This window comes from Rhineura floridana, chromosome 3 (assembly GCF_030035675.1).
Source record: "Rhineura floridana isolate rRhiFlo1 chromosome 3, rRhiFlo1.hap2, whole genome shotgun sequence".
NCBI classification, from domain to species: domain Eukaryota; kingdom Metazoa; phylum Chordata; class Lepidosauria; order Squamata; family Rhineuridae; genus Rhineura; species Rhineura floridana.
In genome coordinates this window covers 11745162-12033519 of record NC_084482.1, presented here as the reverse complement: position 1 = coordinate 12033519, position 288358 = coordinate 11745162, and the positions used below count along the sequence as shown (strand labels likewise).

Here is a 288358-nt window from a genome sequence, read left to right as displayed (position 1 = left end):
TTTCTTAGGTAAACGCACACACTGGCACACAGCATCTCAGACCGTTGACAATTTCTATTAATATCTATACAAATTTACATAACAAAAAGTTGGAGGCAATTATTCTGGATTATTCAATGAGTTTCTTCCAATTCTCTATCATTTCTTTTAACAGTACCTTAGAGCACATGCTTCGCCAGAAACCAGCAGTGTTTAGTTTGTACCAAGCAACTATTTTCAGTGCCACTGCTGAGCCATGGAACATACAAAGCAATGTGACTGTGCCCCTGAGCAAGTGCAGAGTGCATTTCCCCCCAACCACTGAAAAATAAGAGTCCTCATATTGCAGGGTGTGTTTGGGGTGTGTGGGAAAATTAAGTTTCTAAATGGGCTTGAGCCACTACATCTTTTTCTAGCAATTAACCACTAGTGTCTAGAGCACCAAACCAGAAGCAAGGGTTGACTTTTTAATAAGTGTTTCTTAATATTGGATTAACACTATGGTGGCTGTTGTGCTGATCCTCCCAGTTTGCTAGCAGCAAGCAGCACAAGGATAAGCAAAATCCCTATTTGGATTATGGGTGGATGGTGTCCCAGTTCAGAGTGACAATGACCCACAAAACACTGTACATAGGAACACAGGACATTGCCTTAGAATGAGTCAGGCGATTGGTCCATCTCGCTCTATATTGTTTATACTGACTGGCAGTGGATCTCCAGGGTTTCACACAGGTGTCTTTGCCAATCCTTCCTGGAGATGCTGGGGATTGAACCTGGGACCTTCTGCATGCAAAGCAGGTGCTCTACCGCTAAGCTACACCCTACCTGAAAGCATTGTTTGAAGCATGATGGGGAAATGCTAACAGAAGAGTTGATGCAATACAGAAGCAAAGAAGAGCCGGGCTACAGGTAAGGGAATCCTACTGCCAGTATGATGGGTGAAAGGACCTCATGTCTCCAGTGTATTTCTGTATAAATCACCATTCGGGGGATTTCTGTTGATAAAATCTGGCCTCACTTGAATACAAGATACTCTGACACCCGCATAATCTATTCATCCGTTTTTGGAGTTGCAGTTTTGTTTGGTCATACAGGTATCAGAATGTGCAGCTCATCCCCGGGGGGGGGGGATAATTGTTGTAGCCATTTTACTCCCAAATCCAATCATCTTGACAGAAGAAAGAAAACCTGAGGTAAAAGGCTGCAGCTTTTGAAACCCCTGAAGCTAGTGTTTGCATGAGCTCTGGCTTCAGTTGTTTGAAATGAGAGGAGGAGGCCTCTCTAGACCAGCTGTTAAGACTGTGTAATAAAATGGTGTGTGGGTGTATGTATCAGAGTGACATGTGAATGGTGTATGTGAGTAAGTGCATGTATATATGTGAGAGGTATACAGTGAGTGGAGGAGGAATGAATGCAGATTAAAATACACAAATCCATAAAAGCACATAGCTCTCCAGGATGCATACATACATATGTATCCACTCTCTGAATCTGGGTTCATCACAGTGGTGGGAAGCTGTAGCCCTCCAGATGTTGTTTGACTCTTAACTCCTATCATTCCCAGCCAGCATGGCCATTGGTGATGATGAGAGTTGTAGTTCAGCAACATATGGAGGGTCATAGGTTCCCACTCCTAGTTCAACAGCTGCAGCCCAGTAGAGTTTAATCAGAGCAAGAGTGAGGTCAGAAGGCTCTGAAGAGCCCTCCCACTCCAATCCCAGAAGGAATATGAGCTGCCTCCTAGGAGCTCGAGAGCCAGTGTGGCGTAGTGGTTTGAGTGTTGGACTATGACCTGGGAGACCAGGGTTCGAATCCCCACACAGCCATGAAGCTCACTGGGTGACCTTGGGCCAGTCACTGTCTCTCAGCCTCAGAGGAAGGCAATGGTAAACCACCTCTGAATACTGCTTACCACGAAAACCCTATGCATAGGGTCGCCATAAGTCGGAATCGACTTGGAGGGAGTCCATTTCCATTTCACTAGGAGCTCAGTTGGTTGCAAAAGCCCATCAAGGTCTTTTAGAGAGAACAAGTTATCCTATCCCTCACTACAAGGATCAATTGACAAAAAGCAGGCAGCCACAGTTTAGGCAGCTGTTCATTTGCATCTCCCACAAACTTTAAAATTAGTCTCCCCTCATCCTGTTAATAAATGAGGAAACCTGGAAAAGAAACTTTCTAAGATCTGCTTGGCTTGGGACTTTATTTTTCCAGAAGTCCACCAAGCAACCCATGTAGATTTGTCCTAGTGCACAACTATCAAACATCTGCAACAGACTCTTGAGAATGAAGAAGAAAAACGCAGCCAGTTTCTTGTAAACGGCAATCCGGAAATAGGTGGATAAATGTCCACCTTATCCCCATTGGACTCTTCTTTCTGCGCCAGAATAGCTGTTCAACACTGGAAACTGGGTCCAGAGTTCTTTTGAACTAACTCTGGCTAGTACTAGTTCCACAGCCAGTTTCTGACAGCTCTAACCCTGCTGAAAGCAATGAGGCCAAGATATTTTAGTGACTGAAAGCTAAATGGACAATTCCACTTCACAATCCACTGGGAAGTTGTCCTGCATATGCCTAAACTGAAGGCAAGCTGGGCAAGAGCAACGATTCCATTCATTTCAGTGGGGCTTGCCCTGAGGGAAAAACCAGCAGATTGTTTGCCCATGGTTCAGATGTGTCTGCTCTTAATGGTGCCTAGAATCTACCAGCTTACATGACTTTTTGATAGGGATGTCTCTAACCCAGGGGTCACCGACATTTGGGGCCTAGTGAGCACATCTGGAATTTTAAGAACATGCTGTAAGCCAGCCTTTCCCAACCAGTGTGCCTCCAGATGTTGTTGGACCACAACTCCCATCTTTCCTGACCATTGGCAATGCTGGCTGAGGCTGATGGGAGTTGTGGTCCAACAACATCTGGAGGCACACTGGTTGGGAAAGGCTGCTGTAAGCACTAGTCACACAATGGCTACTGGTGTGTGTGATGTAACACAAAACGGCTGCCGCATCTAAAAACCAGAAAAAGAGACGGGACCAAAATGGTATGGGCACGCTTCCACATCAGCCACCCCCATTAATGGGGGTGGGGGGAGCAAGTCACCTACATCAGCCATCACCAGAAAAGGAAGGAGAGTGGGTGTCCAATCCTGGCATCCAATACAGTGTGAGCATACTTAAGGGGGCATACTCAATGTAGAAGAGGCTGAGCCATTGCAAACAGGAACCGGGCAGGAAGAGCAAACCGTTTTTCATGCACTGTGGGCTCTTGAGGCGCATTTTATTGAGACCTTTCGCAGGTGCCACAGGAAGTACTGTCAGGAATGTTGTGGCACCCCCTGCTTTAGTCTCACACCGCTCCCAAGGCTAACAGCATGCATCAGTCTTCACCGACCTAATGTCCTCCAGATAGTGCTGGCCTTCATAGTCTTGCCTTCTGAGCCATGGTTCCAGCATCTAAGCCACTTTTTTTGCGCACAAGCTAAGGAGTCCCTTCTCCCCCAAGTGAAGGAAAGGGGGAGTTCACTATTGGAAAGACAGCAGAGCTTCACAACAAGCAAGCCAGCAAAGTGACAGAGAGCTCTTTGATTTGGAAACTAACAGGATTTAACAGGCAAATTAGATTTTTACTGCTCAATTTATCAATTGAAATAAATTAAGTCAGCAAAACAACTCTAGCAGAAGCAGTGTCAATATGAACTTGAATTTGTCCTCTAGATTTTGGAATCACCATTCCTTTTGTCCCCTTTAAAAAGAAAAATAAATTTTACTTGCAAGATGGGCTCCACTGCAACTGAGTCAAGACCTAGATGAGCATTTTTTTTAAAAAAGTTATCATTATCAAGTATATTTGGAAGCAGTGGCAGTTCGCACAACGCACAGGGAAAAGTTTCTAGAACCACCCCCACCCCAGTGTGAATAGCAAAAGAGGATTTGACATAATTCTCTTCCTTATGCATTTTCAACAGCTTGCTCCAACATGCCAGTGCTTAGGGTCCAACACAGGAATAAGCAGCTAAGCTGCATAAAGGAAGGACTATGCTAGTGCTTGGGCTGCTGGTCATACTGGAGAGTGGCAGGTTAGTGAGCCTGTGCTAGAGTCTCATTTGCACGGGAGAAAGCAGATATCCGTACATATTTTTCTTAGGTTGCCGTCATTCTGCAATCATGAGATGAAAGCCTCCTAATGCTGCAAGGTCATGGCGGCGGTGGCGGCAGACAAGAGGAGGCAGGCCAGCAAGTGGGTGGGTGAGCAAGGGAGACCAGCAAGCATGCCAGGCAAGGTGATGGCAGCAAGGGGGCGGCCTGGGTGAGCTGTGGGGAAACGTGAGGCTAGGCAAGCACCCAAGGAGCATGCGCAAGATGCCTATGGCCATTGCACACGAATGCCTGGAGAGTTTGGCAAGGGGCTGGGGTGCCTAGGATTCCCATTCCTGGGGTTGGGTGATGGGGTTGGTGCACAAAGTATGCACTGGGCAGAAGCTCCTAGTGGTTACATAATAAGGATCGGGAAGAAAACCACTCCTGCCAGGACATTTGCTGGGACCAGATTGATCTCCCAAGCAGCCCATTGACATCCCTAAGATAAGACTTAACTGTGTTGGTTTTTTTGTACATTAGCATATCGATTTTATACATATGTGGAACGTATTTGGAGAACAGAGCACAAATGTGCCCACCCTAATTAAATGACAAGCATTCACCGTCTGAGATGGGGCCACTCTATATTTTGCAGATTTGCAGCCCAATTCTTCACAGGTTTCATCTCACCAACATCAATGGTCTGGGCAACCAAGTAAGTGTATAGAATCACAGCTCTAGAAGAAGAATCTAGGCTGACTTGCCAGCATTCCTTTGTTATTGTCAGACTTGCAGTTTTCATGACTTTGGAGGTTGTCTAGCCAAACCTAACAAAATCCTCTGAAAATGAGCCCTTGGACATAATGAGCACCAATGCAGCAGAAAGCAGCTCTACAACCCCCTCCCCATATGAAACTAATGTGACTTGTACAAAAGCATGGTGGCACCTTTGCACACAACTCCCATTCATTTCCTTGCATAGGAAAACCTCCCATGTTATGCCCAGTATTTGAATAAAGGGCCCCAAATTTGGGGGGAAACAAAGAGTCAGCTTCCCATATTGTGCATTAAGTGAAACAGGGCAATGGCTTTGGAAACTGGCAGGAACCCACCCACCTCCCAAGGCTCTGAAGGCAGAGGCAGAGGCACTTTGTAGATTTTTTTTTTTTTTAAACCTCCACAGCTTTCCAGAGGATGTGTTTGGGGAAGGAGTTCCATACTGTGAAATTTATGCAGCAACAAGACAACACAGGCTCTTCTAGCTTAAATTCAGGGTTCAGCTGGAAGGAGGTGAGCAGCTGAATCTTCTTGTAGCACAGCCAGCTTCCTGCCGAGAGGCAGCGGGGGGGGGGGTCCGATGCCAATGTTTTGCCTGCCATGCAGTTGTTCAAGGCACAGGAACAAGACTCCTGATCTGACTTCCTTACCAATTGACTCTAAAACAACTCATTGCCATGGCGAAGCCTCATGGGAAAACAAGAGCATTTTGCACAGACAAAACTTCTGTGATGGCACCACTCCTCTATGTGGACACTGTGCCTCGGTTTCAAGAATGCAAGGGTTAATTTCCTACAGCTGAGGAGTAAGCAAATCCTGGGCAGAAGAGGACACCCAGGAAGCTAAAGTATTTATGATCATCAGCTATGTCAGGAGTGGCCAACATGGTGTCCTCCAGATGTTGTTGGGCTACAATTCCCATAATCCCCAACTAGCATGGCCAATGGACAGGGATGATGGCAGCTATAGTCCCACATCATCTGGAAGGCATCACACTGGCTGACCCCTGAGCCAGCCACTCCAACTCCAAGCACCAACAGTAAAAACAAAACAGGGTAAATTGCTCTTTGCATATTTAATTCTTGCCTATTCCTGCTGTAGTATCTGTGTCCAGCTAGAAGAGACCTTTCACCCAACCTAATTTTTACCATGGGCAACAGGCAATTGGGCCATCTCTTTGAGGAGAGAAAGCCACTTAGGTTGTTGTAACAGATGCACAGGGAGTTCCTGCAGCAGCAGGAGGAGTGGATCTTAGCCCTAGAATGGCCACGCCAAAAAGGCAGTAATACTGAAAGGGCTAGGCCAGCAAGTTCTTCACCCTGAACAGATGCTTTTTAGATGAGTGCCTTGGCACGGCAGGAGATGCCCCCTCAACTGAATCGACACAGTTTGTTAAAAATAGAAGTTCACAAGAACAGAGATGCATGTATCTCAGTGTTTTCGTTCCACCATTTTTCCAAAGACTGTCCAAAACATTTGTGTGCTTAAGGACTAGAAAAACTAAAGTTTGTCTTAAGGGGCCACCCATGGTCTGTTAGAAGACAGAGCAACGCTTGCTTGTTAGCCTGCAGAAGGAAGAAAAAGAAGGCCCACACCTTTAAGAAGCTGTGGCCCAAACCAGTTCTGAACACAACAGCGTTTTTAAGGTGCCTCTCAAGCTGTGTGCTGATTAAATTCAAGTGTGCTGATTAAATTCCTTGGCTCTGGGAATTGTCACTGTATCTCAGATACATGATCATCTACAGTCGCAACACAGCACCATCTGTCCGGGGGGGGGGGCATGCACACCATCACAAATATGGTGCTACAGACCAAGACTGCTGCCCTCAGCCACTGACAAATCCACAGGTACAATAATGTCTCCTACAGACCCTGGACGACAACCTTGGTCACAGCACTATCCCCCAGTCACACTGCGGCCACTACAGACCATGGTCTCTAGTCTCAGACAGGCAGGCCTGCCATCAACTATCAAGAATTGGCTTCAGACAACCAGCATGCAAGGAGCCTGGAAGTAGCCGAGTTAGAGTGTGGAGTCCATAATTGGATGCCCGTTCTGAGGCAGTATCCTATGCTCAGTGGTGCTGAACTTGACAGACGCAGGTGAGTATTTTGGCATCCTGTAGCAGGCAAAGCAGAGGATCTTCCGGAAGGTGCTGCGCATCTCATTGTCCCGGTAGGAATAGACGATGGCATTAATGAGTGAATTTATTTCGGCCAGTAACAGAAAGTATTTCTCCACGGCTAACACGTTGCAACTTTTACAATTGAGGCCGTCCAACAGGAGCACCACCTGTCCAGGGGTCCAGCAGATAACAAAAGCACCTAAGAATAGAAGAGAGGAGTCCCATTAGAATTCTGAAGAAAGTCCCCAACTCCAAGGAATGATACGCACAGCACTTTTTAAAATGTGAAAAATGTTTATGGTGGAAGTTCACACACAATTAGCTGCTGCCTTGTTGCTCTGAAAGTAGCAGAAGCAGAGTCCTGCTAATGGCATTTCAATTCTTTCCATTCCCATTGATTCTAATGAGACCGGTAACTTTAAGAACCAGAGTCTAAAGCTTGCACTTTTCCTTCTCCCTCCCCATCCCTTTTTTCTTGTGTGTCATGTCAGCTGATGGGTGGAAATTCCATCTTCTACATAACGGTTAAAAGGTGCAGGATCCCTGTCCTCTTTTCTCCACCTGGCGATCCTAGGCAGGTGGTGGGTAAACTTTAGAAGACTTGAACTCTCAATCCCTTCTCATGCACATCAAACTTTCATGGCCTTTAACCAGTGTTGCTGGCGGGAGGTTTTAAGCACTACTTTTTGTGCAATTTGTTCCTAAACCTATCCCCAAAAATGGGGCCCGATACTAGCTCCACTGAAGTTGCAGGCCTTAACGCAGGGTTGCCAACTGACCAGAAAAATGATCCAAACCTGGCACTTGTGCCTTCACAGCAGCAGCCTGATGTTCAGACGTAAGTAGAAAAACTTTCTGACAGCATGAAAAAAGGCATCTTCACCCCTCAAAGCCACAAACATCCGGCCACACTCCCCTAAACACAGATAAGCGTATCTGTAAAGTTACCACACAACCCTCCCAGGTGACTCTCTTTTTCTGCTCAATCTAGATTTATTACTCAACCCCACCCTGTTGTCAGCTGCAGGTCATTACCAACCAGTTGGGTATCCTTCCCCCTAAAGCCGTCATCCAGCCACTCACTCTTAATGCCTCCCCTGCTGCTTCAGCCTCCCTCTTTTCCCCAACGGAGCTCATCTAAGGGTCATTATTTCCAGAGATGCTGCTGAGCCGCCATCAGAGAGCAGCCTCAGGCTCAACATTTAGGGCAGGGCACCTAGGAGGCTGAAGCCTGATGAAATCTGGCCTTGGGCTTTTCTGAAATTGTAGTCATGTCAGAGACAGGAGGGGATACAGCTATTGCAGAGAGCGCAGGTATATGCATGCTGAAGTCAAGGGCACGAGAGCCCCATCCATCAGCAACAACAGACTGGAGGAAGACAGGCTGTGCTACAGTTTTGGCACCAAGTAGATTCTCCTCTGTTCCTGACGGACCAGTATGGTCAGCCCACATACCACACAGAGCATATAGAGTGCACCATCACAAGCACATTGCTGCTCAGGAACATGCTATCTGAATGGTCTCTCGTACACACAAATTATTCCTTGGGACAGCACCCAACTTTTGGATCAAAGCTGCTAGTTCTAGGTACCAAGTGGCGACTGTTAGAAGACAGACTCCAATGTATAGCCAATCATTTGACTGTCAGCTTTAGAAGATTTAAAACGCCCCAGATTAATCAGGCATATCTTTTTTTTAAAAAAGCTAAATTGTTCTTAATATTCAGTAGCTACAATAAGAGGCATTCCTCATCCTTTTGCAAGAACTAGATGCCTTCTGTGTCGCATACAAATAATGCTTCCTCCCTCCCCATTTGTTTTTCATATGCACAAATCTACAGATTTAGGCTGCAATCCTACCTACATACCTGCCTGGGAGTTTAAGTTTTCTTGAGCTCAATTGGGCTTACTTTTGAGCAGACATGTGCAGGAGTGCCCTGCCCACTGGCTAAAGGAATCTTAGTCAATTTGTCAAATGGCTTTCAAGTTTCAACAAGTGGCAGGCCCAGGTTATTAAACATGGGAAGCAACAGCAAACTCGAGGAAAACCCCAGGCTTCCAGAAGTATAAAAACAAGACAATGTAAGGGAAAAAACTAGCCCAATAAGGACTGAGCATGATCTGTGATCATGACATGCTGTCCAATTGCTGGACGGAGGAAACGGGTGCTGGATGGAATGGAGTGTCCTAGAAAAAGGCATGGGTGGCTGGAACTCTGGAAGGTAGCACTCCACTGTAGCTGCGTACACACCATACATTTAACATGCACGGCTTCCCCCAAACTGTACTCCTCACAGAGCTACTACTCCCAGTACCCTTAAGAAATTACAGAAGACAGCCACAATGAGAAGGACTTTTTAACCATCACAAGATTAGGTTTTATTTTTCAACTTTATGAGTTAGAATATTGATCCCTTTAATATTTTAAACACTGATTATGGGGTGCATTTACTAAGAGTCACCTTACAGCAATACCCAACGACTGTCATCCAGCAAAGGGCTTTATCTGAAAACTTCCCGCATATCCCCTCCAGAAGAAAGGTCAGGATCATTCTGCCTTCCCTCAGGCTCCTTGCTGCATATCAATGCATCAATCCTTGAGCAAACACTCATGGAGCGCCTTCTATTGAAACTCATACAAACCCAGACAGATAGGCTTACAGCATACGCTACAGAAAAGGGACTGTTGTCACTGGCAGTACATCACAGAGAGAGTTTTATTAGACCAAGAGAAGCCCAAGAAAGCTATATTAGAGTTGCTAACATTTATTGCGCTTTACTCACATGCACCTTTAGCAGCAGCTGTTGCGCAGCTATTAAGTAAGTGAAAATGACTATTTCTATCCAGCAAAAGGTGTAACCTGCCAATTGCTATATACATCAAGAAATCTGTTGAAAGCACAGTAGCAGGTTAGTTGTAACTGTGGCTTACTGAAACAAGGCAACTTCAAACCTTGGCCTCATCTTTAACAAAGAAAAAAAAACCCAGTTATTCAAATGACCATAGTTTTCTCACCATCTATTGACATATATATGAAGCCAGGGAGGCAAATTTAAAAACATTGCCGCCACTTAAAAGGCTTATGATCCAAGATAGCCTAAAGATGAAGGAAAAAATGACAGCACTAAAATAGCCAAGATTTATTTATTATTATTATTTATTTATTTATTATTAGATTTATTTATTATTATTATTTATTTATTTATTATTATTATTTATTTATTTATTATTAGATTTATTTATTATTATTATTTATTTATTTATTATTAGATTTATTTATTATTATTATTTATTTATTTATTATTAGATTTATTTATTATTATTATTCCTCCCAGCAGGAGCCCAGGGGGGCAAGATGGGGCAGGAACAGTGCACTGATGTTCAGCCTTTCGGCCTTTGAGGAAGACACTCCACATTGGATTTGCCATGGAACTCCTACATGCTGTGGAACACTCTGAGGCATATTCTGGAGCAAGTGTGTGGCACCTTTGGCCCTCCAGATGTTGTTGAACGACAACTCCCATCATCCCTGGCCATTGACCATGCTTGCTGGGGCTGATGGGAGTTGTCTTGCAGCAGCATCTGAAGGGCCAAGGGTACCACACACCTGCTCATGAGGGTATAGTCTTCACACTGAGAATGGCCCGGGCTGCTGGACCTCCATTGCCCTACACCAGGCATGGGGAACCTCCAGTCCATGGGCTAATGAAGCCCGGGTCCCAATTTGGCTTGCAAGATCGTTTCCCCAAACAATGCCCACCTGTCCCACACCTTACATCATATGCGGCATCAGGTGAGGGGCAAGTAGAGATGCCTTACAATGTGCTCCCAACTACGCATAGACTAGAGAGGTGGGCAAACCCAGCAGAAAGCGGAGACTGAAGCGGAGACTGAAAACAGAGGCAATGTCAAGCTTGCTAAGATTGGTGGCACTGCTAAGAGCAATGGAGCTGACCCCTGCAGATAGCAGCACTTGAAGTCAGGGCTGATGCGCAGTAACCTTCGGCTTGCCACACTACAAAGGAAAAATGGCTCACCGGATGCCATAGTAACATAAGGTGACTGATGTCAAAATGGCCCACTAACTATGGAGGAACCCGGGATCTGGCCCCACCTTCCCTACATGAGAAACGCAAGTTGCAAGTACAAGGAGAAATTTTACAAGAATGAACATGTACCTATGGTAACACCAGTAGCAGCAGCAAGCGGGCTTTGAGTAAAACTTGGTTACCTTTATTTATTTAAAACATTTATATAATGCTTAATCATTTGCATTTCTAAGTGGTGTGCATAAAAACAAGCCATACATAAAAACAGTAGAACAAATAAAATCATCATAAAACCAAACATTGTCTTAAATTCCTACTGGAATAAGGAAGTTTTAGTTGTAAGCCTAAAGTTCGACAAGGAGGGTGACTCTCTAATCTCAGTTGAGAGGGAGTTTCACAGGCTTCAGCTCACTACACTTGAAAGCATGGCTTCTTCCTGAGGAACGCTTCATAGCCTATTCTCTGGGAGCTAACTGTTCTTGGGAACCAGGGTCCAGAAACCGCTGATGTAGTGGACAGACACAGCGCTGGGTTTTGCTGTGTGAAACCCAAACATTCAAAACCAGGGGTGTGTAATCATTTTAAAAATGTATTTAAAATGAAATGAGTCCCATTTGGGCTTTTTTCTTTTTTTTTTTAATGAAAACAAGAATTCATTCATTTTGTTTTCCCACTCACTTTCAATTGCTTTGATTCAAGGAGATGTTTTACATTAGAAACAGTATAGAATGTATACAGTTCATAGAAAGGTCACAGAGAAAGAAAAGTGATGTACTGGAAAACCCCATTTACTACAGATAGCAGTCAGACTACCTGTGCACCTTTTAAAATTGCCTATAAAACAGTGGCTCTTTTGACTGGTGGATCTGTAATTTGGCAAGTCTGATGGCTAGTGAGGAGGAGCAGAATGTCTGAAATTTTCATGCTATCTGGATGGCAAAATTATAGACATCAGAACCTTGTTGGGGTCTCCAATTGAAATACATACACAAATAAATACAACCTAAAACAAATTAACTGAAAAGGGAAGGAGGAAAAAAACCTTCCTCCCCACCCCACCCCCAATCCTTGCATAGCCCTATCCAAAAACCCACTCACTTCATAAAGCGGCCTTGGGACAGCCATTGTTCAATGTAACCCTTACAAGTTGGGTTGTTGTAGTTAAATCAAATTAGAATCAAAATGAAAGATTTTAAAAAAAACTAAACTAGTGGCAGAAAGCACAGAAGGAGACGAGCCACTGATGGTCCATGGAAACTTAGGCAGAAGAGGAGAGGCTGGAGATGGTTTGAAGAACAGAGAGCAGATGCTGGTCCAGCAGCTGACCAGGGCATAAGGAGCAGAATGGGGAAAGGTACAACAGGAATGAATGGACAGGAGCAAAATGGATGATAGAAGTCCAGCACAGAGAACCAAAGTGTGTACAAATTTATTATTATTATTATTATTATTATTATTAGATTTATATCCCACCCTTCCTCCCAGCAGGAGCCCAGGGCAGCAAACAAAAACACTAAAAACATTAAAACAAAACATCTTCAAAAATGTTACTTAAAAAAGCTATGAAAACATCTCTAAGATTAAAAATATTTTAAAGAAAGTTTAAGAACATATTAAAAAGCAATTCCAACACAGATGCAGATAGATTATTTATGAGCGGAGAGGGAAAATAAGGATCGCGACTTGCTGTTCCCACGCCCAGCTTCCACGTGTTCAAGGGGGTGTCTAGACAGAGTCTAAGCACACCCACTCTCATGTGTTTAGCCTCCAGTAGCATTATGCATACCTGGCCAAATGTAGGCGTCAGGTGGCACAGAGAGCCCACTCGCATAAGCCCTGTGCAGACACCCCCACCCCCAAATCAACATTAGCAGCACTGAGAATCTGAATTTGCTTTGCTAGCATCCACACGTGTGTCAGCTTAGACAACAAGCAAATGCAAGAACCCACACTTGCATTTTGTGGATGCCAACATAACTCCATCTTGTTGTTTTCCAGCATTCAGACTTATACAATCATGCACTTGTGACTCTCGCCGGGAAGCAAGAAAACCAAGAGTACACTCTAAAAAGCATTTATGTGCCCATCTATTTTTATTTTATTTGTTGCTCAGTGGCCCACTCTCACTGCAGTACCACACAATCACATCAAGCCAATCAGTTCCACTCACCTAGAAGCAAGGTACCTCTAGAGTGGCTTCGGCCAGATAGGCGGCCTAAAAATTAAATTATTATTTTTATTTATTTATTTTACAAATGGCTTATGGGATGGGATTGAGGGGCAGAAATCTAGCCATTTTCTTATGCTTGAAGCGCTTTCTGACCACCATCATGGCTGAACTCTCTTCCTTCAAAACTTCCTCACTTCTCCTGAAAAGTCCCAGGTTTTCACCTAACCTATTCATCCCCATCCGCAACTGAAAATGAAGCGCAAGTAATTACTGTCCTTGTTTTGCCCCCAGTCAAAATGTAGATTATAAATTCCTGGGGAAGCTTCTGCTGGTGTTGCACTATAAAGCAAAAAACTGGCAGGCCACAGACTTGATACACATTGATGGCACTAAATCAAGTGACTATCCCTTGCTCCAAGGGCCTGATCCAGTCCCCCAAGAAAAAATTTATGTCCCTTCCCAAACCCCCACTGATTTTGGCGGTGATGGCAAAAAGGAAAAAAATTAAAGTTGGTACAGTGCTGGGCTGGGCAGAGAGAACTTAGAACTGCCCAATGATAAGTAATTGTAATTTGGCACAAAGTGTACACTGCTACAACACATCTGTGCATTTTCCTCGTGTGTGCAAACATGCTTTCTTTCTTACATTCCATGGCATTTAGAAGCCTACACAGAGTGGGAGAAACTCCTCAGAACTGGGAATGTGACAGCACTATTGCAGAAGAGTGTTGTATCTCCTTCCTATTAGATATATTGATGAATACTCTGTGGAGAGCAGTGGTGGAGTCTGAGGGGAGTGTCTTTGGCAAGGGGAGGAGAAATAGGTATGCTTGATCCAGGACTGAGGTTCCAGGGGAGCCTGGACCACTTAATTTACTTTTCACATTATCAGTCCTTTTTTACCTCACCTAATATAACTTTTGCATGCCTTGAATTGTTGAACTGCCCAAATGTTGTTTTTTAACTGCCCATTTCCTCCCCCCCCCGTAACTTCCCATTTTAAATCTGGCAGCTTATTTTAGGTCATCTCCATTTTGGGTTACAGCCACCTCTGGTATGCGGCCCCCAGGTGGTTGGCAAAGAGTAAAAGCAGCCCTTGGGCCAATAAAGGTTGGCCACCCTTGCGCTCGATAAGAATAACAGTAAAGGACTTCATGGCAGGTCTGAGTCCAGCACTCAGTATGGTGGGGCAAATCCTGGCAAGGGCCACTGCAGCTGCCGCCGCCGCCACTGAGGCCACAGTTGACAAGGCTGCGCTGGGTGGTGGCAGCAGTGAGTGGAGGCCCACCCTGCATGCATGCTCCGGCTGGCACAATCATATTAATAATGTTGGCCCTGTTCCTGACATACACGCAGAGGCAGAGAGAGTTTCACTTGGTCCCACTACATGCACGTCCTAAACCTGGAGCCTGAGGACCTGAAACTGTTAAAAGGGAAAAGCTGCTATTAAGCCAGCATGATCTAAACCCAACATATTCTAGAAGGAGCAGCCCGTTTGCCCAATTTTGCTATCGGCTTAACAAAGCTCAAATTCATGTCTTAAAGTTAAAAAGTGCACATTTCATCTGACGAGGAAAAGCTACTCTGCGTTCTGTTTGAGGAATGAAGTTTATTTCCCCTCTGGTCTGGTCATACATTCCTCACATCCTCATCATCTGCCCATACCAAGACCTCAAGAAGCACCCTGCCACATGTCCACACGCACCTACGCAAAGCCAAGATATCTCATCAGTGCACAGGAGGAGGTCTGATTACATCCTCCTGGCTCACTCTAAGCCCTCAAGGGAACTAAGCTTTGGCAGACATCTCTAGTGCAACCCTGTTAAGGCCTGGCTCAATTCCATCCCATCTCAGTCAAGGCAGAGCAACCTTCTGCTTCTTTCCTTGGGCAAAGTAAAACACTCCCCTTCAAAAAAAAAAAAAGACTCAGCCACTTTGGGGTGAATCACAGAGGCTGGCTCTTTTGATTCATGCCAGCTTGGCTTTCTGTCTCAAGGCACTAATTCAAAATCCTGTACCACTATAGATGCTTCAAAGCAACCTCACTCGCTTTGAAGGGATCATCCCTCAATGGTAGCTCACATAGCTTTGCATGCTGAAGTTCCAACGTTCAATCTCCAGTACAGTGGAGATCAAATAGCAATCCTAGGGAAGTCCATTCTAAAGTGCTTTAGAAGTCTAAAGTGCTTCTAGATAAGATGGGTGGGTGCAATAGGTCAATGAGACGTCACAAACAGGTCGTTCACAACAGATTCTTTTTACTTTTCGGACTGTCCCTAGAAAAGGTAAATCCTCATTTTTTTAAAAAAGAGGGGGATAGAGGCTGGCATTGACACTAACAATGTCAATCAGAGGCACCAATGATCCCACCATAAACACCCAGCTGGAAGCACTCTAGGACACTGAAGAGTCACTGCCAGAGCAGAGAGAATACAAGGCTAGATGGACTAATGTTCTGAGTCAGTATAAAGCAGTTACATATTGCATTCATATATGCACCTCTGTACTACTTGAAGTACACATCTCTCTCTCTAGCTATGGCATAAAAGCATGCCACTTTATTTTTGCTACACTTGCTGCTCTCAATCTAAAGATTGTTTCTTGTAACAGTTCTGTTTAAGGGAGCCATTTGAAGGCATTCCTTTTATTTCTAATTATTACTTATTCACTTTTATCCTACTGTTCCCCTAAGGAGCTGAGTACATGGTTAGCTCTCCTTACAACAACCCTGTCAGGTAGGTTCAGCAGAGAGTATGCATGACTTGGCTTAAGATAACCCATATAACTTTGTGGCTGAGTGAACCCAGACTTCCCCAAGTGTAGTTCAAATCTCTGTCTGCTACTTCATGCACACTCTTGTCCCACCAAAGTTCTGTGGCATTCAGCCAACTTCCAGCTCAAGTTCTGATCCAGGACAAGCAAGCCACAGCATGCACCATATATAGGCATCATGGAGCCTTTTGCTTACTTTCTTCAGCAGCAGCTCCCCATCGCTCTGCTCTGAAAGCAGTTCTCTGAAATTTGGGACTAGGTCAGAAGTAGCTTCCAGAGCGGTAAAACGGCAATCGTTGTACCGGATCAGAAGGGTTTGTGCTTTTCACCAGCTGCATGCAGAGAAAAATTCGGAACACAGGGCTCCCTCTGGCCCCACCTTTTCCTACAAACCATGCACCTCAGCAGGGATAAGGAGAGGGGGAGCAGGGGGGCAAAATCCCCAGGGCATAAACATCTGGAGGGCCTGGGCCTCTGGGGACCTGGACTGTGAAAAAACAAACAATACTTTACAAAATAATTTTTGTTATCTCAACAGAACAGAGAGTGTCTATAGCGTCTGTTGTCAAATCTCAACATATCCAAGTCTTGTATAAGCCCCAACATTATACAGCCATGAGAGTGGCTGTATACTATAGCCAGCATGGATTTTTCACATTCTGCAATGTTAAATTGAAAATATCCCCCCATACCATTCTGATGCTTCCCATAAGCTCATTCAAAACAAAACCTTACAAAACTTACAGTCCTTAACTCAGAAACACTTGTTTAACAACCCTCTAAATTTTCATGGTGATACACAAAACAGTCAGCGAGAATCAAGAGTTCAAAGAATAAAAAGAGAGAAAAAAACCCAGACCCCTTTTGGAATTTTTCTGTCGGGGCTCATAATTTTTGAAATTATTGAAACTCAGCTGTGTTCACTGAGTACCTGTAATCCTATTACTGACCTTGCCCCATACTCTGACCTTCATCTTCCGCAGTTTAATTTTTTTTTTTAAATGCCTGGCTGATTTTTAATTAATTTTATAAATTTTACATTGAATTCAAAGATAATGTCAGGCATGCTCAGTAAGAACCAACTGTCAATGTTCTAACAGCCAAACTCACAGCTGCTGGGCTTGCTTAACCAGGGGGCCACACCCACACCAGACCTTTATTTCACTTGAGACAGTCATGGCTTCTCTCAAAGAATCCTGGGAAGTGTAGTTTGTGAAGCGTGCTGAGAGGAGACTCCAATTCCCCTGACAGAGCTCCAATGGCCAGAGTGGTTTAACAGCCACTCTGGTTGAAGGTCTGTGAGGGGAACAGGGCATATCCTAGCAACTCTCAGCTTAAGAGTATCAAGCTGAGACCTAAACTGCTAGGCCCCCGTAGTAGCCCCCAGTTCAGTTCACAGAACTGCTAGGCTCCAGTCCACATCTGTTCAAGAAGCATTTCCCACTGTTCTCTTAAAGGAAGAGTACACTACAGTAGCAGATAAAGAGAAAGCTAATACATGGGAGTGCATGTCACCTCTTCTGATTATTCGGTCTATGACTAGAATACTTGGAACATGACTACATGCATTTTGGCATTGTTTTAGGGTGAAATTAACATAATGAATACAAGTCTAAAGCACAGAAGAGAAAAGTGAGAAAAATACGAAAAAAGCAAAAATAAGTAAAGTCAAATATGAAACACCTGTTCTTCAAACATCAAGTTAATATTAGTGTACAGTATTTGCAGGAAATTTAGGACCACCATGGATTCTCTGGACCTCCTTTGTACTAAGTAAAAAAAAAAGTAAGGCTATTTAGACCATTGGAAACAGCATAAAATTAGCCTGAATTGATATAAAGTACATGTCTCAAAATGATGTTGAATAATACATTAAAAAAAACTGCAGTGCAAAAATTATGCATTTTCCAAAGGTTATTTTGAATGGTATTATTATTAATAAGTATATCAACTATCCCATTCTGATAAATGTTTTTCATTTATGTTCAATTATTCTCGCACTAAATTAAACCTACAGCTGGTATAGCACAGTATTTATTTTATTTATTTATTTATTTATTTATTTCAATTTTTATACCGCCCATAGCAAGGCTCTCTGGGCGGTGTACATCGAGTAAAAACACTTTACATTCAATTTAAAACCACCTGGTCATCAAATCAACAATTTAAACATACAGCAAAAACTAAGATTAACATAATTAAACCCATTAAATACAATTAAACCCATTAAATACAGTAGGGAGGAGAGGCTGGCTGGGAGTCCAGAGTCTGTGATCAAATCCCCGCTTGTGTCTCCTGGGTGTCAAGGGCCAACTAAAGGTCACCCCCACAGTGAGTGGCTCGGGGTCACACGCCCTGCCACCTGTGCAGCCGTGAGCAAGCTGCAGAGTCCCAAGGAGCCCAGTTGCCCCCCAGCTGGCAGTTGCGGATAAGGAAGGGGCTGACTTGTGCAGCTGTGGCAAGCTGAGGAGGCCCTAGCCAGCTGGGGAGGACTAACCTCAGAGGGAGGCAATGGTAAACCCCCCTGAATACAGTTTACCATGAAAACCCTATTCATAGGGTCGCCCTAAGTCGGGATCGACTTGAAGGCAGTCCATTTCTATTTTCAAATTAAACCTAAGTCACTTAAAAACTTGTTTAAAGGAAGTAGTAACTTTTCGTTTGGAGAAAGATTGGGGGGGGCGATCATGCATCTGGTCACAGGCCCAATGCCCATTGGGAAAAGCTTCACGAACTCTTGCCAGTAACATAACTGGTCAAAGGCATAGCAACCCTGCCAGGTGCTAAACACTAGGATATATCTGGACATAAAAGACATCTTAGGGGGTACCTGCACTGGCTCTTTGTAACACTGGTTTACTACTACTGGATGTGCTCCTTCTATTTCTACAGTCCACAGTGGAGCTACCAGTAATATGGTGTTAAAGTTACAAGTGGTAGTTCTACTGTTAACTGGATCTTCCACTTGTTCAATGTTGCTGACCCCAGGATGCTTGAAAGAGTGTGCTCAAAAATGTCCTCCTGTGCATTGGTGGCTGGGCCATGTGGCCTTGTCAAAAGCAACTTTGCCCATCCACTCTAAGTCAAAGGATGGCCTGGCTCCTACTTTATTTCTTAGCCCAAGCATATGCTGAGAGCAACCCCAGCCCACTCCACAGTTTAGCAGCTCTGTGAACAGTACAGCTGTAGCAGTTAAGATGAGAGTACCATTTGGGGGTGGGGTGGGGAAACAAATCAGCAACTGATGACTAAAAGAGAGCACAAGTCAGGGATTCCATGTGCAATTTGTGCAGGGCTTCCAATTGTCCCATGAAGATAAAAAGGTAAATACAGATAAACAGGGCAGAAATGAAAATAAGTAAGATATAGAGATGGGGAAAAAGCAGGGTGGCATATTGTACAGGCTTGAGAACTGTAAGTCATACTTGAACTTTTTGACTTGATTGCTCGTGGGGAGTAGGAATTACCTCCAGGCATGGAAGTGTTACAAAAGTAGGTTCCCTCCACCACCATTTAAGCCCACAGATGAATAAAATAAGCATGTGTGGATAGGCTGGCTAGAAAACAGAGAGAGAGAAGAGCTTGGACTAGCATGATATGTAACTTTATTTGCAATGGTAGGGCAAATTCCCCTATAACCACACTTATAAACTATTATAGATTTCATCCCATAAAGGGATGGATAAGGACAGATCAGAAGATGGCCGGTGTTTGTAGTCTCAGGAAGCCACATAGCAATTTTATAATAGAGGCCAGATCTGAGCTGGAATCTTCCCAGATTCCTAGTTTTTGGCCCACCAGCAGAGCAATCTTGGCACAGACACACAGAAAGAACAACCTGGTGCATTATATGCCGCAATTGTGACTATCAGACCAAGCTAATCACCGTCTAGAACTGACACAGCCACCTACCTATCACCTAATAATTTTCCTTCCTTGAAGCTGCTATTTGGAACCACCAGCAAAAGGGACATTATCAATAACTGAGGAAGGTGCCAGCATTTTATAGAGGGAAAGAATAAACATCTGCCTATGTTCCAAAAGGAAACTCTGACTGCAGAGAAACTGAAGGTCTGAAGAAACATCTACTTACTGAGGATAATGATGACTGTCTTGATGAGGTTGATCATTGTCTCCTTATAGCGTGGATGGAAGTTGGTATGCTTGGACATCCGTGCCATTTTCCTCTTGACGTAGATGAAGATGTGAGTGTAGACAACCACCATGATAAGGAAGATGAAGAGATTGGAGATGGCCCAGAAGGTCAAGTATCTGCGGCTGTAGAGTGGAGCCATCCTGGAGCAATCGTCCAGATTACACAGACAGTGCCAACCGTATGAGGGAATGAGGCCCAGCAGCAGGGCTGTGATCCAGATACAGCAGATGAGGATCATTACTCGCTGATTAGACATCTTGCTGTGGAGCTGCATGGTGAAAACGGTCTGGTGCCGCTCCACTGCAATGGCCAAAAGATTGACTACCGAGGCAGTCAGGCTGGTATCCAAGAGGCTGTGCCTGATAAACCAAGTCTTGAGAGAAAGCTGGGCTGTCCTGGGCCCTGTGTGGAACATCAGGAACATGTAAGCAATGCCAGCAAAGAGGTCAGCAGCTGCAAGATTCCCCAACAGGTAATAGATAGGATAGTGGAAGCGCTTGTTGATAGCAATGGCTGTAATGACCAGCAAGTTGGTGAGCAGTACAATGATACTGACGGTCAAGCCAAGAGCTACCACCACGATATCCTTGGACTTCCATTCGTGGGACAGCTTCTTTCCACTGTTGTTGTAGAAGAACTCAACTGTCTCATTATCATAGCACCTGGTCATCTTTTCAAATTGGCAACCCCTGCAGTGGGGTGGGGGGTGGGAAGAAACAGAAAACAGATTAAAGTCTTCTGTTCAGCCTACCTTTAACCTTTGGAGAGGAGACAGGAAGACAGGGCTGCTGACTTAATATTTCCTGCTCACATCAGGCACAGGTTGCTCTCCAGTTTCTTATCCAAGACACAAAACTGTTCCAAGCGCTAACAGTATTCCCCCGACGCAGCTGTCCCCACATGGCCTCGCTCATTTAAGATAAACAAACCTGTTGTAGGGTTGCTAGTCTCCAGCCAAAGACCACAGGTAATTTTGACAATATCTTGGTGAACAGAAAGCCAGCATCTAACTCGTAGTGCTTCCACATGTACACACACCACCTAGACTGGGGTGGTGAATCTGTGGCCTTCCAGATGTTGTGTTGGACTCCAACTTCCATCAGCCCCAGCCAGCATGGCCAACAGTCAGGGATGACAGGAGTTGTGCAAAATCTGGAGAGCCATAGGTTCCTCATCCCTGACCCAGAAGTTGCTTTTTCTGCCTGAGTGGTTGTTCTGGCTTACTACTACAGTGAGAAACCAGAAACTGAACTTTCCCCCACAACTAGGAAGAAAACAAGCAGCAACAGAGCAGCTGAACTGTGGAGGATGGAAGAAGAGAGGGAGGAACTTGCCCATATTAGGGTGATGTTAAAACTACGATCTGGACAGGAATATAACCCAAGTTCCAGTATAAACCAAGCCAGCAGTCTTCCAACATTCTTAAGTCTTTACATGCGACTCAGTAGCTCAGGGATTATCAACCTTTTGGGCTAGTGGGCACATGTGGAAGTTTGAGAAAGTGGAGTGGGTGCCAATCATAAGATGGCTGCCACAGGACATGGCGTAACACAATATGGCTGCCGTCGACTAACACAAAATGGATATTTATTGATGTCTTTCGTGGGTGTCATAGGAGGTCATGGCGGACACTGGCACCTGCAGATGGCATGTTGGTGACTCCTGCAGTAGCTTTATTCATTGTTTACTGCATATAGCCCTCTTTCTCCTTTCTCCTCTTCCCTTTCTCACATGCTTGATTTTCTTTTTTTCAAGATGAGAAAGATAAAAGAAAAAAATGGTGACTATACCATCGGTTAGATACAATCCACCAACTGAAAAGCAGGTAGCTCAGATTTCTCTGCCCCACAACCTGGTGCCCTGTATACGTTTTGGACTATAACTCCTATCAGACCAGAATGGTGCTAGCTAGGTCTGATAGGAGTTGAAGTCCAAAACATCTGGAGGGCACCATGTTGGGGGGGGAGGCCAAGTTAACTATTCAACAGACCTCTTATCTCAGGTTTCTGAGGGCATCTGTTGTAGTCACTGAAGCCGTTAACACACAGGAAGGGATGTGGGTATCACAGACAGCAGCCTCCACTTCTGTTCCAGACAGAAGAACTGTGATAAAATGCAAGCTAGTGAATGGGAAGCAAAAGAACGTTTTAAGAATTCAGCCTATATGCTCAGTCCCTGTTCTGCTTCAGAGGACGACACACTTCCAAGATCAAGCCCATTTTTAAAAAAGATAAATTCATACATATATCTCAGCAACTTCACAATTCAAGATTTGACAATTACCACTGCACACAAACAAAAAGGAGCAATCCTATGTAAAAGTGCAATTACACAACTCCCTGATATTCCATCATCCATTTTCAATCTGATCCACATAGATATGAGGACAGGTAAGCTGATTACATCTGTCCTCGACTTTTTTTTTTTTTTTAAGTTCTAGAAAAAGAGAAAGATTTTTATCTTTGGAAGAGCCAATGCACTAAATTAGGTGCCTGTTTCATTAAAAAGAGGGCAGAAGGTTTGAAGATTATACCCGACTGGAAGCAATCTTATTCTGGAAGGCGTTTAGGAACAATCAATATGGCAGGGTACAAGAGTGTGGTGGCTGTTGTAACTAGTTATTTTCTGGCTGTAGTCCTATGTGTGGATGGGACAATGACTGAGGTTGTAAACTTGTAATGCATTTAACATTATGTTCTGTCCCTATGCTCTTAGCAATGCTTGAATGAGGCAGTGACACAAGATATTTAATAATGGAAATTAATCTCTTGTATTAATAAGATTAATTAGCTGTTTATGGACAAACTCCTAATGGAACATCTGATCCCCAGGGCACGTGCATACATGCCTATTACATTCCACTTAGTATTAGCTCAAGCAGTTACACACAGGAATGATATTTGGATGGGGGATGCACGGAATACTAAGTGTGCCAGAAAAAATATATCTGTGCTTAGAATAAATAATGCACCATTTCCATAACTCAAATGTAGAAGTTGGGCTTTCTTAAGAATTTCAGATGTTTTGGCAGAGGTGCACAGTGAAGACAAAGAGGCAGGGGTAGGAGACACCAATGACGCTTGTGCATAGAGAAACCCCTGAAGCCTCAACTAACACCTGCTTTGGCTCCTGAGCTGGCTTGGTGAATAATCCGCACATTGCCAAGTTCTTATTGACAGATGTGAACGTTACTTTCTTTACTGAGAGTTTGATGCCAGATTCGCAAAGAGGCCTAACCTCTCTCGGATGCAGATGGCTTGTTGCAATTGTGCTTTCAAGACCATCTGTGCCAAGAAGGCACTCTCCGTTTAAGAGTCACAGGATCTTGCTAAGAAGAGTAGTTGTGAGCCCAGCTGTACATGGGGCCAGCAGGAAATGCTTCCATCTTTGCTCTACACCGCAATCAAACAAGTGGTTGCTGGCTATTGTAGACTGCAGTGTTGACTGTGCACACCCAGAAAAGCAGCACAGAATTTGGCTTCCTGAGACACTCTATCTTCATAAAACAGACACCCAGTTTCCACGCTGGGAATACTTTTTACACAATACTCCCAATAATCCCATTATTTATAACTGCAAATGTATGCTTGAACATACGTGGATAATGCCTGCCAGAATCTCAGAAGCAAGAGTGACGGCATAACAAAATATTCAGCAGCTGGGGTGGGATTTCAGCATGACCAGCAAAACTGCATTCTGTCATATACGGAAGGGACATAGCTACACGGTAGAGCAACTGCTCTGCATGAAGGAAGTCCAAGGTTCAGTTCCTGGCATCTCCAGATAAGGCTGGGAGAGAATCCTGCCTGAAATACTGGAGAGCTGCTGCCAGAGTAGACAAGGCTGAGCTATGTGCACCAGTGGTCTGTGAGCCAGGGGTGTATTTTATCACCCTATTTATTTAATCTATACGCAGAACATGTCATACGGAAAGCGGGATTGGACCAAGATAAAGGAGGTGTGAAAATTGGAGGGAGAAATATCAATAATTTAAGATATGCAGACGATACCATACTACTACCAGAAACCAGTAATGATTTGAAATGAATGCTGATGAAAGTTAAAGAGGAAAGCAGAAAAGCAGGACTACAGCTGAATAGCAAAAAGACTAAAGTAATGACAACAGAAGATTTATGTAACTTTACATGTGGCGCAGTGGTTAAGGTGTTGGACTACAACCTGGGAGACCATGGTTTGAATTCCCACACAGCCATGAAGCGCACTGAGTGACCTTGGGCCAGTCACTGGCTCTCAGCCTCATGAAAACCCTATTCATAGAGTCGCCATAAGTCGGAATCGACTTGAAGGCAGTATATTCGCATTCACAGTTGACAATGAGGACATTGAACTTGTCAAGGATTCAATACCTCGGCACAGTCATTAACCAAAATGGAGACAATAGTCAAAAAATCAGAAGAAGGCTAGGACTGGGGAGGGCAGCTGTGAGAGCACTAGAAAAGGTCCTCAAATTCAAAGATTATCACTGAACACCAAAGTCAGGATCATTCAGACCATGGTATTCCCGATCTCTATGTATGGATGTGAAAGTTGGACAGTGAAAAAAGGGGACAAGAGAAAAATCAACTCATTTGAAATGTGGTGTTGGAGAAGAGCTTTGCAGATACCAAGGGCTGTGAAAAAGACAAATAACTGGGTGTTAGAATAAATTAAACCAGAACTGGCACTAGAAGCTAAAACGATGAAACTGAGGTTATCCTACTTTGGACACATCATGAGAAGACATGACTCATTGGAAAAGATAATAATGCTGGGAAAAACAGAAGGGAGTAGAAAAAGAGGAAGGCCAAACAAGAGATGGATTGATTCCATAAAGGAAGCCACAGACCTGACATGGTTCATGACAGATACTCTTGGGGTCGCTGATTCATAGGGTCACCCTAAGTCGTAGCTGACTTTGAGGCACATAACAACAACTATGTTCATATAGCATACTTCTGTCATTCCTGCTAAATGAGAAAAATTATACAGAAGTGTACTCAACTGGCAACCAGGCATGTCCTTCCCATTACATATTTTTCTAAAGTCGTCGTCATCATGCTGTAATTTGCTGCCCTTTGCTGCTGCTGTGATGGCCTGGCAGCTCAAAGAAGGCTGTTGTCACGCTGTAGTTTTCACCACCATCTGTAGGTGGATGGCACTGTGGAGGAGGGAAGCAGCTGTGGGTGATCCAGGCAATCTGTGGAGGCACAATTATGACGGGCTGGGGCAGTCCTCAGCAATCATCCTGCTCCGCTGCGCCACTGCCTCAGTGACTACACTGGTTCAGGTTCAGCAGTGGAGAACAAGGAGGAAGGAAGCAGCAGGCTGCAGCAGAGCAAGACAGTTGCTGTGGAGTTGCCCCGGCCTGTCCTGAGTGTTTCCCTGTGGCTTGCCTGGGCTGCCCACCACAGATGACAATCCTGCTTGGTCTGGGTGCACAACAGAGGTACTTGCAGAAATCTCTCCTGCACACCCAAACCCAGTGCTAAGCTGAGAGGCTCGGCCAGTATAAAGGGAGTGTGGTGGGTAGGGAGGGAGGCTTGGTGAGGGCTGGGGGGGTAGTGGGGCTTTGGTAAGGGAGCGGAGGTAGATGGGGTTGGCTTTTCTTTGCACCTCCAACATCCGGAGAAGGGGCTAAGGAAAAGCAAGGGGAGGATTGCAAAAGATTGAATGTATCTGCACAGGACAGGCTTTACATCTCTGCCCCCCCCTTCAACCTCTGATGGTGGTATTTTCACAGGTGGGAAGGTCAACCCTCCTTTCAGTCATACGTCACAATTATGTCATGTGATTTACATGTGGGTTGCCCTGCCCACCTGTCAAAGTAGGCCCCCAGGGTTTCCCACCCTGGTCTAATGGGTTAGTGTATGGGGGTGGGGGGTTAGCAGTATCTAAGGAGTGGTTCCCCTAGTATTTAATATTTTTTATAAGAGCAGCCCTGCTAGAACAGTGCAAAGGCTCTTCTAGTCCAGCAAATTGTTCCCACCATGGCCAACCTACCAGTTACCTATGGGTAGCAGGACATGAACCCCACAGCACTCTTCCCTCTCACATCCACCACCCACTCATGTCCATTCCACCTCCAATACTGGCAACAGTACACAGCCATAATGACTAGTAGCCGATTGTAGCCTTCGCCTCCATGAAACACATACAACCCTGGCTGCTGCCACATCAGCCGGGTTCACACAGTCATGACTCCACATAATCCAAGAACTGGATTGGGGCAGGGGAGCAATTAAAACCGTTCACCTGATCCAGGATTGATTGAAAAGTTGGTTAAGGAGCTGTGAAGAACATCCCCACCCATCCAGGAGCTGTCATTCAAGCATCCAGCCAGCCAGCCAGATCTTCCACCACTCCACAGAACAGTTCTATACTTCTCTGCACCTATCCTGAAATGGATGCAATTGCAGCACTGGGACCAATACAAGGCCACATCCGCACCATACATTTAAAGCACTCTTGTACCACTTTAACAGTCATAGAATCAAAGAACCAAAGAATCCTGGGAACTGTAGCTCTATGAGGGGAATAGGTGTCTCCTAAAAACTCTCAGCACTCTTAACAACCTGCAGTTCCCAGGATTCTTTGGGGAAAGCCATGACCACTAAAGCAGCATAAGGGTGCTTTAAATGTATGGTACAGATATGGCTAAGATGGCTACTTCATCCCTATCACACACCCCCTTTGACAGATCCTGCTCAATTAGCAGATGGATTACAGTCAAACTTTAACAACTAATTCAAAGCTGTATTTGTTCCAGTCCCTGACAGACATCCAGTGGTTAAAGGCCCATCCTGTCTTTGATGGGGGATGCGTGGAAAAAATAGCAATCCATACCAGGATAATATGCAAGTGAACCAAACTCCAGCTTGCCCACTTTTGGCCAAAGTCCTTAGTTCAGGCCGGGGGGAGGGGATAACAGACAAACTGAACGGCTGTGGCTTGCAGAAAGTAAGAAGCTGATCGAGGATGAAGAATGACAGGAAGTAACGCTTAAGCCCTCACTTCGCCCACTCAGTTTTGCTGAAGAGGCAGAACTCTTGGACAAGATAGAGGCCAAGCCTGGAAAAGTTGCCTAGATCTGATAAGAAGAAACCCTCCCTCAGGAATATTTCCTCCTCAAGTTGTGGGCGTGGGAGATGCCGTTGCCAACATTTTCTGTTACCACAGCTGTTGTGCCTCAGAAATTATCAAATGGTAATGGTCTGGGGTTTGTTTATTGCTCAGTGGCCAAACAGCAATCCAATGGCACTCCCATGTCGATGCAGCTGCAGCCGCTGGCTTTTCTTCGGCGCTCATTACAAGTGGCTGATTCCAGGACAGGCGCCGGTTAAGAATCCCAAAGGAGGCAGAGAATGCAAAATAGGGAACTGTTTTTGCAAGGACAAGATAGGGGGGGGTTGGTCAGGATTTCACTACACAATCCTGAGACAGATGTAAGGAACATCTCATGAACACTACTCTTCACTTTCCCCTTTTGCTGAAAATTGAAACAAAAAGGAAAATTGAACTACTAAAATGTCTATCTGATCAAGTGGATAAGCACCCATCCTCTATTTGAAAAGTGTGTTTTTATAATTGTGTTTTTGCAGTATTTTAATAATCGTATTATTGTTTTATTGCAATTTCTTATTGTGAACCATCCTGGAATGCAATTGTATGAAGAATGATAAACAAATACATTTTTTAAAAATATATCCTCTACCAACCTTTAAAAAACTGTATGGGGCATTTGAAAGAAGGTCTATAGCTTAGTAGCAGAGCCCATGCTTTGCATGCAAAAGATCCCAGGTTCAGCCTTCAACATCTCCAGGTAGGGCTGTGAAAGTCACCAGCCTGAAACCTCAGAGAGCTGCTGCTGCTGCTGCTGAATGTTGACAACGTTGAGCTAGATGGACCAACCGTCTGATTGATATCAAGTGGCTTCCTATGGGGGATAGGGGGTAAGAGGGATGTATGTTGCTCATCAGCTGTATCAGACAATATCCAACAGCAGCACCACAGTAACCTTCATTTTAGTTCTTGCTGTAGAAAAATCACATTTGCTCTGTTCACAGGTTATAGTTCTGAGTTAGTAGTGAAATACCATTGGCTCCAATTACAGCCACAGTGTTCATGCGCAAGGGCACATGATTTCTCTCTAACAAATGGACATGTCCACAATCATCGTAGCGAATGATTGCTTCTGAGAGCTTCTAAGGTATCTTTGGAGATATGATCTTCCATGCACATATGTTAAGATGGACAAGTCTACATTCTTCTGCTCTTCATTATGACCCTCCACTGAACCCATCCTCATGACATCCCTTAGCCCTGACCCCACACACATCTTGTCATAGGTGATGAGATACAAAGGTGACATTTGAAATTATGCTTGAGCACAAACCCATCTCTCTCATCCTCTACAGGGATTCCAAATCTTGCTGAGCAGTTGATTCCTTTATGAGAAATATCTCATATCATCCAGCCTGATTTACAAAACAGATAACAGGAAAATGTGGATGCAAGCTGATTTAGCCTCCCCCAGAAATCAATGAGACCTAACTGGAGTAAATCCAAAAATTCTGATTAAATCTGTTTATGGATTGCACCATTAACTCCAAGTGTTTTGAGTTTGAACATCATGAGTCAGACACAGATAAACAGCCCTAACTATAAACGAACCAAAAAAGTACAGAAACAAACAGCTTAAGAATCTTTCCATATTCACTTTATGAACATTTGCTCTGTGCTTAGTCATTCACAAATTAGACATGAACATTTAAATTAAAGAGAGGCAGACAAGAGAGATGGGTGCCTAATCTTTGGGATCTAGGGGTTTAAACAGATGTCTCAGATGTCATGTGTTTAATGCTAAAAGTCAAAAGTCCTACCAGTTAGTGATACAAAATGTCCTGTTCCAATTGGTTTGTCAGTGCTGATGTGTACTGTATCATTTTTAATGCATATGTAACCTGTCTAATCAACATTGTAACAACATCATTCCACCCAGGGCCAGTACAATCACAGAAAGAAACTAAGCTGGAGGTACCAGAATTCCAAGGGTACCCTTCTCAGCTATGTAAATGTCTTTACGGGTTAAATTTTTAGCATATGCTTATGGATGCACTGGAGATTCTGATCTATTAGCGATGCTGTTCAAGAATCTGAGGGTAGCAGTTAGATCCAGATTAACTAACATGGAAGCACAATTTGAATCCCAGACAGTGTTTGTTCATTTAATGTACTATTATTAGGCTGCTCAAGATAAAATAATACTCAGGGAAGGGGGCACTGTAGGGTTTGCTTAGGGCAGCAAAAATACAAAACAAAACAAAAGCACAACCACTTTGGCCTGGTCCCAATTCCATTAACAACTAAGATCCCATCTGCACTATACATTTAAAGCAGTATGATACCAATTTTTTATTTATTTATTTGATTTATATCCTGCCCTTTCTCCCGGTAGGAGCCCAGGACGACAAACTAATTTTAAACAGCCATGGCTTCCCCCAAAGAATACTGGGAACTGTAGTTTATTAAGGGTGCTGGGAGTTGTTAGGACACCCCTATTCCTCCTCACAGAACTGCAACTCTAGTAGAGTATCAACCAATCCCTCTTTCCAGGGAATGCTGAGTATTGTAGCTCTGTGAAATGAATAGGGGTATCCTAACAACTCTTAGCATCCTGAACAAATTACAGTTTCCAGGATTCTTTGGAAGAAACCATGACTGTTATCCTGCTGCTTTAAATGTATAGTGAAGATGGGGCCTAAACATCCTGTCACACTTTTGTGTGAAGAAGAAACACAAGCTATGCGGAAGCTATGCAGATGGAAGACATGGCTGTCAATGACTGGGACTTTCAAGGGCAAATAAGCAGGTTTAGCCCCAAATCCAATACTATATCATTTGAGTGCACCACTTTATTTTTTCTGATATAAGTGACAAGGCTGTGGACTCGAAGTCGTGGAGTCGGAAGCAATTTTGAGTGGAGTCGGAGTTGGAAGCAATTTTGAGTCGGAGTCAGTAGAAATGTACTAACTCCGGCTTCAAAATAAAATTAATATTTTAATATTAATATTTTAACATAAATCAATATACATTTGCCATTTATGAAGGAGTCAGAGTCGAAGTCAGACAGTGGAAAAATAGAGAAGTCAGAGTCGAAGGTTTGACGTACCGACTCCAGAGCCCTGATAAGTGAATAGTTGCTATTAACTCCTGTGGGGGAAAATGTAAAGGGGCCACTTCTGGAGATGCTTTTGGTAAATGCAAAACACAGTTCTCCATCCCTGAACTGCGAGGTGGGGGGCACATACCCCTGTATGCATAGAGCCCACAGACAGAGATTACAGCCTCCAGGGTCTTCAAAACACACAAAGCTGCCCCTCTGCACACACTTCGCCTATAGCAAAATAATTATAATTTTAATAGACACTTATATCAAATGCACTGTAAGTGTTTGATGCACTCCACACACACATATCCACATTCTTAGACTTTACCTTCACAGCAGCCCTGTAAAGTAGACTAGAATCTCATCCTGACTTTTATAGCAAGAGGCTACAAATCCCAAAGAAGGCATTTTTGAAAAACAAACTCTAAAGTAGCCTGCAGTTGTTTTCTGAGAGCGGGTCCTATTGGTATAAGCTATGTAATCTTGCAGACCACATCTTGTGGCCACAAAATGCCTTCTGAGCATCCAGTCGCATATCAGGGCTAAGACATAGTATTCAAAACAGGTCCTCCAGCAGAATCTTAAAGGAACATATAACAAGTATCTGAGCATGGGGCTGAAATCACAAGAATGCCAACTCCACCAATAACCAAGTTTGTAAAATATATCCCAAAGATTGGTACGAAAAAGTACTGACTGGTCCAGAATGCAGGGCCTATCCTTGGTAAACAGTTAACTTACACAGGGTCTGAGACACAGAGACAAAGGGCTCTGTCAAAAGGAGTCCTACAGCTCTTGTTTGTGAAATTAACCAAGGCTAGCTAGATAACATCACTGCAGCTCACATCTGGGGCCAAACAATAAGAAAAGAATGAATAATTTAATCTCTCTCACTGGAGGATCAGTTAATTGCCTACCACAGATAGAAATGACCTCTCCTCCATATATCCCAAATGCAGCAAGGGCAACAAAGAGGCTTCTACTGTGGTCTCTCTTTTGTTAAAAAGAAGCATAGACAGTTGTTCTAAAGGCTGCCTGCACGTGCAGTCGGAGTCCTCACGGCCATCTTCAACAGAACAGGAAAATGGAGGCCTCACTTCCACAACAGACAGGCTAAGTGAAAAACCCTCCCTCTTGCACAGTTGTTATGAATGGGAGGGGAATAGCACAGCCCTGCAGGAAGGGAGAAGCTTCACCTGCTGAAACCCTCTCAAAGATACAGGAACCTCATGTAGTTTGTACTACATCCAGTCACCGGTTGCCAACTACTCAATGAGTCACTAAAGCTATGCCTTTAACACTAGGCGAGATATGCAGACATTAGCACAGAGACATCTGTGGCCCATTGTGGCTGTTGGAATGTGCTTCCATCAGCCCGAGCCACCATTACCAGTGGTCAGGGATGATAGCAGTTGTAGCCCAACAGCACCTGCAGGATTGCAGGTTCCCTGTCCCTGCATTAACAGTTATGTATGTATTTATTTCAATATTTTATTTAAGGCATTTGTACCCCACCCTTTAGCCAAAAGGGCTCTCAGAGTAGCTTATAACAATCAGTACAAAGACAATCCCTTCCCTGAAGATCACAATCAGAAAAAAGACATGGCATAAGAGGAAACAAGGAATAGGAGGGAAGAAGGAATATTTACCTCCATGCTGTGAAAAGCTTGCCCTGCTGTTTTCTACTGATCAAACTGCTGCACACGAGTATGCCAGAAAAGTCCCCCCCCATCAACTGGCTATCCTGCTGGGCCAGTAATTTAACTGGGAGAATAATTTTAACTGAGTAGTGGTTGAAAGGGATGGGCAGCATTGGCTCCACCTATTGATTCACTTCTGCCTAAGCAGCCAAAGGGCTCTTTAACTCCTTCCTTCCCACATGAACAAAGGCTTTGGTTTGCTCTGCTGATGACAAGAAAGAAGAAGAGAAGGAGTTAAAGAGCACTTTTTGACTGTAAGAGCAGCAACTGAGATTCACAGTAAGGAAAGGCAGGGCTAGGGAACCTTTGGCCCTCCAGATGTTACAATTCCCATTAGTCCTAGCAAACTTGTCCAATGGCCAGAGAAAATGGGAGTTGTAGTTCAGCAATATCTGGAGGGCTAACAACTCCCCACACCTATTCTAAAGCACTTTAATTAATTAATTACATTTCTATTTAACCCTTCCTCTTAAAGGAGTCCAGAATGGCTAACACCAAAATAGTTTAAAAAATACAATTAAGAATAAAATAAAGACATATTTAAAATAATTAAAACTGCCACATACCCCCACAGCTAATAATATCAAAGTTCCCAGGACTTGTATCTTTCAGCCATCAAATGCCTGGGGAAACAGGAATGTTTTTAAGTTCCTCCTAAATGTTGCTAATGTCACCAGGGAGGGCATTCCACAGCCTGGGAGCCGCCACCAAGAAGGCCCTGTCATGGGTCAATGCCACGTGGGGAGCACCCAGTGGTGGCACCAGAGTCTCTCCTGCCAATGATAGGGCCCAAGATGTTTTGTTGTTGCTATTGAAAGTATTTTTTATTAAATTAAAATTTCCACAATTCGTTAAATACAGAGCAAGCATAACAAAGCCATAAACAAGCCACAACAGTAATAACCCTGCAGTAACACAACACTGGCACATTTATGTGAGACTATCTTGAGGTCCTTACATTTTGCGCAGATTGACCACTGACAGCACCACGTGAGCATAAGTCATTCCAAAGAGACATCATAAAAGGCGATCCTTTCCCCTACACAGAGGATGGCGGACATCCATGTGTTAACAAATTTGTCTTTGACTTTTGGGGCTCTACTAGCCCTGCAATGCTGGGTAAGTTCTTCATATTATGCCAGCTGCCAGTCTTGAACAACCAAACGTTCCACAGAGAAGTCAGCTGTTTTCCAATGGCATGCCATCACTGATTGGGCCACTGCCAGCAGGAAGGTAATTAAGCTTCTGTGCACCACTTCTCCCTTGTGGTCTCAGAGGTGGATCAGGAATCACAATCTGCCCTGTTACACTAGAGATAAAGCTACAAATGGAATTCCCAAATCTACACACGACCTGACTATGACCACTAGAGGTAGAATTCTCCTTTCCCCACAGCCCCTCCAACAATGATTTGAAATCTGTTGCTCAATATGGTTTAAGCGACACCAGGGTTGTGACATCTGTGAATGACTCTGAGCGCCGATTCCCTGACTCTGGCCAATATTGTGCATAGAGGCAATTCAGACCATAGTTTTTCCCATCCATTCAAAGGGATATTTATCTCCAGGTCTTGTTCCCAGGCTATTTTGAGACCCCTGGAACTCCCAAAGATATCCAAGATCATGGAGATGGTTGCCACTGAGGGAGGCACTCTTTTAGGGACTTGGATCCCAAGCTGTTTAAAGCTTTGTACGCTAGTACCAACACCTTGAATTGGACTCAGTAGCTCCCTGGTAGCCGGTATAGCACTTTCAAGTCTGGTGACACATGGTCTGTCATGTAGGCTGTCCCATTTACCAATCTAGCAGCCTCATTTATTTATTTATTTATTAGACTTTTATACCGCCTGACTAGCAATAGCTCTCTGGGCGGTGAACACAAGAAATACAATAAAATCACATAGTATAATACAACAAAAACATATAAAAATAAAGTAATCTAAAATCAATCACAGCAGATTTTAAAATTAAGTTAACTTAAATTAATATGCCTTGGAAAAGAGGAAGGTTTTAACTTGGCGCCGAAAGGATAACAATGTCGGCGCCAAGCGCACCTCCTCGGGGAGAATATTCCACAGTTCGGGGGCCACCACTGAGAAGGCCCTAGATCTTGTCACCACCCTCTGGGCTTCCCTATGAGTCGGAACCCGGAGGAGGGCCTTCGTAGTAGAACGTAGAGTACGGGCCGGTTCGTATCAGGAGAGGCGTTCCAACAAGTATCATGGTCCTGCGCCGTATAAGGCTTTATAGGTTAATACCAACACTTTGAATCTGGCCCGGAAGCATATTGGTAGCCAGTGCAGGCGAGCCAGAACAGGTGTTATATGCTCGGACCGCTTGGTCCTTGTTAACAATCTGGCCGCCGCATTTTGCACTAGCTGTAGCTTCCGAACTGTCTTCAAAGGCAGCCCTACGTACAGCGCATTGCAGTAGTCCAAACGCGAGGTTACCAGAGCATGAACAACTGATGTAAGGTCCTCCTTACTCAAATAGGGACGTAGCTGGGCTACCAACCGAAGTTGGTAGAACACATTCCGTGCCACCAAGGCTACTTGAGCCTCAAGTGAAAGGGAAGAGTCTAAAAAGACTCCCAGACTACAAACCTGCTCCTTTAGGGGGAGTGTAACCCCATCCAGGACAGGGTATGTATCCACTATCCGATCAGAGAAACCATCCACCAACAGCATCTCAGTCTTGTCAGGATTAAGCCTCAGTTTGTTAGCTCCCATCCAGTCCATTGTCGCGGCCAGGCAACGGTTCAGCACATCGACAGCCTCACCTGAAGAAGATGAAAAGGAGTAGAGCTGCGTGTCATCAGCGTACTGATGACAACGCACTCCAAAACTCCTGATGACCGCTCCCAACGGCTTCATGTAGATGCTAAAAAGCATGGGAGACAAAACTGACCCCTGCGGGACCCCACACTGGAGGGCCCACGGTGTCGAGCAATGTTCCCCAAGCACTACCTTCTGGAGACGGCCCACCAAGTAGGAGTGGAACCACTGCCAAGCAGTACCTCCAACTCCCAACTCCGCGAGCCTCTCCAGAAGGATACCATGGTCGATGGTATCAAAAGCCGCTGAGAGATCAAGGAGAATCAACAGAGTTACACTCCCTCTGTCTCTCTCCCGACATAGGTCATCAAACAGGGCGACCAAGGCCGTCTCAGTGCCAAAACCAGGCCTAAAACCCGACTGAAATGGATCTAGATAATCGGTTTCATCCAATAGTGCCTGGAGCTGGCCAGCAACCACGCGTTCCAAGATCTTGCCCAGGAATGGAACATTCGCTACTGGCCTGTAGCTGCTGAAATTTTCTGGGTCCAAGGAAGGTTTTTTCAGAAGTGGTCTCACCACCGCCTCTTTCAGACAGCCAGGGACCACTCCCTCTCGTAAAGAGGCATTTATCACTTCCTTGGCCCAGCCAACTGTTCCATCCCTGCTAGTTTTTATTAGCCAGGAGGGGCAAGGATCCAGTATCGAAGTGGTTGCACGTACCTGTCCAAGTACCTTGTCCACGTCCTCGAGCTGAACCAACTGGAACTCATCCAATAAAACATGACAAGACTGTGCTCCGGACACCTCATTAGGATCAACTGCTATAAATTGGGAGTCTAAGTCACGGCGGATGCATGAGATCTTATGCTGGAAGTGCTCAGCAAACCTATTACAGAGGGCCACCGATGATTCTACCGTGTCCTGAAGGCCTGGATGGAGTAGCCCTCAGACAACTCTAAAAAGCTCCACTGGGCGGCAAAGAGATGACTTAATAGTGGCAGCGAAATGTTGTTTTTTCGCTGCCCTCACCGCTCCTACATACAGCTTAGTAGAAGCACAAACCAGCACATAATTGCATCCGTCGGGAGTTCGTCTCCATCTCCGCTCAAGCCGCCTCCTATCTCCTATCATTCTATAGTAGGTGCAGCCTCTGGACTATCTTCAAGGGCAGCACCACATACAGTGCACTATAGTAGACCAGATGGGAGGTCACTGGTAAAGCATGGACAACTGAGGTCAGGCATCCCAGTCCACAAACGGCCATAGCTGATGAATCAGTCTAAAGCTGAGCATAAAATAGAGTTGCCAGGTCAGAAGCATCCCAAACCCTGAGATTTCAGGGGCAGGTTCTAGTGATATAATGGGATGGGCCCTTATAAGCATGATACATAAAGCATTAACTACAGTTGCTTGGAGCATAACACTAAAACAAAAAAAATTCTCTGATTGGAAATTAACAGAAATCTTAGCTAAATGAGGGTGTTCCCAGATCCAGCTGAAGTGACAGGATCATTCCTTCTCACTTGCTTAGGGCGCCTGGATACGGAACATTTAATCTAGCCTACTTGCTTCTGGCAAGAAGGGTTTAAGTGCCCTCAAGCCAGGCCAGTCACTAAAAAGCCACTGTAGGAAGAAGGGAGCCTGGTGTTGTGGAGATGTTAGACAAGAGCACTCATGAATAAAGATAGATGCCCTTGAAGGCTGCATTGCTAAGCACACTGAGGCCACATTCATACTGTACATTTATTCCACTATTATTCCACTTTAGACAGTCATGATTTTCCCCAAAGAATCCTAGGAAGTATAGTTTGTGAAGGGTGCTGAGAGTTTTAGAAAAGCTATATTGCCCTTACAGATCTGCAATTCCCAAAGGTCTCTGGGAAGAAGGACTGATTGTTAAACCACTCTGGCCACTGGAGCTCTGTCAGAGGAATAGGAGCCTCCTAACAACTCTCAGCACCCTTCACAAACTACAGTTCTGAGGATTCTTTGGGGGAAACCATGACTGTTTAAAGTGGAATAAGAGTAGAATAAATGTACAGTGTGAATGTGGCCCTACTAAGAGACTAAGCCCCATAGAACTCAACAGGGCTTACTTCTGAGTCGTTATGGTTCGGACTGTGCTATTGGTAAGGCTTGATTATGGATCCTCTGCAAAGATATCGATATCCAAGCAAGGTTGGCAACCCCCTGCCTGGAATGCCCTGCCTGCCTTTTAACGTGGCTGCTCCAAACTTCTTTACAAATTTGACCCTTCACTGCAGAGAGAGGTTTAAGAAATGAGTAAGAGTTAAGAAGATTCTCCACTCTTTCCTGCCTAACCTGTGGGCAGCTATAAAATCACTTTCACAGCCAACCCAATTCCACTGAGTAGTAACTGACAGAGAGAATACACACATAGTTTGGTCTACCTTCAAAGGCAGTAGGGAACAACAGTGATTGAAGTCACATATCCCAGTATGTGAATTCTCTTTTACAACTATTGGGCAAGAAACAAACCATCATGCAGCCAACAAGGTGCATCATCAGTGGGTTTAAGGGGGCTGAGCTGAGCACATGGAACCACTGTTGTTGCTTCTATGGATGTAAGGGAGTGAGGTCAGAGGTAAACGAAATGCAAATAGAAAAAGAAAAACAAAATACAGTGATGATTTCCTAAATGCAATACCATAGCAACCATAACAAGATTCCTACAAGTAAGGCAGAAAACTCCGCATCCCACAACCAGTCAGGCTTTTTAACCAAAACTAAAAAAATCCTGGGAGCCAGTTAACCAAGTCACAGAAATCCCCATGCATCACAACCTGACACAGGGGCTGCAGTTAGTGCAGAATGCTGTGGCATGATAGCTGACATGAGTGAGACTCTCCCTGTCAGCATATAACATCTCTGCTCTGAAATCTGTACTTGTTGACCATTTGTTACTAGACAAAGTTCAAGGTGTGCTTTCTATGTTAAGGGTGCTACATATTACTTGTTCTGCTCTTGTAAGAAATTGGTCCTTTAGTGTAGCAGCATCTATGCTTTGGAACTCCCTGCCTTCTGACAGTAGGTAGGCACTTCATTGTACTCTTTTTGGCACCTGCTAAAAACATTTTTGTTTAGGGAGGCCTATCCAGGCATGTAGAAGCTATTATGCTTTTTATCTGTTTTTAACTCATTGTTGCTTTAATTATTTTGAATATTTTAAAATACCTGTCTAACTCTTTTTGCTAATAATTTTATTGTTTTAATTCCTTCTATAAAACGCTTTGAGTTTTTTTACAATAAAGCAGTATATAAATGTAAAAAAATACATAAATTTTGGAGTCACTGTGGCCCTTGGGTCTCTTTCCACTTTTAGGAACAAAGGAATCTGCCTTCTACCGACTCAGGCCATTTGGTGCCATCTAGTTTAATACTTATGACATAGACTAGCTTTGGCTCTCCGGGATTCCAGGCAATAGTCTTTTCCAGAAATTGAATTTTGGACTTTTGCATGCAAAGCATATGCCTTACCACTGAGCTACACCCCTTCCCCTGTTTAAAAAAGTGTATTTTAAAACTGATCTTTTCAATTCACTAATGAATGCACAGCATACCTAGGGCAGATCTACACCATTCATTTAAAGCACATTCAACACACATTTGAAGCACATGAATCACACCACAGAATCATCGGAACTGTAGTTTGTTAAAGGTGATGAGAACTATAACTGTGAGGGTGAAACTACGCTTCACAGGATTCTTTGGGGGAAGAAATGCATTTTAAATGTGAGTTGGATGTGCCTTAAATGTATTGTGTGGATCTATGTCATAAACTTTGCCTGCATGTAAATCATTTTAATTAATTTTTTAAAATGGAAATAAGCTACAAAGTGTACTGGGTGACCATGGGCTACTCACCATCTCTCAGCCTAATTTGCTCCTCAGAGTGAAAACAACAGAGGGGGACCATGACCACCCTAGGAAGAAGGGCACACTTAAAATATAGAGGAAATAATAATGTACAACCATAGTGTGAAATCAGATACTTACCGGGACATAGTATGAAGAAATATTTATGTAAGCATGAACGTCAAAATGGAAATGGACTGCCTTCAAGTCGATCCTGACTTATGGCGACCCTATGAATAGGGTTTTCATGGTAAGCGGTATTCAGAGGGGGTTTACCATTGCCTTCCTCTGAGGCTGAAAGGCAGTGACTGGCCCAAGGTCACCCAGTGAGCTTCATGGCTGTGTGGGGATTTGAACCCTGGTCTCCCAGGTCGTAGTCCAACACTCCAACCACTCTGCCACACTGGCTCTCATAGATGTTTATTCTTTACAAAACCTGTAAATATAAGTATAGTGCAATCCTATGTTTGTTTACTCAATGTATTCAATGGGGTTTACTCAAACATGGAAGCGTGCACAGAACTGCAACCTCGTTATAAGGTACTTCACTCACCCAACCCAAAATTCAGAATCATGCCACTGTTTCATAATTGTTTTTAGGGTTATTCGATTTTAAAGGGATTTATTTCTTCTTGTGAGCTGCTTTGGTTTCCAATCGGTAACCCTACCACACAGGGATGTTGGAAAGACTCCATATACACACACTCAACATGTAAAATACACACCCCACTTATAATAGTTTATTGTTAAAACCAGTTGGGCATTGCAGAACATTGTTTTTTAAAAAATAAAATCAGTATTAGTTTCCCACCAAGTAAAAGCAGTGACACTTAGGTAAGCCGTCCCCAATTGCTTTAAAAAAATAGGATTGGAGGGGGAGAAAATGATTTACAACACAAACACAATCCTTTGCTATGTTCACTCAAAAGTCCCATTAATTTACAGCACAATCCTAAGCATGTCTACTCAGAAGTCCTATTGCATTCAATGGGCTTTACTCCCAGTATATGGGATTAGCATTGCAGCTTTACTGTCAGAAAAGTAAGTATAGGATTAAATCTTCGTATTAGGAAGATTTTCAAAACAGGCAATGAATGAGACAAACTACCCTGTTCAACAGCCCAGGAAAATTTAAACTTGTTTGACTCCTCATAATTAGAAAAGCATAACACATTGTAATGGGATTTAGATCTCTTGCATATAAGAGAGAAAATTTAGCTTACTCAGTTTATGAGATCTTCAGACAAGTAGGAAAAAACAACAGCTTTTTGGCCTTGCAGTGGGTTCTAGCTACTGTCTGGAGGCCAACAAATCCTTTGTCAATCAAAACCCTGACCTCACTTATTGGCTACAAACCTGAAAGGGCAGGGCTAGAGCAGCCAGCTACAAGCTCATTTAACAGATGTTGTGGGGGGGGTGTAGACCACCTAGAAACTTATTTTTTTTAAATGAAAACTGACAGTCAGGAGATTGAGGTGACTCACCTGGAGAGGACCCCAAAAATCCAGAGTCTCCAGGCAAAAACCAGAGACCTGGCAACTCTAACATAAACACACCTGGCAACTCTTAACATAAACACTCTTGGCCATAGAAGCTACTTGGGACTTGAATGACAAGTTGGAATCCAAGAGCAGCGGCACCCCTAGGCACCGGGAAGCACGGCAGTTGCCCCAGGCCCGGCACTTTGAGGGACCCCGCGCTTGGTGAAAATAATGTTAGGTTGTGTGTGTGCGTGCGCGCGAACGAGCAGGTGGGCTGCCGGTTGAGCGAGCGGGCGAGCAGGCAGGCACGGGAAGCCTGTGAGGTGGTGTGAAAGAGGCGGCCGGAGAGGTGGCGTCATGGTCCGTGGACGTCATATCGAGCCGCACAGCACAGCCTGAACTTGCCGCTCTAACTTTTTGCTATCTCTATGGCGCAAGCCTTTACTGCTATCTGATCCTTGTCTCTCTATAAGCCGTACAGCACAGCCTGAACTTGCCGCTCTAGCCTTTTTGCTATCTCTATGGCACGCCGGCCTTCATTGCTTTGCATTAGAAAATGAAGGAGCGGGAAAACCTCCTTGCCTATGCGTGTGTGCGCATGTGTGTGTCGCTTCAATACACATACTGTATTTGTTTGCATTGCAAGACTGGCCCTGGCGCGCAGAGAGGGCCACGTGGCGGGAAAACCCATCAAGCAACGGCATAGAGCAAGAGAGACAGTGAATCTGGTAAATACATTCTGCTACACCACTAAATATTTGACACATGCTATTTGGCTTGTTGTTATATAATCCTATACAAATCTAAACATTTTGCAGATAGTGAAAAGGAAAGAGATGCCTTGAAGTGTATTTATGTGGCACTTATTCCCACTTGTACAGTAAACTCCTCTAGATCATTTTGTCAGTGCAGGATTTTTTTTAAAAAAATGTATTCATATGAAGCGTTAGTATTTGCATATTAAATAGAACTGACATGCATATCATACCCAGAAATCCTCTTTTAAAACTCCCCTTGCTACAATGCAAGTCTTTGAGAATTAAGCCACAGCTTAATTTATTTATTTATTTATTTTAATAATTTATACCCCGCCCTAGTTCATAGAATTCAGAGCGGCGAACAATAACAATATCCAATACAATCTAAAATAGCAATAATAAGAGTACAATAACAACATTAAAAATCAATTAACTATTAAATGTTTAAAAGCTAAACGAAACAAAAAAGATTTTAACTGACGGCAAAAGTCCATGAGTGAAGAAGAACGTCGGATCTCTGGTGGCAGATTATTCCATAGGATGGGCGCTATGGTCGAGAAAGCTTTATTTCTAGTATTGGCACGGCGGATTATAAAGGTGGATGGGATAATGAGAGAGTGTTCAAAAGGTATTCTTGTCGGTCGCTGAGGTTTAAATTCCAGAATACGATTTGATAAATATATTGGCGCTAAACCATTTAGAGCTTTAAAAGTTAATACTAAAATTTTAAACTGATGACGGAATGAGATCGGAAGCCATTGAAGTTGATAAAGCAGAGGCGTGGTGTGTGTCTGTGGGCTTGCTCTGGTCAGCATTCTTGCCATCGCTCTCTGTATCAGCTTAAGCGGGCGAAGTGATCTTGCAGATAGTCCAATATATAGGGAGTTGCAATAGTCCAGTCTTGAGGTCACAAGAGCCTGTGTCACTTGCTTCAAGTCCGACATCTCTAAAAAAGGACGGAGTTGACGGACTAGTTTTAATTGAGAGAAAGCACTTCTGGATACTGTTGCAATTTGAGGTTCAAGGGACAGAGCAGAATCTAAGATAATACCCAAACTCCGAACTTGGGATTTCAGAGGGAGTGGGACCCCGTCTAAGGTAAGTAGGTTTTTAATTTCATGAGATGGTCTTTGTCCAATTAACAGAACCTCCGTCTTCTCTGGATTAAGTTTTAATTTATTCCTATTAGTCCAGTTTTGTATGGCAACCAGGCATTGGTTTAGGGGACGGACCGCCTCTATGGTATCTGGAGGGAAAGAATAGTAGAGTTGGGTGTCATCTGCGTATTGATGGTAGTGTATTCCGAATTCGCGGATAATCCTTCCTAGGGGCTCCATATAAATATTGAATAACATTGGGGATAATACGGAGCCTTGGGGGACACCGTATCGTACTGGCCAAACCTTGGATGAGAAATTTTCAAGGACAACTCTTTGTAGCCTGCCCTCCAGAAAGGAGCGGAGCCATTGTAGTACCGTTCCTCGGCATCCTATACTAAAGAGACGGTCTAAGAGAATGGTATGATCAATAGTGTCGAATGCGGTCGACAGGTCTAGCAGAATTAAGTAAGTTAGATTTCCTCTATCCAATTCAAGTCGTAGATCATCTACCAGTGCTGTTAGCAATGTTTTGGTCCCATGTTTTGGTCGAAAGCCTGATTGGAAGGGATCATAGCAATCATTAGTATCTATAAATGTTTGAAGTTGTGTGGCTACAGCTCGTTCAATAACCTTACTGATAAAAGATAAGTTAGATACTGGATGGAAATTGGTAAGAAGTGTGGGGTCAAGGGAAGGCTTCTTCAGTAAAGGAACTACAATTGCTTCTTTCAATGTCTTGGGAACATGGCCTTGTTGGAGTGAGGCATTAATTATCACACAGAGCCAGTTCGCAAGTTGAGCTTTTGATGTTTTTATAAGCCATGAAGGGCAGACATCAAGTGAGCAGTTTGTCGGTCTCATTTTGGTGAGAAGTTGGGGGATATCAACCGGTAAGATAAGTTGAAAGTTCGTAAATTGGGATGGGAGAACAGTTTCAGATGGATTGTCATTGGATTTTGCCAGTTTGGCTACATCAATTTCTGATGGAATATCATTATGTTCTGCTATTTTAATAGAGTCCAAGGTGGAGCGAATCTGATCTATCTTAGTTTCAAAGAATGTGGCAAACTCCTGGCAACGGGATTGAGAATGGGCTATATCAGAAGCCGGCTGTTTAGGACGAAGGAGGCTGTTAACTATCTGAAAAAGTTGTTTTGGTTGATTTCCGGCTGAATTGATTGCAGTTGAATAGTATGCTTTTTGGGCAGCGTGTCTGGCCAAAGTATAGATTTTCACAAATTCCTTGGTTTGGGCTCGATCAGATGGACTCCTGGTTTTTTGCCAACGGCGTTCTAGCTTTCGATAAGTACGCTTCATTTCTAACAATTCTTTGGAGAACCAGGGGACTGATTTAGATCTTGTAATTTTTAATGGGCGAAGGGGAGCCATTGAATCCATAATTTCAGTCATAATGTTGTTCCAAGAGGAGATCAAAGTGTCGATTGGAGTTCCAATAGGGGGGCATGAATATTCCTTAAACTTTGATGCGAATAGGTCGGGATCTAACAATCTCTTAGGGCGACATAATTTAGTTGAAATTCTAGTTTTGTGGGGTACAGGTGACACAAGAAGGTTAAAGCTAATTAAGTAATGGTCAGACCATGATAGTGGGGTAGAGGTTATATTCTCTATTCGGAAATCAGAAGTACCTATTTCTGGTAGGAAGACAAGATCTAAGATATGGCCTGCGATATGTGTTGGGGTTGAAATTAACTGTTGCAACCCCAATGTAGACATTGAGGATAGAAAGTCAAGAGCGTTTCTTGAAGTAGAGGATTCTATGTGAATATTGAAGTCTCCTAAAATTAAGAGTTTAGGAGAATCCAATATTAAACCTGCAATTAGATTGGATAAATCAAGCAAGAAGTGGCTTGGTGAATTGGGAGGACGATAAATCACAAGAATTACAATGTGATTATGATGACCAAGTTTCAGACAAAGAGATTCAAAACCAGGGGAAGGCTGAAGGAAGATTCTAGATAAGGGAATAGATTTACGGAATATAAGCGCTACTCCCCCACCATGGTGATCCAACCTGGGTTGGTGGTAGACAGCGTAATCAGGCGGGCATATACCAACTAAGTTGGCTCCACCTAAATTGTTAAGCCAGGTTTCTGTTATACAGACAATATCAGCCTGTTCGTCTAGGATGAGATCATAGATTATTGAAGTCTTATTATTGACTGATCTGGCATTAAAGAGTAATATTGAGTAATCAATGTGTGACTTTTTTCCTGGAGTAAGTTGTCCCTTTTGTTGATTGACTCATGTAGGGGTTACTAGGCAACGTGAAACAATGATATCTTTAGAAGATTTGGCGGTGTTTAGTCTTTTGTATTTCCCTTTGCCTAGCAGTGTTGAAATAGGCCTAACGTCAGGACTCCTTTGACGGTATGTGTAGGGTGAGGTGGGTACTACCATTATGGAGGAGTTGGAATTTATTATACTAAAATCAGCAGTCTCTTTTGTAAATAGGCCTAGGTAATTTGTTATATGGGAATGGTGATTGACCCTTCTCTCAGATGATTTAGTAGTTGAAAAGGGGTTCGCAAGTATTGATGAAGATTGTCAAATTAGTTCTGGTGCCTCATGTACTATTGCATCGCAGAGCATACTGGGTCTGCAGACATTTGAATAGTAAGGTGGATGTTCATTTAGAGTGGTATTAGATTTATTTATTATGATTTATTTATTATTTGGATTTCTATCCCACATCTGAGGCTTAGGATAGGCTGCAACAGTTGAACAGAAAATGAAGCATGAAAACAACTCTTAAAGAACATATATAAACCAGTTATCAGGATTCTGCCATCATGCCATGTGTCTCATAAATATTGCTAAATGAGATGATAGTAGATCTAGATCAATGGGAAAAATGGTTGGAAAGAGTGTCCACTATCAAAATAAAAGTAGTAGGTTTTTTAATTAATTTGAAAATATTCTAATTACAAAACTTTTCCAAATGGTTTGTCGTTGTAAATGTTTCAAAAAATGCTACATGAAAAATATAGGGATGGAAAACACTGGTTAGAGTTGCTTTAGCTATCTTACAAAAAAAACAAAGGTAAAGGGAGATTTTCTGTATCCCAGTATAGCCAGTTGCAATCATCCAGCTAAAGTGAATGACTGCTTGCTGAGGCACTTGGAAAGGAATGGGGCTTAAATTTGTTATGACTAATGCATTCATTAAATTTGCACCCCACCTTTCCTCCCAAAGGAGCCCAGGATGGCAAACATCAAATTGGTAAAACAATACATTTAAAATAAAACAATACATTTAAAAGGCCCCATCATACGGCAGGTTACGTTCCAGACCCCCAATGAAAAGCGAAAACCGCTGTAAAGCGGAACTCATTGAATAGAATGGTGCGAGACGCCCGAAAACCACCGTAAAAGCCGAACAAGCACCGTATGAGTGGGGCTTTAGTTTAATTGCGTCTAATTGAGACCGCCTTATTAGCGAAGCGCCTTAAAATGAAGCACTGTAAGGCAGGGCCCTACTGTACTAAACCTAGGCCTGAAACCAGACTGAAATTGGTCTAGATAATCTGGTTTCTCTAAGCATATCTGCAAATGGCTAGCCACTACCCTCTTAATCTCCTTGCCCAGGAAGGGAATATTAGAGACTGGATGGTAGTTTTCTAAAATCTCTGGATCCAGGGAGGGTCTCTGGAAGAGGGATGGTATTACTGCCTCTTTCATGGTAGTGGCCATAACTCCCTCCAACAGTGAGGCATTAACCATTCCCTGGACCCACACTGCTGTTCCTATAGGGGAAGAGTAAACTGCTTGTGTAGAATAAGGCAAATCCTTGTGATTAGAGGCTATGCTTGGAGCTAAACTGAGCCCTTCTGCTGCCAGTAGTTTACCCCTCCCATACTCCTAGATCTTAGAATTGTATCGCTGTAGTCTATCTTCTTTCAGCTTAGCTACTAAAACTCTGTCATCCTTAGATAACACTGACTATAGTGGGAATTTGCTTATGAGTAAACAGCCACACATGTCCTTTTCCTTATTATGAACTATCTAGGGTACAGCTGGGGAACCTGTGGCTCTCCGTACACTGCTGGACTCCAACTGCCATAACCTCTGATCATTGGCCATGCTGGTTGGGGCTGATGAGAATTGGAGTCCAACAACATTTGGAGGACCACAGGTTCCTCATCTCTGAAAAAGATTTGCTTTCCCTAAGTTTCCATCAAAATGTGAAGTATTCCAGTTTCAGAATTTTTAAAAAAAGAAAAATGTTGTTTTCTATGTTCCTTCTTTCTCTAGGTTGTATCTGCAGCAGCTCAATACTACGCATAAGCCCAGGCACAACGAGAGTTACTCCCACATAAGTAAACATAAGCTTGCCACCTTGGTTTCCTGACAGAGCCTCTGTAACTTTAACGCAAGGATGACAGACAGAAATCCAGTCACTGCAGCTTTCCCCTCCACTGCACCATGCCAGGAAAAGCAGCACAAGGTGAATTTCTGTCTGCTAGGCACTTGTTAAATAGAGCCTTTCAGGAAAAAGAAAGGTTATGTTATGGTTTATTTCTATGCCACCTTTTGGCCAAAAATATCCTAGGCAGGCCTATTCTGAGCAGATAGCACAGCATCTCTCAGACAGGAAGTCAGTTGTCAGCAGAAGTACCAGTTCTCAAATTTCCCCGTCACATTATAAATTTTAGCAACTTCTTTGATAAGAGATCTACTCTAGCCCCTTTAGCGACTTAGGAATGTGCACAGGATTTCAAGCTTCTTTTTTGCTCAGGCTTATGTGCTTTTAATAGCAGCCTGGCACCCACAAGTTAAGCAGGTGAAGCATTCCTCATAACTTCTCTCTTAGCAAGGAAACGTTTTACCTGCTAAAAACATCCATATTGGGCTGCTACTAAAGAAAGCTGGGAGGGAGAAGAACACAGATCCTTAGCAAGCTGATTTATGTGGCCTTTATCTTATCCTCACACAGAAGCCTCCTCTTCCACAACAAGATACTACATAAAATAGGAGTTATGTTACATCTTGTAAGACCCAGTCTGCTGTAGTGGTTAGAGTGTTCGAAAGAGTAACCTGGGTTAAAATTCATGCTCAGCAACAATACTCATGGACAGAATGGAGCCTCAGTGGTTTCACTGGGATTTACTCCCAGGTAAATGTGAATAGGAATGCACAGAGCAAGACCGGGTCTGTCTCTTATAGACTAAACCTACCTCACAAAATTGTTGGTATGATAAAATGGAAAGGGAGGGGAAACTGTGAGTTTAGGTACGCCTAATTTCAGTACACTTGCTGAAATTCCCTCTTCACACAACTATTAAAGGTATAGGTGTCCTGTCCTCTTCTTCATCTGACCACCCTAACTAAGCTCCCTGAAGTAAGGGTAGGCTAAAAGCTAAATAAATAAATAAATGGTTTCTCTAAATACCAGTGCAGTTGCTTCTTCCCCTTCTCTGCTCTGCCCAGGAAGATGTTGAGTAACACTGGAGGCAGGCCCTTGGAGGGATTTGCCCTCCCAAAGCCAGTGTTTGTTTGGTTGCAGAATATTTCCCTTGGCACCTGGCTTTCTCTGCCAAGGTGCCTGATGAACTAATTAGGCAGGCAAAGTATATTATGCAACTGTGAAATACCATAACACAGTAAACAAATGAGAGGGAGATCAAAAACAATGCACCAAACCCAGCAGCTCCTTACAGATTGGGTTTTTAAATAACTTTCTGGGATTGCTCAGCAGTGCACAGATTTGTTAGGGCTAGCTTTGGGAGAGCTGACTTCAGCCTTCGCTTTGCTAATTCCTCTTGCACAAATTTCTTCTCAGCTAGAGAACTTCTAGATAATAAGGATATCCTGAGTCATAGGGTTCATGCAAGGATGAATTACATAAGATGTGTATATGAGAAATGTTCTCAGAAGTTTGATGAACATGACAATCAGCTTTAGCTTCTCTGGACTTTTCCACACCCATGTTTTCATAGTTAACAATCTACCCATCTTGCCTGATGGAAAGTTGTAGAGAACTTGAAAGCTTGTCACAATCTTGTAACATTTTGACTGATCCTAATAAGGGTATCGCCCAACTATGAATTATGGAATCCCTCCTTTTTGTTTGCCCTCAGTTTTGGGCAGGATCAGCCAAAGACATTTTGCTACCTGCAGGAGAGCAGCAAATGAGCACCCCACCTCTATGTCAAGGTGCTCAATTCAAAGCACTGGTTTTGACCTATAAAGCCTTATATGGCTTAGGACCCCAATACTTTAGGGGCTGCCACTCCCCATGTGAACCTACCCAGACCCTCCATTCATCATCTGAGGCCCTGCTCCATGTAGTCCCTCCAAGAGAGTTGCATTGGGTAGCAACACAAGAATAGCCCTTTTCAGTGCTGGCTCCCCAATTGTGGAGTGCTCTCCCCAGAGAGATGCTCCAGACACCAACATTATCAACATTTAGGTGCCAGGCAAAGATGTCCCTATTCACCTAGGCACTTGGCCCTTAATTGGGGTCACACAGTATTTTGATACCGAACCCTGTACTAGTGTTCAACTTTTACTAGAGTGGTAGGATTTCTTCTTTTTATGTTACTACAGGAGGAGCATTTTTAGTTAAAAATATTCTTTATCTTTCTGATGTATTTTAAATTTTGTATTTAGTAAGCTTTTATAATTGTAAATCACTGAGACGTTTTTGTAATAACTTATGAATAAATGCAATTAATATTAATAATACCACCCAAGGCTGGCCAAGCTAACCACGTTATTTTGGTATCTGAGGCAGAAAGTCCCAAAAGCGGTTCTACCTAGGAGTAAAAGCACAATAATAATTAAATTAAATTATTTAACCTGTGCCTGAGGCAGCTGCCTCATTCTGCCTAATGGTAGGGCTGGCCCTATTTAGAAGACGTGGAGCTGAGGCTTGTGGGTAGAGAATGGCTTGCCTAAGGCCATTTGCTGAGAAAGTGTATGGTCAGGATCAAGGTCAGCACCAGGAGTGGGCAAGGTCAGAAATTTTTCTGAGGCCCACCATCAACTGGGCCCCCTAAAGTGGTTTTCCTAGGGTGAGGTTCATCCATTGCACTCTGGGTGTGCTGACCCCTGAGATTTCCCCAAATGCGGGAAACTCAACTGCATAATTACTGCTATTACTGCACCGCAACTCCCATCATCCCTGACCATTGGCAATGCTGACTGGAGCTGATAGGAACTAGGAACAGCAACAACTGGAGGACCACGGGTTCCCCACTCTTGCTTTATGTGCACATGGCTATGCAATCTCACCATCAGCAGAGAAGGGTGACCAGCAAGCACCCTCACCCCACAGGCCCACAGAAGGAGGGCTCTGGCTCCTTGGAAGAGGAACAGTCCTTGTCAACAGAGGCGCTAAAGCCATCTCATTCCTTGGGTCCACTAAAACTGTGGTGGTAAGGGCCCACAAAAACCTGGAGCCAACTTTTCAGGGTCACAACTCAAACTTTTAAGTACTACCCTCACAATAAATTATCACTTCATGTGTTCAGGTCACATCTATACCATACATTAAAGCACATCACTTCCCCTGAAGAATTCTGCGAGCTGTAGTTTAGCAAGAGTGCTGGACACTGTAGCTCTATCAGGGGTAAACTACAGTTCTCAGGATACTTGTGGTGGTGGGGAGCCCTTGGCTTTAATTGTATGATGTGGATATAACCTCAGAGTGTTAGTGAAATTAGAAATCAGTAGAAAGGCTCAGATTAAGACATAGCCATCTTACTCACAGGACTGCTAACGTGCTGAGTGCCACAAGTGTGCTAGACCCTGAACATAACAACCATTTCCCTTAACAAGAGAGAAAAGAGATTGCAATTGGTTCACTTCTCACTGACATCATAATAGCCATAACTGTCAGAAAAGCAAGCCTAAACCTGCAAGGGTCTCTGTGGTATGTTGAAAGAGCAGTTGGGCTGGGTGAGGTGACAAAATTTGTTTTAAACTTTGCACTCCGCTCTGACCATCCAAGAACTGGGGATTTGGTTTCCGTAAACCACAGGCCTCCTGACCTTCTTCTTAACCCAAATGATCCTTAATGGAGGGCTATGCTACAACTCTGAATGAAAGGAAGGATAGCTAAGTGAGTCAGATTTATCCTTCTTCACCCCCCCCAGTGCATTTCCAGAGAAGTAACGATGGAGAAATAGCAGGCCCTCAAGACAAAGATCAGATCCTTTTCTTGTCTATTACCTGACAGCTAATTCATGGCTGCTGTTGATAAACATTTTCACTGACTTATGCCTGCATATTTATTTATTTGGTAGATATATATCCCATTTTTCAACTAGAGTCCTCAAAGCAGCTACATAAAACACATCAGATATACCAAGAACCACCTGCTCAAAAACCAAAACAACCAGCTCCACTGAAGCAGGAGTTGGCATGAGATGTTCCTTTCCACAGGGCAGTCACTGTAACTTGGCTCTGGGGGCAGGATGGGGAGAGAAAAGTTCAACCACAGCAGACCCTGATGTTGTATTTGCCTTGTTCACTCTCTTCTTTTCCACAGGGGAGTTGGTCAGCTGGCCCTGGGTGTGGGGAAAAGTCCAACCAGAGCAGATCCTGAAGTTATCTTTGCCTGCCTGCCTCTCTTCTCCCCCTCCATGTTATGCTGCTGTACCTTTAAATCTACAGTGGCCAGTTGAAAAGTTGGTAACTCTACTGAGGACAAGAAAGGAGTTTGCACACCCTCCTGCCTCAGTCTCACACCAGCCCTTTCCATCCCAAGTTGCTGCAACTCAGCCTCAACCAAACTAGTATTCACAAAATTATAGGGAAGGGGGATTTGTGATGATGGATGGCTACAAGATTACTTGATATGGAACAGTTAATTATGCCTTCAGTAACCCTACCATCTTTCCAGTCAGGTCGATATCATGGTCAGGTTTTCATAATTATTAACAAGAGAAGGTGGGATTTCAAACTGTATCAAGGCATACCAGTCTGGAACTGCATAGTGGTAGTTATGTAACTTTGTTTCCCGACAAGAGACTCTTGGTCTTTTCAGCTCCATGGCAGAAATTCAACAGATACAGTCTTCCTATCACAGCAACTCAGTGATAAGAAAGGACGTACCTCCTTTTCATTAATAAAAAAAGGAGAAAGTTACATGCATCTGTGTGTAATATCTAGCTCATGAGGTAAATAAATAAATTCAACAGTGATTTCTTTTTTTCTGTCAGGGAGCTGCAGGAATAGGAAAAAATGGCATCTGTTAAAGTTCTCACTATGATGCTGCTGAGGAATAAGAGACTCTGTAAGAGAGACGACAGCCAAGCAAAATGTCACTTTGTGTAGGCATCCTGTGTTAAGATGTTTACATACTAGCATGAGAGGATATGGGCAGATTTACACTTTTTCTGGCACAATCAGTTGTTCCTACATCAAATGTACATGTATACCTTCAAACACAAAGTCTAGGAAGCTTGGACCACCCAAAATTTCTATATACATATGCAGATGTGTATGTTAGCCACACATTACATATTTACTGTGGGAGGTGCTAGTGCAATGGTGGGGAACCTCAGGTCTGGCCCTTAGCATTTGTGTCTGGCCCTTAGAACTCTCCACAGGCCACACCCCTTCACCCTAGGCCACACCCCTCACTGGGCCTACTTCACTTCCCAAGCCATGTTTTGGCCTGGCTGGAACATGTCCTTGAATTCTGAAAATGCCTCTTGCTTGTCTGAATAGAGACGTGTGCATGTATGTGTGTAGAAATCACCCTACTGTAGAAAGGTAGAATTGTCATCCATTGCTCTGCACATTTTTGCCTCTGGCTCGGCCCACCACCGGCATATGGCTCCTGAAAGATTTTCCTGAAGGGCATGTGGCCCTCAGACCAAATCAGGCTCCCCACCCCAGCTCTAGTGGATATACTAGTGTTTATTGTATTTTTAATGTTTTTTTATTCTATGGTGGTGGTTGTTTTTGACAGGTTGTCAACTGCTTTGATGTTTTTAATGAAATAGCAGTATACAAATATTGTTATATAAGTAAATAAATAATACAACAAGCACCATTGCCATATTAGACACTGACCTGCTTATGTAGCCCAATTTGAAACTGACACTATGGTCCTCCGCTTAAAAAGAGGTTCATTTCCCTGTCACATGGCCAGCCTACATCACTGGTTAACAAAGGGGCTTCTGCTAATTTCAATTTCTTCCGCTGGCTTAGGATCCTTATGTTACAGTGGCAGAGTCACTAAACGTGTCTGGATTTTTTACTTCATAGTCTCACCCAGGAAAGATGATCAAATATTCCAGACACCTATGAGTGGGGTCTTACAGATGCTATAGCACAGTGGGGAGGAGAACTTGGCTGGGAGTCCAGAGTCTGCAAGTTCAAATCCCCGCTTGTGTCTCCTGGGTGTCAAGGGACAGCTAAAGATCACCCCACAGTGAGTGGCTCAGGGGTCACGTGCCCTGCCACCTGTGCAGCCATGGGCAAGCTGCATAGTCCCAAGGACCCCAGTTGCCCCCCATCTGGCAGTTGCAGACAAGGAACGGGCTGACTTGTGCAGCTGTGGCAAGCTGAGCAGGCCCTAGCCAGCTGGGAAGGACTAGCCTCAGAGGGAGGCAATGGTAAACCCCTCTGAATACAGCTTATCATGAAAAATCTATTCATAGGGTAGCCATAAGTAGGGATTGACTTATTTTTTTATTTATTTAATTAAGCTTATATACCGCCCGACTAGCAACAGCTCTCTGGGCGGTGAACATTAAAAATACAATAAAAATAACACAAAACTGTACACAAAACTGTACAGTCTAAAATCAAAATATAATAATGTACAATTCACAGGAATTAAAATGCCTCAGAGAAGAGAAAGGTTTTAACCTGGCGCCGAAAAGATGATAGTGTCAGCGCCAGGCGCACCTCCTCGGGGAGACCATTCCATAGTTTGGGGGCCACCACTGAGAAGGCCCTAGATCTTGTCACCACTCTCCGGGCTTCCCTATGAGTCGGAACCCGGAGGAGGGCCTTCGTAGTAGACCGTAGTGTACGGGCCGGTTCATATCGGGAGAGGCGTTCCGACAGATATCGTGGTCCCGCGCCGTATAAGGCTTTATAGGTAAGTACCAACACTTTGAATCAGGCCCGGAAGCATATTGGAAGCCAGTGCAAACAGGCTAGCACAGGTGTTATATGCTCAGACCACTTAGTTCTTGTTAGCAGTCTGGCTGCCGCATTTTGCACTAGTTGTAGCTTCCGAATCGTCTTCAAAGGTAGCCCTACGTAAAGCGCATTGCAGTAGTCCAGACGCGAGGTTACCATAGCATGTACCACTGATGAGAGGTCCTCCTTACTCAGATAGGGACGTAGCTGGGCTACCAACCGAAGTTGGTAGAACGCATTCCGGGCCACCGAGGCTACATGAGCCTCAAGTGTGAGGGAAGAGTCTAAGATGACTCCCAGACTACGCACCTGTTCCTTTAGGGTGAGTGTAACCCCATCCAGGACAGGGTATATATCCACCATCCGATCAGAGAAACCATCCACCAACAGCATCTCAGTCTTGTCAGGATTGAGTCTCAGTTTGTTAGTTCTCATCCAGTCCATTGTCGCAGCCAGGCAACGGTTCAGCACGTCGACTGCCTCACCTGAAGAAGATGTAAAGGAGAAGTAGAGCTGTGTGTCATCAGCATACTGATGACAACGCACTCCAAAACTCCTGATGACCGCCCCCAGCGGCTTCATATAAATGTTAAAAAGCATGGGAGACAGAACCGAACCCTGCGGGACCCCACATTGGAGAACCCACGGTGTCGAGCAATGTTCCCCAAGCACTATCTTCTGGAGACGACCCGCTAAGTAGGAGCGGAACCACTGCCAAGCAGTGCCTCCAACTCCCAATTCCGCAAGCCTCTCCAGAAGGATACCATGGTCAATGGTATCAAAAGCCGCTGAGAGGTCAAGGAGAATCAACAGAGTTACACTCCCTCTGTCTCTCTCCCGACATAGGTCATCAAACAGGGCGACCAAGGCAGTCTCAGACTTGAAGGCTGTCCATTTCCATTTTCATGGGTGGGGTCAGTTTAATACTTCCAGTGAAATTATTCTAATTTTTTGTCTGTCCTGAATCTCCTACCATTCAGCTTCACTGGATGTCTCCAGGCAAACCTTTTCCCTACATCATGCAAATCATATCCCCACTTACTTGCCTTTTTAAAAAATAAAAATAAAAAGCCCCAAATGTTGCAACCTTTACTCATGTGGGAGTCACTCCAGCCCCTTGATCAGTTTGGTCACCCTTTTCTCTACCTTTCCCAGCTCTATGATATCCTTCTTGAGGTGTGCTGACCAGAGCTCCACCTGCTGAAATCTTTTCCTACACAACAGTTAAAGGTGCAGGAGCCCCGTTCACTTTTGCACCTGGCCACCAAACTTGTTCCCACCCCTTACACCATCAGCAGCAACAATGTGATACGGCCTTCTTCTTGCTACTTCCTGCACTCCACAAAGCAGCCCACATGCTTTCCTCCTTCTGTAAACAAGCAGCATGGAAACTAAAATGCAAAAAAACAGGTGGTACAAAGCCTTCTTTACAAGGAGCACAGTTCTTTACATTCTTCCTGCTGAGGCCAATCTCGAGCAACTTCCACCCACCCACCCACACTTTTCTTCAAACTAACAGAGTAAGAAAGGGGGTAATAGTGTCAAGATCGGGCCGTGAAGAAGAAAAATCAATTTCTGCGGTGGGGGGATGTCAACCTAACTCTGTCCCCCAGTTTGTCAAGCATATACAGCAATTATCAGGTGCTAAATGTTTATCGAGAGCCAGTGTGGTGTAGTGGTTTGAGTGTTGGACTATGACCTGGGAGACCACGGTTCGAATCCCCACACAGCCATGAAGCTCACTGCCAGTCAGTGCCTCTCAGCCTCGGAGGATGGCAATGGTATAAACCCCCTTTGAATATCGCTTACCATGAAAACCCTCTTCATATGGTCGCCATAAGTCGGAATCGACTTGAAGGCAGTTTATCTCCATGCAGTGACAAGAGCTTCACCTGATAATTCCTGCCTGTGAGGCATTGTTAAAGGCACAGCTGGTTGAAAAGTTTAATAAATTATGTAAATCTGCAGAATTTATTCTGGCATCAGACTTTTGGAATTTCTTTATGCAGTTTGAAGTTCATACATATAGGGTTGCCATTGTTTTAGTCAGTTCTGCTCCTATACCTTTAGGCATCAGCTTGATCTGTCAACATCCCCTTATGCCCATGCTTTGAATAGCTTCAGATGCTAATTTTTGCAGATCAAACTGCTGTTTAAGGCATAGGAGCAGGTCAGGCTGCTTTTTTCTAGTCAGTTGGCAACACTTCACACCACCCCAAAATGATTTGCTTGTTACACTTTTTGGAAACATAAAACAATGTTCTGAAACGTACACAATCATTTTATGTAATACTTTAGGAGACAGCCATTTCCAGTACAAAATGTGGACGTTGGCTAAAAGCTGAAAGCCTGAAGGTCCCAGTTCAAATCTTACTTCAGTCATGAACTCACTAGACAGCCTATAGCAAACTAGTATTTCCCATCCCCACCCCCCAATTTGCAAGGGGGGGAATGATAATCCCCAATGACCTTGTGGAGTTGTTGTGAAGACTACAGACTACTATATATGTGACTTTTGACTGTTTGAAATGCATTATCTAAATGCTAAGAATTGCCATTCTTTTGCATGCTAATTTTGCTTTCACAGTGACTGCAGATAGGTATAGCAGCACTGATATTGAGTGCATGTCAGGTAAATTTAGACTCTGAGTTTCATGGGCTTGCATCCGTCCCCCTTTAGATGTGTATACTTCACTTATTTCAAAATATAGCAAGTCAGTCCTACTGCATTGGTCAGTCCTTCTGCCCATTCTGCCAAATGGGTTCCTGAACTTCTGCTCCATAGTCCTGCCCGGTGCTGATGGCACCACTGACTGAACACAGCAAGCAAAGCTCAGATGTCCAGTAAAGAACTGAATGCATCCTTTTCTCCCCTACTGCCAGGACACAAGGACATTAAATACTACACTTCATTTGCCAGAGAAAAAGTACTCTGAAAATGTCTTCAGTATCCACTATATGATACCATCAGACTGGATTCTGTAAAGGGGCGCATAAGAATTGAAGAAGCATTGGATGGGTCTCATAGAACGGTGCTTACTCAAGGTAGGGAGCTACCATGCCTGTAACAAAAGTCTTATCAGAGAGGCTGCAGAATAAGGGCGGGATCCAGTGCTAGTCTTGCTCAGAGTAGACTCCCCCTGACATTAAGAGACATGACTAACTTAACGTTCATTCATTTCAGTGGGTCCAGTCTCAGTAGCATTTAGCTGGAGACAACCCAAAAGCAGGTATCCATAACATTCACATAGCCACAGTTCATGTGACACTTACTCTGGCAGTGGAGAATGTTAGCTGTCAGCAAAACTGCATTTTCCTAGTGTAGCAACATATGTGGTAAGAATACGCAATTTCCACAGAACAAAAGTTTCTACCAGCAACAAAAGGGTCTGAATCTTTTATACTGACTGAGTAAAAACAGCACTAAACAAACCCTTGGGTCCCCCGCAATAACTAAGTAAAGAATGTGCATTGGTGCAAATGACAAACAAAAAATCACCAGTCTTTCTCACAACTCCTCACTTCCTCTTCTATCCCCCACCTAGTATCTCCCGTCACATCTGCACTATACATTTAAAGAACTGTTAGACTACTTTAACAGTCATGGAGAGTTTTGAGTAGTGCAGTCTGTGAAGGGCACTGGCCTCTCAGAGCTACAGTTTCCAGCATCCTTAACCTACAGTTCGCAAGGAGTTTCCATGACTGTTAAAAGTGGTATAAGAGTGCTCTAAACGTATGGTGCAACAGCCAGTGTGGCGTGGTGGTTTGAGTGTTGGACTACACCCTGGGAGACCAGGGTTCGAATTCCTACACAGCCATGAAGCTCACTGGGTGACCTTGGGCCAGTCACTGCCTCTCAGCCTCAAAGGAAGGCAATGGTAAACCCCCTCTGAATACCGCTTACCACGAAAACCCTATTCATAGGGTCGCCATAAGTCGGAATCGACTTGAAGGCAGTCCATTTCATTTTCAAATGTATGGTGCAGATATGACATCTGTGCTTAAGTAAAATCAATACAACTAGATCAGTTATTTTTATATTCACGGTCACTGAAGCAAAACAAGCTGAGGTTTTCAAGGTGTTCAATGGATAGGTCCATTTCCTCTGTTTTGTCAATTTTAATCCTATCTCATATTGTGCAAAGCTTCTTTTGTTATTTAGGAGCTGAGATCTTGCAAAGTTTACCTTTAGGGCTTTACAGTGCAATCCCATAAATATTCTCTCAGAAGTAAACTCATTCAATGGGTTTACTCTCAGATTAAGTTATATAAGATTGCATCCTTAATCAATTTAATTAGCACCCTTTCAGTGCAATCCTAACCATGTCTACTCAGAAGTAAAAAGAGGAAGCAAAGCTTCTTTCAAAGGACTTTCAACTTTCTAAAAACAAACTATGGTCTGTCTTCATTTATAGATGGCGCAGTGCCCCAGGTGCAAGAAAGAATATACTACCAGGTACTTTGGATGTCTGTTGTAATCAACTTGAAGGCGCATAACAACAACAACGACTTATGACGACCCTATGAATCAGTGACCTCCAATAGCATCTGTTGTAAACCACCCTCTTCAGCTCTTGGAAGTTCAGGTCTGTGGCTTCCTTTATGGAATCAATCCTCTTGTTTGGTCTTCCTCTTTTACTACCCCTTTTTATTTTCCCCAGCATTATTGTCCTTTCTAGTGAATCATGTTTTCTCATTTATGTGTCCAAAGTATGATAACCTCAATTCAATGATAGTTCTGGTTTAATTTGTTCTAACTCCTGATTGTTTTTTTTCAGGGTCCATGGTATCTGCAAAGCTTTCCTCCAACACCACATTTCAAATGAGTTGATTTTTCTCTTATCCACTTTTTTCACTGTCCAACTTTCACATCCATACTTGGAGATTGGGAATACCATGGTCTGAATGATCCTGACGTTAGTATTCAGTGATACATCTTTGCATTTGAGGACCTTTTCTAGTTCTCTCATAGCTGCCCTCGCCTTTTTCTAATTTCTTGACTATTGTCTCCATTTTGGTTAATGACTGTGCCAAGGTATTGATAATCCTCAACAAGTTCAATGTCCTTGTTATCGACTGCATATCAAGACAAGATTACCTAAATCTTCTGTTGTCATTACTTTAGTCTTCTTGATGTTCAGCTGTAGTCCTGCTTTTATTTATTTATAATTTAATTTGTATCCCGCCCTTCCTCCCAGCAGGAGCCCAGGGCGGCAAACAAAGCACCAAAAAACTTTAAAACTTCATAAAAACAGATCTTGAAATACATGAATACAAAACACCATTAAAAACAATTAAAAGAACAACCTTAAAAAAGGGTTTAAAACATTATTAAAAAACATATTAAACAATTCTGACACAGATGCAGACTGGGATAGGTCTCAACTTAAAAGGCTTGTTGAAAGAGGAAAGTCTTCAAAAGGCGCCGAAAAGACACCCTTTTGCGCTTTCCTCTTTAACTTTAACTGTGATTTTTATCGCATTGTTCTATTTATTGTATTGAGCTTTGCTTGGTATGCTTTTGTACTGTTATCTTCATTCTGTATGTTTTTGAGATTTTTTTTCCTTTTTGTAAGTCGTTTTGAGTTTCATTTTGGAAAAAAAGCGACTAATAAATATCATTAAATAAATACATAAACTTTCATCAGCATTTGTTTCAAATCATTACTGGTTTCTGCAAGCAGTATGGTATCATCTGCATATTTTAAATTACTGATATTTCTCCCTCCAGTTTTTACACCTCCTTCATCTTGGTCTGTTATATGGGCCCTTATTTCCTTTCTATCCAAGGATGCAGTCTGTGATGTTTTTGTTGTGTGCCCAGAGGCTTCAAACTGAGCCTGTTTCCCTCGATGACAGGATCCCAGGGGCTGCCTAAGCCAAAAGCTCAGCTGAGAGGAGACAGAACAATTGGAGGGATGGTTATGGCATCCCTTTGAAATGCAGGGAAGTAAAAGACTAGAGCATAGGTGGGGGCAGCCTAGGTGCTGACAGGTAAATGCTTCCCTGATTTTTGAGGAGTGTCTGGCCTTGCTCTGCAATTAGGCAACAACTGACCTTGGAGCTTAGTATCAAGGGTGGAGGTAGCCACAAACAAGACTAGACAAAACTATAAGACTGCACAACTGCTACAATATTAGGAACGAAGATGCTGATTCCTAGCATTTCAAAAGTGGTTTTTGGTCTTGAGTGCTCAGGTTTGAATCCTAAAGGGACATCTAACAATGTAAAACACTGGAGATCTTTCAGACAACAAGCAACTGCAGGTGTGAGCATCTGAGGGTTATCCATGAACAAACAAGGTCTCAATTTCCATTCCATTTTCCTGTGTTTCAAATGTTTTTTAAATATGTGTCCCAGGGAACTCTGGGGTTCCTTGGAAGCTTATGAGGGAATTTTATCAAGAGCAGCAGTGGCTAACCTGTGGCTCTCCAGAAGGGGGTTGGACTCCAGCTCCCATAAGCCCCAGCCAAGATAGCCAATGGTCAGGGATGAGAGGAGTTTTAGTCCAGCATTGTCTGGAGGGCCACAGGTTCCCCATCCTCTGCTCAAGAGAAAGTTTGCTGAGGGTAGACAAGCTTTCCCCACCAGCTACCAGTTTTCCTCTGCAATGCATGAAGCAGCTTTCCCCAACTTGGTGCTCTCCAGCTGTTTAGGAATTCATCTCCTAGCATCCCCAGCTGGCATGACCAGTTGTCAGGACTGATGGAAATAGTAGTCCAGCAACATCTGGAGGGTACCAGGTTGAGGAAGGCTGATGTAAAGGGTGCCCTCAGTTCACATGGAGTGATTGTGAACCCTAAAAGATCTGGCTAGCACTCAGTGTGAACCGACAGTTTGCCCAGAGTGCTCTGCAGCCTAATCAAGTTGCATGACAGACCCTTTGAGGTTCCTCAGAGAACAAGTTGATGTGGAACATGTTAACTGAATGTTGTTGTTTGTTAAAAAAAACCTAACCCAGAGGAACTCTAACCCAACATGAATGTTCGATTAAAAAGGAGACCTAGTTTCATGCCAGATGTACAGTGAAATCTGGACACAGCTCATTTAGTAAGATGCTATTGAACCTCTCATCACTGGATAATACTGACTGGTTGAGACAAATGTGCTTCTTCAAAATTCTCCTTTGCAAACTTTGATGTCATATAATTACTGAATAGTTGATATACATATTTGATATCCAGTATGGCTTGATTACAATGGGTTGGATCCAGACTACATTATTTGCACTTAGGTCCCATTGAAATTAATGTAAAAAATCACCCGCATACCTAAGTCAATGGGACCTGACTAACTTAGTCAGGATCCAACCCAATATTTTATATTTGACTTTATTTCATTTCAGTATTTGAGAGTTCATATTTGGCAGTATTGGATAGCTGACATGGAATGGCATTGGTATTTGACAGCATTTGAAAGGTGGCATATAATGGTATCTATTATTTCCCTATGTTTGATAGTTGGCATGCCCTGGTATTTCAACTTGATAGTATTTTATTTTGGCAGGTGTCAAATATGAAGTCTCATCAGCTGTCTGCTTTCAAAGCAACAAACAAGTGTAAAGCTCTCAAATTTCAAATTCTGGGGTAAAAATTTCACATGCAAATTTGAAAGTCTTTGTATTTGTTTTGGCTCCAGAGAAGAGTCCACGCTTTCTGCATATAGCCCAAATAAGGAGAAAGATGAAACTAGTATGTGATTTCTCACCAAAAAGGGGTATGGAAAGATTCCCTAATCTATAGAGAGAACAAAGAAATGCCAGAGTTAGTACTATACCACAAAGCAGGGCCTCAGACCCACAAAGGATTGACTCTCCCCACAGGACACGGGCAGATCCTGACTCGGGCAACACATATATCCATTCCTTGGTCCTTAGACAAATTTTGTAAGCCCTAAGCCAGGAGTAGGCAAGCTGGTGCCTTCAAGTTTTTTTGTACTACAACTACCATCAGCCCCAGCCTGCATTGCTAATGATGAGGGCATCATGGGAATTATAGTTGAGAGCAAAGTCACTTGAGAAGTGGTGTTGGCTGGGCAAGCAGCTTTCAAACTGGGGTGGAGTGGGAAATGGGTGAATTTAGTCTGCATGCTGCCAGTTCATTATCCTTTTCTTTGTGGGGCCTGTCCTCCTCATATTCTTTGACAACCCGATTCTGTATTTTGGCAATTCCTTCTGTGTTTTACTCTATTGATAGAACATTATTTTTGAATCAAACTGAAGCTTGGGCGAATCATTTCCCCCATAGGCCTCCTATCTGTAGTAAGACTGACCCACTACATGCAGTCTTAACTGGGCAGCTGGAGTGATTGGGGATATGCCATATCAGGTATTTTCTGCAATTCTGTTATTAACAACTATTGATTATTGTGCGAGAATAAGTCCTCCTTTACTTGAGGTCAGAGGTATGTTTACTCAGGAAAAGCCTCTTGCTCAGTATGGTTTAATTTTGGGACAAAGGAAAGCATGCCAACAAAATGATCTATATCAGGGCTTAAAGTAAGGGGCTGGCTCGCCACCAGAAGGTAGTGCTTGGGGAACATTGCTCGATACCCTGGACTCTCCATTGTGGAGTCCCGCAGGGATCGGTACTGTCCCCCATGCTTTTCAACATCTACATGAAGCCGCTGGGTGTGGTCATCAGGAGTTTTGGGCTGCGTTGTCATCAGTACGCTGATGACACGCAGCTCTATTTCTCCTGTTCATCCTCCTCAGGTGAGGCTGTTAACGTGCTAAACCGTTGCCTGACCGCAATAATGGACTGGATGGGAGCTAACAGACTGAAGCTCAATCCAGACAAGACTGAGACGCTGTTGGTGAGTGCCTTCTCTGCTCAGATGGTGGATGTTCATCCTGTTCTTGATGGGGTTACACTCCCCTTGAAGGAACAGGTTCGTAGCTTGGGAGTTCTTTTCGATCCTTCCCTGTTTCTTGAGGCCCAGGTGGCCTCGGTGGCACGGAATGCTTTTTACCATCTTCGATTGGTAGCCCAGCTACGTCCCTATCTGGACAGTGATGACCTCGCTTCAGTTGTTCATGCTCTGGTAACTTCTAGATTGGACTACTGCAACGCACTCTACGTGTGGCTGCCCTTGAAGACTGTTCGGAAACTACAGCTAGTCCAGAATGCAGCGGCCAGATTGTTGACGCGGACCAGAAGGTCCGCTCATATAACACCTGTTCTGGCCCGTCTGCACTGGCTTCCTATTTGTTTCCGGGCTAGATTCAAAGTGCTGGTTTTGACCTATAAAGCCCTACACGGCATGGGACCGCGATACCTGGTGGAACGCCTCTCCCAATATGAACCTACCCGTACACTACGCTCAACATCTAAGGCCCTCCTCCGAGTACCATCCCATCGAGAGGCTCGGAGGGTGATGACTAGAACCAGGGCCTTTTCAGTAGTGGCCCCCGAACTGTGGAATAGTCTTCCTGATGAGGTGCGCCTGGCGCCGACGCTACTATCTTTTCGGCGCCAGGTGAAAACCTTTTTATACTCCCAGGCATTTTAAAGTGTATTTTAAACAGCATTTCCGTATTTTGGATGTTGTTTGGTTCGTTATTGTTTTTTTATTATTATTATTATCATTTATTGTATTTATTGTATTTATATATTGTGCTTGTTTTTATCTTTTTGTACACCGCCCAGAGAGCCTTCGGGCTTAGGGCGGTATATAAATTAAACTAAATAAAATAAAATAAAAATAAAATCTTTTGGTCCTTGAGGTGTAAAATCCAAAGGGTGCTCCCTCTCACTAATCCACTGGGAAGCTCTCCTGCATAAGTCTTCTTGAAATTAGTAAGAGAAGTACTACCAAGCTCTCGTGAGGCTTACGCTCATTTTGTCGGGTTTGTGCAGGAAAATTGTCTGGCGGGTTGTGTCTCTATGGCATCAGACCTGTCTGTCACCCACTCCTCAACATTTAATGGAGACAAAACACATCAACTCACCTTTCCTCATGGTAAGACTCATAGGCTCCAGAATGGCACTTAGAAACCCATCCTTCTGGGGTGTGAGGGCAGCTTTCCTACAAAAACCTGGAGTGATTTGCCTCCACTGATCTAGAGGCAGAGTTGCTCAAGTACACCATGCTGTTCAGCAATCCAAGAACTTCCCCATAGCAAGCTGTGTGAAAGTGCAGTTGTGGAGGGAGTGTGCTCAGATATGACAATAAAAGAAAGGGTCATAGACCTTTCTGATTTAGTCTAAAAGTTTTGAGGCTAAACCTGACTCTATTTTACACTATATAGCCAAACCTGTACCCTAAAATTTCTCTCTGGCATTGCAACTTTTCAAAATTACTTAAAAAAAAGATAAACCATACACTCTACACCTATTAGTGCAGCTGGAGCTCCATCAATATCCTTCACCCCCTCCTTTTCATGTCATCCTGCTTGGCCTTTCTGTAACTCTAGCACAGTCTGCTTCTTCATAGAAAGACGCACATTGTTCCTTGTTCCCCTGTGAAGACTATCAAGAAGCTGAGAACCAGGGTTCTTGGGATCCAACTCCAGTGCTTGATGCCTGGAGGATGTATGAGCGCAGGTGGGAACCCAGGACTCCTGGCTCAAGAAGGGTTTTGATTTGGACCCAACCAGATTCTTTTACTATGAAATTCAGAGGACTGTTGCCCTACCACCTCATCCATGGAAAATTGTGTTCTCCCAACCATGAGGGCTAGAAACATTACCCCCCAACAAATGTTGAGATTTTTTAGAATTCCAGCCACCTGGGAAGAGGCCAGCTCTTGTTACATGCCTGATCAAACCAGAATTCCTTCCTCCTTTGTGGGCCAAGCAAACCAAGCCCATTCTTTAAACACCACCTTCCACCCTTAAACAAGTTCAGACTCATTCTTCAAACACAGCATTTTTTAAATAATCTTGACCTTCCGTGCTCGTGCTCCTCCTCCTCCTCCTCTCCCCCTTTCAAAGATGCAACTCCAGATGAGGAGAGACTGTTGAACATGAACATACTGACAACATCCATCCCTACTCAAACTGATTCACGTGGAACAATTTAGGAGCCGAGGAAGCTGTCTTCTACTGAGTCAGGCCACTCGTCTATCTACCTCAGTATTGTCTGCCCTGGCTGGCAGCGGCACTCCGGGATTCCAGGCGGGGGCCTCTCCCAGCCTTACCTGGAGCTGCCAGGGATTGAATCCGAGACCTTTTGCATGCAAAGGAGATACTCCACCACTGAGCTCCAGCCCTTCCCCAAGCGAGAGAGATTGTCCCAACAGCCTCCACCGTTGCTGTGAGGAGAGTTTCCAACAAGCGACACATTTTCAACTCTCCTTTCCTTGTTTCCAGCCACTATGCAGGCAGGTTTTGCGAGCGCAAACTTTCCGGCCGAACAATCCTCCCTGCCTTTTTACCCTGAAGCAGAAAGCCCTCACCTGAGTACGCGAACACAACTCCAGCACCCTGAGCTGTTGTTGTTGTTGCTTTTAACGCTGGTCTCCCCACCACTGGGACTCAGGGTGCTTTCTTGAGCTTAAGTTCCCAAGCATTGCTGGACAGCTTCGGCCTTTCCTTTCTTTTGCTGCTTTTCAAGAAAACGGGAAGGCTTCTTTTCCAAGAAAGAAAGAAAGAAAGCGCGCCACACTCAGCCAGCCTCAAACTCTCGCCGTAGCGAAACTCCTTAGAAATGCTGACTCGGGCAAGGCAATGTTGCAAGGCGCTTCTCAGCCCAGCCCTCTTTGGGGCCTCCCTTAGCCCCGCCTTTCTCGCCTTGCAGGAGACCTGAGCCGCCACCCAGGGATTGTAACCTGAGTCTTTTCAACTGTCTTTCTCCGGTTTTGTAGCAGGGAGCCTTTTGTCTCCCAGCGCCTCCAGGTCGGGAAAGCTTTGTCTGGCCTTTTGCGAAGGGGAAAGTGGGGTCCTTCTGAGCTCCTGCTAGTTGTCTGGGAGAGGGGCTTAATAAATGGGTAAAGGCAACAAGGCTGGAGGCGACCGAGGAACCGGGACTCCCTGGTTCCTGCCTCAGCCCTGAGAGATGAGGAACCTTTGGTTTTGTTTAGAGCAGGGGTGGGAAAACGGTGGCCCTCCAGATATTGCTGGACCACAACTCCCATCATCGTCCCTGACCGTTTGGCCTTTCTGGCTGAGGCTGATGGCAGCTGGAGTCCAACAATGTCTGGAGAGCCACAGGTCCTGGCGTCTTTATAGATGGTTTGGTGGGCAGAGAGAAGGTGGCAGGGGAGCGATGGAGAAAGGATTCTGGTTATATCCCCAGGCCTATTAGTAGTAGTAATAATTGAATTTATATCCCGCCCTTCCTCCCAAAGGCGTCTAGAAGGCAGCAGGTTCTAAAGGGTGAGTCGTGAGTTTGACGTTCAAATAGCGTCCACTCTCTTCAGGCCGTGTATGGGCTGAGCTGCATCCCTGACCGTCAGGGCCAGCACGAAGAACAGGACGAGCCAGTTGCAGGGCTGGTGTAGGGTTCTTCAGCTGGAGGTGGCCCCAAAGCAGACGCCTCAGGCAGCAGGTTTTGAGTGCTGCCGAAAACTAGATTGCAGGGATGGGGCCAAGCCCCTTTCAAGCAAATGGGAACTGCGCGGGAGCACGGCATTGGAGCTCTTGCGCAACTCCCATTCAGTTCAGCGAGGTTTGCGCTGGACTAGTTTCTCCACCAGATTGTGCTACGTGTAAATGTTGCCTGGGTTTGGGTGGGAAGGGAGGTACCGCTTGTTGGTCTGGGCAGAGAGGTGCCATGTGCTTCTTCAGGCACCAATACATCTTGGACTGACCCTGTCTTTCATAGGACAAATTAGTGTTGTATTTGATTTAGTCACATGCCTCTTCACACAGACGCACACAGATGAGGGGAGCTGAACTCTCCTTCAGTTTGCATCTCTGTGCGCCCTCCCATTCTTCAGAGGCTTTTTATACCAGGCTAGATCACTTTCCCATACCACAGCTGATCTATGAGGAAAGTGCCTGGGATGACGGAAGGCAAGGGGGGGGGAGGATTTGCCCATATGTGCTCACACCTGCTCTATTATGCCTGATGAGAGCAGATGCGTGAACCAAGATGGCAGCCCCTGTCATGTCTCGTTTGGTCCACATTATACTTACCTTTCCAGGTTCTCAAACGACTATGGACTTTAAGTAAACAAGCTGAAATAGATTTTTGAATGGGAGGGGGGAAATAGCTTTTGATGTGCCTTTCAATATTCTTGCTCTTTTCCTCCTGCTTCAGCTACATGTTGAAGCTTGAGCGAAGGCACATGGGTTTATTCTGAAGGAGGATTTTATTTCTTCTTTATGAGTTTTTAATGCTTTCTTTCTTTCTTGGTTTGTATTTCTTAAATTCATTTTGCAGCAGAGTCTGGAGAGCCACAGGTCCTGGCATCTTTATAGATGGAGCCAGGATCTGAGCCAGGATTCAGCATTGGCATAATTGAAAGGTGAGTAAAGAAAAGGGTGCCTCTGAGCATGTGCAGAGTGGCTTTCCACATCTGCTGAGTTACTCAACCAGACCCTAACACCCATTTGAGAAAAGATGGCACAGTGACCAGAGTAGGGTGTGGCTTCTGGGCAAACTTTAGCCCTAGTGCCTCTGTTTTTAGGAGCTGTACATTGAGGCAGAAACAAAAGAGTGGAGGTGGTGGAACTTGTGCAAACAGAGGGCAAAGAGTGGAGAGAAGTCCTGTTGGGTTTACTGTTAGGAGGGTCAAACTGCCAGGCTGGGATGCATGTCTTGTAGATCTTACCTGGCCCTATGAAGCTTTTAGTTATGCTGATGTATGTCTGGGGTCCTATGGAGTAAGCCACACTGAATTCAGTGAAACTTATTTCTGTGTAATCTGCATAAGATGACACTAGAAGGCAAGGGTGAGGAACCCGTGGCCCTCCAGATATTGCTGGACTCCCAACTCCCATCAGCCCCAGCCAGCCTAGCCAATGGTGAAAGATGATGGGAGTCCAGTAACAACATCTGGAGGGCTGTGGATTCCCTCTCCTTGCTTATAAGGCTTGCAGCCCAGCTCTTATCCATGTTTACTAAGTCCCAGTTGGTTTAAAGGAATGTGCAACCCAGTCCTATGTATGTTTACTCAGAAATATGTCCCACTGTGCTCAATAGGGCTTACATCCCGGTTTGTGTGCATAAGCAAATTGACTTGAAAGTAAATGAAATCCCAGGAGTAAGTGGGCAGAGTAATTGGCCTCCAGTAAGTTTCGGACTGCAGCCTTAGGATCTTTGACTTGCCTCTGGACCAGAGGGGTGTCAAAGTGGTGGGTATATTGCTGGCCCCTGCCCAACCAGGACAATTCAGTCTGTCCAAAGGCTGATGGATAACCATTTTTGTCAGGAGGTTATATACACAGTGCTTGCGCATTCACACACACACACACAAATAAAATTTAAAAATCTGTTTATTAATCCTCTTATTCAACAGCTTTGGATCTGTTGATCTGATGTGGGTAGGGGAAAAGGAATTCAGATTCCTGAATTCAGTTCTTCATTTACACAGGGCGGGAGGAGGGGAAAATGTTAATGTGTTCGGATGCATACATACACCTATTAGATTGCACTCTTATCGTAGGTTCAATTTTTTAGGAATCGGGGTGAAAGTCACCACAGAGGAACAGCTGCTGCTGTGTTTAAAATGTGTGCATGTGTGACAGCTAGATATGTTACTTTTGGGAGGTGACAAATGAAATCTGACATCCTCTCTGTTGTAGCAAATGTTTGCCCTGTTCTCTGCCCCACCCCCGGGATGAATGTGTAAGAGAAAGATCATAACAGAGGAGTGACATTCTAGCAGCTCTAAGGGGAGCTGTAATCATTTTCCTGGTTGGACTTAACAAAAGGTGACCAGAGCCAGCCCTACCATTAGACAGAGTGAGGCATGTGCCTCAGGCTATGGCTGCTGGGGAGTGGGGGCAGTCTGGCTACTCCTTGTGAGTCCTCCCCCTGCCCACTCGGGTTATTCCTTCTGGTTATGGGAAGGTATGTAGCTCAGTGGTAGAGCATCTTGCTTTGCATGCAGAATCCCTGACATCTCCAGGAAGGACTGGGAGAGACACCCCTCCTCTTCTAAAATCCTGGAGAGCCACTGCCAGTCAGGGTAAACAGTACTGAGCTAGAGGGACCAATGCGCCTATGTTTCAATGTTCCCTGTGTTGGAGGACAGAGCTGTGTGTACCATGTGGCCAGCCCTGCACCCCTTCTGCTAAACTGCTGCCCTCAGGTCCAGTTGCTGTCTTGGTGCCAGCGTTGAAATAAGACTCAGCTGCCAGTCTGATCAGCTTCTGTACATGCAAAGGGGCCATCTTGTCTTTCACCTCAGGCACCAAACTGTCTTGGTCCGGCCATGAAGTGCTCTCAAGATAATAGACACAAAGTGACATAGGACCTACTTACCACCCATGTCTCGACTGTGGTTCCCAGGCACTGAGACGATTGCGTGAAAGCCAAGATTATCACTCCTCCTCTTAAGAACATAAGAACATAAGAAGAGCCTGCTGGATCAGGCCAGTGGCCCATCTAGTCCAGCATCCTGTTCTCACAGTGGCCAACCAGGTGCACACTCTTGCACACTGGTTCATTCTTTTGTACGCTGTTGCAAGTGAAGCCAGCGTCTCCCCCTCTACACATTACCATGGAGACACAAGAGGTGTAGATAGGAACCCGTCTTTCCATAATGCCTGCAGTTTAATTTTGAAAATGATTGTCGGCTATGTATGTGCCATATATTTAAAAAGCACATTATTTCCCCTCAAAGAATCCTGGGAACTGTAGTTTAACAGTGCTAGGATCTGCAGCACTGTGAGGGGTCAACTACAGTCCCCAAGACTCTGGGGAAAACGATGAGTTTGAAATGTGCTTCACATTTATGTTGTGTACACAATCTGAAAGCATTCCTTCTTCAGGCTCTCCCTTGTCTCGTTAGTCGGTCATCACTGCACATGGGTCAGATAGGATTGCCTTCTTATTACTGTCTTTAATTGATGGTCACTGGTTTTGTGTTGAGAGAGAGAGAGGAAGCCTGCTTCAGCTCTGCCCATCTCACTGCAGTATATCTGCATGAGAACTGCAAGCAGCCTGACTCATTTTCTCTCCTCGCCACCTTCCTTCTTCTTTACTAGTGCACGCCTCTGTTGCTGTTCAGCTTCCAGGGGAAACCCCCACAGGAGTTTCTCTTCTGCTCCAAAAGTTTCCTCGAAGTATGGCCGCCACAATCCTATCCACCACTCTTTTTACAAGCCAGTGAATTACTGCACTCCTCCTGGCCAAAAGATTTCCAGGGCAGGCAGGAAGCGGAATGGGTTTTTCCAAAGGAGGCCTTGAAGATGCTGGGGCTCCCCCCCCTCCATACCCACCTCCCCCTTTTTGCCAGCTGTAGCGGAGAGAGTAATTTAAAACCAACTTGCTTTAATCGCTGCCACATGCATGAGGTTCCGCCATTCAGTTTGCCTTTCCAGGGTGTGAGTCACTCAGCTCCAATCTGGGGCTCACACAGAGAAGAGCTTCCCGAAAATCAGAGCAGTACCCCAGCTTTCCCCTTCGGAAGGATGGCAAGTTCACAGCCAGATCTGGGTAGGCTCTCAGGTGGCAGGAGGGTTCAAAATTAACCACAAAGCAAAGGAAAAGGTGTTTCAAATTCTTAAGCACCAGCATTCAGAATTTTTTTTATATCCCACCTTTCTTCCATCATGGAACTCAAGGAGATATACATGACGTATCCAAGTAGCCTCCAATCCAGACACTGACCAGGCCCAGACCCACCTAACTTCAACAAGGTGGTTACATCCTATGCTCTCCAGACCACCTTGGGATGCAGGCAGACTTACTGTCTTAGGAGTTTGAGAAACTTCAAATCCCTAGATGTTCAGGTTCTGACTAGGAATTGTTTCAGCCTGATAAGTCAACCTGTGGCAGTTGGGAATGTGCTGTGGAGCAAAATAATGACCCGCCAGTGTGCCTGAGGTAGAAAATCCAGATTGCATCTATCTGCACTCACCGAACATGGAGAAGTTCTCCTGTGCAAGCCCCACTGAAAGAAATGGGAGCTGCACAAGAGCTCAGTGTTTTTTCTAAAAAAAGTGAAGCCTGTGCAGGAGAACTTCTCAGAGGAATGAATCCTGTGCGTGAGTCACATCAGTCTGCCTCTCACTCGCTGTTGCCTTTCTTGAGATGCAAAGTCTGCATCCTGTGGTGGCTGCCTCACTTTGCCTAGTGGAAAGCCTGATTCAGGACAGTAGTGATCAATTGACTAATAGATCAATGTTTAAATTTGTGATCTGCTTTTCTACCATATGGCACTCAAAGGGGCTTGCAACCAACGTCAAACCTATTATAAAAATATATGAAACCATTTTGATTAGATTGTGAGCATTCCTGAGTTATGGGCCATTAAGTGGATGCATTTATTGCAAAGATGCTGAAACTCAGGGCTCGGGGGGGGGAGCTATATGGGGTCGCCCAGGCTTCTCTATCTGGCCCTCAGGCGCTCTTCAGACTATACCTTTCACCAGTCCTGCTTTGCACCCTTGAGTGTGTGAGTGTGTGTAGAAAGTAGCCTACTGTACAAAGGTAAAATTAATACCAGTTGCTCCACCTACTTTTGCCTGTGGCTCTACCCATTACTGGCATGCAGCCCTTCAGAAGGAAATGTGGCCCTCAGGGTTAAAAAGGTTCCCCATTTGAATTATCACTTGGCTGTCTGAGCCTAATGCTAAGGCTTGCTTCAGGAAGGGCCCTTGATTTACCTCCAGCAGTGGCCTGACATTTGCAGATGACATTTGATCCAATGGAAGCCTCTCTTAACAGAAGTGAGGAGGCGCTTTTCACCAATTCCCCCTTCTCCCTGCCCCCGGGCCATCTCCCATGATGCTTTAGAATATCTGCCAGCCTCTGGAGCAAATTTTCATGGGGATGCAAGGAGGAGAAGAAATTGGCAAAAATTGCCTTCCCCTGCCCTTCCATTAGCAGAGCCTTTTGCTGGATCAACAGCCCTTCTGTGAATGGAAGGATGACTTTGGATGTAACCCTTTGACTTCACTGCAGTGCCTGTGGGACTCTGCAGCGGTGCATTCCTTCTGGCAGCTTCTGGGAGAGCCAGTGTGTCATGTGTGCTGGTCAAGAGTGTCAGACTGGGGCAGCCTTTCCCAATCTAGTGGTCTTGAGATGCTTTGAACTACAATTCCCATCTGCCCCAACAAAAACACATGAAGGGCACCAAGTTGAGGGAAGCTAGACTAGGATCTGGGAAACCCACGTTCAAATTCCCACTCTAGCCACGAAGCCCATTGGGTGACTTTGGGCATGTCACTATCTCTCAGCCTCACCTATCTCACAGGGTGATTGTGAAGATAAAAGGGGGCAGGGTAGGACCCTTTATGCTGCCTTGGAGTCCAAAGGTGAGAGAAGTATAATAAATAAAACCATAGAAGTTTCTAGAAGAAGCAAGCAGGCAAGAAGGAGCTGTGGGGGTAAAGAACAGAGGCAGGTGGAGCTGCGTTGTTTTGGGGTTCCATTGTAAGATGCATGATTGTGGGAAGGAAATACAAGAAGAAACGGTAGGAATATATGCAGAATGAGTGCAGATAGTGGAGCTGAAGTCATGATCACACTGTCACATTTTTTCGCCTTCTCACTTCCCCTTGTATCTACTCATTTTCTGATTGTTTTTGGCTGCATTACCTGGTGCCTTCCCCGGATTTGCAGTCATGAGTATTCACACCTGCAACAAAGGGGTTGGGCCAACCTACTTGAGGGTATTCTTACCCCCACATCCTGGTTTGATATTCTGCAACCGTCAATGTGTGTTTTTTTTCTTCCCTCGTGCTTTTTCAACAAATTCTGGCTGGGGTCCTTCCAAATTAAAAAGCAAAGGTTGCTCAGAGGCATGTTCTGCAACCATCATCCCCCCCCTAAGCTGTTTTGATAAATGTGCCTTTGTGCCTTTGATAAATCCCATGCCGCTGGGATTCTTCCAAGGTAAGATTTTCCTGTTTCCGTGGTCAGCCACTTCATTGCTATTTTGGATGGAATCAAGTGCACACTCGTTATGTTCCTTCAAGTCGATTATGACTTATGGCGACCCTATGAATCAGCGACCTCCAGTAGCATCTGTTATAAACCACCCTGTTCAGATCTTGTGAGTTCAGGTCTGTGGCTTCCTTTATGGAATCAATCCATCTCTTGTTTGGCCTTCCTCTTTTTCTACTCCCTTCTGTTTTTCCCAGCATTATTGTCTTTCCTAGTGAATCACGTCTTCTCATGATGTGTCCAAAGTAGGATAACCTCAGTTTTAGCTTCTAGTGATATTAGTAATTTGTTCTAACACCTGATTATTTGTCTTTTTTGCAGTCCATGGTATCCGCAAAGCTCTCGTCCAACACCACATTTCAAACGAGTTTATGTTTCTCTTATCTGCTTTTTTCCCTGTGCAACTTTCACATTTTTACATAGAGATTGGGAATAGCATGGTCTGAATGATCCTGACTTTAGTGTTCAGTGATACATCTTTACATTTGAGGACCTTTTCTAGTTCTCTCATAGCTGCCCTCCCCAGTCCTAGCCTTCTTCTGATTTCTTGACTATTGTCTCCATTTTGGATAATGACTGTACCAACGTATTGATAATCCTTGACAAGTTCAATGTCCTCATTGTCAACTTTACAGTTACATAAATCTTCTGTTGTCATTACGTTAGTCTCCTTGACGTTAAGCTGTAGTCCTGCTTTTGTGCTTTCCTCTTTCATCAGCATTCGTTTCAAATCATTCCTGGTTTCTGCTAGTAGTAGTTTGCTAGTCTGGGCTCCTGCTGGGAGGAAGGGCGGGATATATATCAAATAATAAAATAAATAATAAATAATAGCATGGTATCATCTGCATATCTTAAATTATTGATATTTCTCCCTCCAGTTTTCACACCTCCTTCATCTTGGTCCAAACTTGCTTTCCGTATGATATGTTCTGCATATAGATTAAACAATTAGGGTGATAAAATGCACCCGTCTCACACCTTTTCCGATGGGGAACCAATTGGTTTCTCCATATTCTGTCCTTACAGTAGCCTCTTTTCCAGAGTATAGGTTGTGCATCAGGACAATCAGATGCTGTGGCATCCCCTGCACTCTTTTGTGCTCTGTCCAAGCTGCAGATCATGTGAAACTAAACTAGGGTATTCTACATACACACCATAAAGTGTGGAATGCTTGGGAGCATCTACGATTGAAGGTACCCAAGCCACACTCAGCACTACCAAGAGACTACTTTTTCTTCTCCTGCTGCAGTAGTGTACGTACATACCCCCTGATCTGCACTGAGTTCTTTTGGGACATACACACATTTTCCTCTGTGTGTTGCACCCATAGTTGGAACTCAGCACAGACTGACTTAGAACAGGGACTCCCATGTGCTGAAAGGTTCACGAGTATAGGTTGTGAGTGAGGGGATGTTTATAAGCATGGCATGGCATGAATGAGCATGGGAAGGGTAGTGAAGTGTGCTTAGGAAGACTGCAATCCTCTCCGGGCTTCTTTGGGAATAAGCTCTATTGGGCTCTGTGGGACTTAACATCAGGAAATGCACATACATAGGATCGGGTTGCACATATTGCCAAATGAGGTCCTCTCAGTGTGTCCATAAGTATGAGTAGGACTTAATTCAGGCTTTGTTTTGGCCTGTGCTCAGATTATGCGGGGGCTCTATCCCCCTGCCTTTTGTGATGCACCCCTTCATCACAGCTTGAAAAGATCATGTCCCCCACAACATATATTCAAACTCCTCAGTAGCCTAGATCTCTCCACCATGCTTCCTTGTGACTAAGTGCCTGCCTGAGAAGGTCACTCTGATCTCTAGCTCTGTTTGCTTTGTTTACTTATCCAGATCCACCCATGCTGGAATGACAGGGGGCATGGTGGGAGGAGGGCCCTTCCCAGCTACTGCTTTTAGAAGGCTTCAGGGTACACGATTTGTCTAAACCTGGGAGAGGTCAAAGGTAGGGCTTGTGGATATTCTGAAGGGCCCCCTATTTTTCCATCCATAATGAGAGCACTGCTTATGCTGTCAGGAGCACTTGGTGATTTTTGGCCTTGCTTGTTGCAGTTGAGTGTGAAGGGTTTTTGGAAAATTCTGGAGGTGTTTGCAGGGAATACACACACACACAAACAAACACAGATGTGAAAATTCCAGTTAAACCTGATCACACCTATTATGCTTGCATGTGGTATGAGCAAGCATCTCTGTTGAAATGGCATCAAAGTTTTGATCTCATAAAAAACCCAACTCCACCCAGGGCAGACTGTACCTATTAAAAATACAGTGCCTTGTTTTTTAATAGGAACTTTTTTAATTAGATTCTTTCCTGCCTCCCACATTGTCATGCTGATTGTAATCATATGTCCCTAGCGGTAAGTCCTGTCTGTTTCACAGGACATTGGATTGCATCCTTAAGGAGCTTTCCCGCTAGGACCCAGAATACTGCCTTCTCTGGAGTTCATTCAGTTTCACCCTTCACAGTTTGCATTCTTGCCCTTGAACAGTTCCTGTATCTCTCTTCTGCACATACACTCTGAAGATCTTGCAACAACTTAAGAAGAACATGAAAAAATAACTGCCTTGTTGAATCAGGTCAAGGTCCATCTAGTCCAGCACTGTGTTTCTGACAGCAGGAAGCCTCTGAGTGCTCACAAGCAGAGCACAATGGTGAGAGCCTTCAGCTGCTGTGTGAATACCAGCATCTGGTATTCTCAGATATACTGTCTCTGTAGAGGGAGGTTCTGTGTAGCTATTGAGGCTAAGAGCAGTTGATAGATCCTAATGCCTTTTAAAAGCTGCAGTGGAGGGAGAACTGGGGAAGATAACTGCAACGTACACTACACCATGTTGTGTTGTGGGGTCCACATTATGAGATTATGGCACAGAGAGCATTTGCACTTTGCTGGCTCCTCCAAGTCTGAGATTTCCTTTGCTCTGGTGGCTAATCAGAGGGGACTTAACTTGCCCCTGATTGCCAGTATGCCTCTCTACCCTCTGGAGAACGTTATGGCAGCATTAAGTGTGCTACCAAATTAAGGGCAATGGAAATAATCAGAGGCTTGAAGCCCCTTCATTATGAGCAAAGGCTAAAATGTTTGTGGGCCTTTTTAGGTAGGGATGCGTATGTGTGCACACAGAGGACATGATTATAAAAATATGCACAGTGTGGAGAGAGAGAGAGAGAAACTTTTATTTCTCATAATATGAGAAGTTGAAGCCATTGAATTTATTTTTTTTGGCAGCAAATCCAAGAAAGTAGTCCTCTCAAAGTGTAATTGATTTATGGAATTCACTGCCACAGGAGGTGAATGGCCACTACTTTAGATGGCTTTAAAGGAGCTTTGTGGAAATTATCAGGAAAGAAATTCTCAGGAAAATGGAATAAACTGCTGTCAGAATATTCACCACTGTTGAAGCAAGATTAAGCTACTGGTTCAGTTGCTGAACCAGTGAAAGGAGAGGGAAAGCCATCTTTCCTTTCATCTAAGGCAGCAACATTTCTTTCTTCCATCAGGAAACTCACGATGATGCACAAGGGGTCCCAAGGTACTAACCAGACAGTGACCTGCTTATCATCAGCAAAGTTATGGCCTCATGAATACAAGGCATCCAGGCATCCAGGCATCCATCCTAGGCTGCTTTTGAACATGTACCAATCCTTAGCAGGAAAAGTCACAGCCTATCTGGGTCTTTGGTTGAGTGGCATATTGCATGTCTGAGAGCATCTGTAGCATCCTTGTAGGTGGAAGGGTGGTGATTTCTTTTTCTTTCTATCAGCTTGCTGAGGGAAGCTATTAGCACTTTTTCACTTTCCACTTCAAAGACTGGCCCTTGCATCTTGACCCCATGACACACAAATGGCTGCGGGGGTGTGGTCACAGAACATTCAACCCCCCAACCCTTCCAATTCCAACTCCTTAGTTTATCATATTGTTTCTCTTTTGCACAGGCAGATTCTGAAAATACTCCAGAGTTAATTGCATCCAACCTGCAGCTTTTTCTTTCTTCCACAGCAGTGTGTTGGGAACGCCTTGTCATACTCATTGCAGCTTGTGGATATGCTAAAAGCATAGAAAAAGAAAAGTAAAACACACTCAAGCTCAGAGGTTTTAAGATTTCCCACTTGGAGTGAACTCTTTTCCATAAGGATTTGCTTCTGAAGAAACCCATCCACCTCTGCTGAGAAGTCCAGGTATGTTACCAAAGACTCTAGAATGTGTTTCAAGCCACACTCTAAGGGCCAAAAATGCATTATATACACATTAGTATGATGAAGCTCTGCCATTGTAAAAAATGAAAAGCAGCCCTGGGAAGCTAGAATTTTCAGTGGGCAAATGAGGGGGGGATATTTAACCCTTCCCTACCAGCTGCTTTTTCATTCAAAACTGCTCCCTCCAGGTTCCAGCTGTGGTATGCTGGAGCAATGGAAGAGGAAAAGCTGATGGGGGGTATTTTAAGTAGGAAACAATGGCTAGCTGGGAAAGAATTAATTAGCCAATGTGATAACCTTCAGATGTTTTGGACTACAAATCCCCATCAGCCCCAGCTTCCATGGCCAGTGGTCAGAGAAGATGAGAATTGTTGTCTACAGTATCTGAAGGGCACTGCATTGGTGACCCCTGGATTAAGCATACCCTTCCCTCCTGCTGCTTCTTCCTGGCATTCCATTTAAAAATCTCAGACTTCTTTCTTAAGAAAAACAAACATCACATTACACACATTTGTACATCTCCCACCAGGGCTTGCAGAGGAGACTTTCCCAGTAGATTGGGCCTCTTGTTAATCAGTATGTGTGGAGGAATTATCCTCTATCTTTCATGCTTTGTCAGTGCATCTCAAACATAGTTTGGCAATAAAGTCCAATTTACTTGGTTCTCAGAGTTTGCAATTCTCCCTAGTGTAAGTGGGATGCAAAACCTTAATGCCCCCCACCTTTTAGAACAAAAATCTTGCTGATTTTGCACATGGGGAGGAGAATAAACACAGGCATCTTTCATTGCACTCATTGAATGGGTCAATAGTAGTTTCTGACACAAAACAAGCCCCTAATCCTCCCTTAATAAAGGTGCTTCTGAGCCTCAGGAATAATCAATAGCTTGCCTTATCACCAAGTCAACAAGAGGCCTCCAGACTTCACAGCTGGAGAGGCCTTGATCGAAGCTCTGATTGGGTTAAACATGCTGACCCCTGGCAGAATTAGAACTCAGTTCAATCCCACTCGGTCCAGTGGGGCTTTAGTGACCAGCTGAGCTGCCTCAGCACTGTAAATGTGTAACAGAAGGGCAGGCGCCTCTAATCTGTGTAGACGCAGGGGAAATAGGACCTACTGAGACAGGGTCAGGACCCATGTCTGTGGCTGTGTGCACTTTGCCCTGTTTTAACCTGTTCTTGACCCAGGGGCAGCTGATGGCCAGGGCTCAGTTCTCACAAAAGGCAGACAACAGGGCAAACCTGTTTTGTTGAGTGTACCACTTCAGGGCCAAGCTGCGCATGTGAGATTAAATGCATACTTGCATCTAACCTGCAGGGTTTTTTTGAAATGAAAATAGCACCAGATCTGTGCGCATGTGAGAGGGAGTGATAATCAAGGGGATGAAAGTAGGTGTGAGAGGAGGATATAATGTTTGTGTCTTCTCTTTAGGGCCTTAGGAAAATCCCTGGTCTGGAACCTGCTATTTGCTTTGGCACCAATGGGGAGATCCCCTCCCCTCTCCCCGAACAAACAGTGGTTTCAGAAGAAGGATTTTCTTCAGGAACTCAGCAGGTAACGGTTAAATTCCCTCCACTCCTTGCTCTGATCTCATTATTAGACTCCTCCTCCAGATGATGACTTTTTCTTTTAAAAAACCTATAGGCCAGATGCAGACAGGCACTTCATGGAAAGGGTAGTTTGGCAGGTAGGGGGTCCTCAATACAATATACCCAGTTGATCGCTGTGCTCTGCAGGTGAGGTCCCTCTGGCAGTTATCACTCAGGAGTAGGGTTGCCAGGTTCCTGGCCTGAGACTGATCCTGTATCTTTAGGAGAAGAGAAAGTCAGCCAAGTGCAGGTGTTCTTGGAACTCTGTAATAGGAAAAACCACAAGGTGGAAATTCTCCCTCTCCCCTGCACAACTTTTAAATACACATAAGACCTCTTGGAGGCTGGGCCTGGCAACCAAGAGGTCTTCTGTATCTTTAAAAGTTGTGAAGGCGGAAGAGAGAATTCTACCTTGTGGTTTTTCCCATTACAGTCTTGCAAGAACACCTGCACTTGGCTGACTTTCTCTTCTCCTAAAGATACAGGATCAGTCTCAGGCCCTGAACCAGGCAACCCTAGTCAGGAGGTTTGTTCTGCACAACATAGGAAATGGACCTTTAGTGTTGTAGCATCAACACTTTGGAATTCCTTACCCTTAAATATTAGACAGGTACCATCTCTGTTGTTTATTAAAGACCTTCCTCTTTCAACAAGCCATTTAAGTAAATACCTTATCCCAGTCTGCATCTGTGTTGGAATTGTTTTTAAATGTTTTAAAAAGATGTTTTAAATATTTATTTTTAAAGATGTTTTAAATAAGCTTTTAAAGATTTTCTTGTGTTTTTGTTTGCCATCCTGGCCTCCTTCTGGGAGGGAAGGTGGAATATAAATTTAATAAATAAAAAATAAAAACACCCTAGCCCATAAGAAAATTAGATGTCAGGGAATGAATCAGAGAATGGATTTAGCCTAGCAGCCCTGGGAAAGCTGACTGGCCACTGAAGGATGGGGTACTAATGTTAGAAATAAGATGTAATAACAACTCTAACACACTAGCCTCCTATGCTGAATTGATTAATCAGTTAGAGAAACTGATTTTAAAAACATTCATTGGTAAAAAGATGCTCCCAATTAAATGGCCCCAGAAAAACTGAGTGGCAGGTGTCATCTGTGATGGGCCTTTCCCGTTTCTCACACATGAGGGAATGCCTTTCCTAAATGGTACCTGCTGTGACTTGTGAATGCGTAATCCAAAAACAGTTCAGGTATTTTTTCCACACATGTATCATTTTAACCATATGCATATTTAGTTTGGTCTGCAGGTCAAATTAAATCAACCACCTGTCCCTCACCTAATGTCATATGTGAAGTCAGGCGTGGGACAGGTAAAGATGCAGCTGCAAAGGAACAGTCAAGAGCCTTGAAGTGTGTTCCCAATTGTTCTTTGGCAAGCCGGGCTTGCTGTTAGTGCTGAACAATGATCAGCATTGACAGCAAGCCCTGCAGTGATTGCAGCATGGAGTTCCTAATCTTCCTTTGTGGCCCAGGTTCGATTCAAGCCTGGCTGCAAAGGAAGAAAGGAAAGAACTGGGAGTGCACTGAGTGTGTGCTCCTGATTCTTTCTTTTGAATTTGGGTCACCTGATATCATGGTGATGCCAGGTGATTGACAGGTGGGTGAGCTCAGGATCTTTCCACATCTTTGCTAGATACCCACACCTGAGAGAAAGCCCCATTGAACACAGTGGGATTTTTTTCCCTATGTAAACATATATTGGATTGGACTGTATGAGTCATATGAGTAATCATCTATGATTTTTTGAATCAGGTAGAAATGGATCACAGTAAAGAATAATAGTTGGACCCAGGAAGATAGGGTTCTTCAGGTATCACTCACCCACCATAGGAGTTATCACAAGGGTGGCCAGGTGCAAAAGAGGACAGGCCTCCTCCTGCATCCTTAATAGCTATGAAGAAGGAGGAATTTCTGCAGGTGTAGTTGTATGACAAGCTACACCTGCTGAAATGTCCTCTTCTACCCAACTATTAAAGGTCCCTTTTTTCTGGCATTTTGCCCTCCCCAGTTACCATTTACAGGGCAATTTTGTTGAGATGAATAATATTTTTTTTTAATGGGAAGGCTCCCAATGAATACTCAGGGTCAGACTGTTCTGTCTCTTTAGCCCAGTGTTGTCTAATTTGACTGGCAGAGGGTTTTTCCTATCAGCTGCTCTCTGATCCTTTTTAACTGGAGTTGTCAGGAATTGCAGTAGGGATTTTTGCAGGCAAAGCATGCGCTCTGCAACTGAGCTATGTTCCCTCCGCATAAATGAGACATCCTTTATCTGTTCATGGTCATATCAGATGTCGCTGGGTTCATCATATGAGGTAGCTGCCAGCTTACCAAGCAGCGTAACCACATCGCAGATGTTTCTGTTCTCTGAATAACTACTAATCACATGTGAATCCCCACCCTTCCTCCAAGGAACTTCAGTATTTGTGTGTTTATCCCATTTTATCCTGACAACAACTCTGTGAGGTAGTTCAGGCTGAGAAAGAGTGGCTGGCCCAAGATCACAAAATGGGCTTTATAGCTGAGTGAGGATTTGAACTTGGGTCCCTCATTCCGAGTCTGGCTGCTAAGTACTCCATCACATTGCTTAACCAACTGTTCAAGCAGTGATTATCCAGAGCAGGAGCATTTATAATTCTTGTAGCACCTTTAGGTTAATGGATTAAAAACTTTTCATGGATTAGTTTGGTTATGCCATGACAAAATCTTTAAGCACTGGAAGATGGGCTGGTTTTGCTTGCTTGTTTGTTTGTTTTGCTGCAACAGATTACCACATTTGCTCATCTGGAATGGCCATTATTTTGCTGACTTGGCTTCTGATAATCAGGTGTATTTTCTAAATCTCTCTTTATCTAGGCATCCTGCTAGCCTTCTCCTGTGCATCTTACTTTGAAGGAGGTCAGACCCCATGTGGTCCTTCGCTCTAGTCTGTTTTGGTCTTCTTGTAAACCTGCTGCTGTCCACACTTCAGTGGTGATCAAATGCGTGGTGGTGGTGGAGGAGGTGGAGGTGGAGAGGCACAGCCCAATTTAACAATGCTGCTGAAACTGCCAAGCATAATGGATGAACCACAAGAGAGTACAAAAGAGAAACTAGCAACACCAGGTAATGCTAGCAGGCACTGCACAGTAATGCAGTGTGCATATCATGCACATGTGTCCTCCTTTACAAAGGACAGTCCTCTGTATGAAGGACTGTCCAGTCCAGGTCTGGTTAAAGGTAAAAGAACCATAACAAGGGAAAGCCTTGAAGCTGCCCATCAACAGAATCTGGACAGCTGGTTGAACAGATACACAGCTCACCTGGTCACAATCTTCTTCACTATGGTAAGATGTTTTATTATTCTGTTTAGATTATAGTAATTCATGAGCATCTATACATATACGTTGTTGTGGTGGTTATGTGCCTTCAAGTCAATTACGACTTATGGCGACCCTATGAATCAGCGATCTCCCAAGGGCATCTGTCATGAACCACCCTGTTCAGATCTTGTAAGTTCTGGTCTGTGGTTTCCTTTATGGAATCAATCCATCTCTTATTTGGCCTTCCCCTTTTTCTACTCCCTTCTGTTTCTCCCTGCATTATTGTATTTTCTAGTGAATCATGTCTTCTCATTATGCGTCCAAAGTAAGATAACCTCAGTTTCATTGTTTCAGCTTCTAGTGATAGTTCTGGTTTAATTTGTTCTGACACCCAATTATTTGTCTTTTTCATGGTCCATGGTATCCGCAAAGCTCCTCCAACACCACATTTCAAATGAGTGGATTTTTCTCTTATCTGCTTTTTTCACTGTCCAACTTTCACATCCATACATAGAGATCAGGAGTACATAGAGATCTGAGTGATCCTGACTTTAGTGTTCAGTGATAATCTTTGCATTTGAGGACCTTTTCTAGTTCTCTCACAGCTGCCCTCCCCAGTCCTAGCCTTCTTCTGATTTCTTGACTATTGTCTCCCTTTTGGTTAATGACTGTGCCGAGGTACTGATAATCCTTGACAAGTTCAATATCCTCATTGTCAACTTTAAAGTTACACAGGTCTTCTGTTGTCATTACTTTAGTCTTTTTGACATTCAATTGTAGTCCTGCTTTTGTGCTTTCCTTTTTAACTTTCATCAGCATTCATTTCAAATAATTCCTGGTTTCTGCTAGTAGTATGGTATCGTCTGCATATCTTAAATTATTGATGTATTTTAAGAGCAGCTTTCACATCACATTCCAAAATTTCTGGTTCTTCATCATACAGTTCCTCCATGAATGAATCTTGGCATCTCTTTTATAGAGTTCTTCAGTGTATTGCTTCCATCTTCCTTTTATTTCATCTCGGTCAGTCAGTGTGTTCCCCTGTTGATTATTCAACATCCCTACTCGTGGTTTAAATTTCCCTTTCATTTCTCTAATCTTTTGGAATAGGAATTTGGAATCTTGTTCTACCCTTTTTGTTGTCCTCTTCTATTTCTATACAATAATTATTGTAATAGTTCTCTTTGTCCCTATGTACTAGTCGCTGTATTGTTGCATTTAGGGTTCTGACTGTGTTTCTGTCTCCTTTTGGTTTTGCTTTCCTTCTTTCTTTAACCATTTTAAGAGTTTCTTCAGTCATCCATTGAGGTCTTTCTCTCTTTTTAACTAGAGGTATTTTCTTTTTGCATTCTTCCCTGATAATGTCTCTGACTTCACTCCATAGTCTTCTGGTTCTCTGTCAACTAAGTTTAAAGCCTCAAACCTGTTTCTTATTTGATCTTTATATTCTTCTGGGATGTTATTTAAATTGTATTTTGGCATTATGATTGTTTTGTTATTCCTCTAACATATATGTTAGCACATGCAAATTGTATGCAGATCTCTTCAAGCCAGGCCTTTGTGTCCTTTTCAAACTCATTTCTGGGACTGCCTCTCTCTCTCTCTCTCTCTCTCTCTCTCTCTCTCTCTCTCTTTCCCCCTTGATTTCCAGCTGTTTAGTTCCTGTGGCAAGATATTGCCCTAACTTACATTACAAAAGGGGATACATAACAGAACTGGCAGAGCTGTTTACTTAACAAAAGGAACTAGATTCACAATTTTAGCAGTCCTCCTTTTCCTCCCAGGGGGGATTCTGAGAGAACATCCAGCCCAACTGCAGTCCCATAACAAAACAAATGCAAAACCAAACACTAAAAGGATGGCATCCACAAATCAGAAGAAATACTTCACCAGAAAGGAGATCAAAAAAGGACAAAGATTTGTATGAAATGTGTGTGTGCTAATTTCTATGCAAATTTGGAATCAAGACTTCTGTATCTTTATAGTGGAGTGAACAAGCCCTTCAAACAAGAGGGACTGTCCTCTGAAACCCCTTCAAAGAGAGGATTGTACAGTAGGACACAGGGCCACCCTAAACTCCAATCTAGACTCAGAGGAGGTCCTTCCTCCACATCCAGACCTCCTCTGAGATACATCCTTTGACCCCAGGGACTAGAATCTTTGATTTCAAGAAGAGAATGCCTTAAGGGCACTGTCTCTGAAATTTCCCCAGATTTGCCTCTGCTCACACACAAGTAGGGTTGGTCCAAAATACTTTGGCACCCAAGGTGAAAAATCCAAATGGAACCCTCCAACACTGGTAAAAATATAGTTGCACATTACAATTTGGTGTCTCTTAATTAATACATTAAGTTCTATTTCTCTCCTACCCTTCATAAGAATCCCAGGAAGAATAACAACAGTATTAAAACAGCCAACAATAAAATACAATAAATAAGTATCTAATAAGACCAACAATCAGTGGAAAGAACAAACAGTTAACAGTCGTTCCAGTCCTATTCATTATAGTTACTATCTTTCCTGCGCCAGGTTAAAACTTTTCTCTTCACCCAGGCTTTTTAACATGTTTGTATGCGCTGATATTGTTTTTAATTTTTTAACATTTTAAACTTTTAATGTGTTTATATTGCTACACGTTTATTGTATTTTTGATGTTTCTTGTCTTGTGAACCGCCCAGAGAGCTTCGGCTATGGGGCGGTCTATAAGTTTAATGAAATAAATAAATAAATAAAATATAGTGGACGCTAACCTCTCAGACATGCCTGGCTAACAGATGGGTCTTAGGCTGGTGCTGGAATGTTATAAAGCTGGCATCAGCAGGGCATTCCAAAGTCAGATGCAACTATGGAAAAGGTCCTACTACCCAATGTACTTCACCTAGTGGTGGGACAGTGGGATGGGCCTCCTTTCCCAGGTGTAAGAGCACGGACATGCTGGTACAAGGAGAGGTGTTCCTTCAGATACCTGGGCACCAAGAATCGGCCTTCAGAGTCAGTAACTTCATTTTCCTAATAACAGGGCCAGCCCATCACATAAGCTTTTATTATATTGTAAGTTCCTTGGGGCAGGGACCTGCATTCTTATATTCTGTAAAGTGCCTTGCGTGCTGATGGCACTATGTAATAAATAAATGCATACATAACATTCTAAAGGAGAGACAGGCGAATAAGCTGGCTGCAATGGTAAAGAAGAGGAACGGGTCCAGGGGGCCCTTGTCAGTGTGCCGCCTGCTGGGGTGCAAGCCCTCAGTAGATGCCTAACCGATCTGATCTTTGACGCTGGCCCCGGATGTGTGGTTTTAAAGCTCACTGTTGGTTCTCTGGATTTCTGAACTGGCCTTGTTTCTTGCTAGCTATTGATTCTGTGTGTGCTTTTGTTGTCCTAAACTAATGGTTTAGAATGGATTTCAATTTGAACATGTTTTGTGGTGTTGATTGTTTAATTTTTAATTAACGTTTTTGCTAATTGGCTCTGTTATGTTGTAAGCCACCTCAAGCTTGTGAGAAGTGGGAAAGAACTATTTCATACCAAGAAACACTAATATTTCAAAAAATGTCTTGTTGGTGCAAATCACTGGAGCACTTTTGGAGCCTTTTCAGGGTGAAGGGGGTGGGGATGGCCTCAGACAGAAAGGTAATACTGCTGATGGAAAGGTCTGCTAAAGTAGGTGGCTCCGAGATTCAGCAATCATTTTCAAAAACTTGGCAATCACTTACAGATCTGGTCACCTTTCCTTCCAGGCAAATGAACCTGACAAACTGGCTAGTTGATGATCAAATGTTGAGCCAGAACTGGCAAAGTGGGCATGGCACTCCTTGGAACACATTGTCGGATGCCGTGGGTTGATGGGTTCCCCCCCCCCGGAAGCCATCTCCTGTCATTTCTGCCACAGATTCAGAAAACGCCCTTGGCTGTCGCTTGCTTCAGTGAAAACAAGTTGAGAGTATGCTGAGGAGCAGATTTGGAACAGATCAAGCTCAACATCTTTTTCAACCAGCTGTTTGTGGTTGCCCCCTGCTCTATCATTTATTTTAAAAAAAGAACTTGCAAAGCTGCAATTCTGGCTTTGCTTAGGCAGCAGGTTTTAGATCGTTAGCAACAAGGGCCCTGGAGATGGACTGGCTTCATGGACGACACTTTCAAAACAAATTTACCTTTCTCTGTACATGTCAGATTAATGAACGCTGTTGACTGGTTTCTTGCTGCCGAGCAAAGGAGAATAGCTGTTTGTCACAGAGAGACGCAGGGCTGCTTGAAGGCAAAACTCCATTTCATGAATAAAAACACAAAAGGTGATTTGGAAGCAGAATGAAAACCCTTCTCACAGTCAAATGATTTTGTGTGTGTATATTTTTACCCTGGATCCTACTCAGCAGAGAAAATAAGTCCTTTTAGTCAATGTTTTAAAAGCATACAAAGATACTGCAAAGTAGAAAGGATCATTATATACGGCATCATGCAGGTGGATGAGAGACCAGCGAGGACAATGTGTGTGTCTGTGGGTGTTACAAGGACCAGATGATCAGCACTGTAACAGTTTCAGTGCTGAATTACAGGTAGGTGAAACCATGGCAAAGTGAAGCATGAACCACAGCAAGATGGAACCCTTACAGCAAGTCTGCGGGAGGATCAGTCCCAGAGCAGAATGAAGTCACTTGCAGGCCAGGGTTAGGGAGCGAGCTGAGACCTAGGATGGAGGCAGGTAGGTGAAGGAGAATGGCAGGCTGGGAGTGGAGCGTATAAGAAGGCAGATAGAGGAGGAAATGAAACAAGCAAAACTGGAGTCTGGTGGTTGTTGACGCAAAGACACAGGCCTGGCCTGAAAACATAGACAAGACAAGCCATGGCAGGAGCCTGCCTGGGGGAATGGAGCCTAGGGTTGCCATATTGCCCGGATAGCCGGGTTTTACCCGGATTCTATGCATGCCACCCGGCGCCCGGATTCTCAGCTTTAATTTAAAAAAAAAAATTAAGTTTCTAGGTGGTCCGGTTCTTGAGATATACATAAAAACGTCAGCCACCCCCCTCGACTGTTAAATCTTTCTTTAAACAGTACTGTACTATAGCACTTTGTAACTTTAACCCCGCCCGTTCAGCATTGCAGCCAATCAGGGATTGTGTTTCAGTTTCATTGACCTCAGGCAGTGTCTAGAAAACAAAATGGTGGTTTCACACCCACCCACCCCTGTTTATCTGAAAATCTCATAAATTGGGTAAGTATATACATTTCAGTTTTTTTTTCCTCTTGTGTGCAGGAGTCAGAGCTTGGGCAGTGTTTTGAAATCCTTCCCAATACTTTTTGTAAAAGCAATGCTAATCCCATATGCCCAAAGTAAATCCCATTTAATTCAATAGGACTTACTTTGAGTAGACATGTTATGAATGTGCTGAAAATCAATGGGACTTCGGAGTGAATGTAAAAAAAAATTATGTTTGTGTTCTAACTCTTTCTGTCTCCAGTCCAATTTTAAAGCAAGTAGGCGGGGCTTACTTAGGTATTACAGTTTTTATTCTGTACGAAAGTAATACTGATTTTTTTAAAACTAATACTGATTTTTCTGCAATGACCAACTGGTTTGACAATAAACTATTATATGGGCTGTATGTATTTATACATCTGCTGTGTGTGCGTGTGCATGTATGGAGTCTTTCCAACACTCCTGTGAGGTAGGGTTGGAAACCAATGCAGCTCGCAACAAGAAATAAAGCCATTTAAAATCCAATGACCATAAAACAAGTATAAACAGTTGCAAAACACCGTAAAGTGGCATGATTCGGAATTTTGGGTTTTGTGAATGAAGTTGCTTATCACTTGAGGTTGCAGTTCTGTCCCTGTTAGAGTAAGCCCCACTGAATACGCTGGGACTTGCTTCTGAATAAATAAACTTAGGATTGCACTATAAATATCTTTACAGTTTGTGTAAATAATAAATATATTTGATAGTCATGCTTATATACATATTTCTTCATTTATCATATTTTTGGTTTTTGGTTAGGAATCCTGACTGGTTGTGAGATGCTTAGTTTTTTGCCTTATAGGAATCTTGTGGTTGGTATGGTATTACATTTAGGAAAGTGTTACTGCCTTCTGTATTTTTTTTTCCTATTTGCATTTCACTTATCTTTAACCTCACTCCGTTACAGCCATAGAAGCAACAGCAGCATATGCAAGATAATTAACTCCCATTAGTGATAAGAACAAGAATTTATAATTATTATTTCAATTAAAACAAGAGGCTTATCAATACTTTAAGGAGGACCAGATATTTATTTTCTTTCTGAGCCCAGGACTGGGTCTTTCATGATGCCCAGGGAGCAGGAGAGTAGTCGATAAGACAGACATCCTGGCATTGGTAATCTAATTAGCAAGGTATGCGTGGGGTTGTTGCACACTTCCAGGCCCAGTTTCATTTTGAGTATGGAGGTGGAACCTCTGTAGATGTGGTTGAGAAATTTTGAGTTAAGCAAAGCTCTGCTTTTATAAAACCTAAGAAACATACAGATACTTTGAATGTCTGAGTGCCTGCACCAGTGGAATACTGGAGGAACTTGTAAAACTTGCTGCAACAGTATTTAGAACTGAGCATGTGGTGTGAAAGACTCCTTTTCCTAACATTTTGACTTGTTTTTCTCCACTCACCACATCTCTGAAATATATTGTATATGTTATGGTTAACCGTGCTGCTGCCCTGACTTACTTTATGTTTGTTGCTATTTTGTGTTTTTATTATGTTTTTATATTGATTGTGTATTTTTATTGTTTTTATTATATTTGTAGCTGTGCTGAGCTCTGTTTTTAACAGCAAAAGGGCAGGATATAAATTCTCTTAATCAATCAATAAATACTCCATAGTGTTGGAAACTAGAGTCTAGGCATTTAAGGCTGAAAATGTTGCTTTAAAAAAAAAGATTTCTCACATCTTTCCCCAGTTTTTGGTGGTAATTCCTAGGCACAAAAACAAAACAACTGGACAATCCAAATATTAATATGCAAATATTTGCATAATATGCAAATATTTGCATAATATGCAAATAATATGCATGATATGCAAATTAACCTGCCCAGATTTGTGGAACTGGAATATGGCAACCCTAATGGAGCCTCACTGGGAGGATCATAGTGCCCCCCCTTACCCTGCAGCCTTGAGAAAGAAATCAGAAGGGGGACCAGTACAGAGACCAAGGAGGCTCAAAGATCAAGTTCTGGATGATTAGATTTGGTCCCTGAGAAAAGTCCTACATGCATGTGCCTGAAACCTAGGAACATAGGAAGCGGCCTTATATGAAGTCAAAGCATTGATCCATCTAGTTCAGAATTGTCTATGCTGACTGGGAGCAGCTCTCCCAGGTTCCAGGTGGAAGATGTTCCCAGTCCTACCCGGGCTTGAACCTGTGACCTTTTGTATGCAAAGCAGATACTCTACCACTGAGCAACATCCCTTCTCACAAAGTATGTAGCAATGCTTCAGCAGCCATAAGTGTACTATACAAACTACTGAAGCCGTTCCCATCCTTATCGAGGGGAACGCTAACCTTTGTTATACTGGCTTTTTCTACTCAACTTCATGTGCTTCAGTTTTTTTCATTCATTTTCAATATCTTGCTGAAATTGTAACAAAGGGAACAAAATGTTGTAAAAAATGTAGCTGTCTTCAAGTGAGTGCACCATTATTCCACGTTGGCTCTGTTGTACTCTGCACCACTGTAGGTCAGTAAGTTGTTTTGCCATGTAAAGGAATGTGATTGGTTGATGCAGTTCACCTGAATGTTTCTGCAGAAATAGAAGCCAAAGAGACGGTAGACTGTGGCAGTGATGGAGCCAACTGCAGATGTAGTAATCTCATTAGAAAGAGAGCCCTCATCAGCGCTGGGAGGCAGGAGCAGTGTTCAATAGTACAGAGCCTCACAGTGCAGTCTACTGAGGAAACGGGACATTGTGATGTCTTTGCCCCTGTAGTACCCAGATTAGATGGCTGCAACCAGGGCCGGTTCTAAAGGGCGGCCAGGTGGGGCACTGGCCCGCGGCCCCTGGAGCTACAGGGGCCCCCTCAGCCATCCCTCCGCTCCCCTTCTGCAATCCGTGGGCCCCCCACATCCCCCCACACCCCCACTTACCTGTCTGCTGTCTTTTACCATTGCCCTTAACGAACATGGCGGCCGCAGTTTCCCTAAGGTACTGAAGCCCCTGCCACCATCTTAGTTGATGGCAGAGATGCACGCGCATAGCACGCACGCGTGCCATCAACAAAGATGGCAGCAGAGGTGTCATCCCCTTAGGGAAACTGCAGCTGCCATCTTCATTAAGGGTAAAAGACAGCAGACAGGTAGGTGGGGGTGTGGGGGGCCATGTGCATGCGCGGTTGTGCACACCCCAGCATTCCTGGAGCCGGCCCTGGCTGCAACATGGAGCCTAACCTAAGTTAGTTCAAACCCAGCTGCTGCCTGTGGGACTAACGGGGACTGACTATATGCAGCAAATCTTTGCAAGCGCTAAAAAAAACACCACACTGGCTATCAGCTGTGAGCACAGTGCTGAGTGTTGGCAATGATGTTTAAAGTCCTAAATGGTTTGCCACTTGGGAAGACCTTACAGTCCTCATCAGAAGCCCTCCACTAAGTCTTGCCTGCTCTCTGATGTTAGGCAGGTGGTGACCAGAGAGAGAATGACTTTCTCAGTGATAGCACCCTGCAGGTGGCATGCCCTCCCAAAGGAGGCTTGCCTTGCACCAAATTTGACTTCTTTTTGGCAATAGCTGAACGTGCCTTTATTTGCTCAGGCTTCCCAGCATGTCCCCAAAGCTGCTTTGATTGGATGGTTTCATTGATTTTGCTGAGTCTGCCTTGGCAGTGCATCTGCTGGTTTCTCTAGACCTCCCCCCCCAAAAAAAATTACTGAGTTTTACTATATTTGTTTATGGCAGGAGTTGGCAACCTGCAGCCCTTGGCTTAATTTAATGCAGCTGGAGGGAGCCTGGAGAGACAGGAGTGGGGGCGGGGAAGTGTCAAAAAGAATGGAGTGACAGGAGGAGGAAAAGCCCTCTGCCATTAAGCACAAAGGTGCCAGACTGAGGTTGCTTCCAGACAACCTGTTTATCAAGCATTCAGCCTGCTTTGTTTGCAAAAAGTTTGCAGGAAAGTTACATGATGTTTGCCAGGAGGTTATATGACGTCTCAAGCAATTGTTATCCCTTTCCAGTGAATTTCCCTGTTACTTTCTTTATTGCAAAAAATCGCGTGTGCATGGGTTGAAGCAGGTTTGTTGTGCAAGACCACTAAATCAGCTTTAATTGCGCTACTTAAATTTGCCACTGTGTGATTGAATCCCACCCGAAAACAGCAACAGCCTGGAAGTGCCAGTGAATTGTTAAAAAATGCTATTGCATCTGTCTGGTCCCAGAGAATAGCACTGGAGGACTACATGTCCACATCTTGGCAGCTTAGCTATAGGGCACTCTTTTAAAATAGTATGGGTTTTATAATTGATTTTATACTTGCAAACTGCTTAGAAGCCAGTTTGACATGTAAACAGTATAAATTAAACTAATAACAGTAACAATAATTTGATGAATGTTATACAGTAAATTCAATAGCTTTGTATATATATGAATGTACTAGACCAGGGGTTTCCAAACTGTGGTCTGTGAGGTTCATTCAGGTGGTCTGAGACATGCAGTAGCACCACCCAGAAAAAAATTCTGGAGTGCACAGAAGGGGCAAAATATATTTCTAAAGATTAAGGTAAAGGTGTCCCTGCACTTATAGTGCGAGTCGCGAGTCGTTTCCGACTCTTAGGGTGACGTCTTGCGACGTTTACTAGGCAGACCGTATATATGGGGTGGGTTTGCCAGTTCCTTCCCCGGCCTTTCTTTACCCCCCAGCATAGGCCGGGTACTCATTTTACCGACCACGGATGGATGGAAGGCTGAGTGGACCTCGAGCCCTTTTACCGGAGATTCGACTTCCTCCTTCCGTTGGAGTCAAACTCCGGCCGTGAGCAGAGCTTTGGCTGTGTTACCACCGCTTACCACTCTGTGCCAGATGGCCAATATATACTAGGTGGGGGACGAGCTCCTTGTTTGAGGGGGTGTTTGCCCCCTTGTCCCTCTGGACGCTGCCCCTGGTGGCATGCCTGTAAGATTACAATTAAAAATCATGCAGCACCTAGCACAGCACTTTACAATTGCTACAGCAGATAGAAAAAGCATTAAATGGCCCACCAAGACCCTCAGCAGTTTTCAAGTGGTCCTTGAGGAAAAAAAGTTTGGGGACTACTGTATTAGATCCACTTGTGTGCTGGGTGGAACTAGATATTCCAATGACAGACCTGCGCTTTAGACCCATGTTGCAGCAAAACAACGACAAACAGTGGAGCAGGGGGCTATTTTAAGCAGAGAAGTAGTGGGTGAGAGAGGGCTGCTGTGCTGAATCCTTCTTCCAGTAACAGCAATTTTTCTCCATGCAACATTGCATGCCAGGACAAAACTGGCTCCAGGTTTCAAGAGCAAAGTGCTCTCTGGTGGGCCCTGTCACACACTAGAGGACCCTCCTGGTGGCTCTTGGTGGTGGGAAGCTGCAGCAGCACTGCAATCAGCTAGCTCAGCCTTTCCCAACCAGTGTGCCTCCAGATGTTGTTGGACCACAACACCCATCTTTCCTGACCATTGGCAATGCTGGCTAAGGCTGATGGGAGTTGTGGTCCAACAACATCTGGAGGCACACTGGTTGGGAAAGGCTGAGCTAGATGTCTGTGAGGCGGTGTGAGAAACAATGGTTCTTTGTTAAGAGACCCACAACGAGATCATTAGTGAAGCAGTAGTATAAGTTTATTGAACGTTCTTGCAAGAGCGGGTGTCCACAAGGTAGGCACACCCAAGTGACATTGGTACAGTTCTTTTATCCTATAGCCCGTCGCTTCGTTCCCTCCCCTGTTTCCTCATTGGTTGAGTACTTCAGGGTTTACAGCCTATCCGTGCTGCCTATTCATGTCACAGGAAGTCCCGCCTCTGTTTACATCTCCCACTACTCATATTTTAGCTCCCCAATACTCATATTTATTATTACCCATATTTGGTATATCTCCCTCCCCCTTGGTATATCTTCCTCCTCCCCTGTCAACAGATAGAGCAGAACCTAACCTCAAACTGTCTTTGTTGCACCTGTTTCCTGGTATTTGTGTCTATTTTAGCTTGTTTTCCTTGCTTCACTAACTACATCTTTACCCCTCCCAAACAACAACCAGCATTTACACAAAGTCACACATCTACACAATTTGAGCACCCTGCAAAAGCAACACACTTCATACATATCACAGCGGCCACCATTTTTATCACCCACAGTGCCCCCAACGTAGCAACGCCTCAAGGCAAGTGGGGAATTAAAATGGGGGCTACGGTTTTAATGTCCCACAATGCTCTGGAGCAATGTTACAGGAGGGGTTATTAAAATGGTGGGTGGCTTGCAGAGCCAGCCATCTGGTGCCAGTGGTGGCCCCTGCTGCAGTTCTGAAACCTAACAACTGCCCAAGGGGGGCTGACTCTGGCCCTTCCCCCTGCCTGTTTTCTCCACAGCTGAGCTAACTGGATCTCATGGTCTAATTAGGTGAAAAGTAGCTCGGGAGGAGGTTGTATGGGAGAAGCAGCTGGTGGAGGAAGATCTCAGTGCCCCCTCCCAGCCACCATGCCTTTGCCTAAAATCACCTCCTCACCATTTTAGAGCCGTTTCTTGACAACCTGCATTTTAAGACAGGTCTGCCACGAAACGGGGGTATATCCAAGGAGGCCCATTGAAATTAATACATGACTAACTTAGGTCCATGAATTTCAATGGGTCTATACTCTAAGTAAAATGTAGTTGGCTACAACTAAACTGTCCGCCTTTTTGCCAATTTATAGTGGTTTCTTTGCATGCCTTAAACCCGCACATTCTTTCTGGCTCTAGGCCTACACTAAGGAGGTGCCTGGTTATTTCCACCATGAGGCCAGAGCTACAGGTTTTTGCCTAGAGGGCCGTTCTGCAGGAGACAACTTTGAACACAGTGAGTGGGCGTTTCGGCTGAACAGAGCCACGAGAGCATCTCAGCAGCATCCCCTCATGGGCTTTGTCAGGGAGAGAGCAGCATTTATGCTTTTGCCCTTTGGCTGTAGGCCGCCACACACTGCTTTTTGTTTTTCCTTTCCAGACACGAAGTCGAAAGGCATGTTAAATGACTCTTTAGGGCTCTGCAGGCCTCCGACATCAAACCTGGTAGAGAAGTGGAGAGCAAAAACGCCTTTTGCAGACAAGATTCTTGCAAAAGCGAAAAAGCATGTGGAGTCTGGTTCCTCATATTATTTTTTCTCTCCCAATGAAATGGGAAGCCTCCACCCCGCTGGGCCTCAGCCAAGTCCTGAGTGGTTTGAAACTATGTGGGTCGATGTGAGCCTGTTTGGGGAGGGCAGTTTCCACCTAATTTTTGTTTTCATTGACAATACGAAATGGAGCCAGAGAAAATTGAACTCTCAGTTGAGAAGAGCTGGTCCGTGTGTCACAGTTTCACAAACACTACCCTTCACCTCAAGGTGACTGCTGACTGGGAAATTGCACAAGGTTGTGGATCATCGCACCCTTGTGTGAGCTGCCCACCATTGGATTAATAGATGTGGGAGCTGTGTGTGAAAACAGATTGTGAATGAGGTCACATGCACACCATACATTTAAAGAACATTGCTTCCTCCAAAGAATCCTGGGAACTGTTATTTATTAAGGGTGCTGGGATTGTAGTTCTTTGGGGGGAACTATGGTTCCCAGGATTCTTTAGGGGAAGCCATGTGCTTTAAATGTGTAGTGTGGAAGTGACCTCAGTCTCAAGTCCTGGTTCAACACACTCTTTGGATTTCCCCCTTCCTCCGCAGATGTGCAACATCACAACATGGAGACATGTCCCCAAATCCATTTTAAATGTACACCATTTTCAGTCCTTCCCCCCCCTCCCAAAATAGGTTAAGTGACTTACAGTGCAATCCTACACTTTTACTTAAACATTAAAGAGGTATGCTTGTTGTCTATATTACAGCTGAAGGCATTTCTACTTCCCCAGACATTTTAATTTGCAGTAATGTTTTTAGCTGCTGCCTCATATAATTGTTAATGTGATGTTTTTATTGTACATGTTAGTGTCTTATGATTTAAAATGATTCATTATTTATACTTAATGTTCACTGCCCTGGAATCGATTCAAGGAAGGGGAGTATACTTGCATCTTAAATACAATAAATATTCTGGGACGTAGACTAAGATGCACCTCAGTCTCCCATTGGAGGAAGTGTATGTGTGGCTAAGGGGTTGTTGAGTTGTTGACTTCATCCTTGCAGTATCCTACCTCAGGTGGAAGAAATGGGAGAAGTGCCTGTCTCCATCAGTTGACCTCTTCTACCTTCTTAGTAAATATTAGCCCTTCCGTCCTTTGGCTAATAGCAGCAGGAAAGAGTTAACACCTACCCACCCGCACATGCGCATGCTGCAGTCCCAATCCTCATCCTTCACCCTACCCAGTCTGCTAATTAAAGTTTTACAAAGGTTTTTTAAACAGGTGTTTAAGATGTTATGTTTCAAGATGTTTTTACCATTTTGTTCCTTGTTTGCTGCCCTGGGGTCCTTGTGGGAGGAAGGGCGGGATAGAAATTTAAGAAATCATCATCGATATCCTCTGTGGAACTTGAGCTGATGAGTTTCGGGTTACATTTGGCCCTCAGGGTGAGGGTTAGGAGAAGGGAGATGCAAAGTGCATCACTTTGAGTAAGGGTGTTTACACTATCGGCAGAATCAAGTGGTAAAAGAAAGCTTTTGTAACTTTACCATTTCCAAGTATAGGTGGTGGGGATAGGGATTGCATGCTTAAATAAATGAATAAATAAATAAATACACATGTGTACACACACTCTGCTAATAGCACGTCATGGGGAAGGCTACACTGAAACATTTTCTCAGGCATGCTAGCTGGCTGTCTATTTGCAAGGAGTTTTTTCCTTCAACCTGTAACCTGAAGAGGTAAGAGCCCAAAGTGGCAGGGAAAAGCTTTACCCCTTGATTCTCTTGACAGTACAGACTCTGAATTCCTTTTAGTCCAGCCCAGCTACAAATTAAACAAACAAACTGAGGGCTGATTCCAGACAGATGTTTGTGCTGAGCTGTTAAGCCCTGGACCTTGAACAATGGCTAAGGGTTCTTGCCAGAAGCATTTGTTTGGATGTGGTCATAAAAAATGGCTAAGGATTAGCTTGTCCAAGGTAGATATATCAAAGGTGATGGGGAGAAGAGGAAGTAGAATACAAAGAAGAAAGGAAGAATATGTACACGGCAGATGATAGGTTTTTTAAAGTTTTGGAAATGCCCATGATAATTCACTGTATGGAACACATAATCCATGTGCTTCCATTCTATGGCCCTTTAGTGCTCCTTATACACTATTTTCTGATATGCTGCAAATGGATTTTGTTCCAATTCACCACACACTCACCGATTCAAATTTGTTCCCTTTACCTTCCCACAACCTCCATCTCCACAGTCACTCCTGAAAAGCCTAGAACTGGGTGACACAGTGTTGGTGCGGGGGTCTATGACCAACTTCCTATGTTTTAAACCTCACAAGACATGTTCATGAATGATCCTGCATGTTCAAGTTCTGTGCAAATCCATATTTTGATGATCCATGCAGAGTGGATCCTGGATCTTCTATTCCTCCTCAAAGGGCCAGAAGAACCAAAAACTCGTAATTCCAGATAGCCTGATTGTGGCTGCTACTGCTGTTACCAGCTACAGCCATTCTTAGTACAAAAGCAAGCTCTTGCCCGCCTGTGCGCCCACCCAGTGCACCACCCACTCCACCAAACTAGAGAATGCCATTGCTGTTGATGCACAGAGGACCTTGAAGAGATATATGTGATGCCCCTGTATTTTGATGACTGTAAATATGGTAAGTGTGGGTTTATTAAGCGATATATGGTAAGTGACTGAGTGAGAGGGGGGAGTACATGGCTAGAATGCTGCAGAATGCTGTATGATGATTGGCTGAGCATTTGAGTGGCTGAAGGTATAAATGAGGGGGAGTTGTTGAGGAGGTGGGTTGGTTGATGAGAGGGATTTTGGAGGAGTTGGTTGGCAGAGTTCTGAGGGTGGCTTGGATTGTATTTGGCTGATATTTAGGCAATATATATATGACCAGAAGCATAAAGAGTGACACTATATGAAACCATACGCTTGTTAAACATACCTTACATAATTTGTTATTTCCTGGTGTTTATAAATAAATATTTTATTGGTTTACCAAACGCCTGATCCTTGGCTGGGGCTTTCACAGACCAGAAGGGTGGGCAGGGTAATTACCAAGGTTGGGAAACAGTATCAGTGGTGGCAGCGGTGAAGAGATAGTGTATCATTAAGTATCCAGGGCAACCCAGGGCTGTATGCTTTATAGGCACAAAGATACAGGGGGGTTGTGGCCTGCAAGTGCACCCAGACACAAAGTAACAATAAGCCAGAAGGGAGACTAAGGCAAAGTCTCTAGCATTATTGTTTACAGGGAGTGACTGGTGGTGCTGCCTAGCAGTGGGATCTTGTGAGATCTGTGCTAGGGTGAGCTAAATAAAAATAAAAACTACATTTCTCACGGGTGGGAGTCTGACAGGTGGTGCCTGTGGGAGGAACATTACAATATAGCTTTTTTAAAAAAAATAACCAAAGCATAAACAACATCCCTTCTTTTCTGACAACATCCCTTCTTCAGCACAATTAATGGAAGGCACAGGAGCCCTGTTTTCTTCTGCTAATGGTTACTGTACTGCAGAGATGGGGAATCTGTGGTCCTCCAGTTCTTGGACTCTAGCTCCCATCAGCCCCAGCCAGCATGGTCATTGGTTCTCCACCACTGCTTTACTGGCTACAGCTCCTTCTTTGTGAAAGGAATCCCATCAATTGTTTTAAAATGGATCCAAGGACACCATGAAGAGGGCCCAACAGTGCGTGCATGTGTGCGTGCGTGCATGCATGTATGCATGTAGACTTATTTTTTGGAAGCCAGAAAGGCAGGTGACTTCTCATCCTACCAAGCCTGTTTCACTACCAAAGTGTGTGAAATAATAACAAAGAGAAGAATGCCTCAGAGCATGTTCGGAATACTTTTTCCTCTCTCATGTGCAGGTTTGAGGAACCCTGTGGTGCTACAGATATTGCTGGGCTCTGACTTCCATCATCCTTGATCATTGGGCATCCTGGCTGGGGCTGATGGGAGCTGGTGTCCAACAACATCCAGAGGGCCACAGGTTCCTCCAGCCCTGCCCTGCCCTAATGTGTGTGTGTGTAGCTTCTGTATATCGAGGAATAGGGCAAGAGGCTGCCGAGACCAAACAGGATTTCAAAGGGGGCTTGAGCCATAGCACCTCTTGCTTTAGAAATTAAGCACTGGAGATATTGTGAAGCTTAGACTAAAACATAGGGATAACTTCTGGAGTCACCATCCCTTGAAATAAAAGCCTAGGGCTGAGGTGCCTTAAGAATGCATCTATTGGTACACTGTGTCATGATCTTGTGGGTTTCGATGTTAAGAATGGAGCCCTGCTGGATCAGGCCAATGACCCATCTTGTCCAGCATTCTGTTCTTACAGTGGCCAACCAGATGCCTATGGAAGGTCCAAAATGTTGGGTAATGCCTATAGATATATGTCAATTAAATCAGTTAGGAAATGGGTAGTTTTCCAAGTCACTCTGGCATGCCAGCTTCTGTATGTTCCTTTAAATGGCACAGTAACTGTACTCTTTTAAAAAAACAGTTGAAATTGGCATTTTGCACATTGCTGCAGCAGGGTAACACGTTGGATGACCCTTTCTTCCTCCCAGCCAAGTTTGATTCAGAGAAAACTCAGAATGGATATTTATTCGACACGGCTCCCTGGAAACACACAGCAAGATTGGGAACAGGCAGGCTGCCCAAAACATTAAACATTAAAAGGCGCCTACTTCCACATGTGTGAGGCCAACAGGGCTGGCAGTGCTGGAACTGTGTCTGTAAAGTCAACACCTCTGTCACCAAAGCAGAGAAATGGGTGGAATCGCCAGCACAAACAGAGAACATCCCTTCCTGAAAAGCAGGGAGTGGGGACGCATTGAACAGTTGAAAGTTTTTTAACCATCTGCCAAAATTATGTTACTGTGCCGGCAAAGCTAGAATTTATTTCTATCAGGTTTACATAGGGGAACTTCCTGAGAGAGCTGATCCATTGGGGGCATGAGTTAACTCTCAGCCAGCTTTACTTTGCCTAAGAGTTGTGACGGCAACCCCACCATGCCCCACCAAGAGGGTGGGATATAGTTTTGCTTCAAGTACTGTTGGGAGCCAGTGTGGCATAGTGTTTAGAGTGTTAGACTGCGACCTGGGAGACCAGGGTTCGAATCCCCACACAGCCATGAAGCTCACTGGGTGACCTTGGGCCAGTCACTGCCTCTCAGCCTCAGAGGAAGGCAATGGCAAACCCCCTCTGAATACTACTTACCATGAAAACCCTATTCATAGGGTCGCCATAAGTCAGGATCGATTTGAAGGCATTTCCATTTTCACTGTTGGGTTAGTGGGAGGAGAATGCTTTGCATTTTCTTTTTTTTTAAAAGACAAAGGTGTGCTCCAGCATAGAGAAGAGAACTTCAAATAACTAAAAATAAACTAATGTATTTAAAACAAAACAAAAAAACCCCAAAAGCTTCACAGGGGCATGGTTACAGGGAGGGAGGGGAGGCAAAATGTTAATCCAAGCATCTCAATCAGTGTGTACAAGTAAATTGACCCAAACTAAGCATGACACATGAGACAGATCAGCATCCTTTTCTTGCACAAAGAGCAGTCACAGGAGGATCCACTTTGGATTTGGGACCCAGCCTGGTCAGAAGTAGGTAGTTTAACCCTTCTCCTCCTGCACGGATTCCTCTCTGCAAATCACACACAGGATCACACACTCCTATCGGCCACAGAAAAGTCAGAGGCACACTCACATGTTTAACAATACAAATGTTCAGTGTAAAAGAACCCCATCATTTTCTCGAGCATTTTGCTTTCCATGTCCTTCAAGCATCTTACAAGCACACCAAGAGGACCCAATGTGATCCTGATCTATGCCTTTTCCTTTGATACATTTAACCCCAGGTTGCACATAAATGAGAACCGCCAGCCAAGCTGAAGATCTTTGTTTTGTCTTATAGCTGGGGAGGCCCAAACAGCTTGTCAAAGTAGGGAGGCACTCTCTGAAGCAGCTTGTGACTCTCTGGTTTAGATCATAATAAATGTGTTAGTTTACTTATTTAGCATTCTGCTATTTCTTCACGTAACAGGATGGAGTTTAAGAACGATAATACTTCTGGCATTTGAAATCCCCATCAGTAGTCTCCCCCTGCTGGGAGACAACTGAGATGCCAGAGAAGGTTCCATGTGTGCACTTGTGCATAATATATATTGCAAAATAGGATGGACTGGCTGTGTACTATTTAGTACAACACCAACAAAGGCAGGTCTCTTTACATGCTCACTTGTTTACTTTAGTTTCAGAGGAAGAAGCTAATGCAAATGCCACTTGGCTCCCTCCACTGATATGAGTAGGGAAGCCATTCTGGGGAGGGAATTTTTATGTACTCAATATGCCTGGAAGAAACATTTATATTTGGGCATAAGCACGGTTGAAGCCTGTCTGGCAATGGAGTAACTTCCACTTTAAAACACACCATTTAGGACAGTCCCCTAAGGTGCTAATTCCTCTTTCTCAGGCTAGCACCCATGATGGCAAATATCCCATTTGTTCTCTTGCTGAGGGTGAATCAGTGTTAACAATGAGAAATTCAGGAATGCACAATAGTAAACCAGGCTGACCAAAACCATAATTTAATCTGCAACAAGGTATTAACATGAAATACAGGTTTATCATAAAAGTGAAAAGCTGGAAGTCTGAGCCATCACAGGACTCCTCCACTCCCCAGTTCTTTCCAGATATCCATTTTTTAAAACTGCTCTTGAAACTGGTAGGAAGAAATTTGTAACATTTTCTTGACTCAATATGAAGCCAGTAGGTAACATGGAGATGGCCTGCTGGGAGACTCTCTGACAGAGTCTGGCTTTAGAGTTCTTGTGATTCTGCACCAGATCCAGTGCAGGAAATAATTCCATAGTCTCCAGCCCTGCCTCCAGTGGTAAATGTGCAGCGGTCAGGATATGTTCAAAGTTCACAGGAATCCATACTATATTGTCCAAGCTACTGAGGGGGCAACCAATGTCCCAGTATTCTATGGGATCACTAACATTTATAGACTGCTATATCCTTCAGCTAACATAAGAGTATGTATGCATTTGTGGAACAGTATGTGTCACTTTAATGCTAGCTGTGCATCAATGTACAGCTAGCTCTGTGGCTCAGTTGCACATTGGTGGCATTGGAGTTCAGACTGAAGACATACAATGGGGGTGAGGATGGAAATTGCTATTTTGGGATCTGCATGACTCCAGTGCAGGGCTGCCCCGTGCTGCTTTGAGAAGTACTCACAACCCTTTCTTCTTCTTCCTACTGGGAATTGCTTCACTCATGCCAAAATTCCCATCCTGTTAGCATTTCTGTGTAGGAAACGGCATGTAGCCAGCATGTGCATCTTCACATGTAACAAAGGCACAGGTGCATCTCAGTTAATGTACACAGCATTACATTGGTGTGTGGAACTGGTAGGGTGGAGGGACCAGCAATAAGTGGAGCAAGAATCAATGAGAGGCAGAGTCACCCCCTGATTGGTTGTAAGGAAGAAGGCAGTCAGGTGGGACTGGCTCATGACGGGCTGGTGGGGCAGTGCCCCATTCACCCTAATGGACCAGCCTCCACTGCAGGGCTAGAAGCTTTGACTGGTAGCAGGTTCCCATATATACAAAGCAGGTTGCTACCTTGCGATCCAGATGTGGACCTTTAAATCACCTGTTGACAGAGATAAGGCAGCCATGGATCTGCCCACCCATTCACTTGCCACTTCTGCCATCCACACCTCCTCACGTGCTGTGGTGAGCAGACTCAAAGCAGGTGAGGGTATGTGTGGATGATAGGACTGAGAAGGGAGATGGAGGGAGCAGCCACAGCTGCCTTGTCTCCCATTTCAGTGGTGGCATAAATGTGCGATACATGATGCAACTTCCTACAAAAAATAATCCCCGCATAAGAGATTCATCATATATGAAGCAGCAAAAGCTGAACACAGAACCTAAAAATAGCACAGTCAGGCAGCTGCAATAACATCCTAGCAGTACCATCTCAACTCAGCTCAATTGCTCAACACACACTGCTTCCGTTTGATACCCCACACTCACACTGTCCTTCAAACTCACAGCACAAGCACACCTTTGGCCCAAACAATCAGCAGAGAGCTGCCACATACCCAGGGCTGTGTGTAGGTTACAATTCCATGCAAGCACAGAAGAAAAAGATATTGGCAACAGACCTCTGCTCCCTGAGAAGCTGTTTTCATTTTTAAAAACATTTGTAGCTCTGAAGATTACAAAAACATGCTTTAAAATGTGTGAGCAATACCTCCTGAAATCTCAGAAGCATAAGAGGTGGCTGTTATAAGATTTTTGAGGTCAGATGGTAGGGCGTTTGGTAGCTCATCCCTCCCCATGAATAGCAAGAATAGAATAAATTATGCACAGTGGTAAGAAAAGAAAAAGAATAGAATCATGCAAAATAACAGAAGTTATTAAACTTTGCTTAATTTGCATAATTCACACAGGTCACAGAATTCAGCTTTCTTGATGATAATTTTGATATTTTTAAACCTCAGGGGACATACAGCCCTGCAAGTGCCAGTCTGCTCCAATTCCTCCCCACCCTCCTCCCACCCATCATGTAGTCACAGCATAACCACATTAACCTTCCCAACCACACTCAGCCCAGTTGGAAAAAAACACCCCTGAACCACCCTGGATTTTACCAGAGCAGTTTGCCCTACTCCCAACACCCCCCCTCCCAATGTGCTGTATCCCAAACATGGCCCCAGAAAAACAGCCACATTGTGCTTACAGCTGACCCCTGGGGCCCTGGCACCTCAAGCAGTGTCATGCTGTCCGCTAGGTTCTGTCCTTGTCTTCCAAATACTCATTTTGCCAAACACTCCCAGAGTATTGAGCTCCTCCCAGCAGTCCCTTGAAAACAGACTCTCAGCATCAGCCCCATTTCGAGAGTCTGCTTCAATGGCTGTGTAGCTTACAGCATCCCTGCAGCTCAGTCCCGGCTTTTCCCTTCCTTTGTGGGGAGGGATGCAAAGATATTGCAAACCAAAGATATGTACCACTTAAATCTGGAGGGGGAAACCATCCCTCCTGTGTTTCTGTGGGATACACCCAGGGCTCCAGTTTTCAAGTGTACTATGAAGTACATGACATCTTTGTCTGCTTTTGCAGAATTTGGATCTGGCCATTCCAAATTGCCTCCCGAAACTAAGAGTCAAGTCTTTTTGTCCAATTTGCTTCCTAAAAAGAAAAGAACTTGTGGCTCAAGACTCAGTCTTGCTTCCTCCCAGTGCATCCACAGGCTTTCCCTCCAGTGGGGTCTCCAGGTCAGCCTGACAGCAGTCTTGGCTTCCGTTATGAGGCTCGAACTTGGAGACAATCCTGGCAGTCTCTGGAGTGATCTCAAAGTGCTTGCGCTTCCCACGAGTGTCTGGTGAGGCGCTGCGGCTGCTTGTACCCGGCGCCAGGAGAGCACTTACTGACTCTGAGCTAGACAAGGCAGCAGCCAGCAGAGGCAGACTGGAAACGTTTGGGATGACAGTGCGCGGGTGTTTCACAGGCATTCGACTAAAGCGTCTCCTGCACTGTGGGCTCATAATGACATTTGGTTCAAGTATAGAGTTGCTCAGTTCGGTGCCATTCCTGCTGTTCAGCTCTGAGTGAGGAGAATACACATGTTGGAGAATTACAGGAGAAGGCAACTTGTCTAATGTATCATCCCAGGACGCAAAATATCTTAACCTGAAAGATGCTTGCTTAAAAGCAATGGTTAGTATAGTTTAGCTGGGCCACCTTAGGGAAGCTCTTTCTTGATTACTCCCAATATGAATTCTCAGACCTGGCTCCAAATATTTTGGGGCCCTGAGCAGGCTGCCATTGGTGGGCTTCCCCAAGCCTTGACTGGAGCCCACCTGGCACCAGTTTCCATGACACTGCCGAAGCCACAAGCTTCCCCTGCTTTCTCGTGTGAGCATGAGGAGAAGGGGCAATCACCAGCCTCCCCATTAAGCACGCTAGTGGGCTTTCCTGTCAGAGGCAGGAGCACTACATTGGGCCTTGAGCCAAGTGGCCCTTTGACTCCCAGCCCATTAAGAGCGGTACTACTGCTGGGTAAGCCTGCGAGAGAGTGCACGAGAGGAGGAGAAGGGAGAGGAGGAGGAGGAGGAAACTGGAAGCTCCAGCAGAACAACTGCCGGGGGCAGGGGGTCCAAGTAGCAGTGGGCATTGAGAGGAGGGGCAGTCATGATGTTAGCCCTAGTGGGCCCTGCTGGAATGTAAGGGCCTCTGCTAATGCCCCAGTCTTCTTTGGGGCAGGAGGCAGCCAAGAAAATCTATCCTTTGCAGTCAGTGCAATAGTAACCTCCAACTCTGGTATTGCTTGGCTATGATAGAAGCGTTTTGAAGCTTTTTTATTCCTTAGGGAAGGTCTGCATTAAAGACATGTTTAATGCTAGTTTAAGCTGGTATAGCACAGTGGGGAGGGAAGCCTGGCTGGGAGTCCAGAGCCTATGAGTTCAAATCCCCGCTCGTGTCTCCTGGGTGTCAAGGGCCAGCTAAAGATCACCCCCACAGGGAGTGGCTCGGGGATTACGTGCCCTGCCACCTGTGCAGCCGTGGGCAAGCTGCAGAGTCCCAAGGAGCCCAGTTGCCCCCCCAGCTGGCAGTTGTGGACAAGGAAGGGGCTGGCTTGTGTAGCTGTGGCAAGCTGAGGAGGCCCTAGCCAGCTGGGGAGGACTAGCCTCAGAGGGAGGCAATGGTAACCCCCCTCTGAATACTGCTTACCATGAAAGCCCTATTCATAGGGTAGCCATAAGTCGGGATCCATTTTTTTCAACTATCATCAGCAAATAAGAAGAGTCCTGCTGAATGAGAGCAACAATTCAACTAGTCCAGCATCCCATTTCCCACAGTGGCTAACCAGAGGCCTCTGGGAAGCATTTGGATAGGGTCACGCTCCCTTTGATAAATCAGCTTCACTCTTTTGGAGTGTTCCTGGACCTAGCTTTCCTCCTGATTCCCTAGGTAGTGACCATGGCTAAGAGTGCTTTTTGCCCAGATTAGGCTGGTGTGCTAACTATGTTCGTTTTTGAAGATGCATGATGTGGCTACAGTCACACAAAGGTGGGATTACCACAACTCTCTACATGAGGCTGCTCTGGAAACCAGTTGGGAAAATTCAGTTGGTACAAGATGCTGTGGTTGAAAGCTTTTACTAGCACAAGTTTTGGGAAGTATGCAACCCTTTATATCGGTTACCCTGGCTGCTTGTCTTTCTTCTGGGTTCAATTCAAAACATTGGTCACTACTTTTAAAACCCTAAACAGTCTTGTAACAAGGATACCTTAAGGCAGGTGTGGGAAACCTGTGACCCTCCAGATGTTCCTGAACTATAATTCCCATCATCCTTGGCTGTTGGCCATGCTTGCTGGGGCTGATGGGAGTTGTAGTTCTGAAGGACCAAACGTTCCCCATACCTGCCTTAAATATAGTTTCCTTTCATGTGATTCTGCCAGTCCACTTAGATGAGTGGGTCCCATCACCTTCTGAGGCAAGGTTGGTGTAAACATGTGAAAGGGTCTTCTTCTGTTGCTGCACTCAGCGTTTGAACTCTCCTGCCCTGGGAGACTTCTCTGATGATGTCTGGCTGCCAAGTAAAAACATTTCTGCTTTGGCAGGCTTTTGGCCCAACTGCTGCCTGATTATATTTTTGTCTTCTGCCGCTCTCTTTTTGTTTTTTACAATTCAAACCTATGCACGTCTACACAGAAATATGCTTCACTGAGTTGAGTGAGGTTTATTCCCAGGTACATGGACCACAACCTCAGCTGCTTGTTTTTATATAATGCTGCTTTTATATAATTGGCTGCTTTTATACAGTGATGTTGGCTGCCTTGAGATTTTCTTCTGATAGGGAATGGAAAGGCAGTGTACAACTATTTAATCATTGTGTTCTTCCCTCACAGGAAGAACTGTTGAAAACTACAGTTTGGTAGTCATGAAACTGGCAGTGTTATATAAGGCCACAAAATACTCCTTATTATGCCATATAATAAGAGACCTCGCGATAATGTTGCTTGCTGAACCGCAGATTCGGAAATACCTCACGACGATGTCCCTGGAGTGAAATACTGCTTAGATTGCAGCTTTCATTATAACACGGAAGCCCTGTAACGCGGGTGCATCCTTTGTCCCCCCACCCCTGCTTTATAGTGAGGCTCTACTGTGCTTATTTTTAATAACCCATCTAAGCTGTAAACCGCCCAGAGAGCTTCGGCTATGGGGCAGTATATAAATGTAATAAATAAATAAATAAATAAATAACCACAAGCAACCAAGCAGTTGCTTGAAAAAACTCAGTAATTTAGGGCTGTCAGAGAAGCAGCATGGGATCTGAGATGTGCATTCTAAGATGCCTTACAATGTCACAGAGAATTCTGACAGAGAATTGTTGGAGTTTGCATAGAAAAACTGGAGCGCATCTCTCAGATAGTGTGATGTAGTCACTGCAGGTAGCAAAATATCTGGGTGCAGCCTTCATTACAGGTCTAGAGAACATAACTAGAGATGTGAAGGCCTGAAAAAAAAACCTGGAACATTTTGGGGGGGAAAGTGTTGTTGTTTTCATTTTTTTCCCAGGAAAAAACCAAAGTCTTCAGAAAAAAAGGGGATTAAAAAAAAATCCAATTTTTTCCTTCACATCTCTAACCATAGCAGATATCATTTGGGTTTGACCATTCTAGTAACAGAGCAGACAAATAAAGAGCGTAGAGGCTTTTTGAAATGTTGATAGAGTGAAATATGGGCCACTATTCCTGAAATGTCTAATCTATATACTGTAAAAACTTTACCTACGGTGTCCCCGCTTATGGGGCAGTGGGTTTGCTCCATATACTGCTTCTGCCTGGTATCAGTGGAAGAACAATCCTCAGCCACACTATCATCTTCATCTAGATACGGCTTGGAGGAGGGTTTCTGTTGGAAAAAGTTGTATTTGTGAATCTGTGTACTGAACTCTCCTGGCAATTTTATGAAGGTACAGCTGCTGCAAGAAAATGGTAAACAAAGCAGACAGGACTTGCAAAAGATAAGAATCAGAGATAGACGAAAAGAAACCTCTCTCTCTCTCTCTCTCTCTCTCTGTGTGTGTGTGTGTGTGTGTGTGTGTGTGTGTGTGTGTGTGTAAAGGGGGGTTCATTTCAAAAAATTTAATCTGAGTGCCACATTTTAAAATTTCCATATTCTCATAGTTTCAGAAAAATTATTGTCTTAAATTTTACCCTGTTGAAACATCCAATTTGTTTCTTTTCAAAAGTTTCAAACGGATCATTCCCACTTACAATACTATCCTTTGCAATGCTTGGCTTCCGAATTGTGTGTGGTTTTGATATGTTAAAACTGATTTATTCCAAGAAATTTGAAATGGTGGCAAAATGTCCCCACCCCCCCCAAATAATGCTTTGGTAATTGATTTATTATTTTACTGAGATTCTACATTCATTTAAAACACTGGCATCTCCATTTTGGTTTGCACCACAAAGTCTACCATGCATAGGCTGACAAGCTCAGAATAAAAGACAGAGGTAGTAGAATATGAGAACCAATGGATCCTTGTATGCTCAGTCTTGTAGTAACTTTATGGTCTGTTACTCATATTGATAGCAGTCTTAAGACTCAGAGTACAGCCTGAGCAGGACCACATAGTGCAGGTTTGCTGGAATGTACAGCATCCAATTACACATCAGGGGTTGCATTTTGGATTTTTTTCCCATATAAAACTCCTTGCATATATAAAGCTAGCATGTTAAGAAGAGTTCTAGCTTAATCTTTCCCTTGATATGTTCATTTTCCATGTGCAAGAAGGTGTGTTTATGTGGGAAACGTGATTCTTTTACATGTAGAATGAAGTGGTACAGTCCAGCAACAAAAGCTGTGATTCTTCAGATTCCATAGTTCAGCTTTTATACTAAATTCAGCCAATGGTCCACTCGTAGCCTAGTACCATTAGCCTTGACAAGCAGCAGCTCTGTATTTTCCCCAAAAAAACATATTGAGAACCTTTATCTAGAGATATTAAGGATTGAATCTGAATCTATAGCCTCATGTATTGACAGCATAACTGAGCTATTGTCATCCCTGTCCCAACCTTAACAGTGACAGGACAACAACATGATATGATCATCTTCCTCCTGAACTGGGCACAGTCATGTTTTCTTGCCATAGCCCAATATTCCTTTTATATTGGATGGTTCCTATATTGAATCTATTCTCCTGTGTTTTTGCAATCACTTACCCCATTCTAAACACCACCATTTTGAAATAGGTGTATGTGTGCAGGTCTATCCCTGGAGAGTGTGTATGAAGGAATAAGAAAATGCAAGAACCCCTCAAATAATGAAGAGCATATATTTGGGAGTACCCCTTTCCTACCTCAGAAGACACATCAAGATATTTTTCATTGCTTGAAATAACTTCATTGGTATTTGCTTCTTTCAAAGAGTTGTCACGTTCACAAAGCCCAGATGAAGGCAGGTCATCCATCCCAAAAATCCTTTCATAGTTGAGGATGAGAAACTCAATCAGCTGGGATTGGTACCCTGAGTCCACGAGACACGACATGGAAACATCATTGCCCAAGGGAGGGTGGATTAGTGTAGGACCAAAGGTGATCCCCAGGTTGTTGGGAGACATCTTGTTCTCCTCATATCTCTCAGCCACTCTTGAGGAGAGAGAGAGAGAAAGAGATTCATCAAGGTTTTGAACACTAAACATTCTTCATAAATGAGGGATACTGAGATGTTTATGCTACATTTTCAATTAATCTTATTTTATTTAACAAAGTTTATATACCGTTTAATTGTAACAAAACCTCAAAGCGTTTTACAAGAAATATTAACATGATCAATAAAAACAGTTAAAACAAGTAATTAAAGCATTTAAAAATAATTAAATCATCAGTAAACTAAAAAGGGATTAACACACATCAATGAGGTTGCTAGGCATTTTCATTTCCTGCCTTAAACAAATTCAGGGTTTATCCACTTAATTTTGAAAAGAATATCCATGGTTTGTGGGTATGGGATGGGAAAAAGTTATTGCATCACCTATCCATCACAGGCACTGTTCAATAGGGGCTGTAACAGTTGTGCAACTGCAATGTCGCTAGCAATGGTTCTGCTATATTGGGGTGGAATTATATTTTTCTAGTAATTTAATATTACTGCTTAAGTATTGGAAAAATACAATCTTCCTTCCAGAGTACTACTGTGAGTGAAAAGCCTTGGACCCTGCATATAAAAAAAAAGACAATTATAACTTGAGCCTATCAGTGCAATCACTTGAGATTCTCCACTCCTTGTACAAGCTGGCATTGCAAGGATTCACTCTGGAGTACTCTTTACAACCTTCTTTTTCATAGGTATCTTCCTTATACCAGGTCAGATTATTTGTCCATCTAGCCCTATGTTTTCTATGACTGGCGGCAGCTCTCCAGGGTTTCCGGCAGAGATATTTCCCAGCATCTGCTACCTGATCATCTTAACTAGAGACGCCAGGGACTGAACCTGGGATCTTCTATCTACAAAGAATCTGCTTTGCAACTGAGCTGTGACTCAGCCTTCAGAAATCTAACATACAAATAACTAAACACAGGTCTCGATATTTGGGGTGTTGTCAGTATTTCTGGTTCCTGTCACTTCAACTACATATTGATTATGGTTATTGTTAGATTTAAGAATATTAATATCCCACTTTACAGCTCTAGAAAGGACATCCGGAGGAGCACCTATTCCTAGAAGACAAGAGCTGTGGATTCAGTGCTAGGGCTCATCTAGACAACTGCAAAATGTGTGACACACCCGCTATGTGTGTTCATTATTTTTCGGTTGTCCAAATGACATCTCAAGCTGTTACGCATTTTCGCAGGTTAAATCCGCTCCTTGCAATACCGGCAAAAATGCGATTTGCTGTTTAAAATAGGGAATCATCCGCTGTGCCTTCAGGAGTTACGATGCAATACCACGGACTTTACAGCTGATGGGCGGTTCTTGGGCGTTTCCCCTTGCCCCTTCTCCTCATTCCAGCCAATCACGTATCTGCACTTTTGCACATGTGCGAGAATAAGCCCGGGAAAATTGAACCAATCATCGCAATGGTGGGGTGTTGGGGGGGGGTCTGCAACTACTGCACAGATGCATTTTATTTTTTGCCAGCCTGCAAACTGGGCGGCCGCTCTGGGTGAGATCTGCAATGCACAGCAAGCGAGAAAGGGGGAATGGTCGGTTTCAGCCTGCCTCCGAAAGCTTTGTCAATTTCATTCTACTTGCTGGGGGGTTTGCTTCAAATCAGAAAAGAATACATTGGTTTAAGTGTAATATGCAAATACAAACAAGAAAAGGGCTTCTGGCCAGTTTCAAGCCTGCTCCAGCAAGCTTTGTCAATTTCATTCTCCGTGGGAAAGAAAGGGAGAAGGAGGGGGGGGTGACACGTTTCTTGCTTTTTTGGAGAAATAAGTGCAATTGCCAGCGTGTGTATCTCCTTAAATATCAATAAAGGCAGAAAAGCATACATTCATTTAAGTGTAATATCGCAAATACAAACAAGAAAAGGGCTGCTGGTCGGTTTCAAGCCTGCTCCAGAAAGGTTTGTCAATTTCATTCTCCATGGGAAGGAAAGGGAGAAGGAGGGGGGGTGACACGTTTCTTGCTTTTTTGGAGAAATAAGTGCAATTGCCAGCGTGTGTATCTCCTTAAATATCAATAAAGGCAGAAGAGCATACATTCATTTAAGCATAATATCACAAATACCAACAAGGCAGGCGTGAAACCGACCAGCAGCCTTTCCTTCCCAGGCGAGAACTCCTTTACAGCCATATTGTGCTTCGTTGCAAAGGGGGAGAGGAGCATACGCAATTTTTTTACTGACCAATTGGTTGATAGGGGGAGGTTTTAGGGGTGGAGCTTGGAAAAAGCGAAAAGAATGTAGGGGTCTTACCCCTGCATGTGCGTCTGCAAAAAAGCATTTTTTTTAATTGGGAAAGAGCGAACTAAAAGGCAAAGTGAGGACTATCAGATGACAAACCGAATATGGAAACCCTGGATTATCCTGCTCCGTTTGGATAAGCCCCTAGTCTCTCTGTTACCTGTACAGGTGAGCAATTAGGTGCTGTAAGGTGTTGTAATTTGTTGCTGCGAGTTTGCTCAGTAAATCCTTTGTGCTCTTGATGGGATCTGCCAATGTCTCAGAATCATCCCCTGTTGTTCTCTGCAAGTTCCTTGAAAGGGCCATGAAATCATCATAGAGAGTGTATGGGAGCACAGGACTGGAAAGCTGCAACAAGAATGGGGAGCAAGGGTCAGAACACCTTCCCAGTGCTAGCCCTTTGGGCTTAAATTTGATTGCAGATGTCTTCAGTTCCCACTGGGCTCCCCATTTTCAGATATCTTGACTACTAGACTATCTATATAGGTCTCCTATTGTGTCCCTGTCTACATCCCAAGCCAGCCACAGTGTTCTCCCATAACTCTTATGGTTTAACTCAGGACTTCCAGTTCTCAGAATTTTGTGTGTCTCAGGTAGTAGAACTCAGTGGATTGGTGTGTGTGTGTGACATCACTGCCAAATATGGTTCTCCACTGTCTCTGCAACATAATTTAATTAAATCTGCACCACTGATTTAGCAAACTGCCTCCCACATTTGACAACTGAGTGCAGAGATCTCACTTCTATTACTCGGCCAAAATAAAAGGCAACATCTGCTTGATTATTTTGGTCTCAAAGTTTGTGGCATGAGTGATGGACCTCTGGAAGAAGAGGACAGTCCCAACATGGGCCATAAGGTAAAGAAGCTTCCAAAGGAGGGTCAGGATCTTCTGGCTGAAATTAATTCCAGCATGGTGAAAATGCATAGTGATCAAGTGATGAAATGGGGGGAAGTCCTGAGACTATAAGAATCAAGTACTGGAGAACTTAAGAATAAAATGAAAGACACGACAAAGACTGGGGATGACAAAATGGACTTATGCATTAAACATCAGAGAAATTAACATGGTTGTATAAACAAAAGCTGGACATAAATTCAAGGGTGGAGTACCTGGAAAATCAGAGTAGATGGGGGAATGTGAGTGGAATCCCTCCTTCAACCCTAACCCTGATGAGGTGGTGGGAGATCTTCTAGCAGCCAAGAAGGAAGATTGTGACCACTTAAAGAAACTTAACCGGTAAGCAACCCGTCTTTCTTCTTTAAGGTTTATATGCAGTTACACATATGGGAGATTACCCAGCTGATCTACCAGAAAATAGGTACAGGCAGATCAGTTGAATAAATTCTGCAGGATAGCTCTTCCAAAAGATGCATTTACCCTGGCTCTGACATCAAGGATGTAGTAATGAAGGTCAATGGAATAGCCCAGAAGGCTGCTCTGCAAAGATTAAGCAGAGATACAACACAAAACAATACTGCTGAAGCAGAAACAGCTTGAGTGGAATCCCTCCTTCAACTGTGGAGGGACGCATCTCACTAGTTGGCACATAGTGCAACAGTTGATGCTGTCCATTGAGACAAATAATGAGACAGACATTGAGAAGAAACATACTTGTTCTTTCATAGTCCCTGGTAGTATACAAAGAGATGAGGGTTGTCTCACGAATGCTAGGCAGTCCCTGAAGGAATGCCAGAGCTGTTTGAACGTCCAAGATGTGCAGATGCCATTCTGTATTGTTGTTGGGATCAGGGAAGAAGGCAGCATCAAGTCTTAGTTCAGAGAAAAATCTGACTTGATTTTAGGCTTAAAAAATTGCACCCTGATGTAATACTGCTTTGACCTTGTGGAGATGTAAATAAAGTGGATTGACCTGAAGGGCTCAAAGCTCATTGACCTGTCTGGCAGAAATGCTGGCTATCAGAAAGACAATCTTAAACAATCAGAGTCATAAAATGCCAATTCCCATGGGCTCAAACAATTGCCTCATTTGCTTGGGACAAGGGACATTTTCACTGAAATATGGGAGGATGAGTAGGAGAGTAGAGATTGTTCAGGTCCTTGAACACATCCTTTTTATTGTGCATTCATCATGATTTGTGCTGCCAAAAGTGATTATATACAATTGTGCTTTCAATATTATTTAAACCTGCCAAGATTTCGGGATAGTTATACTGCTTAATTGATGCATGTCCTGTAGTTTCCTGTTAAAATCCTGTAACATTTTATAATGCAAATGTTGCGGTTCTTTTTTTTCACTTCCACTTTGGCAATGTGACATGGCCACTCCCACATACTTCCTGTTGGTGCCGGATACCAGCCTTCCTGTGAGTTTTTTTTGTGTGTGAAAATGAATGATAGTTTAGCACAGTGATCACACCCTAAACATAAAAACTTTAAAAATGTGATAGCATAGCATCATAGCACAAATAACTAACGCTTGGGGGAAAGGGGGGAATTGGGTATGGCAGGAATATAGACAATGGAATGAGTTGAGTTAGTGTGAATGCTATGATACGGGAACATTGGGAAAGCATTGCAGAATAACTGATAAAGCAGCATGATGGATGGATGGACCAGTATAAATCCACTTCAGATGCACTATTAATGCATCGGTGACATGTTGCTCCATACACCTGCAATAAAACAGCATTCTGGATGGGCCCAAAGATGAACTAAGCAGTGGGAAAAAACAGAGAAGTTACCACTGGCAGGTGGTATACAACAATAGCTACCAAGTGCTCTTTGAAGGATGGGGAGGTCAAACATGTGAAGATGCAAGACATACTGCAGCACCAGCAGAATGGATGTTAGGAAGAGCAATACTCCCTTGCTTGCTGCACAAGCATTAAAACACTTTCCATTCACTGTAGTCGGCTTCCAGGAATAGAGCAGAAACTTACAGACTGAGGAGAGCACATGTGCCAAAATTGGATCCACAGACCGAGTGTGGGGAGGTGAGGGTGGAGAACAGTTGTTGATTATGGGATAGAAAGTCCTCTACCAGAGGGAAGGTGTAAGATGGGTCACCTTGGTGCAGCAGAGCTAATATTCACTTATTTATTCCATGTTTGAAACAGAAATCAATCCAGCGAATATGATTGGTATTCACTGCTGTTGTTGCTTTCAATCTACAAACAATACATAATTGATTACATTCACCCCGCCCTATTTGCATTGCACTTCCTTTGCATTGAAATGAATGGGGTGAAATAATACAATGACAACATAATGTATGCAATTAATTACATAATTAATTAATTATATCAATTGCATAAGTTACATAATAAAGACAGCAAGATGAATGACAGTTTTTTGCAGAAGATGAACTGCAGTGGAATGGAAACAGCGCTGCACGTGATCAATCCTCACCAGAGTTGGCTGTGGAAACCTTGTCCAATTGCCTGGAGTCCATAAGTGGATGGATGGGAGAGAACAGGCTGAAGCTGAACCCCAACAAGACCGAGGTGATAAGGGAAGGTTGGGAAACTTTGACCTGGTGTTTAATGGGGTGAGATTGCCCCTAAAGGACCAGGTCCGCAGCCTGGGGGTCATTTTGGACTCTCAATTGTCCATGGAGCCCCAGGTATCTGCAGTAAGTCGGGCAGCCTGGTACCAACTTCATCTGGTACAGAGGCTGCGACCCTACCTTCCTATACATCTGCTTCCACGAGTGATACATGCCCTGGTCTCCTCTCGATCAGACTACTGTAATGCGCTCTACGTGGGGTTACCCTTGAAGACGGTCCGGAAATTGCAGCTGGTACAGAATGCGGCGGCACGCTTAATAAAGCAAAGCCGTCACCGGGATCATGTCACCCCAGTGTTGATGGAGCTACACTGGTTGCCAGTTGTATACCGGGCCCAATTCAAGGTGTTGGTATTAACCTTTAAAATCCTAAACGGTTTTGGCCCAGTTTATCTGAAGGAACGCCTCCAGTATCATCAAATATGCCGCCAAACAAGATCGGCCTCACAAGACCTTCTCTCGGTCCCACCGGTGAAAACAGCTAGGCTGGTGCGGACCAGAGAGAGGGCCTTCTCGGTCGTAGCCCCCACCCTCTGGAACTTGCTTCCTTTTGACCTTCGACATGCCTCCTCCCTGATGGCTTTTCGTCGAGCCTTAAAGACCTTGTTATTCAGGCAGGCCTATGGGATTTCTGGGGTGGGTTAGGCTATTATGTTGCATTACTAACGGGTGGTTTAGATGTATTGTTGTTTAATATGGTGACTGTTGTATGAATATGTTTTAAATTGTATTTTATATTGTGTAAGTCACCCAGAGTGTCTGTTAAGTCAGACAGATGGGCGACTAACAAATAAAATTTTATTATTTATTATTATAAAACAGAAAATGATGCCTTCTTACATTCCTAAATACAATAAATAAAAAGTAATAATAAAAATAGCCTGGAAAAAATAGGGAATAAAGAGACAGAAGTAGCAGAGTAACTGCAGGTTGTGTGTTATGTGACCAAGGAGCAGGCACAAAGCAGTGGTACTTCAAAATGAACAAAGAGTGCTACTATGGACTGAACCCAGCTGCAAGTTTCTTTTTTTATATTATATTTGTTTTCACCCTTAGATAGATAAAACAACCCCTAAAAGGATAGGGATGTTTTGATTGATGCATTCCCACTGTCTGTTAAAGGCATAACCTGTGGGAAACCACTCTCAAGTTTAGGGGAATGTGGTTCTACAGATGGCTCTATCTCTATTCCTTACCTCCTTAAGGAAATGTTTAAGGACTCCAGTGATGTCATGAGGTGAATGATCTGAGAGCTCCACCAGCCTCCGGCCATTCTCAAAGGCCTGGCACAACCTCTCCACGCGTGCTTTCGCCCCACTGATGCGGTAAATGCCCTGCATTGAGGACAAAAAGAGAGACCGAGTCTGGTGCAACCTGAGTTGAAGGTGATGTAGGTGTCAAAAAGACAAGTGGAACTGCTCTCTGACCCAGCAGAGTGGCAGGTGTGTGTGTGTGTGTGTGTTATGGATTGGAGATTGGACTGCTGGGACATGAAACTAGGATATCTTTGCATGCTGTTCTCCTCCCTGTCCTGAAACTGTGAGACATCTCTTGCAGGCCAAGAAGCAGACACCTTAGCTTAGCTGGAAGTCAGGGCTATAGGGCCCAGAGAGAGAAATAGTCATTCAGCAACATTAAAGCACACATTGGAGTCCTGGAACTGGCCATATCCTAGGGTCTCACAACTTTCTGACCCATGTGATGCTTTCTTTCCTGTTTCTGTATATTCATTGAAATGTTGCAATACACACACAAAGAAGCAGGGAGCCTTTCTTTTCACCACATTTTAACATCTAAATCCTGCCATGGCACAGCCTAGGCTGCTCTTCATTATCAATGAGGCTACTCATCACTTCAAAATTTCTCAATACCTGGGAACACCCACCACTGTTTCCTTGTTACTGTGAAAAGAGAGTTGTGAGAAATGTTGACGGTTTAAAGCATACAGATCAAGACAAAAATAATTAAACTACAGCAGGGAATCAAGAGGCTCTCTTCTACCAAGGTATCTTGCTGGACCGTCTGGAGGGATTAGGAATAGGAGGCACAGTATTAAACTGGTTCCGTTCCTTTCTCTCCGATAGACAACAGCAGGTGGCATTGGGAGAGGTGGTTTCAGACCCTTGGCCTCTCAATTGTGGTGTGCCACAGGGCTCTATCCTCTCTCCCATGCTATTTAACATTTATGTAAAGCTGCTGGGAGCCATCATCAGTAGGTTTGGGCTGCAGTGCCACCAATATGCGGATGACACTCAGCTCTACCTCTCATTTAAGTCCTCACTAGAGTCGGCTGTGGAAACCATGTCCAAGTGCCTGGAATCCGTGAGTGGCTGGATGGGAAGAAACAGGCTAAAGCTGAATCCTGCTAAAACTGAAGTACTGCTCGTGGGAGACAAGGGAAGGTTGGGAAACATCGACCTGATACTTAATGGGGTAAGATTACCCCTGAAAGACCAGGTCCGCAGTCTTGGGGTGATCCTTGACTCCGGGCTGACTGGAGGCCCAGATTTCATCGGTGTGCCGAGCAGCTTGGGGTCAATTGCGTCTCATACGAAGGCTGCAACCCTACCTTCCTGTACATCAGCTCCCACTCGTAGTACACGCTCTGGTCACCTCTCGTTTAGATTACTGCAATGCGCTCTACGTGGGGTTACCCTTGAAAACAGTCCGGAAATTACAGCTGGTACAAAATACGGCGGCTCGTTTACTTACGAATAGCCGCCGTTATGATCCTATTACTCCAGTGCTTTATAATCTACACTGGCTTCCAGTTGCTTTCCGGGCTCAATTCAAGGTGTTGGTATTAACCTTTAAAGCCCTGTACGGTGTCGGCCCAGTATATCTGATGGAGCGCCTCCACCGTCACAAATTGAGCCGCCCTACAAGATCTGCCACGCAGGGCCTTCTCTCAGTCCCACCAACTAAAGTGGCTAGGTTGGTGAGGACTCGAGAGAGAGCTTTTTCTGTGGCGGCCCCCTCGATCTGGAACTCCCTCCCAATAGATCTTCGTCATGCCCCTTCCCTGGATATATTTCGCCGGGGCCTGAAGACTTGGCTTTTTAATCAGGCCTTCGCAACCTCTAAGGTGAATCAGCCTTGAACTAAAATGTTGATAAATCTATCATATTGTAAACTTTGTATTGTACTGTACTGACTATATTTATTATTGTATTTTATCGTGTTTTATTGTTCGCCGCCTAGAGTGGCCATCGGCCAGACAGGCGGCTTATAAATTAAAGTGTATTATTATTTTATTATTCTGCAGCCAGGGCTAACTTTACCTACCCTCTTATATATATATATTTCTAGATCAGGAAAAGCTCCATTCTGCGTCTTGTCTAAATAGATGTGCAAATTAATATGGTTTTCGTGTGTCTATTTTGCAATATTTCTTCTCCTAACTGCTAGTTTCAGGAAAGGGCCAAGACTTCCTCCTATTGACCACCAGAATTCCTGTTCTGGCCCCACTCGTTCGTGAGATTTCACCTGGTTGTTGTCACGTATTTTTCAAAATGAATGTCAAGAGATATGTTTGTTCTAGATTGCTGTATTTCCATAGAATCGAGGAATACAAATGGACTGATCTTTAGCAATTCATAGCCTAGTAGTTATTTGGCTGATTGAGCCTTTGTGCATGGGCAGCAGATGGATACCCTGCTGCTGCTTGTTTTAGATTCTGACAGGTTCACAGCTTGTGCTCTGACGGATTTCTGCATGCAGGCAACAAGTTACCTGCACTCCCAGGGCACGACTTTCTATTTCCGAGGTACACTTCACCACAATGAATGGCACCTCCTCTGGGAAATCCCGTGGCACTTGAATGAAGTCAATCCCAAAGAGCGGAATCCGTGTTGGCAGTTTCTGGTGACCACAGTTGATGAGAAGGCTCTCCAAACATTTCTTGTGACAGGTCAGGAAGCACTGCAAGTGACCCACAGGTACTGTGTTAGTCTGGCTGGACTCTCTTCCAACCCAGTAGATGCCCCATGTTTATTTCTCACATCTCAGTACTCTGAGGAGTGTGTAATGTGCCAACAGTATAGGAAAAACATTTTCATTAGTGTTGTGTTTGTGGGCCCCTCACTCTCTTTTCCAGGGTTCATATCCAGGCACAGGGGGTGTCAGAGCACATGCTCCGTCTTCTTTTACATGTCTGTTACGCTTGTCTAGTTCATACTGCCAATCAAGCCTCATTGAAGCACAGTCATCAAGTACAGTTAAAGGGTGTGAGGATATGGTTGATGTTCAAAATATCCTGTCTCAGGGCAAAATACTGACTTAGATTAATGGATTTACAGCACCATCCTTTTCATATTCACCGAGAAGTAGTGATTCGGTAAGTATGTTTAGGATCACAGCTGAAATCAGAATTATTTACAGACTTATGATTCTAAGAATCTGTCTCACTGCTTATATTGTAAGCTCTAGGGGCTGTTTTTTTTGTAGCTCCCACTTTCTGACACCAAAGTGCTGGTCCTAATGCTGTACTGAAGCTGACAGTCTGCCTGAGAGCCAAACCTTTAATTGCAGTACAGCAGTCCCCTTTAATGCTCACTTACCTCTTCACATTCTATGCCACTGACCATGAAGTTCTCACATTCTCTACATTTTGAAGGGCCCCTCAGCCTCCGCAGCCGGTGGGTCTGAGCAGCATTTGACAGGTTGATGTTCTTAAACTGGCACTGGGACAAGCCATTTTCAGATGCAGCATCAGTGAGATCTGAAAAGAGGATGAGGGATGTGGCCATTTTTCTCTACTGCATTGCAGAAATTGCGTCTTGAATGAATAGTGAATAGTTAAGCATGCACCGCCACCAACATAGGGAACAGTCAGAAGTGGGTTGGGAGGATTAGAACAGACAAAGGAAGATCTCTTCAAACCCAGGCTCAAAAGGCTTTCAAAAAGCACGGGGCTGATTTTGGACCAAAGTGAGAACGCTGGATAGGATGAAGCAAGAGCTTAATCTATTCCCAACCAGATACACATAAATGCAATGGCACACTGTGTTGACCTTTGCAATGATTTAACTATGCTCGACTGTGAGTCATGGCAGGGGAGGGGGCACATTGCAGAGTGCAGTGTTTTCAGCAGCTGTGATGCACTGCAAGTGGCATTGCCTGGTACTAAACTACTACTCTACTTCTGAATTCTATTAAATTTATTATATTAACATAACAATTTAACAAAAACAACATTTTGGTCTTCCCTGTCAGGCAGTAAAAAAAAAAGGTAAAGGTGTCCCCGCACTTGTAGTGCGAGTCGTTTGTCTTGCGACGTTTACTAGGCAGACCGTATATATGGGGTGGGATTGCCAGTTCCTTCCCTGGCCTTTCTTTACCCCCCCAGCGTATGCCGGGTACTCATTTTACCGACCATGGATGGATGGAAGGCTGAGTGGACCTTGACCCCTTTTACCGGAGATTCGACTTCCTCCTTCTGTTGGAATCGAACTCCGGCCGTGAGCAGAGCTTCAGCTGCGTTACCGCCGCTTACCACTCTGCGCCATGGAGGATCTGTCAGGCAGTAAGGGTGACATAAATGGCTGAAAAGTCCAACAGTTTTTACAGTCTTTTCAAAGAGGTAAGTGGAATGTGGCCATCTGCTCCATAGCAACATGAAGCCTCCTGATGATGTTACGCATTCCAAATATTTATATATTGTTCTGTAGGTTCTACATCATTGTTATTAATATAATATGATAAAATATACCATACCAATGCAAAATTATCCATCTGTATTTGACCCTGCAGCAGCCTCAGTTTATGAGTTTAGCTTTTCTGACAGCACTATGTGCCAGATTTCCAAATACCAATATGGTATAGCTGCCCCATTTAAGTTTTTCCAGAATCTGGCAACTGTAAAATGAGCTGACACTAACAAATGACCAATCAGCTCTATACATGTTCATTCCATAGTGCCAATTGAGGTGCCTTTTTCTGTTTGTTGATGCATTATGATGTGTAGTTCTTTAAAGACAAGGTTTCCAAGCATTGCACTATACTGGAAGTGGTGATAAGTGTCTTTTGTTCTACAGCCTCTCCATCAATTTGTAGAGGTGTCTCCATTGACACATGCTATTGTCACTGGAGTGGCATACCATCTGTGAATTATTTTTAACATTGCCTCTCTAGTATGGTGGTTTAATGATAGTTTATGCCAAAGAGAATCACCATTTTTTTGTTCAAGCACTGCATCTCAGTCTCTTCCCACATAATAGGTTTAGGCTTTCAATAGTGCCAGTTTCTCTTTCTAACAAGAATTTATAAATGTTTAATACCAGGTCTTATTCCTTCTCCTGTGATATTATGATTAGTGATTTAAATCAGGTTTAAATCTCTTGTGGCGTGACTTTTTATTCTGCTGATTTCATTGTAGCTAAGCCAAGACCTATTGCTATCTTATAATTTGTCCCTCCAGTCTTGTTCAGATAATAGTGTGCTGTCCAAATAAAAATCCTGGAGTTCATAAAGCCATTTTAAATATCCAATTCTGACATGACACCTAGGGCAAGGTCTGGACAAACTGCAGATCATGTGGTGAAATTGTTCCTGGGCAGTACTATTTCAGATGGGGGGGGGATTGTATGACTAACATCCCCCCCATAAAACAAATTACCTTTACATAGAAAACTATATCAGAGAAGAATGGCAATAACCTTCCATTCTACCCAAAGTGCAAGTTTTCTTCGTGGAGGCATATTGTTTCTATGGGGGAACATTCAAACACACAGTCTTCACCTGCCGTCTGAGGCAGTCCATTCCAGGAACAATTTAACCTCATGATCTGCCATTTGTCTAGCATATGTGTGTGCACATCATGCAGTAACAGGATGCTTCCCTCTCCTTTTCATTTTACCAATCTATGGGCTATTGCTTTGTTTCTCACCATTGTCATAGGCTTGTATCAAATCTTTGTCTTCACAGTCCTCAGAGGAGGACACTGTGCCAGTGGATGGAGCTTTCAGCAGCTTCTTGTGCCCTAGATGTCAATGAAATATTTTTAAAAACAAAAAATGGAAGCCTCTAAGAGCAATACAACCAGTTTCTCATTTTTCCAATCTTAAATTCAGTTCTCCACATTTCTGCAGCAATATGTTTTTTTAAAACCCTCAAGAAAATTCTCCAGCACTTTAGTGCAAATTTCTCCTTAAAAAAACACATTTTTGTAGGCAGTTTTGACTAATGTACACATTTTTGCAAGCCTTCCTCATAATATAATGCATTTTTGCATGCTATTTTCACTCATATATTCATTTTTATATGCACTTTCACCTAATATATGCATTTTTGTAAACTTTGTTTGGTTGGCGAACTGCATCACAAAATTTAAATAAGTGCAGATTCCAAAGGATGGCTATGTTGACCGTTGCAATGATTTAACTATGCTATATATACCACATAATCATTTACATTTCTAAGCGGTGTACAAGATATATATATTTCATAGGATTTTAAATATATAAATGTTTATATAATACTTATAGTTTACATTTGAAGGATTAAGGAAGGATAGCATGACCACTTAACACATTGCCGAGAGAGAGAGAGAGAGAGAGAGAGAGAATGTATCATCAGAAAAGAAGACGAAAGTACTGCATAAAATTTGTGCATGCTACTTAATATGTATAGATGCAAATTTAGAAGTAATTGTTATAATTTAAATGGAAATGCAATACATTTCACCACAGTGGGGATGACTATGACTGGGCAACCTGCGTTCCTGCTAAAACTGCTGCCAAGGTGCTAACTAACAACTTAAATCTGTTTGTGAGCCTGGACCCAGTCTAGCCTGACCATGTATCTATCAATAAAGGGAGCATATCTGTGTTAGGTATCTTTGCTTGCCTGGCACCCTATTTCACTGATTTTGCCTTTTTTAAAAAAAATTAAGTTGCTCTCTCTTCTTAGGGATCTTTATTTTTAAATTGGACTTTAAATAGATGACTGCCCTCTGTAAAGTGGAACATATGGCCAAACTAAGGATGGGTTACTTGCTGCTACCTGTTTGCTGCAAGTTTGTATGTAACTCCCTGCAAGCAGCATTTACACAGCTGCGCTTTGTTTTATATCTTTTTACTTAGATATAGATACTGCTGACATTAAATTAGAATTCAAATTCAGAATTTTGTTTTACTATTATATTTACATCACACTCTCACTGAGGACTCCCAGTGATTTTCCATCCAGGTCCACAGTTACAATGCTGAAGCGATTCTGTGGCATCACTTACTTGCAGGCTATTCACACACCCCAATTCAGAATTTATTTATTTATTTAAAAAATGTAAGATCATTTAGGGCAGCCTTTCCCAACCAGTGTGCCTCCGGATGTTGTTAGACCACAACTCCCATCAGCCTCAGCCAGCATTGCCAATGGCTGAGGCTGATGGGAGTTGTGGACCAACAACATCTGGAGGCACACGGGTTGGGAAAGGCTGATTTAGGGATTGCAAAGAAAACAGAAAATAAATTGTCGTTCAGTCTTTCAAAATGCATATTTGAACATATGAAACTCAAAACCAATGTTTGAAAACCAAATTAAAACCCAGGCTTTCAAAGTGATTTGTTTGACATTAATAGGAGAGGCACATTTTAATTTATTTATTTATTGCATTTTCTCCAAGGCTAAAGGTGGCATACATGGTTCTCCTCCTCCTCCTCCTCATTTAATTCTCACAACAACCCTGTGAGGCAGGCTAGGCTAAGAGGTAGTGACTGGCCCAAGTTCACCCAGGGAGCTTCACAGCTGAGTGGGGATTCAAATCCTGGTCTCCCAGATCCCACTCCAACACTCTAACCACTACACCATTGCAAAAAATAACCAAGCATGCAGATTTATATATGCTGAAAAACAAAGTAATGTGGAAAAGCTCCGAAAGGCCTCATATTATGGGCATGTAGTATGTAGTGAAAGAGTGTCAAAATGTATGAAAAAGTGGCTGCCTGAGAAAACAAGAAGTACACAACCAAAAAAATGAGGACACGACATATTTGAGATGTCACTGTAATCTCCCTCTTGGACTACATCTACAATCAGGCAACTCAAATTCTCTCTCCTCACCTCATATATGACCACTCTTAATTTTCCAGTTTATTGGAGGGGGGACACCTTTATATTAAATAGGATGCATTTCCTCTCACCTGGGCTGGAGGTGGGCGAATCTAAGAACTGGCACTCAGTACTCCCTCCCAGGCTCTCTGTGTCACTGCAGAAGGATTTGCTGGCACCTGGACAAAAGAATGAAACAAAGGCAGTGTATAACTAATATTTTCATAGTGAGGTAGGTAATATGAAAGCAGCATCATTATCCACAGTTCCAGTTCATGTGTACGTTTTTCCTGTCCTGATGTGGGCTCCATTCAAATATGTTTTGAGGCTTTTTAGCATACTTCAAGCTGAACCTGTAACAATCCAATTGGTTTCTCAAGAGGAAGAGGATGGATGATTCCACAGATGTATATAGTGCCTATTGGTTAGCACCCCTGATATCAAAAGACAAAGTAACCAAATATCATCTCAAGACCACAGCCAGCTCATGTTGAAGGGGCCCTTGGTGTGCCCCCCATGCTGGCCTGCCGTGCATTGTGGTAGGCAGCCCTGGCTCCTCTCGCCCCTGCCCCACGATTCCATTAAAGTCCATTCTGGATGGATGGGCAGGAGCTCTCTGCAAATGACGTGAGAGAGAAAGATGTGGTGGCAGTGACGTGGGCACAAGAAGAAGTGGCAGTGCAGGCGATGGCATGGGCGTAGAGAAGAGGATAGTGGCAAGCAGGTGGTGGTGGTGGTCCCTTAGCAGCTGCCTGACATCGCCAGACCTGCCTGGGCCAGTTTTGCAAATGCTTTTAAATTACTAATAACAAATGTAACCTTACTGACGGGGCTCCTCGGAGGAGGAAGGGCGGGATACAAATCTAATAAATAAACAACAATAAATAATGATACTAATAAGGTGAAAGGTGAACATACATGCATGTGAATGCCTATGCAGATTGCAAAAGTACTGCACTGCCTCCCCATTAGCAGGTTCCCAACAATGCCTCCCACTCCATCATTACATTTTTATAGTTATCCAGCTAATGATGCAGGATTGGGCTTAACATCACTATAACAGCAGGGGGTAAATCCAGAGCTTGGAAGTAATTCGTTAGGAAAAATGAATTACTTGTAATTTATTATTTTTTGAGGAATGAGTGGGTAATTTCCTTACATATTTATTGTAATAGAACAAGGAGTAATTTCATTACTTTTGAGCTGTTTCCAGTGTTACTTTTGGACGATACTGGGGGGGGGATCAGGGGAAACATTCTGCTCCTCTGATTCATGGATAAAAATCACGTGCTTCTGCACAGCATTGCCCTTGCCTCATGCGCTATGGGTGTTTAGGAGGTGATGAGGGAGGAGAGCGAGTTGGGGGGGGAGTGGAGAAAAAATGGTTAAAAATGGACAGTGGAGGAGAAGAATGGAGGGAGAAAGGAGCTGGAGGGCAAGGAGGCAGTGGCAGAATGGACATGAAGAACCATGGAGGTGAGAGATGACAGTGTGTGTGTGTGTGTTTGCACTTGGTGCAAGGGAGTAGCCCTCCCTGGCTACTTCGCTGCATTTGCAGGGGTTTAACTATTTTGCATCCCAAGGGAAAATGTTTGCTTTGTGGCAGGGCAGGGTCTGGGAGGTGGTTGAGTGAGAGAGACTATGCTTGCTAGCTGAGTGTGTGTGTGTGTGTGTGTGTGGTTGCACGTAGTTTGGCACACAAAGCTCTGAGCGGTGGCCCCTCCCTCCCTCCTCACCTTCCCTCTTGTACCAGCAGAGCGAGGAGAGCACCACTGCTAACTAGCCACCCAGAAGTAGCAGAGCTGCTGAGAGAGGAAGGAGCAGAGCCAAAAGCCTCCTCACAGCCGAGGCTTTGGCTTCAGGGTGGGCGAGGGGCAGGCAGAAGTTGCAGCAGCAAGCAGCCAGGGTCCCAAAAAGTTGCTGCTTCCAGTTTTCTTTCCTCATCTTCTGAGGAAAGTATTCCTTGGAAGTTCTTTTGTGCAAATTAAAAAATCCCCCTCCACATGGCAAGAGTTCCAAACAGGCACTTGTCAAAAATCATTGTATAGTTAATTGGAAATAGACATGGAAATGGACTGCCTTCAAGTCCATTCCGACTTATGGCGACCCTATGAATAGGGTTGTCATAGTAAGCAGTATTCAGAGGTGGATTACCATTGTCTTCCTCTGAGGCTGAGAGGCAGTGACTGGCCCAAGGTCACCCAGTGAGCTTCATGGCTGTGTGGGGATTCGAACCCTGGTCTCCCAAGTTGTAGTCCAACACTCTAACCACTACACCACACTGGCTCTCATAGTTAACTTACAGTACAATATATAAAAGACTATTCAGAAGTAAGTCTCTTTATGTTTAACTGAGCTTATTCCCAGGTAAATCAAATTTGGTATAGGATTGCAATAATTAGGCAAGATAATGACTGGTTGAAGCCTCGAAACTGTACTAATTTGCGGGGGAGGAGGGAAGAGAGAAAAAATATGACATGCATCAATCTGGTTAAGGCAAGTAAAATTTGATACATATAATAAAAGGACTAACCTGCAATCCAATAATGTCTACTCAGAAGTAAGTTCCATTGGGTTTAATGGGACTTACTCCCAGGCAAGTGTGTATTGGAGTACACACTTACCTGGGAGTAAGTCCTATTGAACCCAATACAGCTTACTTCTGAGTAGACATGTATTGGCTTGCAGCCTTAGTTTCCTTTTGCATCCGTTTTAATTCTGCCTTCTGTATCTTCTTCACAACAGCCATGTGAGGTAGGTTAGGCTGAGAGTTAGGGAGTGGTCCAAGGCAGTAAATTAGCAAAAACAATGATGAGTAAAAATTTAAAATGTGAAAATGCTCATGCTCAGAGTATTTTTGTTGCTGTTTGTCAAGGCTTTGTGTTTGTGTGTGTTTTATGTCTACTGTCTCATACCCCTTTTTGCCTGAGAACAATGTATTTCATATAGTTACAGATGTTTGTTTTTTTTTTAAAAATTGCCCAAATTCTGTGATTTTTTTTTTAACTTGAGTTTGTGCATGGTTTAGAGTTGGCACTGCAGGAGACCAGGCTCTTGTGCATTTAACAGCTGTGGGGCAGGTAGAAATTAAATGGAGGAAGCCTTTCCTACTATGGAAATACAATTTATGGGTAAAGCTTCACCTGTTAACATTCTGTCAGACATCTTATTACTGTGTGTGCACAGATTAGATTTGTGAACGCCATGTCTATTGCCATTCCCTCTCCCCGTTTATATTTGCAACAACCCTGCAAGGTAGCTTAGGCTGAGACAATATATGTACATAAGCAGCAGTTGGTAGTTGTAGTTGGTACATCATTAATAAAGTATAGCCCCTGAAATGTATTCTGGTGGGGTCTGGTCCTATATATGTCTACTCCGAATTAAGCCTCATTGAGTTAAATGGATATGTATATAGGATTGCAGATTAATTTTTACCTCTGAAAGGAGGGTGCTGTCAGACACAGAATTTAAGAGACATACATTTCTGGACATGTTTGAAACAGGTGAGTAGGTGGGAAGGGAGTTGTGTTAATCTAACTGGGTCTTCAACATAGTGCCCTCCAGATGTTGTTGGACTACAACTCCCATAATCTCAGACAACATAACCAATTCTCAGGGATAATGGAAATTGTAGTCCTACAACATCTGGAGGGCACCACGTTGTCTATTCTTGGTCTGTAAGGCCCTACAAGTAACTTTTGTTGTTTGTTGCAATACATACAAGAACATAAGAAGAGCCTCCTGGATCCAACCACTGGCCCATCTAGTCCAGCATCCTGTTCTCATAGCGGCCAATCAGATGCCCTAAAGGGACGTCTACAAACAAGACCTGAGTGCACGAGCAGCACTCTTCTCACTTGTATTCCAGGCAACCGATATTCAGAAGCATACTGTCTCTGACAGTGGAAGTAGAACATAGCCATTATTGCTAGATGCTGCTGATAGCTTTATCCTCCATGAATTTATCTAATCCTCTTTTAAAGCCATCCAAGTTGGTGCTCATCACTGCTTCTTGTGGGAGCAAATTCCATAGTTTCACTATATGCTGGGCAAGACTACATTTTTAGTTGCAGGAGAAGGGATTAACATTAATTCTGGTGGATTACTTTCATATGTGCATTTTCTGTTTACCTATGTTATATCTCTTAAGTTCTACCTCTGACAGTTGGTCATACATGTCTACATAATGAGTTCAATGAGACTTACTCCCAAGTAAGTATGTACAGGATTAAGTTACCTCTAAATTATACAATTGACAAAAAAAATTACAAAGGCAAAGTATAAACTACTAAAGTTTGCATTTTTCTTTGATGATAGGGGATTGCCATATTGATAAAAACAGGCATGCCTTCAAGCGCCACACTAGAACGCCTGTTCAGTACTGGTGGCAACGTAATGACTTTAAAAAGACATTCCTTGTCTGATGTGCTCTTTGAGCAAAGACAAGACATAACAGAAATGTATTGTAAAAGCAGCATTTCAAGTGTAAAATTTGATTTTGAGTGAAAAAGTATACTTGGGTTGGGGTATCACCATTGCTGGGGTGGAGGTGGGGGGTGGAGGTGAGATTCTGTTATGCCATTCTGTTAATCTTGGGGGGGAATTATTCTACTACTCTTTGTCTGTGTGTTTATTTTTAATTTGTTTTAGGCTACTTAGACATGCAGCAGCCAAGGCCAGCAGCTATAGGCACTCCATTTTTTAAAAAGTAACTTAAGTGGTGTTATAGTGATTACTTCTGAGTAATGGTAAAGTAATCAGTTACTTTCAGAGTAATTGTAATGGTAATTTATTACTTTTTGAGGCAATGTAACAATAATTGTAATTTATTACTTTTAAAAAGTAATCTTCCAAGCTCTGGGTAAATCATTCGGGAAATGTTACGCCTTTGTCTTTACACAGTCAAAGAAAAAGGGGAGTATGGGCCAGGAAGAATAATCTTAAAAGGAAGCAGACAATTGTCTGTTAGACAGTTTACAGTTCAGAAGGCATTACTAAAACCTTTCACTTTGGCCTGTGCCTACAGTACTCCAGGGAATTCACTCTGACTTCTACTAGACTGAGGTAATTTAGGTGCACTAAGCTGCAGTATCTTATTTAAGAGATGTCCTGTTGCGATTAAGTAGAGAATCTATCCTCTAGGCAGCATATCCAAAGAGTTAACCAGCCTTCTATCTTTCAGGCAATCTATACAGCGATTCCCCCCTCCCCCAGCTTTCCAGGGTAGTATGAAATACTTTTGGCCAAAATAATAATAATAATGCTAGGGATGGGGACAGGTCATTGAAGGCTTTCAAGTCATTTAGGAGAACAAATGTTCACCTGATCTATGGGAGGTAGGGGAAAAATAGAATTTTAAATTATTGGATATAGAATCGGGGGTAAACGTTAGAATTTTTCAGCTGCCTTGTTCTATCTCCCCCTTAATTTCTGTAGAAGGCAAGATTCTCATTTCTATCTGTAGGCAAACTCATCATTCTGGCTATAGTATGATAAAAAATACTAGCACAAGCCACCTTAAGAGCTATAACAGATATGTGATGCATGCATTTCCTAACTAAGTAACTAAATCTATAATGAGCTATAGGATTTGGTGGTGCTGAAGGCTGGCTGGAGTATCCTAATGTCAGGGAGGAACAGGGCAGGATGAAGCACCTCTAGCTGCTATTGGCCAAGCTGCTCAGATCTGAGGGCGGGGGGGGGACCTTGGAAAGGAGCATCAAAGAAACAAGGCCAGGAAATAGAACGGAAGGATTTGTCAACTTCAGTTCTCGCCATTTCTCATGTTTCCAATCTTAAGTTCCCCACATTTCTGCAGCATTTTTCAATTTTTTTTTAAAAAAAACCTCATGAAAACTTCTCAGCATTTTAGTGTGAATTTCTCCTAATAAACAACATTCTTGTCTATAGTTTTTACTACTGTACATATTTTTGCAAGCACTTTCTCCTGAACAATGCATTTTTGTGTGTTATTTTCACTAATATATTCATTTTTATATACACTTTCCCCTAATATATACATTTTTGTTAATATTGTTTGGTTGGAGAACTGCATTGCAAAATTCAGATGAGTGCGTATTTCGAAGGATGGCTGTGTTTTGTTCTCATAATGTTTCGGAAAGTATGAATTAAGCTTTAAATGCAAACTGAACTGAATTTCTCCCCCATCCCTGTCAGGAAGTGAGGAGTCAGGAGACTATGATGGCAGCAGGTCAAAGGAAGTGTGGGGACTTAAGAAATGTAGATTGGGAGGAGACTTAAGAGAGGGAATAGTGTAGATGAGCGGAAAAGCAGCCCAGGAAGAGCAGTCTGGGAGAAAAAGAAAAGCTGGGGGAGAGAGGAGCAGTGAGGGAACATGATCAGCAGCTCCATAGATGAAAATCTCTCATTGATTTGAAATAATGACTGAAATCTATGACTGCTAGCCTCGTACAATAAATTCATATTGATAAACTGCAAAAATTCTATTTATGGACAGAGCACTGATCTTGGAGGCTAGGCAGCCTTGGTCAAATCATTCAGCCCATCAGAAAGCCCTGTGGGAGCCCCGATGCGCATGTGGACTTTCAGCCCAAGCATTTTCCATTTATTTCAGCCCTCATGTAACAGGGATGTGCTTATATCAGCACTTTTGAACACTGATTATGTGCCAGTCAAAGCTCATCCATGTGAGCTGCCCATAAAAACCACTGATTTTAAAATGTTTGATAGTTGATATGATTGCTGTCTTTTAATTAAAAGAAGTTTAACAATATTTTTAAAACAGACAACAACATAATATCAACATTCATTGAGTTCTTGACTAGTTTAAGAAAAGGGACAGGCAATAGTTGGCCCATAAGCTAGACTCAAGATGTATTATTATGGCCCTACTAAATCTTAATGAAGGTGTATTTAAAATATTGGTCTCTGATATGCTAGAAAAAGAACATTTTCAAATTGTGACAAACAAAGATATCCTACAGATTTAAGGACGGTATTCTACTAATGCATCCTGTCAGGGCAAGGATTTCTGCTTGTGCAATGGGACTTCCCCTCTCTCCTCCTGCAGTGCATACCTTGCTCCTTCCACAGAGGGTTGTGGGAACCCTTAGAGCTCATTTTAGTGTGTGTGTGGGGAGACGGGGGAATGTTCCGTCGTGCAAGGAGAAATCCTTGTGCTGAAGCCGACGGAACATTCTCATTGTGCTACGTTGCATTCCACCCTCAGGGACACTCTTCTCTTTAATTTTGTATGTCACGTGTAATATGTAAACACGTATTTATATGTACTGCTAAATCTGAACTTAAATGTCTTCCATAACATCCAAGCCTTTACTGCTAGATGATTATGAAGCCTGACTGGCACATGGAGAAGAGTGTTGCCCCTTACAATACAAAAGTTGACCATCCCTGAACCAGAGAAAAGGGACACTCGCCACACTAGTCTTTGAAGGGAGAATATAGGGTTTTGGCAGTATTGGCCAGGGTGTTGGGGCTGAGCTGGGCAACCAGACTCCAAGCACTGGTGTTGCTGTGGCTTACCTGGATGGTTCAAGGTGGCAGTGAGGTCAGGCCTCTGTGTAAGCACTAGCAGGAGTGCTGGATGGGCACTGCCAGTGCATCTGTGCAGCCTTGACCTCACCACTGCCCTCACCTGCCCCATCCAGATAAGCTGTAGCAGAATCAGGAAGGCAGCTCTGCCCCACTACACAAAGGCTGCTATTGGGTTTTAGATTGTGTTGTCCTTGAGGTGCCTCATCCATGTTTGCTTGGCCCTTCTTTCCACTCCTACCCCGTAAGAACTATTCATTGATATAGCTGAGCTACAGGAAGAACCATAAAATAAATCTGGTTTTACAGTTCTTCCCATAACCCAACTTCTTATCCTTCAAATTTAAGACAGAAAATTAACTTGACTGTTAATGTAACTTACTTTGCTCGCTGCTTGAGGAAGATGGCTTCCCAGAGGCATCTTCTGAGGAGCTGCTGAGGTCAGCAGCAGATGATGAGATACGAGGATAGCTTGTGGCATTCTTTCTTCTAGTATTGGGAGGTGACCTGAGAAAGCAAGGCACCCATCATGAATTTCAGTTTTCCCACAGGAAACAAACTTTTAATTGTCTGTGAATAGGCGTTTCCTTCCAGAAAAGTTCAGCTGAATTAATTCAAAGATGGATGGTAGGGATGGGTGAAACTGTCAATTTTGGTTTCTCTCAGTTTTTCATTTTTCTGATCTTGAGTTTGGTTCTCCACATTTCCGCATCAGTTTCTGATTTTTTAAAAGTTCTCATGAAAATTCATCAGCATTTTAGTGTGTTAGGAGAAACTTACATACTGTGCATGTGATTTTTGCCTAATATGCACATTTTTGCAAAGCAATGATTCCTGATATAATGCATTTTGTATTTTCACAAATACATGCATTTTTATGCACATTTTATCCTTGTATACACACTTTTGCACACCTTATTTGGCTGGAGACTTGCATTGCAAAATTCAAAGAAAAGCGAATTTAAAAGGATTGCTGTGTTTCAGTTTGCAAATTGTTTTGCAAAGTGCAAATAGGCTCACCTTTCAATGCAAACTGAATCGAACTTCTCCCCCACCCCTAGTGAACGGGCATTCCTGATATGCACTAGAGGTCAGTTCTGTTCAGAAAGATTCATGTTGTTGTTTTCATTTGTACCTTGATGCCCCTTTTGTGACCCTGTACTGAAGTACATCTATGCAAAGAACAGTGATATGGAATAAAGGAAAACTTGCTCATGAGTTGGTGCAGCAGTTTTGCCATTGCAGATGGCAGGTTGGTGCATTTATATGAGAGTTTTTTTATAATCATATGTAGCCTTCCTTATCAAGTAGTAAGTTGGAAAGGGATAATGTTGCTTCCATGACAAAAACATGCCTCTTTAAAAAAGACAGAATAGAATCTACATCTGTTGACATGGTGCTACACTTCCATTCTTCTCCAAAGAGTCCAACTATCTGCAGTACGAAAAAAGATGGAAGATGCACTGGCAAAACACAGCAAGATTACAAGTGGGTGATAACTTGTGTGGGCCCCTGTATGGGCCCCTGAGTGAACAAGGCATGGTGATTCCACACTAAATGCTTGGTGTGGAAGCAATTCTTGTCTCATAGGTTATTGCTCTGGGGTATGATCACCCTCTGTGAAAAAAAATGTTGTCTATTTCTTTTCTGGTCTTCCAGTAAGTGGGGTTACACAATCACTTTCCAAAGAGTGATGAGATAGCGACAGAAAATGATGTCCATAATTGCCAGCTGATTGTGCAGAACTCTGCCTCCATCTGCCACCCTTTTGCTCCACCCCTACACCACCATTTTAAGATGAGGGTGTCAGCAATTTTCAGCCCTGTTCAGCAGGCCCTAGGGTAGAAATTCTGAGAACCCCTACTTTACATGTCTCATTTTACTCAGTTGGATTTACTTGCCTCAGGTTTCAGGGTCTGGCTGAGGGAAAAATGATTAAAAATGGCCAGGGGCGGCATTTGTAAATGAGAATCTGCTGAATCTCTTTTCCTCATAACATGTAGTTCTGCCCTCAAGCTCTTTGAAAGATCGATAGCAAATCCATGTTGAAGCAACTTAATTTCTTTGCCTGGACAATTTGTTTTAATTTAAACATGTTTGTCAATCCAAAACAGTAAATTCAGACATGGTTGGAAGATAAAAGGAATGCAGTGGAAATATTAGGATATATTATACCCTGACTCTGACTGCAGTAATGCTTTTGACACAGTACCATATGACCCTCCTTCTCATGCATCTTTGGCCTATCTGTGAAATGATGTATCCAGCTGTTCTGCATCCCAGCAAGTACCTGGGCTATCCTGCAAGCCAAAGTATTTGGGCCACGGTGGGAGAGAGGAACCACCATGAGAACCACCATGTGCCAACCAAGGGGCTATTTAATTTGGGGGGAAAGGCAACTAAGGGGGACATGATAGAGGTATAGAAAAATAGGCATGGTATGGAAAAAAAGGATAGACAGAAGTTTTTCTCCCTCTCATAATGCTAGAACTGAGAGTCATCCAATGAAGCTGAATGTTGGGAGACTGAGGACAAACAATAAGGAGTATTTTTTCACACAGCACATAGACTGTGGAATTGCTTCCCCGAGATGTAGTGATGGCCACCAACTTTGATGGCTTTGGAAGGAGATTAGGCAAATTTATGTATTATAGGGCTATTAAGGGGTTCTAGCCACAATGGGTATGTATTATCTACAGTATCAGAGGCAGGATGCCTCTGAACACCATCAGCTAGGGAATAAATGCACTTACATCTTACTTGTATGCTTCCCAAAGTCATCTGGTTGGCCACTGTAGGAAATACGAAAATAGTATAATGGACTAGATAGGTCTTGATCTGATACAGTAGGGCTCTCCTTAATGTTTTTAACCACAGCTGGAGTGGTCTGGCTGTTACTGAGAGTTCAGCTGATTCAGCTGTATTGCAACTTTACATTGCCACATGGTCTGCACCAGGTGAGCTTGGGAGCCACAAGTGGGTTGTGGTCTGACCTAAGGCTGACCCACAACTGAGTTATGACATCACTTTCACCATACAAATTTATTATAAAAAAAATTAAGAAGGGTGTCCCCACATGCACACTTGGGGGTTGAAAAGCTTACAGGACAAATTCAAGCAGGATAAAGCTACTGATAGCTATCAACCCTGATGGCTATGCTTTACCTCTATGGTTGGATACTATGAATACCAGCTGCAGGAGTGGGGAGTGCTATTGTGATTAGATCCTGCTTGCAGGATTCCCATAGGCATTTGGTTGACCACTGTGAGGAGAACAGGATGCTGGGCTAGATCAGCCACTGGTCTGATCCAGCAGGGTTCTTACATTCTTATGGAGGCAACTGTGGACTAGCACATACCAAAAGGAACTACAAGAAAAGGGAACTAATGCTAATTAGTGAGAGGAGATGTAGGAAGGGCTTTTTCTTTCTCTCCCTGCTGAAATCACACAGTTCAGCCTGCCATGTGTGCTCCAGCATTCAGCATCTTGTTTTTCCATTGGTAGATTTTTCACCATGATTCTGTTTAGTATACATGTGAACGTTTCATGTCCCAAAACTGCTAGCAAGACAACCATAAGTCTGCAGAGCAAGGGGAAATCAGGGCTGTGGGTCAGGAGTTAGGACCGAGGCAGAGCATGTTGCTTGAGATATGGAGGAGGAATAAGTTAGCTTAACTTCTGTCCCTGGAAAACTGGTAGAAAGTATTATTAAAGCTAGATTATTTATTTGTTTATTTATTTTATTTTATTATACTTGTATACCGCCCCATAGCCGAAGCTTTCTGGGCGGTTTACAGTAACTAAAAACATTAAAACAAATACAATTTAAAATAGATCTTATAAAAACAATTTAAAACAGAATTTAAAAATTTAAACAGTATAAAACACATGCTAAAATTCCTGGGAGAAGAGGAAAGTCTTGACCTGGCGCCGAAAAGATAACAGTGTTGGTGCCAGGTGCACCTTGTCAGGGAGATCATTCCGTAATTTGGGGGCCACCACTGAGAAGGCCCTCTCCCTTGTTGCCATCCTCCGAGCTTCCCTTGGAGTAGGCACCCGGAGGAGGGCCTTTGATCTTGAATGTAGTGTACGGGTGGGTTTGTATCGGGAGAAGCGTTCCATCAGGTATTGTGGTCCCACGCCGTGTAAGGCTTTATAGGTCAAAACCAGAGCTTGGAAAAGTTACTTTTTTGAACTACAACGCCCATCAGCCCAATCCAGTGGCCATGCTGGCTGGGGCTGCTGGGAGTTGTAGTTCAAAAAAGTAACTTTTCCAAGCTCTGGTCAAAACCAAGACCTTGAATCAAGCTTGGAAACATACAGGCAGTCAGTGCAAGCGGGCCAGAATCGGTTTTATATGTTCGGACCGTCTGGTCCCTGTTACCAATCTGGCCGCTGCATTTTGCACAAGCTGCAGTTTCCAAACCATCTTCAAAGGCAGCCCCACGTAGAGCGCATTGCAGTAATCTAATTTGGAGGTTACCAGAACATGGACAACTGAAGCTAGGTTATTCCTGTCCAGATAGGGACGTAGTTGGGCCACCAACCAAAGTTGGTAGAAGGCACTTGTGATGTTCCTATATATTAGTGTATATATGGTAAGTGCTGGTTGTTTAGAGTATACATGGTAAGTAGTGAAAGAGGAGGGGGAGTGAGTGGGCAATAGAATGCTTGATGATTGGCTGAATGTGAAAAATGGCTGACAGTATAAATGAAAGGATGACAGGTAAATCTGGGGGAATGTGAGGTGGTGAATTGTGGAATCTGGGGGGAGAAGAGAAAGAGTGGATTGCTTGGTGGGGTTTAGAGAGTTGTTTACCAGGAGGGAGGTGGAGTTCGGATTAGTATTGAGTAAAACCATATGCTTATGTGCCTTAAGAAGAAATCTTGTTAATCTTGTTAGCTTTGTTATCTGTAATAAATACTTAATTTGGTTTACCAAAGGCCTGATCCTTGGCTGGGGTTTCACAGACCAGAAGGGAGGGTAAGGTAATGACCAAGGCTGAAGGGGAACTGTAACAAATGGTGGCAGCGGTGAAGAGACTAACAATACCAGTATTCAGAGTCTCTGGGAATACTAGTATTGGGACGTTACTGGTGGTTGCCTAGCAGGGGGATCTGTTGAGATCTGTGCTAGAGCGGGGAGAGAAATCATAAGAGAGAGCGGTCCGGACTGGTGGAGTCCCTGGTGGTGCCTAGAGACAGGCAGTAACCACGAGCAGGTAGGAACCTGACAGGGAGAGCCAGGGAAGGATGCATCACATGTGGTGTCAGTAGCGGTGGGATACAAACAACAGAGAATCCAGATACGAACCAAAGAGAGTCCCAAAGACACGTGGTGACAAAGGAGACTATGTCACAGGTGTTGGCTGTAGCAGTGAGATACAAATACTAGACAATCCCTAATAGTTGTGTGGCAAACAGAAATAACAAAACAAGATTTCTTGTGAGAGTGACTGGCAAAGAGTGTGTGGCAAAGAGTGAGTGAACTCAAACACCATGGCTGAATACATAAAAATGAAAAGAGAGGAGCTGGTGGAGAAGTGCATAACATTCAATTTACCTCATGAGGGTAAAGGGGTAGATGAATTGAGGGTAGCACTTATAGGATTTGCAACCGCCCAGCAAAAACAACCTGTCAGAGAAGAGACCCCAGAAGGATATTTAAGCAATCCCGCTTATATAGAGTACTTGAGAGAGAAGTTGAGGATGGAAGGTGCAGAGAAGGAAAAACAGAGAGAGTTGGAAGCTGAGAGATTGAGGATGGAGGCTGAGGAAAAAGACAAGCAGAGAGAGTTGGAAGCTGAGAGATTGAGGATGGAGGCTGAGGAAAAAGATAAACAGCGGGAGTTGGAAGCTGAGAGATTGAGGATGGAAGGTGCAGAGAAGGAAAAACAGAGGGAGTTGGAAATTGAGAGAATGAGATTGGGGTTTGAGGAGAGGGAGAAGCAACGAGCATTGGATGCTGAATTACAAGTAGAAAAGTTAAAATTTGATAGAGAGAAATTTCACTCTGAGGAGACAAGGAAAGACAGAGATGGAGCAAAAATAAAAATTACTCCAAAGGACTTTGCTGTCTATGAGCCTGGTCAAGATCCTCAAATTTACCTCAGCACCTTTGAAAAAGCAGCTCAGTTGTGGGGGCTACCTGAAGATAAATACATGCAGTATTTATCAAACCTGATTAAAGGGGAATTGGCTGAGGTATACCAATATTTCCCCTCAGACAAGCCCGTCACCCATGCTGAATTCCAAGAAGCAGTGTTTAAAAGATTCAGACTGGGGCCTGATTATTTTAGAAAGCTTTTCAGAAATTGCCAGATACAGACAGGGAGGTCTTTTGTGGAACTGGGAGCAAAGTTGATGGATATATTTGGAAAGTGGATGAGTAGTGCCAAAGCTCAGTCAGTGGAAGAGGTGAAAAGCCTCATGATACTGGATCAATTATACCATCAGTTACCACCAGAAATAAGGCTCCTGGTCAAAGACCGTTCCCCTACATCTGTGCAGGAGGCCGCAGAGATGGCGGATCACTTCGCCTCCAATAGAACTGGCTGGGTGGGGAAAACATCAAGAGAGTTTAAACCCAGACCATATAGTGCTGGCAGAAGGGATGTGGTACCACAGCGAGTGAGTCCTCCATTAAAATCTGAAGGGCACAGGACACCCCAGAGTGGATCTGTGTACCCTAAAAGTGAGGAGAAATTATGCTACAAATGTGGTAGACCGGGGCACCTACGTTTTCAATGTGAGGTTGCCAACCCCATTAGTAATCCTGCTCAGACAAGGGCAGTGAAAACAGAGCCCAAGGCTTTAGAAACAGCGAAAAAGGTTCAGTTTTGCCAGATAAACTGGACAGAAGTAACAGACCTTGATTCAAGTCTGAGAGAGGAAGTGAGAGTACAAGGGGCAAATTATTGGGCATTGCTTGATACTGGTGCCGCTCAGACATTACTGAGGCCAGATTTAATAAAATCTGAGGTAATATTACCTCAGGAAACTGTGACTATCCAAGGAGTGAGGGGTCAACCAGAAAGTTTGCCTGTGGCCCTGGTGGAAATGACTTGGAGAGGCCGAGAGGGCCAATATAAAGTAGGCATTAATGCCCAGCAACAAGAACCAGTAATACTGGGAAGGGATGTAATGGGCGCCCAAGGAAAGATCTATGTAGTGACCAGACAGCAAATTGGCAGAGAAAAAGAAGCCATATTAAGGGGGGCTGAAACCAACAGGGTGGAATCTGTTAACCAGCCTCAGGTCACCATAGCAACCACTAGCAGGCCTGCTGAAGAAGACAAACTGTATCAAGTGGTCTCTGGGGAAGAAGCAGATCAATTCAGGGAAGAGCTGCATACAGATATAAGTCTGAAGCAGATAAAGGAAGAAGCGCTGACCCAACAGATTCCTTTCACTGACAAACTGAGGAATCAAGTTGTGTGTGAGAATGGGATTTTATATAGACTGTGGATGCCTGCTGAGAGAAAGGATGAATGTGAACCAGTGAAACAAATGATGGAGGTGGTGAAAAAGAATCTCAGTCAAGCACAGCAGAAGCAAAGTTACTGGTATGACAGAACAGCCAGGGAACGTGTGTATGATGTGGGAGATATGGTTATGGCGTTCATACCCAGGAAACATGACAAATTACAGGCTAACTGGGAAGGACCATATACCATCAGAGAAAGGCTTGACACAGTGACATATGTAATCACCACAGACCAATTAAACAAAAGCAAAGTGGTTAATGTAAATATGTTAAAGCCTTACCATACCAGGGATGCAAAGGTGTTGCAAGTTACCTTATTCCCTGAGGGAAGTGGGCCTGAACTTCCAGATTTGGTACAGGAAAGCAAAGACAAAGGAGGGGTAGATCAAGTGGAATGGTCAGAGGAGGTAGAGGAGGAAGTAAAAGAAGAGATTCTGAGAGTTTTGAAAACCTATAGGAATCTCTTTAGCAACAAACCTGGCTGAACTAGTATAGTTATACATTCCATTGATACTGGAGATCATGCCCCAATCAGATCTGTTCCGTACCGTGTGAATAGGAAAGTTTTGAATGAGATCAAAAAGGAGGTGGAAGAGATGCTGGAATTAGGAGTGATCAGGGAATCCATCAGTCCCTGGGCCTCAAGTATTGTCCTGGTTCCGAAAAAAGATGGAACGACAAGGTTTTGTATTGATTATCGGCTAATCAATAAAATTACTGTCCCAGATGCGTATCCTATGCCTAGGGTAGACGCTATGTTAGAGTTATTGGGGGCAGCAACCATTATCTCTACACTAGATCTCTGTAAAGGATTTTGGCAAATGGAACTAGACGAGCAATCCAGAGCCAAAACTGCCTTCAGTACACCAGATGGGTTATATGAGTTTGTGACCTTACCCATGGGACTAAGGAACTCACCAAGTTCATTTCAGAGGCTAATCAATACTGTGTTGCGAGGCATGTCAGATTTTGCAGTGGCCTATATCGATGACGTGGCCATTTTTAGCAAGTCGGTGCCTGAGCATGTCCAACACCTGACAACAGTATTGGAGGCCTTAAGAAAAGCAGGCCTCACAATAAAAGCTAAGAAATGCCAGTTTGGACTAAAGGAAGTAATCTATTTAGGACATAAGGTGGGGAGTGGGAAAATCACCCCCTTATGGAGCAAGGTGGAGACAATACAAGCGTGGCCGATCCCCTTAACCAAAAAACAAGTAAGGGCATTTCTGGGTGTGGCTGGTTTTTATAGGAAGTTTGTGAGAAATTTTGGGGAAATAGCAACCCCCTTGCATGAATTGACCAAGAAGAAGTGTTCTGAGCGTGTGGTATGGACGGATGAATGTCAGAAGGCTTTTGATCTACTGAAGCAAGCCTTGTGCCAAGGACCCATATTAATAGCACCAGACTATGAGCAACCATTCATCGTGGCTACAGATGCGTCGGACCTCGCGCTGGGAGTCGTCTTGCTACAGGAGAGAGAAGGCACCAGACATCCAGTGGCGTACCTGAGTCGCAAGCTGACGCCGAGGGAGAAAAACTATTCGTCGGTCCAGAAGGAGTGCCTAGCGGTCGTGTGGGGACTGAACAAGTTGCGCCCATACGTGTGGGGACGAAGATTCACAGTGACTACGGATCATCGGGCCTTGTTATGGTTGCAGACTATGAAAAACCATAACACTATGCTGCAGAGGTGGTCCTGGGCCCTACAGGACTATCAAGTGGACTTGCAGTTCATCAAAGGCAAGGACAATGTACTGGCCGATGGACTTTCCAGGCAAGTGGCTGGGACTGCAGTGACGTGACCAGACAGAGGAACAAAGAAAGACATTTTCCCCATAGAGACTTTTATTTGTCAACGCGACGTATAAATCCTGGAACAGGAATAATACTCTGCCGTTGTTTAAGGGGGGGGAAATGTGATGTTCCTATATATTAGTGTATATATGGTAAGTGCTGGTTGTTTAGAGTATACATGGTAAGTAGTGAAAGAGGAGGGGGAGTGAATGGGCAGTAGAATGCTTGATTGGCTGAATGTTTAAAATGGCTGACAGTATAAATGAAAGGATGACAGGTAAATCTGGGGGAATGTGAGGTGGTGAATTGTGGAATCTGGGGGGAGAAGAGAAAGAGTGGATTGCTTGGTGGGGTTTAGAGAGTTGTTTACCAGGAGGAAGGTGGAGTTCGGATTAGTATTGAGTAAAACCATATGCTTATGTGCCTTAAGAAGAAATCTTGTTAATCTTGTTAGCTTTGTTATCTGTAATAAATACTTAATTTGGTTTACCAAAGGCCTGATCCTTGGCTGGGGTTTCACAGACCAGAAGAGAGGGTAAGGTAATGACCAAGGCTGAAGGGGAACTGTAACAAATGGTGGCAGCGGTGAAGAGACTAACAATACCAGTATTCAGAGTCTCTGGGAATACTAGTATTGGGACGTTACTGGTGGTTGCCTAGCAGGGGGATCTGTTGAGATCTGTGCTAGAGCGGGGAGAGAAATCATAAGAGAGAGCGGTCCGGACTGGTGGAGTCCCTGGTGGTGCCTAGAGACAGGCAGTAACCACGAGCAGGTAGGAACCTGACAGGGAGAGCCAGGGAAGGACGCCTCACAGCACTCCGTGCCACCGAGGCTACCTGAGCCTCAAGTGACAGAGATGGTTCTAGGAGAACCCCCAAGCTACAAACCTGCTCTTTCAGGGGGAATGCAACCCCATCCAGGACAGGTTGGACATCCACCATCTGGTCAGAAGAACCACCCACTAGCAGCATCTCAGTCTTGTCTGGATTGAGCCTCAGTTTATTAGCCCTCATCCAGTCCATTGTCGCAGCCAGGCACCGGTTCAGCACATTGACAGCCTCACCTGAAGAGGATGAAAAGGAGAAATAGAGCTGCGTGTCATCAGCATACTGATGGCAACACACTCCAAAGCTCTGGATGACCACACCCAATGGTTTCATGTAGATGTCGAACAGCATGGGGGACAGAACTGACCCCTGCAGAACCCCATACTGGAGAGTCCAGGGTGCCGAGCAATGTTCCCCAAGCACCACATTCTGGAGGTGACCTGCCAAGTAGGAGTGGAACCACTGCAATGCAGTACCTCCCACTCCCAACTCAGCCAGTCTTCCCAGAAGGACACCATGGTCGATGGTATTGAAAGCCGCTGAGAGATCAAGGAGAATCAGCAGAGTCACACTCCCCCTGTCTCTCTCCCAACAAAGGTCATCATACAGGGCAACCAAGGCTGTTTCTGTGCCAAAACCAGGCCTGAAACCCAACTGAAATGGATCCAGATAATCAGTCTCATCCAAGACTGTCTGGAGCTGGCCCGCAACCACTCGTTCCAGGACCTTGCCCAGGAATGGAACATTTGCTACCGGCCTATAAATATTAAGATTTTCTGGGTCCAGGGAGGGTCTCTTCAGGAGTGGTCTCACTACCACCTCTTTCAGGCAGCCAGGGACCACCCCCTCTTGCAGAGAGGCATTAATCACCTTCCTGGCCCAGCCGGCTGTTCCATCCCTGCTAGCTTTTATTAGCTAAGAAGGGCAAGGATCCAGCACAGAAGTGGTTGCACGAACCTGTCCAAGGACCTTGTCAACATTCTCAAGCTGCACCAACTGAAACTCATCCAAGAAATCGGGACAAGGCTGTGCTCTGGATACCTCGCTTGATTCACCTGCTATAACACTGGAGTCTAAGTCCTGGCAGATGCTAAAGATTTTATCCTGGAAGTGCCTAGCAAATTCATTACAGCGGGCCTCAGATGGTTCTACCTTGTCCCTGGGGCCACAGTGTAATAGCCCCCAGACAATTCTGAAGAGCTCCGCTGGGCGGCAGATTGATGATTCGATAGTGGCAGCAAAATATTGTTTTTTTGCTGTCCTTACTACCCCTAAATACAGTTTACCATAGGCACTTACCAGTGTATAATTGCATCCACTAGGAGTTCGCCTCGATCTGCACTCAAGCCGTCTCCTATATTGTTTCATCACTCTCAGCTCTGGGGTAAACCATGGAGCCGTATGAACTCTACACAAGAGCAGTAGATTGCTCAGGAGCAATCATGTCAACCGCCCAGGTCATTTCTGTATTCCACAGTTTAACCAGGGTTTTGACAGGAGCGCCAGCCCTATCAGCCAGAAAACTCTCCAGAGCCCTTTGGAAACCATCCGGATCCATTAGTCTCTGGGGGCGGACCAACTTAATAAGTCCCCCACCCTTGCAGAGGTGAAAAGCTGCTGTGAGTCTAAACTTCAGCAAGCAGTGATCTGTCCATGACAGAGGGACTGATGTAAGGCCCCCCACATTCAGATCACCAACTCCATGTCCAGTTGCAAAAACTAGATCTAGAGTATGCCCTGCTACATGTGTTGGGCCAATGGCGTATTGGGACAGTCCCATGGTTGTCATGGAGACCATGAAATCCTGAGCCGTCCCGGATAAGGCGGCCTCTGCATGGATGTTGACATCCCCCAGAACCAACAGTCTGGGGGATCTCAACAGTACACTTGAGACCACCTCCGTCAGCTCAGCTAGGAAGTCTGTTGGGCATCGGGGTGGGCGGTACACCAACAGAATCCCCAGTCTGTCCCGTTGACCCAACATAAAGTGCAAACACTCCAGACCAATAGTCACATGGACAGGGTGCTTGCAGAGGGAGATGGAGCTCCTATAGACCACAGCAACCCCCCCTCCCCAACCTTCAGGTCTACCCTGATGCTGGACCAGGTACCCTGGTGGACATAGCTGGGAGAGACTGACTCCTCCCTGCTCACCCACCCAGGTCTCGGTTATGCAGATTGGCTGCCTCATCCACAATTAAATCGTGAATGAGGGAGATCTTATTATGCACCGATCTGGCATTTAGCAGCAGCATCCGGAGGCCTGAGAGCTGGCTGATAGGGCAACCAACAAACCTGCGGGTGTGGGGAGGACTGGAACAAGGCACAGCCATGAACTGCCTTGGCTGCGTTCCCCTTACCTGGCAAGTCCTCCTCACAATGCCATATCTCCCTCTACCAGTCACTGCACTAATTGGGGGCCCCTCAAGTCTCCCCACTTGGCTCTGAATCCTCTCTCCCCAGCACATGATTCAAGACGCACAAAAAGGCAAACAAAGCAGGAGCCACTTCAGTCAGCTGGCTTATGTATCCCCTCCAAGGAAGGGACAGGTGGAATAATATCGCCCACAGCTGGCTGAGTACCTGGGGCCTGGTCCTGCAAGGTGCCAACCTGCAGAGCAGAAGCCCAAGAAGGAGAGGGCAGTAATGTTAGCCATGCAGCAGCACAAACAGGCAGATGTCTCTCCCTCCCTGGGCGGTGATGGTCCTCTTCCCCCTGCAGGCACTGGGTCTAAGCACATAGAACAAGCTTTGCTGAAGCAGAGCCAGCATGGCTTCTGCAAGGGAAAGTCCTGTCTCAGTAACCTATTAGAATTCTTTGAGAGTGTCAACAAGCATAAAGATAGAGGTGATCCAGTGGACATAGTGTACTTAGACTTTCAAAAAGCTTTTGACAAGGTACCTTACCAAAGACTTCTGTGGAAGCTTAGCAGTCATGGAATAAGAGGAGAGGTCCTCTTGTGGATAAGGAATTGGTTAAGAAGCAGAAAGCAGAGAGTAGGAATAAACGGACAGTTCTCCCAATGGAGGGCTGTAGAAAGTGGAGTCCCTCAAGGATCGGTATTGGGACCTGTACTTTTCAGCTTGTTCATTAATGAGCTAGAATTAGGAGTGAGCAGTGAAGTGGCCAAGTTTGCTGATGATACTAAATTGTTCAGGGTTGTTAAAACAAAAAGGGATTGCGAAGAGCTCCAAAAAGACCTCTCCAAACCGAGTGAATGGGCGGAAAAATGGCAAATGCAATTCAATATAAATAAGTGTAAAATTATGCATATTGGGGCAAAAAATCTGAATTTCACACATATGCTCATGGGGTCAGAACTGGTAGTGACCGACCAGGAGAGAGACCTCAGGGTTGTAGTGGACAGCATGATGAAAATGTCAACCCAGTGTGCGGCAGCTGTGAAAAAGGCAAATTCCATGCTAGGGGTAATTAGGAAAGGTATTGAAAATAAAACAGCCGATATCATAATGCCGTTGTATAAATCTATGGTGCGGCCGCATTTGGAATACTGTGTACAGTTCTGGTCGCCTCATCTCAAAAAGGATATTATAGAGTTGGAAAAGGTTCAGAAGAGGTCAACCAGAATGATCAAGGGGATGGAGCAACTCCCTTATGAGGAAAGGTTGCAGCATTTGGGGCTTTTTAGTTTAGAGAAAAGGTGGGTCAGAGGAGACATGATAGAAGTGTATAAAATTATGCATGGCATTGAGAAAGTGGATAGAGAAAAGTTTTTCTCCCTCTCTCATAATACTAGAACTCATGGACATTCAAAGAAGCTGAATGTTGGAAGATTCAGGACAGACAAAAGGAAGTACTTCTTTACTCAGCGCATAGTTAAACTATGGAATTTGCTCCCACAAGACGTAGTAATGGCCACCAGCTTGGATGGCTTTAAAAGAAGATTAGACAAATTCATGGAGGACAGGGCTATCAATGGCTACTAGCCATGATGGCTGTGCTCTGCCACCCTAGTCAGAGGCAGCATGCTTCTAACAACCAGTTGCTGGAAGCCTCAGGAGGGGAGAGTGTTCTTGCACTCAGGTCCTGCTTGCAGGCTTCCCTAGGGCAACTGGTTGGCCACTGTGAGAACAGGATGCTGGACTAGATGGGCCACTGGCCTGATCCAGCAGGCTGTTCTTATGTTCTTAAGGATTGTGCTTCCTTACCTCTGCCCTGATGGTATAAATTCCTCAAATTTGTACACCTCCATTGGAAGCTCCCTTTTCTGTAGATTCTGAATGAACTCCAGGTATTTCTCACCGACCTTGTAGGGCTTGCAGAACTCAGTCAAGTTCTGGTATCCTACAGGGATTTGCTCTGCTTGGGCTTGCTGGAACATGAACATTCTCAAGGTGACCTTACGGAAACAAAATATGAAAATAAATGAACTTTTATAATTTGAAAGTTAAGAATGGGGATTTCTTCTACATTTCAAAACTTATTGTGTTGTCTACAGTTACTCAATACCTATAGAAAAAGGAATAATCACTCTAGATGTTACAGTTTTCATTAAAATGTACTTTAATGTTAGCTGAAAACTGCAATCCTGGAGAGAGACAAAAACATCTTCCCGTTGGCTGACATGATTATGGCATTGCCGCTCTCTTTCCCTATCTATAACTGATAAGGTGCGCATCTACATGGTGGTTTATTGTGTGTTTGGTGCTACTCACATCTCCTTTCAATTTGAATTGTTCATCATGGTGCTACTGGCAAACAGAAGCTATCATGCAGTTTCCCTCCGTAAATCCATACTAACCCAATCTGCTGATAATATGAAAAGGGAAGAAAAAAAAATCTTCACTCCCTTTCTCTAGTGCTTGCAGACGCTTTGAGAGTGTCAGTCGTGCCCCTCTCCATGCGCACTCCCTCCTCTTCTCTTTGTTCATTTTATTTCCTGTAGGCTAAAAAGCAACTTCCAGCTGCTCTCCTCCATTCTGCTGGCCTTTTTTATCTTGTTGCAAATGGTGCCTTTATTTTATTTCCCCCCTAACTTTGAAAAGAGTTATGTTTTTGTGCACAACACTGCTCAAACAAAGGTGTGTATCTCAACTATATCCTATCAGGGAAAACACAGATATTCACACTTTCACAGATATTCACAGGTTGTTTTTAAAGGAACCCACTGCAACATGCTTGGTTGCCAAGCAACCAGAGGTAGTGGAAATGTTAAATTAGAGGGTGTGGTCATTAGGAAACTGCTTCATTGACCCCTTCAGTGTGAATAGAAAACACCATGTTTGTAGCTGGCACTGAGCGCTTTCTGTGATGGTGAAAGTAGAAAACAGAGGTAAAAACAGCATGTTTAGTATCAAGGAATGGTCCCATGTGGATAAGCCAAAGATTTATAGCTATTCTAGTGTTGGTCACACTCTTTTGCCTTTTTGAGAGCTCTGCTGTTAGGGCTTAAAATCCTGCATACTCTCAGGCCGCCTCTGCCCTACATATTTAAAGCATTATTATACTACTTTAAACAGTCATGGGGCTTCCTCCAAAGAATCCTGGGAACTATAGTTTGTTAAGGGTGCTGACAGTTGTTAGGAGACCCGTCTTCCCTTCACAGAGCTATAATTCCCAGAGTTCCCTGGGAAGAGGGCTTGCTTGTTAAACCACTCTGGAAATAGTAGCTCTGTGAGACCCTTAAGATGTGGGAGTTGAAGAATTTAGATGGGAGGCAAATGAGGGCTCTATTCATCCAGCGATTTTTACTGAGTTGGATGTCAGCGTGTCTGTCCTGATCAATCTGCTATTGCATTTGTAAGCCATAAGATCTTATCTTGAAGTTGACACAGCAGGCCTTGTGTTGGGACCACTAACAAAAAAAAGGACATAAGAGATTGAAAACCAAATAGAATAAGCTACAAATGTATCAACTGTCGCTGGGAAAAGGGAGAAGTGATGTCAGCCAATAGGAGGTGTTTCTAATATATTTTGTTGCTAGGCTAACTTTAAACTATATTGTCCTGAAAACTGTTAAACAGCATATTCTTGTTCCTCTTCCTGTTGAATGGTAACTGAATGTAATTATGGGACTAATGCTGAAATCTGAGAGCCTGAGGTCCTCACTGTTTTTGAAAATCGCAAAAACCCTCCACAATTTTTACCTACTGCTTAATGGTATAAGCTGTAGGAAATTCATAGTTCATATCTCAACTCAGTCATGAGCTCATGAACCGGCTTTGACAAGCCATTATCTCTCATCCCCCCCGACCTCCACAAATATACATCATGGGGAGAGTAATGCTGGGGACAGTAATCGGGGTAAAGTTGCCCAGGGTCTCAGGGGGGTCTTTAGACCCTTAACATTTTTGGGAGCAGGGTCCCAGCAGGGTCCCTATGTTTCCAGTGTCTTACGAGCCAATCAGCATGAAAGGGAAGTGTTAGCCACTGAGAAGAATCTTCTAACTTGCTTCCTTGTCCTTTCCTGCTGATTGGAACCAATCAGAATGCCAGGAGGTGAGTCAGCCACTGAGAAGACTGTTTTCAGTAGCTAACACTGTCTCCTTTCATGCTGATTGGCTCCTATGGACATTTATTGTTGTGGGGGAAGCCACTAACAAGGATTTTGTTCTCAACCCAGCAGCAAAAAGAAAAAAGCGGGGAGAGGGTTTGGCTGTGATTATCATGAAGGGACCCAACACTTCTGAATCTGCTACTACATTACTGACAGTAATGCTGATGATCTGTGTTACAGGGTAATGTAATGTGAAGTTCTGTGAACACCGAAAAAACATTGTATTGTCTGATACAGTTGCCTGTGAAGCACTTTTATACAGTGCTTTTTGAGTGATCAGAGAACTTCACATACATTACCCTGTAACACAGGTTGTCAGCATTACTTTCCCTGATCATTTCTCTCAAGCCTGTGCATTTTTCAAACTGCAGCTGCTGCCAAAGCCTTTCAAAAGTAACCCTTTGTGTATCAGTGTGTAACGTGACTAGCTCTTTGTTCAAGTCATTTATGTTTTTTCTGTTTCCTCTTCCCCTCTTTCTTTCAGTCTCTCTCCATCTCACTTCATTGATTGCCCTTTTCCAACTCCTTCCCCCTCCTTTCCATATGCATGACCCAAATTTCTATTTCCTTCCAGGTTTAGCTTGGCCTCTCATTGGTCCAGTGAGAGTTCCACCCCATCACTGCCCAGACGAGGGCATTGCAGCTCCATGCCATGGCCCAGAATCTAGCTTTATGGAGGGCCAAACCAAAGGGATGCATGCATAGCTGCTGCCACCACCAACAGCAGCAGCCCCACTTCTCCCCAGTAACATCTAATAAAACATACACGAGGTGACCTCACTGCACTCAAGAGTTTCCCCTTCCACTTCAATTGGCAGCCAATTAAGAAGACTGGGAATGCATCTGGTAACTTCCCTCTTTGCAGCTGGAGAACAACAGGGTAGGGACAGGGGCATCCCATAACCACAGACCACTACTCACCCGCATCAACACCTCATCTCCTTGGTACATAAGTTTGCGGATGTGGGAGACGATTCTCTCCCGGACTTTCTCTAGTTCCTGCCGACGGTGATTGGCATCGAAGACGCAGCTTCTATAGGTGACTTCCGATTCCTGAACCTGTGTGTGCAGTTAAATAAAAACTGATGGAAGGACTGGGAGGGTGCTGACTTGGAGATGCACGGAAGGGGTAATGTGTTGTGGGGGCACCTGATGAACTCCCTGAAAAAAAAAGTCAGATCCTGCACCCACATCCTTTGGTGTTGTTTTTTTGGTCAGAAATTATTGCTTGTATTAACTTTGTCCTGGAGAAATCCTTGATATTTGTGGATGTTCATGCACTCTTAAATTATATCCCAATGGTGTGGGGACTAACAGGTGGACAACAACAGTGGATTCTGCAAGCCCTTATGGTGGCTAAGAGATTTATACTGGAAGGCTGGAAGGAAAAAAAACACTATGCCTCATGGAACTGTGAAGAGCAACCTCAACCACATGATACTGAAAGCTTTGCCCAGTGGCTAATACCGGAGCTCAGTGATGTTGGGCATCTATCAGAGCCCACCTAGATTGTGACCACGTGCTTCCATCTTGCTTCTCATTTGATGCAGGGCCTGGCCTGGCCCAAGTTTGCCAAGCCCAATGTGAAGTGCATTCCAAAGTCTTCTGTGATGACACAGAGGCTTCCGGAATGTCCTTTTAGTGCACATTGCCTTCCTATCCTTTGTTCTCCCAGGAAGGCATCCTCCACATTCAGTGTTGTGGCCCTCATAGGCAAAGTGGCCTGAATGCTCACGAAAAGCTGTAGTTGACCCCATTGCCAACCAGTGAGCCTTTGTCACACACTTACAGGCTCTTCTCTACCATTGTGAGCACTTGAATTTCAAAACTGAAGGTCTACACCAGAGACCAGATCTCAAATGACAGAGGGATGGGCTGCTTAGCCTTTAGGATCCAAGACCAATCAATACCTTTAATTGCACCTCATCTCGATAACGCCGCCGTTTCTCCAGTTGCTTGTTGCCGCTGCCGGCTATGGCCTGGAATTCTTCTTCTGCCTTGGCACTTAACACTTTGGCTTTCTCCAGATCCTCACAGCGCTGGAGGTAATGGAGGCGGGATTTGCGCATGGAGGACAAGGAATCGTTCTGCAATTGGAACAGGAGTTAGAAAGGCACGTGTGACCAGCTGTGGCTCTCGACAATTTTCCTTCTCCTAGGCTTTGCTGTTTGCAGGACACAGCAGTTGAACAAACAGCATATCACAAGAGGTTTGCACATTACAGATTTCTAGTTACACTTTTAAGTGTTTTTGTATTATATGTCATAGACCTTGGAGAATGTATGCATTTGGGGGGGGGATATCTATGAATTGTTACTACAGGTAATTGGCAACCCACTTCGCCCACCATTACATTTAGAATTTGGGGGGGGAGTTTTCCCCCTTGCTCTCCCCCCTGCAGACACCCTTGAGGAGCAGGGCAGAGGGGCAGTACAAGGTAATATAGTAACAGTAACAAACTAAGTACAATAGTCTGGCATGTTTAAAATTATTCAATTTATTGCATACTTTTAATAAGTCCTTAAAAAATTAACAACATTGAAAAATAAGTGCCCATATCAGGAGCTGGTTAATCATCCTGGTGCCTTTACACACACTGGCCAGACCACAGAATGGCAGAATAAAATACTGCCTGTTCATTTTCTCTTTTACCTCCATAAGTAAAAGAGCTAGAGACTGAATTTTTGACTTTTAATTAAAGCTGACATCTCAGAGAAGGGGCCTGGAATATTTATCTACAATGCTTGGGATACGGGGATAATAGACAAGAGGAATAGAAGGAGTTATTTTCTTTGGGCACAAGGTTTAAGGGTTTATGTACACTTACATGAAAGCCCCTGACAGTCCTTCCCCAATTCTCTCCTTCCATACCAATTTCATTATGCATTGCCCAGAAATTTGTAAAAAAATATTGCACTTAAGGCAGGAGGCCAGCGGGCACCTGATAGGAGACCATCAGTGATTGCAGGTTCTTTTGTCCCTTCTTCCCTAGATCTGCTCTTACCATTCTTTTCTGTTCCTTCTGCCACTGATCTTTGAATTCCTTCCGCCATTTCTCAATTTCGTTCTTCTTGGCCCAAAGAGGCTGCGAGGAAAGGACAAGGTTGGGTATGGGAAGTGAGATCTCCAGCAGCATGATTCAGCATTTGCAAAGCTATGGCATCAGTGAGACACCGCAAGTGTGATTGAGGGAGTGGGACAGATCAATAGAACGGCTTGCACCACTCCCTCTCATTCCATCCTCACCCTCTTTTTCATGCATGACATGTTCTGCAGCAATCATTTCAGGTCTAAGATTCTGACCAATTGGGGGCCCAAGAGGTATTTTAGTTGCTGCCCTCAGATAGCAGTGTCTCATCTCAGCCAGAAAATACTGTACCTCGTAGTATTCTCTCAGATGCAAAATTCCAGCCGTCTCAATGGCTAAGTTCCCTGCCCTTATGTCATGCTCCATGACCATGGTGTACAGAGTCTGTAGGGGCATGCAAGTCTGAAAAGACAAAGAGCATAGACCCAACATGTTCTAGTAGTTACAGTGTTAGAGGACTGGAATAAGGACATTTGGGTTCAAATCTCAGCTTACAGATGAATATGCTCAGTCTCCCTATCAAACATGGTAATATAGAGAAATACTTCATCTCATGTATGAGGCACCACTGATGGTTTCATTTGGTGGCTCAATGCAGTTACCATAGCATACGGAAACAGCTCATCACATGGATCATCCATATCCCTGGGCACATTTCCACACCAGTAGTGCAACATTCTACAGAGCACTGATACTGGCTTTGGAGACTTTCCAAGCTCCACAGCCAATCCACAAAATGAGCTATGCATGTTATGGCAGCCAGAAGGAGCTCCTGCCACACAGAAGTGGTCTTTTGCAACAATAATACTGCCTATGTGAAGCAGTTAGGAGAAAATCAAGTTTCTGGAGTCCTAGCCACATCCCAGCCCAACCATAGTGGAAGATGGCGCAATGGTATAACACAGAGCAGAGATGGGCAACCTGTGGCCCTCCAGTTCTCCAACTCCCCAATTCTCATCAGTCCCACCCAGCATGGTCAATGGTGAAGGATGATGGGAGCTGTAATCCAGCAACATCTGAAGGGCACCAGGTTCCCCATCTCTGACATACAGAATGCTGCTGGTTGGATCTCTTAGTCTAGTTGATGTTTCACGAGTGAAACTGACCTGAAATTAATGCTATTAGCATGGAGTTCATTGCTGCCCCACCTTTTGATGCCCATAAGAGTTAATTTTGCCACACCAATTACAGGGAATCACTTTCAAGTGTGTTGCTTCCATTAACAAGCCTATGAGAACACGATACCCAGAAAATAACCATTGCTTTTGGGTACGGTATTGTTGGAAATGACACAGTGGAACATTTGCCCTTGCATGGGGTGGTGGGTGAATCCATCTTTATACACATTGGAAAAGGGGTACCGGTAAATGTGGTAAAGTGTGTGTGTACATTGCAGCCAACATACTGCTTTAGGCTCTGCCTGGGAAAGAGTAACAAAGACCCTGTAGATCATGCACAGGAGGGGTGAAATGAAGTCACAGAAGGGAACATCTAGGAAACCTTACCTGTGGGTAAATGGCACTTCTGGTAGCGTCAGCTATCTTCAAGATATTCTTTGTAAACTCAATCTCTGTGAACAGGAGACAACAGGTTAGTGGACTGAACTTCCAAAGAAAACGTATGATAGGAGCAGGGAGCTTCTTTTTATTTAACCACAAAAACATGAGATTTTGGAAAGCTGCTCCAACCTTGTGGCAAGGTTTGTGGGAAGAGCTGTGTACCCATTAAAATGTAATATTCTGCCACCCCAGCCCAGGATGCCTTGAGGGGCCACTTTTGTGGCTGGCTAAATGTGGAAACAGATCATTTGGAGGCTTACCTTTCCCTTAAAAGAGTGTGTGTAGGGGAGGGGAGAGTTTGGTGGATCTGTTGGCCTGTTTAGGTCATGGACAATGAGAAATAAGCCTCACCATAACTAAAGCGTTTGTCTACCCAGCTCAACAGCTCCTTGACGTATCTGCACCACATCTTGGCATACCCCAGAGCTGCTTCCACACCACCACTGCACTTGATCAGCATCTCGTCGGCCCCTTCAGCTGAGAAAAATTAATTAGCAGGTTTCAGGAAACAGCTGGCAAAGAAGTCATAAGAGTGCCTCTTACAGGGGAGAGGAACAAGTCTTTGGTTGCCAGGGTCATCAGGCACAGCTAGAATTTAACTATTATATTTTCAGGAGTTGGTCTGGAGTCCTGCTCATTGAACCAGTGGAAACTCATAAGCCTACTGGGGTCCAAGTATTTTTACCAGCTTTTTGCTTTGTTCTACCCATACTCCACTGCCATTGGTTACAGCCCTTTTCAGTCCTTGTAGCTTCTCCTGCCTCTTAACAGACTTCTGTCAGTATAACAAACCACCTCATGTGTGTGTCTAGCTCACAGTTTCTGCTCCCCTGCCTGTTGCCTGCTTTGCTCTCTAGGCCAGCAAGACTTTCTGTAGTTCTTCGCACCCAGTAATCCTGCTGTCTTCTTCTCCTCAGGTGCTTAATGTTGTAAACAGGTCATTGAGATATCACAAATAGGTCATGGGTCATTAGCAACAGGTATTTTCTTTGTAATGTATTGGATTTTCTGGAAAGTGTATATCCAGATTAATGAAGAAAATATGAGCTGGCATTTTTTATGCCAACCAAAACAGAGAAGGTCCTCAAGATTATAAGAAACAACAGACAAAATCAGATGAACCCGAAAAACAATGAAAATGATATAAAAGTGATTTATAAGTAGCCCAAAACATTGTGTGGATGCTGCAAAAAAATTGCATGTGTAAGATGCACCCATCACCGATAAATTTCCATCTGGAAGTGTCCTTCCTGTATAAGCCTCATCTGTCTGTATTTTCTTTTTGGAATTTATCTCTGCTCAATTCTCCAACCTACAGTTTCATCTTACTCCTTCAGCCTGGCTACCAAGCTGAAAAGACCAGCTCTCACTGTGAGAGGCCTCGGTCCTGCAGAAGAGCATGGGACCCCTCCTGTGGGAGAGGGAGATCATAGTGAGATCAGTGGTGATTGCTAGTAAATTCCAGAGCACCATGTTCTTTGAATGTCTTTTAAGTTTGTCTTTGATACATTAATGTTTAAACTTGAATTTGATCCAATGAGTCAGTGAGAAGGATTCTGTCAATTATGGTGGAAAAATTATAAAACCGGAGGATGTTCTTCCAAGGCACATTTGCACACCTGAGCAGCTGTTGGTATGCTGATGAGGGGACCAGCCTAGAGTCTCACATACCTCCCAGGAAGATCACTCTAGTCATGCCATCATTGCCTGCTTCAGCCATTATACAGTGTTGAGAGTGGGGGATGGGAAGGAATACAAACATCATTCCCCCTTCCAGCAGAAAGAGTTGTGGAGAAAGAATGTTGACATTTGCTAGGCAACCATAGAATGAGTCTCTTCAGTCCTGGCCAGATCAGGCTCTAGGGTAGTCATGCTGCTAAACAGAAGTAGCTATTGGGTGGGGTTAAGTGAAAATATAACTTTGGTTGTGTATTCATTACCGGCTTAAAATGCACCTAGGTGATGTAGGTCAGTCTTTTTCTCAATTCAGATCAAAACTGCTTTGGGGGGAAATTACAGGATAGATACAGGATAGATATGGATTGTGGCTAACGTCATGTATACACCACTTCCCAAACCAGCGGTGAGAGCGCACTGGATGCAGAGTAAATGAGAGTGTGTACACAGTCTTTGTTGAGATAGGGCTGGAGATTATGAAAAACTTGAGATTTTGTAATAAAGATTGATCATTTAATTTACACTTCATGTATTTGTCAGATCCCTCTTTCAAAGCCGTCTGGACTACTGGCCAGTGCCACATCATGTGATGGTGGATTCCATAAATTAACTGTGCATTTTTGTAATAAGTACTTTCTGTTGTCTGTCCTGTATCTCATGATGGTGAGTTCTGGTATTATGATATAGGAAGAAAAACTTCTCTGAATCCATGTTCTTCTCCTCAAGCATAGTAGTAGACACAAAATAAGAGTGGAAATCAAAAGTAATTTGGCCATTTTGTTTAACCTCTCTTGCAGGTTACCTGACATGTTCCCTGATTCTCCCACCTCCAAATTTCTTTCACATTTAAAGAAACCTTCATCCATCTGTGAAACAAAGAGATGAGAATATTTTTAAAAAAGTTTTGAAATGGGCAACTGCCTCCCTAAAATACCCAGTCCCCCCCTTTTAAAACTTCATTTGTTTTATTTAACACAACTGCATTTCTTTAATTTTGCCGTAAGGCACTAGATTTATGAAAGTAACAGGCAAGCCAAGCCAAGCCAAATCCCTTCCATGCATCTAAAGACTTAGGCTGTGGACACACTAGTCGCCTACAGCAAAGTGTTTCCATTAGCCACAGCTGGAGGAGGAATGGCTGATCTGCCAATCAGTTGCAAAATTTCTTTGAAGCTGAACTTTAAAAAATGCACTCAAGTGTCTGTCCCCCCACCAGGTTTTACAGTAAAAAGGGGTGGGGTTTGACTAGCACCCTGTGCTCCCATTTTCAGAAGAGTAAGGTGGAGATGTACTGGAACTGGCAGAACAGTGAGTGTGTTTCTACCCTGATACAAGAACCTGGGAAGGAGAAGGTGATAAAAGGCAAATGCCTGAAAGTGATGAAATTCAAAGTCTCACAAAAAAAATAGCTGGGATGTTCTGTAGTGTAGTCTCAGACTTCTTTCATACGTGATACTAAAAAGTGATACTAAGCTAATCTCTTACTATGTGAGGACCCATAAGGGTCTGTGCCTTGGATCCATGTTTTTGTGCTATTTCTCTCTCTGGAACATCATTCCCCCTCTATTTGCTCTCTCTCTCAGTACACTATCTCATTATTTGACTTCTGTGCCACACCATTTTCTCCTCCCTGCCCCCCCCCAATTTCCCAGATTCCTCCCCTTTTGCTGCTTCTTGCTCAGGTGCTGATCTGAGCTTGGAAAAGCACATAGAGCTGAAAGGAAGTGGGAGAGAGTGACAGTTCTCAAACTTCCTCCTCCAGTTCTGTACTTTTCATGATGAAAAAGGTAACCACCCTTGCTATTTGTTGATGAAGGGGACAGTGGATGGGCAGAGTGTGCTCAGAGGTTTTGTGGACACCAAGGCAAGTCCTCAAGAGCACCATTGTTACCCACACTTGGCACCACACTGGCAACCCCAGCATTACTAAAGGTAAAGGTGTCCCCGCACTTATAGTGCGAGTCATTTCCGACTCTTAGGGTGCCATCTTGCAACATTTACTAGGCAGATGTATATATGGGGTGGGATTGCCAGTTCCTTCCCCGGCCTTTCTTTACCCCCTAGCATATGCCGGGTACTCATTTTACTGACCACGGATGGATGGAAGGCTGAGTGGACCTCAACCCCTTTTACCGGAGATTCGACTTCCTCCTTCCGTTGGAATCGAACTCCGGCCGTGAGCAGAGCTTCAGCTGCATTACTGCCGCTTACCACTCTGCGCCACGGAGGTCTATCATTACTAGTAGACAGGATATATTGTGGTTTTTCCTAGATTAGAATTTACAGGGGAATTTATCATGCAAAGAAAGAAATTCAGTTACTTTTGTTCTGATGGAACATAGCAGCTTTTAAAAGCACACTAATAATTTTTCAGCCTGGAGTCAGGATCATCATACCTGTACTTTTTCAGGCTGTGGGTTTGAGACTTCAGTACCATTGTCATTAGCATCATCAATGAACATATCAACTGCCCTGCAAACAAGAAAAAAACCCAATAAGGAATATTACATATAAGTCAGAATTAATTATTCCCCACCACCACAAACATACAAGATGGGGCATACCATTATGCAGAATGATGTAGCTGTCTTGGGGAGTGGATTTTAGGTGCTATTATCTTCCTTTATTATTAGATTTTTACCATGCTGGGAGAAGGGTACCATTTGGACTTTTCCACCTCAAGAATCAAAATATATTGGGCCATCCTGACTGAGTACCATAAATGTGCAAGGTGTGCACTGATAAGTACATGCTTCTGGTTAAATATATTACACATGTACTCTCAACAGGAAACCAGGATCCATTGTGGCTCCCTGCTTATGTGCACACATGGTGGCAAAGACACGAAGCAGTCCTCTTGCCTCTCATTCATCAGTTTGAAGGCCCATCTTCTAATGGCAACATGCCAAGAGAAGCACGTGTCCCTTAAAGTTACAACAGGACTAGCTTGTCAAACAAGTTGGTTTGATAAACTCAAAAGCTGCGTGAAACTCCGGAAGCCTTGATTTCCTTCCCTCTTTTCCCCAAATTTGCTTGGCAAGCTGAAGCAAATCCAGCAATAGCATATCTATCAGGGTTGCATCTGCATCTTCTGCCTAGGGTTACATTTTCCACAGAACAATTCAAGCTTATTCTACTGCCATGGAAATATAAATAGGAACTGCTTTCCTTTGATTTGCCTGCATAGTAAGTTTTTCCGGATATTATTCTGTTTGCACAACCAGCTTGTAGGGAAGCTCCATTCAACACAGGACTGCACTGAGGATGCTGCTATATTCTTTAAGCCACTGTTCTTCAACCTTATTGGACTACAACTCCCATCATCTTTGGCCATTGGCTAAGCTGGCTGGGGTTGATGGGAAATGTAGCCTAAGAACATTTGGGGATCCAAGTTGAAGAACAGTGCTTTAAGCTAAGCAGGTCTCACCTTAGCTAGTGTCTAGATGGGAGAACTGCTTGGGACTCCTTTGTATGCTAAAGAAAGGATATGTAGCGGATAGGGATGGGGGAGAAATTAAATTCAGTTTGCATTTAAAGCTGAATCTATGAAATTCACACTTTATGAAACAATATAAGAGCCGAAACATAGCCAACCTCTGAAATTTGCACTTATCCAAATTTTGCAATGCAGTTCTCCAACCATTGTTTACAAAAAGGCATATATTAGGGGAAGATGCGTTATTAATGCAAATAACATACAAAAATGCATTATATTAGGAGAAATTGCTTGCGAAAATGTGTACATTTGTCAAAACTGCATACAAAAATGTATTTCTTAGAAGAAATTTGCACTAAAATGCTGAAGAATTAAAAAATGGAAAATTGCTGCAGAAATGTAGAGAACTTAATTTGAGATTTGAAAAATGAGAGAAATGGAATTGACAGGTCCTTCCATCCCTAGTAGCAGATAATAAATATAAAGTTGCTTGCTAGAAATGTGCCCTGTTTAGGTCCCACAGGTATTAGGCACACTAAATGAATCCTGGCTAGGTTAGGCTTAGGGGAGGAAAAAAGGTCCCTACTGGTACTATTGGGACCTTTCCCCCTGAAACTTGACTGTGTATGTGTGTTTAGTTGCAATTGCAGAGGGAGAGTTAAACCTCCCCTCACTGTGGACTGCATTCTTAATTAAAATCCCCCCATGCCTTTTCTTAAATACAGAAAAAAGCACTGCAAGGGATGCAACTAGCATCATGTGTAGTTTGGTCCTAAGCAGGCCCTCATCACTGCTACAAACTCTGCCCCTCAGTGAAGAGCGGACAGCACTTAAATGGGCCATACTTTGGTCTGGAGTCTTGTACTCCTATGGCATCTGATGGTCTCTAGGTGGGTTTGTTGGTGCCTGAAGAAAAGAGTTCTAGGAGAGCATGGAGTCCTGGCCAGCTCATGAATGTGAATTCCCTAAGGATTTGAGTTGCTCACTCAGTGAATGTCCCTTCCTAAGATCAGAGTCCAACAGTATTCTATTTGTGCTCCTCTGCAGAGAGACAAGCCTTTTCACTCGGAATATATGCGGTCCCTAATGCAGCCATCCAACTGAGATGCTTCTCAAGGTTGTGGACGTGATGCTATTTCCTTACAGGAGGTTGCTCAAAAAGTAAATCAGTGTTTGAGCAACTCACTCTTACGTTATATCCTGAACACCAGGAAATCTCAATTATGCTTAACAACCTGGAGCGTGCTCACACTTGCCCTTTGTGCATAATTTAGTTGGCTCTTGTGAAAAACAATACAGTAAAACATTGCAAATATCTGTAATTTTGGATATTCAATACACTGTTTTTTAAAAGTGGCCTATTTGATGACTGGGTGATCAAAACATATGTATTGTCTCAACGAGCTAGATTTTATCATTATTGTTTTCAGATTTTTAATGTCTATTATATTTGTATGCCTATTTTGTACGTCACCCAGAGTGGCTGGATGGCCAGCCAGATGGGCAACTAAGAAATTCAATAAATTTAATAAATTAAATTAAATTAAATTAAATTAAATTAAATTAAATTAAATAAATAAATAAATAAATAAATGTACAATATAATGCCAGCCACTTCCTTAATCCTGTTACTCGGGGCAGAATCTCTGTGGCAGCATAGCATGTATATTTGCAACTTGCAACCTTCAAAAAGCACACGTGTGCACTGTTCTACAAACAAAGCTACCAACACCTTAGAGCAGGCAACCTAGAAATATTCAGCTGGGATTTCTTCTGACTTTGCACCCTCGAATTCTGGAAAAAGCATAAAATCCTGGACAGGTCTGTAAAATTATTGTTTGTACAATTCTAAGCCATTTTTGTGATTGTAGCAACTCCTTTTTCAGTAGCCACAGTGGTCCATGGAGGCAGCTGCTGAGTCAAGGCCTGTACCATCCAGTTGGCATTAACCTTTCTCCCTGCAGTCATGTACTACATACACAATTGCACAGAGTAATTTAGTGGTGAGCACTGTATTGTGGGGAGCACTATGAAACCCTTCTTGGATACATACGCATTTCCAATTGAAATTTCTAGGGCGTCCAGACTCCGGAAAATCTCACTGTAGCGTTTCTTGTTTTCAGTCCCTTTCACTTGGCTGTTGAGATCTGGATGAAAGAGAAATTTCAGTAAGGCCTTGTGCAAACAAGGAGTATTGAACCTAACCATGCATACCTCATCCTGGCCTTTGTTGTCATGTAAAATTACCTAGGAGTCTTGTCTTCCTTTCAAGCTAAAATCTATCGAAAACCGTTTGAATCATTAACAATGTGGATGTGCTCTGAATCTCACTGGGGCTTAGTGAATACTCAAACTGAGGATAAAGACAGGCATAAGATTTGTAGAGCTGGTTTGGGACCCTCCTTAATACAAATGTACCTTTTACCCCCTAAGGGGGGGGGAACAGTGATGCTAGTTTGCATGAAAAGGTGGCTATGCACAGTGCCAACTGGCTAGCACACATGGTATTGCCGAGGCAACACCCCACCCCCACCCCCACCCCACCCCCCTATCCTCTGAGTGGTTTTGCAACGCTTTAAAAATGTTTGCATTTTTTAAATTAGAAGTGAAGGATGAAAGTATAAATGGATAAACAAATATGCAGCACTGTGAAAAGTTACATGCAAACCAAGGTGAGCTACACACTGGAAGCGTTGGGGAGAGCAGCATGACTGATAGCTGATCCAGCATTTGAACTGATAAGATTATAAACTGTCATGCAAAGTGCAAAGCCAGGAGGAAGCCAGGCTCACACCACAGGTCAAGAATTGACTGTGGCGTCTCTTTAAATATGACGTTTGTCATCATCCCAAGGAAGAGCCTTTCCAGACAACATGATTTTTTTCCTGAACGCTAAAACAGCACTAGCTGGGTTCCACTGCTAGTAACACAATATTCTGACTCCATCTAACAGTTTTCTGTTGGGAGGGGGTGAGCTTGGAAAAGTTACCTTTTTGAACTACAACTCCCATCAGCCCCAGCCAGCATGGCCACTGCATTGGGCTGATGGGAGTTGTAGTTCAAAAAAGTAACTTTTCCAAGCTCTGGTATAGTGCATACATGTAAGTGCTAGCTAGTTGAGTACAGTAATACCTCAGTTAATAAATCCCCCAGAAAAGAAGCTCCTTTTAACAAAGTCTTTTTTGGGTGCATAGTCAGAATGTGGCTCCTTGTCTATTGGATTGTGGCTGCTGCAGGCAGCTCTCTCGCATGTGGCTGGAATGGTGCTCTTTGCCAGGTGGCACAGGGGCCTCCACAGTAAACAGTGCTTTGGGTGCCCTGGTCGAGTGTAGGGGAAGACGGCACAGAGAGAGAGAGACAGAGAGTCCAAGCACAGGGTGGTGGCGGCGGCTGCCCCTTGCCTGTCTGTTCGAGTGTATGGAGAAGAGAACTGTGCTCAGAGCTTTAGGTTGCTATAGCAAGATGCTACATGATAAAAGGAAAAAGGCAAGGCAGGCATCCCCGGATGCGTTTTGGAAGAAGCCATCAAGTGGTCTGTATGCAAGGCTTACCAGACCTGGTTGTTTCATTTCAGACATGTGAATTGTTAGTTTTGAATAAAAGGTTATCTGAAATATGTTGAACTGCCCTTCTTTTCTGTGGTGTAGGAATCTATCCCTATTCTTTCCATGTTACTCCTAGCTCTGGTACCAAAATTTCTGTTAAAGAAGTAAAGTCCAGAAATGCATGTACTTTGTTAACTGAGGTATTACCGTATATGATAAATGGCAAGAGGAATGTGTTGTTATATCAGGAGGATATTTATGAGGAAGAAACATCATCTCCCATACATTTTTACAGAGAAATAAGTCTCAAGTAAGTGTGTATGGGATTCCAGCTGTAACAATGGTCACAATCCTGTGCAAGGTATCACTTGATCCTATGCTTGCTTACTAAGCCCTACCAAGCTCAAAGTCGCACAGTCCCTGTATAGTATTTCAACTCTAGAGCCAAACTACATGGTATGAGTGCAATTTCATTAAATACAATAAATGGTTTTTTGAAGAAAAATAACTGCTGTGAAGAGTGGGGAGAGATGGATCAGGACTGTGGCAGGTAGAGAGGGGGAGTTTAGCCCTTTCCACCTTGCTAAGTTCCAGACAAAAACTACCCAACTGAAGCTCCTATTTGTGTTGGGAGGAAAGTTGTCAGGGGCCTGAATTAGGGGTGGAAAGATCTGCCGATTTCTGTTCTCCCCGTGTCTCATTTTTCCAATCTTAAATTCAGTTCTCCACATTTCTGCAGCAATTTGTGATTTTTATTTTTAAAAAAATCCTCATGAAAATTCTCAATAATTTTAATGCGAATTTCTCCAACTACACACATTTTTGTAGGCAGTTTTGACTAATGTACACATTTTTGCAAGCAATTTCTCATCATATAATGCGTTTTTGTATGTTATTTTCACTAATATATTCATAGGTACGCTTTCCCCTAATTTTTGCAAACACTGCTTAGTTGGAGAACGGCATTACAAAATGTGGATGTGCACATTTCGAAGGATGGCAGGATTTCGATTCTCATGTTGTTTTGGAAAGTGCAAATCTGATGAATTTGGTTTTAAATGTGAACTGAATCAAATTTCTCCCACATCCCTAGTCTGAATGGAAGCTTCCGTCCCTATGCACATAGTAGCTTCAGGGAAGTGGTTTTTGCTGAGACCGCAGCAGCATGGGGGAAGGGTTAAACTCCACCTCTCCATCCAAAGCAGTCCAGATCCAGCTCACCCCAACCTCTTCAGCACCTATTTTTGTTCAAAAACATAGTCAAGTGCAGCAACACAGGAACACAGGAAACTGACTTATACCGAGTCAGACCACTGGTCCATCTAGCCCAATAGTGTCTACACTGACTGGCAGTGGCTCTCCAGCGTTTTAGACAGGGTCCTCTCCCAGATCTACTACAAAATGCTGGGGAGTGAACCTGGTATCTTCTGCATGCAAAGCAGATGCTCTCTCAGACTACCGTTGAGCTATGGCCCTTATTAACACCCTTAATATAACATGTAGCTTGTCCCTTAGCTGTACTTTCAATGGGATATGAACACACCTAATTTTCTAGACTGGGGCCAACAGTAATAAACTATTGTTGTTGTTGTTGTTGTTAGTATTAGTATTAGTAAATTTCTATACCATCCCATAGCCGAAGCTCTCTGGGCGGTTTACAACATAAACATCAATATACAATATATAATATACAATTCATATTGATACAATTAAAAGGAAAAACAATATATCACATTTTAAATAAACAAACAATACATCTCAATATACGTAACATAATAACAGAATAAATAAAACAAACCAAACAGCAATTATAACAATATCTACAACATATTCTCCAATGTCCCATTGTGCTTCTCCCCCCCTAACCCCATCTTCCATAACCAATAGCACTATAAACATGCTACAATGATCTACACATAACCTATGCCAGGGATGTTGAACCGATGGCCCTCTAGATGTTGTTGTTGTACACACCAGCCCCTGCAAACAGGAGTAGCTGGCAGGGCTGCACAGGTGGGGCTGTGTGTCTCGCTCAGTTTCCCAGCACCATGCATCGCTGCCAGTTACTGAGAGGGAGGAGCAAAGCAGCAGGGTGCTTGGTGTGGTGTGGTGCACAAGCGGAGCCAATCCGACATTCCTGATGCTATGCTTGCACCCTGCTGGCAGTGGCGCATGGTGTTGGGAAGCTGGGAGAGTAATGCAGCCTCATCTGTGCAGCCTTGCCAACCACTCCTGTTTGCAGGGGCTGATGGGAGCTGGAGTCCAACAACATCTGGAGGGCCACAGGTTCCCCATCTCTGACCTATACTCATGTTACTCATTCTTCTGTTTCATATATGCCTACATATATATTACCCAAACACTGTTTAAAACATAAGTATGGTTACTATTATTTATTTTATTTCTTACCCACCCTTCACCTAAGGTCATAGGGCGGGTCACAGCAATTTAGAATTTAATATTAAAAACACTTTTAAACATATTTCAATCACAGGACTAAGGTGGTTCCTGCAAAGGTATATCTCAGGTGTCAAAGGCCAGGGTAAAGAGGTGCATCTTTAGCATACGATGAAAACTATATACTGAAGGTTCCAGATGCACCTTTGTGGGGAGTAGGGTTACCATCATTTTGTCATTTCAAAAAGAGTACATTTGGCTTCGATAAGTAAGAGTATGCTGTTGCACCATCTCAGAAAGAGTACATGTACTCTTAAAAGAGTACGGTTGGTAACCCTAGTGGGGAGGGAATTCCACAAGCTAGGCCCTGTGAGAGAATGATCTCTCCCGGGCCGCCACCACCCCCACCCTGAATGTCTGAGGCTAGTGGAACTACCAAGAGGGTCTGTACGGAAGGAGGTGGTCTTTCAGACATTTGGGGCCTAAATTGTTTAAGGCTTTAAACTATGGACTCATTGTCCATAGATTTTCCAGATCTTGACATCTGGTTCCTATCTTCTGGCTCAGGCAGTGAAGTGCCTCAGACTTGCTGCAAAGGAACGGTTGTTGCCTTTTATTATGTCCACTTTACTAGAAAGGGGTGGCACAGGTCTCATGGTGTTTCTTAGGGTTGCCAGATGCCCAGCTTTTGGGCAGAGACTCTAGATTTTTGGGGTCCTCTCCAGGTCTCTGGGTGAGTCAGCTTAATCTCCGGACTCTCGGGTTTCATTTTTTAAAAAAAGTTTCTAAGTGGTCTGGTTCTCGAGGTATACACCCAAACATCAGCTGTCCCCCCCCCCCGCAACTTCTGTGAAATAATCTCCTAGCTGGCTGCTATAACCCTGCCCTTTCAGGTTTGTAGCCAAAACAGGGTTGTGATTGACAAGGAATTTCTGGGCCTCCAGGCAGCACTTAAGACTCCATTGCAAAGGTAGAAAACTATTGTTTTTTCCTGTTTATCTGAAAATCTCATAAACTGAGTAAGTATATAGCTTTCAGCAGTACCAAAAGTCTTTTTTTCTCTTCTGCTCATGAGTCAATCAAGTTTAAATTTTCCTGGGCTGTTGAAGATGGCAGTGTTTTGAAAACCTTCCCAATATGAAGCTTTAATCCGATACTTGTTTTTCTGGGAGTAAAGCTGCAATGTCAATTTATTTATTTATTTATTTCGTTTCATTTCTAGACCGCCCATAGCTAGTAGCTCTCTGGGCGGTGTACAAAACTGGATTAAAATACAATAATATAATAAAATCAATAACACATAGCAGCAAATTAACTAACAAAATTAAACGTAAAAACATTAAAATGCCTGGGAGTATAGCCAGGTCTTAACCTGGTGCCTAAAAGAAAGTACCGTAGGCGCCAGGCATATCTCCTCAGGTAAGCTGTTCCAGAGTTCGGGGGCCACCACAGAAAATCCCACATACCCGGAGTAAACCCTATTGAATTCAATACGACTTACTTTTGAATAGACTTGGTTAGGATTGTGCTGTAAATTAATGGGACTTTTGAGTGAACATAGCAAAGGATTGCGTTTGTGTTGTAAATCTTTCAGTCCCTCTCCAATTCTATTTTTAAAGCAAAAAAGATATCACTGCTTTTATTATGTAGGAAACTAATACTGATTTTTTTTTTTAGTTCTGCAATGGCCAACTCATTTTGACAATAAACTATTATATGGGGTCTATGTATTTTTACAGCTCCAGTGTGTGTATGTATATGGAGTCTTCCCAACAACCCTGTGAGGTAGGACTGCCGATTGGAAACCAAGGCAGCTCACAACAAGAAATAAATCCCTTTAAAATCCAATAAGCATAAAAAGTATAAGTATACTGTTTATGAATTTTGGGTTGGGTGAGTGTTCCTTATCACTTGAGGCTGCAGTTCTGTGTACCCTTTCCTGTTTGAGTAACCCCATTTAATACATTGGGACTTGCTCCTGAGTAAACAAACATAGGATTGCACTACATATATCTTTACAGGTTGTGTAAATAATGATGTGGAATTTTTATAATAAACTAATAAGCTATATATTTTTTAGGAATATTGAATATTGAAGTTATAATAACTCAATATGTGAATCACAGTTGAACATCTCTTCTCTGTTATTTTGTTTCTTTAGTGTCACTTGCAAGGTCTCTTCTTGGAATATTCAGTAAGCTAGGACAGAAAGACCCTGAAGATTAGATTTTGATGTATAAGACCTTGTTTAAGCAGACTAAGTGTCTCTACCAGGTCAGAAAGACCCAGCTTTGGAATGTATTACGTCAAGAAGTGATGGGCTGGTATTAGAGTTTCTGACTATTATCTGGTTGGCTAGTTTTAATGTAAGCAGCATCATAACAATGTGTTGATGATGTATAACTTTTGGATTGGAAGATGCTAATTTCTTTGTCCTGGAGGGTATAAATTTGTGAACATCAGTGCCATGGAGAGAGCTCCATCAAACACCATGGGAAACTGACCACCTGTAAGTTCCCTTACTAAATAAAGGCCTACCTTTTTGCTACAAGACTGTGTCCTCAATTTCTTCAGGACCTCCGGTCCATTGGACCCCCAAATTCCCCGTCAATAATAAACATCTTTGACAGTCATACTTATATAAATATTTCTTCATTTAAAGCACATTACTTCCTCTAAAGAATCATGGGAAGTGTAGTTTCCCCCTCACAGTTATAGCTCCCACTATCCTTAACAAATTACAGTTCCCATGATTCTGTGGTGTGATTCATGTGCTTCAAATGTGCTTTATATGAATTGAAAATAACGATTTTAAAGAATACTTTTTTAAAAAGGAGAAGGGTTGTAGCTCAGTGGTAGGGCATATGCTTTGCATGCAAAGGTCCAAAATCCAATCTCTGGAAAAGACTATTGCCTGGAATCCTGGAGAGCCAATGCTAGTCCATGTCATCAGTACTGAGCTACATGGTATTAAATGGCCTGAGTTGGTATAAGGTTGATTCCTTTGTTCCTAAAAGTGAGAAGAGATTCAAGAGCCACAGTGACTCCAATATTTATTTTTGTATTTTATTTACAACATTTATATACCGCTTTATTGTAAAAAACCTAAAAGGGGTTTACAAGGAATTAAAACAATACAATTATTGGCAAAAACAGTTAAAGACAGGTGTTTAAAAGCTTTCAAAATAATAAAGCCAACAATGAGTTAAAAACAGATAAAAAACACAATAGCTTCTACATGCTTGGGTAGGCTTGCCTAAACGAGAATGTTTTTAGCAGGTGCTGAAAACAGTACAATGAAGGTGTCTGCCTAATGTCAATAGGCAGGGAGTTCCAAAGTGTAGGTGCTGTCACACTAAAGACTGATTTCTTACAAGAGCAAAACAAGTATTATGTGGCACCCGTAGCATGGAAAGAACATCTTGAACTTGGCCAGGTAGCAAATCGGCAACCAGTGCAGATTTCAGAGCAGAGGTATTATGTGCTGATAGGGTCTCACTCTTGTCAGCAATCGTGCCACAGCTTTCTGCACTAACTTCAGCCCCTGGGTCAGGTTGTGCTGCATGGGGATTTCTGTGACCTTGGCTGACTGGCTGCCAGGATTTTCTTGGTTTGGGTTTTTGGTTAGGAATCCTGACTGGTTGTGGGATGCTGAGTTTTCTGCCTTATAGGAATTTTGTTGTTGTTGGTATCAGCCATTTAGGAAATCATTACTGTCTTTTGTTTTTGTTTTTCTGTTTATATTTAATTTACCTTTAACCCTTACGTCCATGGAAGCAACAACAGGGGTTCCATGCGTTCAGCTCAACCCCCTTAAACCCACTGATGATGCACCTTGTTGGTTGCATGACGGTTTATTTCTTGCCCAATAGTGGCAAAAGAGAATTCACATACTGGGAAATGTGGCTGCAATTGTTGTTCCCAAGCTGCTGTCTGTGAAGGTATATCGAACCATGTGTATTTTCTCTCTCTCAATTATTACTCACAGAAATGGATTGGCTGTCAAAGTGAGTTTATAGCAGCCCACAAGGTAGACAGAAAAGGGTAGAGAATCTTCTTACTCTTATTCATTTCTCAGACCTCTTTCAGAAGTGAAGGGTCAAATCTGTAAAGAAGTTTGGAGCAGCCATGCAGGGCCGGCTGGGCACCAGGTTGCCCTAGGCCCTGGTGCACATGCGCTCACACATGCGCACATGCATGCGCCTACCTGTCTCTCGCAGGGAGGAAGCTTCTGCCGCCCATCCGCTGGCTCCGTCTCTCCTGTTTTTTGCGGCTGTGCGGGCTGCTACACGCGCGCATCGCTGCCATCAATCAAGATGGCGCCAGAGGCTTCAGCCCCTTAGGGAAACCTTGGCTGCCATCTTGGATAATGGCAGTCCTGTGAGTGCAGCCCGTGCAGCCTCAAAAGATAGAAGAGATGGGCGGGTGGAAGAAGTTCCCTCTCTGTGATCCACGACAGGTACTCTGCCGTGGATTGTGGAAAAGGAGCGCTACTCCTTCCCCATCCTATTGAGAGGCCCCTCAGGGGCCTCTGTGACTCCAGGGACCCTTAGCCAGGGCCCAACCTGGCCACCCTTTGGGACCGGCCCTGCAGCCATGTTGAAAGGTACGGGCAGGGCATTTCAGGCAGAGTGTTGCCAACCCTGCTTGGATATAGATATCTTTGCAGAGGATCCCTAGTCAAGCTTTACCAACAGCACAATCCAAACCATATCTACTCAGAAGTAAGTCCTGTTGAGTTCTATGGGGCTTTGTAATTGTTTTTATAATTGCAGCCTTTGGGGGCATCCATCTTTACTCCTGAATGCTCCTATCTAACACCTCCACAACACTAGGCTCCTTTCTTCCTACAATGGCCTTCTGGTGACTGGCCTGGCCTGAGGGCACTTAAATCCTTCTTGCCACAATCAAGTAGGCTAGATTAAATGTTCCCTACTCAAGCTCTATCTTTCAGCTAAGATTTCTAACAATTTCCAATCAGAGAAAAGTTTTTGTTTGAATTGAATACTAGTCTAAGCAGCTGTGGTTGATGCTTAATGTATCATGCTTAATGACATCACTTGGGCCCACCCCTGTGACATCACTATGATCTGCCCCCATTACATCACTAGGGCCCACCCCTGAAATCTCAGACATTGGGATGCTTCTCACCTGGCAACCCTAGTTTCCACAGATCATCTGTTAGTCAGATGATGTTTCTTTATTCCTAGACTAGGAGAGAGTAGTTGCGAACTTTTGAAACAAACAATTTCAATATCTGGTCAGGGCTGGGGGTCAGGGTCCAGAGGGTGATCCCCACAGAAAACGAGTGAGCTTACTAGCTTTGGCACCTCAGCAGCAAATGGAAAGCACAGTATACAGCAGCCATTTTAAATCCTGCAGCCTGCAAGCAGGGCAACTTCCACATCCAGGCACAGCCTTCCCGCAGCAAACACACACACAATGGGGAAAAAACAAACAATATTTAAGAATAAATTATTTACAGGGGAAAACCCAGGAAGGGAAAATTCTCTCTCTTTTTCAGCAACATTACCCAGATTGGCAAACCAGTCTAAACCTCTTTTTCCTCTTTCTTCACCTGCTGTTTATTCTTTTCAGTTCAGCTGCCCTCTATCACCCCCACAAAATACACCCCAAAGTTCTTTTTCATTTTTTGAACAGGGCCAATATTCTTGCTCAGCCCATCAGCTGCGGGCAAAGATTAGTGGGGCCCAGAGTTGCTTGTTTGGTATGGGCCTGAATCCAACCTAATGCAAAGAGTCCTGTCTGACAGGGTTCCCAGCGCACCTGACCAGATTTTTTGTTGTTGTTTGATTTCATGCCACTTACCACAAAAACAAGGGGACAAGGATGGTATCTCTCCATCCTGTGTTCCCCCCATTTTTATAGCAGTACAGGTGAAGTCAATAGCCAGCTTTGGTGCTGAGACTTACCAAAAAAACACTGAGCACCTCCCCTGCACTTGGCAAAATCTAGGATGGGCAGAAGTGACTTGCCTGGTGAGGTGCAGCTGCAATGCCAATTTCCTGGCAGCAATGTTACTGCTGTTTACCAGGAGGGAGAAGATAAGGTGGCAGGGAAGTTGACATGGTGTAGGTGCACTGGCAGAACCAGTTTAGCACTCCCACCAGTGTGCCCACACCATGCTAACCTCCTTGCTGCCTTGCCCTTCCCTGTCCCAGTAAGTGGCAGTGACACCACTGTCAGAAAGCTAGGATTGTGGCTCCAACACACTGTATGAGGTGCTTCTGAGGATGGCTATATGTCCTAATGTACGGGGAAGGTGGCCTTTATCTGAAGAGGTGTCACAGCCGGGACAGTCCTCTATTTGAAGGTGTCCTCTATCTGGTCCCAGTTCAGTTTCAAGAGAAAAATCTGTAAGGAGGGGAATCAGGGTCCTTGAATTTGCCCATCAGCAGTTGTCACCTGGCCAGAAGACTGAGCAGGCGCACACAGATCACCTGCCTACAGCCTTCTCTACTATGCTGAGTTCTATCTCTGTTTACCTTAGAGCAGAGGTCACCAACCTTTTTGGACTGGAAGGCACATTTCAAATTTTAAGAGAGTGCTGCGGCATCAGTCATAAAATGACTGCCATTGGGGGGGGCATAACACAAAATGACTGCCATACAAAATGAGAGAGTAGTTGTGGTGAATCTTTGCCCATAATTGTATTTCCATACTAGAAAAGGTCTGATCTGTTGAGTTTCTGCCTCCCATACAGTTGTTAAAGAACCCTGTTTTTCCCAATGTCAACCCTAAACCAAAGCCTAGGCTGCCATCCTATACCCACATACTCAGAAGTAAGCCCCATGAAACACAAAGAGACTTACTTCTGAGTAACCATGTATACCACCGTACTATAAGTATAGTTGTAAGTTAACTACACAATGGATTCTTAATGAGCCCCTGGTCTTTTGCTCCTACAAAACAGCAGACATGCCTAAGCCTCTTTGCAAAGTTATCACATGGAAATGTTCCTTGTTTCAACTACAACTCCCATCAGCCCAATTGTAGTTTAAAAAAGGAACGTTTCCAAGCTCTGACGCGCTCAGGGCGTCAGGCGCCACCAATTCGCGCCATGCTGCAAAATCGCTACAAAATCGGAACAAGTGGCGAACATATGGGACATGGACACAATTAAAAACTGCCGCATTAGTGAAGTGCCAAGAAGCAAAGTGCCGTAAAGCGGGGCCCTACTGTATATGTTTATATTAGCATATACAAATTCTGCACAAATCTGTCCACCTCAGCAAAATCTTCCAAAAAACACTGTGCTCTATCACTGGACTTGCTCTTGACTCTGATCAAGTACAGAACTTCTAACTTCAAGAACTGGCAATCCTACCAACAGCTGTCTGAATAATGGATTGCTTGAGAAGGGACACAACAGGCATCAGTAGCTACCTAGCTGGCTGGCTGGCATAAAGATAGCATGGAATAAACAACATGGCACAATTTTTCACTATTTTCAGCTGGATTCCTGTCAGGATGTTAATGACTGAGGCATGGCATAAATCAGTGCATTTAAAAAATTATATGTTTTTCAGTTCTAGCCACGAGTTCCATCATAATAATGCTACTAGGGTGGTATTCAATGCTAGCCTTACTCAGAGTAGACCCACTGAAGACAATAGACATGGCTAAGTTTCATTAATATAAATTGTCTACTCTGAATAAGACTTAACTGAATACAATCACTAAGGTTCTAATTCTCCTTCTCATAGTATATCCACACCAGAAACTTAGATTGGTTCGAAGATGATTTCTGCTTCTGGGAGAGCCAGTTCATGGGTGGCTAAGGTTTTGTAATAGAGAACTCTCAGCACCTAACCACAAAACAATTCCCAAGATTCTTTGGGGGAAGCCACAAGCTTTCAGTTGGCATAAAGCCAATACTGATTTATAGTATGGTGGATATGCTCTAAGAATCCTCCTCTTCCTTTTCTCTTCTGCTTGTTCTGGAGAACACCTTTTTTTATTATGCTCTTCCTTTCCTACTAATTTTGGCCTGCTGCCTCCTCTTTTCCTGCTCAAGGGTGCCATTTAAGGATTCAGTAGAAGGAGGCAAAAAGAGTTCAATAGGGGATGGAGCCAAGACTCTCTGGAAATGTCAAAAACTAGCACTGGGATGTATTCAATATTAAAATGCTAAGAAGAAGTAGTAGTGGTAGAAGAAGAGCATATTAAAAACAACTGGTGCGGCTGCTTGATAATAGCCAGATATATATGTGCTCATGACTCATGAGAAATGTGAGCATATTACCTTCCCAAAAGAACCTTGGAACTGTAGTTTGTCCCTCAGAGAGCTATAATTCTCAGCACCCTTAAGAAAATACTGTTCCCAGGGTCCTTTGGAGGAAGTTATGTGCTTTAAATGTGTGGTGTGTAAGCAGTCAAACAAACATCATTGCCTATCCTTCTTAAAATATTCCTTATACACACAGGCCTCTTCTTCCATCACCTACCCTTTCCTCAGGGTCCTGCTTTTTAGTTTCTGCCTCTCTTACTCACCTACTGACTTGGCTTCCTGTCCTTAAGCTCTTACTCAGGCTGACTGTCTGTGACATCATCAAAACAGCTCTGCCTCATTATGATATCATGTTTTCTTATTCCTTCCTGCCCTTTCCCCTTTTGTATCATGTCTATTAAATTGTACACCATAATTTGTAAGTATTCATTTTCAATCTGCCTAATGAGCCTCCGCAGATGGCCACTAGGCCCAAAGCCTTTTTAGTTGTGGGGCCAGTGCTATGGAATGCCCTCTCCAGGAAAGTCTGTTGGGTTCAGATGTAATGTGGTCCCAGATGGCAGGCTAAAACCTGGCTACTTTATAAGGTATTTGGGCTCAGTTAATGTTGGTTCTGTTTTTGTGTTTTTTGGTCTTGCTTTGCTTGGCAGCATGGTTTTTTGTTCTGTTAGATGTTTTTGTTGCGTATAGCTTGGTGTACTGTTAGCTCATATAGTCTGTCATCTGACAAGAAGGTGGGACATCGCTTTAAAAAAATAAATAAATTCCACTCTGAGTGCATTGGCAAAAAGGCAATAAATCAATGCCATATATTTATTTATACATTTCTGTCCTGCCTTTCCTCCAAGTAACTCAAGGTGGTGAATGTGGTTCTCCTGATCCCCAGTTTACCCTCACTAGAACTCTGTTGAGGTAGGTTAGGCTGAGAGACAGTGACCGGCCCAAGGTCACAAAGAGAGGTTAATGGCCAATGTAGAGATTTGAACCCTGGTCTTCCATGTCCTAGTCTGACACTGTAATCACTACACCACACTGGCTGAACAGCGTAGGAGGCATGGCCTGATGACACATAATACAGCCATCTTACTACAGCTCCAGCTACTGCAACTAGGGTTGCCAGGTCAGAAGCATCCCAAAACCTGAGATTTTAGGGGCGGGCCCAAGTGATGTCATGGGGCGGGCCCGAGTGATGTCATTAAGCATGATACATTAAGCATCAATCACAGTTGCTTGGAGCGTACAATTAAAAAAATATCTGACTGGAAATTAAGTTAGACATTTTAGCTAAAAGATGGACCCTGGGTAGGGAACATTTAATCTAGCCTACTTGCTTTCGGCAAGAAGGGTTTAAGTGCCTTCAGGCCAGGCCAGTCACCAAAAGGTCACTGTAGGAAGAAAGGAGCCTAGTGTTGTGGAGTTGTTAGTTGGGAGCATTCGGGAGTAAAGATGGATGCCCCTGAAGGCTGCAATTGTAAACACACGTACTAAGGGACTAAGCCCCCATAGAACTCAACAGGACTTACTTCTGAGTAGATATAGTTTGGATTGTGCTGTTGGTAAAGCTTGACTAGGGATCCTCTGCAAAGACATCCATATCCAAGCAGGGTTGGCAACCCCCTGCCTGGAATGCCCTGCCCTTATCTTTTAACGTGGCTGCTCCAAACTTCTTTACAGATTTGACCCTTCACTTCAGAAAGAGGTCTGAGAAATGAGTAAGAGTAAGAAGATTCTCTACCCTTTCTGTCTGCATAGACGCCCTCATCCTTCCCCTGCACCCAGCAGAAGCTCTGGGCCAGGCGGGACACAGTGGCATCTCATAGAGGACACCCTCCCCTTTCATGGGGTGTATGATTTGTCCTGGCCCAGAGCAGATTTTGGGGTGGACACCCACAATTACTTATTTTTCCTGTATGTCTTTTTCTGCTTTGATTTCGTATAGATGCCTTCTTCTGTGCCCTGCACCCGGGAGAAGCTCTGGGCCAGGCGGGACGCAGTGGCATCTCGTAGAGGACACCCTCCCCTTTCCTGGGGTATATGATTTGTGCTGTCCCAGAGCAGATTTCGGGGGGGGTACTCCCAGTTACATATTTTTTCCTATGTGTTTTTGTCCATTTTGATTTTGCATTGATGCACCCGTGCGTGCCCGGTGCCCAGCAGAAGCTCTGGGCCAGATGGGATGCACTGGTATCTCATAGAGGACACCCTCCCCTTTCCTGGGGTATATGATTTGTCCTGGCCCAAAGCAGAGTTTGGGGTGGGCACCCCCAGTTACTTATTTTTTCCTGTATGTTTTGGTCTGCTTTGATTTTGCATAGATATCCTCCTCCATGCCCTGTGCCCAGCAGAAGCTCTGGGCCAGGCGGGACGCAGTGGCATCTCATAGAGGACACCCTCCCCTTTCCTGGGGTATATGATTTGTCCTGGCCCAGAGCAGAGTTTGGGGTGGGCACCCCCAGTTACTTTTTTTTAATGATTTTATGACATCATTATGTATTTATGATAATCTCAGAAGCCTGATGATTTTGATTGCATAAATGTATTGTTATTCTTGACAGGGAGAGTCCCCCGATCACAGTGATGTATCATACAGGGTACCCCAACATATATTCTGGGGTTCAGAGACATGTTAAGGTTTGAAGTTGCTGTAGTTGTCAACTCTTCTTTTTTAGTGTTTTGAACTTTCAAGCAAATAAGGAACCGGGAACTAGGAACCAACTTCAGCGTCGTATCAGTTAAACAGATTAAATAGTCGCGGGGGGCGGCGGCTGACGTTTTGGTGTATATCTCGGGAACCAGACCACCTAGAAACTTTTTTTAAAAAAAATGAAGCTGAGAGTCCAGAGATTAAGGGGTGCTAGCTGGAGAGCCGGAGGGTCCCCCCAAAAACCAGAGACTCTGGCCGAAAACCGGAGACCTGATAACTCTAACTGCAACCCTGTCCCCTAGCATCCGTGTCTTTAGTGTAGGATGCCTTCCGTGGGGAAGCCTATGCACACTGGCCTTCCATGCAAGCTGGATCCCCAACCACATTGGGTTCCAGAACATGTGGAAACCTACAAGGCCTACTACATGTGTAGGCTTCACCACTGTAGACATCCACACTCAAGATGTGAACATTGGATGCGGGGCCTGCAAGCCATGCAATGTTTGGGGATTGGGGAAAGAACAAGGCTGCCCCCTAGAATCTCTCAGAAATCCAAGTCCTCCCTCTTTTTCCTGAAATGCATGAATCTGCCCCTGGAGCAGAATGAGTAGGAGACTTGAGGTGGTGGAATTCTGGACTTGACCACTTCAGACTGCAGAGGGCAGAGACCGTGTTAGAGTGCTTCCCTGTGTAAACAACAAAGAAACAACTAAAGAGAACACACACACACACACACACACACAGAGTTTTTATAATAAACTAGGATATCAAGATGCAGCATGTGTAAAGCAGGCTTAACTCTGGGTGACAGCCATTTGCCAAAACGTTAAAGCCAGGCATGTGTTTCTTGGTATTATAAACAGAGCAAAATCTCTATGCTCCCACAGAAACAGGATGTGGTTGCCTTAAAACAAGGGTTTGCCATTAAGCAGGGATGGAAGCACAGGATTGTTTGTCAGACAGAAATGAAAATAAAAAGAGCTAGTGTGTCTCAAAATCATTTTAACGCAGTTGGGTCTCTTTCGCGCCTCCTTGCTTATCTCACTGCTGAACTATGCAGATTGTCAAGCTGAATTTTAATTGGGGAGGCAGCAAAGAGGGAAAAGATGAAGACTTGAGTTTCGATTTGTCCTTGCAATATCATCTGATGATGTGGAAATTCCACTCCATGATGGGCGAGGGTAATTGCGTGTGCAAAGGAGGAGAGGGGGCTGATGTGTCAGAGTGAGTTTTTAAACTTCTCGCTGTGTGTAACGGCTGATGGGAGATACAGAGTGTTACTGCACAGGTTGTAGGTGCATGTCACAGCCAGAAATTCTCTCACTTGCTATATGAAATCACGTGGGTTAAAACGCTGTAGAGGTATATAGGGGAATGTCTGCCTGTGCTCAGGCAGACATGCTTGTGTAATCGCTGTCTCCTTACGTAAGTAATAAACTACAATCTGCTCCTTCAAATTCTCATGTGCACTTATTTCTGGGTTGGAACCACATCGTTGTCTGTCTGTAGTCTCTGGGAAATTTCCCTTAAAGGGACATTGGTCCTGTCTTTCTGGGTCCTTTCTCCGGGGACACCCAGTTTCCATCTCTACTTTCCCTCTTTATTCTGACCTGTCACACAATACCCTCTTTCAGCTAAAGCTGTTGTGGGTATTACTCCTGTTATTAATTCGCTCTTGCAGTCTGGTATTCTGGTACCAATACAGTCTCCTTGCAATACTCCTATTCTTCCTGTCCCTAAGGCAGGTCACTTTGATTCACAGGGAAACCAAATTTATATATTTGTTCAAGATTTGAGGGCCGTCAATGATATTGTCATTCCTAAACACCCTGTTGTGCCAAATCCTGCTATTCTGTTTTTACAGATTCCCTCGGAATCTGTTATTGATCTGTTTTCTGCCTTTTTCTCAGTGCCTTTACATCCTGACTCCCAGTTTCTCTTTGCGTTCTCTTGGGGTTCTGGTCAGCAGACTTGGACCCGTTAGCCCAAGGCTATCGTGATTCCCCCACCCTGTTCTCTCAAGCCCTGGCTGCTGACCTCTCTGACCTTGTTTTCCCTCAACATTCTGTTCTTTTGCAATACATTTATGACCTCCTCCTGGCCTCAGTTTCCCCTTGGGCCTGTCACCAGGACACCTTGTACCTTCTCACACAATTAGTACATAAAGGTTACAAGGTGTCCCATAACAAACTACAGTTCTGCCAGCCCCAAGTACAGTACATAGGTCATCTGATCTCTCATGACGCGGTCACCCTTTTCACCGATTGAGTGACCACAGTTCTCAGTATTCCCAGACCTGAGACTAAACGCCAAGTGAGGGCTTTTTTGGGAACAGCCAATTATTGTAGACAGTGGATTCCAAATTATTCTGAATTAACCAAACCCCTCTACTCTCTTACCACAGGCGAATTGCAGGGCCCAGTTACTTGGACACCCGAGGCTGCTTTTCATCACCTCATACAGGTCCTCTCCGTTGCCCCGGCCTTAGACTGTCCTGATTATGCCAAGCCGTTTGCCCTTTATTGTCATGAATGCGACGGCTTTGCTTCCGGTGTCCTTACACAGGTTTTTGTGGTAAACCACGCCCTATCGCCTATTTCAGTACTGAACTTGATCCTGTGGCCCAGGGCTACCCATCCTGCCTTCGTGCCTTAGCTGCTGCAGCCCTCCTCTTTGAAAAATCCATGGATATTGTTCAAAGTCACCCTCTTACTCTGTTGGTGCCACATGAGGTTGAAGCCGTTTTGCTTCATCCATTTTCTGTCCCCACAGCGCAAAACTAATTATGAGAAAATTCTGCTTACCCCCTCATACGTTACCATTGCATGCTGTGCCCTGCTGAACCCCGCTTCTCTTTTGCCATTGCCCATAGATGGCACCCCCCATTCTGTTCCTCATGATTGCTTGCTTGGAGTTGAACACTCTTCTAAGCCCCGTCCCGATTTCTCTGACGTTCCTCTTTCTAATCCTGATCTCATTCTGTTTACTGATGGTTCTTGTCTCTATGATGGCCCTGTCCTTAAGTCTGGACATGCTGTTTGTTCCCCCTCTGAGGTTCTTGAAGCCTGTTCTCTTCCTTTCCGCTCTGCTCAACCTGCTGAACTTTTCGCCCTGATGCGAGCCTGTTTTCTTGCAACAGGCCACTCTGTTAATATTTATACTGATTCCTCTTATGACTTTAAATTGCTCACTTTGCTGGTACTGTTTGGAGCCACTGTGCCTATCACACCAGTGCTGGCATGGTGGTTTCTCATTTCCCTTTGATTCAGTCTCTTCTTGCTGCCCTTCTCTCTCCCTCCTCCCTTGCAATCATGCACTGCTCTGCCCATACCAAGGGCACAGATTCTCAGGGGAATGCCTTTGCTGATGCAGCCTCTCGAGTGGCAGCTCTCTCTGCACCTCCATCTCCCTATCATCCCCTTCAGGCTTCCCTTCTCCCCTCTCACTCCTCCCCTTCCCTTTCAGATCTTGCTACTGCTCAGTTTTCTGCCACGGAAGCTGAGTGTAGCATATGGCGCTCTTCTGGCTGCTACCTTTTTCCTGATAATATGTGATGTTCTCCTGATAGATGCCTCATTCTTCCTGCCTCTCTATTTTTCTCTCTTGCACAGGCCACCCACTCTGTGGGCCACCTGTCCAAAGGAGGGATGCAATTAGAATTGGAAAAAGTGTATTTTGCACCTAAAATTACACCTATTTTGGCTCAAGTGACAGCTGCTTGCCTCACATGTCAGCAATTTAACCCTGGACAGCCAATTCATACAATCTTGGCCTCTAGTCCTCCGGCACCAGGTCCCTTTCAACATCTACAAATTGATTTCATAGATTTGCCCCATAAACAGCGCTGGCATCACATCCTGGTTATAATTTATCATTTTTCAGGATGGATTGAGGCTTATTGCACATGCAAGGCAGACGCTGTCACTGTGGCTAAGGCCTTGATACAACATGTTTTGCCCTGTTTTGGCTTCCCCATGCAATTGATTCTGATCAGGGACCTCATTTTGTTGCCCAACTAATTCAGAAATTAAGTTGGATGTTGGGCATAGAATGGAAGCTGCATACCCCCTATCATCCACAATCTTCTGGAATTGTGGAGAGAGCCAATCACGCACTGAAAACGCAGCTGGCCAAATTGTCACATGATTCTGGCCTCCCATGGCCGGAGGTGCTGCCCATAGCTCTTATGCATCTTCGATCCTCCCCAATTTGAAAGCATGGCCTAACCCCCCATGACATCCTGTTTGGTCGCCCCATGAGACTAAATAGAGTCTCTGATCCTTTCGTCCTAGAGCCCCTGGAGGAGGGCCAAGAGAGTTTAGTAAAGTACTGTGTAACTTTATCTGCTTCTCTCAAGAAGGTGTCCAGTCATGTTGCAGCAGCCCAGAAGGATCCAGGAGATGAGCCAAAGCACAACTTACAGCCCGGGGAGTGGATTCTGATTTGTGAGTTCCGGAGGAAGCATTGCCTGGAACCCCATTGGAGCAGTCCCTACCAGATATTACTGGTCACCCTGACGGCTGTTTGAGTGGCGGGGAAAAAGACTTGGGTCCATGCGTCCCATTGCAAGCATGTAGGACCTCCTGCATATACCAGACTGTATTGTTTCTTACGGATTGCCGCTCCTAAGCTGCATCTCCGAAAAGACCAAACGAGAGGCCAGTGGGAGTAGGTAGACAATGAAGCTGAAGAGTGCTCGAGGGGAGAACAAGCCAAATAAACACCCCTAAAACTGTGAAGTAAGACAAATTAAGTGTCACCCCTTCGGGTCACCGAGCAGGCAGAGGCCTTTGAGCTGACTGAAGGGGGCACTAATCAACGCACGCAGCCACTGGGATACTTCTTTCAGACACCAGGTGGAAGAGGGGTATTAGGGATAATAGGACTTTTTGCACTAATTGTCTGGCTGATATGGCAAAATCTGTAATTCTAATTATCCTTTGGGGAGCCCTCTTTGTGATATCAGGCACGGTAGATTGGCATCAAAATACTTTCCTGAAACTAGTGTCTGTTATAACTAAGACCCTTAACTTCACCACCTGCTGGGTCTGCATGCAAGGCCCCGCGGATCATCATGGTGGGCTTCCTCTGTTGGGGGTGCCAATCGGGAGTCGGGATCTCCTTAATAACTCATTTCCCGCTCTTGACCCGTCTAAGTCTTTCCTCCCCAAGGAACCTCTGTCTCTTGCAGAGACGTTGCCTGGGACGTTGGGGCTGAACCTCACTGGTACCACCCCAGTTGGCAGGAGTCAGTGTAAATATACTCTGGGATATGAGAAAAATAATATTGAGAACGGCAAGTATCATAACTATACTCTGTATAATCATAAAGGCCTTTTATTTAAAGTGTTGGGTGACTTTCAGGTGAACATAAACCTATGTCAAAACCTTTCATGGGTAATAGATCCTCAGAACGAATCTTGCTTAGTAGATACCAATTCCTGGGCCAATATTAAAATTAATCAAGAGCTGACCCGGCTACAGGAAAATAAAAGTTTAGTAGAAGGCTCTCAGACACTAAATGTGTGGTGGATTTGTGGAAATAAGGCCTGGAAAGTATTGCCCCAATCCCCATTCCACTCCATGATGGGTGGGAGTAATTGCGTATGCAAAGGAGGAGAGGGGGACTGATGTGTCAGAGTGAGTTTTTAAACTTCCCGCTGTGTGTAATGGCTGACGGGAGATACAGAGTGTTACTGAGCAGGTTGTAGGCACGTGTCGCAGCTGGAAATTCTCTCACTTGCTATATGAAATCACGTGGGTTAAAACGCTGTAGAGGTATTGAGAGGAATGTCTGCCTGTGCTCGGACAGACATGCTTGTGTGATCGCTGCCTCCTTACGTAAGTAATAGACTACAATCTGCCACTTCAAAGTCTCGTGTGCACTTATTCCTGGGTCGGAACCACATCGTTGTGGATCCCTAAGGTGGGAAATCCACGACACTGACACACCTTGGCCAATCGCAAAAATTGTACTGGGTTGGACGAGGAGGCCGTGAGGGATTGCTGGCATGTCTTGTGGGCAGCAGACACTCTTGATTCAATGACATTCAGCAACCATCTCTGTAATTTGAGAATTCTCAGCAACTCGAACTCCACAGCCTACTCTGAGTTGTTACTGTTGTCAATGTAAAGGCACATCTAGAAAGCTGGCTTCTACCCTTTGTGACATGATACAATGCTGCCATTAGCTCTGTACATTTGCAGCTGGCAATAGCCCTGTCTCTTCTCTATATAATGAAATAGAGTGTGTGGGGCTGGCTGAGCCAAGATGGTGGCAGAGGCTTCAGCCCCTTAGGGAAACCTTGGCCGCCATCTTGGTTAAGGGCAGCACTGCACGTGCAACCACACAACACAGCCAAGAAAAGTAGGTTGAGCAAGGGAATGGCGGGGGCTCTGAAGCTCTCACTGTGCAATCTGCGGCAGCAATCCTGCTGCAAATCATGAAAGGGGAGCACCGGGGCCCAGGGCAGGCTTTTTCCCAAGGCCCCCGGCATGTCTGGGGCCAGCCCTGCTGGCCTTACTAGTGGTGGTGGATGTAATGGTAATAGGGAAGTCTGGTTTCTTGGGAGAGTCTGAGAAATGACTTTTGGCGTTCATTACTGGAGATATCTGCTCGATCTCTGAGGCAGAACAGTGCACAATCTCACCACCACCACCACCCAACGCCCTCTCCTCTGTGTGTGTGCATATTGTGGGCACTCAAATGGCATCACTAGGTGGGTGGGAGGAGGTAGAGAGTGTTCGGTTTAAAATGTGTCCTACGGTCCTAGCGCCATGAGCTTGCCAAACAGCTTGCAATCAATTTAAAACAAAAACAATTCATACAAAAAACAAAACACCATTCACATAAAATATACAAAAACCATAATAAGAACAGAACCCAGAAGACAATGAAGTAATGTGACAAGACTATAGAATAACAAACCAACTGTCCAGGATACATAAAATGGACACAACTACACTAAAAAAGTTATGCTAAAATTAATCTTTAACCCTCTCCCAGAGGAAGATCTTTATCATCCTCCAGAGACTTGATAGTCTCCTATCCCGTTGATTCTTTCTGGGCAGAGTTCCATTTGGAGGATGCTACTACTGAAACGGCCTTGGGCCTGGTAATCACCTGCCAAATCTCAGACAGAGGGTGAGCAGGAGGCACAGCCAAAGCAGGGTAGGGACTCATGACAAACATGCCTGGTGGTGATGATATGGGCACTGTCCAATGAGCATACATATCCTATTGTACCTCCCATCAAAAACACAGGGAGTAACTCTCTTGCCTGCCTAAACTCTCAGCACTATCAGTTAGCAACAACCACAGCAATGTTTACAAGGGCCACAATGTTTGGCAGAACAGTGCAAACAATGTATGGGTTTCTTAGGCAGCCCATAGTCCAGAAGGGTTCTACAACGTCCCCCTCTAGTATTTAAAAATGATATTCCCCCCCCTTCCTGCAGGTCATGTCAAGTCTACTAATTAATGATCACAAAGAAACAATTTGACTTGCTCTGTCTTTATATCAATAATTAACATGTGCCATTTGGCAGAATCATATCTTTAAGTGGTAGACATTAAATGGCTAGATCAAGAGCAAACCTTTGCACTAAGGCAGGCTATGCAGGGCTGCACGTACTCTATGCTTTAAGATGGGGGATGACCTCTGCCAAGATTATTTAAAAATCCTTGTCAAGAAAAACTGAAATCTACAACTCTTGTGAACGGTGCATGTATTTGCCTAAATCACATAATTTATTTTGCTTTGTCCATAGAAATTAGCTAAAATGTTTGCAGGGCCCTGAAACTCTAACCCCTGCCCACTAGAAATCTTTTCCCCTGCTCCTCCAATTGGATCAAATTTCACCACGTAGTGCTCTTACCTTTTCAAGCCTATTTTTGCAACCATGAGGACTAGACACTTGAACTAAAAAAAGGAAGCTGAATTGACAGGATGCAGAATACTGTACTTAATACCAATTTCTACACCTGCACAGTACACTTGTGGAACCATAGAATACACGGAGCCATGAAGTTATCTTATAACCCAGATGCTTGTCTTAATGCTAAGGAAGGAAGGCCTCTACAACTCAGAAGAGTTCTTCCTAATATTTAGCCTAATTTTTTATTACATATTTAAATGTATACCTCACCTATCTCATAGGTTAGCCAGGCCTTGCATTCTGAAGCAACTTCCCATTTCTGTAAATCACACTCACTATATCCAATCTTATCCCTCCCTACTGACAAAAGGTAAAATTTGTACATGCTATTAAGTGATTGAAACCACAGAACATCCACATCAAATCTCTTGTTTTCACATACTCTCATTCTTTTACCTTTCTCATTCCATGTGGGATCCTTTCACATCCCACACCTTCAACCTGACTCAGTTAGTCCTGCCCATACTTGCTTCCTCTCCCCACCCCCATCCCCAAACCCCATCACTGGGTTAGAGAACCAGGGGCCCTCCAGATGTTTTAACTATTAACTCCCATCAGCCCCAGGCAGCATGGCCAATGGTCAAGGATGATGGGAGCTGTAGTCCACCAACACCTGGAGAGCAGAGCTTGGAAAAGTTACTTTTTTGAACTACAACTCCCATCAGCCCAATCCAGTGGCCATGTTGGCTGAGGCTGATGGGAGTTGTAGTTCAAAAAAGTAACTTTTCCAAGCTCTGCTGGAGAGCCATAGATGTCCCACCCTTGTCCTAGATCCACTGCTATCATATCCCCCACAAACCAAACAACACCATGTTATTGAACCTGCAACAGTGACCCCAAAGAGCTGGTGCCTTGACAGAAAGTTATAAAGCAGATTAATGTGGCTAAATGCCATTGCTTTTAGTCCTATCCTCAGAGGAATGATTGTTGTCTCTTTGCAACAAATGCTTCCTCCCATTTCAACATTTCCTCACTATTTGTGGCTTCACAAGGCAACTTCATGTTACAAACTTTCTACACAGAAGGGATTTTTGGGAGTGAAAGGTTAAGAGCTCGTTCCAGGATACATTAAAGATTTTTAAAAAGCAATGTATTTTATTTACTGAATACTTAAAGCTACATATTGTAAACTTTACAAGTGACAGCTGCAACAATGAATTGAGCATTCATCTTGATGGATTTTGCAGGGAGATTAGACATTTAACCAATATTCATTCTGATTTATTTGTGTGGAGGTTAGACAACATTGTGTCAAGCAAGTGTTATATTCCACACTTTCCAGAGTATTTTCCTGTCACTTTCCTAATAGCAAAAAGTCTGTTTTTTTGAGGGAAGTGGATTTGTTGTGAGAGTTGTGTCCAAGTCAACTTTAATTGCACAGCCTGAATTTTACAGTTTGTGACTGAATCCCACCTGAAAATAGTGACAATATGGAACTGCCCAAAGTGTGAAGACAAAAGCAAGAGATCAGACTATTTTCTGTTTGGCTTGAGTATTTTGACTGTTAATCTACCCCATGACCATTAGGCTTTGCCCCAGAACTGCTGGACATAGTTGTTTCTGTTCCCAGTCCTACCAGGTGACATCTGTGTAGGGGGTAGATTCTGCCCCTACTAAGGCCCACCCTTTATTCCAAGCCTCCACCCCTCTTATCTCCCTGGAAACCTGGTAACCTTATCAATTAGTATGTAGAATAGGGATGTGCTAGAATTCCACCCATCAGATTTGATAGTGAATTTCCCATTAATTCGCTTATTCTCTATCGTGAATTGGATTTTTATGCACTGATTTTTCACAACTATTTTTGGAAACTGATTTTTTAAAAACAAAATTTACCTCTAAAATATTGATATTAAGAATGATAATTTTATCAATATTTCCTTTCAAAATATTGATATTTTAAAATAATTTATTCTTCCTTAAAATATAAATATTAATATAATTTTAGGGAGGGGAAAAATGCATTGGTGAAAGCAGGTGTTAGCATACAAAGAACGAACTCAAATAGATACTGGCCTGTTAGGTCAACGGAATGCTTTCTAACTGGCACAAGCCAACAGATCCCATCCTAGTGTAGAACCAATGAGTTCTACTCATTCAGGAAAATATGATCCTGTAACCAGTCCCTCTCATTACTAAATGGTACTCATGACTTCTGCACTGAAATTAATGTGCAAAGTACTTGATAAGTCTGGATGATTACTCATTTCCATGCATAATGAGTCCTACATGGTTTTTACTTCGTATGTACATCTCTTTTCCTGTGTAGGAATTTTATAAAAGTGGGAAACAGCTCTTTTGTCCTCCAAAGACTCATTTGTTGGGCTGTGTCAATGTCAACACATCTGTTCTGAATGTGTCAGACCCAGTACCGGAAACAGTGTTCTAAATGAGGCAGGGAAAGATGCTGAGTTTTTTTAGTATTTGACACTTTCTGTGAAATGAGGTAAGAGAAACGCAAAGGGAAGTGGAACTTCTGCCTTCTTGCTAAGCACAAACTGCAAAAACATCCACTGTGAAGAAAGAGAGCCACTGCTGTGCCTACTAGCTCTTGCCCTACTGCCCAATGTAATGAAATGGAGGCCTGATCTGGGATAAGAGTTATTTTTCATTTATGCAGCACATCCTTCTGCTGTATACAGTGTGAGTGAATCAAGGGGACAAGTGAGTGGGAACCTGTAAGAGTGCTCAGGAGAACCATACCCATCTAGTATTGAAAATACCTTATGACTTTTTTTAAAATTACATTCATCTCCACAAGACTCTTACAACAGACTTGGGCTTTAGAAATTATCATACCTGGGTCTTTATATGGACATGATGGAGGTCACATAGTAGGGTCAGGTTTTTCTTCACTTTCAGGATCTCACAGATGGAAATAAGTTTCCCACAGCTCAGATGGGGGCTAGCAACCCCTGTGTGGGGTTCACCCTCCCTTTCTTTGCTCTGTTGCCTGAGCCATCTAAATTATTTCCTGATTCATTCAGGCACCTCTTCCATCTATGAGGCACACTGTTCACTTCTGGGCTCTGCTTGTTGTAATACAGCCTAGTCATCTGTATCTATCAGAGGATTGCAGTAGGGTGGTTATAGTGTATGTGAGATCCTGCCTTAAGTCGGGAGTCAGAATATATGATCTCTATGTCATTTCCAGCCCTATGACATTATATGATTTTGTGTTCAGTGTAGGGGTATGTATGTACAACCATGTAAAATAGATAGGCAAAACCAGCTAGGAAATGGAAATATGTGTTGATTGCAACCCAGAGCATGGCTGGCAGGAGATGGATCACCCTGTAAGTGCTCTGTGGGTTGGCTAAATAATTTCCACTGAAAGATCCAGTGCATGAGTTGAAACAAACTTGGGGAGGAAAGTCTGATCTGACAGATCAAACAGCTATATTACAAAGCTTTCAAAAACTTGAATTTTAAGCATTGCATTTTTCAAGTTTCAAGATGCATTCCAACTTGTGTATATAGCACTTTGTATGGATAGTCAGTGGCTTAAACTTTGGAGATATAACTGAAGGACCAGACTTTTAAAACTAGTTTTCAAACAACACACAACACTGCCCAACTATGTTTTGAACCCTCCTTAGAGCTGAGGATGCAATAAAGATACAATGAGGGTCTAATTCTGACATGATTAATAAGTACTCCTGTTTTCTAAGTACATCTGAAAGGAACGCTAGTGTACTGAATCTGCCTAGTTTCACTGAGTTTTTTTCTTGCACCAGCCACAACCAAGGACTGTATACTGACTAGAGTTAGAGACAGACAGGGCTGTCCGTAGCACAACAGAGATGACATTGCCCCATTGTGTACATATTCATCTCTTTTGTCTCTGGTCAAACAAGTTTTGCATGTTGTTCTCCCAGAATTTGGGGACAAAAACCTGTTAACGGTAGAGAACAGCTGGTGGAGTGTATACACCCACCATAACAATACAACCTGGAATAAACTGTTGGTCTCCCCCACCCAACCTTGACTATTAGAGATCTTGCCCAAAAGAACAGTTCTACAATGGGTGCATAACCATAAAACCTTAAGTGCAGCCCTAGATGATGAGTCCTAGGGACTGCCTCCTGAAAGTGACTTAACAGTATGCCAAGAATGAGCACTGTACTTTTGGTTTAAAGAGATCAGAAGGTTCCTTCACCTACCAGTGGGTTCAGGGTCTGCCATGGTCAAGTCCTCAGCAGGAAACCCAGGCGGAAATCCCAGCCCAAATCCTTGGACAACTCAAAAGCCACCAGCTCTGGTAGATAGCCCCATGGGATTTGCATTCTTTGCAGAGCCTTGTTCTTTGCCTTGCAGCCTCTCAACCTTTGCTGCTTCCTGCCAGCAAGTGTTTCCGTGTGAGGAAACTTATTTGTCCCTTTGATTTGCATACATTTGAGTTTGCAAGAAAGAGGGCCCTGTGGCAATCCTACTGGCTTTGCCATCTGCAGCTGCATGAAGTCTGTCTGGATGAGGTTTTTCTCGATTAGCAAATCTTACTTTCTATTTTGGGGAGAAAAATCATGCATTGTATATGCAGTGTATATGCATCACTAATACAAACCTGTGTTTGGTTTCTGAAGCTCTCCTCATTGTCTCAATGCTGATGGAAGTGTGGTTGGTGGGACAAGAGGGAAAAAAAGGCCTTTTCAGTTCTGGTGCCCAAAGTGTCAAACAGCCTCATAAGGGAAGTCCAACTGCTCCCCCTTTATCTGCTTTTAAACAGGCTCTTGAGACCATTTAATTTAGGTGGGCTTTTTCATTTTTTTACTTCAACGTTTATTATATTTTAGCTGCATGCATTGTCTTATGATTCTAACACTGAGTATTTATGTTTTTGTGGTCGCGACTGTAGTTCAATTTGTACTAGGTTTGTATTTTTTCAAACACAACTGTCACCAGAGGGGCTTCTGAAGGACCATCTTGCCCTGGGAGTAGAGAAGAAAGAAATAGCCTGGTTAGCAGCTGCAGTCCAGCTCCCAGTGTGGCCCCTCTCTCCACCAGCCCTCACCACGGGGACTTCTGGGGTACAATATTGCCCTGAGGGGTTGGGAAGAGGAAGGGGGCAGCTTAGCAAGCTGCCACTGTCCAGCTCCCTGTGGTGGCCCTTCCCTTCTCTGGAGAGCTTCTTACTCAGAGGGGAAGGGGAAGGAAATGGCCTGGTGGATTGCTGCCATTCAGCTCCCAGTGGTGGCTCCTCACTTCTCTGGCACCATGGGGCTTTTGCAGAACCATCTTGCCCTGCAGGGAGGCGAGAAGCAGCAGCTACAGCTTCTTCTAAACAAGCAGTTGTCTTCTCCATTTTGCTGTTAACATTTTAAAATCGATGCTTACTGTTGTAACAATCCTACATAAATTGCTTTGTGAGGCCTGCTTGAAAAGCCATAAATGATCATTTCTTGGCCTTTTGCTAAGATCAAGTGTAGTGTATATAAATACCTTAAGGGAATAAATATTTTTTTCTCTTTGCTCTGTAAGCTGCCAATTCTGCAGTAATCACAGAAAAGGAGGGTAAAAATGCTAATAAAAATAAAGAAATGCATCAATGACCTAGCACTGGTTTAGACACCCCTGTGTCCAGTAGTGTAGTAGCAAATTCAGAAGTGTAGGGTCCCTGCATGTTAGTCACAGCCATGCCACTTCCCCCCCTTTTTTGCTGCTAGGTTGAGAATGACATCCTTGTGAATGCCTTCTTCCACAACAACAGACATCCCTAGGAGCCAATAAGAATGAAAGGGGAAAGTATTCGCTACTGAGAAGAGTCTTCTCAGTGGCTGACTCACCTAGTTTCACTCTGGTTGGCTCCAATCAGCAGGAAAGGATAAGGAATCGTGTTAGAAGACTCTTCTTAGTGGCTAATACACTCCTCTTTCATGCTGATTGGCTCATGGGATGCTGGAGACGTTGGGACCCTGCTCCCAAAAAAGTAAAGGGTCTAAGACCTGTCCCTCAAGACCCTGGTCAACTACACCCCTGCCTGGGTCCTGGACACCATAAACCAGCATGATTAATAGAGTGTATTTCCAGTGCTCCGAAATGGTTTCTATAATCTCATCAGTAGCTGCTGATGGGGTGATGAAGGTGGGACAGTGTCACGTACCTGATTTCTGGGTGGTAAGCATTGCTGCTACTTAAAAGGGAGAGCACAGTGTGGTATGGGCATAGTGGTGGCAGGAGCATCGGATTGGCTCTGTCCTGTGGCTGCACTGCACTGAGCTCTCCATGCTTTACCCTCTCCCTAAGCAGCAGTGATGCTTGCTGTCTGGAAATCAGGTATGCAATCTAAGAAATAGTGGCTTGCTTAAAACCACCTACTGGCTGAGATAAGATATGAGCAATGGGCTTCCTAATTTATGTTCTTCTTAGCTGGTATTATACCGTAAAAGCTCTTGGAGCATAAAAATCAGGAATGCTCAAGTAAACTGGAAACAGACCATTGATTTTAAGAGAGGCATCACTTACCAAAGTCAACTGGTCTTCAACTGATGGGTTGGTATGGGATTCTGTACTGCAAGGATGGCAAACCTATGGCCCTCCTGATGGTTAGGGCTAATGGAAGTTATTGTCTGTCAACATCTGGAGGCCACAGGTTCCCTACCCTTGCTCTACTGGGTGATCCAAAACGGACCTATGGTGGGTTGTAAAAGCAGCACTACCACTGTACACATATAAGGGAAATAAATTAAGTGGGTCCCCAAATTCATGTTTGAGTTAAAGGTAGGTCCTGAGTCTGAAAATACTGAAGACTGTTGCAGCAGTGTTATTACTAGGGGTGGGTCAACATCCGTTTGGGTGGCCTTTGTAATAGAATCCTCATGGCTCATTTATGTGTTTTCAGTTTGCAAAGCAAGAGTGCCAGCTGAGGATATTTTAACATTTTAGGCATAACTAATCTGAAGTTATACTGAGTATGTACTTTTCCTTACAAACATAAGAAGAGCTGGGCTGTGAGCACACTAGTCGCCTACAGCAAAGCATTTCCATTGGCCACACATGGAGGGGGAACAGGTTGATCTGCCCATCAGTTGTGAAATCTGTTTGAAGCTGAATTTTAAAAAACCCCACTCGAGCTAACCCCACCAGGTTTTACAGTAAAAAAAGGGTGGGGTTTGACAAGCATCGTGTGCCCCCATTTTCAAAGAGAGAGGTAGAGATGCACTAAAACTGGCAGAACAGCGAGTTTGTTTCTAACTCTGGTGTTACTACAGGATCCAGTATTTTCAAATAATACACGGTTCGTACCAAGAAAACTACAGAGATAGATATGAAAAAAATGGCCTAGATGTGAAATCTCATATGTTCAGAGTCAACTAAATATCAAACTATGATTCATTTAATCTAGCATTTTTTGCAAGAATCGTAGCAACCAGTAAGCATTATAGAGTCCATCTTTGAAGTGCAGTTTACCTTCTGTCTCTGGTGTACATATACTTTTGGGTGGGTGTGTCATGGTGTGCTATACTATTGGCTTTTCCGCAGTTCAAGTGTGACCAGGAAGAAGAAAAGGAGTTCAATAAAGGAGGGGCAATATTCTGGTGGAGAAGCACTTCAGTTTCAATTTCAAGATGGCTGCTGCTCTGTCTTTCTTGTTACAGAGTGCCACAGTCACTTCTGACCAAGCAGGTTTTGCAGGGACATGAAACAACATAAAACTCTGCAAGGCCTGTTTCACAGAGGCCAACACAAAATGAGCATAGGTGCCAAGCACATCAACCCATCCTTTAAACCTCCTTCAGTACCCTTGGGGAGAGGGGATCTGTCATGTTTTAATAGTACTTTCTTAACTCAGAGAAGACAGAAACCTGCTTGCTATCACTAAACTTTTATTGAGAGAATGAATACAAGATGTATAGTTCTTGCTCAGGCTCCTCCCATTTGACCTTTATACTAGAGCAGTGGTTCCCAACCTGGGGGCCAGGACCCCCAAGGGGGCCGCGAAGTAATCCAGAGGGGGCCATGAACAGTAAGAAATGAATTATTTATTAATTTTTTAAAAAAGTCTTCACTTCCTCGACACTGTCTGCTTTCCACTGCCGCTGCAGATGACACCTCCCCCTTGCTCCAAACGAGAGGGGAGGCCTTTTGCTGAAGCGCCAGAGCGTCTTTCAGGTGCACTAAGGGCAGGCACCTGCCTATAAAATACATGGCAGATGCCAAAGGAGACTGAGGGTGGAGCCACCAGGAAGAAGAAGGGATTACTATCACTGATTCCCGTCTCCTTGCACTGCCACTACTGGCAACGCCCTTTCTTAGAATGAGAGGAGAGGGCTTTTTGTGAAGCAAAAAGAAGCAAGCCTGCAAAGAAAGGCTGCTTTTCCCCCTTCCTTCCTGGCAGCCAGCCTGCCTCCCTGGAGGGAGGGGGTCACAAAAAAATTTCAGCTTATAAAGGGGGTCCCGTGCTCATAAAGGTTGGGAGTCTCCTTCCAGTTCCCTTTGCTGGATGGAACTGCTACCGCCTACCGATTATAACACATTGCCAGCCTGTCTATACGAGAGGTCACACACTGGGCCCATTTTAAGGAGACAACCCCACTTCCCCCAATCTCCCCAAAAGTCAAAATAGGATCTGTAATTTACCAGGACAAGTACCAGAAATTAGAGACTATGCCTGAAAAGTAAAGGCTGTTGGGAACACATATGATTTCATAAGTACACCAATTGTTTCACATCTGCCTGTGCAGTAATCATGGTCAGAAGAACTGTACATTATTTTGAAAATGCTGAATCCTGTATTAATGCCAGCTTTTGGGCCTCCATAGTATGATTGCAGAATTGCAATGCTGCCCACGGTGCTCTCTCTCAACTCTCTTTCAAAATGTGTTTTGAACTTTCAGCATTTGTCGATATAATGTGAACACCACAAGGATGTTACTTTAGCAGACTTTTACAAGCATCTTTGCACAGTGAAAAAAAATTACTTATTCAGATAAAATTGAAAGGTTTTCAATCTGGGCTTTGTCAAAGCAAATTAATCCCTACTGCAATTTCACAGAATGGGACCCAAGACATGAAATGGTAAGAAGATATGAAAAACTTCAGGACAGGCCGATGTGACAAAAGACTGAGTCAGAAGGAGGAAGTGGAGTTTTCTGCTCCCACTTCTGCATTCTCAAACCCACAGAAGACATCTTGGTAACAGTCCTGCCAACATGCTGCTTATATGCACATAACATCTACTTGCTCTTTGTCCAAAAATTATGTGATGGTGGTGGTTGGAAAGTCTGTCTGGAAAGTCAATGCAGCATTGGGTACTGCTCTGCGGTGAGATGTGCATAGTAGGTTGTAACCATTATCCAGACTGTGATCACCTCCACGCCATACATTTATAGCATATATGGCTTCCCCCAAAGAATCTTAGGAACTATAGTTAACACATCCCAGAGCTACAATTTCCAACACCCTTAACAAATGTGCTTTACATGTATGGAATGGACCTGACTTCAGAAATAGTAAGGGCCTGCTCCCATCCATCAGTTTATGGACTCTTCACTCTTGTTCACATAAACAGCAGACAAAAATGGCAGAACTGTTTTTGGACTGTACTACTTCACAATACCAAGGTAGGTCCTCTCTCTCTCTCCCTCTCTCTCGGAAAACTGGAGGCTGAGGAGACAAGATTTATTCCAATATTTTTCCTGATATGTGTGTTTGATGGGGCAGGGAAGGAATTTTTTTATCACTTTGGGATAGGGATGGATTTTGATTCAGTTCGCATTTCAAGGAGAATTTATAAAATTCACACTTTCCAAAACAATGTGAGAACCAAAACTCAGCCATCCTTTGAAATTCGCATTTATTAGAATTTTGGGATGCAGTTCACAAACTAAACAATATTTACAACGCATGTGTTAGGGGAAAGTGTGCATAAAAATGAATATATGAGTGAAAATAACAGGCAAAAAGGCATGATATGAGAAAAGGCTTGCAAAAATGTGTACCCTTGTCAAAACTGCCTACAAATTTGTGTTTCTTTGGAGAAATTCACACTAAAATTGTGAATTTTCATGAGGATATTTTTAAATTGCAGATTGCTGCAGAAATGTAGAGAACTGAATTTAACATTGGAAAAATGAGAAACCGAGAGAACCAAAATTGACAGATCTTTCCATCCCTGCCTTGGGGAAGCATTCTGCCATGCAATCCCTCGTTTTCAGTTTGAAGTGGTAGAGTCAGGTAAAATTTTATCACTTCATTGTCTCTTTGTGTGAACTAGGCCTTTCCCCGCCTCTGCTGGATGTCATTTTCCAACCAGCCATGCTGGGGAAAGCTTCAACTGTTGATTTTTGCCTGTTGTTACTATTGTTGTTGTTGGTATGTGCCTTCGATTATGACTTATGGCAACCCTATGAATCAGTGACCTCCAATAACTTTTGTCATGAACCACCCTGTTCAGCTCTTGTAAGTTCCGGTCTGTGGCTTCCTTTATGGAATCAATCCATCTCTTGTTTGGCCTTCCTCTTTTTCTACTCCCTTCTGTTTTCCCCAGCATTATTGTCTTTTCTAGTGAATCATGTCAACTCTGCCCTCCATGCAGGACTTTGGTGATACGAGAGGCAGTCCTTGCAAAAGCTTTACAAGCCCCTAATCTGTTTCAGGGCTGGTTGGAGGTTTGAGGGGCCCTTGGCAAGATGGAAACCCCCCTCCTATATTGGTGGGCTCCTAGAGGCGATTTTAAATTTCCCAGAATGTCCTGGACTGAAACTGCATCAGATCTTCTGGGGCATTGTGAGCAATTTAAAATGGCAGGTGGTTCCTACACCCAGCCACCTGCTGTACTGGACCCAGTGCTGGCATTAGTGGTTGGCCCTGCTGGAGCTGCCTAATGATGCCAGGTGCTGACACCAGCCCTAGTTGCTTTAATGCTTATTCCATGCTCACTGAGATCCAGATTTCCCATTTCTTTTGTGGCGCTTGAGATGCTGATTCACGTGGGGTCAAAATTGCATAGGAAGCCATATATGTGTAGCAGCACCCCTGGTAGGCCAAAGCAATGTTCACTGTGTCAGCAGAACCATCAATTCCCTCCATACCCCATGATAGTATTTAAGAATACCAGCTTTTCAACTGGCCACTGTAGATGTTTCACCTGCATATCAAGAATAGGTTTTGGAGTGTGGGGAGGATTCTAGTTGGTTGACAGGCCCATATACCATTTGATGTTTCAGTGGCAACCACACTTCAAAAGCAATATGAGAATTGGGCTGGAGAGGATTTAGAGTGGGAAAGGAGCTGGAGTACACAGTCTTGTATAAAGAAGAGGGAGCCTGCTCCACGAGCTAGAGGGAGCCCCAGCTGACAAAGCGTCAAGGCGAGTTAAGCAGCAGAGCGAGTTCGGCAGCAGGGCGAGGAGGCCAGGGCCCCCCACTCTGCCCGTCTGTTCCCTGACCTCAACTAAACCGCAGTCTCCAACCCATTGACGTAATAAACCTTAAACAAAACTATGCAGGTAAGAAGCCAGCAGGGGTGTGGGGGCTTTCCAGTGTTTTGCACTGCCTGCAGCATGTACGACTATCTGCCTGTTGGACAGAAGTCGTGGGTGTGCTCTCGGTGCAATGAGCTCCTGGCTCTCTGGGAACGACTTCATTTCCTTGAGGCCAAGGTGGCGGACCTGGAAAAGCTGAGAGAGGCAGAGAGGTGTGTGGAGGAGGCCTTCAGGGACGTTATAGCTGTGTCCCACTCCAACGATGATAGCTCTCCTGCTATCATGGACAACGATGGTCTCGGGGAAGGAGAGCATCCAGCTGAGGAAGAGGGAAACGATCCCTTAGAAGGGACCCATTCCTTGGGGGATGAGCAGCTATCCTCTCGTGCCGAGGATATATCTCCAGGGGGTGGAGGGATCCTTGTAGTGGGTGATTCGATCATTAGGAACATAGACAGTGGGGTGTGTGATGGGAGTGTAGACCGCAAGGTGTTTTGCCTGCCTGGTGCGAAGGTTGCGGATATCGCCCGTCGTTTAGATAGTTTGGTAGACAGTGCTGGGAAGGAGTCAGTGGTCGTGGTGCACGTTGGCACCAACGACATGGGGAAATGCAGCCGTGAGGTCCTGGAAGCAAAATTTAGGTTGCTAGGTAGGATGCTGAAAGCCAGGACCTCCAAGGTGGCTTTCTCTGAAATGCTACCGGTTCCACACGCAGGACCAGCCAGACAGGCACAGCTTCGCAGTCTCAATGCGTGGATGAGACGATGGTGTCGGGTGGAAGGGTTCGGATTTGTTAGGCACTGGGGAACATTTTGGGACAAGCCGGGCCTGTACAAAAGGGACGGGCTCCACTTGAACCAGAATGGAACCAGACTGCTGGCACTTAAAATTAAAAAGGTAGCAGAGCAGCTTTTAAACTGACTGAGGGGGGAAACCCGACAGGAGCTGAGAAAGGTCCGGTTCGGAATAAACCTCCCCCCTGGGATAAAAACCAAAGAAATGATGAAATTTTAAAAGGGGTAGGCCTAGAAGTAGGCATTGTGAGAGCAGGGGCACAGGATATAAATTCAGAAGAGCAAAATTACCACAGGCCTAACCACAAGTGCCAAAGACACTTGAAGAGAGACACTGCTTACAAGTGCCTGTACGCTAATGCTAGGAGCCTCCGAACCAAGATGGGAGAACTGGAGTGCTTGGTCTTAGAGAAGAGCATTGATATAGTGAGCATAACCGAGACCTGGTGGAATGGAGAAAACCAGTGGGATACGGTTATCCCTGGATATAAACTATATCGGAAGGACAGGGAAGGACGTATTGGTGGCGGAGTCGCTCTATACGTGAAAGAAGGCATTGAATCCAGCAAGCTCGAAACCCCAAAAGAGGCAGACTCCTCCACAGAATCGTTGTGGGTGGTGATACCATGCCCCAGGAGGGACTTAATACTGGGAACGATCTATCGTCCCCCTGATCAAAATGCTCAGGGAGACCTTGAGATGAGATATGAAATTGAGGAAGCATCCAAACTAGGAAATGTGGTAGTAATGGGTGACTTCAACTACCCGGACATAGACTGGCTGCATATGTGTTCCAGTCATGACAAAGAAGCAAAGTTTCTAGATATTCTAAATGACTATTCCCTAGATCAGTTGGTCATGGAACCGACCAGAAGGACGGCAACGCTGGACTTAATCCTCAGTGGGGACCGGGACCTGGTGCGAGATGTAAGTGTTGTTGAACCGATTGGGAGCAGTGACCACAGTGCTATTAAATTAAACAAACATGTAACTGGCCAATTGCCAAGAAAATCCAACACGGTCACATTTGACTTCAAAAGAGGAAACTTCACAAAAATGAGGGGATTGGTAAAAAGAAAGCTGAAAAACAAAGTCCAGAGGGTCACATCACTCGAAAATGCTTGGAAGTTGTTTAAAAACACTATATTAGAAGCTCAACTGGAGTGCATACCGCAGATCAGAAAAGGTACCGCCAGGGCCAAGAAGATGCCAGCATGGTTAACGAGCAAAGTCAAGGAAGCTCTTAGAGGCAAAAAGTCTTCCTTCAGAAAATGGAAGTCTTGTCCGAATGAAGAAAATAAAAAAGAACACAAACTCTGGCAAAAGAAATGCAAGAAGACAATAAGGGATGCTAAAAAAGAATTTGAGGAGCACATTGCTAAGAACATAAAAACCAACAACAAAAAATTCTATAAATACATTCAAAGCAGGAGACCATCTAGGGAGACAATTGGACCCTTGGATGATAAGGGAGTCAAAGGTGTCCTAAAGAACGATAAGGAGATTGCAGAGAAGCTAAATGAATTCTTTGCATCTGTCTTCACAGTGGAAGATATAGGGCAGATCCCTGAACCTGAACTAACATTTGCAGGAAGGGATTCTGAGGAACTAAGACAAATAGTGGTAACGATAGAGGAAGTTCTAAGCTTAATGGACAATATAAAAACTGACAAATCACCGGGCCCGGATGGCATCCACCCAAGAGTTCTCAAAGAACTCAAAGGTGAAATTGCTGATCTGCTAACTAAAATAAGTAACTTGTCCCTCGGGTCCTCCTCCATGCCTGAGGACTGGAAAGTGGCAAATGTAACACCAATCTTCAAAAAGGGATCCAGAGGGGATCCCGGAAATTACAGGCCAGTTAGCTTAACTTCTGTCCCTGGAAAACTGGTAGAAAGTATTATTAAAGCTAGATTAACCAAGCACATAGAAGAACAAGCCTTGCTGAAGCAGAGCCAGCATGGCTTCTGCAAGGGAAAGTCATGTCTCAGTAACCTATTAGAATTCTTTGAGAGTGTCAACAAGCATATAGATAGAGGTGATCCAGTGGACATAGTGTACTTAGACTTTCAAAAAGCGTTTGACAAAGTACCTCACCAAAGGCTTCTGAGGAAGCTTAGCAGTCATGGAATAAGAGGAGAGGTCCTCTTGTGGATAAGGAATTGGTTAAGAAGCAGAAAGCAGAGAGTAGGAATAAACGGACAGTTCTCCCAATGGAGGGCTGTAGAAAGTGGAGTCCCTCAAGGATCGGTATTGGGACCTGTACTTTTCAACTTGTTCATTAATGACCTAGAATTAGGAGTGAGCAGTGAAGTGGCCAAGTTTGCTGACGACACTAAATTGTTCAGAGTTGTTAAAACAAAAAGGGATTGCAAAGAGCTCCAAAAAGACCTCTCCAAACTGAGTGAATGGGCGGAAAAATGGCAAATGCAATTCAATATAAACAAGTGTAAAATTATGCATATTGGAGCAAAAAATCTTAATTTCACATATACGCTCATGGGGTCTGAACTGGCGGTGACCGACCAGGAGAGAGACCTCGGGGTTGTAGTGGACAGCACGATGAAAATGTCGACCCAGTGTGCGGCAGCTGTGAAAAAGGCAAATTCCATGCTAGCAATAATTAGGAAAGGTATTGAAAATAAAACAGCCGATATCATAATGCCGTTGTATAAATCTATGGTGCGGCCGCATTTGGAATACTGTGTACAGTTCTGGTCGCCTCATCTCAAAAAGGATATTATAGAGTTGGAAAAGGTTCAGAAGAGGTCAATCGGAATGATCAAGGGGATGGAGCGACTCCCTTACGAGGAAAGGTTGCAGCATTTGGGGCTTTTTAGTTTAGAGAAAAGGCGGGTCAGAGGAGACATGATAGAAGTGTGTAAAATTATGCATGGCATTGAGAAAGTGGATAGAGAAAAGTTCTTCTCCCTCTCTCATAATACTAGAACTCGTGGACATTCAAAGAAGCTGAATGTTGGAAGATTCAGGACAGATAAAAGGAAGTACTTCTTTACTCAGCGCATAGTTAAACTATGGAATTTGCTCCCACAAGACGTAGTAATGGCCACCAGCTTGGATGGCTTTAAAAGAAGATTAGACAAATTCATGGAGGACAGGGCTATCAATGGCTACTAGCCATGATGGCTGTGCTCTGCCACCCTAGTCAGAGGCAGCATGCTTCTGAAAACCAGTTGCCGGAAGCCTCAGGAGGGGAGAGTGTTCTTGCACTCGGGTCCTGCTTGCAGGCTTCCCCCAGGCACCTGGTTGGCCACTGTGAGAACAGGATGCTGGACTAGATGGGCCACTGGCCTGATCCAGCAGGCTCTTCTTATGTTCTTATGTTCTTATGTTCTATCCCAACACCACCCTGGGCTCCTACTGGGAGGAAGGGCGGGATATACATCTAATGAACAAACAACAAACAAACACTTAATTGTTACAGCTGAAGAGAACCTTGCCTCAGTAGCATGACTCTCAAGTCCCTGTCCTTGTTCTCAGGAAGCCTCGATTCACCACAGACGGTTTAACGATTTCCTCTTTAAAAACACACCAAAGAACAGCTGTGGGGTTGCCTTGGCTGACATCTTTGGTGGTAATCCTCCTCAAGTGAACAAGGGAGCATTTGATTAGGGGTGGAAATTTCAATATCAATACTATTCACATGGATTTTTTTCTAATTCCTATCTCACTTATTAATCTCAAATAAAAGCAAGTCTCCCCTTGCTCTGATTCCACTAAAAATTAGCATAATCGTTACCTTCCCTTCACCCAAAAGTTCCAGGACGGGATACAACAAGTTTAAAATATGACATTAAAAACAATGTTAAAACAACCTAAAATCCCCAAATAGGATGGTTCCTATAAATACTTGTCTCAGGTGTCAAAGGTGAGCATTCACCTAAAACTGTACAGTGAAGTTGTCAGATGCATCTCAGTGGGGAAGGAGTTCTGCAACTTAGTGGCCGGCACAGAGAATGCCCTCTCCAGGGCCACCCCTTCCCCCAAACTTCTGAGGGTGGCAGAACTACCAAAAGGGCCCCCTCTGCTAATATCAACACCTGAGAAGGTCTGTAGGGAAGGAGGCAGTCTTTTAGTCGTTTAAACACTAGTGTGAGCACCTTGAATTGGGCCCAGAAATGAACTGGCAACCAATGCAGCTGTTTTAAAACAGGGGTTATATGAGATCTAAAAGGAACCCCAACTTGTAACCTGGCTGCTGCATGTGAAAAATTCTCACATATTATATGCATTATATCATACACATAATAATATACACACATACACTCCAGGTTTCCTAAAGTAACCGCCACATAAACAGATACACACAACAGTGCAAACAACTGTATAAAAATGTGTATGTATTAATATACTTTTAAAATGAAGCTGCAGAAATATAGTATAGCAAGACTTGACTCTTTTATACATATAAAACTTAATTTTGCATATAATTAGGCTTTTAAAAAAAGACACTTAACAGTGCATGAGTGGCTCCAATATAAGCAGGAGCTCTGTACAAGAGGTGGTCTCAAGCAAGCAAAGTTTGATCAGGTTGGAACCACCAAATTCTGTGCAGCAATCTGCTTAAAATTCCTCCTCCTCCTCCATCCCTACATGTGATTTTGTCCAAAAGGAGAACACACCACAAGTTTACAGAAACCCAAGTAACCCTTGTGGAAGAGTCAGCCTGACACCTGATTGCATATGAATTTAACCCAAGCAGTCCTTAGCTACCATCATAACCTCTATACAGAGAATCTGGTACCTGTGTGACATTCATAGGGTGAAAATGTAAAGCCCTTCCATTCATTTGCATTTAGACAGGTCAGCAAGTCTTCTGGCACTTGCAAATGTTTTGAATCCAGTGCATCCAATGGATTCAATGCTTTGAATCCAGCAAAGTCAACATCTTCACTAAAGCTAGAGCGAAGGAAATTGGCCTCAGGTTTTACCAACTCTAATGCCAGGTTTTTGGTGCTTATGGAATTCATTCTTTGCAAATTCCAATATGAACTAGATTGAGCCACACCTCCTGGACTAATATTGGATCAGAACACAATTATCCTTTGGACTTTGCACTACTCCAAATTTTGCGAAGCAGTTCTCAGCTTAAAAAACTTACCAAGATGCATATAGAAATGTGTACTTTCAGATGAAATACTTTTAGAAATGTATATTTTGTGAGAAAATATGTTCTAGAATACACATTTTAAGTATGGGTTTATCCACATGGGAGCATAACTTCGTGCTAAACACGCTGTTTTTACCTCTGTTTTCTGTTTGCACCGTCCACAGTAAGGGCTCAATGCCAGCTGCAAACACGGTGTTTTCTAGTCACACTTGAGGGGAAGCAACAATCACACAGTTTCCTAAAGACCACACCCTCTAATTTAACATTTCCACTCCCACTGGTTACCTGGCAACCAAACATGCTCAGTTTGTTCTACCAGTAAATTTCATTTTTTTAAAAACAACCCGGAAGTGCGATTATTTGTATTTTCACTGGTACAAAACAGATGAAATATGAATCTTTGTTTGAGCAGTGTTATGCTTTTATGCACAAGTTAGGGGGAAAAGAAAAATAAGGCAACTTTTGCAGCAACATAAAAAAGGCTTGCAGAACAGGAGAGAGCAGCGGAGGTTTCTCTTCAGCCCATAGGACATGAAATGAACGAAGGGAGGAGGAGGGAGTGGGGATGGAGAGGGAAATGATTGACACACTGACCTAAAAGCTTTGGGACAAAGTGTCTGCAAGCCCTAGAGATACGGAGTGAATATGTTTTTTCCTTCCCTTTCCGGATTATCAGAGGATTGCCTTAGTACAGATTTACTAGGGGGAAGCTGTGTGATAGCTTCTGTTTGCCAGTAATGTCATGTGAATCATGCAAATTAAAAGGAGATGTGAGTAACACAAGACACACACTAAACCCTTGTGTAGATGAGCCCTATGCTTCTACATGTATTTAAATCTAAATATGAATTTTCATGCAGATTAACAAAAAAGCAGATTAACATGGAAATACGACAGAACAGACTTGTGAATAAATATATATGAAACTGATAAGGACTGGAAACAGACTGATCTATCCATCCCTTATCCCAGCTCCATACCTCTGCAGTGAAGGGCAATTCTAGAGTTGTATCACAATAAAGAAACTTGCTATCCAGGATTCACCATTGGCTGCTTTTGACCTGGTCGGGTTTAAAAGCCCAATGCATCTTGGGGCAACCCTACACGCCCTCAGAATTAGTCTCCTGGTTTCATCCCTGCTTGCAACCTGGTGTTGCATTACCTAGGGAGATGTTGGTGCTCTCCCTCCCTTTTGGTTTTGTGACCCCCATTTGTCCAGTTCTCTTATGCTGTTTTAGTGTTTCAGTTTTATATACTTTAATGAATGCTTAGCTCACTATGACACATTTTGAATCTAACCTGTCTTTGGCTACTCATCATCTGATAGTTTACAGCTTGAAATACCTATGTGTAACTATTTCCTAGTTGTGTTTTTCATATATATGTGTGTGTGTGTATATATATATGTATGTGCATATATAATCTGTGTGTTTAATCCGCATCAGTATTAAGCAATGTCTTCCTTTAAATGCACATTGATTGCAAACCTCACAGGGGCTAAAAAGGGAGTGGGAAGCCATGTTTATAAAGCTATGCATATAAAAACAACACATGAAATAAATGACTGTGGAAGAGTGAATTGTAGCAGATACCACCTCTCATTATTGGACCATAGCAAGCTGTGCTTGCTTAAATTTCCTTTCTCTGTATAAGTGATTCAAGGTATTCTTATATTCTGCATACCATTACTCTGTCCTCTAAATTGTCTTTGGAAATATTGTACTGGATGGCTTGAAGGTACCTGGACTTGGAAACTTACCATTCACACAGCTAATGAGGGAGACAGTGGCTGGCTGGGTGGCATGTCCATTCAAGGCTGGATACTTGCTGAGAAAGGAGGAGATGGCCTGGAGCAAGTCAGCCAATTTAATCTCAACAGGGCCTGAAAGTGTGCCACCTGCAAACAAAATTACAGGAGATAAATTTGTATTTTTTTAATCTCTGATTTTATAGGGTTGTCATAACACAACAGTAAATTTAATAAATAATAAATATGTACTTGTTCAATATTAAATCTTGGAACTGGATCTTAGACTTGTTGTTGATCATAAGCTGAATATAAGCCAATAATGCAATGTGGCTGCAAAAAAGGCAATTACCTAGAGAGGTGGTGGGCTGTTCAACACGGGAGGCATTCAGGAGGCAGCTGGACAGACACCTGTTGGGTATGCTTTAAGCTGGATTCCTGCATTCAGCAGGGGGTTGGACTTGATCGCCTAATAGACCCTTTCCAACTCTACTAGTCTATGATTATATAAATCAACCTATAACAATTTTTTTGTTTTGCTTTCCCCCCATTATTTTCTTTATGATTCTACATTTTCTTGCAGTTTTTCAATAAAAATATTACGTAGTTGTCTGCCTTTTCTTACCCCCCACCATATTGGTTAATTTCACAAACTAGACTATGTCCCAGATCCTTAACATCCAGTCCTTGAAAGTTGGGGTTCTTTCCCCCCCACAGGTATAACAAATTGTCATATGAGCAGCCACCAGAATATGCTTTATCATTTCTCTGTCCATTAAAACTGTCAGTCTTTTACTTACCCAAATAATATAACCAGTGGGTCTAATTATAAAGTTGTGTTGTTGTTGTTGTTGTTGTTGTTATTATTATTATTATTATTATTATTATTAATATTAATGTTGTTGTTGTTGTTGTTGTTGTTGTTGTTGTCTTTATTTATACCCCGCCATTTTTCCAAAACTGGAACTCATGGCGGCTTCCAGATAAAAATACATATAATTAAAAACATACAAAGTCTACATTAAAATAAGATTAAACTATTTCCAATATTAAAACCACTGAAAATAATATAATAAACATTAGCAATGCAGCACCCTTCACACCCTATCCTTAACAGCCTTCAATTCCAAAGGCTTGTTGGAATAAGAAGGTCTTTGCTTGTCGGCGGAAGGACTGCAAGGAGGGGGTCATTCTTACCTCCCTAGGAAGGGAATTCCAAAGCCTAGGGGCAGCCACCAAGAAGACCCTCTCACGCGTCCCCACTAGTCGTACTTGAGAAGATGTGGGTATTGAGAGAAGGGCCTCTCCTGAGGATCTCAGGACCCGGGCAGGCTCATACAGGGAGATACGGTCTGTATTTATTTTATTCTTATTTTTGAAGTGTATAAACCATCCATCATCCTGACGGATTCCAGGGTGGTGTACAGTAATACAACACAAAACAATATAGGATAATACAGTACAGTACAGTACAATACATCCTTCACACAACAATAAAACTAAGAGATGAGAAATAAAACTACAAACCAGAGAGAGGCCTTAAAATGCCCAACCTGTTTTGACCTGGCGCAAGAAAGATTGTAATGTTTAGTTGAACGTCCTTAAGAAGGGTGTGCCAAAGTCGGGCATGCCCTGCAGCCAAGGCCCTCTCCACATATCACACTTCACCATTGATGGTGCTCTGAGCACTTCAGAGCATATAGGCAGGCTGGTACAGGAGGAGGCATCCACCCAGTTATTTTGATCCCAAGCCATGTAGGCATTTAACAGCACATTGAATCTGGTAGAGGGGGATTATGCACACAATGATGCTTTCACTTTTCAAGCCACATGCATGTGTGTGTGTGTTTTGACCACAGTCAGCAAGGGGAGATTGCCTCCTCTGCACAAAATCCACTGCGTTTGTAACTATACATTGCGCTCTATCCAACACTGTGCAAGTTGAGTTCTGCGCACACAACAGGATTTCCCATTTCCTCTCCTCTCCCCGAGTGCCCCAAACTCTGCTCCGGAGGAGGGTCCCCCAACCCTCTGGAATCAGTTTTGAGGGTGCACAGAGGGCTGCAGAGGCAAGGAGGGGGGGAAGTTCCATTATACAGAATATAAGCATTGGATACAACCCCATTATCTTTGCAAATGCATATTTCCAAATGTGTGCTTGCCAAGGTATCTTGAATGCAGTGGTGGAGGGGGGGAATTGTTGAAGGGAATCAGGAGGAAGAAGGGGTCCTCAGCTCTTCCCAAACCCACAGATTCTGGGAGAAAAATGGATCAAAAGCAGCCTTATGGCATTTGCAGGGGAGAATAGTTGGGAAAAGGAATGGCACCCCTGTGCCATCTACAATAAGGCCATATATAAGGGTCATAGATTAGTGGAAGAGCATCTACCTTGCATGCAGAAGGTCCCAAGTTCAATCCCCAGCAACTCCAGATAGGACTGGGAGAGAACCCTGCCTGAAACGCTGGAGAGCCGCTGCCAGTCAGTGTGAACAACACTGAGCTGGATGGATCAATGGTCTGACTCAATATAAGGCAGCTTCCTGTGTTTCTATGCACTAATTCTCTGTTACAAGCGCTCCCATGGCCTCATATTTGCCTGATATGGAAAATATCAGTCTGTGAACTTCATTTCCCCCCTCCACTCCATATAAAATTATTTACTAACGTGATGCTCAAATTTTAGTAATATACTCCCTCCTCATATTTTTTTATTCCTTTGCACGATCATTGAAGGTCTTCAGTATACCTGCCTAGAGGTTCCCCTCCTCTCCCTGATTCTGTAACTTGAATTTGGTTGCAATGTCTTTAGCACTGACAGTATTGATAGCTGACATGCCATGGCACTGAGTATTAGAGAGTATTGGCAGTGGATAGATCATATTTGATCCTTGCCGAAATTAAAACTATGAAGAGCTGCCGGGGTTCAGGATTCAAATATAGGCAAGTTTCAGCATATTGTGACACTTCATTTCACCCCTTAACTCAGCCTTTCCCAACCAGTGTGCCTCTAGATGTTGTTGGACTACAACTCCCATCTTCCTGACCGTTGGCAATGCTAGCTGAGGCTGATGGGAGTTGTGGTCCAACAATATCTGGAGGCACACTGGTTGGGAAAGACTGCCTTAACTAATTTATTTAAAGCAACAGCAATAATAAAGATGCTGCTTAGTGCAGGGATAGCCAACATGGTGCCCTCCAGCTGTTGCTGCATTACAGTTCCCATTCGCCCCAGCCAGCACGCCTTCAGCTAATGATGATAGGAGTTCTACTCCAAAAACATCTGGAGGGGCACCATATTGCCTACCCCTGGCTTCGTGGAACATCTTATAGGAACCATAAAACACCAGTCCTCAAAGAACTGCACTGGCTGCTTGCATACTTCTGGTCTGAATTCAAGGTACTAGTTTTGACTTACAAGGCAATAAACAGTGTCGGACTTAAGGGAGCGCCTTTTCCCTACCTGAGCATTAGGATGTGCTGGGGCGCTTCTCCTCAATATATCCCTTTGGGAGCTATACACTATGTAGGGATGTGGGGGAATGCCTTTTCTGCTGTAGTGTCCCAGTTATGGAATACCCTCTCCTTGGAGGCCCAGCAGGTGCCAATGGTGGTTTCTTTCTGGTGTCAGGTTAAAACCTAGCTGTTTATGCAGGAATTTGGGATGGATTGATGGTACTGTTGGATTATAATTTGCATATTGGTTTGTTTTGTTGTTGTTATGTGCCTTCAAGTCGATTTTGACTTACGGCGACCCTATGAATCAGTGACCTCCAATAGCATCTGCCATGAACCACCCTGTTCAGATCTTGTTTTACTGTTATAGATTTATGTTATTATGTTTTATTACAGGTATTGTTGTTTTATGAAGATATATCCCACACTGAGAACAAGTGATATAGGGAAGGATAGAAATATTTTAATTAACTGTTTGGGGCTTGGTCTTGGGCTGGATGTCCTCTTGGGATTCCTCTGTGATTCTATAGTTGTAAGACTGGGATCTCCGGTATAGGAGGATTGCTAAAATGGTCAGACCAATTTCTTTTGTTAGGCCTTGGCTTGGTCTCCTTTGTTATGTAAGCTTGGAGCAATAATTGCCTAGTAGTAGTCGTATCAGCAGCAGCAGTAGTAGTAATTCCATAGCAAAACCCATCTTACAACCTAATCCTATGCATGTTTATTCAGATGTAACTCCCACTGTGTTCAATGGGGCTTAGTCGAAACCTGAGGTAGAAGTGTGTTGGATTGCAGCATAAACATAACCTTAGACATAACCCTACCAGAACACTGAGATTGGCAAACCAAGGGCAGGTCCACACTCAATGCAAAATAGGGACTGCCCACTTACAGGCATGTAAACCGTGTGATCTCCACACCTACTTCCTCCTGCCCCCACATAGGTACACTGCATAGTGGTTTCACAGTGATAAGTGAAGTTAGAAGAACACTGTACTATGTGCATTATACCTACTTCAGTGGTTATATTTGCAACTACCATCTGCACCAAGGAGGAAAAAAGGAGGTTAAAGGTCATAGACTGCTTAAGTTAGATGGCAGGATGTTTGGACAGGATCTGAGCCTACTACCTACAATAGTTTTAACTGGAGATGCCAGGAAACTGGCTATTTGGACTCTTGGACATATCAAGCAGAAGTTCTACTGCTAAACAGTTTTTGCAGATAAATATGTTAAGCTTGAATCTGATCAGACTTCTATACCATCAAGCTCTGGTTAAGTTACCTTTGGAAGTTCAGCCCAATGCAACAGGATTCTGGTTGATGCAAATGATGCAAATTTGGTTATGTCTGAAAACAAGATTGCCTGTTGCTGAGCGCCATCTGGTGCCTGTTTCTCACAGGCTGCACACTGGTGTAAACACAAGCCATGTTGTCCACACCAGTCACTTTCAAATTCGCAAAACTTTTTTCTTCAGCCCTCCCCACAGGAGGTGTCTTAGAATGGAGGAGGACTGTGTTCTTCTGTTTCAAAACAGGCAGACATAAATTCCTGAATTCTTTGTTCATCATATCATTGGAATAGCCAGGGCCCTCCATGTCCTCTAAGGATAACTATGTCATTTATCGAGTACCTACAGTCACACATGTGCCTGCTATTTGCATTGGGGGGGGGGGAATTCCCATTTGCTCTCATTTACTCTGGATCAGGGCTGAAGCACGGGCACCAGATTAAAGCCTATGCCAGGGTCACAATCTGGATGGAGGTGGGGTGGGCATGTTTGCAATTACTTTTAAAAAGTCATTCACACAATTGCTAATTGAGTGTCTTCTTGTCTAAAATGGCCCTCCTGTGTAGATCACTGCTGGTGTGTCCAGCTGCAGCTAATCTGGAATCAGTTCCCTAGTTTGCTAGCATAATGTTAGTAGATCTACACTGGCTACCAGTTATTTACCGGGCCCAATTCAAGGTGTTGGTGCTGACCTTTAAAGCCCTATACGGTTTTGGCCCAGTTTATCTGAAGGAGCGCCTCCAGCATCACCAATTATGCCGCCTGACGAGATCAGCCACACAAGACCTTCTCTCGGTTCCACCAGTTAAAACAGCGAGACTGGTGCGGACCAGAGAGAGGGCATTTTCGATTGTGGCCCCCACCCTCTGGAATTCCCTTCCTTTCGATCTTCGCCATGCCCCCTCCCTAATAGGTTTCCGCCGGGCCTTGAAAACCTGGCTATTCAGGCAGGCCTATGGGATCTCTGGGGCGGGTTAGTTATTAATGTTGTTATTAATTGGTAGAGTGGTGTTTGATGAATGATGGTTTTACTGATTGTATATTGTATTTATGGTATTAATGTACGTCGCCTAGAGTGGCCGTTAATTCGGCCAGATAGGCGACTCAAAAATAAAATTTATGATGATGATGATGATGATGATGATGTCTGTCTTCTTTGGGAACTGGCAAAGATGGCACTGCTACAAAAGCATTTCATTGCACAGCTTCTAATGGGGCATAAAAGAGATGGCAACCTGTTACTTAAGGTATATTTAGACAAAGCTATCCAGGACATGTTTCTGACTATTTTCTGAATATTAATGATCTGGTGCTTCTATATATACCTGCATAGGAGAAAATGTAATTATAGGTCTTATTTCTGAGTAGACATGCATAGGATTGCACTGTTAAAATGTTCAGACAGCATGATGTGGGCTTTCTGCAGCATAGAGACTATGAGATTAAGGGAAGGGTGTGTATGTGCTATGCCAGTTGAATTTCTGCCTGTTGTGCAGAGCTGTTAGTGACAACCTTGTACCACAATAGCCACTGATTCCCTGTATTGTTTTAGGCACAATTCAACATGTCCTGAACAGTTTTGGCTAAATATACCTTAAGTAAGAAGTTGCCCTCATTAATGTCCAATCATAAGCTCTATGATCAACCAGGAAACACTTTTTTTAACAATGCCATCTTTGCCAGACTGGCCCATGAATTTTGGTACCTAGGGGAAAGAGCTGTAGCTCAGTGGAAGAATCTGCCCTGCATGCAGAAGGTCCCAAGTGCAAACCCTGGCATCTCCAGGTAGAGCTGGGAGAGACTCCTATCTGAAACCCTGAAGAGCCGCTGCCTGTCAGTGTAGACAATGCTGAGCTAGATGGACCAATGGTCTGATTCAGTGTAAGGCAGCTTCCAATGTTCCTATTCATATGGCACCCTGTTTCCATTAATTAACATGAAGCACAATCCCAGGGAAATTCTCCTCCAGTTCCCCAATTTAAATAAATGGGACTTCTGCCCAGGCCTGGCACCAGCATCCAGCATAGTGGGGCATTTGCTAGGGCTCATTTGCTCCTGCAGGGCCCACTGAACTTGGTGTCTTCACTGTCCCTCAGCACCTGTTGCCTCCTGGTGGCAGCACTGCTGAAGGTCCTCCCCCTCATGTGTTAACTTACAGGCTCATCCAGTGGTGACAGTACTGAAAGTAGGTGGAGATGAGTGGACACTTGGCTTCTGGCCCAATCCAGTGCTGCCACTGCCATTGGGTAAGCCCATAAGCAAAGGTACAAGGTAGAAGACTGAAACATTACTTTTGGAATGGCCCAAGTGGCAGAAGGCCCCATTGGTGCTGGGGGCACTGATGGAGGGCTGCAAATCTGGAGCTGGTCTGCTTATGTCTTCTGGGTCAGATCTATCTACCTTCCACTTTGTCACCCTTAATAGGGTTGCCAGGTAGGAAGCATCCCAGACCCTGAGATTTCAGGGATGGGCCCTAGTGATGTAATGGGGTGGGCCCTAGTGATGTCATGGGAGCAGGCCCTAGTGGTGTCATTAAGCATGATACATTAAGCATCAACCACTCAGACAAAAAAAAATTGTTCCCAGGTCCAGCTGAAGTTACGGAATCATTCCTTCTCACCTGCTTAGGGAGCCTGGGTAGGGAACATTTAATCTAGCAAGAAGAGTTTAAGTGCCCTCAGGCCAGGCCAGTCACTAGAAAGCCACTGGAGGAAGAAAGGAGCATAGCATTGTGGAGATTTTAGATGGGAGCTCTCAGGTATAAAGAGGGATGCGCCTTAAGGTTGCAATTCTAAATACACTTACTAAGGGTCTAAGCCCCATAGAACTCAACAGGACTTACTTCTGAGTAGTTATGGTTAGGACTGTGCTGTAGGTAAGGCTTGATTATTGATCCTCTGCAAGATATCCATATCAAAGCAGGGTTGGTAACCCCCCTTCCTGGAATGCCCTGCCCCTGCCTTTTAACGTTGTTTCTCCAAACCTCTTTACAGACTTGACCCTTGACTGCAGAGAGTGGTTTGAGAAACAAATAAGAGTTAAGAAGATTCTCTACTCTTTCCTGCCTACTCTGTGGGCTGCTATAAACTCACTTTGACAGCTAACACAATTCCAGTGAGTAATAACTGACAGAGAGAAAACATACATGGTTTGGTCTACCTTCACAGGCAGTAGCTTGGGAACAACAGCAATTGAAGCCATACATCCCAGTATGTGAATTCTCTTTTACTGCTACTGGGCAAGAAACAAACCGTCATGCAACCAACAAGGTGCATTATCAGTGGGTTTAAGGGGGCTGAGCTGAGCACATGGAACCACTGTTGTTGCTTCTATGGATGTAAGGGAGTGAGGTCAGAGGTAAATGAAATGCAAATAGAAAAAGAAAAAGAAAAGACAGTGATGCTTTCCTAAATTCAATACCATACCAACCACAACAAGATTCCTATGAGTAAGGCAGAAAACTCAGCATCCCACAACCAGTCAGGATTCTTAACCAAAAACCCAAACTAAAAAATCCTGGCTGCCAGTCAGCCAAAGTCACAGAAATCCCAGCACAACCTGACCTGAGGGCTGCAGTTTGTGCAGAATGCTGCAGCACGATTGCTAACATGAGTGAGACCCTGTCAGCGCATCATATCTCTGCTCTGAAATCTGCACTGCTACCAGGCTAAGTTCAAGGTGTGCTTTCCATGTTACAGGTGCCACACAGTACTTGTTCTGTTCTTGTAAGAAATCAATCCTTTAGTGTGACAGCACCTACGCTTTGGAACTCCTTGCCTATTGACATTAGGCAGACACCTTCATTGTACTGTTTTCAGCACCTGCTAAAAACATTCTCGTTTAGGCAAGCCTACCCAGGCATGTAGAAGCTATTATACTTTTTATCTTTTTAACTCATTGTTGGTTTTATTGTTTTTAATATTTTTAAATACCTGTTTTTAACTGTTTTGCCAATAATTTTATTGTTTTAATTCCTTCTGCAAACTGCTTTGATGATTTTTACAATTGTTGTTGTTATGTGCCTTCAAGCTGACTACGACTTATGGCGACCCTATGAATCAGCGACCTCCAACAGTATCTGTCATGAACCACCCTGCTCAGATCTTGTAAGTTCAGGTCTGTGGCTTCCTTTATGGAATCATCTCTTTACAATAAAATGTTATATAAATGTTGTAAGTAAAATACATAAATAAATTTTGTAGTCACTGTGGCCCTCTTTTAGGAACAAAGGAATCTGCCTTATACCAACTCAGGCTGTTTGGTACTATCTAGCTCAGTACTGATAACATGGACTAGTATTGGCTCTCCAGGATTCCAGGCAATAGTATTTTCCAGATATTGAGGTTTGGATCTTTGTATGCAAAGCATGTACCCTTCCCCTGTTTAAAAAAGTGTATTTTAAAATTGTTCTTTTCAATTCACTAATGAATGCACAGCATACTAGGGCAGATCCACACCATACATTTAAAGCACATTCAGCATACATTTTAAGCACATGAATCCCACCACAGAATCATGGGAACTGTAGCTTGTTAAGGGTGGGCACTATAACTGTGAGTGGGAAACTACACTTCCTAGGTTTCTTTGGGGGAAGTCATGTGCTTTAAATGCAAGTTGGACATGCTTTAAATGTATTATGTGGATCTGCATTACTTTATAAACTTTGCCTGCATATAAATCATTTTAATTAAATTTTAAAATAGAAATAAGCTACAAAGTGTACTGGGTGACCATGGGCTACTCACCATCTTCTCCTCAGGGTGAAAACAACAGAGCGTGACCATGACCACCCCAGGGAAGTTGGGCACACTTACAATGTAAAGTAAATAACATACAACCATTGTGTGAAATCAGACACATATTGAGACATAGTATGAAGAAATATGTATATGGGCATGAATATAAAAGATGTTTATTATTTACACAACCTGTAAAGATATTTATAGTTCAATCCTATGTTTACTCAGAAGCAAGTCCCAGTGTATTCAGTGAAGCTTACTCAAAGAGGGCAGTGAGCACAGGACTGCAGTTCAGTGATAAGTAACTTCACTTAGCCAACCCAAAATACAGAATCATGCCACTTTAAGTTGTTTTGTAACTGTTTTATACTTGTTTTATGGTTATTGGATCTTAAATCCAACGAATGAATGGCTACGAAGGTGGTGCCGATGTGAGAGATTTGGATTCTGGGACTACGGGCTATGCTTCCTGGAAGATGGATTGCTGGCAAGTGATGGGTTGCATCTCAAAATGACTGGGAAGAATGTGTTTGGCCACAGCATGGAGAAGTTCATCAGGAGGGCTTTAAACTGAATCCTAAGGGGGAGGGAGACGTAAACTTGGTGGTAACGACTGATGAAGGCTTGTGCACAGTAATAGGAACAGAGAGATCAGCTGTAATAGGGCCCAGTAACAGTCCTCAGAAAAATGTAGTAAGGAAGCCAAGCCATAAATCACACGGTCTGCGATGTCTGTATACTAATGCGCAGAGCATAGGAAACAAGCAGGACAAACTTGAACTCTTAATACAGGAGGGCAATTACGACCTGATAGGTATAACTGAAACTTGGTGGGATGACTCCCATGACTGGAATACAGCAATTGAAGGATATAACTTGTTCAAAAAGAACAGAAGGAATAAAAAGGGAGGTGGGTCACGCTAAATGTTAAAATATATATCCCTGCACAGAAATACAGGAAGATGAGCTTGGTAGCTCCACCGAGAGTATCTGGATTAAAATTAGTGGGGCAAGTAATAAAAGTAATGTGGTGCTTGGAGTCTATTACCGACCACCCAATCAAGGAGAAGATGAGAATGTAACTTTTGAAAAGCAAATTGCCAATGTTTCAAGGAGGCATGATGTAGTAGTAATGGGGGACTTCAATTATCCTGATATCTGTTGGGAGACAAATTCTGCCAAACACGGACTCCAAGAAATTTCTGACTTGTGCTGGAGATAACTTTCTCCTACAGAAAGTGGAGGAAGCAACCAGAGGATCAGCTATCCTGGACTTGATTCTAACCAATAGAGATGATTTTTGGCCACTGGGTCAAGGAGACAGACTGGGAATCCTGTTGGTGTACCGCCCACCTTGCTGCCCAACAGCTTCCCTAGCTGAGCTGACAGAGATAGTCTCGGAGGTATTGCTGAGGTCCCCCAAACTTGTGGTGTTGGGGGACATCAACATTCATGCCGAGACTGTTTTATCTGGCGCAGCTCAGGACTTCATGGCCTCCATGACAACCATGGGGCTGTCTCAATTTGTTACTGGCCCAACACATGTATCGGGTCACACTCTTGATTTGATCTTCGCCACTGGTCATGGAAATGGTGATCTGGAGGTGGGGTGTTTTTCATCTACTCCATTGTCATGGACAGATCACCGCCTGCTGAGTTTTAGACTTACGACGACTCTTTCCCTCTGCAAGGGTGGGGGACCTATTAAGTTGGTCCGCTCTCGGAGGCTTATGGATCCTATTGGTTTTCAGACGGCTCTGAGAGTTTTTCCAGCTGATAGTACTGGCGCTCCTGTCGAGGCCTTGGTCGAACTGTGGAATACGGAGATGGCCCGGGCTATTGACACGATTGCTCCCGCGCGCCCTCTTCGATGCAGAGCTCATACAGCTCCGTGGTACACCCCAGAGCTGAGAGTGATGAAGCAAGAGAGAAGGAGGCTGGAGTGCAGATGGAGACGAACTCCAGACGGATGCAGTTATGCTTTGGTAAGTGCCTCTACTAAGTCGTATATAAAAGCGGTAAGGGCGGCGAAGAAGTTTCACTTCGCTGCCTCTATCAGGACATCTCTCTGCCGCCCTGCAGAACTTTTTAGGGTTGTACGAGGACTCTTACATTCTGGTCCTCGAGATACTATTGAAACATCTGAAGCTCGCTGTAACGACATCGCAGGGCACTTCCAAAATAAAATCGCATGCATCCGTAGGGACCTAGACTCCGATGTTATGACAGACGAATCCATTGAAGTGTCCAGAACACGGTCTTGTCTTTCATTATTGGATGAGTTTCAGTTAGTGCAGCTTGAGGAAGTGGACAAGGTACTTGGATTGGTGCGGGCGACCACGTCTGCTCTAGATCCTTGTCCATCTTGGCTAGTGAAGGCTAGCAGGACTACTACCACCGGCTGGGCCAAGGAAGTGATAAATGCCTCCTTGAGTGAGGGAGTAGTCCCTAGTAGCCTCAAGGAGGCAGTAGTAAGACCTCTCTTAAAGAAACCTTCCTTAGACCCAGATGACCTGAACAACTATAGACCGGTGGCAAATGTCCCCTTTTTGGGCAAGGTTCTGGAGCGGGTGGTTGCCGGTCAGCTCCAGGTGCTCTTGAATGAGACCGATTATCTGGATCCGTTTCAATCCGGTTTTAGGCCTGGTTTTGGCACTGAAACAGCCTTGGTCGCCCTGTATGATGACCTTTGTCGGGAGAGGGACAGAGGGAGTGTGACTCTGTTGATTCTCCTTGAACTCTCAGCGGCGTTTGATACCATCGACCATGGTATCCTTCTGGGGAGACTCGCGGAGTTGGGAGTTGGAGGCACTGCTTGTCAGTGGTTCCGCTCCTACTTGGCGGATCGTCACCAGAAGGTAGTACTTGGGGAACATTGCTCGACTCCTTGGACTCTCCATTGTGGAGTCCCTCAGGGGTCGGTTTTGTCCCCCATGCTTTTTAACATCTACATGCAGCCTCTGGGTGCCATCATCAGGAGTTTTGGAGTGCGTTGCCACCAGTACGCTGATGACACGCAGCTCTATTTCTCCTTTTCATCTTCTACAGGTGAGTCTGTGGATGTGCTGAATCACTGCCTGACCGCGATAATGGACTGGATGAGAGCTAATAAACTGAGACTCAATCCAGACAAGACTGAGACACTGTTGGTGAATGCCTTCCCTGCCCAGATGGTGGATGCTTACCCTGTTCTAGATGGGGTTACACTCCCCTTGAAGGAACAGGTTCGTAGTCTTGGGGTTCTTTTCGATCCTTCCTTGTCTCTGGAGGCGCAAGTGGCCACGGTGGCAAGGAATGCATTCTACCACCTTTGGTTGGTAGCCCAGCTACGCCCCTATCTGGACAGGGATGACCTCGCCTCAGTTGTTCATGCTCTGGTAACTTCTAGGTTGGATTACTGTAATGCGCTCTACGTAGGGCTGCCCTTGAAGACAGTTCGGAAGCTTCAGCTAGTGCAAAATGCAGCAGCCAGACTGCTGACGAGGACCAGCCGGTCAGCGCATATAACACCTGTTCTGGCCCGTTTGCACTGGCTACCTATTTGCTTCCGAGCCAGATTCAAGGTGCTGGTTTTGACCTATAAAGCCTTACACGGCGTGGGACCGCAGTATCTTGTGGAACGCCTCTCCCGCTATGAACCGACCCGGTCACTTCGCTCAGCGTCTAAGGCCCTCCTCCGGGTACCAACCCATCGGGAAGCCCGGAGGACAGTTACTCGATCTAGGGCCTTTTCTGTAGTGGCCCCCAAATTGTGGAATAGCCTCCCCGAAGAAATACGCCTGGCGCCGACGCTTCTATCTTTTCAGCGCCAGGTTAAGACCTGGCTATGCTCCCAGGCATTTTAATGCGTTTAATGTTACAATTTTAAATCTCTTTGTTTCAGTTTATTTATTGTGATATTTTGTATTTCTGTACTTTTAATCTTTTGTACACCGCCCAGAGAGCTATTCGCTATGGGCGGTTTAAAAATGAAATAAAATAAATAAATAAATAAATAGATGGGCCACTGGCCTGATCCAGCAGGCTCTTCTTATGTTCTTATGTTCTTATTTGGTGGATGAAGTGGCAATTATGGGAACTCTGCGGGAAAGTGATCACACCATCCTTGAATTCTTGATTTTAACAGAAGCGAAAGCTGAGAGTAGCCATACGTGCACCCTGGACTTCAGGAAAGCCGATTTTAATAAACTCAGAACAATTGTAAGTACGGTTCCATGGCAAGCCACCCTAATGAGAAAAGGAGTCCAAAATGGGTGGGAGTTTCTAAAAAAGGAAATTCTAAAAGTGCAATGGCAAGCAATTCCAACAAGGAAAAAAGGGGGAAAACAACAGAAGAAGCCAATGTGGCTTCACAAAAAGCTTAGAGATGACCTGAAAACAAAAAAGGACACATACAGGAAATGGAAAGAAGGCCAGGCCACAAAGGAAGAGTACAGGCAGGTATCACGGAATTGCAGGGATGGTGTCAGGAAGGCTAAAGCTGAGAATGAGCTGATGTTAGCGAGGGATGCTAAAAGCAACAAAAAAACTTTCTTCAGGTATGTCCATCGTAAAAGACCGAGAAAAGAAATGGAGGCATAGCTACTCAATGAGGATGGCAAAGTGATAACAGATGACAAAGAAAAGGCAGAAGCCCTCAATTCCTACTTTGGCTCAGTCTTCTCCCAAAAAAGGGTCTGTGACCCTCCCAGGAAACATGAACTAGAAGGGGCAGGATTGGAGCTTGAAATTGATAGACAAATGGGCAAGGAATACCTAATCACTTTGAACGAGTTCAAATTGGCAGGGCCCAATAAACTGCATCCTAGAATATTGAAGGAATTGGCTGAAGAACTCTCAGAACTGCTGTCTAATATCTTTGTGAAATCATGGAGGACTGGTGAAGTGCCGGATGACTGGAGGAGAGCTAATGTTGTCCCTATCTTCAAAAAGGGCAAAAAGGAGGAACTGGGGAACTACAAACCAGTCAGCCTAACATCAATCCCTGGAAAAACTCTGGAGCAGATTATAAAGCAGTCAATCTATAAGCACTTTGAAAACAATGCAGTGATTATTAGAAGCCAACATGGATTTATGAAGAACAAATCCTGCCAACTAATCTTATCTCAATTTTTGACCGGGTAACCTCCCTTGTAGACTGTGGGAATGCTATGGACATAATATATATCATCTTCAGCAAAGCTTTTGACAAAGTGCCCCATGATATTCTAATTATCAAGCTAGCTAAATGTGGGCTGGATGGAACAACTATCAGGTGGATCCACAGTTGGCTCCAGAATCGTACTTAAAGAGTGCTTATCAATGGTTTCTTCTCAAACTGGGTGGAAGTAATGAGTGGGGTACCACAGGGCTCGGTCCTGGGCCCAGTGCTCTTCAACATGTTTATTAACGACTTGAATGAGGAGGTACAGAGCATGCTTATCAAATTTGCAGATGATACAAAATTGGGGGGCATAGCTAATACCGTGGAAGACAGAAACAAAATACAAAGGGACTTTGATAGACTGGAGCATTGGGCTGAAAACAACAGAATGAAATTCAACAGGGATAAATGCAAAGTTCTACATTCAGGAAAAAGAAACCAAATGCACAGTTATAAGAAGTTCAAGAAGGATGCAAACAGACTGGAACAGGTTTAGAGGAGGGCAACAAGGATGATCAGGGACTGGAAACAAAGCCCTATGAGGAGAGACTGAAAGAACTGGGCATGTTTAGCCTGGAGAAGAGAAGACTGAGGGGAGATCTGATAGCACTCTTCAAGTATATGAAAGTTTGTCACATAGAGGAGGGCAGGGATCTCTTCTCACATGGAATAATGGGCTCAAGTTGCAGGAAGCCAGATTTCGACTGGACATCAGGAAAAACGTCCTAACTGTTAGAACCATACGACAATGGAACCAATGACCTAAAGAGGTAGTGGGCTCTCTGACGCTGGAGGCATTCAAGAGGCAGCTGGACAGCCATCTGTCGGGAATGCTTTGATTTGGATTCCTGCATTGAGCAGGGGGTTGGACCTGATGGCCTTATAGGCCTCTTCCAACTCTATGATTCTATGATTCTATGATAAATGGCTTTATTTCTTGTGAACTGCCTTGGTTTCCAACCCTACCTCACAGGGTTGTTGGAAAGATTCCATATAAACACACACTGGAGATGTAAAAATATATACACCCCATATAATACTTTATTGTCAAAACCAGTTGGTCATTGCAGAACATTTTTTTTTTAGAAAAAATCAGTATTAGTTTCCTACCAAATAAAAGCAGTGACACCTAAGTAAGCCCTGCCTAATTGCTTAAAAAAAGATTTGGAGAGGGAAAGAAAGATTTACAGCACAATCCTTCACTGTGTTCACTCAAAAGTCCCATTGATTTACAGCACAATCCTAACCATGTCTACTCAAAAGTAAGTCCTACTGAATTCAGTGGGGTTTACTGCCAGTATGTGGAATTATTAGCATTGCAGCTTTATTCCCAGAAAAGTGAGTATAGGATTAAAGCTTCATATTGGGAAAGTTTTGAAAACAGGTTATGAATAAGACAAATAAACTGCCCTCTTCAACAGCCCAGGTTTTTGTCATTACACTGTTGCAAGAACACCTGCACTTGGCTGACTTCCTCTTCTAAAGATACAGGATCAGTCTCAGGCCATGAACCTGGCAACCCTAGTAGGGATGGAAAGATGTGTCAATTTAGGTTCTCTCAGTTTCTCATTTTTCCAGTCTTAAACCCAGTTTTACACATTTTTGCAGCAACTTTTAATTTAAAAAAATCCTCATGAAAATGATGCAGCATTTTGGCGTGAATTTCTCCTAATAAACATATTTTTGTATGCAGTTTTGACTAATGTGCACATTTTTGCAAAAAATTTCTCCTAATATAATGCATGTTTGTTTATTTTCACTAATATAGTCACTTCTATGCACATTTCCCCCTAATATATGCATTTTTGTAAAAACAGTTTGGAGAAATGCAAAATTCAAATAAATGCAAATTTTGAAGGAAGGCTGTGTTTTGGTTCTCATATTGTTTTGGAAAGTGTGAATTTGAGAAAATTGGCTTTAAATGCACACTGAATCAATTTTCTCCTTTACACCTACCTCTTGGGCTAATGTGTGGATCAGAACCTACAGTCCACCAGATTTCACACTTCTCCAAATGTTGTGGTCAGTAGTGGCCTATGTGGTGGCACAGAGTTCAATTCTGTTGGTGTGCCTGGAACCAGGGCTGTGGAGTCGGAGTCGTGGAGTCAGAGTCGGAGTCGGAAGCAATTTTGGGTGGAGTCGGAGTCTGAGTCGGTAGAAATGTACCGACTCCGACTGCGGCTTCAAAATAAATTTTCATTGACACATTTTTTAAAATATAAATTCAAAATGTCAAAGAAGCTTCCCATGAAGTCAGCTGTAGTTGAGCATTTCACCATAACTCAAGATGGAAAACATTTTGTGTGTATGACACAGGACCCAGATGAAGACAAATGCTGTGATGCCAAGATCAGCGCATATTCAGGCAGCGATAAAAATGCTCCTATGGGAGCTTCCAATTTAAAAAGACATTTACAGCCCTTTCCAGGGCTGTGGAGTTGGAAGCAATTTTGGGTGGAGTCGGAGTCAGAGTTGGACAGTAGAAAAATAGAGGAGTCGGAGTCGAAGGTTTGGCGTACCAGCTCCACAGCCCTGCCTGGAACTCCCTCTAGTGCAGTGTTCTTCAGCCTTGTGTCCCCAGATGTTGTTGGACTACAACTCTCATAATTCTTGACCATTAGCTAAGTTGGGTGAGGTTGATGGGAGTTGTAGTTCAAGAACATCTGGGGACCCAAGTTTGAAGAACGCTGCTCTAATGCAGAGTTCTTCAACTTTTGGTCCCCAGATGTTGTTGGATTACATGATCCCTTGACAAGTGGCTAAGCTGGCTGGGGATGATGGGAGTTGTAGTTCAAGAAGCTTTGGGGACCCAAGGTTGAAGAACAGTGCCTTAGTGCACATGTGCATCCCTGACCTTGTCACCATTGCCCTGTTTCAGCCTTGTCCAGGTCAGCTGCAGCAATGCTGGTGTTAGGAGGGTGGCTCCACCACACCACATGGGCTGCCACTGGTTGTGATGCAATTCTTGGCTGTTTAAATGTGTACAAATATGCATTGTCTTTTCAGAGAAAGTACACGTTTGAAGATATATTTTAACATGTGTATCAACCTAGAGCAGTGGTTCCTGGTAAGGTGACCCAAATAAAAATAAATGTATTTATTTATTTATTTATTTAATATCCTGCCCTTCCTCCCAGTAGGAGCCCAGGGCGGCAACAAAACAAAGGTGGCAAGACGTATTCATCATATTAAGGATTACAAGCAATAATTATTTTGGGTTTACTTATAAAGTCTGTGAACACTTGCACAGGCTTAGGAACCCACTTGAGGGTTGTGACTGACAGGTTGGGAAACACTGACCTAGAGGACTAGGTTAATAGGCAACTAATTCTTATACATAACAAAATTTTAAAAATGCATGTTGAGAGAAATGTTTTAAAACAAAAATTGCAAATTAATGTGGAAACAGAACTGTGAGTAAAAATCATCATCATCATCATCATATTTTCAAAAATCATGCAAAAATGGCATAGAATGGGAATAGACAGATTTGCCTCTCCCAAGCTTAACCCACTCCACAGGGTTGTTGTGAGGCTATGATGCCCTCCAAACTCCTTGGAGGAAATGTGAAATGTGACACATATATAAATAAATAAATAACACTATTATTACTTGCCATCTCTCTGGAAAAGTTCCCGGAAATGCCGGAACTTCTCATCAATCTCTCTCAGATGCCTAGTGATTTGAAGCAGTTGGTTAGGGCAGAGTTTAACACATCCCATGCCTTCCCAAGAGGCAGAAGTCTGCACAGAAGCCCAAACAGCACTCAGGAAGCCAGTGTCACCAGCTAAGAACCCACTGCCCAGTGGAGACTGTCTGCCATTGCAAAGGCAGCTGGAATCATTGTGGTCTCTGCCCTCATTCATGTTCATCCCTCAGGCCCTGGTCGCAGATGATATTCACCACCACTACCTCAGTGCTAGAGAATTCCCTTTCACGCGCCTTCCATGAACATCCTACAGGCGTCAGAATTTGAAGCAAGGCAGACATTCAACTATTTCCCAAGCAGCTGTTGTCTTCAGCATGGTTTTCCATGTTGCATTGTCCTCATGTTCTGAAGGCACACCGCTGTCGATTTCCAAGGGTCTAACAATTCTCCCAATGAGCTAGAGTCCATCAAGGGGTGCTTTCATGACAGGGAGTGAAGTTCAATAGGCACTGATCAGGAGCTGTTAAGGCATAGGTGTGATTAATCATGCCTTGTTGTAGGTAGACAGACAAGGCGGCCTCCAAACGAAATGTCCAGTCTGATAGTTCAGTGGGACACAGATCCAGCACCAGGGAAGGTCCATTTCCCCAGAACAGAGAGGCTCCCCTCTTGAAAACAGGGGAAACTGGTTGCTCTTTCTTCTCTGAGAGCACTATACGATTCTCAAGCTGAGGTATACCCTGGATTGAGAAATCAGATCAGAAGAAAGGAGTTTAATTCGTTGTTGGTCACACAGAAGAACTCCTTGAAGTCATCACCTGAAAACTGTACCCCAGGAGACTCATTAGCTTCCAGCTGAAGTCTGCCCTTCCCTTAGTCCAGATCCCATCCAAAGTCGTTACACTCGGAAGTGTCAGTACATGCTGCTGTCTGTGGGGAATAATGGATGAGCCATTCAGGTTACAGACACAAGACTGTCAGGCAGTGCGGATTTTCCACATTCCATTTGCAGGAGTGATGACATTAGAGGCTTCCCAGAGTCTCTCTGCCTAATATAGAAGGAAGCCAGTCCTCCTACCTTACTCTCTCTTATTAACCATTTCCTGCCTGAAGGCCTCCAAAATGTTTTCTAGGGAGTCAGATTCAAAGCACCATGGGTAGAACAAGAGTCATCCCAAATGGAGGTAACAGATCATTTGGTATAGGGTTGCCTATTCCACCCACCCACCCTTAATGTCCTACTCCTGTGCCTTTAACAGCAGCCAAGCAAGTAGAAATTGAGTGTGGAAGAGAAAAAAGTGGCTAAGACTATGAATTAGGAAGTCTCCCAGTTAAATCTACCATCTCTAAGCCTCAGGCCCTGTATCTGCAAAATGAGGAAAATAATACTGACTTGTAATATACGTACAACAGTCTGAACACTCTTAAGTGTTGTATATGTTAATATTATGAATATTCATGCTTAAAGTTACACTAATATTATGAATGCTGCTTTTGAGGGTTCAAAATACTGTATATAATTACCTTCTTGTAGTTTGTACAACAACCCTGTCAGGTAGGTCTGTTTCATTAACCTTGCATCACAGATGGGTGGGGTAGGACTGAGGCTCAGCGAATGGGAGCTTGGCTAAGGCCTCCTACAGAGTTCATGGGAGAAATGAAATCCAGTCCAGGAACTTCCTGATTCTCAGCCTCAATGCTACGTGTACTTAATCTCGCATGGTCAGGCTGCTATTAAAGGCACAGGAGCAAAGCCAGTAAAATAAACAAAGTAATTACCAAGTGTAGAGCAAAAGTATTTTTTCCATATAAGAGATGTAAAATCAGTTCCTTACTTTGTAGGAAAACATTCTGTCTGATTGTAGGCCACAATAGGACTAGGAACACCTCTGTGCCTTTAAAAAGGAACTCCAGTCATTCCTATTTTTCAGGGACATTACAGTGTCCTGGTACTTGTCCTCTATAAATCATTACTCCTAGTTTTGCCTCATAAGGCATTCCTTTTTTTTTAAGTGTTTAGTGTGTGCACCGATATCTCTCTGTTCCCTATCTGCACACCGTTCATAGTTTATGAACTTCTTATCATGCCCCCCTGGCTAATATGCAAAATAGGGATGCGGGAGAAATTTGATTCAGTTCACATTTAAAATCAGATCTGTCAAATTCACATTTTCTGAAACAATGAAATCCAAAACACAGCCATGCTTCAAAATTCACACTTACCCAAATTTTGCAATGCTGTTCTCCAGCCAATGTTTACAAAAATATGTATATTGTGAGAAAGTATGCCTAAAAATGAATATATTTGTGAAAATAACATACAAAATTCATTACATTAGGAGAAATTGCTTGCAAAAATATGTACACACTTGTCAAAACTGTCTACAAAAACATGTTTATTAGGAGAAATTTGCACGACAATGCTGGAGAATTTCCATGAAGATTTTTTTTAACATCACAAATTGCTTCAAAAATGTGGAGAACTGAATTTCAGATTTGAAAAATGAGAAACAGAGAACCAAAACTGGCAGATCTTTCCATCCCTAATCCAAAGTAACGCTAAATCAGTCATTCTGTTAGTGGCACAAGGATCTATACTTTCACAACGGAAATTTCCCTCTCTCCTCCCCTTGCACTCCCCTAAATCTGTTCTGAGGGTACCTCTGGAGCAGATCTGGAGAAGGTGCAGGGTGTGTGAAGTTCCGTTGCACTATCAGAATGAATGCATTGGATACTGCCCCTTCTTTCAAAAAAAAGAAGTGCTAAACGATTTAGTCCCCAGTGTGTTGTGGTAGAAAAGCCAGAGAGACTTTATTGTCATAAATAAATGCACATTATTGTAGGGAAGATTTGTGTATTTGTGTGTGTGTGTGCATCAGCGTGGGAGGGTGCGCTATACAAGGAACTTGTCGGTGGCCACAAGGCAAGTATTTGCACAGAACTGGAAACTTCTGGACAATCTGAATTTACACATGTGGAGGCAACTGGTTTGGACAGTGATGCTTATGGAAAGACTCACCAAACAATTGAAAGCTATGAATGGAGAACGAGAAGACAACAATTTTATAGAAGTGTGGTATTGTTTTATTACTTATACAAACACTCACAAACAGACACTACGTCCATCATCACATGGACAACTGTGGTGTGGTTTACTTGGTTGAAGTCTCCTTTTTATTTCACATCCTCCTGCATGTGTGTTCTATGTTGCTGGGGAGGGGAGAGCGGAGGGGGGGCTGGGTAATTGTTCTGCATTTGAATTGTCCTCCCCCCCCCCGTGAAACTTAAGTAAAAATAAGTATAAAAAAAGAGTGGGGGCATAATGGCAAATCACATGTCTTCTGTCATGAGCTCATAGAGGGAAGCCAGAGAAGGGTTGTAGGCTGGCAGAAGCCACGCATCTCTAGCAATACTTACTACAGCTTTCCCCATCCTGGAACCCCGCAGAAGATGTTTTGGACTACAACTCTCATTGGCCTGAAGAACCAGCATGGGCAACGGTCAGGGATGATGTAGCCCAGCAACATCTGGAGGGTACCAGGTTGGGGAAGGCTAGTCTATTATGAAGGACCAAACTACATGTTTGTTGCGTAGTTCACCCTTGCACAGCTGTTTTATTTTAATAGCCTGCATAAGGGAAGGGACTAAGCTGGATCAGGACCATGGCAGAGGGGGAACAGAGCTTTAGCATTTTGCCACTATGTTCCAATTGGAATAGGATGCTCCTCCACCCTTGCCTGCTATTTGCTGAGGAAAGAAAGCTCAGTAGTTAAACTAAACCATTGATCTTTCTCTTTCCATGTTTGAAAATGTTCTTTTCCTTTTTTGCCTTGTTTGATGAAGGACTTGTTTTATTTGTGTATTTATTTATCATTTGTATTTTTCAAATTTATATACCATCCACTCAGCTTCAAAGCCCTTTAGGAGGATCATAATTTCAAACAATGCAACAATAAAACCAAAGTACTACTTGTGTCTCAAAACCAGTAACTGCATGCAGAAAAAAATCAACAAATGACAAAATACAGTAGAAAATGACACCCAAGCAAGGAATGCCTGTTGAAAGTGATGAAATATTTTCACAGCTTTCCCCCCCAGACATTTGATAGGAGGAACCTAGAGAGGGAGCTTCTATTGTGAAGGTGTTCTACAAGAAAAATGCCACCACAGAAAAGGCCCTGCATCAAGTGAATGCTACTTTGGCTTGAGTTGTTGTTGTTGGAGCCTGAAGCAGGATGTAACGGGGAAGAGCCCAGTGCATGGGGTGATTCATATGAAGTGAGACAGTCCCCGATTGTTATAAAGTAAGCAGATAAAGCACATCTGTATATATTTGTTTATCTATGCACTGGTAAATAAATTGGACTATTGTAATGTGTTCTACGTGGGGCTTCACTGGAAGGCAGTTCAGAAGCTGCAGCTGGTGTGGAATTCAGCAGCCAAGATGCTATTTGACAGTACTGGCAGGGTACATGTTGCACCTGTCCCAAAAGATCTGCACTGGTTACCTATTTGCTTCCAGGCCCAGAAGTGCTTATATTAGTGTACAAATAGTAGTGTACTAGCAAATTCAGAAGTGCAGGGTTCCTTCATGATAGACACAGCCCATAATCTCTCACAACAACAAATGTCCCTAGGAGCCAATCGGCATGAAAGGGAAGAGTGTTAGCTACTGAAAAGAGTCTTCCCAGTGGCTAACACACTCCCCTTTCCTGCTGATTGGCTCATAGGATGCTGGAGACATAGGGACCCTGCTAGGACCCTGCTCCCAAAAATGTAATGTATCTAAGACCCACTGAGACCCTGGACAATTACACCCCTGTGTACAAAACCCTAAATGACTTGGGCCCCCAGTATCTGAAGAAGCTCTTCCTTCCATATAGACCTGCCTGAATGTTAAGATAAGCAGTGGAGGCCTTTCTCGTGGTGACATCACCCCTTGAGGTCCAAGGAGCAGTGGCACATCGGAGGGCTTTCTTTGTGGTGGCTCCCCTCCCGGGTTATGGAACTCCTCTCTCCACTTGGAGGTGCATCTGGCACTGGTACTGTACTCTTTGTTGGTTAGTCAAGACGCACCTCTTCACCCAGGGTTTTGGGAAAGGATGAGTCATTTTAGATTGGTTCCGCTCCTTCTACACTGTAGTAATCACTATATTGTTTTAATTATGATTTTGAGTGATGTTTTACTAGTATTTAATATGCTACACTGAATGTATGCACCATGCTCTGGCACAATGGTAAAGAGACAGCAACAAATTCAAGCAAACAAATACATTTTGCATGGGTTTCTTCTGCAAGGGGAAGGAGCAAATTGCTAAACTGGTAGATTTTCTGCAAATATTAGTTGACATTTCCCCACTCACAACCCAAACTCCTATACTCTATGCTTTCACTACATATTATCTACACTTTCAAGACTAACTTTAAAATCATAAGGACCAGAAACTTATTTTAAAAAAGAGAACAGAATGAAAAAAGAGGACTTAGATTTTCAGAAGACTGAAATCTGTGCTCAGTAACAATCTACGTGCTTGTGTGGTACAGTTGTAAATGATCCTGCTCATAGGCTGTGGTTTGGGAGGAGTTAATCTCACCTACAACAGAACTGCAATGAGAAGAAATGCCCCATCAGGAGAATATTTCTTCTTTGGTTCTTTTTCTCCTTTTCTCCTTGGCAAGTTTGTATTTGAACTGGTGGATGGGATCAGTGATGCTCCTCAAAGCCACGTTGTCAAAGTCCTGTGCTAGGAGGAAGTTCCTCTCTACCAGGTCAGCTGCCTCCTGCCAGTTCTTGAAGCAAGCAGTACCCACCTGCTTAATCTCCTCCACTGCATTTGCAGCGATGACTTCTCCGTTTGGCTTCAACACCACCACCACTGGGGGGTTCTTCACAGAAAATCTCAATTCCAGTTCCCTAAAAAAATGGTACAGAAAGAATGAACAAGCTCCAAGATTTTGAATAGAAGCTGGATGTAGCCTGGGGAACAGATGGTACCTTTTTCTGGAAACTTTAAAGGGATATTACAGAGCTATAATTGCTTGCTTGGTGATTGCTCATTTCCTTCCTCCAGCTACTGCCTCTGAATGTTATAGTCATCATGGGGATGCCACCAAAAATGGCATCTCTGTGTCAAGTTGTTTCCTGCTATAACATGTAGGATCACTTACTCAGTATTGTGACATCATCACACTATGCATTTCCCCACCTTCAGTAGTGGGAGGCACCAATGATGGGAAGCCGGAAGGAGGGAAATTGAAATAGACAACATGATGATATCTTAATACGATATGATCGTACAGGGGAGAAAGGGCAAAGTCAACAGAGAGATGCTATTTTTGTAGCAGTCCCATAATGTCATTCCACTGTCTGGTTCAACAGGTTTTAAAGAATACCTGATTTACAACAAACAAACAAGCAAGCAAGCAAGCAAGCAAGCAAGCAAGCAAGCAAGCAAGCAAACAAACAAACAAACAAACAAACAAACAAACAAACAAACAAATAGCAGAAACGAGGAAATAAATGAGCATGTATGCTACACACAACATTGTCTCTACTGAACCACCTTCAGCTCTCTCAAAATATAACTGTCTGCTTCCATCTAGTGACAAGTGTTCCTGAATAGCCCAGACGCCATAAGATGTAAAACTGACAATGCAATGGTAACTATCAGAGGTAAGCCCTATTGAATTCAGTGGGGGCTTACAAGGGGGATTAGGATTACAGCCTGATTAGGTGTTCTTTCACTTGCTCAGCATCAGGTGGTGCAGAGTGTAGACAAATCTTTTGTCTATAGAGATCTTGGCTTGGTAATCACTAAAGCCTGTTAATCCTGCGGGTCAATGAATGCCATCCTGAGCTACTACTGGGAGGAAGGGCAGGATATAAATAAATTTAAAAAAATGAATTATGTGTCTGATCTTTTTTAAAATAGCATTTAAAAATATAGTATTAGGAAAGGGCCATAGCTCAGTGGCAGAGCACATGCTTTGCATGCAAAAGCTCCTAGGTTTCATGCCCCAGCATCTCCAGGTAGGGCTGGGAAGAACTCCTGCATGAAAGCCTGGAGAGATGCTGCCAGCCTGTGTTGATAATACTGAGCTCGGTGGTTCAACTATCTGACTTGGTATAAGGCAGCTTCCTATATTCGTAACATAGAGGTCACAATTCCACACAGTGTTACAAGACCAATTATTTCATTGCACACATGAAAAGAACACAAAATACAATGGGGGATACAACAAAAAAAGATTATAAACTCAAATTAATTATGATTTCTCCCACTGTGTGAAACTTTTAATTGATTTCATTTCCTTAAATGTAAACCCCATCAGTTTAATTATATATGTCCTTTATAGCTGTTATTTTAAGCTAAGATGATGCTGAGTACTTCTTCCATGATTTTGCTAGCAACAACACATGGGTGGCAGAGAAAGATGGCTGTTAAAGAGCTTGCTAGAGTGACTGGCTGAAAGGTTGTTAGGGCTGGGCCATGGCCAACAGCCTGGAGTGTGCCAGGGGCTATGAAGCCACCAGTAATCAGAACTACAGGGTAAACCAGGAGGTAGGGTTGAGAAGCCAGCCAGAAATCAGGACTGAAGAGCCAGTCAGGAGTAGAGAGCAAGCCAAGAGGCAAGACTGAAGAATAACCAGTAGTGACTGGCTGGTGGAGATGGGCACCATGGTGGCGCACCCAGCTTCAAAAAGATGCTGCCACGTGCAATTCAATAGTTTGCCACATGTGGGTGCTGCACAAAGATCCAGCAGCTCCTGACAAAAGTTGACAATAATCTATGCAAATGAAGTCAGTGTGCCTATGGCCACTCACTTTGAATACGGGCATTGCTCTGTCCAAACTCTGGAATTCTTACCTCCTGAACTCATCCTGGAAGGGTAAAAACAACCATCTCTTGGGCATGGTATTCAGAAACTTATCTTGCTTCTCCTCACTCTCATCAAGTGAGACAAAGACCAGGACCAGTTGAGATGCTCTCTCCACATAAAATTCATCTGTGAGTCTCACAAAAAATTCTTTCAGAATGGGTGCAAACTCCTGGCATCGAGGACATTCACTAGAGCCAAGAATTAGGAGCATCACCTTATTCTCCAATGCTCGGATGAGCTCACGTTCCAGCTCCAACTTATCTTTGTCCTTGTTATTTACAATCAGGGTCTTGTTAGTAAAAATGGCAGCCATGGATATGAACTGATTATTGTTCTAAAATAACCATTTTTAGGACCAGTAAGTGCCATACACCATTTTCAGCCCTAAAAAGGAACAAAAAGTTAACATTATGGAATTTATTTTTTATTTTCATCATTCATTCATTCTTAGTATTTTTATTTAATTATTGATTCGAAGATATAGCCTGCTTTCAACCCTAAGGCTCAGAGTCTGTAACTAACTATACTACTTTCCTTAAAACAAGAACAACACCCCCGTTCATTTAACAATTTTTTTTAAAAAACAACAACAACAGCACATCAGGTGGTGGAGCAGTGGCTCCCAAACATTTTTCCTCATGGACTACTTTAAAATGCCTGAGGGTCTTGGTGGACCACCTAATGATTTTCTGATCTGTTGTAGAAATTGTAATATACTGTGTTAGATTATTTTTTTATGCATCTATGATTTTTAATAGTATTTTTGCAGACACTCTACAGACCACCTGAATGAAGGTCATGGACCACAGTTTGGGAACACTTGTGGTAGATTATACTTTTAGATTTGATAGGATGGATACAATGTCCTTATAAGGCTTTCTTCTTCCACACTTGAATGTGTAGAGGGGGTGTTACAGTCTCATTTGATCTTTTTGCCCAATGAACAAAGCCATACCATTGGCTTGTAAATCATAATCATAGTCTGGCCATCTCAACTCCATCACATGTGGTAGTACATTCCCAAAGCACTATACAGGAAATACTTTCCTAGTACAGGAAAGTAAAGGCAATGACATGCATTCTGAACACATAAACAATCAGCAACATTAAACCCTTACATCAACTATGTGCTGAACCCTGGCCTATTCTGCACGTGTAGTAGAGTAGAATGAAGTGGTAGCATCCTGAAGTATAAGAGTAGACTGTATCACCTCAGACTATAGATGGGGGAGGCATTTGCTTTTTTAAAAGTTCCCTTTTGCTAAAAAGTTATCTGCACATAAAAAACAAGCACATCATGGGGGAAAATTATAATCCAATCTGCTACTTGCTGTGTTAATTTTCTACTTGCAGGGAAATGGCTTTTTAATGCAAAGAAGCATTTTAAAATGTGATTCCCCCACATGGTATAGTTTATTCTACCACCGTGCAACTTTGTCACATCATTAGTTGTGTAGACCAGGCCTTTCCCCAAAAAAGCTAGTCCCAAAATAAAACGTAGTGAATAGAGTGTTGAACTGGGTTTAAAGCTCAGCTATGAAACAAAGCAGGAGATTTTTGGTCAGTCACTTCCAGCCTAACCTCTCTTCAATGACAGCTAGCAAGACTGGGCAGAGAGCAATAAATGACCATTGTCCTTACTAGCAGCTATTGTATGGCAGCAACGGAAATGTGTGGCTTGGGCAGCAATATACAGGCACCTCTCTGGCAAATCATCCAATCTGGATCAAGGTTTCTCCTGAAGATCTTGGTAAATATGGCAGTTTAGGTCAGGCTGGGGCTTTGACAAGATTCCAGTGGTGACAACAACAACAACAAATCATTAGTAAATGTCTAGAAGGGTCTTGGAAAGAAATTTAGTCTATACATGTTAGTGCTACAAGCAGATTTGTTATACCTACCAGGAGTTATGTAGCCTCCTCCCAAAGATGGGGACTCCAGAGTCTCCTTGCTAAGTTAAGAAGGCCCTCATGTGATCCAGTTCACATTTTTTTCACCTTGAAGAGATCTCCCTGCCCAGAATGAAAAGCCAGAGTTCCCACATTGCTGGACGTTTCGTGTAATCAGAAATATTCTTCTATCATTCCATGTGTGACTGAGATCCCCCTTTACAATCGGTGTGGGGCAATCCTGCTGCTACAGTTTGGATCACTGGTGTGGATAACCTTTCCTCCTGGATTTTACCTCCCTCCCTATTAATAGAATAAATAGCCAGTACTTTAATCTTCTTAAAGTAGCCCTTTGAAGATAACATGACCAATGCCTTGCTTGCCAGAAATCTGTTCATTGTGCGGATAGCTTCCTGGGCAGGTGATGATCCTTAGAAAATAAAAGAAAAAGAGTTAGTTTGTTGCTCTCTCTGCACCATCCTGTAGTACAATGGTTCCCAAAATTTCCCCCATGGACCACTTGAAAATTGCTGAGGGTCTTGGTGGACCACTTAATGATTTTCCTGCCTGTTGTAGCAATTGCAGTGCACTGTAGATGCTATATGATTTATAACCTTGCTTCAGTTGTCCATGCTCTGGTAACCTCTAAATTAGATTACTTCAATGCGCTCTATGTGGGGCTGCCTTTGAAGATGGTTCGGAAACTGCAGCTCGTGCAAAATGCAGCGGCCAGACTAATAACGGGGACCAGGCGGTCCGAACATATAACACCAATTCTGGCCTGCTTGCATTGGCTGCCTATATGTTTCCGGGCCCGGTTCAAGGTGCTGGTTTTAACCTATAAAGCCTTACACGGCGTGGGACCACAATATCTGGTGCAACGCATCTCCCGATATGAACCTACCCAGACACTACGCTCAACATCGAAGACCCTCCTCCGGGTGCCTACTCAAAGGGAAGCTCGGAGGGTGGCAACAAGAAAAAGGGCCTTCTCAGTGGTGGCCCCCGAATTATGGAACAGCCTTCCTGATGAGGTACGCCTGGTGCCAACATTACTATCTTTTCGGTGCCAGGTTAAAACCTTCCTCTTCTCCCAGGCATTTTAATATGTGTTTTAATATGTGTTATAAACGTTTTAAATTTAAATTTTTTTAAGGAAGCCCATTTTTAATGTTGTTTGAATTGTTTTAAATATGTGTTTTATTGTATTTTGATATTGACTGTTGTGAACCGCCCAGGGAGCTTTGGCTATGGGGCGGTATATAAATTTAATAAATAAATAAATAAATAAATAAATAAATAATTGTATGCTTGCTGCTTCTTTTATTTCATATATATTATATTTTATTGTATTACAATTTGAATCCCATAGAATTCAAATTGTAATACAGTAAAATACAAGACAAATAAAAGAAGCAATAAAAATACAATTAAAAATCTATATGGGTATGGATGTGTTGTCTCTCGTCTTCAGCTACAAATCCAAAAATCCACCGCAGATCACCTGAGTGAAGCTCATGGGCCACAGTTTGGGAACCCCTACTATAGCATCCCCCCCCCATACAGAGCTTCCCAAATACATACATTTATTGATTTAAAACATTTCTACCCTGTCTTCCCATAAAAAGTCCAAGGCAGCCAATAACCTTTAAAACCAACACAATTAGAATCTAAACGCTGACATAAAAGATGAAATTTATTTTATTTATTTATTTTTAAAACTTATATACCGCCCGACTAGCAATAGCTCTCTGGGCAGTGAACATACATACAATAAAATACAATATAATACAAAAACATCAGTCTAAAATCAAATTTCACAATCTAAAAACAGCAAAGGCTAAAATCAAATTACAAACATTACAATCATTAACAAAAAATTAAAATGCCTCGGAGTAGAGAAAGGTTTTAACCTGGCGCCGAAAGGATGATAGTGTCGGCGCCAGGCGAACCTCCTCAGGGAGACTATTCCATAGTTCGGGGGCCACCACTGAGAATGGCAGATAATACCAAGACTGAGCAGCTAAAGAATAAAACATCACAAAAATAAAATATAAAACAGATTCCTACAGGTCACATGCCTTTCTAAAGCAGAAAAGTTTTTACATTGCAGTAGAAGGTCACTAGAGATAGCAAGCAAGGTGGGCTTGTATTCAGGCAAAGAGAAGGCACTTTACCTAGTACCAACTGCACTTCACATGTTTGTGGGACACACAAGATGACCTCCATCTCAATAAATGGGCAGACTCATATGGGAGAGGGTTGCCTTTCAGGTCCTAAACCATACAGGTCTTAAAAGCAGTGGTGGCTAATCTGTGGCTCCCCAGACATTGTGGGCTTACAACTCCCATAATTTCTTACCATTGGCTATGCTGGCTGGCCTGGGACTGATGGGAACTGGAATCCAGAGGGCTGCAGATTATCCCTCCCTCCTTTAAAAGCTTAGATCTTTAGGTTGGTCACCACTGTGATGAGACATCAGACACAGCAGCATACATTCACGCTCAGGCCTTTATTTTATTGTATATATGTACCTATTTATAGACATGCATAGAAGTATGCTTCTCTATAGTAAGTTGCAAAAAAACCCAAACTCCAAAACATATGTTCCTACATCATGTATGAAGTATGTGGTCAATATGAAGAAATCACACACATCCAGCTCACAATACTTAAATTCCATCAGAACAATTTATAGGAAGCTGAAGGCCAAAATATAAAAGCCAAGACTCCAGTGAGCTCTGTGATGATCCCTGTGGCCCAGTTATACTTAGCCAAACTGTGGCTAAGTATGAATAAGCATGTGGGTACTACTCACAGCAAAAATTGTAGCCACTTCCCTCCCACACCACCGTCCGAAGCCATGGTTTGGCTCAGCATTACATCCAAAGGCAGGCTCATGGCTTATGTTGCTCCAGACAAGCCACAAACTGTATCCAAGTTTTGTTCTTGGCTTACTGCTCATGGTTTGTTTGGGGGAGACAAACCATCACTTGTGGTTCAGATATAACACTAAATCAAACATGGCTTAGTTCTGAGAAGTGTGGCAGGACCAGGACTGGAGGAGGAGGAGTGAAGTGGCCACCAGCGGCGTCACTAGCGGGAGTGCAGGGGTGTGTGGACCTCTGGTGCGCGCCCTCCCAGGGGCATGGATGAGGTGGCTGGGCTTGCATGCGCACGCATGTGCACGCGCACTCGAGGCCAGCCACCTCGTCCATGCCCCTGGGAGGGTGCGCGCCGGAGGGGCACCCAGCCGGAGAAGGCCTGGGAATACCGGCGCGCCTCCCTCGTCCCACCGACCCTGCTCCTGGTCTCGCCCGCCCGCCTCCAAGGAGGAGTTGGAGCAGCCTTGCTGGGCAATGGCGCGGGGCGGCTCTAAGTGTCACCCCCCTCATGGTGACACCCGGGTGCGGGCCGCACCCTCCGCACCCCGGTAGTGACGCCCCTGGTGGCCACGATTTTAGTGCTTTTGTTCACATTTAGCGATGATTTGGCTTAGTGTTATGTATGAACTGGGAAACTAAATCACACAATTGATCAGAATTTGGGAATTTCCTAATATGCCAAATAATCAGGTATTATTTATTTGAGGATCTCTGAACAGGGGTGTACATTATTTTTCATCCCATTCCAGGTGACTAATTCACTTCTGTGCCGCCTTCCATAATCCAATCCCATTGTCCCATTTTCCTCCCCTTATCATTTATTACTTACAATGTCTGAAACAGAGAAAAAAACTTACCCCCTGTTGATTTTATACAACAATGTGTGTTATCCTCAGCATCAATTTCAAGTTTAGCTGGAAAGGATGTTTTTATTCTGAAAAATATGTTTATGTATTTTTTATTGTATCATTGCATTTTATTTGTGTATGTTCTTATAAATCACTTCAGGATGTTATGTTGTGGAAAGTGATTTTATTTATTTTAATTGTTTTCTCTCTGTATTTTGCAAAGGTCTATGGCTATATGCAATAAAGTTCAAATGAGTGATTTCTAAATTCAATAAAGTAAGTACCTTGTTAGCATCCTGAATGAACGTGGGAGGGTTAATGCGGATCTACTGCTTTTTGCAGATCCTTATAATTTGGACCATTTGCATGAGATTTTTGCCAATGCGAGTGCATTCAGCTGCTATTGCCTTTAAATCCAGATTAAATCAATGCGCTAAAAACCTAAATTTGCTTTGAAAATCTGCACCCGCTTCGGTGCACACCTACTGTGTATTAGCTTTTCTTTGCTGTTTTTTAGATCCTCCCTTACATGTTCCCTTTAAGGTATATTTGGGGAATATCCCATGTACCTGTTTTACCATGATGTAACTTCCTAATGGGTGGGGTTACTTATCTGACTTCCTCCTCCTTTGTCCTGGGGGATTTTTTGAATATTCTCCATTGCTGATCTTCCTATCTTTGAGAGAGGCCGCATGGCATGATGCTCTCTGCTAAGAGCATCAATACAAACACCAAGATGGACTGAGACTTCTATATTTTCTTTCATCTAAGCTACAGCCTATGTTTCTAACATGTGAAGAGGTTGTGAGTAAATGTTTTATCTTTTACCTAAGAAGATTGTGTCTGTTGTTATTTATATAGAGAAAGGTGGGCCTGGTTTACATTCTTATTCTGCTGCTTGTATTTTTATATCTCTGCTAAGAAATAGGACCAACCAAATTAGTTCCTATTTCTCTCTGGTATTTTTATAATACCAAACAACACTATCTATGGACATCATTTTGTTTCCTGCTGCTGACGAACAAACTTCCGGTTGCTCTAGCCTTCCTTTCCCCCACTTTCCCCCAGCAAGTTCCCTCCCTCAGTCCTTTAAACCAGCTATGTGCTCCATTTACTCACTATTTTACTTTACGAGCCGGGTGGGGGCAGCAAGGGGCGCTGCCACTCTCCCCTGCACCTCTCTCTGCCGGGGGGAGAAGGAGGAGGAGCTGCTTCGCTCCGTGCCAGTTTGTGGGGAAGTGTCCGATTCAGAGTGGGAATCACGAGGAGGAGACGGGGGTGCAAGGAACTCTTGCTTTATTAACGTAATGGATACATCAAAGGCTGAGCACCTCGTAGAAAAGACCCTATGCTAACTCACTACAAGTCCCTAACTACCCTCTAGGCATGCTCTGCAACATGTGATGAAAGCTGACTCAACGCCCCATTCACAGCGCAGCAGTCTTAAATAGGAGAGGTCTTGGAGCGTAACCTCTCACTCCTTCGCACACACACCCTCTGCCCTGTCAGCTTCTCCCTACGTCGTGAGCGTGGTGAAGGGGGGTGAGTCTTCACGGGCTTATCTGACAGAACAGGGTCCTTATCTGCAGGTGGGGAAGCAGAGGGCTGGGAAGCGTCGGGCGTCTCTGGGACACTGCTTGGCACAGGAGGAGGTACTGCTCTTTCGGAATCCTCCCCTAACGGCTCCATGGGGGTGCTTGACGGCTGAGCGCTGTCCCATTGAGGGGCAGGGCCATCTGTGGGAACTGGCGGGGCGGCTAGCTCGCTCTCTTCCTCAAGGTCTGGGTTAGACTCAACAACAGCTGGATCGTCCATGCCCACTGACGGCTGAGGCGCCTGCAACTCAAGCCTTCCCTCTCCTTGATCCTCAGGAGAGAGGCTGGGCTCAACACCCCTGAGCTCAGCATCAAGAGACCAGGCGGGTATTTAGGGCTGGTGCTTGGGGCTTAGGCCCATCCTCCCCTTCCCTTTCCTTCGAGGCAGTGGCGGCGGAGGCAACGGGGAGCAGTCCTGCTGGCCAGCGAAGGCTGCCTTCCCTACAGTCAGTGTGAAAGCTGCCCACGACTGAGGAGGAGGGAAGGAGGAGAAGGAGGGAAGAGATGCAGCCCAGAGAGCAGGACTTGCCGGGATGCGCCAGGGTGGCCCTGCCTGGTTTTCTGGAGGGGAAGGAGAGAGGGGTCGATGCAACCCCACCATCTAACACTTTCCAGCCAGGACACAGCCGTCTCATTCACAAAGAGGTTGTGTGTGTGCACAAATGCAAACACAAAAATATACACACTGCACACTATAAACATTTCATTCTTCACAAAAAAGGGCTTTGGCTAGAGGAAATGAAACTGACAACAGAAAAAAAGTAATTTGGTGTCAGTTGCAACCCCCCCCCCTGTCTCCGGTTTAGCGTGAAACTGACAGAAACCCCTCCTGGATTAGTGATGGGGATGTTCTGGAGGAAGTTAACATTTAAATTGCAGGGTAAACAAGTAAACAGCGATACTAATAAGCACGAACGTGTGTGAACAACACAGTAAATTGGAAGGTAAGGAGGACGGACGTGTGTGAACCATGGAACTCTATCACGAAGGGAAAAGCTTCAAATTCAATATGGATTTTAGCTCCCATGTGAACCTGGCCAGTATAGCTCTTTCTTCACTTGATACAAGAAGAATGAGCAAACCCTCCCACTTGTGAGAGAACTCACAAGTGGGAGGGTTTCCTCATTTTTTTGGTACGTTAGAGTTCTCTAACAATAGGGTTGTGGAGAAGCATACTATCTGCAATTCAGCAGTAATTCTGCTGATCTGGAAGTGGAGGAAAGGTCTTTGGAACATCATGTACAGAACAATTTCGATTGTGAATGGACAGGAAAGAGAAAAGCTGAACATAATGTCCTTTCAAGGTCCTGCAGTTGAACAATTTGCTCTGGTTAATTTATATCAGAAGATATTGCTCTCAGAAAATCTGCATTGTCCACTGGTCCTGAAAATAGGTGCCTCTTCAAGAAATAACTTTTAAAACAATGAATGTGTCTCTTCTTTACACATTTCACAGTTCCGTTTGTCATAACAAGATGAAGTCATTTCAAACACCATTTAATAGCGTTCCTCGTTTGTGAATGGTTGAAATTTTACGGTTACAAAGAGGGCTAGGGCTTTCTTGGGTAGTGAGGTGGGGGTGTGAAACAAAAAATGTCCCCCCCCCCAATAATAATAGTCTCAATGCCTTCCAACTAAAAAATGCTTCATTTTTTTAAAAAGGAATATCTGACAAGAAAGCTCATTGTTAATTATCTGTACTGGAAGTAATTTGAACAATAACTCCTATTGAATTACTATGCCCACCTCCTTCCATTAAAACAAATCAATGGGAGAAACCACAATGAGGAACAGAACATGATCAGTTTGTCTCGGGTAACATTCTGCATTAGCAATTAACACAGAAGTCATGACATTTTAGTACTAATTGTGCAGTTTTACAGACACCAAAAAGTGCTATAGCAAACTAGTTAATCAGATAGAGTTGGCACCATTTAATCTGATCAATTATGGCCAGACCAGCCATTCACTCTGGGACAAAATGATGGATATGATTGATCAATGATCTTTAATGCATCCTATCCATCTACTGGTCATATTTGTTGGTTACATAAACTATAGTTATCCAGCAGTAGAATAATTTTCTCTTATTAAGTAAATTTAATGTTTAATTATTAAAGACAGAATTGGAAAAATGGAACACTATTGCCTAATAAATAGTGGCCTGTACTGGGGTGAGTTGGGTTTATTTATCTGCTCAGCCCTGAAGGATCACTGGGTGACCTTGGACAAATCACTGTCTCTCGGGTGTTAAACCTATCTCACAGGGTTATTGTGAGAACAAAATGGGACATCCTATTTGCACTCACTTGAATTTGCTAGAATGGAAGAATAAAAATGTAATCAGTAAACGGCATCCAGTTATTATCCTATCTACTCCAGTTGGCTCTTCCCTTCCTTGTCATCTAGCAGCAGCCATTCCATCAAGCTGCACCAGAAGGAAACCTAGAAAGCTGGGCCACTCCATCGTCTCTGCTGAGAGACCAGTGGCGTCACTAGGGTTGGTGTCACCCGGTGCGGCCTGCAGCACCTTCTTTCTGAGAGTGTGAGTGATTGCGCGCACACAGCGCGCACACACCAGAAGGACAGGGCCCGGGAGCGCGCTGCCGCCTCGCTGCCGCCACTTCCACCTTCTAACAGCCGAGGAAGGCAGCTGGCGTGGCACGCGAAGGCTCTCGTTGGTGAAGTTTCTTCATCAACTCCTGAAACATGAACTGCCTATAAACATGTAACAATGCTATCATCAACTACAATATTTCTGTAGGCCGACCTCAGATGCTTAATAGCTGGAGTCTGGACTTTGAACTTTGCTTTCCTGGTCTTGAATCGGACAAGGCAGCTGATTGTTGGCTGCATACATGCCATACATCTAAGCACATGGCTTCCCCATAGAATCTTGAGAACTGTATTTCATTACTTACAGAGCTACTATTCCCACCACCCTTAACAAACTATAGTTCCCAGGATTCTTTGGGTAATGTGCTTTAAATGTATGGTGTATGCATAGTTAGTGAATGTTATGTCCAAATATATATATTCATGTTGAAGATATAACCAATATAAAACTGTCCAATTATTATTTATGCAGTTTTTGATATAAAATTATTTAGATCGGTAGCCTTAAACCTTTTCAGACCTGGCTGGGAGTCACCTTTAGCCAATGCATGCATATGGGGACCCCTTTATTCTTTATCAACAGAATAGAAAAATGATATGTTTACATTTTGTATAAAGAATAAATTGGCTGTTGGGTTAGAAGTGTTGCTTTCTAAAGGAAAAGGCAGTTGAGCTGTAGGTCAGTGGTGCAACTAGTAATGTTAGACCCTGGGCTTAATGATCTAATGATTTTAGGCAGAGCTTGGAAAAGTTACTTTTTTGAACTACAACTCCCATCAGCCCCAGCCAGCATGGCCACTGGATTGGGCTGATGGGAGTTGTAGTTCAAAAAAAGTAACTTTTCCAAGCTCTGATTTTGGGTAAGACAGTCACTTCACCCAGCCACAAATTTTGATTGATATTTTCGTTGCCATCCTACCCGCACCCAAGCTGACAGGAAGCCCGCTTGAACTCGGTGGGATTTAACGTCCAAATAAACATGAAAAAGATCTGTCTAGAAGCCTGCCGTTTTATGCACAGCACTTTCTGTTCTACAGGTGTTCAATGGGAACTTTTCTCAACCAATATGCAATAGTTGGACTTCAGCTCCTGTTTACAGGGATTCTGTTAGTTTGCTTTACATTCTAAGAATGATCAGTAATAAAAAGAAATAAGATGGAGATTAAAAAGGAGGATTGCTGCAGGGATAAAAAGTCTGTATTCGTTCAACAATGAGACACTGTCGAGGTTATATACATACACGTCCTTCTGATTACAAAAGGATAAAGGAAACCCTGCCTACTCTACATCACAAGCGGGCTCATACGTGATTGGACTACGTCACACGACTCTGGGCTGGAGGCAGCCGGAGCGCGTTTTGTAGTCATAGTCACCAGGCCCTGCAATTCGTCACTTTCCCAGCAGCCCTCAGAGAGTTCAGTGAAAGTCTTCCCCACTTTCTATGATCTACCTTCTGCTTTTCCGTCCCTCTTCCGCTCTATGCCCGGGCCTCGCATCACTCCGTTCTAACTTTTGCGCGGCTCTATAGTTTGAGGCGGCGCTTTCCTACTGGCTCCGCCCATTTCTCTCCCGTGAGCGAAGGGAGACTCTTTCCCTGAAGCGGCGGTCGAAGAAGCTGACTGAAGCTGTAGGAAGCTTGGGAAGTTGACGGTTGGAGGCGCGAGGTATGGAACTGGCGTGTTACCTTGGTGACCCGGGTGGGGGAGGAGAGAGGAGGGAGTTAGTGTTGTCGTTACCGTTGCAACGGTGAGAGGACAAGTAGCGGCGTGGTATTGCCTCGACAACGTGAGAGGAAGAGTATGGAATTGCCCTAGCAACGGAGCTGGACTCATTTGAGGGAAGGGATTTTTGTGAGGCTATTGAAGGAGTCTTTATTGTTGGGGGTCGGGGGTTAATAAAAGGCTTTAATTGGGGGGGTCATTATTTATTATTATTAATTATTACGTTTATACCCCGCCTTTCTTTTCATGGTAGAAACCCAAGGTGGCTTACATATGGTTCCCAGGCGGGTGATAGAAGCCTGTTATTCTAATTGGCACCAAAAATAAAAACAATAGGAGAAAGGGTGAGTGCTGACGATCTGGGGAATTGATTGATGTGCTGGCAAGGATGGAAGGCCCTTGTTGGGGGGAGTCATGTGCTAGCCGTGAGATCTCTTGGATGGGTTTGGGGATGAGCTACACGCAGTAGCCAGTTCCTCGAGTAGCCAGGGAAGCTTCCTTTTAACAGCATCGGCAGATTTCAGCACGTGATAAATGCTTTATCTCCATGCCCTGAAAAGAGTCGTGCTGATTCCTGTGCCTTGGATGGAAGGTACAAGCACAACAGCAAGCCCCTTTTCTTTCTCTTTTCATTTCTAGAAATAAGTTGTTTGCATGGTAAAGTCATCAGGTGCCTCCCGCCCCCTGTATTATTTAGTCACAAGAGCAGCCTAGGGCTGAGTTTTTTTCTGGACAGGAAGAGGGTTTGTTGGTCTTAAAAGACCTTGTCTGGCATAATCACAGCTTTGGGATTCACTTGAAAAAACAGTGTGTGCTAAAGCTATCCTGATTAAGATGGGTGGTTTGGGAATGCAGTTTTGGGACATGTGCTGGCAGGTTGTTTTGTGGGAGGCAGCTGCCTTGGGGCAGGAAAATGTTTTGACATACTCAGATTCCTTGCCATCTGCCAGCTCAGTCAAACAGTTTAGATTTGGAAAGTCTGGTAGCTTGGTAGGTTGATGACACTGAAGATGCTGTGTGACTTTAAATTGTGTGTACTGCTTTATCATACTGTGTGCCTGTTTTAGCATACTATGTGACGATGTAACCATGGCCGGCTTTCTCAGGACTGGAAGGGCTTTTTGCCCTCCCTTGGTGTGATGAATCGGAGGAGATATGAATACAACACTACTGTTGGAAGAGATTGGAAGACTGACTTTCAGTGCATAACATTTGCAGGGACTTCTTTGCTTTGTATATGGTCATCACCTTTTAAAAACATCTGGGAGTGATTCCACAAATCCTCAACTTAACGTATTCTATTGCCTAATTGTGCTTATGTTTCAAAAGCATTTTCTGTTATCCTGCCTAAATCTGCTGTGCCTCAACTTGATTCTTGTCCTTCCCTTGTGACTCAGGTAAACAGCTCCATATCATCTTTACTGCAGTCTAGATATTTGCAAACTGATAGCACATACTACTTAAGCCTTCATTTCTTTAAGCTAAACAAACCCAGTTTCTCCAACCTTTCCTTTTAAGTCATAAATTCTGAATGCTTTGTTGTATTTTGTTGAATGCATTGCTATCCAGCATGCTCTCCAGGTCTGTTTTTCCTCTCCCTCACCTTTATAAAATATGCTGACAAAACGGGGATATAATAAACCCAAGTTGTAACCAGCACCAGTTTAGTTCTGTTGTAGATGTACATGCTGGTAAAAACATGCCTGAGTGGGAATACGATCAGAGCTGGAAAAATTCTAGATGACTTAGGAGCCATCCTTAATTATGATTTTAAGTACATTAGACAAATCTTGCTGGATTTAACTGAAGTCCATTAAGTGGAGCATGTATGTAATAACTGTCCTTGGCCCTGGCATCAGGTATTCAGACGTATAATGCATCTGGATATGGAAGCTCCATATTGCTATCCTAGCTAATAACTACTGAAGAACTGTCTTCCATGAATTTGTCTATTCTTAAGAAACTGTCTAAGCTTAGTGGCCATTGCCGCATCTTGTGGCAATGAATCATGCTAATTCGTATCCCACCTTTAAAGATACAGATCGTTCCAAGGTGGTTTTTACAAGTAAAATAAGATCATAATGAAACCGCAGTGCAACAAAAATCAAAACCTAAAACTCAGGATTCTTTCCATAGTTGGTGGTAGGTGGCCCTATGAGGGAAAGGGGCAGTACAGCTGAGACAGGTTTTGATGTTTTCTTTGCCTGCCTGCCACCCTTTCCTGTGCATTGTGTGAAGAAGGTCTTTCTTTTGTCTGTTCTGAGCCTATTGCCAACGAGTCTCACTGGGTGCCCGTGAGTTGAGGGGGCTGAGAAAATCTGTGTGTCAACTCTCCACACAACATTTATAATTTGATGACTGGGCACTCAACATTTTGTATCTGGAGCTAAAGAATTTGCACATGGAATGAAATACTTTTTCCAGTCTCTGTGGGTGACTAATTATCAACTTTGAATACAAAATACAGTGTGGTCAGACTCCAATATAGTAAGGATAAAACATGGATTGTCAGGTTGAGAAATAATAAAGAATATGTGTGCAACCAACCCAGGTGAATAGGGCATGTGTGACTTGATAACAATAGGCCTGTGATTACATTTTTATCCTGCCCTTTCTCTAAAGAGATCAAGGTAGTGTACATAGGGATCATATTATTTTAGACTTGTCCTATGAGGTAGAGTAAGTCGAGAGCTAGTGTCTGGCTTCAATATCACTCATAGGTTCATGACTATATAGGAATCTGATCTTGGGTTTTCCTAGTCCAAGGCTGCAATCCAATGCACTTACCTGGGAGTAAGTCCCATTTATTTATTTATAAAAATATTTCTGTACTGCTATTTTATCAAAAACATCAGAGTGGTTTACAACATGTTTAACAACCATAAAATAAAAATTCTATTCATTAAAAACACAATAAAAACAAAGGTCACTTGTTGCAAAAAAAGTATGTTCTTAATTGCCTGCATAAGCCTGGCAGAACAGAAAGGTTTTCAACAGGCACTTAAAAGTTAAAGCAGAAGGCGCCTGCTGAAACTCTGTTGGCAGAGCATTCCATAGAACTGGGCCAATGACACTGAAGGCTCGATTTCATGTTGATGTTAAATGAGCCTTGCCAACTTGGGGGACGACCAAAGCCTCTCCTGCAGATAATCTCAGTGACTGAGCTGGGACATAAGGGTTCAGGCGGTTCCTAAGATACCCTGGACCTAAGCTGTTCAGGGCTTTGTAAATTAATACATTAAAACACAGAACTGGCTCTGTAGCAGATGGGCAACCAATGCAGATGTTTTAAAAGTGGTGTCACATGTTGTCATGTGCTCCCATCAGCATTCTGGCCACCGTATTTTGCACCAGCTGCAGCTTCCGAACCAGGGCCAAGAGCAGCCCCACACAGAGCACATTGCAATAATCCTGCTTTGAAGTTACCAACGCATGGACTGCAGAGGTCAAGCTATCCCTGTCCAGGAACGAACCAGACAAAGCTGGTAAAAGGCACCCCTAGCTATACTTGGGCCTCTGTTGACAAAAATGAATCCAGGAGTAACCCTAGGTTACAGACCTGATTATTCAGAGGGAGTGCGACCCCAACCAGAACAGGTAACCTGCCCACCTCCTGGACATGGAAACCACCTACCCAAGAGCCCCCATCTTCCCAAGATTCAAGCAGTTTATTGGCCCTTATCCAGTCCACTACTGCATTCAGACACCGATCCAGAGTGTTCACAGCCTCTCCTGATTCAGATATCATGGATAAATAGACCTGTGCGTCATCAGCCTTGCTCCAAAACTACTAATGACCACTCCCAATGGCTTTGTATAGATATTGTATAGCACTGGGGAGAGAACAGTACCCTACAGAACTCCATAGCATAAGTGCCAGGGGGCTGAGGAACACTCACCCAGTGTTACTCTCTGGACACAACCCTGAAGGTAAGAGGAACCACCATAATACAGCCTCCAATACCCATCCCCCTGAGTCAGTCTAGGAGGATGCCATGCTCAATGATATCAAATGCTGATGAGAGATCGAGCAGAAGTAACAGGGTTGCACTCCTATCTCTCTCACGATAAAGGTCATCCATCAGGGTGACCAAGACTGATTCTGTCCCAAATCCAGGTCTGAATCCAGATTGTGATGGATCTAGATAATCAGTCTCATCCAGGAATACCTGCAATTGCTCTACAGCCACCTTCTCCACCACCTTTGCCAAGAAAGGAGTGTTGGCAACTTGTCTATAGTTGTTACACTCCATTGGGTCCACTGTGGGCTTTTTAAGAAGTGGACATACCACTGCCTCTTTAAGCACCATCACACAAAGATGCTTTTATTACACCTGTGACCCATTCAGTCACCCCACTGCGGCTAGCTTTAATAAGCCAAGATGGACAAGGATCTAATGAGCAGGTGGTTGGGTGCATCACTGCAAGCATCTTGTCCACATCATCAGGCTGCATTAACTGGAATTGATCCCAGAATGCTGAGTTTGACGTTGCATTAGACACCTCAGCTGGCACTGCCACAGTAATAGCATCTAAATCACTGTGGAACCAAGCAACTTGGTCTTCGAAGTGTTTAGCCAGTTGGTTGCAGCTGGAAATCATAAACCAATGGAGCTTACTTCTTAGTAGACATGTATTGGATTGCAGTCTAAGTCCAGATGCTGCATCACACTGACTTCTTGATTTCATGAAGTACTAGCTACAGTACAATCCTGACTCTGTATAAAGTTGTGTGTACACTGCATCAAAATGTTGCAATACTTTGCCAAGGAAGCCCAGATTCACCTTTTAGAATGAACTGCATGAATTTAATGTATGAAACATTGGACTTGCTAAGGAGGTTTCTTTCTGGAGTGGGACTTTGTAGACTATGAGTTGTTTAACTCCTGTGCATCCCCATCCCTAATATAGGGATGGTTGGAGGGACCTCTGTGTATCCTGATTTTACCAAGTGGATCAGGAAGATCTTTAGCAGAGGTAAAAGAGCTGAGGGAGACTTTACCAGAGGTTTGCTGCTATGAGAGTCTGGACAGCTATTATTGTGAGGTGTCTTCATTGCTGTCTTCTAGTCCTAGGCCCTCTTCATCCCCTAGAGACTATAGGGCATCATCCCCTTCAAACCTGAAGGCTCACAAAGAGCAAGGCTGGGTTGTAAGTAGAGGCTTGCCTCTGAGGAGTTGATATGGGAGTGAAAAGAGGAGAGGGGCAGTTCTGAGCAGGTTGCTGCCAGCCCCCAAGAGCTGGCAATCACATTTATACCTCTGGTGCCCACCTTCTAGGAGTGATAGAGCTCCCGTCACCCACCGTGTAGCAGGAGAAGAGACCCAGTGATCAGATGATGATTTCACCCCTCCTTTTGGATGGAGAGGATGGCAAATAGTACAAAGATCTTTTGCCTCTTGTAACTAGAGCTGTAGCTGTTTTGGAACTGGTGGAAGATCAAAGAACTGGTTCCATTCCTCAGCAGGACTTTAGTCTTAGGTCTTCAGAAGGATTTCCCCCAAGTCCAGGGAGATAAGCCAAGTCACTTCTTTCCTTGTGGCTTTCAGTGTGGTATTGGAGAGAAATATATTAATGAATAAAGAGCTTACTACTTATGCCAGAAAACATTATATATTTCCTGCTCCAGTACTGATATATTTAAGTTGCCATTACTAGATTCGTTTGTTGCTGCTGAATCTCCAGCACGGTGGTGACAGCTCCCTGAAGAATCAGGGGAGAAGAAAACAGATGCCTTCAGCCTCATACAATCTATACATGGCATTGAAGCTTCACTCGTTACTTACATAGTGTCATGGCCCCGTCAGAGGACTCATCAGACGAGGATGACTTGGGAGTAACAGCAGCAGACCCAGAAGGAGAAATGGAGGAAACTCCTGAGAACCCAGCTCCTTCTCCCCCTCAGCTGCAGAGCACCCCAGACACAGCTGAAGCCCTTCAGCCAGACGCAGCCAGTGAACAGGATACTCCCCCCCTCACCTGCAGAACGTAGACAACAGAAGGTCAGGCAGAAGAGGGGCAGGCCTGTCCACTTAAGGCCAAAACGCTGAGGGCTCACACCTGCTGACAAACCTGCTCCTTAAAAGTCAAACCTTGGCTTCAGTTAGTTGCTGACTACAACGTCAGGCGTGACCACTGTGTGTCTTCCTATCCCCTGAACCTTGACTTGGACTCATCTCTCGGCAAACTAGACCCGGACCTTCACTGACGTCTCTTCTGGATTTCTGGCTTGGCACGTAAGCTTTGAATGGCCTCTGCCCTTATCTTGCTTCCTCCTTGCTAGCCTGGCAGATTTATAGCCAAGCTGCCGGCTGAGGACTTACGGCCTGGCAATTACCAAGGAATCTCCAGCCCTGCCTGCACTCCCACCGACACTGCTGTCTCAGTGAAGAGCTGACACATAGTTGCAGAATGAATTGCATTAACTCAATAAAATTGTATAGCTAGTTTTTTTAGTTCCAAGACTGGAATTCTGAAAGAATTTGGCAAGAACTGGAATTCCAGAGAATAAGGAGAATTTTTGATTTGATTGTCGATGGGCTCAGTAAGTAAGGAATAGCAGCTATGCAAGGAGGCACTGGAAATATTTTTAGGTTATTAAAGTCTTGTTTCTAGACTACTGGAAGTCTGCTTAATGCCCCCTACTTCAGAATCTTACATACAAATGTTCTGGATATGGTTCTGGTGTGGGAGGGTGCTGTGGAGGTGTTGCATCGTTGCAGCTTACTTGGATAGAGTGGGGCAGGGGAGTGATAAGGTCAGAGCTGCATGGGTGCACTGGTAGGAATGCCAGATTGGCTCTACCAGTTCACCCATGCAGCCCTGTCTGTGCTTTTGTCCAATCCCATCCTTGTAAGCTATAGTGGGAGGATGGCTCCACAGCACTGTTCTGCCACACCAGACACTCCTAGGTTTGAGGGTGAGAAACTTCCTTTGAGAATATACAGTGGAAGCTGAGATTCTAGGGGTAATATTCTGTGTCTAAGTATCAGCATCTGGGGCAGAGGTTCCTAGCTTCATTCAGCAGAATGAGCAGAAGGGCCCTCAGATGCAGCAGGGCTGGCTTACCACATTTTGAAGCAAGTGAAGTAATACACATTACCATCTAAAGCAGGGGGCTTATGAGCAGTTAAGTCCAGAGTCAAAATTACCTAACAGCACCATTGTTTTATTAAACCAGAACTATCACTAGAAGCTAATATGACAAAACTGAGGTAATCATACTTTGGACACATCATGAGAAGACGTGATTCACTAGAAAAGACAATAATGCTGGGAAAAACAAAAAGAGCAAGGCCAAACAAGAGATGGATTGATTCCATAAAGGAAGCCACAGACCTGAACTTACAAGATCTGAACAGGGTGGTTCATGAGAGATGCTCTTGGAGGTCGCTGATTCATTGGGTCGCCATAAGTCATAGTCGACTTGGAGGCACATAACAACAACAAACCATTGTTTTAATCAAATTACAGTCTTTTTAATAGATAAGATGCTTGGTTTGGTGGCTTTAGAGTGGGTACTCCTTTTTGTTTTTGCTGCTTTTTGATCCAAAGGCCCCCAAAGTGGTGACCAGCATATTAATACTAAAGAAAGATACAATAAAGGTTCAGTCCAAACCCCAGATATTCCCGGTTGGTGGATGCAGTTAAGATATAGTGCATCCATGTCCCCCTTCTAGTGGTGGAGAGTCCTTGCCAGCGTAAAAATACTCTGCTAGCATCAGCCCTTTCCCGCTGCCTCCAAATGGGTTTAGATGCAGTGGGGTTTGTGCTGGCATATCACTTGTCTAGCTTGGATTGCTCTGCCATAGTACAATAAATTCATCAAAACAGTATAAAATATCAAATTCATCTGTTACCCACTAATCACACTGGCAATATGTTTGTGAGCTGAATTCACACTCATTACAGAAGCTGATGACCTCAGAACCCATGGGGGAGGCATTCCTTCAAATACCTTGCACTTGAAATCTGTTTAGGTTAAATATCAAAACAAGTGCTTTGATCACAGTTGGATTTGTTAGAAGATCCAGTCTCTGTCTTTGAAATTCTCTCTCTATGTGTGGCATTCATAATCTCTCCATTAAATATTGCTGCTATTTTATCTACCCTTTGTGCTAGGGAGTTACATATTATTTTGAAGGTAAAGCAGGGTGAAAAACCGATGATTTTTGTTGGAAGACAGATTTAAAAATTAGATTTACTTTTTTAAGTTATCATAAGATTCTTTAAAAGAAACGACAGCTTGATAAATGAAATTGAATTTAATAGAAACATGTTAATGCAATGTCTACAATTGTTTTAAAAGTGAATCCATGAGTGTATCAAACACATGGTCTGTAGTATTTCAAGCAGAAATCACAGGAAAATTATATTTTCAGATCACAAACTATAAATTTGCCTCACAGACATGTATTTATTATAGGCTTGATCACTGCAACCAAGGCCTGGCAAATAAGTGTTCTTACAGGCCCTGGAATCCAGAAGACAACCATCCTGTATCACTTCTGAATTATCTGCCTTGGCCATCTTGGTGACCATGTATTTGCATTTTATGCCCTTCAGCTATGTTAATAATGCAGTTTGCTCAGTCGAATGGCAATGTTTACACACTCAATTACCAACCAAGTTATGATGGGATTGTATTTGCATCTAATCAAAGGTCAGCATTCAGGATAGGCAAGTAGGAGAGTGTCTTCTCATTACTAGGTAAGGGATTGTGGTGGCATTTAATGCAGAAATGTATAACCTTTTGAACAGTGATAAGGTGCGCTAACTGAATGGCGGTTTTCCCTGAGAGATCATTAAAGTGCTTGAAACTGTGTGTGTGTGAGTTAGAGAGACTTTTGGCTGCTGTCTAGTAGTGTCTACAAGACAGAAAATCAACTTGATGAAAGTGTTGCAGCTTATGGCTTTGAGGCAAAAATCACACTGGTTCTTTTTTGTTCCCTTTTGCCATTCCTATCTTTGTCTCCTTCTACCATGCTGTTCCTTATTTCTGGAACAAGTTGCTCCTTTCTGTTGATCAAGTAACTTGCTTCCTTCTATTTCAAATCCCTCCTTAAGTATTCATTAATTAAATGTGTGATTTTGCTAGTCTTGAAGGCTCAGAATGAATTTTATACTTCAAAACGGATTAAAGTATATCCGTTGCTAAAGTCCTCATCTTGGCTAGCTTAGCTTCCACAAAGAAAAAAAAAGAGTAAGTCCTTATAACACTTTTGAAAGATACTCAGACTTCATTGATTCTACAAAATTAATTGACAGCTACTGGGAATTCCTCTCCATGCACTATTTGTGTCAGAACATTGTGTGTAGATAGTATTGTTAAATGTGGGTTCTTCGTTGATTTTGCCATTCATGATAGAAGGAGAGAGTCTCTTTTATGTCTGCAGGGTTTCTCAGTCTCTCAGTCAAACCCAGCACCATGAATTGTATGTGGAAGACACTGGAGCATTGCAGCCATATAACTGTAATCGTCTTTCTGGAGGTGCCACAGACTGGATCAGCTGAAGCTTTGAGACAGTCTTCAGCGGTGGCTATAATCAAAGTGCACTACAGTGCTATAGCTCCTGGACATTTTTTCCAGATCTGTCTTGGCATCTGTGCAACCTCTGCTACCTTGATAATCCTAGTCCTCCACCATCCTTTGTTATTCTTAATATCCTTAATATTTGTCCTACTTGTATTGTATGGTTGGTGGTAACACACCTTTGTGGCATACATAATAAAATGTTTGTGCAAATCAAATGCTAAATAAACCTAGTAGTTAACATGGAGGCCTGTCTCTTTCTCTAGAATGCGCATGATTGGGGTTTGCACTGCTTCACTTGGTTCTCTTGGCCTCATGCGGTTTTTTGGCTTGTCCTGGTCATGGAGTATTGCAGTTGCTCTGGGCATTTACATTGGCAGTGGTGGCTGGACATATCTCCGGATCATCTTCAAAACAGCTTTGAGAGATCTCCTGTAAGTACAACCTCCTCTTATGCTGTAATATGCTGGTTTGTCTCCATAAATCTGGGGTGGCCAACCAAGTCACAATAAGTGGTGTTCCAACCCCTGCAACTTTGTTTCCTGATCTGATCAGGAGATAAAGTGATGTTGAAAGAGCAGATGGAGTGCTTTAGCTCCCATTTGGAATATAAAACATTTGTCTGCCTTATATTTAGAGAGAATCTCTGAAGAGCAGGCAGAGGGCTTTTATCTGTGATCTTGGTTCTAAGCATGATAGTGCTAAGATGGGAATTGCCAACTTTTTTGGACCAGAGGACACATTTCAAATTTTGAGAGAGTGCTAGGGGCACCAGTCACAAAATGGCTGCTATGGGGACATGGCATAACACAAAATTGGAGAGTAGTCATGGTAAAGCTTTTCCCATAATTGCATTTCCATACTAGAAAAGGCTGGACCTGTTGAATTTCTCCCTGCCATACAGTTCCTAAAGGCACAAGAACCCTGTTTTCACTGATGCCAACCCTAAACCAAAGCCTAGGCTGCCATCCTGTACCCACTTACCTGAAAGTAAGCCCTGTTAAACATGGAGACTTACTTCTGAGTAGACATGTATGTCTTGGTACTGTAAGTTAGCTATACAGTGGATTCTTAATGAATCACTAATCTTTTCCCCCTGCAAAGCAGGAAACATGGATAAGCCTTTGCAAAGTTTTCACATTTGCTTTTTTGGGAGGAGGGGGATTCTTTACCCACACTTTTTGTGTAGTAGTATTTCCAGAAAGTAATTTCTAGGCACAGGCTGATAACAGGTGAACCCAGCAGAGGAAAGATTCATCCTCATTGCTAGGGAAAAAGGAAGAGCAAACTATGGAGATTCCAAGGACTAGGAAAAAAAGACAGAAGCAGGAAAAATGGCAAAGCAGCAGTTCTTTAGGTCCTAAGGGATTTCTGTTGCCTGGTGTCCAAACATCTCGGTTATCAGTCACAGCTCTGGCATCGCTCATTGTCTGATAAGACAGGCAGGAGCAGCCAGGTTGGCTTATTTCACAGAAATCACTTAGAAGAGTACATTTTGCTCCATAACTTTCTTTCTAGGACTGTTAGAGACATCCTTTTTTAAAAAAATATATGAAAGCTTGAATTCTTGGCTAACTGCTGGGGGTGCCACTGAAGGCCTTCACAAGTGCCATGGCAGTCATGGGTGTCAGGTTGGCGACCCCTGTGCTAAGATCTGAGATAAGCTCTCTGTCTGTTCTGTAAGAGTAAAAGACAGCATTTCCAGACATCCCATCCCAGCATTGGAATGGGGAGGGTTGGAAATGGTATGTGTGTATAAATGAGAGAAAAATGAGGGAGCATTGTGTGCCTGCATGTTTGGTGAGCATGAGTGCTGTATGTATGTGGTGAATGTGCATGTGTAGTGGTCTTAGGGTTGCCAGGCTCAGGGCCTGAGACGGATCCTGTATCTTTAGGAGAAGAGAAAGTCAACCAAGTGCAGGTGTTCTTTCAACACTGTAATGGGAAAAACCACAAGGTGGCAACGCTAGTATACATGCATGTATAGTTTGGCCACACCCACTACTGGTTGGAGGGGTGACCATCCATCAATGTGACCCCTGCCATAAATAATGTATTTCCACAATTGATAGTTATGTAGATCTAGAGAGCTTGGTGTGATAAAGACTTTAATGGGAGTGAAAGCTTGTTGTAAATGGGCTGCTGTTAAATCCAGTAAGATCAAGATACAATGTTCTAAATCATATTCTGTTTATTAAGTCATTTGTACATGTGAGGAAAGTGTCCTAGGGCTTCAGAAGCTAGGTTTATCTGGGGACACAGCTGAGTCGCTCATCTACGCTAAAGGGGATGCTCTTACTGTGCAATGAGAGAGTCTGTGAAACAACTGCTAAACTGCTTCAGAAACAGAGTACCATTCCATTCATGTACATCTTAAAGAGACAGCTCTCATTCCCTAAGACTCAAAGCCATTGATGCTGAAATATAATTAACAGCAGATGAAGTATTAGTGTTATAACTAAGTAGTCAGAGACGGACCTGCGCTCAACTGCATGTTGTATGATTCTTTTTTCCTGTGTTTTTTTAAAGGGAAAACTCCCATAGGAGGCTGGAGCCTTGAGGGGAGAACCAGTCTGGGGTGGGATGGGAGAGAAGTTGCTTAACCCCCCGTTCTTTGTTACCGATTTGTCTGCTCAAAATCGTCCTCTCTCAACTGTTTTTCCTCCTGCAGGGGAAGATATACAGGGAGGGTTAAACATCAGCAACATTCCCACTACTTCTCTCCTCAAGGCTCCTGCAGGTGTTTTGGTTGTGTGAAGAATTGTACAACCACACATAATGTGAAATGCTGAGGAGATCTGAGTTCAACTTCTTGCTCTGCCATGAAGCTTGCTTAGTGACCTTGGGCCAACCACTAATTCTTGGTCCAATCTTTCTCATAGGATGGATGTGATCATAAAAGGAGAGGAATCTCTTTTGTATGCTATAGCATATAAATTAGATAAATTAAAAGTGGTGTGTAGGGAAAATATTTAATGCCAGCTTCACATTTCTACTTGGAAATAATGGTCACCTAGGAAATAGTCTCGAATCTGTATGTAATGGATGTGTATATGAGGGTTTTTTCCTATTTGTTTTATTATTTTGGATTTAAAATATTTTAACCCACCCTCCATTGTGATGCAATACCAGGGTGGGGTACAATAATATAAATGAAAAAATCACCAATATAGTAATAAACAACAAATATAAAAGGAGCAGATAAAATCACAAGACCAGCAGTAACAGGAAGAGTAATCAAAATAATCATGGATGAGCTTTTTTGGCTGGTGATACAAAATAGGTGATGGAGCTGTTTTGCTCTCGTGTGTGCTTTCCACTGTAACTAAAATCGGCAGTTGTTTTCTGCAGGTTCATGCATACTTGAAGTTCCTTCTTTGACAAAGGATTTAGGGCTCCTGAATTCACAAAGACCACTTCACTTCTTATAGTGGCTGTCAATGTCCTTTGGATCTCCACTTCCTCTCAACTGCATGACAAGTGAGAAATAATAGCAGAGTATAAAGCCCCCCTTAAGAATATGGAAAGTGCAACTAATGCTTGTAAAGGCTCTTCTGTTCCTTTCCTGGCAGAGCTTGGGGCAGGGTCACTGTGACAGGCCAGCCTTATTTGGCAAAATGCCAACAGCCTAATACTAAACCAGCTTGTCTTCTCTCCTAGTCCCGTAAGGCTCCTGCTTTGGTCAGGAGCAATGTGAATTTTTAAAAAAGTTATTGATGTGTATTGATGATTTAATCCTGTGGAGAGTCTTCCATACTTTGTTCTGATCAACAGCAAAAGGAAGTTTTCTGGTATTTCCCTACATTTGGAGAAATGAAATGTGTTAAGTGCAGTACTGCTAGTCATTGTCTTTATGCTGTGGCACTTTTTATGATCTTCCTCAGGAGTCTAATGGGATGCCTGCTTTGAAATCAACCACAGCTGTCCATTACAGCAAAATGTGTTTTACATATTTCAAAAAACAGAAAGATCAGTTGTCCTCATGGAAATTTTGTCTTAAGAGTTCCTCAACTTCCTTTCTTGGGTTAGAGAAATCAATAGAGCTGTTGCAATATTTTCTCAGTTCCAGATTGTTGTGAATCAAGCTGCTTTCAGGATCTAGTATAGACCAAAAGTCAGGATAGTAGCTAGATAAATAACACTGAAGTCCTGAGTACACTTACCAGGCAGTGAGCTTTACTGAACATGGTAGCGTTACCTTCTTTGTAAGCATGCATAGGTTCACACTATGCATTAGTCTTAAACTGAAATCCTATGTTTGCTTACTTGGGAATAAATTCTACTGAACTCTGTGAGCTTTACTCCTAAGTAAACATCCCTAGGTTTGGGCTGCTTGCTTTGATAATAGCTGACCTCCATTTGGGATGTTCATGGGCCAAGACTTCCCAGTTGTCAATGCTCATGTTACATTTTTTTAGATTTGCTTTAAGAACATCTTTAAACCTCTTTTGCTGTCCACCGATGTTCCATTTTCTATCCTTAAGTTGGGAGTAAAGTAGCTGCTTTGGAAGACAGTGATTAGGCATTCGAACAACATGGCCGGTCCAGTGAAGTTGATGTTGAAGGATCATTGTTTCAACACTGGTAGTCTTTGCTTCTTCCAAAACGTGATCATCTTCCATCTGGAAACCTATGTCCTCACTGTGGGAGGCTGTGTGGATCCAGAATTGGCCTCCACAGTCACTTACGGACCCACTGTTAAAGACCTTATCTTGGAAGACAATCTTACTTGGCCACGAGTGATCGCCAATGAATGAATGAATGTTAGAAACTAAATAGATATGGTATTTATGCCTCCTGTGGAAATTGTAATGCATTTGGCGAAGTCTTGTCAATTTAATTTCTAACATCTGTGAAAACTGACTGGGGTATATGCAGTTTCATTTAGCTTTCGGTCCACTTTAGGGGCCTGTCTATGAATGGGTTAATTTTGCTTGCATATCTGTTCTTCCAAATCTCCTTCCGCCACTCCTTTTGTTCTCTTTCTGATTCATCTTCCACATTCACTTGCACTCAGGCCATGCTTGCAGGCTTCTGATGGGCATCTGATTGGCCTAGGGTGGAGTGATTTAAATCAAGGTAATTTAAATCACCAAGCAAACCCCTTGATTTAAATCAAGTTTTTCATTTACACTTCTTCACATATTCCTTAAACAATGGTGCACATCTGATTACTAAAACATGTTAAATTTACAGCTCAATATAGCATTTTAGAAGGAGGGTACATTTTGTGTAATTGTTTAGATAACTTGATTTTTTATTAGTTTAGGAAACAGTACTTAATATTGCCTTCATCAAGTTGCAGATGCTTGTTTTTTGAGAAAACAAGTATAGAATGGAGTTCCCTAGGGAAGATGAATTATGCTGAAGTAAAACAGGGAATAGACCTATGGCATCACCATTATGGTCTGCAATGATGTTCCAAAATAAAGGGTATGTTATGTAATATAAAATAAGAAAATGGCACCCAGTGGCAACTCTTAAATACATCTTTCTGTACCATAAATGTGGGTTATAGATTCTAAACCTAGTTAAGTGACTAAAACCATGAGGAGCTAAGCTTTCCCCCCGTTACCATCCAACACAGCAAACAGCATGGTGAATACCACTAATACTAAAAGTCAGAGAGAGTCTTGATGAATGGTGCATTACCAAGTGAATTATTCAATTTACTAACCAGTTGATCCACATTGTTCTTGAGACATATCCACATCATCTTCTCCAATAAGAAGGTTTCATTACGATGTTTCATCATTCTTGCAACTAGGCCCTGCACTGTTTACACATTGCATGTTTTCCTTCTTTGCCCAGGGAAGGAATTTCTTGAAAATATTCCCAGATAGGGTCTCTCTTACTGCCAGAAGCCATGACTGTTACTCTGTGGCAACAGGAATATAGGAACCGAAATTGTGTTTGCATTTTGACAAATTTGTAGGGCAGTCCAGTATCTCAGAGAGGAGGTCAGGTCTCCTGCTCCCCTGGTGCATTCACTATAGCTGCCCAATTTCCCTGCTTTTTAAAGTTTGATAGAAATGTCTGTTGGCTATAGGTACATTCTTAAACTGCAAGGTTTTTTGCCTATTAGTGAATTATACTCACTGAGATGTGACCCTTCTCTTTAATCAGTTGGGAGTGAAGAGCATTCTGTGGCCTCATCTGCACTATACATTTAAAGCAGTATCATACCACTTTAAACAGTCATGGCTTCCCCCAAAGAATCCTGGGGACTGTAGTTAGAGGGTGCTGAGAGTCATTAGGAGACCCCTATTCCCCTCACAAAGCTATAGTTTCCAGAGTTCCCTGGGAAGAGGGATTGACTGTTAAAGCACTCTGAGAATTGTAGCTCTGTAAGGGGAACAGGGGTCTCCTAACAACTCCCAGCAGGGTTGTTTTATGCAGAGACTATGGAGCCATCAGTGCTTATAAACTAGGATATCAGGAGGTATAATATAGTATTTAAGTGTTCAGCCTTTGAAAATGTTGAGTGTTGAGAATTGTTGATGAAGCATGGATCGTGTCACAAGTTCCCAATAGTTGAAATTGCTGCTTCCTCTGAAACACCTGTTGCTGGTGACTGCCAAGACATAAAAATACTTGGCCAGATGACCTGGGGATATTTATATGTGCATGCTGCTGCTGAGGGCAGAACAAGTCCAGAATGTAATATTGGACATAAAACTTAGCTTCCTGAAAAAAATGGCTTTTTGTTTTTAAAAAAATATTCCTTATAACTGTGAAGATGTCATTCATAGTATATGGATGCCAAACTATATAGTGTCCACTGTATCTTTATACAGAATAAAGAAGGCTGATTCTGAGCTTTTTTAAAAAAAGAAGCATGTGGATGACATTCACTGAAATCTCAAGAAGTCAAATAGTTAACTGAATAAGTTTTTTCAGTGGTTGGGGGAGAGGCTGTGGTGCCTTGCCTAGTTCTTTGTCTTTCCACAGGACTATCAAAGTCGGGATAAATCATGCAAAATAGTGAAAGGAAAATTACAGAATAAGTTACTCAAAATAAGAAAAATTGTAATTTTACCTAATCTTTGCAGGCAACTTTCCTTGGTGCAGAACTTAGACTGCTGAGATGTAGAATTTCAATATTTTTAGCATGGACTAGACGCAGTCGTGACTGTGAATCCAGCATGATATAAGCAGCTCTTGTATTGAAGCAATATGATTGATGTATGTGCATCTTTGAAGGATGGGGATCTGGACAAGATGATATTCTGGTATATTGCAACCTTTCTGAGTTCGGTGCATTAAATCTTTGCTTTTGTAATTTGAGATTTTTCTTTTTGCAGGGGGCTGTCAGTGCTTACACAGGTTAAATATAAATTGTACCATCACCGGAAGGCCAAGAGCAACATCCCCAAGATATTCCAGGATGTGGTCCGCCGACATCCAGAGAAAGTGGCCTTTATCTATGAAGCTACTGATGAGGAATGGACTTTCCGGCGTCTGGATGAATATTCCAATGCTGTGGCCAATTTCTTCTATCAGCAAGGCTTTTGTGTTGGTGATGTAATTGCAATCTTTATGGAGAGTCGACCTGAGTTTGTGGGCTTCTGGCTAGGGATGGCCAAAGTAGGCATTGAGGCAGCTCTCATCAACTTCAACTTGCGCCTTGATTCACTGACTTACTGTGTGAAAACCTCAGGTGCAAAAGCCATAATCTTTGGCGGGGAGCTGTCAGCAGGTAGGACTCCATTTGGTTTGTGACCCCTTTAAGCACTTCTTGTTGCCCTCAAGAGTGAAGAGGAGAAAATTGATTTCTCTGGAGGAAATACCTGAAAACTGTTTATTTCCTCAGGTGCCCAACTGAAGCTCTGTAATGGTACTGTGGTGATTTGGTCCTCAGCAGTATTTGCCACATGTTGATCTGTCATGGACATGCTCATCTCAAGGCAGTACTGATGCATCTGTGGTTTTCCTTAGTGCCAGAAGTGGGAGCAATTCTCCGTTACTCTTTCTTCTGTGTGCACTATGCCCAGGAGGGACTTGGTATAGTTAGGGAGTAGAGGCAATGCACACAATAGTCTAGATGTGTGCCAAGGATCTCCTCAGACAGCAATCCTCCACTTCCTCTCCCAGAATGGATATTTACCTTCAGTCTCCCATTAGCAGCACACTATATTTGTTAATATTTTTATTTATTTATTTTTCAAATTTCTATATACTTTTCAATAAATACTCCCAGGACAGTGTACAATGAGAGCAGTACATATGTAAAAACACTAAAAGAATAAAATGGCTTATGAAAAGGATACCTCAAAAATGGCCTCTTTCCTCACATACTCTAGGTGTTAAGATCCTCATCATAGAAAGCCTTCTGTAGGTCTCTACATCATATGAGGCAGTGTGGATGGTGACCTGGGATAAGGCCTTTTCAGTTGTGGATCCCTGTCTCTGGATCTCACTCTTCAGGGAAGGTTGCCTGGCACCATCTCTTTTGAATAATAGATGAACACTGTGTTTTAGGATGTTTAGTTTGGCTAATGGGTTTATATGTTTTTAAAAATGCTCTTTTGTTATATCTATCTTTATAGATACTATATTGTTTCAAAATTTTGTAAATTGCTTTGGGAGGTTATATACCTGAAAAGCAGTTCAAAAAAGTCAGCATTGTTAGACCGCTGGTGTTAAAGGCAGGATGCATATGTTCTAATAAAAAATAATCTCCTGTTTTCATGCAGTAGATGCGTCTGTGTGCATGTAGTCTTTGTTGCAGGGAGTAGTTTTATGCATATGTGCGTGTGTGGTGTATACTGTCCTTCATATATTATTCATTTAAATAGGAGAGTTGTGTAAGCCACTGCTGGAGAGTGAGAGCAAGAACACATTACGTTCAGAGACATGGCTGGGAGGGAGGGTGTTATATTGGAAGGGTATTGGAGAAGTGGCTAGCTAGCATCTTTTCTTGCATTAGCATAGTTTCAGTATCATTATTGTGAGTGTGGTCAATGAAAAAAATAATTATGTGTGGATTTATTTTTATTTTGGAATGAGCAGAATTCCCAGCAGCTATAGTTTGGCATCTTCTCAAAATTAGATTCTGAAACTTCTGTGAACTCAGGTACCTGCTGTTTTGAGCTTCTTATAATAAGAGCTGATTGGTGTTGCAGCGATATCCGAAGTGAATGGCACACTGGGGAAAAATATGGCCAGGTTCTGTTCTGGAGACTTCAAACCTGAATCCGTTCCTCCAGACACCAAACACCTGGACCCTCTTCTGGCTAAGACATCAAAATCTCCTCCATCTCAGGTTCCAGCTAAAGGATTAGATGGTATGTTTCCATACAAACACACACCTTCCCTTGGTGAGTCACATATTTGCTTACTGAGTCCATCAGGAGCCTGTGGCAGGCACAGATTTTGCATGACCTTCCTTCCAAATACATGTTCTTAGATGTCTCAGCAAGGCACCTGGCCTTATTCCAGGTTTGTTTGTTGGGTTCAAACAGCAGAACTGACTCCAGCAACATGGACTGTAGGCCAATGCAGGTGGGATTTACAGGTGCAGAGGTCCTTCTGCTTATTGAACTGTCCTGTTCTTTCAGAGTAGCCATCTCTGAGGTGGGTAGATCGCCAGGTTGGGTAGAAATAACAGACAGAAGCTGAGTCTCTAACTCATGCTCCATTTCTGTCTTTTCTTCCTAGATCGGCTGTTCTACATCTATACCTCTGGCACAACTGGAATGCCAAAGGCTGCCATCGTGGTGCATAGTAGGTGAGGAGCCTCAACGTGTCTGTCCTTGGCATTTTGCCTGCCAATATTGTTTTTGATTTGTGAAGATTTTTTTAATCATGTACACAAATATTAGAGAAGTGCTGTTGAACGTTGGGCTGCTGGATGCTCTTAGAAATATTGAGTGGAATGTAATGTTGTTCGGGCAGGTCTTTGATATTGTTGGGCCTATTATACGAGGGGTGCTTACCCAGGCAATAGATATGTGCTGCGTCTCCTCCCTCCCTCCTATTGTGTAAATTGGCACCCATGGGATAATAGCCCTGTGCCTAATCATAAAAGAACATAGGTAGCTCCTTTATATTGAGTTAGACAATTGGTCCATATAGCTCAATATGGTCTACACTGACTGGCAGCAGGTTTCTCCAGCCTTTCAGACAGGGAACATGCCCAGTCTTAATTGGAGATGTTAGGTACTGAATCTGGGACCTTCTGCATGCAAAGTAGATGTTCTATCACTGAGCGATAGCCCTTCCGAAATATAGGTCTCCATCCCTCCTTCCATGTCCTCTGCATCTGAACCACACAGAGAATAGTGGAGGAGCATGGTCTTGGTTGCAGGTTAATATCTTCCTTGTCACCCGAAATAATTGCTGTTCTTGCTCCTAATGTCACCCATATAGTGTAGTGGGGAGTAGTTGGGATTTTCTGGGGGTACAATTGTTTTGTGGGATGGAGGTAGAAGCTGCTTACAGCCACCGGGCATGTTTCTGCTGGCTGTAACTTTTTAATGATCTTGACAGTAGTGAGGATGCAGGGGAAAGCTGTAGTTATGTTGTGGGAGCTAGAAAAGAAGCTTGAAAGAGATTTGTTCTGTTCACGTGGTGTGATTATGATCTGCAGTTTGCTTTCCAGAGAGAAAGTAAGAAGTCCTATGGACCATGTAGAAATGAATCTTCTTAATAAATTGTTGAGAATATTATCTATGGACGTAGGGCAGCCTAAGATCACTTAATTTCCTCCCCTCCCCTCCCACCCCCATCCCTGTGGTCATTTATGAACAAAAGAAATCAAGTGGGAGCGGTCAACGTGGGGTTAGTCCCTTCTACAACTTTTCCTGAGATGTATCTATGAATGGGCAACTAGGATCCTAATGATAGTCTCTTTATTAGGTTGTATGCACATTCTTGTGTCATTGCTTTAAAAGATATTTTTGTGAGCTGAGATTGTCCCTTGATCATGCAAAACATGCGCTTTCACCAAATATTTGCTTTTTTCATTCAATTGCTAGATAGAACTAAGTGGCCTAAATTCATGTATGGTCTTTGTTTCATTGCAGATACTACCGAATAGCAGCTTTTGGTTATTATGGTTACAGAATGACCCCCCAAGACATAATCTACAACTGCCTACCATTGTATCACTCAGCAGGTAGGCAAGATTTGTTGCTGCTTTTTCTAGTTATGGAGGCTGGCTCTGGCATTGCCAGTGGCACTCTGCTGTTCAAAGATGATGCTATCCTCCAGATTCATGGCAAGTCTGCCATGCTGACAACCTTTCTTTCTTTCTCTTAGGGAATATCATGGGTGCTGGCCAGTGTGTGATCCACGGCCTGACTGTAGTGATTAGGAAGAAATTTTCTGCCAGTCGCTTCTGGGATGACTGTGTGAAATACAAGTGCACAGTAAGGAGAGCCCCAAACTCTGCTTGTAGGCACCATAGTTTGTAGGAAGTGGGAGCAAATGCATTGGTGGGGAGGGTCTGCTTGGCAAGACAGCTACACATCAAAAAGATCAAGAAGACTATTGAACAGGTGGTAATAGGGGATGAAATCAGAACTTACCTTGAGGAGATTTCAACATGAAACTTAACTGGGGTACTCCAGAGACTATGTTTGCTAATTGCTATGTTAGCTGGATTTAGAAGATCTCAAAGCAGTTTCGGTTGTTTAAGGGCAATTAGTATTGCAGCATTAAATTGTGTGGATGTTCCTGGGAGCCAAAGTACTTGGGTTCTCCTGAGCAGAAATAGGTGGGCAGAGTTCCCTTGAAAATACTGCAGTCTGCATCCACCCTAAATCTTTGCTGGTGCATGTCAGATAGTGACAGTTAATTTTTTCTTGGCAAGAAGTTCTTACTGAGAGACGCTCGGGGGCAGGCAGGAGTCATTTAAACCTTGGTGGTTTGTAGGTGCTACAGAAGCTAATTAGTTACACACCCAAGTCATGATAATGGCTGAGAAGGAAAGTCCATACATCATCCACCCCATGCATCCTGGTGGATTATGTCCTGTTGACCAGAACTCTCTGTCTCACTTTGCCACTCTTAATGGCACTCAAGGATCTGCTAGCTGAGGCAGCTGCTTCACCTTGCCTTGTGGTGCAGCTGCCCCTGAATAGAGATTAACTGAGTTTGGCAGCAGTCTCTTACTCCTGTACTGGAGGTGTGGCAGTGAGTTCAGTTGAATACAGAGCTGCTTGCTCTTTTATCATCCAGTACTGTACTTTAATCTAGTGCCCAGCTAACAGCTTCACTTGCTTCTTGGTTTCAGAACTTCTTTGCAAAGGAAGATTCCAGCAGGGAATCTCTTGGCTTTTTGCCCTACTATTCCAGATATTGCTCTTTTGGGTAGTACACAGAGAAAACTAATCCCGTTTCTAACACTCTTGCTGTTTGTCGGTGTCTTGTATGACATTCATCAAAGAAAGTGTGCTGGACTGATTTCTTGTCTTCCCTGTTGCACATGGAGGCTTGTGCCAAGAACTGATTCTTTAGCCTGACCACTTCTTCTAGCATTTCTTTGTAATATTGGGCTTCCTTTTTGATGAGCCAGACTAAGGCTATAGTACTGTGCATATTTCTTTATATATAAAAATATTTATGGATTGCCCCACATAAAATATCAAGGTGGTGGACAACAAAATTTGCAAGTACAATATAACACAAAATACCATAAAAACAATAAAGAATAATCATAAAAAGGACTGGCTCATCTTGGCGCACTTGGAGGAAGCGGATTATCTGGATCCATTTCAATCGGGCTTCAGGCCTGGGCATGGGACTGAAACAGCCTTGGTTGCCTTGGTGGATGATATGAGAAGGGCATGGGATAGGGGCGAATGCACCTTCCTTGTCCTCCTCGGCCTCTCAGCGGCTTTTGATACCGTTGACCATGCTATCCTCTTGGACTGCCTGAGGAGGTTGGGTATGGGGGGCACTGTATGGCAGTGGTTCCGTTCCTTCCTCTCCGGTAGGTACCAAAGAGTAGCATTGGAGGAGGAGGTTTCGGATCCTTGGCCTCTCACTTGTGGGGTGCCACAGGGTTCCATCCTCTCCCCAATGCTGTTTAACATCTATATGAAGCCGCTGGGGGCAATCATCAGGAGATTTGGGCTGCAGTGTCATCAATATGCGGATGACACACAGCTCTATCTCTCATTTAAATCTTCACCAAGGTTGGCTGTTGAAACCATGTCCAAATGTCTGGAGGCAGTGAGTGGCTGGATGGGAAGGAATAGGCTGAAGCTGAACCCGGACAAGACCGAGGTACTGCTTGTGGGTGACAAGGGAAGGTTGGGGGATGTGGACCTTGTGCTTAATGGGGTACGATTGCCCCTGAAAGACCAGGTCCGCAGCCTGGGGGTCATTCTTGACTCCCAGTTGTCCATGGAGCCTCAAATCTCGGCTGTGAGCTGGACGGCGCTGTATCAACTCCATCTGATACGGCGGCTGTGCCCCTACCTCCCCAATCATCTGCTCCCACCGGTAGTACATGCCCTGGTCACCTCTCGCCTAGACTACTGTAATGCGCTCTACGTGGGGTTACCCTTGAAAACGGTCCGGAAGTTGCAGCTGGTACAGAATGCGGCGGCTCGTCTGATTAAAGGTAGCCGCCGACAAGATCACATCACTCCTGTATTGAAGGAGTTGCACTGGCTACTGGTTGCTTACCGAACCCAATTCAAGGTGTTGGCTCTGACCTTTAAAACTCTATACGGTTTTGGACCAATCTATCTGAAGGAGCGCCTCCAGCATCGTCAGGGATCAGCCTCAGAAGACCTTCTCTCGATCCCACCGATTAAAATGGCCAGACTGGTGAGGACCAGAGAGAGGGCTTTTTCAATAGTGGCCCCCACCCTTTGGAATTCTCTCCCCAATGATCTCCGTCATGCCCCTTCTTTGATGAGCTTCTGCCAGACCCTGAAGACATGGCTCTTCAGGAAGGCTTTTGGCATGGCCTAGGCTTTTACTGTTATGTTTTTAAATTTTAATGTTTGATGTATTGTTTTTATTCTGTATGTCGCCCAGAGTGGCTGGTAAACCAGCCAGATGGGCGACTAATACATTCAATAATAATAATAATAATTGAAAAGGTTTAAACTACTTAATAGGTCTGTTGGCAACAGAATAAGCCTGTTGGAAATAAGTCCCATGGAACTCACATAGGATGGGCTGTAAATGAGCTGTCTGACTTCCTTGCGTTGGTGTGTAAGGACTGCATCTAAGCAGCAGCTAACGTTTGTGGATATTTCTACCATGAAGAGGATTGTTGGTTTAAATGTGGCCTTCCATGTGAACATATAGCAGTACCGATGCTTCCTCTTTTGAATACATTGTTTTTCCTGTTTTCTGAGGGGGTTAGAAGCTGGAGCAGTGTCTCACTTAAAGAAATCTTATTAGTCAATCACATTTTAACTGATTGGTTTTAATAACCATATGAATAAAAACAGCTGTGAAAACAAAAGCATCCCTTAGATGATGTATTGCAGCAGGCCCAGTCTCAGAAGAGGCATTTGTTCCTACGTGTGAGAGAAGGGGGATGCCCCTCATTCTTAGGTTAAATGGCTTTGTTAAATAGTTATATTAAATAACATGGTATTCAGATTACTCTTTTTATTAATGACATAACATTAGTCATGTTAACGTCAATGGGTCTACTGTGAGTAGGATTATCATTGAATACTACCCATATATCTAAAATCTGATGTCTAATTAAGGAGAGGTACTTTGTTGTATTATTTTATGTTAGCTAATCAATTAAAGCTTTCAGTCTTTAAAAAAAACCTTGGTTCCATCAAGCAATATTTTCTATACTAATTGACTTTTAATACCATTTTTTCATACTTAAAGTAGAATTATTTTTGATATACAGATCAACTTCTGTCCATTTTTTCTTGAAAGAAAATAAAAAAATCTTCAAAAATTATGCATCTTATTTATTTATTATTTATTTATTACATTTATACCCCGCCTTTCTTTTCATGAAACCCAAGGCAGCTTACCTATGGTTCCCTGGCGGTCTCCCATCTAGGCACTGACCAGACCTGACCTTGCTTAGCTTCAGCAGGGAGCTGGCCTTATGGGACCATCTTAACCTAATTTTCTTAATTCTGAAAAGGGTTTCCTAGATAGATGAATCTTTCAAATAAAGTTTGTCTTGCTTGTCCTTAGATTATCCAGTATATTGGGGAGATCTGCAGGTATCTGCTAAACCAACCAGTGCGGGAAGCAGAAACGCAGCACCAGGTGCGGCTGGCGATAGGAAATGGCTTGAGGCCTACCATATGGGAAGACTTTACCCAGCGCTTCCAAATTAAACAGATTGGGGAATTTTATGGGGCTACAGAGTGTAACTGCAGCATTGCTAATCTGGATGGAAAGGTACGTTAAAGGGCTGCCATGGCAATCTTTCTTTTGGAGGTACGTGTAATTTATTATTTATTTTAAAATATTTTTAAGCTGTTTTTTGGAGTACTATCTGTCCAAAACGACTTACAGCCACAAAACACCAAAACAAAAGAGTAATAATGGAAATCTCCTCATTAAAATAAGGTCAGGAAAGCATAACTAAGTCCGACCAATACACATTACTCCAGAAAGCCAACTGAAAAATATAGGTCTTCAAGGCCTTCCGAAAACCCTGCAGTGTACTGATTCAACACAGGTATATGTGTAATTTCTATTTAGATAGATACAGATATAGATTTTGTTGATCTGCTTGAACAACAATTCTCATTCACATCAGATGGGGTGGACAACATATGACTCTTGGCCAAATTTCATGTGGGTGGGGGGAGTCTGGAGGGAGACAAGCAGGGTGTGAATGGAAAAAACATTGTGGGGGCAAGATGGATGAAGCAATGGGAGGAGGAGAGGAGAAGTCTTCTGCAAGTGAGTAATTCAAGCCTCCGACAACATTAATCTGTCCTTCCCACAGCAGCCTGCTGAGTGGGAAGGGGGGAGGGGAAGAGGAAGAGGAGGGGGAGCCCTTACCGGCATGTGGCCCCTTATAGTTGCCCTCAAGAGAATGCGGCCCTTGACAGAAAAAAAATCCCTACTCTTGTGTAGAGGCTGGATGGAGTCTAGCTAACCTGTTGCATATGGTTTTCTGAGCCTAATTTTTGCACACTGTTCCATGCAAGCTTAAATTTCTGAAGTGTGTTAACTGGAAGTAACTCCTACACATATTGCTGCAACTTTTTTTGTAGCTCCAACCATCAGTAACAAAAAACCCTGCCCCATTTTAGCACTGGGCTGTAGCAAGTTGCTGTGAACCATGCAGTGAGAGGAAGATGCAATTATTTAAGTCACTGAGGAAGTGACTGGATTTGTGGGAAAATCTCTTCACACAGCAGGTCAGTGCTAGATGTGACAGCAGTTTGTAGGCTGAGGTTAGAAAGGATAGTTTTTCTAATATGCTTTGCTCACCATGAGGCAGCTTCATACAGGTTAACAGCGTCATATTTTTGAATCTGGTGTAGACTGCTACCAACTTTTAGTTTTCATTTATAGATTGCTACAGGTTGGTCCTGGAGCAAAATGTTGCAGTGTGTCCCTTTTCCATAAGAGGAATACTGCTGTTCAGGGCTCCAGCCAACCTGCAACAGGAACCTTGTAGTGCGGTCTGGGGAAGGGGGGTAAAGTAGATGTTTCAGGAGCAGGGAAATGAGACCTTTTTTCCCCTCCCTGTTCTCTGAGTCCTTCTGCAGTGCTATGTAGCACTATAAATCTTGCCTGAACCTGAACGTCTTACTGCCATACATAGTATGTGTCGTGGGGTGATTCTGGAGACTGGGAAAGAAGTCCCTTTTCTTTGCTTTCTCCTAAAACAGCCCTATATAGCACAGGGACGATAGATGCTTTTTTCCAAATTATGTTTATTAATTTTCCATGATTACTAATAAGTAATAAAAAAATCCAACATGAATAAATGACAGCATTCTATTGTTACATGAACTATTGTAAAACAAGCAGAGCAGAACAAAACAAAATAAGAACTAGATAAAATGGGGGAAGAAGGGTTGTTGTATTAAACGGAATCAAAAATATGACAGATTTAAAATTAGGGGGATTATGATTATTACTGATGATGTAACAAGTCAGGAGAGAGAGAAGAGCTGGTGTCCACCCAGACATTCAGATGTGTATATTTAAAGCAGCACCCTCTATTTGAAAAAGGGAATATCTAGCAAAGCTGATCAACCCAGAATTGTGCCTGAAGAGTTGGGGGACATTGAGAACAATCGCCACAAGTGAGAGAAACAAGAAAAGGCCACCATGTGGATTCAAATTTGTCTGGATTTTATGGCTCCTCTGCAAAATTTGTTTTGCTGTATCAGTCTTTCCATTAGTATTAAATTCCACACCATGTCCCACCGTCCATCAGTCGTGAAGGGGGATGAGTGCTTCCAGTGATGAGCTATTTCTAATTTTGCTGCAGCCAGTAGGAATATGATTAGCTGCTTGTATTGTGATTGCTGCATATTATAAGAAAAGATGGATAATAAAGCCAACTGTGGCTCTGGCGGGATAATCTGTTCCACTATATTTGAGATCTCTTGGAAGATTCTTTGCCAAAATGAAGTTACTATAGGGCAGGACCACCATATGTGGTAAAATGTGCCCACCATGTGGCATCCGCGCCAGCATTCTAGTGATGTTCCTGGGAGCATTTGCCCCAATCTAACTGGGGTGTAGTGCCAGCACAAGGTCAATTTTAACATAGATTCTTGAAGTCGAGCTGAAATAGAATGGAGGAGAGGTTTGCTCCATAATGCAGCCCATTCTCTTTCTTCTATACACACCCCTAGATCCTCCTCCCAAATCCTTCTTAAACTGTCTGTTGAGCCCATCGTGCCTGATATCAAACTTTTATAAATCAGTGAGACTACCCCTTTTGGATCACCTCTAGAACTCACACACAGGCTCTCAAAGCTAAAGATAGCAAAGTTTTAAAAACCAGGTGGCACACATTTCTCCCACCCCACCCCAATACCCCACCCCAATACCCCACCCCAATACCCCACTCCAGGATATTTACTACAAGCTATTAAAGGTTTGAGCAGGTCAGCTCCCTCTTCTTTCCCCTCATCTCTAGTTTCTGGGTTTTTTTTGTTTCCATCAGCTGATGACACCTCAACTTTCTGTATACACTGGAAACTCTCCGGCCTTTGTCAGTGGTTAATTAATGGCAAATGACTCAAGGTAGCCTTCACTGTCTTTCAAACTTTGCTTCATCTTTTGGCAGGTTGGCGCCTGCGGCTTCAATAGCCGGATTTTGCCAAATGTGTATCCTATCCGCTTGGTGAAAGTAAATGAGGATACCATGGAGTTGATAAGAAAAGAGGATGGGCTTTGTATCACCTGCCATCCAGGTAAATTTATTTATTTATTAACAAAATGTATATACCACTTGAAAGTGAAGACCTCTAAGTGGTTTATAAAATGTTACTGTGTTGCCCATGTGCTTTGCACCTTAATTGTATTATGAGAGATAATGGTCCCTGTGTAATGGCAACTGTGGCTGGTGTGTCGCAGGAGCATCTCTGACTGTCTTCTGACAGGGTGGTGGTATCTCCCAGAGTTGATCTACCACTAAAACCAAGATGGCCAGAACCCAAATAGACATTAGATGGTATTCAATGCTAGTCCTACTCAGAGAGACCCAATGAAGCTAATAGACATGACTGACTAATGTTCGTTAATGTCAGTGAGTCTACTCTGACTAGGACCATTGGCCATTCTGGCTGAGGCTGATGGGAGTTGGAGTCCAACAACATCTGGAGGGCTATAGATTAGCCACCCCTGACATAGAGTTGGGAGATTCAAAGGAAGCTTTTATGACTGGGGCTGCCAGCTAGCCAACAAGTGAAAGACTATTGATAACTGTTTCCATGTATGTAATCAACAATAGCTTGGGACTGCATTACTTATAGTGTATTTTTGTTATGTTTGGGTAACTGGTGTTAATGTATGAAGGAATACTGACCTGGTTCAGGTGATCAGTTGTGCCTCAGCAAGCCATGATATGCACATACTCTGAACACCTGTATGCACCTCCTTTGCAGTTAATGCATTTGCATGGGTTGTTGAACAAACCAGGGAAATAAAGTTAACCACAGCTTCCCATTATGTCTGAAATGAGAAACTGTAGTTAATGGTGTCCAAATAAGCTGGATTTGTAAGTTGACTGGCTTCAGAGCCTGATTTGTTTGGGTGTTCATGTATAGGACTGGGTTACATGTCTCACTACACACCTGTTTTTATAGGGCTATGGGCATATCAGCAGATTTTTTTAATATAAAAATGATCAAGCTACTTTTGTTGGGATGTTGTGGCAGAGGCAGGAAAATCTGATATGCAAACAAATTCCATCCAACTAGTCATGATTTCCACTGCACTAAGCATCTTCACTGCTTCCTTTTTCCATCTGGAATTCTTGCTTTTCCCCTTTTTCAGGAGAACCAGGACTGCTTGTGGGTCGAATAAACCAGGAGGATCCCTTGCGTAGGTTTGATGGCTATGTCAGTGAGAATGCGACCAACAAGAAGATTGCCTACAATGTCTTCCAGAAAGGGGACCAAGCCTACCTTTCAGGTAATCTTCAGGCCTTCATCCTGTCCTTTCTTGGATAGAAATATTACTACTTGTGGCCTAGAAGAATAATTTTGCTCAGATAAACTCAGCAAATGCTCAGTCTCTAAAGGCAAGTTCAGATATTTGAAATTCTTCCTTGGGAGCAGTCCCATAGTTGCAGCCGAGTGGAGGAAGTAACATCTGACCCAGAATTTCTGTGGTTAAAAATGCCTCTTCCAGTAGTGACTCATGCAAGTGTAAACAGTTGAGTGTCACTGCTTTCATGTGACTTGGTTCTTGGAAGAAGCACTTCCTAACCATGGATGTGCCAGATGAGACTGTTTGTTTCTGCAGGTAAGTTATCTAAGAAACTTTGTACCCTGTCTTTCCATTCATCAGGATTGACAAGGCTGTTCAACAATAATATAAACTAGAAGTAAAACATAGATGTTAAAACAGTTAAATGAGGAGGAGGGACCTACTTATTGGCTACGTTGCTTCTGTATGGCTCTGTCAATTGAGCACTGCTCCATGTGCAGGGGATTTCAAGTGACTAGTTCTTGTCCTCATAAGAGTCTTCTGGTTTGGTTTTGTCAACCATTAAATGGGTCACTTTGGCCATAAGAAGTTCTTTCTTCTAACCTCTGAACCATTTTTTCTTTTGGAGCTGTCCCATTAGTGGCTGGGGAGTGACATGGTTACTTTACTCTGGTCCTCGGCTGCTGAACCCTCAGCTGGAAATTACAGTTTGGCAGAAGTGGAGACAACTAGGCTCATTATTAATTAACCAATTACAGGCATTTGTATCCTGCCTTTCAGGATACTAATCTTTCCAAGGCAACTCACAAGTAACACTGAAATGCATTGCTTAAAACCACAAAAATCAGCATATAAAATTATCACGATCCTTCTCACAGGGCAGTTGGTGGTAAATGGCCATGTATGCAGTGATGGGAAACCTGTGGCCCTCCAGATGATGGACTCCCCAGTCCCATCAGCCCAGTCAGCATGGCCAATTGTAATGGATGATGATGATTAAATTTATTACCCAACCTTGACCAGCAAGTCGTAGGGTGTGTTACAATAGTTTAAAATGCAGTGTTAAAAACAGTTAAAACAGATTATAATCACAGGAATGGGGTGGGTCCTGAAACATACACCTCAAATGTCAAAGGCCAGGGTAAAGAGGTGCAACTTCAGCATTCGCAGAAAACTGTACAGTGAAGATGATGAGAGTTGTAGTCCAACAATGTCTGGAAGACCACAGGTTTCCCATCCCTGCTGTGGAAGAAGGGGAGAGCTGCCTGGAGCAGGAGCAGGCACTTGATGTCATTTTTCCTACCTCCCTTGCTGTTGTTTGATCCTTCCTCCAGAACAGCTAGTGGAAGATTATTCATTGATAATGAAAGGCAGGTAGTTCTGTTGTTTGATTGAATATTGAGGGCAATTTGCTGTTTTACTTGCAGGAGATGTACTAGTGATGGATGAGCTTGGCTACATGTACTTCAAAGACCGGAGTGGGGACACGTTCCGTTGGCGTGGGGAGAATGTCTCCACCACAGAGATTGAGGGAATCCTGAGCCACATCCTCAGCAAGACAGATGTTGCAGTTTATGGGGTAGAGGTGCCAGGTAAATTGAATAATGCTTTTAGGATATAGAAATGGGGGGATGTAATTTGGACTAGCAAGTAGGCATGTATAGCTTCCCAGCATAGTTAGAAATCAGTGTTTGCTTTTGGGACCGGGCCCCCGCAAACTAGCTAATGAGAGAGAAAAGTGAACATCACTGAAGCAGGATTTACCTAGCACCTACCATTATTATTATTATTAGTAGTAGTAGTGACTGGCCCAAGGTCACCCAGTGAGCTTCATGGCTGTGTGAGGATTTGAACCCTGGTCTCCCAGGTCATAGTCCAACACCTTAACCACTACACCACACTAGCTCTCTTAGTGGTAGTGGTAATGTTGCTAACAACAACAGCAACAATAATAAATTATTATTAGCCACCCTACAACTTGATTTGAGGGTGAGTTACAGCAGTTTAAAATACAACATTAAAAGAGTGGATGCAAATTCAAATGACAAAATAGAAGTCCAACCTTGTAAGAACACCATTCAAATGTATTTGTTGTATCATCAGAACATCCTGTTGAGAGGGAATATGATCATGAATACCTAATTTACTTATTTATTTATTAGATTTATATACTGCCCCATAGCCGAAGCTCTCTGGGCGGTTCACAACATAAACATCCAATGTACAATTAAAATATATATTAAACAACTTAAAAATAAAGTAATTATACCAGAAACCTAAACATAATTAAACGCATAAGCAGCTACAAAACTCAACATTAAAATATTAAATATAAAAAAGTATTAAATTGGTTAAATATTACAATGTTAAGATGTTAAATATTAAAATATTAAATATTAACATATTAAAATGCCTGGGAGAAGAGGAAGGTTTTTACCTGGCACCGAAAAGATAACAATGTTGGCGCCAGGCGTACCTCATCAGGGAGAGAATTCCATAATTCGGGAGCCACCACTGAGAAAGCCCGTTTTCTCATTGTCACATTCCGGGCTTCTCTTTGAGTAGGCCCCCGAAGGAGGGCCTTTGATGTTGAACGCAGCGTACGGGTAGGTTCATATCGGGAGAGGCGTTCCATCAGGTATAGTGGTCCCAAGCCGTGTAATGGTAATTATGGCCTCATTTGTCATAGAATTTAAATGTAAATACTTGTCTCTAGTGCAAGGTGTGAAGAGTAGGGGATCATCCAGAGGCCAATATTGTGTCCACGTTTATGGGACATGTTGCTCAAGAGTACATGTGGATGTAGCTTCTCTGACCATTTGTTTCCTATTAGATCCTGAGTTGGTTCTCTGGAATGCTGAGGGCTTGATGGAGGGTGGGTACTGCAGAAAAATGGTAAAGATGTTGATGGTTGGCGGTTCTTGCGTGAAACAACACGTTACGTTGGATGTAAGATGGTAAAGAATCATCACAGAGGCTTGAGAAAGTTTAAGAGTCTTTACTAAGACATTACGGCCAAAGGCTTTTAAAGTAGATACATGTAGAGTTTCCCCCCCTTCAAGATAGAACTAGGTAGAACTGCTTGCTTCAAAGACACACACAGAAGAAGGAAGAACTAACAGCAGGCTGTCACAACTTTCCCAGCTGTTATCTCCCGTTACCATGACAACCTGTCTGGCCTTGGATGTCTGCTCTCTCAGGCCAGGCATAGCTGATAACACAGCTCCATTCCCATACATCTTGAAACATTTCAGACTTGATGAAAAAACACATTGGTAGTACGGCCTAGTAAGCCAACAAAAGAAGCATAGCATTGTTTTTAGTGCATACAGGTTGGGTCTATTACCTGCTGCCAAAGGACTCCTCTTGCTTGCTCTCAGTGGCATAGCCTGGATTTTGGGTTGGATTGTTGGAACAGAACACAACATCTTTTATACTGAGTCACTGAACAATCGCTGTTGACCTAAATGAAAGGTTCAGAGTGAAGAGTTGATGTGAGCAAGAGGCAGCAAATATCTTTAGAATTAAGAAAGTGTTCCAGGCAGATGCCTATCCCCCAGGGTGGATTTTTTTGTTATCTATTTTATCATATTCTTGTCTCCACTTTCCTTTCAAATACTGATTCCCAAAATGGCTTGTAGCAATTAAAATTCAATAAACAATGTTATTGTACAGTGGGGAATGACACATACATGAAAATAAGACATGAGTCCTGCTCTTGGACTTTCAAACTAAAAGACTAGAGGAAAGGCAAGGGAGGAAGATCAGATTGACAAGCCAGAACAAAGTGGTGAGTTGCAGTTAGCATTTACATGTGGTTGGAGCAATGCTGGTGTCCCTTTTGCTGGTGTTTTTGCTGATAGGGAGAGATGAAACTAATCAGCATCTCACTTGCCAGTGATAGAGGTCAGAGTGGCCTTCCTGATGGAATCACAGGGCAAGTAGCAGTTGGAGAAGGGTTCTTTCTAGTGGGAAGGCGGAAGCAAGATCCCTTCAGTTGCTTGTTTTCTGGCTAGGCTGCATTTTCCTTTTGCTGTGAAGTTATTTCTGGGAGGGAAGAGTGAAACTTGATTTCCAGCTGTAGATTTTGATAAGTTGGGAGTTAATTGCCCCTTTGGGATGTCAAAATGTGCTTAATGGAGCATTCTCTTTTCCTATTGTTTTTTTTTAAATTCAGGAGTAGAAGGCAAGGCTGGAATGGCAGCCGTTGCTGATCCAGAAGCGAAGTTGAACCCTAACATGCTGTATGTGGAGATGCAGAAAGTGCTACCCACTTATGCACGACCTATCTTCCTCCGGCTCTTGCCCCAGGTTGACACCACAGGTAATGGCATATCAGCAGAAAAATCTTCTCCTGCCACACAGTTTAGGAAGGTGTCCAAGTTGCTTGTTTGCTGTAGTTCTTTATGCTCTAATACTTTGTCTTGGTATAATAACCCAGAGTCACTTACTTATAATAATAATAATAATAATAAAATTTTATTTCTAGGCCGCCTATCTGGCCGAATTAACAGCCACTCTAGGCGGCGTACATAGACTAAAATATAACATAGAGTAAAATATAACATATAATACAAAACAACAATAAGTATACTCAATCCAAACCTACCCCCATCATACAAAAATTTAAACTAAATTAGACAGAGGTCTCGAATGCCTGCCTAAAAAGCCATGTTTTCAGTTCTCAGCGGAAGCCTGTCAGGGAGGGGGCATGGCGGAGATCATAAGGCAGAGAGTTCCAGAGGGCGGTGGCCACAATTGAAAATGCCCTCTCTCTGGTCCGCACCAGCTTAGCTGTTTTGACTGGTGGGACCGAGAGAAGGTCTTGGGAGGCTGATCTCGTTTGGCGGCCTATCTGGTGATGCTGAAGGCGTTCCTTTAGATAAACTGGACCAAAACCGTGTAGGGCTTTAAAGGTTAAAACCAACACCTTGAATTGGGCCCGGTAAATAACTGGTAGCCAGTGCAGATCTTTGAGTACTGGAGTGATATGGTCTTGGCGGCGGCTGTTCTTGATCAGACCTGCCGCCGCGTTCTGTACCGGCTGTAATTTCCGGACCGTCTTCAAGGGTAGCCCCACGTAGAGCGCATTACAATAGTCTAAGCAAGAGGAGACCAGGGCATGTACCACCCGTGGGAGCAGATGATCAGGGAGGTAGGGTCGCAGCCTTTGTATCAAATGTAATTGATACCAAGCTGCCCGGCTCACCGCCACGACCTGAGCCTCCATGGACAGCTGGGAATCAAGAACAACACCGAGGCTGCGAACCTGGTCCTTCAGGGGCAATCTTACCCCATTCAACACCAGGTCAAAATCACCCAACTTCCTCCTATCTCCCACAAGCAGTACCTCGGTCTTGTCGGGGTTCAGCTTCAGCCTGTTTCCTCCCATCCATTCACTTACGGCCTCCAGGCACTTGGAAATGGTATCCACAGCCATCTCTGGTGAGGACTTAAATGAGAGACAGAGCTGAGTGTCATCCGCATATTGGCGGCACTGCAGCCCAAATCTCCTGATGATGCCCCCCAGCGGCTTTATATAGATGTTGAATAGCATGGGAGAGAGGATAGAACCCTGTGGCACACCACAATTGAGAGCCTCATCTCCCAATGCCACCCGCTGGTGCCTGTCTGAGAGATAGGAATGGAACCACTGTAAAACAGTGCCTCCTATTCCCATTCCCCTCAGGCGATCCAGGAGGATACTGTGGTCTACGGTATCAAAAGCCGCTGAGAGGTCCAGGAGGACGAGGAATGTAAGTTCACCTCTGTCCAACGCCCTCCTCAAATCATCCACCAGAGCGACCAAGGCTGTTTCAGTTCCATGTCCAGTCCTGAAGCCCGACTGGAATGGATCCAAATAATCCGCTTCATCCAAGTGTGTCTGTAACTGAGTAGCCACCACTTGCTCAATCACCTTGCCCAAGAATGGTAAATTGGAGATTGGGCGAAAGTTGTTCAACTCTTGGGGATCCAAGGAGGACTTTTTCAGAATGGGCTTTATTATTGCCTCCTTGAGGGCTAATGGCATTGCACCCTCTTCCAAGGAAGCATTCACCACTGCCTTGATCCCTTCGCTCAATTTCTCTTTGCAGCTCACAATGAGCCATGTAGGGCAAGGGTCAAGCAAGCACGTGGTTGGCCTCACATTAGAGAGCACCTTGTCCACTTCCTCAGAGGGAAGGGGCTGAAACCGATCCCACCGGACCGGAATGCAATTGGCCAGCTCTGGCTCACTACTTGTGTCCACGGCGTACGGAATCGTGCTCTTCAGGCGCTTGATTTTATCAGCAAAGTGCTTGGCAAATTTGTCACAGGAGGCTTTAGAATGTTCCAAGGGTTCCTGTGCAACCGGACCGACCGGGCTTCGGACCACTTGGAACAACCTCCTGGGACAACACTCTGCAGACGCAATGGAGGCAGCAAAGAATTCTCTCTTCGTTGCCTTCGTTGCCACTTGATAGGCAGCTATTGCTGCTCTAACCAGTGTCCGATCGCTGTCAGAACGAGATTTCTGCCACCGGCGCTCTAGTCGTCTCACCTCCTGCCTCAGGCCCCGTAAGCGTGGTGTATACCAGGGTGCAAACTGAGTTCTATTCAGTGGGAGAGGATGTTTTGGAGCCACCCAGTCTATTGCCCTGGTGATCTCCCTATTCCACTCCGTCACCAGGGTTTCGACTGGGCGACTTTCTGACGGCTCCACATCTCCCAGCACATTCCATTTCTCTGAGTAAAGTGAGACCAAAGTGAAGGCAAGGTGGGAATTGCTTCTTCTCAAGAGGTTCTGGAGGCAAGTTGATTTGTTTTGTAAGGACATCGTAGTGGTAGATTAACTCACTATGAGCATTTATTTTCTCTCTCTTTCTCTCCCCACCCCCGACCCTGTGTGTTTTATATCACTTCTTGAGATTGGTGACCTCCTAGCCATCAAACATAGTAATTGCAGATGCTTATATATACTAACAAATGGAGACTGCTTGTGGGAATTGACCCGCATACACACACCGCTCACACACATTATCTTTCTCAGTATCCCAGCCTGTTGTTCATGAAGCAGCTGAGCTAACCACACAGAATTCTCTGTTCTTCCTTTTGCTGGAGGATGTGTTCTAAGCGGGTTTCTTCAAATGGCACGGATTTACAAGTAGGCTGTTGGTCAAGTTTGTTGTTAAAGAATCCATTGTCTGTGCTCACAAAGAAACGGCCTGTTTGCTTCAGCATCTTGGCATTCATGCTTGCACTCACTCATGTTGGAATTAAGAGCCTTTTCACGATTGGCATGGGGTTGAAAATCTACTTTTGCTTTAAACAAATGAGAAACTTTGCCTATTTTAGCAAAGTGAATGCAGCCAGATTTAGATGCCAGGAGCAAACCAGCATGTGATACAGACTGTGTGATGAAGAATTAAATGTATCAAATGGTAATTTTAATGACATGAAAGGAGGAGCTGCTTGATATTTCACTGCTAAGTAGTTACTAGCTGGATACAAGTCGATAGATTATGCTGCAAATGAATCCAGATGCTGTTGCCAGAGCAGCCTGGATGATCTGTGGTATTTTTTGTTTGAAATCTAAGACTGACCTAATTAACTAAAGTTAATTGGCCCCAGATTTTGCATACGGGCTCACTCTGTCTTGCACTACTATCTTTGTCTAAATATAATAGCAACGGACAGAACTTAATAGATCATGCACTTAACCAAAAAGATGAAAGGATGATCTTTTGTGTAATCTGGAGGAAGAATTGGGCATGAAGATAATTTCTAACCCAGAAGAGAGGCAAACTTAATGGCTGGAATTTAGATGAATCCGTTCAAATTACTGTGATTAATGGGAGGGCACCCTAACACACTGCACCCTCTTGCAAAATTCATTTCAGTGAGGACTGGCACAGCTTGTATGAGGGGTACAGGGTAACCTTCACTGCAAAAGTGTAACCAGTTGCAGTGCTTCACTTCGTAGATGTGAATGGTTGCCATTCACTTTTATGGGAGAAGGTCAGGGTGGGTTGGTAGTCATTTCTGGGGTTGGGACTAAACCTCCTCTCTGTCTGTAATGACTCCTGTGCGCCTAGTCACTGAGCCTTCTCCCATTTGTATAGCCCCAACCTTTGTTTTGTGTCTTGATTACACAAGAAATAGCTGTGTGCATATTCTGCCCTAGAAAACATAAACTTCAGCACAAGAAAAGCTGAACTCTGTGAAAACTACAGGAAGAATTGCTGAGCTTGATTTTACATCTTTACATGTAAAATCTTCATACAAGCTTGAGATGAGCCCAAAGAACTGTGGATTTCAACAGTCATACGGATATGTAACTTTCATCTTGTCACTTTCTGTTCTCGCAGTTGTGTGCAAGTCTTTTCAAAGACTTCTTATAAATATCCTCACTTATATTGGCTTCCATGTTAATCTTTTTTACAACATTCTCCTACTGCGTTTAAGAACATAAGAAGACCCTGCTGGATCAGGCCAGTGGCCCATCTAGTCCAGCATCTTGTTCTCACAGTGGCCAATCAGGTGCCTGGGGGAAGCCCGCAAGCAGGACCTGGGTGCAAAACCACTCTCCCCTCCTGAGGCTTCCGGCAACTGGTTTTCAGAAGCATGCCGCCTCTGACTAGGGTGGCAGAGCACAGCCATCATGGCTAGTAGCCATTGATAGCCCTGTCCTCCATGAATTTGTCTAATCTTCTTTTAAAGCCATCCAAGCTGGTGGCCATTACTGCGTCTTGTGGGAGCAAATTCCATAGTTTAACTATGCGCTGAGTAAAGAAGTACTTCCTTTTGTCTGTCCTGAATCTTCCAACATTCAGCTTCTTTGAATGTCCATGAGTTCTAGTATTATGAGAGAGGGAGAAGAACTTTTCTCTATCCACTTTCTCAATGCCATGCATAATTTTATACACTTCTATCATGTCTCCTCTGACCCGCCTTTTCTCTAAACTAAAAAGCCCCAAATGCTGCAACCTTTCCTCGTAAGGGAGTCGCTCCATCCCCTTGATCATTCTGGTTGACCTCTTCTGAACCTTTTCCAACTCTATAATATCCTTTTTGAGATGAGGCGACCAGAACTGTACACAGTATTCCAAATGCGGCCGCACCATAGATTTATACAACGGTATTATGATATCGGCTGTTTTATTTTCAATACCTTTCCTAATTATCCCTAGCATGGAATTTGCCTTTTTCACAGCTGCTGCACACTGGGTCGACATTTTCATCGTGCTGTCCACAACAACCCTGAGGTCTCTCTCCTGGTCGGTCACTGCCAGTTCAGACCCCATGAGCGTATATGTGAAATGAAGATTTTTTGCTCCAATATGCATAATTTTATACTTGTTTATATTGAATTGCATTTGCCATTTTTCCGCCCATTCACTCAGTTTGGAGATATCTTTTTGGAGTTCTTTGCAATCCCTTTTTGTTTTAACAACCCTGAACAATTTAGTATCGTCAGCAAACTTGGCCACTTCACTGCTCACTCCTAATTCTAGGTCATTAATGAACAATTTGAAAAGTACAGGTCCCAATACTGATCCTTGAGGGACTCCACTTTCTACAGCCCTCCATTGGGAGAACTGTCTGTTTATTCCTACTCTCTGCTTTCTGCTTCTTAACCAATTCCTTATCCACAAGCGGACCTCTCCTCTTATTCCATGACTGCTAAGCTTCCTCAGAAGTCTTTGGTGAGGTACCTTGTCAAAAGCTTTTTGAAAGTCTAAGTACACTATGTCCACTGGATCACCTCTATCTATATGCTTGTTGACACTCTCAAAGAATTTGAATAGGTTACTGAGACGGGACTTTCCCTTGCAGAAGCCATGCTGGCTCTGCTTCAGCAAGGCTTGTTCTTCTATGTGCTTAGTTAATCTACCTTTAATCATACTTTCTACCAGTTTTCCAGGGACAGAAGTTAAGCTAACTGGCCTGTAATTTCCGGGATCCCCCCTGGATCCCTTTTTGAATATTGGCGTTACATTTACCACTTTCCAGTCCTCAGGCACGGAGGAGGACCTGAGGGACAAGTTACATATTTTAGTTAGCAGATCAGCAATTTCACATTTGAGTACTTTGAGAACTCTCAGGTGGATGCCATCCGGGCCCGGTGATTTGTCAGTTTTTATATTGTCTATTAAGCCTTGTTACCACTGTTTGTCTTAGTTCCTCAGAATCCCTTCCTGCAAATGTTAGTTCAGGTTCAGGGATCTGCCCTATATCTTACTTACTTACTTACTTACTTACTTAATTACTTACTTACTTACTTACTTAATTACTTAATTACTTACTTACTTAATTACTTACTTACTTACTTACTTACTTACTTAATTAATTGATTAATTGATTATTTGGCTTATATCCCGCCCGACTAGCAATAGCTCTCTGGGCGGTGAACAGCAGAAAAATACAATAAATACAATAAAAAACTATACAGTACAAAAATCCATGTAAGTCATATTAAATTAAAAAGTACAGTTAAAATGCTTTGGGAAAGAGGAAGGTTTTAACTTGGCGCCGAAAAGATGACAAAGTCGGCGCCAAGCAGACCTCCTCGGGGAGACTATTCCACAATTCGAGGGCCACCACTGAGAAGGCCCTAGATCTTGTCACAACCCTCCGGGCCTCAGTGTGAGTTGGAACCAGGAGGAGGGCCTTCATAGCAGAACGTAGTGTACGGGCCGGTTCATAGCGGGAGAGGCGTTCCAACAAGTATCATGGTCCCACGCCGTACAGGGCTTTATAAGTCAATACCAGCACTTTGAATCTGGCCCAGAAGCATATTGGTAGCCAGTGCAAGCGGGCCAGAACAGGTGTTATATGCTCAGACCATTTGGTCCTTGTCAACAGTCTGGCCGCTGCATTTTGCACTAGCTGTAGCTTCCAGACTGTCTTCAGAGGCAGCCCAACATAGAGCGCATTACAGTAATCCAAACGTGAGGTTACCAGAGCATGTACAACTGATGTAAGGTCCTCCTTACTCAGATACGAGCGTAGCTGGGCTACCAACCGAAGTTGGTAGAACGCATTCCGAGCCACCGAGGCTACTTGAGCCTCAAGTGAAAGGGAAGAGTCTAGAACGACTCCCAAACTACAAACCTGCTCCTTTAGGGGGAGTGTAACCCCATCCAGGATAGGGTATACATCCATCATCCAATCAGAGAAACCATCCACCAACAGCATCTCAGTCTTGTCAGGATTGAGCCTCAGTTTGTTAGCTCCCATCCAGTCCATTGTCGTGGCCAGGCAACGGTTCAGCACATCGACAGCCTCACCTGAAGAAGATGAAAAGGAGAAGTAGAGCTGCGTGTCATCAGCGTACTGATGACAACGCACTCCAAATCTCCTGATGACCGCACCCAACGGCTTCATGTAGATGTTGAAAAGCATGGGAGACAGAACTGACCCCTGCGGGACTCCATATTGGAGAACCCACGGTGTCGAGCAATGTTCCCCAAGCACTACCTTCTGGAGACGGCCCACCAAGTAGGAGCGGAACCACTACCAAGCAGTACCTCCAACTCCCAACTCTGCCAGCCTCTCCAGAAGGATACCATGGTTGATGGTATCAAAAGCCGTTGAGAGGTCAAGGAGAATCAACAGAGTTACACTCCCTCTGTCTCTCTCCCGACATAGGTCATCATACAGGGCGACCAAGGCCGTCTCAGTGCCAAAACCGGGCCTAAAGCCCGATTGAAATGGATCTAGATAATCGGTTTCATCCAATAGCACCTGGAGCTGGCCAGCAACCACTCGTTCCAAGATCTTGCCCAGGAATGGGACGTTTGCTACTGGTCTGTAGCTGCTGAAATCTTCTGGGTCCAAGGAAGGCTTCTTCAGGAGTGGTCTCACCACTGCCTCTTTCAGACAGCTGGGGACCACTCCCTCTCGCAAAGAAGAATTTATCACCTCCTTGGCCCAGCCAGCTGTCCCATCCCTGCTAGCTTTCACAAGCCAAGAGGGGCACGGGTCGAGTACTGAAGTGGTTGCACGTACCAGTCCAAGCACCTTGTCCACGTCTTCGAGCTGAACCAACTGAAACTCATCCAATAAAACATGACAAGACTGTGCTCTGGACATCTCACTAGGATCAACTGCTATAAATTGGGAGTGAAGACAGATGCAAAGAATTCATTTAGCTTCTCTGCAATCTCCTTATCGTTCTTTAGTACACCTTTGACTCCCTTATCATCCAAGGGTCCAATTGCCTCCCTAGATGGTCTCCTGCTTTGAATGTATTTATAGAAGTTTTTGTTGTTGGTTTTTATGTTCTTAGCAATATGCTCCTCAAATTCTTTTTTAGCATCCCTTATTGTCTTCTTGCATTTCTTTTGCCAGAGTTTGTGTTCCTTTTTATTTTCTTCATTCGGACAAGACTTCCATTTTCTGAAGGAAGACTTTTTGCCTCTAAGAGCTGCCTTGACTTTGCTCATTAACCATGCTGGCATCTTCTTGGCTCTGGCGGTACCTTTTCTGATCTGCGGTATGCACTCCAGTTGAGCTTCTAATATAGTGTTTTTAAACAACTTCCAAGCATTTTCGAGTGATGTGACCCTCTGGACTTTGTTTTTCAGCTTTCTTTTTACCAATCCCCTCATTTTTGTGAAGTTTCCTCTTTTGAAGTCAAATGTGACCGTGTTGGATTTTCTTGGCAATTGGCCATTTACATGTATGTTTAATTTAATAGCACTGTGGTCACTGCTCCCAATCGGTTCAACAACACTTACATCTCGCACCAGGTCCCGGTCCCCACTGAGGATTAAGTCCAGCGTTGCCGTCCCTCTGGTCGGTTCCATGACCAACTGGTCTAGGGAATAGTCATTTAGAATATCTAGAAATTTTGCTTCTTTGTCATGACTGGAACACATATGTGGCCAGTCTATGTCTGGGTAGTTGAAGTCACCCATTACTACCACATTTCCTAGTTTGGATGCTTCCTCAATTTCATATCTCATCTCAAGGTCTCCCTGAGCATTTTGATCAGGGGGACGATAGATTGTTCCCAGTATTAAATCCCTCCTGGGGCATGGTATCACCACCCACAACGATTCTTGTAGGCAATGTTCAATGTTAAGAAGGGGCTGGAAGCAGCGTTGAATCTTCCCACTCTCTGCAGTGACCAGATGTTTACCAAACATCAGTGATACAAACAGTACTTGGAACTTGCATCTGACAGACTATAAATGGGTACGTGCACATAGACACATGACACACTCTTGAGAAACCCAGGGAATGTTGATTTGTATGTCTTACGACTACAAGAATCTTATCAATGTAAAACACTTTAGAGGTTGGAGTAGGTTTCCAACAGAATACATAAACACCTGCTTGCATGCTTGCTTATTTAAAAACATTTATACACTGCCTTTCTGAATGAAAATTCTCTAAGGTAAGTTACGTATTTAAAACAAGAATACATAAACTGTAACAGGATAAGATATACCCCCGCCCCGAAACTTGCAATGGACAATACAGATAACAAATACATAAACATAGTTCAAAAAAAATTAAGTAGTAAAAAGATCCCCACAGCTGAATAACGTTTGCCCTATCTACAAACCAGCTGAAAGAGCTTTCTGTAAAGATTGGAGTGTGGTGGACTTTCAGATGTCAACAGTTGAAGAGTCCACAGGCATGGGGCCACCACAGAAAATACCCCCTTTCTTTTTTTGCCCATCCTTCTACCTTGTAAGTCTGGCCGCTTTGTCTGAGATGTAGGGTGCTTCCAGGAGTTTAGTGTGGATTCAGTGCTGTTCACGCACACTGTTTTTGCACCATCCACACTACACTGTCATCATCAAAATGCCAGCCCATAGTGTTTTTACATTTTGTCTGGATTTCCTCTTACAGCAGAAAATCCATTAAGTAAAAATAACCTATTAAACAGCCTGTCAGTGATGTTTCAGTGATGGTCTTTATTGCTACACCCTTGCTTCTTTTTGTTCCTCACTAAGCAGAGTCTGTCTGTTTCTGGCACCTCAAACAATATGAGTGTGCCTATTTCCACCAGTTGCCGCATGCTGATGGCAAGGCACATTGGAATTTCAACGATCTGCTTCAGAGGAACTGTTCTCTCAAGATCTCAACCCATGTGTGGGATGGATTAACATGGAGACTGTAATCACAGTACATACACCACATTGCACATTGTGAAACATGGTAACTGGAATCTGGTAACATTTGCTGTTGCATAAATCCTGTGGATTTGTGTGTGTGTGTGTGTGTGTGTGTGTGTGGACGCAGAGATAATTAGAAATCTGCACACATGCCTAGAATAAAAAAAGGTAGTGGATGGCAGGGAAGTAGTGCTCAAAGTCTCAAAAATGGAGCATGTGCTTGCATGCCAATTGCATGCACCCACAGAAAACAGATTTGAACAACCTGTTTGTGACATAAAGCCCCTATCTAGGATCATCTATAGCGGCAAGATGACTGGTCCACTATATTCTATACTGGAAACATTAATGACATCTTAGCGATTTCTCTCCCTACCTTTTCATTCCCTTTGTTAGTATTGTTCGCATCTTGAGGTTGTTGTTAGTGTATTGATGACTGCTATGTTTTTAACACTATTTTCATTCCTTTTATAAATTGCTTGGAGGCTATTTTTATATTGGGTGACTAATAAATCAAATTGAGAGCCAGTGTGGCGGAGTGGTTAAGGTGTTGGACTACGACCTGGGAGACCAGGGTTCGAATCCCCACACAGCCATGAAACTCACTAGGTGACCTTGGGCCAGTCACTGCCTCTCAGCCTCAGAGGAAGGCAAGGGCAAACCCCCTCTGAATGCCACTTACCATGAAAACCCTGTTCATAGGGTCATCATAAGTAGGGATCGACTTGAAGGCAATCCATCTCTCAATAAATCAAATTAATAATAATATTAACTTGCCTCACAGAAGTAACCAGGCTTCCTCCTGAATCTTGCTGAAGTTTGAATTGTAATCATGTTTTGCAAAAGATGTGCTTGCTTTGAAAAATAGATCAGTGCAGTTCCTTCAATCTGACCCTCTTCTTTCAACTCCCAAGTAATAATAATAATAAAATAAAATTTTATTTATGAGTCGCCTATCTGGCCGAATTAATGGCCACTCTAGGCGACGTACATCAATACAATAAAATACAATATAAAACAATGAGGGCCACAATCAATAATTAGACTAAACACTACAATTCTGATTAATAACAGTGTTAAAAGCTAACCCACCCCAGGGATCCCATAGGCCTGCCTGAACAGCCAGGTCTTCAAGGCTCGGCGGAAGCCTATCAGGGAGGGGGCATGGCGAAGGTCGAAAGGAAGGGAATTCCAGAGGGTGGGGGCCACAATCGAGAATGCCCTCTCTCTAGTCCGCACCAGCCTCACTATTTTAACTGGCGGGACTGAGAGCAGGTCTTGTGTGGCTGATCTCGTCAGGCGGCATAATTGGTGATGCTGGAGGCGCTCCTTCAGATAAACTGGGCCGAAACCGTATAGGGCTTTATAGGTCAACACCAACACCTTGAATTGGGCCCGGCAAACAACTGGTAGCCAGTGTAGATCTACTAACACCGGAGTACAGTTATTTCTTGTCTCTGTCCCCATTTTCCACTCTGGATAAACTTTCCATCTTTTGACAACTTATTTTCTTCCAATAGGCACTTTCAAAATTCAAAAAACACGTTTGCAAAAGGAAGGCTTCAACCCACACCAGACATCTGATCGGTTATATTTCTTGGATGTAAAACTTGGGAAGTACCTACCTATGGATGAATGTATGTTTGAGAGGATCCAAGCTGGAAAAGTGTCTCTGTGATTTCATCAGCAAAGGCCACTGGTGAAGAGTTTGGTATTGGAGGGCTTTGCTTGGATAGAGAAACAGACTGAGCTAAATAAGTGAAGTAAGCTTTCCATTCAGAACATCTGCATCAGGGACAAAAACTACTAAGGGAATGGGAGTTGAGTGGCCCTCACCTTTTTTAAAAGCACATTAACTGTTTCCTGGGCAAAGACAGTGGCTGTCTTCTGCCGTTTAGTCTTTAGAATGGTTCCCCCCTTTTTTGTAAGCATTACATTGGGAAGTGCCATATGAAGCAGGAAGGCTTTATGGTTGGCATTATTATGCTTTCAAAGGCCTCAGTATGATGGTTGTAACTAAGCCTTCAATAGCACTGATCAGCTAGCATTCTGCTCTGGGTGTAAGCTGAATTTCATTGCTTGGAGGCAGTAGCATCATTGCTGTGGATAAAGCCTCCAATTGTTTTGGGATTTCTAGATTCCTAATTTACAAATATCTAGTCCTTCCAGCTATCATCACTGTAAGGTCTACCCCTGTGTTTATGTGGGACTTTGAAGGACTGACTGTCAAAATGCAAGATTTTTTTCTGCAGAGGCGTGGGTCTTAAAAATAACACAACTAATTTGATGAAGTAACAAAATTGGTATATTAAGTAGGTTTTATTAAAGCAAAAGCAAATTTGGGCAGAAAAATTTACAGGAAATGCTTTTCCTTCTAATGACCTGAGAAGAGCACTGTGGTGCTCAAAAGCTTCCATGCGTCTACAGAATATTAATAAGGTGCTATACTTTGTGTCCTTATGGGAGAAGTCACTGTGTTTTGGTAATCTGCCTAAAGACATCTTTGCATAAATGGCAGTTCTTGAACCAGAGTTGCAATATTTCAAAGGATGTGATGTTGATCTAGAATCTTGGAAAACAATTTGATAGACTTGTGGGCCAGGTTTGGTGACAACATTTGTTCGGTCTCATTGATGCACACTACTTTCTGTAGAAAATGTGGCGGCAGATCAAATCCAAGTTGCAACATAATCATAACATTCACTTTCCATCAGTACATAACTGTGGGCATTTCTAACTGTTTTTTACTAGTGCAATTTCTATAGACAGCGCTAAGAAATTTTGAAAAAAGACAGAAGGGGTGCTGAGTTTGGTGTGAGCTTGCATTCAAAGATGCTGTAATTCTTGTGATCATGTTGTTATAACTATACTCCTACTGATGTAGATATTACTAGGATGAACTTTTACTGAATTGTTTTACTGGAATGTTCCAGTTCTTTCTGTTCCCTGAGCCACTTTAGATGTGGAGAATTTGACTTTCTGTCTGAATTTCTGTCTTTGGCAGAAATGAAACTTTGCATAAAACCATTTTATAAAGACTTCTGCACAATGTTATGTTGTATTATGGAGTGCATACAGTACTAGGGCCATTGTTAAGTAAAGGTGCAGAAACAAGTAGAGCATGTGTTTTTCCTTTTTTGAAAATTTCTCTCAGAATGTGCCTTTTGTAACTTTTCCTCACAACCAGACAAAGCAGTGTAACATTTAAAATAAATTTAGCTTTGTTATTAATCCTCAGGAAAAAAAACAAAGGCACCTGCAACTAACTGAGTCCCACCATTTGAAGAAAAGGATATAGATTTTTTAAAAAATACTATAGTTCACTCATGGTTTAAATAAAAATAATGCACAGGCTAACTTGGTTATTTGAAGCAAAGTTACATTTTCAATTGGGGTCGCTATTGCCAAAATATAACTTTGTTTTGGAAAAATAAATAAATCTTAAAAGTTTCTTTCTCTTTTACCTTTTTTTGTCGTAATAAAAATCTTTGATGTATTCATCTGCATGTCATTTCAGTCAAATGCAGAAGCCAGTCTTCAGTCTCAGTCAAGCTCAGTTCTGTTCTGTCAGGTATTATTAAATGGATTGATGTAGCTAGTCCAGCAAAAAGGCCTTTGTGGGTGAGACCACTCAGCATCAGATTACCTTTTGCATCTCTTCACCCCCATGTGACTAAGCCAATGTCCTTGGCAGTATCTAGCTGTGGCAAAGATTGCTTTGCATTAGGGCAGCCAAGTGTGTACTGTTTTGAGTGATAAGTGTATTTTGGAAAATATTAAGTTAATGGATGCCCTTTTTTCTAAGAATACAACCCATACAACAGATGTTCTTAAGGCAACACCTCAGCTGCAAGATCATGCCTTGCTCTTATTAAAGCAGATGTTTTTATCTGGCAACCTAAAAGTGATCCTAAATATTCTTCAGTCCTTGATGGTAAAGTTCATTGGAATCAATGGGTTGTATCCAATATAGAGCTAAGTTAAATTCAGTGGTATATTTGTCCTGCTGGTGAAATGTTTTGTGCCAGCGGAATGTAGTTGGGCAAGAGAATGCATAAGTAGGATGCTGGTAACTTAGTTACACATGTTTCTGCTAGTGCATCTGCTGTGTTGGATTCCTCTGTCGTGTAACAAAAAACCACCCATCCGCTAACGCAAGCCTTTGGGCTAGTGGACAAAGAAAGTTGGATACAGCCCAATGGGCTTTACTTCCAAATCAAAACAGTTACAACTGTGATACAAGGTCGGCCTTTTGTGAGATAAGTCACTCTTTTATCAAGTTGGACTTTCTACACAATTTTATTATATTTTATTATAATATTATAATTTTATTACACAATACATAAGCATTGTCTTCTCTTCCTGTGTCTTCCCTCAAGATGCACTGCTATTGTTGTGAATAATGCATTTTTTAAGCTCAACCCCTCTCCCTGGTAGGATTTCTTGAATAAGCATGCCTCATGTAGTCTGCTGTAAACTTTTCTCATGCTGTTTCTTGGTTACGCATTTCAAATCAGAATACATTCTCCCCTCCATGAACTTGCTCCTGCTGTGGAGGCTCAAGCTCTTTGTCTAGAACAGGACAGCAGGGCATTCTTTAGGGTCCATCTGCAAACATTAACCTTCATCCCTGCAGGTTCTACTAGAACTTTGGGCCATCCAATGAAGCTGGGTGGTGGAAGATTTGGGACAGACAGAAAAGAGGACTACTTCACACAGTGCATAGTTAAGTTATGACAGCCACTCCCTCAAGAATTAGTGATATCAACCAACTTGCATGGCTTTAAAAGATGAGACAGATTTGTGTAGGATAAGGCTATGTTCAGCCTCCACTGTCTGAGGCAGTATGCCACTGAATACCAGTTGCTGGGAATCAGAAGGGGGATGCACTCAGGTCCTGCTTTTGGGCTTTTATCAAGCACCTGCTCAGCTACTGTGAGAACAGGATGCTGGACTAGTTGGGCCTTAGGTCTGATCTGGCAGGGCTGTTCTTAGGACAATATTAATACTTAATATTTCTGTAATGCTTCAGAATTAAGTTTCCCTTTTATGTGTAATGGGATGCAGGAGAATAACTTTGCTGTCTAGGAAGCTGCTATTTACCTCTCTCCCTCTCCCCACCCTCTTTTAAACTTTTTTGGGTTGGATCCAGACAAAGGCTATAGGCCTGTACTTACTAACCTGGGATTAAGCCACAATGAACTCAACAGGGCTACATATATAGGATTGTGTTGTTCTGGATTTGAGATTGTTTTAATACAGCACCACCAATGAACAAAGAGCATAATGGAAGGGAAAGGACTGGGGCTTTTCTCTGCAAGGGTAAGTGTTGTGAGAATAAAATTGCATGATTTTAGACTTCCAGGAGTGAGTGAGAGGCAGATTTTTCAACTCCTTCAATGTGTACTAATATAGAAGTTGTATACCTTGAGGCCTCTGGACCTTTCAATGAAATATTAAAAACAATATTAAAACAAGTACCTTCCCAAATAGCACAAGCATTACTATATGGTGTGTGTTTTTAAATGGGGGTCTAGATGTGTACTCGCATGCAGGAGATGTGTAGCAAGGTAACAAAACAGTCTACATTTTAAAAACAGGAAAGGTTGAACCCAACAGGTCAGAAAGTGGCATAAGCAGCTTCTTTTGCTCTTCAGTATACTAGGCATGCTTGTTCTAGAAACAAAAATTGAAGATGCCTTCACCTAACAAGCGGTGGGTTTTCTTTCATGTTAATTTGCACCTATGCCTACAATGAACAATCTGTCCTTGAGATTTAGGACCTAACTGTAATGTGTGGCTGTTGCCAATTTGTATTTTCCCGATTTACTTTCGGTGCATGAAAAGCAGAAAATTACAAGACAGAATTGTATTAACATACCAGCAACTGCACCTGTTACATTCTGGTTTGTTCCATTACTGTTAAAGGCATAGAAGCAGGGGCTGGTGCCAGTATCCTACATCTGTATTAACCTCATTAGGGTCGGGGTTTTCTTTTCTTGCTTTAACCACAGACTTTTGAGACTCCTGGGTACAACTGCCATTCATTCCCATTACATGGGCTTCCATTGTATCTTATTGGATTGGGGTAGCTAAGAGTGCCGTCCAGAGGTTGTAGACTAAAACTCCCATCAACCCTGACCATTGGTCTTGGCGGTTAGAGATGATGGGAGCTGTACCCCAAACATCTGGATGGCACCATGTTCGCTACCCAACTTCCTTTAATAGGACTATATAAAAGCTGGGATGGAACCAGTCTTTATGCTGCTTCCTGTTGGAGGTCCTTTTATGATGTTTCTGTGTCCCACAGGAAAAGAAGATATATTGTTTGAACTGTAGACTCCAGTTAGAGCTTCCTCTCATCAATGGAAAAACCCAGCATTTTGCCATAGCTATGATTAGGCACATTCCCTGCCTCCTGCCAAAGTAGTAGCAAAGACAAGAGTTAATCTTTTAACAGGGCTCTTATTTTATGCAGAAAATGTGGGTTGGTTTATAGTTGCTGTTTTTAGTTTTTGAACATTTACAGAGCAATCTGTATTCAGATGTTACATTCAAAGGGCTTACTCCCAGGTTAAATGTGTGTATAGAAGTACACCCCCCAAAA

General features: G+C 43.5%; 4 protein-coding genes and 1 long non-coding RNA gene across 14 annotated transcripts; 2 read left to right on the top strand and 3 right to left on the bottom strand.

Annotated features, from left to right (window-relative positions):
* Positions 1-5892: 5892 nt before the first annotated feature.
* LPAR2 (lysophosphatidic acid receptor 2) lies at positions 5893-64900 on the bottom strand. Of its 3 annotated transcripts, XM_061614475.1 has the most exons (5): positions 64487-64900; positions 25109-25264; positions 22097-22226; positions 20044-20795; positions 5893-7157 (listed from the first exon to the last, which is right to left on the bottom strand). In XM_061614475.1, the coding sequence occupies exons 4-5, from the start codon at positions 20774-20776 to the stop codon at positions 6856-6858; spliced, it is 1035 nt and encodes a 344-aa protein (XP_061470459.1). In that variant the 5' UTR covers positions 20777-20795; positions 22097-22226; positions 25109-25264; positions 64487-64900; the 3' UTR covers positions 5893-6855. The 3 variants fall into 3 exon arrangements, with proteins under 3 accessions (XP_061470459.1, XP_061470457.1, XP_061470458.1); XM_061614473.1 differs by lacking the exon at positions 22097-22226; XM_061614474.1 differs by lacking the exons at positions 22097-22226; positions 25109-25264 and having other exon boundaries at positions 64487-64896.
* Positions 64759-86035, top strand: LOC133379359 (uncharacterized). 4 transcript variants are annotated; one of them, XR_009761161.1, is made up of 7 exons: positions 64759-64925; positions 66415-66499; positions 73935-74046; positions 76100-76278; positions 77728-77850; positions 80754-81002; positions 84941-86035. It is a non-coding gene; the product is annotated as an uncharacterized LOC133379359 (long non-coding RNA). The 4 variants fall into 4 exon arrangements; XR_009761162.1 differs by lacking the exon at positions 73935-74046 and adding an exon at positions 75601-75632 and having other exon boundaries at positions 64760-64925; XR_009761163.1 differs by lacking the exon at positions 73935-74046 and having other exon boundaries at positions 64761-64925; positions 66418-66499.
* A 16087-nt stretch (positions 86036-102122) lies between these two features.
* On the bottom strand, positions 102123-220775 carry GMIP (GEM interacting protein). 4 transcript variants are annotated; one of them, XM_061614468.1, is made up of 23 exons: positions 220616-220775; positions 219059-220021; positions 200829-200966; positions 159001-159094; positions 155908-155983; positions 154314-154377; positions 152186-152311; positions 151781-151845; positions 150567-150677; positions 150192-150272; positions 149098-149274; positions 148109-148246; positions 144840-145030; positions 130943-131067; positions 123117-123203; positions 120863-120955; positions 118536-118696; positions 117709-117897; positions 115173-115310; positions 110609-110796; positions 107899-108187; positions 106320-106443; positions 102123-103126 (listed from the first exon to the last, which is right to left on the bottom strand). In XM_061614468.1, exons 2-23 carry the CDS (start codon positions 219312-219314, stop codon positions 102735-102737), a joined length of 3303 nt encoding a protein of 1100 aa, XP_061470452.1. In that variant the 5' UTR covers positions 219315-220021; positions 220616-220775; the 3' UTR covers positions 102123-102734. The 4 variants fall into 4 exon arrangements, with proteins under 4 accessions (XP_061470452.1, XP_061470453.1, XP_061470454.1 ...); XM_061614469.1 differs by having other exon boundaries at positions 219059-219831; XM_061614471.1 differs by having other exon boundaries at positions 103046-103126; positions 106324-106443.
* Positions 218591-227351, bottom strand: NXNL1 (nucleoredoxin like 1). The gene is made up of 3 exons (XM_061614472.1): positions 226961-227351; positions 224734-225005; positions 218591-218885 (listed from the first exon to the last, which is right to left on the bottom strand). The coding sequence occupies exons 1-3, from the start codon at positions 227284-227286 to the stop codon at positions 218818-218820; spliced, it is 666 nt and encodes a 221-aa protein (XP_061470456.1). The 5' UTR covers positions 227287-227351; the 3' UTR covers positions 218591-218817.
* Positions 227352-238223: 10872 nt separating this feature from the next.
* Positions 238224-285183, top strand: SLC27A1 (solute carrier family 27 member 1). Of its 2 annotated transcripts, none has more exons than XM_061614466.1 (13): positions 238224-238470; positions 248326-248493; positions 255364-255758; positions 257185-257346; positions 257720-257789; positions 259087-259178; positions 259322-259431; positions 263198-263407; positions 266274-266400; positions 267485-267622; positions 269068-269232; positions 271818-271964; positions 283272-285183. In XM_061614466.1, the coding sequence occupies exons 2-13, from the start codon at positions 248327-248329 to the stop codon at positions 283427-283429; spliced, it is 1941 nt and encodes a 646-aa protein (XP_061470450.1). In that variant the 5' UTR covers positions 238224-238470; position 248326; the 3' UTR covers positions 283430-285183. The 2 variants fall into 2 exon arrangements, with proteins under 2 accessions (XP_061470450.1, XP_061470451.1); XM_061614467.1 differs by lacking the exon at positions 238224-238470 and adding an exon at positions 244227-244763.
* The last annotated feature ends 3175 nt before the right edge of the window (positions 285184-288358 follow it).

Coding starts and splice junctions, on each gene's coding strand:
- SLC27A1 (XM_061614466.1), top strand. CDS start 248,327: ATGCGCATGATTGGGGTTTGCACTGCTTCACTTGGTTCTCTTGGCCTC. Junction 267,623..269,067: donor GGACCAAGCCTACCTTTCAG/GTAATCTTCAGG, acceptor TTTTACTTGCAG/GAGATGTACTAGTGATGGAT. Junction 269,233..271,817: donor TTATGGGGTAGAGGTGCCAG/GTAAATTGAATA, acceptor TTTTAAATTCAG/GAGTAGAAGGCAAGGCTGGA.
- LPAR2 (XM_061614473.1), bottom strand. Junction 7,158..20,043: donor GACAGTCATCATTATCCTCA/GTAAGTAGATGT, acceptor TTCTATTCTTAG/GTGCTTTTGTTATCTGCTGG.
- GMIP (XM_061614468.1), bottom strand. CDS start 219,314: ATGAACATGAATGAGGGCAGAGACCACAATGATTCCAGCTGCCTTTGC. Junction 151,846..152,185: donor AGACAAACGCTTTAGTTATG/GTGAGGCTTATT, acceptor TCCTGTTCACAG/AGATTGAGTTTACAAAGAAT. Junction 118,697..120,862: donor GATACAAGCCTATGACAATG/GTGAGAAACAAA, acceptor TCCTCTTTTCAG/ATCTCACTGATGCTGCATCT.
- NXNL1 (XM_061614472.1), bottom strand. CDS start 227,286: ATGGCTGCCATTTTTACTAACAAGACCCTGATTGTAAATAACAAGGAC. Junction 225,006..226,960: donor TTCCAGGATGAGTTCAGGAG/GTAAGAATTCCA, acceptor CCATTTTTTTAG/GGAACTGGAATTGAGATTTT. Junction 218,886..224,733: donor GAGAAAAAGAACCAAAGAAG/AAATATTCTCCT, acceptor ATTTTTGAAAAT/ATGATGATGATGATGATGAT.